Source organism: Cryptomeria japonica, unplaced genomic scaffold (assembly GCF_030272615.1).
Source record: "Cryptomeria japonica unplaced genomic scaffold, Sugi_1.0 HiC_scaffold_17, whole genome shotgun sequence".
Lineage (NCBI taxonomy): Eukaryota > Viridiplantae > Streptophyta > Pinopsida > Cupressales > Cupressaceae > Cryptomeria > Cryptomeria japonica.
This window is the reverse complement of record NW_026728839.1, coordinates 69,107-327,500: the sequence shown is the minus strand read 5'-3', so window position 1 is coordinate 327,500 and position 258,394 is coordinate 69,107. Positions and strand designations below refer to the sequence as shown.

General features: G+C 36.6%; 4 protein-coding genes and 1 long non-coding RNA gene across 7 annotated transcripts; 2 read left to right on the top strand and 3 right to left on the bottom strand.

Annotated features, from left to right (window-relative positions):
- Positions 1-16,497: 16,497 nt before the first annotated feature.
- LOC131050271 (uncharacterized) lies at positions 16,498-17,706 on the top strand. The gene is made up of 2 exons (XR_009106880.1): positions 16,498-16,746; positions 17,265-17,706. It is a non-coding gene; the product is annotated as an uncharacterized LOC131050271 (long non-coding RNA).
- Positions 17,707-22,935: 5,229 nt separating this feature from the next.
- LOC131050264 (uncharacterized) lies at positions 22,936-24,207 on the bottom strand. The gene has a single exon (XM_057984453.1). The coding sequence runs from the start codon at positions 24,205-24,207 to the stop codon at positions 22,936-22,938; it is 1,272 nt and encodes a 423-aa protein (XP_057840436.1).
- Positions 24,208-24,407: 200 nt separating this feature from the next.
- On the bottom strand, positions 24,408-27,471 carry LOC131050265 (uncharacterized). The gene is made up of 3 exons (XM_057984454.1): positions 27,407-27,471; positions 25,796-27,079; positions 24,408-25,707 (listed from the first exon to the last, which is right to left on the bottom strand). Exons 1-3 carry the CDS (start codon positions 27,469-27,471, stop codon positions 24,408-24,410), a joined length of 2,649 nt encoding a protein of 882 aa, XP_057840437.1.
- A 458-nt stretch (positions 27,472-27,929) lies between these two features.
- On the bottom strand, positions 27,930-29,681 carry LOC131050266 (replication protein A 70 kDa DNA-binding subunit A-like). The gene is made up of 3 exons (XM_057984455.1): positions 29,416-29,681; positions 29,043-29,328; positions 27,930-28,286 (listed from the first exon to the last, which is right to left on the bottom strand). Exons 1-3 carry the CDS (start codon positions 29,679-29,681, stop codon positions 27,930-27,932), a joined length of 909 nt encoding a protein of 302 aa, XP_057840438.1.
- Positions 29,682-41,398: 11,717 nt separating this feature from the next.
- LOC131050272 (FKBP12-interacting protein of 37 kDa) lies at positions 41,399-179,215 on the top strand. 3 transcript variants are annotated; one of them, XM_057984459.1, is made up of 15 exons: positions 41,399-41,556; positions 42,370-42,448; positions 42,543-42,582; positions 42,676-42,719; positions 44,632-44,696; positions 44,801-44,837; positions 80,162-80,249; positions 80,426-80,490; positions 80,620-80,697; positions 117,890-117,937; positions 121,331-121,384; positions 144,841-145,002; positions 166,375-166,444; positions 178,241-178,296; positions 178,854-179,215. In XM_057984459.1, exons 2-15 carry the CDS (start codon positions 42,422-42,424, stop codon positions 178,998-179,000), a joined length of 981 nt encoding a protein of 326 aa, XP_057840442.1. In that variant the 5' UTR covers positions 41,399-41,556; positions 42,370-42,421; the 3' UTR covers positions 179,001-179,215. The 3 variants fall into 3 exon arrangements, with proteins under 3 accessions (XP_057840442.1, XP_057840444.1, XP_057840443.1); XM_057984460.2 differs by having other exon boundaries at positions 41,405-41,556; positions 42,373-42,448; XM_057984461.2 differs by lacking the exon at positions 42,370-42,448 and having other exon boundaries at positions 41,404-41,556.
- The last annotated feature ends 79,179 nt before the right edge of the window (positions 179,216-258,394 follow it).

The following is a 258,394-nucleotide window of genomic DNA, read 5'->3' as shown; positions in this document are numbered from 1 at the left end:
CAATCCTAATATTATGATTTTTCTTGGATTCCAAATTTGATTTTAGGATCTAAGCACAAAATGGAATTTGAAATTAAGGAAATGATGGGATTTACAATGAGGATAATGATATTGACAAGTGCCCATGACTATGCAAATATAATTTAAAGAAATGTTGCAATGATCCTAAGATGAAGGAAAGATAAATCTACCCTAAAGAATGCTCTAAGACTTAAGGATTTATGACTATAATGCAAGTGCAAATTTATCTAAAAATGACTTCAGGGATATGAAAATGAAACCAATGGTTTATATAGAGCTTATGGCATGTAAGAAAGATAAGTGAAATGGATCTAAACTTTGTGCAAAAACTTAAACTTATTGGGACAATTATTCAAGCTATAATGGGAGTGATCCGAGGACTTAGACTAATCTAAAACTTATGAAAAACCTATGAGTTTAGGATACAAATATGCAATTCTAAAATGAAATCTATGTGTGGTTGAAATAAGTTTTGTGATGTTGGAGATATTTTTGAGATGTTTGCAATGTTTGAGTTTGATTGGTTGGACAAGTTTTTTTTTGTTGTTGGGTGAATATGTTTGAAATCTCTTGGACAAGTTTGGTTTTTGAAGATATTTATCATGAACAATCACAATAGATAAAGAGAACAGAGCTAGTTGTTTGTGACATGACTTTGAAATACACTCAGAGTTTGAGATAGGGGCCTAAGATAGCCCAGATTTTACTAGTATTAACAAATAAAAGCACTTTGAAGCATGCAATGCCTAGGCTGGAAAGTTGATTCTACTTGCTAAGTCCCCATTTGGATTTCTCCAAATATTGAAACAATGTGAACAAATAGAGATTTGGTAGCACTAGCTCCCCCTTCCATGACACAGACTTATTAGGCATACCAAAATCTCATACCTTGAAGATCCAAAGATCTTATGAATTGAGGGACATTTGTCTCTACACTGAATAATAGAAATGTGGGGCAACTTCGGAGGTTTGACCTCCTGCACTATCAAGCAAAGGGATTTCATCTACTACAATAGTTATTCATAATAATTCTTTGGTGAACAAAACTGGTATGTAGATTTCACGCAGTGAGCTCCTTAAAGCTCTGCCAACCCTTATTGGAAGACCCGAATTCATATTGCACTTCGACCACAAGCAACCTTTTGGCAAAGCCTTTTATATAGAAGCCCAAAGAGAGATAGTGTTGAAAATTGCTAAGAGGTGATGAAATCCCCAAAGCTAATCCTATTTTGAAATACCCTTGTGAGGTGATGGAATCCTCAATTAAAGATATCCCTCACTAAAAAATAAATGTGGGTGACATTATCACCTTTCCCTTTCTCCCAAGACCCTGAAGGGAGGTGGAAAGGTACTTAATGTAACAATGGGCCCACCGTACAAAATGAGCAAGCGCTCTAGAGACAAAAAACAGAGGTTCATTCCCTTTAAAGAAAGAAATTGTGAGCTAAGTTAATCAAAAGGCAATCCATGTCCATCCCATTAACAAAGAGATAAGCTATGCATGATTACAATAGAAAATGAAGAGAGTAGATTGACTTTCTATATAGATCTAAATGAGATTGAAAACATAAATTGAAATAGATTAACCCCCTAATTAAGATCTATGTAAAGATTTATAATCTGAATTCAAAACTATTTAATCCTCTATTTAAGATCTATGTGAGATTTGTAACAACAAATTGAAACATGTTAATCTTCTAATTAAGTTCTATGTGAGATTTGTAACAAGAAATTGAAATGAGTTAACCTCCTAATTAAGTTCTATGTGAGATTTGTAACAAGAATTGAAACGATTTATCCTCCTATTTAAGATCTATGTGAGATTTGTAACAAGAATTGAAATAAATTATCCTCTTGATTATGATCTAAATGAATATTTGTCGTTGATTTTACGATTTAGTTTAATTAAAATCTGCAATAGGCATGTTAGTTTCTTTGAAGCCTACAAATCAAACCATTAGATCAATGTAAAACCCCGTTTTTGATAAATTGAATTAGAAAACCCCACATATGACAAGTGTTTAACCAAATGTCACGAACCGTATTTTTGATAATGTGTTAGTAAGAGATATAATGTAGGTTTTTATTTATGAATTGAAATTGAAACTGATATGAGCATTCATTTTGATGATAATTCAGTTGTATACAAATAATAGGAAATGATGTATGCATTTTATTCATGCAATATGTAATTTGATATCTAGTATTATCTTAATTGGGGATCGTCAATGTTGATGAATTATTGAGTGCAAGTGATGCAGGGATAAGTGAACGAAGTTGAAGGTGAGAACATGACTCAGGTAGAGTTGTTTTTAACTTATGACTTCGGTAGACTAGGGAATCTCTCACACACCACATTAGGATTTATAATTTGCATCTTGAAAATATGGATGATTTAAATGACCTTATTTGAGTGTTTGTTCAAATTGAAATGATGAATTTGGAATGAGTAGTAGATTGATTTAAATATTTATACATGTGCATTCATTACATGATGTGAGTGGTGATTGAATTAAATCTAAGTTGTATGAGTGATTGTGAAATATTATGCTTTATTGTTAAAAGAGATAAAATGTGTAAATGACTCGAAAACAAATATTGACTCTAGGTTTATATTTTTTTTTTGTTCAGATAGGTATAAATGTATGAAAAATTATACTTATGAGTTTACTTTTGTAAATGGGACAATAGTGTAATATATATATGTATATGAGAAATTGATTCAATCATATACATATATATCTATATAGTTATAAATATCCAATTATCGTGAAATATGATTACTTCATGAATTTTGTTTATATCTACGTAATCATTTGAGATTAAAATAAATTTATATACGTATTATATATATGTATATGAATTCTAAATTCGATCATGTGCTTGTAAATACATATGTAATTATCGAATTTGTTGACAAGTTTAATGTTTAATATATAAATATAAATAAAATTAAAAATATATAATAAAAATAAAATAAAATAAATAATAAAAAATGATTTAATATAAATATTGTGGAAAGCGACTTAGCGACCACAAAGGATGGTGGTGGCTAGTGAGTTTTTTTGTTTTTTTTTAAAAGAAGTCAAAACCTTCATGAGGGTGGTCTATAGTAATATCGACCACTCCCCTTATTTTAAGGGAGGGGTTGGTATTACCACCGACCACTCCTCCCTTTTTATTTAAAGCATAACAACGCTACAAGACACATAAAACCACGTTCCAAGACTCATAAACCGCCAAATAAGGAATGGTCAACAAGTAACATGGGTTACCAGCCCACGTAAAGCCACCAATGTATACCTTGATCGACATGTGTAGAAAGAAGTAGTTTATTTAACTTTGCATGTTATGTGATATTAGTCGACTTGGCATACCCCCCCCCCCCCTTGCATGACCCTCAGTGAAATGGCAGAGGAACTGGTTCAACTAGTCGATCTAGCACTCCACAACTGTAGTGAATGACAGGTCGATGGTCGATAAAATTAGGAGACATGGCTTTGAAGGAATTTAACCCTGTGAGGTAGATGGATCTGCAGATTATCGCGATCTTGCTGTTAATTAGAACACTAGCTAAGTCAGAGAAGTTGTTTAGACGTGGAACTTAGGAAAGAAGATCTGTCAAATATTTAGAGCCATAGACGCAAGTTTGTTGACATGCATGTAGCCATTAGAGTTCTAAATCAATTAGAACTAAAAGAGAACTTTAACGAGTGACAATGGTGTCATTGTTATGGCCAAGATTATAGGAAGCAATGTAGAATAAGAACAGTATAAATAATAGTGAAAGCTCGAGGAAAAGGGAAGAAGAACGACAAGAAAAGATTAGAAAGAATAGAAAGAAAATATTAGGAAGGATTGGAGGATGGAATATAGAAGAAGATAGGAAGTTAGTGAGAAGCAAGATAGAGGAGAGCAAGAACGTAGACAAAGAGATTAGAGAGAATAGAATAATGGAGATTTTAATGTGTTTACAACCGAGTCATAAAATATCAATGATGATCATTTCCGATTTAGTGTTTAACTTAGAGGTTACACTCGTGAATGAGTGTTAATTACTTTATTATTATAAGAGGAATTCTCAGAATATAGAAAGGGTAAGGACTAGGAATAGAGAGCTCATGAGATAGAAGAGCACCGAGGAGGAAAGCATTGGAATCTGGACGTATTGCCGACAATTTGAAGTTATCAAGGATCATAATAGACCTGGATCGCGTTTCTTGAGGTAAGCTCAAATCTAGTATGTTTTGTTGAAGAGATTAAGAGATAAAGAATGATCTAGTTTTAGATTTATGAAATATTCTAATGGAAGAGTTAGAGTCGCATTCTGAATCAATTTATAATTGTTTAAATTACGATCATGCAAATATAGATGCAGTAATGATATAATTTATGAAAGTTTGTTGATAAAACTTAGTGAAACTCTTAGAAATTAGATCACCCAATCCTCTAGAACAGAGTAAGAGGATAGAGAGATAAACTCTGAAATTGAACTGCGAAGAAGATGAAATATTAGGATTATGACTTATTAAATAGTGAAGTTTATTTTAAAATCATAAGAAAAGACTTACACTTTCAAATTAGATCCTTTCATGAAGAGAAAAGATGGTTATCAGGTGTCTCATTAAAAAGGCCATATAGATAGGCGCTTCATGAATTTTCATCATGTTAGATTATTGTTATGGTAGATTAGTAAAATTAATGCGCTGAGTATTTAAATCATGAAAAGGTCATATATTAGTATTAAACTAAATATGATGTTTTGAGAAATGAGGTAAATGAACCAAGACACATGGAAGATAGGAAGCTTAGACGATAGAAGACTTAGATTTCTAAACTATAAGAAATAGAATGCATGTTAATGATTACGCTATTTAAATGTTTTGATAATTGAATAAAAGAATGTGTACTCATTTTATTCAATTTATATGTAAGATACATACATGTGTTATACCTTATTTTTTACCTTGTATGTATTCAAAAATTGTTGATGAAATTATATTGCTTTTGAAGTTATATTGTTTTTCAAATTTCGAAAGATTGTATTCAATTAGGTGAAAGAGATGAAATAGTGTTTATTTTACGAAAGTAATAGGGAAGATGTTATTTCAATTAGTCAAAAGATTGTATTCTTAAAATGTATTCTTGTTTGTGGGAACCAAGCTATGGATAGGCTTGTGTATAGAAAGTTACCTTCCGGGACAGGTGCCGAATATGGAATCTTAGAGAGAATAGTTGCTTTTTCCAACTATTTATTTTGCTATGCATGGCATTATAGTCGGCCAAGTAATGATTTGAATTATCCATAGAAATAGATAGAATTCTTTATATTATACTCTCTACCATATCCTTGAATGATAATGAATGCTTATTTCTTAAAAGAATTAGAAAAATAAAAATGCCTGTATCATCTAGGCACGCACCAAATTCCCTCTTGCCTTTCAAATTCTTTGGTAAAAACAATTCATGCAGGGTCGGGTATTCTTGATTGACCAAGAATTTCGGGGAAGCGTAAGCTTCAAGGTTGGGTGGAAAAAGCGCTTGAATCTTGTTCTCGTCTTCATTCAAAGGACTGAAGGAAGTGACTCCGAATGGAGATCGACAGATGTATCTCACCTTCTTTCTATTTGTATATTACTTAAGGCAATATGAAAGCCTAAGTAGGGAATAAGGATATATATATATATATATTGAGAAATTTGTATCTTTCATTTTACATGAAAAATTGTATTTAACTCTTTGATATCTATTGTTGTTTTATCAACTTATTGATATTTCTTTATATTATGAATGAAATAGACTTCTTAATTGACCTATGAGTTTATTTATGAATAAAGAGTAGATTATGTCTTATAGATTAATTTACGTCTTTACATTTTGGTATCAGAACGCAGTTTATAACTCTAGGGCCTATGAGTCTACTTCATGAATGAAGTCATGTGCTTGACAAACTTTCTATTGGATATCTAACACATGATACTTGCAAATAAAGGAGCATAGAGCCTTTTCAAGGTGAATTGATGACAACGACTTAGAAGAAGGAGGATGGTTGATTAAGGAAGAAATATTTCGCTCCTACTATGAAATGAATTCAGGATATTCAAAATGAGAATTATAAGGTCGAGGAAGGCAGTTGTCTACTTCTAGGATGAAAGAAGAAAGGAATGAACTCCTAAACCAAGAGATAAGAAATAGCTAACCAAGCTGTGTAGGGTAACAAAAATCCCATCTACCATTCCCTTGGGAGACAAGAATAGTTGGACTATCCTATTGAGGAGATAGATGAAGAATGAGCATCTCCCTACTGAGTCAACTATATTTAGTTCAGATAAGTCAAAAGGACGCACCCCATTGACTCCATGAGAAGAGATATAAATTTGGGTGATATCATTTATGAACAATCGATAAGTAAAGTTGCTTTTTGCAAAATCAACATGGTGTCCAGATAGATGGAGAAAGAGTATCTCCTAGAATGACATACTTAATGGACACATTCATCGGATGGTAGTTTATTGAGTAAGAGTTGGGTGCTTATATAGTAAGTTATGCTTGAGATTTAATTGATATAAAAAATGATGGTTGTTATTAGAACCTAGATGCTTGAAATGCTTGATTTATTAGACTGATAATTATTCTAAGTTATCTCTTGCGAAAGATATTATTCTATGTCTATAGTATACGAGGTAGGTACTATATGGGTAGGAATTATGGATGATATGATGAAATCTGCATAGGACTCTATATTCTAGTTTGTGTCCTTATCTTCAAACATGAAATTGTAGGTACTATGTTTTATACTCTCTCTCTCTCTCACTCTGGAAAAGATACCCCAAGGAGTTGTAACACTCTTTCATATGTGATTAGTCCTAGTCACTCAGTACATTTGATATGTATTTAGTTTGATGTTTTATTTGGTTTATTGATGAATTATTTGATCATTGATTTTTGGATTAGTTTTGACTTCTTGACTTGATTTTATTTTTTCTTTTTCTAAATGGATGAGTCACCAATTTTATATTTTGTGGCCCTTGGTCACACTTGACTTAATGTTTCAATATGCTCATTTTATAATTTACTGTTGAAAATGATCACTTGTTCTCTTAACCTTTATGGTGGTTGATCTTATATTTGAAATTTTCATTGTCTTTCGATTGCATATTGCATTCCTTCCATATCATGTTCATAACGAACCCCTGATAGTATGTCCAAGAGAGTAAGAGCAGAGAGTGTACCAAACATAGGTGTTGTGTCAGTTAGGGCAATAATACTATATATATGTGTAATTTTTAGTTTGAGTAAATTCAATGTGTGGAAAAAGAGGATAGGCCTTGCAAAGGTAAATATATTTATACATATTTAGTAGATAGATAAATTTGAATTAATTCGTCAATTTTATGAGATCTTACTTCCTTGGTTTTTACCTTCGAGATCATGTGACCGTGAAAGATGCCTTTTGTTAAAAGTAAGTTTTGGAGTCTTAAACATCCAAGAATATATGGTCTTTGGCATAAAAACAAATTTGAGATAATTAAGTATAAGGTTGTGCTGGTAGTTGTATAACATATGTTATGATGTTAGGAAATTTTTTGTCGTCATGGTTGCCTTGATATTTGTTAAATAAAAGTATACATAGTAATTTGGAAATCTTATGGATTGATAGAAGTTTAAGGTATGAAGCAGATTGAGTTGGTTGAAATAGTTGAAAAAAAAAAAAGGAAGTCAAATGATGGGTTCTCATAGATCAAGGAAATTTTATCTACCATGTTTACTACAAGTCAAACTTGAGATAGCAATAGATGCAGAATCACTTGGAAGAAAAACATTATTGAGGTTTTGAAAGTAGATATTTTGGATCATAGATTTGATAGATTTGAGAAAAGAACTTGAGGGTAATTAAGAACATCAATGAAGGATTTACTCACTTACGGGCATAAACTTGAGGAAGTAAATATTGCACCATATTTAAAACATTTGGAAATACCTAGTTAACCTAGAGATTGTTGATAAAGATGTGACGAACCTAAGAACTTTGGAAAAGATAGTTGAGTATGTGGCACAATGTTTAGCAATCGAAAGTTGAGCATGACCGTATAATAGGACTTTTGTATCAAACCTAAGTATAGGTGGCAGGAAATCAATATGAAATTTATTTAAGAATTGCTTTTGAGTAAAAACGAGCATGATACTATAGTTGGATAGTGTCAACGAATTGACAAAGATTGCATATTTCATACTTGGATATATAGAAAGATGAATCATTAAATCTTGTGAAGACATTTACTCATCCAACTTATCAATTGCATGAAGTTTCAAAAATAAAAATATCAACTAGGAATGTTTGGATGACATTTTGGAATTGGACAATATTGAATATATATTTGGGAACTAAATTAAATTGGCATGACATCTTTACGTAGATGACCGAACGGAAAAAAAAAAGAAGAAAGAGTTAATTAGGTTGTGGAAAATTCTTTTGACGTATCGCATGAATTAGAAATACGAATGGAAGAAATATTTGTCTTGGACTGAGTTGGCATACAACAAAATCTTTTCATACGTTTTTAAGGAATGATACCCATTATGATGCTTATGACATAAATGACAAACATTTGTCAGTTGGGATAAAATAAAGATAGGATCATCATTGGTTCTAATATGCTTAAAAGAAACGAATGAGCAAATGAAATTGATCAAGAATATATTAGAAGAGATAATCGATAGACAAGAAAAAGCTATGATAATAGAAACAAGACTCTCAGATAATTGTTACTGAAGAAGAAATTCTTTTGAGGAAGAAGCCTCATAAGAGCTTTATTTTATAGAGAAAATTATTAAAGTTGGTACCAAGATATGTGGGACCCTTTGATGTGTTGGAAGTATGAATCCAGTTGCTTATGGATATAGGATCTGGGAATGGTGCTAGTGGAGCACATCCAAATTCTTGATCGGAGTAGCGTTAAGTTACATAGCAGAGATTTCACTTAGTATTGGATCCAGTGGGACCAATATTATGATGATAGTGCTATATAGAAGGATGATACGACGATTGACTATCATATTCATCTTTTGTTTTCTTAGAGTAGTGTTTGCTTGAGGCATTAAATACTTCAATACTCTGATTTTTATTTACATGTTGTAAATTTGGATAGTATAGATGATACTATTATTGTTATACTTAATTGAAACCATAATGTATGGTTAATGTTTATAATGTTGACAAAGTTTGTGCTTATTCATAGAATAATAAGACATCGAGACGATGTCTCTTCCAAGAGGGGAAGGATGTCACGAACCGTATTTTTGATAATGTGTTAGTAAGAGATATAATGTAGGTTTTTATTTATGAATTGAAATTGAAATTGATATGAGCATTCATTTTGATGATAATTCAGTTGTATATAAATAATAGGAAATGATGTATGCATTTTATCCATGCAATATGTAATTCAATATCTAGTATTATCTTAATTGGGGATCATCAATGTTGATGAATTATTGAGTGCAAGTGATGCAAGGACAGGTGAACGAAGTTGAAGGCGAGAACATGACTCAGGTAGAGTTGTTTTTAACTTATGACTTCGGTAGACTAGGGAATCTCTCACACACCACATTAGGATTTATAATTTGCATCTTGAAAATATGGATGATTTAAATGACCTTATTTGAGTGTTTCTTCAAATTGAAATGATGAATTTGGAATGAGTAGTAGATTGATTTAAATATTTATACACGTGCATTGATTGCATGATGTGAGTGGTGATTGAATTAAATCTAAGTTGTATGAGTGATTGTGAAATATTATGCTTTATTGTTAAAAGAGATAAAATGTGTGAATGATTCGAAATCGAATATTGACTTTAGGTTTATATGTTTTTTTTGTTCAGATAGGTATAAATGTATGAAAAATTATACTTATGAGTTTACTTTTGTAAATGGGACAATAGTGTAAAATATATATGTATATGAGAAATTGATTCAATCATATACATATATATCTATATAGTTATAAATATCCAATTATCATGAAATATGATTACTTCATGAATTTTGTTTATATCTACGCAATCATTTGAGATTAAAATAAATATATATATATGTATATGAATTCTAAATTTGATCATGTGCTTGTAAATACGTATGTAATTATCGAATATGTAAATAGATTTGTGGAATCAAATTATGTTATGAAAATCCATATTTTATATATATATATATATATATATATATATATATATATATATATATATATATATATATATATATATATATATATATATATATATATATATATATATATAATTACAAGAACGGTTTATTAAATAATTTGTTGACAAGTTTAATGTTTAATATATAAATATAAATAAAATTAAAAAATATATAATAAAAATAAAATAAAATAAATAATAAAAAAATGATTTAATATAAATATTGTGGAAAGCGACTTAGCGACCACAAAGGATGGTGGTGGCTAGTGAGTTTTAAAAAAAAAAAAAAAGTCAAAACCTTCATGAGGGTGGTCGATAGTAATATCGACCACTCCCCTTATTTTAAGGGAGGGGTCGGTATTACCACCGACCACTCCTCCCTTTTTATTTAAAGCATAACAACATTGCAAGACACATAAAACCACGTTGCAAGACTCATAAACCGCCAAATAAGGAATGGTCAACAAGTAACATGGGTTACCAGCCCACGTAAAGCCACCAATGTCTACCTTGATCGACATGTGTAGAAAGAAGTAGTTTATTTAACTTTGCATGTTATGTGATATTAGTCGACTTGGCATACCCCCCCCCCCCCAAAGACCCTCGATGAAATGGCAAAGGAACCGGTTCAACTAGTCGATCTAGCACTCCACAACTACAATGAATGACAGGTCAATGGTCGATAAAATTAGGAGACGTGGCTTTGAAGGCATTTAACCCCGCGAGGTAGATGGATCTGCAGATTATCGTGCTCTTACTGTTAATTAGAACACTAGCTAAGTCAGAGAAGTTGTTTAGACGTGGAACTTAGGAAAGCAGATCTATCAAATATTTAGAGCCATAGATGCAAGTTTGTCGACATGCATGTAACCATTAGAGTTCTAAATCAATTAGAACTAAAAGAGAACTTTAACGATTGACAATGGTGTCGTTGTTATGGCCAAGATTATAGGAAGCAATGTAGAATAAGAACAGTATAAATAATAGTGAAAGCTCGAGGAAAAGGGAAGAAGAACGACAAGAAAATATTAGAAAGAATAGAGAAAAAAGATTAGGAAGGATTGGAGGATGGAATATCGAAGAAGATAGGAAGTTAGTGAGAAGCAAGATAGAGGAGAGAAAGAACGTAGACAAAGAGATTAGAGAGAATAGAATAATGGAGATTTTAATGTGTTTACAACCGAGTCGTAAAAGATCAATGATGATCATTTCCGATTTAGTGTCAAACTTAGAGGTTACGCTCGTGAATGAGTGTTAATTACTTTATTATTATTAGAGGAATTCTCATAATATAGAAAGGGTAAGGACTAGGAATAGAGAGCTCGTGAGATAGAAGAGCATTGAGGAGGAAAGCATTGGAATCCGGACGTATTGCCGACAATTTGAAGTTATCAAGGATCATAATAGACCTGGATCGTGTTTCTTGAGGTAGGCTCAAATCTAGTATGTTTTGTTGAAGAGATTAAGAGATAAAGAATGATCTAGTTTTAGATTTATGAAATATTCTAATGGAAGAGAGAGACGCATTCTGAATCAATTTATAATTGTTTAAATTATGATCATGCAAATATAGATGCAGTAATGATATAATTTATGAAAGTTTGTTGATAAAAATTAGCGAAACTCTTAGAAATTAGATCACCCAATCCTCTAGAACAGAGTAAGAGGATAGAGAGAGAAATTCTGAAATTGAACTGCTAAGAAGATGAAATATTAGGATTATGACTTATTAAATAGTGAAGTTTATTTTAAAATCATAAGAAAAGACTTACACTTTCAAATTAGATCCTTTCATGAAGAGAAAAGATGGTTATCAGGTGTCTCATTAAAAGGGCCATATAGATAGGCACTTTATGAATTTTCATCATGTTAGATTATTGTTATGGTAGATTAGTAAAATTAATGAGCTGACTATTTAAATCATGAAACGTCATATATTAGTATTAAACTAAATATGATGTTTTGAGAAATGAGGTAAATAAACCAAGACACATGGAAGATAGGAAGCTTAGACGATAGAAAACTTAGATTTCTAAACTTAAAGAAATAGAATGTATGTTAATGATTACGCTATTTAAATGTTTTGATAATTGAATAAAAGAATGTGTACTCATTTTATTCAATTTATATGTAAGATACATACATGTGTTACACCTTCTTTTTTACCTTGTATCTATTCGAAAATTGTTGATGAAATTATATTGCTTTTGAATTTATATTGTTTTTCAAATTTTGAAAGATTGTATTCAATTAGGTGAAAGAGATGAAATAGTGTTTATTTTACGAAAGTAATAGGGAAGATGTTATTTCAATTAGTCAAAAAATTGTATTCTTAAAATGTATTCTTGTTTGTGGGAACCAAGCTATGGATAGGCTTGTGTATAGAAAGTTACCTTCCGGGACGGGTGCCGAATATGGAATCTTAGAGAGAATAGTTGTTTTTTCCAACTATTTATTTTGCTATGCATGGCATTATACTCAGCTGAGTAATGATTTGAATTATCCATAGAAATAGATGGAATTATTTGTTTTATGCTCTCTATCATATCCTTGAATGATAATGAATGCTTGTTTCTTAAAAGAATTAGAAAAATGAAAATGCTTGTATCATCTAGGCATGCACCAGATTCCCTCTTGCCTTTCGAATTCTTTGGTTAAAACAATTCGTGCAGGGTCGGGTATTCTTGATTGACCAAGAATTTCGGGGAAGCGTAAGCTTCAAGGTTGGGTGGAAAAAGCGCTTGAATCTTGTTCTCGTCTTCATTCAAAGGACTGAAGGAAGCGACTCAGAATGGAGATCGACAGATGTACCTCACCTTCTTTCTATTTGTATATTGCTTAAGGCAATATGAAAGCCTAAGTAGGGAATAAGGATATATATAGATAGAGAGAGAGAGAGAGAGAGAGAGAGAGAGAGAGAGATTTGTATCTTTCATTGTACATGAAAATTGTATTTAATTCTTTGATATCTATAGTTGTTTTATCAACTTATTGATATTTCTTTATATTATGAATGAAATAGACTTCTTAATTGACCTATGAGTTTATTTATGAATAAAGAGTAGATTATGTCTTATAAATTAATTTACGTCTTTACACCAAAAATCAACACTAGCTACCACTTGCGTAGAAACCCTATCCAATTACTCAAAAACTTTGACCACTTGTGCATAAACCCTAACCAACTGTGCATAAAAGGTGAATCACTTGCACAGGACTGGGTGCCACATACGCAAAAATAATGATGGGCATAAAAATCAAGAAATTTAGTCTTCTAGGACCTACATATGATCAAAATTTTGACAAAAGAAGTTAAATTAGATGCATGTTCATGTTTGATTCACTAGATGTAGATTAGGAAAAGGGCTTAATCAATTTGAAACCCAAAACATGCAACTTATCTAAACTAACCACAAACTAGAATCACATGCAAAACCTTCCTAATCTTTCAATAGGAACATTGAAATGAAAATGAAATGAAAAAATGAATGCAAACCTTGAATGATGCTACGTTGCTATGTTGCTCTCTTGTTTGCCATGTGTACGAAATAGACAAAAGCAAGGATTAGTGTTTGAGATTTACTGGGAATGTTTAATTATGCAAGATTAATTGTAAAAAATGAAAGATTATTTCAATGAAATAATAGTGCTTAAGCTAGTTGATTGCTAAATAAACTGACAAAATAAAATTATTCAAAAATTAGATGAATTGATTGGAAGGGGAGTCCCAATTTATAGAAAATTGGAGACTCGATGGACAAACAAGATTGAAAATATTTTTGATTGAGTGGATGAACCAGATTGAGTGCACGACAGAGCTTCCATTTGAGGAAGGATGAAGGAGATGAGGAAAAAGTAGAGAAAAAGCAAAAAGCAGATTTTCCAAGGATGCATTCCTCACTTTTGAATTTAAAATTAAGATATAATGAGATATTTCCAAAAAGCAGGATTTTCAAAAATCAAAGATAAATCTCATAAATATCTAAGATAATATTGCCATTTCCGAAAAGCAGGAGGATATTAGGCAATTAAAAATTAAAAAAAGTAGATATTATCCTCATATGAGAAGATAATTAAAAAATTAAATAAATAAAGACATTGATCGAATTTTGATGACATGATTAGCTAATTGAATAAAATAAATTATTCAAGTATAGGTTATTATTAAAAATCAACCTTTAATTAAATAATTTAAATCATTTAATTAAAGGGGATAAATCAGAATTAATTAAATAATTTAATATTATTTAATTAATATTAAAAATGAGAGGTTTGATCAAAATGATGACAAATTAAAAGAAGAATAATGAGCAAGATGGGGCCTAATTAGTTTAAGAATTAATTAAACCTAAAAGGGGAAGTTAGTCAAACTGACGTCAAAAGACCTTGATTAGGTCAAATTAAGTTGATTTTGGTCAAAATAGGTGAAATTGGAAAGAAGCAGGAAGGTTTGGCCAAAAAATGGAAAAATTTGAGTGAAAATGGGAAAATTAGGTCAAATTGGGTAAAACTAAGCAACAACGGGTAAATCGAATCAAAGCGGATCACCAAATGGAAAAGGGACAAATGTGATGCCATGGGACAGGAGAAGAGGTCAAGATGAAACCTCAGAACAAGAATAGGGAAAGAATGAAGCCAATAGGACCGAAAATGGAAAGCAGGAAGTAGTAGGACCAAAAAGAAGGCAAAAAAACCCTAAATTTGAGATTGGAGTTCAGGTCAAAAATCAACATCACTGAAATGAGAGGGGAACAAACTAACACAAAGGGGATGAAGCTAAGGATAAAATGAAACCCCAAACTTGAAATGGGAAGAAAATGGAAAAGGTGAAACAAGAGGACTAAATCAAGTGTAAAAAACCCTGATCAGGACAAAATTATGCAAAATAACATCAAAAAAGTGACAAGGGAAAGATCTGATGCAAGGGGGATGGAGTTAAGGGTAAAATGAAACCCCAAAATTGAAATGGGAAGAAAATGGAACAATCTAGACAGAGAATGGAAAAGGGGAAACATGGTATGATCACACAAATAATAAAGATTATACGTGTGATTAGGTTAAAAATGGAGAACACAAGTGATACTAATTTTTAGTATCTACAGGTATGTAAAAGTGGGATATGATTCTTAATGACCAAAAAACCCATGTATGCACGAGGGACATTGAGATAACATAAGCCCCTAATGCAACTTCTAAGAGTATGAGCACATATTAGTTAGGTGAGGCTATATAATAGAAAAATAGGAAGGCATCTTGCACTTGAGTGTGAGATGGAGGTTCTTAGGACATGGTAGGTAATGCAAGCACACCCATGAAGTGTGACCATGAGAGCACATGTCAAAATGATTACCCCCACATGAGAGAAATTATGCAATAAGATATAGAGTGTAATAGGCATGTTACTAAAATCATAATTTATGCATGGACCCCTAGATGGTAAGATAATAAGCACTTGATAACTAATAAATGTCACAATAAAAAGTATACGATAATCATATGAATTAGTAGACAAATAAAATGCAAAGATGTAATTATGAAGGCACACAACCAACTAGTTCCCCAAAAGGACAATATCTCACAATGAGGTTCATAAATAAAAGGGAGAAAAAAATAGATAATAATAAATGAATATTCTTGGTCCCATGGACCCTAAAAGTGTTCTATTCTATTCTATGTATAACTGCCAAGAGTAGTTTACTTCCATACATGATGTTTATTGTAAATATTTTCCTAAAATTTTCATTAAGAGTGGATAAGCCAAATATACTAATGTCAAACAAGGAAATAATGGAAAAGAGACCAATCAATTTTAGCTCACACAAATACTAAACATTTGAAAATTTCTAAAATATCAAAACACAAAACTATATTTACCAATTTAAACTAATTAATCTAATTTATTGTTTTATTTTAAAATTAAAAATAACGTATAAAAGTTTAACTCAAAAATAATAAATACTATTTGTAATGCATTTATTTCATTTATTTATTTTTTGATTCCTGAAATAAATATTTTAATGAAGTAGAAGGTTCTATGAGAAAAAAAATGCTTTTAAGTTGGTACATTTAGAGTGACACTAAAAATTTCCCTCACCAATTTAAGAGGTCCTAATCATCTTTAAATTTTAAATATTCATTTATTAATTTTTTAAATCAATTTATCATATACTTTTAACATTGAATTACAAAATAATTAAATTCATGTGAAACCACAAAATAGTGAAAAATTCTTAAAACCCTTGATTTTAAAATACTCCAAGCGCACCCTAAGCACGACACACCTCCATGTGAGCGTAACCTAACCCTGGATAATTTGAACAGACGAACGCTGCAAAAGTCGAATGAATACAAGTTGAACGTGTATTAAATAGAAATGTTTTTGGATTCTTTGATTCAAGTTTAAAAGCGTGGAAAATTTGTCACGTAATCGCTACAGGTTGAATAAACGCTAAAAATCATGGAAGAAGACCACGAAATTGCTACACAATATGAATCGACAAAGGAATTCAAGCTCTTTCAGGTGTTTGTTTTTCCCTAGCTATATATGGACATTTAATTATTTGTTCGGTCTTCCTGCATACTGAGACTAAAATATGTCTGAAAGCTCATAAACAAAAGAAATTTTGAGTTCTCTAATGACCTAAGACACATTTGTTAATTTTACATGAACAAAGGGCTGAAGTTTTGTACATTCTCCTTAGGTTTCTTAACTGGAGGAGGGGCCTAGGTTGTTTCCAACTCCATTGTTTGTATCTTTTTCCATCTCTCCCAGGTTCTCTTAGGGTGTTGTCCATGCTTTGTATTTGAATTTGGATTTACATTCAGAAGGAACCATTCTGTTTTGCATGTTTTGTTGTTTCTTTGAATGGATTTATTGTGTCTTTATAAAAATTCAAATTTTTAGTTTAACAATAGATTGTCTAATCAAAGTAGGGAAAAAATTCAACTAATCAAACCTTTGGTCGACACAACAGTTTCGTGGTTAACATAGCAACTATTTGTTGATCGTTCATAATGTTTCTATGACGGGGATGGCAGGTGGGGGAGGGAAAGGGAGAGAGACATGACACTGTTGACAGCAGTGATATATCATGGAATTGTTAAAATGGTGTTGGATGATGTCTGCAGCATTGCAACTACATTCCAAGAAGAAATGGTTTGTTTGCATTTCTCATACAATACCACACAGTACCAGATCATGACCAATGCAAGTGACAATAATAATGGACTCTTATACCATACCAAGAATTATTAAGTTTGAGAGTTTTTTGAACAATTAAATCAGGAATCCCAATTATTGTTGTTAGTGTTAGTTGTTATATAACGTATTTCATTAACTATGAATTCGAGTTGTGATATATTTATTGTTGTATGCTTGAACAAATAAATCATGAATCCAAATAATTTCTGATAGTGTTAGGTATTATATAACGTATATCATTAACTATGAATCCGAGTTATGATATATTTATTGTTGTTATGCTACAGTTGTTGCTGTCATGCCTTTCATGGTTAATTTAATTGCTGTTATACTGCTATCATGATATATTTATTGTTGTTGTTTTGATGCTGTCATGAATTATTTAATAGTCCTTTTTTCATGTTATGAATGCTTTTTAAATAAAAAAATGTTTTGCTGCAGGGGATGCCTGGCTGTCCCTTGGACGGTCGAGGGATGTTTGAAAAGCCCCCAACTACCTCAGGGATGGCTAGGCATCCCCTAGTCATTTTCATTCATGCCCTAAAATGGGGATAAGTTTTGAAGACGTTTCCAGAATTTACTTTTTGGGGATGCCTATAAGGAGACGGGGACAGGAGTTTGATGGGTGGGGATGTGTTCTCATGTAATACAGATAAAATCATGCTCAACAAAGGGTCAACTGGATAATAAATCTACAGGTCAATGCCCTAAAAACATGCAAAGTTCCTCTATCGCTTTTATGTTCTTAAGTGTAATTCACCCATTAAAAAGAGAAACTTCTGGGATGCAACCAGTGTAGTCCTCTGATTGTTTTAATAGGTTGCGCATGCGGTCATATTTTGATTTATGTTGCAGTATCTGTTGCTTATTGCCATGACAATAGTTGTGCACTATTGGCACTGCCAAACTTAATCACTGAAGTTCATAAAAAAAGCTAAGATAGCCCATGCGTTAAATTTCTTAACCCACCTTTTTTAATAAAATTAGCTTACTTTTTTTATTTAGTTATGGGACATTAATATGGTTCATTAGAGAATTTGATAGAAGTATTAATTTGGTATGATTAGCCGACAATAAAGAATTGAATCGTTTCCGTTACCAGAGAAACAATTACTATTCAAAACTATTATGTGCTGAAGTGAATTAAAAACAATAATAATTAGACATGAGGCACATCAATTTTATGCAATCAGTTAATTGTAAGATTTCCACACCCATTTATGTTGTCAGATGAACTTTAGTGTGGCGTGAAACTAGAAATGGATGGTAAAACCTAAACCCTTGGCTTGAAACTGGAAAATGGATGGTAAAACCTAAACCCTATTGTTTGGTGAGATTAACTTCTGCATGGCAAATTATTCTAGAAAATTGGTGGTGAAAGGTTTTTGCCGCCTACTATACGGTAAAGCTTCAAATAAATGAATCTGAGACCGATGTTTCAATGATGAATCTAGGATTCCTTTACAGTAGCGTCGCGCCTCACAGAGATTGAGAAACAACGCATGAATAAAGTATTTATTATTATTCTACATTCATTTTGCTAGAATAAAAACTCTGTGCTTGTTTCAGAAATATTGTAGGTTGGTTTTCCAAATTTTCTATAGGGAAGATTTTGGATGGATTAGGCTATCAAAATTTCTATGAAATTATATTGTGAAATGTGTGCTATTTTTCCTTGCATAATATGCATTGTCCACTATCCTCTCACTCTGTATATCCTGCCCATGTATTGAATCCAACTACCTAATAAAAATTAAAGGACAATTCATTTTCAAGAAAAAAAAATCTAATCACAGTTGTTTAGGATGTAGAGGAATATTTACGGGTTCACAATTTTTCCCTTGTTGAAAGAAACATGAAAATAAACATTATGTCTATGTGGACAAATTCCAAATAACTTTTGTTTGGCTTTCAAAATTAGTATTTAAAGAATGGATGTAAAGTTTTGTCAGAAATGATGTGTACACAACAAATGTAGAAAGAAGTCAGATAATGCATTTCAGGCCTGTACAGAAAGAAGACGTGAAAAAAATGGCAATTTGACATCTCAATTCCTGCAAGACACATCAATTCCCAATACATCTTCAAGCTGGAAATCTCGATTGAAACTGCTATAATAGTAGTTATGGCGGACAACGTTTTAGACAGAGGCTTTTCTTACCGAAAGGAATTTTATCATGCCGACAATGTAGAGGTTATTTTTATTGTTGTCATAGAAGTCTAGCTGGGGAGCCTCATTCTTATCTGCAACATTAAATTAACACGGTAATAAGAATTCCCAAATATTTATTGCCATCCTGAGATATAATAAACAATATTTATCCAATTTACTATGTGGTATTAGGCAATTGAAATGTAGATATAATAAAAAGGATAATTTCTCAACCGCAAGTCCAGATAGTTTACTCTGAGATAATTCAAACAGTACTTGCAAGAACAACAAATAAATGGCATGGCAAGAATACGATTAGGGTTTCCATAGCCAGCGATGAGGGGAATGCGTAGTGAAAACTAAAAACAACAATTTATGAGCTAAATTTAGTGAGAATGCATCTCTATTGATATATTTCTTCTTTAGCTTCTCCTCGACACTGAATATTTCTCAGCTCACATTCATGTCACTGTAACCTCTTCTTCAGAACAAGAATTCAATCTACATCTATGGGAAAATGGTTCATATGCCCAAAAGACGTGCAAAAAGATACGTGGTGGCCACAATGCATTTAGGTAGCACATCAAGCTTGTTTTTAAGAATTTGACAATGTATTCCAATTGACATTCCCAAATATATACATCAAAGGTTATGTTTAAATTCGTTCCTTAAAACATTAGTAGTATTTATTTTTCCGTAACTTAAAAATAATAATATATCTAATAGATTACTAAAAAAAATTAATGTAAATTTTTAATTAACAAAAAAGATCAAAATAATTGTAAAAATAGTATAAATTATAAAATCAAATAGAATCTAAATAAAAAATTTAAATATCAATGAAATATTAGGTAATAAAAAAGGCTTATGTAAACATAGATATAAAAGTTCAATATATCAATGAAATATTAGATAATTAAAAAGGCTTATATAGACGTACATATGAAAATATACAATTTTTTAAATAAAAAAATATAAAGAACAAAATAATTTTAAAACAGTATAAATTGTAAAATTAAATAAATTTTAAATACATATTTAAATTTATCAATGAAGTATTACAAGGCCAAGCACTAACTACATTCCAAGAAGTACGATACAATCTCATTGATGAAATGAGCTTCATAGGACCAAATCTACTTGTACAAAAAGACACAAGGTTACTCAAAGCTTCCCCTAATAAACAACATTTGCAATTCGGAGGAATATCCATGATTTTGATCGACGACCTTCTGTAATGGACAAGTATATGGACCAATGCAGGCCTTGGTAATGGATCTCTTGGTGAAGTAGTTGACATTGTGTATGGATGTGGGTGTGTATGGATATGGGTCTAAGCCACCAGACATTCCAACATATTTTATAACAAAAATTGATAAGTACACCAGGCCACCATGGAACCCAAATGATCTAAAAGTTGTACCAATAACACCCATATCATTGGGTAATCAAAGGCAAGTACTACTTACAATAGCATGGGCTATTACAGTTCGCAAATCATAGGGTTTAACGCTCCAAAAGGCAACGATTGATATTGAGACAATTGAAAGACAAGGTTTGACATTCACAGCCATATCCAGAGTCAAATCATTGGATGACCTTTCACATTGATCCTGCATTCTCCTTCAAGAGATACTCTAAAATGCAAAACAATCCAATATATAATCATAAGGAAGAAAGAAGAAGAAAGACTAAAACAACTATTTGTCTAAAGTAAAAAAGTTACAAACCGGAACTATTGGACACTCTTTATATTATTGCATATTGCTTTAATGATATTTATTCAAATTCTGATATTGCATACACAACCCATTCACAAAAGCATACTCAACAAGGGGCTCTAGATCTTTTGTGGCCATCAACTATTAAGAAATAAATTCTTGTCAATTTTTTTGAAGACATATTGTGGATTAGTTAATTCTCATCCATTTCGTTAACAATCAATTTACAATGACAACAAAACACATTTTATTTTATACAAATAGCACATTTGAACATATATAACCCAAGTCACAAGGTTTGAATTCGAGTTCGAGTTCACCAACAATAAAATTCTAATGAAGTTCTATAGGAGTAAAAAATTAAAAAAAAATCGGCATTAAATTCATCTTCTATAAATTGAATTTTTAAAAAATATATATAACATATTGAAAAAATGATCAAAATAAGCTAACATTGATAAATAGATTTAGATTTGTTCATACAAAAGCATATAAAATTAGTGTAAATACAAAAATAATTTATTATCACATACATAACATATATTTATGCTGAAGGCGTCTCTTATATGAAATGTACGAGTTAACTTTTAAAATCAATGGTTGAAAGCTCACCAAAATCTATGCAAGACGATTAAAATTGTCTCGTCCATTGATTTTCGCTTTCCTCGTTATCACCGTTATTGTATCCTCCATGTCATGCGTTTTCGAGGTGATTGGACCGGTTTCCCGCTTGCCATTTCATGTCTACCCTAATGTTCGAAGCACGAATGAAATTTCGTAGCGAGCAACTTGCGTATCATTTGTGTTGTGAAAGCACACATAATGTTCGTTCTTTATTATGTCATTTTTACTTTGTCCTTTTTGCAATCACGTAAGATACCCTTTGCAATTAATTAGTCGATTTAATGGGAGGAACTCCCACCTGAAAATTCTCATGCTGGATTGTTTAATATTCATAGAACGACATTTTGAAAAGTTAAATTTTTACCGAGTCTCTCTTCCTGTCTCGCCACTCATTCACCTGTGGGTCTCTACCGTGCATTGAAGTCTCTTTCTTTTTGTCCACTTCGTCCTGCAAGTTCATCATCTGCATTTATTATAAGTATAACTAGCAATTGCACTTTGGGGTGCAATGGGTACGCCGAATAAAAGATGGGAGTAAGAGAATAACATAAAAACTATTAAATGGTATAGAATAGGTCCTTTGCAATCAATGAGAGAAGTTTGCAATGTTAGATTTTTGTAGTATATATATAAATGAAAATTAGGTCAAATGGAAAAGCAATTTGAACCATGTAGATATATTTCACTTTGAATGTCTCATGCTGTTACACAACACACTAAATATGTAAAATATTGTTTTGTAAAGAACAGTTCATTTGAAGCAAGTTTGTAACCGTGTAGAGGTCTTTCATTTGTCAGTAACAACAAGGCTTAGAATGTTTCACGCTGGTACAAAGCACAATAAATATGTTAAATATAGTTTCACAAAGCACAGTTCATATAAGGACAAACAGTATTCGGATTGAACAAATGGTGTACATGTATTGTTGTTTTGGTCTAAAGAAAAGAACAAGAAATGAAGAAGATTCAATGTGACAAGGGGTTGAAGAGCAAAAACCTGGAGAAGTGTTTTCATTTTGATAACATTGTCAAGCGTTCCTCTTCTTCTTTTCGTCGAGCAGCATATGGACTCTTTTGCATACGTGAATATCTTTGGAATGTGAATGGAGGGTGTATGCGAAGGCTTGCAAGGTCACGGACCCTTGAAATTGCTGTGAATGTCAACCCTTGACGATCTGTATTGCCGATGTCGATTGTCGCTCTTTGAAGTGTCAGCCCTTGTGATTTGTGAATTGTTAAGGCCCATGCCATTTTTAGTGGTATTTGACGTCGAAGACCACGACTTATTGGAATAAGAGGGATATTTTTTGGGTTGTGTTGGTCCCAAACTGGGCCTATGTATTTTTTGAATTGAACAACAACAAATAAGGGGAGTTCAGGTGGTCTTTCACCAGCATTATATACAATTTCTTTGACTTGTCCAAGTGCACCATTGACAAGTCCTGTTTCCACCCACAAGTTGGCAGATAACATAACTTCTTGGCCAATACATAAGAGGATCTTAGACTCAAGTTGTTCCTCATCAGGGTTTGAGCATGTGATTCCCTTGAGTTGTTCTGCAGTAGATAGGGCAATAGGCTTTGCCAAAGACAACAACATGCGTTTGTTATGTAATGATACCATTTCATTTGTTGCAAATAAGTGTGTGGATGATAAGAATAAAGATTGCTCTGTAGAGGAAAGTGCTGAATTTGCTCGAGAAAGTAAAATTTGCCAATCTGCAATAGTGGGTTCTGCATTTCGTAAATTGGAGAGAAGTGCACGAAAGGCAATTTGTGCAGGTTGATCTCCAATTTGACGAAATATTTTGTTCAATGTTATAATTGTTATGAAGCTACGCCATAGTGTCCCTCCATATGAAGTTGAAGCATACATAGGAATGTCTTTGACAGTTGGTAGTTGGCCCAAGTCACCAAAGAGAATGATTGAGCGTCCTCCAAATGGGAGCTGGTTATGGGCAGGGAATGCCTCACGTAACCTTATATCAATGCGTTGTATAAACCTGGGACCAATGAAGCTCATTTCATCGATTATAATGTAGCGAATGAAGTACATGCTTTCTTGGAAGCTTGCCAATGTTTGTCCTTGTAGAGGGTGCATTTCTTTGATTGGAATTCGTAGTGCTGAATGAATTGTTGATGCTTGTATATTGAATGCCGCAACTCCAGTTGGTGCAAGTAGCAATAATGGTGATTGGCCATTTGGTGCTGATCTTTTGAGTGCTGATTTAATGCTTGTAATGAGGTGTGACTTTCCTGTGCCTGCAGTTCCTTGAACAATCATTTTCAATGGTGCTTGCAAAGTAGTAGCATGTAGATGTGAAATAACTATATCATATGCCTTTTGTTGTTGTATACATAGGTTATTTTGGCTTTGTTGTTGGAGAACATGATGGGGCTGAAATGTTCGGCGATTGGAGTGTATGAAATTTGTAGCTATTTCTTTTTCTTGTGGACTAAAGTGATGTACCCCCCAGTCATTCTTCAAGTCAATATCACGCTGGCCAAGCATATCAAGTTCATCCAGGTGAAGAGGAAGTCCTGGGTATGAAGCTGACAATACTTGCCATTCATTACGAAGGTTTCTGGTAGTTGTTCTGTGTTGCTTGAAGGAGTGGTAGGATTAGATCTTTCATCGGCTTCTGCAGATGTGCGATGGACATGCCATGGCTTGTACTTGTGCGAGAACCTTTCCCACAGTGCTTGAATTTCATCATCTGTCGAGCCGAAATCCATTTGAATGTTGCGGAATGGGTGGTACAATAAAAGTTCAGACCAACAAAATGCTTGAAAATATTTTTCTTCCTTTGTAGGGATGGTTGTGAATCGTGGAGACACTCGAACTATGACTGGTGTGGCTCGCTCTTTCCATTGATCATGCTTTCTTGACGCATTGAAGGACCATTTTTGAGTTACTTCGATAAGAGAAATTCTCTCTAAATGTATTGGTCTTGCCATGTAAGATGCAATATAGTTTGGATATGTGGTTCTTCCTGTGGATGTGATTGGCACACGTTGGAAATTTTTTTGGTTCACATTTAAAGAAAAAAATGTTCGACTACAAAGGGAGAGTGGTAGCTTTAGTAGAAGGTGGCAACTTTCTTGGGCACCTATATCACGATCCACAAGGTTGTCAAGAAGCATTTTGCGAAAAGCATTAGGAGCTGGTTTATCAGACTCAAAGTTGGTTGATATTCGAGATAACATTGCATGGTATGTTTCTGATTTGTTTTCAGCTTTAGCAGCATATTTAGCAATATATTTGATCACAGCATCAATTGAGAGAACAGGTTGGCAATCTACATTGGCCCTCCATATTGAGAGTATAAATGGGTTGTGAAGATTTAGGCGGTCATCATTGCGAGCAGGGGTGTGCTTAGGTTGGCCATTATCATCATTAGAAAGAGACGACTTCTCTGTAATGTTCCAAGGGGCTTTATAACGGCATTGAAGAGATGTCCCCTTCCTGCGAAGGCATGTTTGGATAGTACATTTTGTATGTCTTTGAACACGGTTGGCCAAATCACAATAGTCAATGAAAGGATCACTTGATACTATCATGCTTGTATCCATCAAGCAAGGGTCATCAACAATGGATCGGTGGAACATTTGATTTCTCAATGCATGACTTCGTGGGTTCCATGAGGAGACATATTTATCAATGTATGCAAGTGCATTTTGTACTGACTGAATGTCATTCCATTGTAATTTTCCAATGTCAGGTGCTTTTGGTAGCCAAATGAAACCATGGATGTGTGCAGAGCCTCTATGTTGCCATTCATACCTGGGAAAAGAGGTTTTTAGAAAAAAACAGAAAAACTAAAAGAAGGGTAAGAGCTGAAGGTAAAAGTAGTAGGTTGCAAGAATTATACCTATACCAATAGTCATTTGCGCCAAGAAGTTTTTCCAACACTTCTTCACGAAATGCAGTAAATCTGTGATGCATGTACATTGCAGTAAGGTGTGGATTTTGGGCTATATTTTGTAATTTCCATCTAGCAGTTGCATATGGATTTGTAGGTGTGGTGGTTGGCATGATATTATGCAAGTCTGGCCATTTTGTATCAGCAGCACTGAGTGTGAAAAATAGCATTGGACAACCAATTTGGATGACCATGTCTATAAGTTCCCTTCTACGTTGATTCCAGAATGGTTTAGTTCCACGTATTGATGAGCTAAAGCGCATTAGTTGATCTGCTAGTTTGTCATCAGGCAAGTCCTTTAATCTTTGTCGAAGGTCAAAAATTGTTATAGGCATTGAATCATCAAGTTGTTTGTGGACAAACACAGATGCGGTGGCTTGACTTCTATGGCGCATTAGTATATTCAATATGAAGTACCTAAACCTTGGGTGTTGGCCAAATCTATTATCATGGTATCTTAAAAGATGGAGACCATACTCATGTAGCTTAACTTCTTTAAGACGTGGTTGTTTGAATGCAGCCATACCTTTAGGGAACAAAGTGGGGAATGACATTACAAACAATCCTTCAGTAGTGTATTCATTTATAGGAGATGGGGAAATGGGTGGCCATTTAACTACAGGAGTTGGGCGTCCTTGCCCTAGTTGTAGTAAAGAGCGAACTTCTTCGACCTCTCGACGTGCAGGTGGAAGATTTGCCACAAATGAATCAGTCATTTGCAAGTCCTCTATCAATGGATCATTCTCCGTAACATCTTCTTGCATGAAACTTAGGTGACTGGGATCAGGATTTGAAGTGGTTGAATATAGTAGGTCAGATATATTAGTGGGGTTAATGGGTAAAGATGACAATGCCAATTCATCTAATTGTACATCTTTGTAGTATGGGTCATAACAAATCTTATATTGTAATGCCTCATGCACACGTCCTCTACTAACATAGAAGTTGTATTGTTGTTGGCCACTGTTTGCTTTGTTTACTATTATCATGTCCAATCCATCTATATGCCTAGGCAAGTGGGATGCAATTGAGGAAATATCTTGAGGAAAACAAATAGTGTGGCCACTATATTTTAGTTGGCCTCCTCTTGCATAGGTAACTTGAAGGACAGGGCTAATCCTTGCTATCAACATCTCCTCAACTTGAGTTAGTATTTGCAAACATTGAGGTTGCTCACCAGGGTCCATGTTGTTCCAATTTGAGTAGCGGTGTCCATTTTTTTCTGTTGTGCATCTGTAACAAGTATTTTTTCCATTAAATTTTTTAGTTTTAATTCCTGGGTATCTCTCGAAACATATTAGACATGTTGAAATCTTTGAAAGCTTGTCCAATTTTGAACGAAAGTTATTTCTGGCGATGCAATATTTTTGACAAAAGTTTGGGGAGCTATAGATTTCGGCAATTGGGGTAGCTTGATTTGTATGTTGGATTTGGGGTACATGTGTTTCTACAGGGGGTGGAAAGTGGGGAGAAGATACTGTGGATGTGGAGGGTTGTCCAGCTAAAAAGTGTTTGGTTTCTCTTCTTCTTTTGTTAAGAATAATTTTCCTCTCATGGTACCTTGCGCGTTGCATTTGATTGCGATGAGCACGTCTTTCTTCCACTGTATCATTTTGTATTTCCATGGCACAATGTGTTGAGAATGAAAGGTATATGATATATCTGTGAATGAGAATCTTTAAAATATAAATATATACCAAATTAATAAAAAAATCTATATACCAAAATAAGTGCTAGTGTAATGTGAAATAGCATATGAAACGATTATAAAGGAAGTTGTGAGATTCATTGTTTGAATAAACAAAATTTGATCATAAATGAAAAAAATACAACATATGTTGATTTATATATGATTTTTTGTATTGTGTAAATTTAAGTATATTTAAAAGCATTTATTGAAGTAACATGACTAAGTACAATACATGATGATGACATAATACTGTAAACATAATATGGACAAGTGAAATACATAATATTGAAAAAGATATACAAAATGCTTTCATATATGGACAAGTGAAATACATATTATTGAAAAAGATATAAAAAATGGATACACATCCATGAACAGTATTATATGTAACTTTTAGGTAGGCTTAATGGCTGTAATAACAATGCTTTGTGTTTCTTGGCCAGCAAATGGAACCATTTTGATGTTGAGATCAAAGAAAAATTTGCAATCAATAACATTGCTCAATATAGGTTCCACAGCATTAGGTTCTGCTAGAAGTAGCTGGAAATCTTTTGCAGGAACACCCAACAAGGTATTTGATGGTCCTTCGAATGCAGTAACTTTAAGAAGCTCACCTGTTTCATCTTGCAAGTCCATTTTAAGCATGTAGCTAAAATCGCATTCAGAGAGATCAGTAGAACACTTTGGGCATTGGAATGTGTTGGGTGAACTTTGCACAACTTTTTTCTTACATTTTTTTTTGTTCACTACCTGTGGACAAGATAGGTAGTAAAAGTTGTCTAAGTGAAGTTTTGTAATAGTGGCCTTCACACATACATTCTTTTGGCCAGGAAAGCTTTCATCAGTAATAGATGAAATATCTATTGGATTTTCAAATGTGTGGGGGGAAAGGTTGGTTTGTGACAATGAAATGTATGGTTCGTCAACCCCTTTCTTGGCATACCATGTTTGTAATGTTGTGGTTTCCAATAAATCTAGATTGATTAAAAGTGTAGTTGAAAAGATAGTATCAAGTGATTTTCCATTCCAAGATACTATACGGCCAGACTTGATCAAAAGAATAGGAGGATTCGGTTCTAGGGACATTTCAAATAGTTGCTTGCCCTCGATTTGACAGTGGCGACCCCAAAATGTAATATCTATGGTACAACTTGATATGTCTATGATTGTAGCAGTACACTTTATTGTCTCAGTGCCATCTCTTTTACGTATGGTTGATGTAGGGGAGATTGATAAAACTATTCCAATGACATCTACAAGGGCATTAATAGGGAACGATTGTAGTGAATCTATGCTCTTAATGTGGAAACTATGCTTGGGTATGGTAGAGTCTATGCATGTGGTAGGAGTTACTATGGAAGAGTCGTGGAGGATTATTTCAAAAGGGTTTGTGGAGCTACTATATTTTGTGTTTGCCACTTTAATACGACCGTTGGAGATCACATAAAGACTACCAGAGTGAATAACATGGTAAAAGTTATCAACAAGTTCATTAAAACAAGTCACATGTATTTCAGATCCTAACATGTCTACAAAATCAAATCCAAAAACTTTCCCATCACGTCCTACATTTTTGAAATTGTGAATAGGGGTTTTTGCTAATGCTCGACCTTGAATGGACCATTGTTTGTGATATGGGGTCAATGTTTTAATGGGAATAATTGGGAAAGGGTTCAATGGGTCTTCAGAACTATTTGATGGAAGGTAGGCAATAGCTTGTAGGAGTGGAGTTGGAGATCCAATGATAGCTGCATTATTTGAAATTATGTCGAAGCTAAGAATTATAATAGCCCTGCAATAAATTGAGATGTTTATTTAGTGAGGAGGTCTATAAGAAGAAACAAGAATACAAAAAAAAAATTGGAAAATGTGGACATACGTGTATTTGTCGAATATCTTGCAAGAATATTCTGTAAGGCAGAGAATAGAACCCGTGACTAAAGCTTCTTCTAGAACAAGACTGTTCATTTGGTCAGGAAGCAATGTTGGATGGGTGTGCATACCATCAGAGAGTTGTAGGCGATATTTGACATTTGTAGAATGAGGTTGTTGAATGGAATGTATTGCTGTAACTTGTAAAGACGGGTCAACAAGAGACATGCCTGCAAGAATGTCTGTTATGGCATTTGCAGTTAATGTTGCCATCATTCAATTCAAACTGAGTGGAAGATGTTGGCCTGTGAATAAGTTGAAATAGGACAATTAGGTTGCGACAAAGAAATTGCGGTCAACATGAAATTGAAATTGAGTGGGAATAACATGTTTGTTTATATAAATTGAAATTTGTTAATTTTTCTTTCTTTCTACAAATTTAGTATTAAAAAAAGAATTCTTCAAAGTAGTATTCAAGTTAAGATTGGTATGTTTGAAAAAAAAAAAGTGTTTGAACAGTTGTTGAAGTTATGCACCAATCTTTCCTATTTTCTAATTATCTTTATAAACAATAATAGTTCATCAAACTTAATGCATCTCATCTAAGCTATTTTTAAAAGACGGAGAGTATATAATGATAACAAACATTTTTTAAAGTATTCCCTGTGATACAACTCATCTAAGCTATTATTACACTATTTAGTTCAAAAAATAAAGTTATGAAGTAAACTTTTTAAAATTGTGAGTAAAAAACATCTATTTCTAAAATGAATGAGTGGTTGAAGCTCAAAGAATCATATTACCAAAATAAAAGTTTATTATTAACTTATGTTGATGATTTACACTGATAGACTAGGTAGGTCACATAATACCAAAATAGAAGTTTGTTTTTTCACTTTTTAGTATCTATACTAATAGTTGTAGCGCAAATATATGATTACGATATTTACATTGTGAGAAGCTAAAATAGCCAATCACATTTTTTTTAAGTATGCCTCATATGCATCAATGAAAAAGGAGACAGAGGACTCTTTATCACTTGAATAGTGTCGGTGACAGTATATCTCCTTAAGAAAAGTGAATAGCCCATCTAATTTAGTGTAACTGGCTTGGAATGTTGACATCGTCTCCTGAAGTTTTTCAATATCCAATTCTTCCACAAGAGGTGTTGATTGACATGTAAGTTTGAATTTATGTACAATATCATGACAGCTGGTGGACACAATTGAAGCAAGATTTTGGACATCAGTTGCAAGACAATCTGGTTTATTCACAGAAAAACATGATTCTGCTGGCATGTTTGTGATATCCATTGCCAATAAAGGGTTTTCAGTACTTTTGGTTGTATCTCCAGTAGGTAGTTTAGTGATACCATCACAATTTGTATCTTCGGCCATTTCCTGATAGGAGTACATTTGAAGAATGTATAAGTATCAAATAAATTTGATTCTCCATGTTATTAAACTATAAAAATTAAAATTTCAAATTCTAAATAAGTTTTTAAAATGGAAATAACTATTAAAATGTTCATATGCACTAATTTTGTGGAAGAGGTGTGGAAAGGTAGTAAGGAAAGAAATGGATCTTTTTGTACAAATATATTTGTGTATCACATTAGGGCTATTGGTACGATAGTTAGTGAATGATGTTATATATGCAAGAAGAGATTAGGTTTCATTTTTGCCAATAGAGCATTTTTTTAGTCACATATAAATTTGGTTGCAAAAATAATTTTCTTCATTCCTTTCATCAATACATGAGTTCATAAATTAAGATAATTAATAATTAGGATCACAATCATAATATATAATATAATTGAATCAAATAATTATAAATATTTTATAATTATGTTTAAATTTGAATTAACAATTGATAATTTTGAAACATAAATTTTATAGATAGAACCCTAAAAAATAAATAATTGATATAATATCAATTATGATTATAATTATAATTAAATACTAACTCTAATTTACAACATTAAATCTTATTCAAACCAATTAAGCAAATTCTAATTCATATAATTATGATTTTAGTCTAATAAAAAAAATTCATAATTACAATTATAGCTTAATTTACATTATTAAAATTCTAACAATAAAAAACAATAATAAACTTAATTTAAAATCTAATTCTTAATTATTATTTTGACTTTATATTATTTAATTATATTTATATAATATGAACCTGACATAAAATTTATTATAAATATAATATCAAGTTTAATCTTTAAAAAACTTACATTAAATTAAAGTTGTAAAACTAAAACTGAATGCTAATAAAATTTTATTTAGTTAGTTGTTTACTGTCATTTACTAAAGGCATAGAGAAAGTAGTTAATAATAATAGCCTCATTGTCCCGTATTCAGCAAAAATCATTTTTAAAAACCTATATAGCTGTCTTCTCAACCGTGGATGTGGCACTTAGGTTGTTTGCATGTGGTGAAAGGTGGAGGATGCTAGTATTCTCGGAGAACTCGCTTCTGGAGTTCCAAAACCAAGACATGTTCAAAACATTTCATACATCCGTATTAGAGTTGTTTTAACATTATTAGAAAGCTCCGGATTTGTCTTCCAATCTCCTGCTAATTCACATTCGTTTGCTCTCATTCACTATTTCTTCTTTTCCTCTGTGGTTTAAATCTAATGCCCTCCATTCTTACAGTTTGTAATGGTTTTTTATTCAGATGAGGATACGTAAAGGGTGCAGAAATAAGGTTGAAAATAGCAGGAAGAAGACTTGGAGGCGCAGAAAGCTGGTTCTTCTTTTAAACCCTCTAAAATCCTTCATTTCTTTGTGAAAATCAACATAGTAATGGAAAAAATGCATACCCTAAGTTGTAAAATCTTCTATAGGAGACTGCTGTAGTAATGGAAAAAATTCATACCCTAAGTTGTAAAATCTTCTATAGGAGACTGTCCAAGTTAATAAGCTTTACAGAGGCAACACCTGTGTCGCTATGGTCATGTTTTCAATTGAACATAGTGAATGAAATGTACACATCATTGTTTCAGTTTGACAAAGTTTCAACTGCAACTAGACTTGTGTATTTGCCTGTGTTGGTTATCTCAGTATTATTTTTGCACATTACCTGTAAATTTATATATATTTTTCTGAATTTTAAAACTCTAGCAATTAACAGTTTTTAATTTAAGAATAAGGTGCACTTTGATTCCTCTGTTACCAGCCTCCTCATTTTTGAATCGAACCCAATACACTTCATACCACTACAAATCAGCATTGTCAATTTCCTGTTGTTTTTTTCCAATAGGCAGGGACTCCAGCTCTAACAGAGCTCTTGTTGGATAAGCAAACATAGATAGTAGTCGCTTTATCCACTAAAAAAAGAATACATGATAGCTACTCATACTTGCACAAAATTCATTTGGCTTAAATGGTTGTGTCTGATATTTCTGTATTATAGTTTTAATACACTTTATTTAATACATATATTTAGAATTAACAGATGATAAGAGATAAATGTAGTGTCATTGCAGCCTTCTTGAACTTTGCCTCTTGTTCTTGGTATCCAACAATCTTCATGTAATGTGGACGCCCAGCATCTGCACAACCCATTGACTGATGGTCCGCTCTTCCTATGTCAAGAAAAGCAAAGCTTTTGGAATTCAATATCCAAATCGATAACATTACCAGGGTATGGTATGAGCTTATTGTGCTACCTTATTATAGATCTAACTTGCCTATGCGTTGATGTACCTCATGTGCATGTTTCTGTATTCTGGCTTATGCTTGTTTATGAAATGTAGTGTGAATTAAAAACTGTCTTATTTAATTAATCATATTGTGTTGTAATTTTGTGTAATTTTCCTGGATTTATCCGTATGTAAAAAAATTCTACATGATCTAGGAAAATATTTTACTGAGAAAATATCAATCGAAAGAGACTTAGATTCCGCGCTTCTGTATACCTGGAAATCCAGACTTAATGAATCTATATTTTTAATTTGTCATTTTGAAAAGCAGAGTCAAATGGCATAGGAAATATAGATTTATTTATTTATTTAAATAAGAAATTTGAATACATATATCAGAGTTGCGAATTCTTCTCTCTAGCTTTACAGAGGCAACACCTGTGTCGCTATGGTCATGTTTTCAATTGAACATAGTGAATGAAATGTACACATCATTGTTTCAGTTTGACAAAGTTCCAACTGCAACTAGACTTGTGTATTTGCCTGTGTTGGTTATCTCAGTATTATTTTTGCACATTACCTGTAAATTTATATATATTTTTCTGAATTTTAAAACTCTAGCAATTAACAGTTTTTAATTTAAGAATAAGGTGCACTTTGATTCCTCTGTTACCAGCCTCCTCATTTTTTAATCGAACCCAATACACCGCCCCTATTTTCTATAATTGGGAGATATAGCTGGTTAGATAGGAACGTTCTGCTCAAGGAAGGCCATCTCTTCCCACCCCGTTGGACCCTCCGGATTTGACTCATCTCCAGTAGTCTTTATGCTAACCCATCAAGCAACTCTCCCGGCCGGCATTTCAATCTTTGGATCCTCCCTTCGGTATGGATGGACGTCCTTCACCCACGATTAGTTGCTAAGGAGAGGCGCTAGCGGATGCGAATAAAAGCTGCTTTATTATCAGCCCCCACCCACAGCTGTTTTTTTCTTTCCATCGATCCTCCTTTCTCTTGCTACTTAACTCCCATCCTTTGTTTCCGGATCCACCCTTCCTGCTGTTGATAGACAGTCCCTATACAAATAATGGGCCCGCTGTTGAGAGAATGGAAGAGCTCCGGTTGAGTCTAGTTAGGCTATCATGTATATAATCTGGCTCGGTGGCAATGAAGGACAGAGGGCTATAACTCCCTGATCAGATGCCGAAATTGTCACGCGTCAATCATATTAGTTTATGAAAGACGTGATGATAAAAAAGATTTAGGGTGATAGAAGTAAAGAAGAAAGGCAATGGATGGTAGACGAGTGGCAAGGAGTGGTGAGAAATTAAATAAATCCATGGATAGTTTCATCCTAGGGAAAATTTGCCAAACAGACCTACAAGAATACCTAGGCCAAATTTGTATATAGATTGTTATAATATTATAAGGCCATCCAATCTACATATCTACCACAAAACATAAGCCAAATTTGTGTATAGATTGTTATTTTATTATAAGGCAATCTAATCTACATCTCTACCACAATACATAAGCCAAATTTGTGGATACATTGTTATTTTATTAATTGGCAGTCTGAACTTTCATAAGATGCAAACCATCGAAAAAGACGTAAAATTATACACTGGAGGATGGTATGAAACAAGAAATAAATCCATGGATAGTTTCATGCTAGGGAAAATTTACCAAGTAAAGAGAAGAATGGAATGATCAATGTTCCATATAAGTGTAGGGTTCAAATCAACATTTCATGGTTTAGGGTTTAATCATAGACACTAGAAAACTTTGGTATATGGATGAGGACCCTGGCCCCATTCCCACTACTTCTGGGGATTATATTGCACATGATATTGCTGTACCCTTCCTTATTCATTTACGCCATGGTACACCTTTCCCACATCTCCAGGCAACTGTGGATTTGAGCATCTATAGAGAGGAAAGTAAAATTTTTTTACATCAAATAAGAAAAATAATCTGCATTTATTCATGCATTTATTCACAGAAGCACTAGTACCTAAAATAAAATGAAAATATATGGCGACAACCACAAAAAAGGCTCCTAAGATCCTAACGAGCAATTTACCCTATCATTACAAGCAAGTACGATTAACATTGCCAGCCTATCAAAACCCTAACCACAAATAGCCTATCGTAAGGAATAAACTAGGGTCCAAACCTAAAGAGAAAATTAACCCCAACGTATAATTCAACTGAAATTGTTGCTTAAGTGGAATAAGCTCAAGTAAAATCATCAGGCCTTGTTCATATTTGTCAAATGCCAAAATACCACATCCAACTCATTGAGTGGAGTCCCCTTGAAAAGATGAGACTGGCTTGAACCTTGAATTCATCAAGTGTAACTTGCCTAAAGAGATACTTATTGTGACATCTAAGATTCTGAGCCAAAGGTTTTCCCATAAGGAAAATCTACTAATCCAACCCCAAAAGGTGAAGTTGACGGAAAAAAATGTCATTTATTGTGAATATAAATGTTGTACCATTTAAAAGCTTTGAATATCTTAGTAGCCATGATTGATTTAAAATCTAGATACTGTAAAGTTTAAACCGTCCCTTTCATCCTTATTGTCTGTTGAAATCATCTTAAAGGAAGAAATATACACATTTTAATTTTGTTTTACACAGCACTATTAATATCTCCAAGTTAACCTTTGTGCGAGTGTCCCTATGATTTCACAAATGAACCGTGCCATGCTGTCTTACAAAGCATTTTAAAAAAATAAAAATTGGGTTATAGCTTCAGCTTTTAACTTGTGCTTTATTTATGTGATATGAAATTCCAAAGTGGTCCAAGAGGAGTTATCCGTAGCAAGAAGAGCTACCAGCAGCAAACTAGGAAAGGGAGGATATAGAAGCTAAAACGGATTAATTTACAGCAGACCATAAACCCCAAAATTTGAGTTGATTATCCTCCATGTACCCAAAACCCTAAATAAATGGAAAAACTCACTTAAATATAAGTAATCTGAGCATAAAAATTTCAGCAACGTAGAAGGTAAAATACTTGTTTGATGGGAAAATGTAATAATAGCATATAAAGTTTAATAGTCATGGAAAATACCTGTGGCAAAGAAGTAACTTGATGGACGAATGCAAAGCTGAAAACAATACATCCCCAAATCAATTAGTTAGGAAAACAATTTATAGTCAAGAGGAACTGAATAAATAGGATGAACAAAGAAAACAAAGTATAATACACATACCATTGTTAAAAACTCAGAAATTACAAGTAAAATAAGTGACTGTTAAAATACAGGAACACCCAAATATTTGTAGCACTCCCAGGTCGGTTAAGCATTCCTATTAAATGCAAACCAAACATCTTCCTAAGTTACATCTGTTTTCTTTAAATGAACAACTACCTGAATAAAATATCTCTGCGATCCCAATGAAGAGAGGAAAAACAAATATCTTGTTGATTAAAAAGTAATTAAAAAGTAAGATTTTGTTAGTTAAAATGTTAATTATTTTAATTAATCCAGCATGACTTTTTTCTTACACTTAGGGTAAAATGGGATCTCTTGAGGTTTCTAAACTTATATACATGCTCGCTAACAATCCTAATTATATTCATATGTAAAAAGAAAATAAATCTATGAATAAAATCATTTTATTATTCTAGTTTAACAGATATTTATTATTTTTTCTATAGATATTTCACCTCTTTCTTAATGCTTCATTTTTAAAAATCCTAATTATATTCATATTTAAAAAGACTATACTAAACTCTTTATAACTTGCAAAAAGAATATTATTCTAGTTTAACAAATATTTATTATTTTTTCTATAGATATTTCACCTCTTACCTAATGCTTCATATCCAAATAAATCATCCCTAATCTTAATTACTAAACTCTTTATAACTTGCAAAAAGAGTATTATTCTAGTTTAACAAATATTTATTATTTTTTCTATAGATATTTCACCTCTTACTTAATGCTTCATATCCATTTTATTAATATTAATATTATTAAAAATTAATAAGCGTTACACTAATAATCCTAATAATATTCATATTTAAAAAGAAAAGAAATCTATGAGTAAAATCATTTTATTTGAAGGTTCAAACTAATTTTTATTAATCAATGATAATCTTTTTATATGAATTTTTTAATTATTTCTTATCTTAAACATCTGTATATAAATGAGAACTGCATACTTGCATCACATTCATTTTTACTCAGGTCAAATTAAAATGTTGATATTGACCTTTTATTTAATTAAGATTATGGTTAAAATATTTTAACTTTTATCCTAAATTATATTTTAATTTTTATCTTAAACGATATGTTAACCATTATTAAACTCCTATTTGGGTAAATTGTACTTTAACCCTAAGCTTGAATGATATTTCAACCCTAATGTTAATCGTATTGCTACTTTAATCTTAAATGCTATTTTATCTATAATTAAACCTATTTTTATTGTTATATTTATATTATACACCTTTAAATCATTTGAGATTCATTTGATAAAATATATTAAAAAATCAAAAAAATATAATTTAAATAAAATATATTAAAAAATTACTAATAATATAATCAAAATTTATAAAGTAACATTTAAAAAAAATTCTATCAAGCATAATAAAAAAATAAAAATTTACAGGGTTTTCACCAACGCCAAACTCCTCTCCTGTTCGGTAAACTGCATCAGAAAACAAGTCTGGGAAACCTGTATCAGGGAAATGCAATGTTGGTGGATTCTAGTAGCCACTCACAAATAATCTGTTAATGATGAAAAATATCATTGATTTGATTGCATTAAAGTTTTCAGATTTGATTTACCCTTTCAAAAGATTTGCCCATCAATGTGTACATTGCTGCTTACGTTCATGCTTTATCTGTCACCGCCATTGATCACCACCCAGCTTGTGGATAGGCAGAAGCCGCTAGAGCACGGACTGACACTATATACGGAGGCATAGAAATCAAACATAGTGGGGCATAGGCTATGCAGTGCGGTTTAAAGGGCTGCATAGCTAGTGCCGATGAGTCCTTTCACGCAGCCACCGTACGGAGATGACGAAATAGGGAAAAAACCAATCAACGGCGGAAACTTTTCCAATGGTCTTGCATTCGTTTTGGCTAACTTTCAGCCATAGATTTTAAAGATTGTGTTGGTCATCTCAAATAGGGAATGCCTTCGGCGTAATTAGAAGGCTTCTGAATACACCAGAAGAATTGGTTGTTTTCCATGGACGTCACTTCCACACGAATAGGTAGACCCGTCATCATTTCACCTCAAAACAAGTTCACCTTTGCATTGATTCCCAGCGCCCAAATAGGTAGGTATGGAAATGGGTCCACCTCTCCATTTCTGATGTGGTGAAATCATATGCCCCTCCAACTGTAACAAAATATTTTTTTGATGTCGAACCTCTGGATGATGGACTTTTTAAATGTGATTAATTTTTTTTTTTACGATTTGACTCTCTAGCACAATATTTGGCTTACGATTTTGTAAGTAAAGAAATTCTAGAAAATATTAATGGAGAATTTGGGTACGCATGGTGATTAGCCCCACCACCCTTTCATTATTTTATTTTATTTTTAATTCCTTTGATTATATGTTGTGAGTGTAAATTTAATAATTTCCACATTTTCAAGTTTGGGCTTTTCCTGTTGTTTTTATATTTAAATCTCTTTCACACTCTTCCTCCATGTCACTCCCTCTTTAGATATATTGTTTCAATCATGTTTCAATCCTTGTAAGTGGACAAATAGTTTATTTAAAGCTGTCACTTTTCCATTAAGACCATTGTTGTGTAAATAACATTATTAGCTAATTGATATATCATTTGACCTCATGTGACACACAAAGGTATGTAAACAATAAAACAATTTTTTTCCTAATTGACCTTCATTTTAAAATTTTTATTGAATTAATTTATTTCAAAATAAATATTTATTAAAATAAAATATTAAATTTTAACATAAAAAATATTTTTTTCTCTATTTTTTAAATTATCATTTTTATTAATACTTTGATTTTGATACCATTTGGACTTTACATTCAGTTTATTCTATTTTAATATTTAATTTAAATTAAAGTTTAAAAATTAAACAAATTCTATTAATTATAATTCAAAACTTATTATTTTTGTTTTGTTTAATATTTTGAAGTTAGCAATGTCATATTTACTTTATTAAAATAAATAGTTGGAAAAACATTAAGAGTAATAATTAACAAGTATTTTGAAATGTGTTTTGAAATCTCTCTCTCTCTTTGTCTTCCCCTTTTATCTTTTGCTCTCTCTCTCTCTCTCTCTCTCTCTCTCTCTCTCTCTCTCTCTCTCTCTCTCTCTCTCTCTCACACTCACACACACACACACACACACACACACACACACACACACACACACACACACACACACACACCATGTTTCTATCTCCCTGTCGTGATATATATATCTATCTCTCTCACTCTCGTTCCCTCTCTCTCGCACACACACATTCTCTCTATATTGCTTTTCACTACCACCTCCTTTATCTCTCATTTGTGCCCCTCTATCTCTATCTTCCCATCTCTCCATATCTCATTATCTTTATGTCTCTCTTATTCAATCCGTCTCCTACTCTCTCTATATATCCCTATCTCCACCTCTCTATGTGTCACCTCCTATATCTTTATCCTTTTATCTCCACCTCCCCCTCTTTCCTTGCCTCCCTCTTTCTATCCCTATTTCTACCTCCCCCTCTCTCTAACTCCTTTCATCTCTCCCTTTGTATTTCTATATATCTCTCACCCCCCCCTCTCTCTCTCTCATACACACACTCCCAATTTCATCCTCCTCATCTCTATCTCTCTATCATCTCCCCTCTCCGTATCTTTATCCCTCTCTATCACTTATATATCTTTCACCTACTTCCTCTCTCATTCTTTCATCCTCTATCTTTATCTCTCTAACACTCCCTCTTCATATCTGTCTATAATTCGCATTATCTCTAACTCTCTCTTATTCACTTCATATCTCTTTTTCCATATCTCTATATCTATATTTCTCTCCTTCTATATCCCTCTTGCCCCTCTATTTTTTCTATCCATGTCTCTCTACCTCCAGTTCCCTCCCTCTCTCTCTGTATCTCTTTATATCCATAACTTTATTTACCTATATCTCCCTAGCTCTCTGACTCTCTTTCTATACCTATCTTTTTTCCTAATCATCTCTATCTCTCTATATCACCTCTATCTATATCTATCCGTCTTTCTATATTGAGCTATTTTTCCTTCTCTCCCCCTCTTCTACTTTGTCTATTTCTACCTATCTCTCTCCCTCCCTTTCTATCTACACCCCCATCTCTCCCTCCCTCTCTCCCCCCATCTCTGCCTCCCCTGCTCCCTCCCTATCCACCCTATCTATCTCTATCCCATTCTCTTCCAACATATCTCTATATCTCTCTTTCTCTTCCCATATATCTCTCTCTCTCCCTCTCTCCCTCCCTCTCTACTTGTCTCTCTACTTGTCTCTATTTGTTAATCTATCTCTCCCCATCTCTATATCTTCTTATATATCTATCTCTCTATCATTATATTTCACCATCTAAATCTCTCTCTAGCTCTCCTCTCTCTTCCTCTTTACCTCTCCAACTTCCTCTATCCCTTTATCTATATTCTATATCTCGTCATCTCCCTCTTTCTATCTCTCCATCTATTCGTCTCCCTATTCTTATCCCCCTTCATCCCTAAACATGTCTTCCTCTCTATCCATACATCTCTCTCCCTCTCCCTCCCTATCCCTTTTCCTAGAGCTATATATTTATCTCTCTCTCTCTCTCTCTCTCTCTCTCTCTCACTCTCATAACATGAGCCTATTAGTAATGGACATTGGTTATCTTCTCGATTAAGAGGTTTTGTTACAGTCATGCTAGGATCCTTGTAAGTGGATTCATAGTTGAATTCAAGCTATCATTTTTCCATTGAGACCTTTTTTGCACAAATAACAACATTTTCTAAATGATTTACCAATTGAAATCATGCACTACACAAATATATGCAAAAAACAAAACAAAATTTATCCTCATTTAACTTCCACACCTCTTCGGCATACCTATTGCACACCAAGATGCAATTGCTAATATATATTTAATAAACAAAATCACCATAAAAATTAAATTTATTATTTATAAATTAAATAATATTAAATTCTAAATACATATAGTATCATAATTATTAATTATGATCTTAAACTCAAGATATAATATTTTAAACATATATAATATTACTAACTTTTTAAATATTAAAATATTGAAGTTTAATTATAATAAATTCGTAAATTAATAATAATAATAAAACTTCTGCTTAACATATGATTTTAAATAATTTTGGGAGAAATTTTTGAATCTAGAGCTCGATGGGAAACGTTGCAGCAGACACGATAGTAAGACACGAAGGGAAGCGGTGAGATTTGGGAAGTTTTCTGTTGGTGTGCTTTGAGGCGCTTTCGCAAGATACAGATATAGGGCGCTTTAGAATGGTATGGATATCTCATGCCTCCAGTTCCGAAATCCAACACTACCGCTCAGATATAGCTTTAGGAAAGATTAATGAAAACCCAGATAAAGGCAGAACCATGAAATGGCAGAAAAATCCTCACGAAACCTGCTGTCAAATGCTGCCATGTTTCGACATGATAGTGAAGACGCAGTTTCTGGAAAGATTAATGAAAACCCAGATAAAGGCGGAACCCTAGAATGGCGGAAGAAATCCTCATGAACCCTTATGAAGTAGGAAAAAATGCCTATAAAAAACGTTTTCCTGAAATATACTTATTAAAAATGCTACGTCATTTAGTCTTTACGAATTCAAAGCGAATTTTAACGATTTTTCTGCAATCGTTTGAAGTTCGCCGCATTCCGAATTTCATGGGTGAAATTTGGCGAACCCTGTGACTTATATAACTATCTGTGTAACCATTGCAGCTTTGTTTTGGTGCAAGCGCTAGTAAATAACATATTGACACCATCAAAACTTGTAAGATTTTAAAATATGCCTTACTGTTACACTCCTAACTGTTAAACGAACTGAACCAAGCCACAAAAAAATTGAAAGGAGTTAGGGATTTGGCACTTTGTTCTTGGTTCCGCTGTGGGCTTTCCTAACAATTATCTTAAGTTTCCTCTTGTTTGCTGGTTATTTCTCTACTTTTATTGCGGGATTAATGGGATTGAGTTCCATCTATCCTCGTAGAGAACAAGAATTGTGCTCGAGCCATAGTAGGGGAATTTAGAAATGGTTTTTGCATTATTTGATGACGTTTTTTCTAAAGAATTTGATTGTTTGTGCTCAGAAGGGAGTAAGGAAAACATAATGAGCATTTGTCACTGAGTTGTGTCACCGCCATGGCCAGTTCCCCTAACCTGGATGATGTATGCTGACTCCTCCAACTATTGTTTTGTATTGTTGCATATATATTTTATTTATTATATACCTTCAAACAAATTTCTTTTTGACCTTTTACAGGATGATGATTTTGGTGGAGATTATGCAGGAAACATTACACGTATGTCCGAAATCCAAACTCTTTATTTTTTTGTTTAGAGGATTGACCAAGAAATGCTAACTATTTAGTTTATCCAACTGTCCATTATTGCAGGTAACAAGCGGCCTCGTCCTTTAGATGATGATGAAGACTTCAAGGTATTTTATACAGAATTTTTTAGTTTAGCTATCATTGTAGGGAAAGAATATTACATACAATCTCATGGAGTTAAAATGATATTATTGTTGTGGAAGAATAAATTCTCATTTTTTAAGAAGGCAATTATGGGTGGAATCTTGAAAGAAGAATACACAGGTGCACACACATGCACACATAATCTTTTATTCTTTCGTCAATTTATCATGTTGGAAGGGCAAATAATTTGTCATTCTCCAAAAATGTTCATTACAAAATCCTATCTACAATTCTTGGGTTATCTCTTCATCACAAGTAGATATTGCAAAGTTATAAATATGTTGTAAATTTTGTGATAAAGGCTCATACAAATTCTTTCTTATCTGCGAGCATCCTCATGAATTTGAGGATTGAAGTGTGGTTATATGTTCTTTTGGTGATGTTCTTTGTTCTCTTGACAATAGGTTTACTGTTTAACACAACTCATTTTTCCTTTGTTTTCCAAAATAAGATCTTTGTGGTGGTTGGCACAAGGAGTTAAAAAAAATGGAAGGGTTTCTGTTCATAATAACTCTTCCAACAACTATATAACTGGTATCATTGCGCCAATCAATTTGACAACTTTTTAAAATGTTGCTGGATAATTCTCCTCCTCAATCTGGAATCTGGATACATGTATCTGAGTATCGGATACTTGATATGGAAATGATACTCCGAAATATGGCATGGATACCATATCTGGACATATCCGTAAATGAACCTATATTTGAGCCATATCGAAAACGTTTGGATTCGGCTCTACCATGTTTGGTGTAATATTCAATAAAGTGCTTCTGCTAAACATTCAAAGTTTGCAAACGAAAAAAAACAAAAAACAAAAAAGTGTACACACATACACACATAAAAATTGTAGATTAAAATATAAAAAAACCAAAATATATATTATTATAAATAAATTGTTTTAAAGTTATCATCCATACCCTTCTACATAATTTTTAACAGTTGGATATATGCATGTTTCTATAATTGTTGTATCTAGCTGTATCTGTATCAGAGGATCTTGAAAGTTTGCCATATCCATAGCTGATAGTAGCCTGATACCATATCTGTTTCCATGCAACTCTGCCTTTTCAATTCCCACCTGATATAGAAGCTCCACTAATAGGTGACATGACAATTGTGCACGCTTATGTTTTAGTGGAAGCATCAATTAGTTTCTAGAAAACAGTACTCGTTGAGGAAGCTATAAAAAAAATATAATCGTCTGATTTTTGACAAGGATCTCTTCATTGGACATATAGGTACCATATCTCTATACAAATTGTTGGTCATCAATTATCTTCGCATCAACAATAGATTCATCCATTTTTTCTCTCTAATTTCTTAAATTGTTCAAAATGGAATCAAGAACTCCATGAGTACCAGCAAGTTTCTCAACACCTAACTCAACAAAATGGAAAATAGATTTTGAAAGATTTATGCTGGTTCAATTGTCTTTAAGTCTTCAGTCAGGATAAGTCTAGAGGTTTGAAGCTGCTATGATCATTTTCATCTGGATGGTTACAATTTTAGAGGAACAATGTAGGGTAATCCTTTTGGGATGGCTTTAACTTGATTCTTATTAATAAAACAGATCTTCGAAGAAAATCAGATCAGAGATCATTTAAATTGATGTTTCAGGCCACACTGTGGCCCACGATCAGTGAATTGATTCTTATTATGTTTTAGTTACTTTGACAATCCTTCCAAATTGTAAATATGCCTGTAATCATCTCTTGTGAATATGTGAATCCTGTTTTTAACTTTATTCTCTATCCTGCACGAGAGATGCGGCTGTTGTAGTTTTGCTCCTTGATTGTTTTTGATTTAATTCAGTCTTTTGGTTCTTTTTAACATAGGACTTTGCCACTTCATTCATTAGTGTTGACATGGCAGGAACATGTAGAGGAAGAACATGCACCTGGTGCGGCTACAGGAATAGTTTTAATTCTGAGAGACAGGTAGTATGAGACTCATAGGATATAATTAGATTTCTGATGTCATATATCATTTGTTGATATGGATTTCATATCTAAAAAAATGCATTTGCTTCTCTTTGTTTCAGTTTAAAAAAATCTGAAGAAGATTGTAAGGTGTATCAGGTACAAGTCTTCTTTAAAAAGACATATCATTTTTTTGTTTTGCTGGCATGAGTAAGCTACTATCTATACTTTATTAATATAAGTTATCCTAGTAGGCATTACTTCTATGGTAAAGCTAGATCTCTGTATTGTGGAATTAAGAAACTAACTTAAAAAAAAAAGATATCTGTTTCACTATATATGTGATTCATTCTAATTTCACTTCGACTGATTTTGTTTTGCACACACTCATAGTAGCCTGATTGTTCTCTTGAGATGCTTTTCTAAATGAAAAAGGAAATATTTTTATTGGTCATGATTATGGATGTAATCATAAACTATGTTGATAAAGAATATACAGGCATTTCAGTGTCCTGTATTGCATGAAAATGGTAGGTATGTCAGGGTGTGCTTTTGCAAGGTTTTTTGGCTGGCAAGATTCAGTATGCATGTGTCTCTGTATGTTTGTATTTATGCGTGCGTAAGTATGTGTGTGCATATATGCTTCTGCGTTTGATTATTTGGCAAGGTTTTTGGTTGGCAATATATAATCTCTGTGTGTGTGTGTGTGTGCATATATGCTTTTGCATTTGATTATTTGGCAATGTTTTTGGCTGGCAATATATAAATTATGTGTGTGTTTCTGACATTTTATTGGTAAGTTAGATGCATACCGACCCATTCGATGGAGACAACACAAGGAAACCCATGCAATGGGGACAACACAAGGGGCCCCATTCCAAAGTGAAACTATGTCATATTCCCATGTAGACAGCAGGCAATGATTAGAAACATTAAACAATACATGTACATAAATATATATATTTTCAATACATAAATTATTTTTACTACTTAAAATACGTTTTATTTTAACTAGTGGGAGTAATGAAAGGACGCGTCCATTCCCAAGTCACCTCCGGAATAGACGCCATGTTTCAAGGGGAATCACGTGGTTTCAAAGAGGTATAAACCCATACCCTAAGGAAACATGGAAGAGGAGATGACAAGGAGAGAAGGGCAAGGAGAAGCATCCAGCAGGTAACTTCATTACCCAGTAATAATATTTATTTCAGTTTTCATAATTTATGATGCCTAGACATCCATGAGGACTGCCCTGGGAATGCATCAGTCAGCAAACGATGTGAAAGGGCTAGGTGCTGGTTCTTCCCAGCGATGAAGGACCAGCGCCTAGTAAGCATCCCTCCCCATCGCTAGCAGGCTGGTATGTCCCCAGGCCAATCCGCTAAAATATCGAAATGATGAAGTATGTCTTTGTGCAAGTTGTATTAAATCTGCTTTCATTCCTCATATAACAGTAAGGAATATAATTTAACTAGTGGCCTAGATTAATTGCTAAATCGGTTCCATGCCTAAAAAATGTCTTGCCAAATGAACTAAGCACATTTGTAATGTACAAAAGGGTAAAATGAACTTAATCTTCACGCCAGATAGGTAACCTGCAATATCAGGTTTAGTATGCTGCATTAAAATACACTTCAGTGACAGATAGGAGAATAAAAATAATTCATTTATTCTCAGACACAACTAATAAGTAAAGAAAAGGAATGCTAATTAATGATAGTCATGTTTCTGCAACTAGGCACAAATATAATGAATTAATCCCTACAAATTTATATATAATGGATAAATGTTAACCAAGTAATATAGTCATGAATCTATGTTTTCTGTAAGCATTTGTTATCTTCCTGATATCCTCTGTTTGTTAGTACATTCAAGATAATGAGTGCAAGCTAGGGGTATGCTGGGCCCATCCTCAGGTGGCCCTATTAGCCCTAAGAGACGGGATGGGTCTGGATGGGTAGCCCAGCCAACCTGGAAAATCCTCAAAATCTAGAATGGGTCGTGTATGTATTTTGTGCTGCAATAATTATGCCACTGATCTAATATTACTGCTGACATATAAAATAAAATATCTAAATGTTGCAAGAAACCGTGATTTCCTTTTGTGTCCCTAAATCCAACCTTCGGTGGATAGATCAGGCCCTAGTTATCAGGAAGGTGAGGCAGGTACAGCAAAGGTTCATTACAGTGGTATCAGAACCTCCTTCGTGCCACCCTGTGGAAATAGTTGATTCAACAAAGCCAAAGATCCCGTAGGGCCTTAGAAAGAGAGAGAAAAAAAGAAGCCAACAACATGAGTGAACAAGCTAGTAATGAACTTAGGGCCTTCATGGAGCAAACCGCTCAAGCACTGAGGGAGCAAACTGCAAGAGCCATGCAGGCCTTCATTGAACAGAATGAGAGGAATAACCAACTAGTCCTTCAGGCCCTCCAAAACATAAGCAACCATAACACCAAAGAAGCCCAATCCAATCATTCTGAAAACCACCACCCCACCCCATCAAAGGACACCAACTCAAGGCCCACTTGACCTTCATTCCTACCAGAGGAAGCGCCAATAAGTGATGATAACCATGGCAGACCCATGGGAAATGTAGACCAAATCCTTGCAGACTATCGCGGGTTGGATCCCGAACTACGAGATCTTGTAACCTTCAAAGACTATTGTGATGCCAAACTAAAGACACTTGGCCGTAACGAAAGACATCCTCCAGCCCACAAAGAGCTTCAAAACAAGCTCAGTAAGGTGACTATCCCTAACTATGATGGTGAAGGAAAGGTATCAGCTAGGTCATGGGTCCAAAAACTGGATACCTATTTATCCCTCAGCTCCATGACTCAATCCAATGCCATTAAATTTTCTATACTTCATCTATCTGGAGTTGCCCATGAGTGGTGGCACCATGGCCTCATCACTCAAGGACATCAACTTATAAACACATATGAGGAGTTCACCCAAAAGCTCATAAAAAGATTTGACCAAAAGCATTCTCAGTGGTACTTTCGAGAGCTCACCCAATTAAGGCAGCAGGGGACTATTGAAAACTATGCCACAAAATTCCAGAAATTAGTAGTGATGGTACCGGGTCTAACACAAGAAAGGCTTACTTACCTATCCATAGAAGGCCCGAGGGGATCAATCAAAAGCACAGTAAGTGCCCATGAACCCCAAACATTAGATGAGGCTATACAAAAAGCTATGAAATTTGAAGAAAGCTCACCCAAGGACAAGACCAAGCCCTTTGGCAACTCCTCCAAACCTCCACCCAAGGACAATAAACACAATCAAGAAGGGATTGTAAGGTCTTGCACCTATTGCAAGGGAAAGAGAGAAAAGGGACATATGTGTTCAGCCTTGGAGGACCTTAAAAAGAAGGGACTTTGTTTCACATGCCTAAAACCCTATGAAGGAAGGAGCCATAAATGTCAAGGCCAGGCTCACTTGAATAGAAGCCTCACCATATGAGGATGAGGAAGAGCCACCTAGCAAAAGGATAAGACTGGGGGAGGAAGATCAAGCCATAGTTGCCACTATCACCCATGCTGCTAAACACAACCTGTTTAGAATCAAGAGTTCACTTAAAGGGAAGAAAGTAGTCACACTTGTGGATAGCGGAGCTTCCCATAACTTCATCGATGAAAGGGTTGTCTAGCACCATAAATTACCCACGCAGACTTTTAAGGGGTTCGAAGCAGCAATAGCCACAGGTGCAAGGGTCCAATGCACTAAGTTGGTACCTAAGTTGGAGTTCATAATAGGTAGCCATCTGGTAAGGGAAGATCTCTACGTGGTACCATTGGACACATCATATTGGGGACTCCATGGATTTATCACTGGGATGTTTCATGTTTGATCTCCCAAACCAAATAATCAGATTTCAGCATGAAGGGAAGGAAGTTACTCTCGAGGGTTTACCTAATGGTAGCCCTAAAGTAGTTTCTTGTAAGAAATTGGAGCAAATTTTTAGAAAGGGATGAGGAGAATGGGTGGCCCAATGCATGATACTAGATAAGAGCAATACTCATGAGAAATCCATGCATATGGACATCAAAACCATCATGGAGAAATATAAAGGGGTGCTTGGGGAAATTTCCCAAGGTTTGCCTCCCAAACGGGGGTTTGAACACACTATAGAATTGGAAGAGGGGGCAAAACCAGTCATCACTACCCCTTATTGCCACCCTCACAAATATAAGGAAGAAATTGAGAAAACCATTAAGGAACTACTTGCTATGGGACACATCCAACCTAGTTCCAGCCCTTTCGCATCATCGGTGGTACTTGTTAAAAAGAAAGATGGCACTCTAAGAATGTGTATTGACTACAGAGCACTGAATATGAAAACCATCAAAAATAGGTACCCAATCTCAAGGATAGATGAGTTGATTGATGAACTACATGGAGCCAGATATTTCTCCAAGATCGATCTTCGATCAGGATATCATCAAATCAGGATGAGGGAAGAGGACATCCACAAAACAGCTTTTCGGTGTCACTATGGACATTTTGAATTCTTAGTTCTACCTTTTGGTCTAACCAATGCACTAGCAACATTTCAGTCATGTATGAATCATACTTTCCGCAAGCAACTAAGGCAATTTCTACTAGTTTTTTTTCACGACATTCTGATCTACAACAAAACTTGGGAGGAGCACCTCAAACACATTGAGGACACATTGAGGATCCTAGAGCAAGAGTCACTTTATGCTAAGGCGTCCAAATGTGAGTTTGGAATGGAGGAAATCCTATATGTAGGGCATAAGATTAATGCGGAGGGGGGTAGCGTGGATGAGGAGAAGATAGCCACTATCAGAGAATGGCCTAGACCTAAGTCCCTCACACAATTAAGGGGGTTCTTGGGGTTATGCAGTTACTACAGAAGGTTTGTACTGGGTTTCTCCAAAGTGGCAGCCCCTCTCACCGATCTAACTAAGAAAGGGGCTTTCGCTTGGAGTGAAGCAGCCCAAAGAGCTTTTGAAAGTCTGAAGGAAGCTATGAGCTCATGCCCCGTCCTAGCTATCCTTGATTTTTCCCTTACTTTTGAACTACAATGTGATGCCTCTGGAGAAGGGATTGGAGCTGTCCTCATGCAAAACAAACACCCCATAGGCTTCGAAAGCCGTAAGCTGACAGAAACAGAAAAGCAGTACCCCGTCTATGATAAAGAGATGTTAGCCATCATGCATGCCCTAGCCAAATTCCGCCAATACCTGGTTTGCACCAAATTCCATGTAAAGACATATCATAATAGCCTCAGATTCTTTTTAAACCAAAGGGATCTAAATGATAGGCAACAAAAATGGGTCAGCAGGATACAAGCTCATGACATTGATATTGAATACGTCAAAGGAACAACCAATGTGGTAGCAGATGCCTTATCAAGGAAGCCACAAATAAATACCATAACTTCTATAAATGCTGATTGGAAATATGATCTTTTGGTAGAATACACTAAAGACCCTCTTGCTAGAGAGATCTTGAGGGACCCATCAAGTCATGCAGAATACAAAGTTGTGGAGGAGCTTATCCTATATAAGGACAGGTTGTACTTGGTGCCCAACTCTAAACTCAAGGAAGTAATAGTTAAAGAGTACCATGATAATCCATTGGTAGGACACCCAGGGTTCTATAAGACATATAAACAAATCAGAGAATGGTATTCTTGGAAAGGACTTAAGAAGGAAGTCCAAAAATACGTACAAGAATGTACACAGTGCCAGAAGAACAAAGCAAAACTCAACCACCCAGTCGGGTTGCTACATCCATTGCCCATTCCTGAACAGAAGTGGGAAAGCATTTCGATGGATTTTATCACCGGCCTACCCAAGGCCGAAGGAAAAGATTGTATATATGTGGTCGTGGACCGTCTCACCAAATATGCACACTTCTTTGCTATAACAAACAAATTCCAAGCATCTCAAGTAGTAGAAGTGTTTTTTAAGGGAGTCTTCAAACTTCATGGGCTTCCCCAAAATATCATAAGTGATCGAGATAGCCGGTTTATGGGGCAATTTTGGCAAGAAATCTTCAGGATGGCAGGGACTAGTCTCACTCCGACTACTAGCTATCATCCCCAAACTGATGGACAAATTGAAATCGTCAACAAATGGATTGAAGGATATCTAAGAAATTATGTCACTGGGCAGCAAAAAGCTTGGATCAAATGGTTACATTTAGGAGAATACTGCTATAACACTACACATCATATGTCGATCCAAATGAGCCCATTCAAAGCACTTTATGGTTATGAACCCACCTCTTTTGGATCACTAATTACTCCAGAAAGTCAAGTACCACGAGCCAGGGATTTTATTCAGGAAAGCATGGACATCCTAAGGGCTCTAAAAGATCACATACATCAAGCCCAAAATCAGCAAAAGATATACGCTCATCGTAATCGTATTGAAAGATCATTTGAGATAGGAGACTTAGACTTCCTACGGTTGCAGCCTTACAAACAGTCTTCGCTGAAATCTAGTGGGGCAGAGAAGTTGAAGCCACGGTTCTACGGACCCTACCCAATATCAAGGAAGGTAGGAGAGGTAGCATATGAACTTGAGCTTCCTCCAGGCAGCCGCATCCACAATGTATTCCATGTGTCTAGATTAAAAAGAGCATTAGGGCAGCAGATATCCCCATGCAAGGAGTTACCTCTGTTAGATGACGAGGGAAAATTAACACTGGAGCCAGAAGCCCTTTTAGACGCAAGAGAAAGGAGAATAAAGATTAAAAACATTGTAGAATATTTGATCTTATGGAAAGGGTTGCCGGAGGAGGATGCAACTTGGAAGGGTGAAGAGATCTTCACCCACCCAAATCTCCACATCGCTTGAGGACAAGCAATGTAAGGGGGGAGGGCTGTCATATTCCCATGTAGACAACAGGCAATGATTAGAAACATTAAACAATACATGTACATAAATATATATATTTTTAATACATAAATTATTTTTATTGCTTAAAATACGTTTTATTTTAACTAGTGGGAGTAATGAAAGGATGCATCCATTCCCAAGCCACCTCCGGAATAGACGCCATGTTTCAAGGGGAATTGCGTGGTTTCAAAGAGGTATAAACCCATACCCCAAGGAAACATGGAAGAGGAGGTGACAAGGAGAGAAGGGCAAGGAGAAGCATCCAACAGGTAACCTCATTACTGAGTAATAATATTTATTTCAGTTTTTATAATTTATGATGCCTAGACAACCATGAGGACTGCCCTGGGAATGCATCAGTCAGCAAACGATGTGAAAGGGCTACGTGCTAGTTCTTCCCAGCGATGAAGCACCAACGCCTGGTAAGCATCCCTCCCCATTGCCAGCAGGCTGGTATGTTCCCAAGCCAATCCGCTTAAATGTCAAAATGATGAAGTATGTGTTTGTGCAAGTTGTATTAAATCTGCTTTCATTCCTCATATAACAGTAATGAATATAATTTAACTAGTGGCCTAGATTAATTGCTAAATCGGTTCCATGCCTAAAAACTGTCTTGCCAAATGAACTAAGCACATTTGTAATGTACAAAAGGGTAAAATGAACTTAATCTTCACGCCAGATAGGTAACTTGCAATATCAGGTTTAGTATGCTTCATTAAAATACACTTTAGTGACAGATAGGAGAATAAAAATAATTCATTCATTCTCAGACACAACTAATAAGTAAAGAAAAGGAATGCTAATTAATGATAGTCATGTTTCTGCAACAAGGCACAAATATAATGAATTAATCCCTACAAATTTATATGTAATGGATAAATGTTAACCAAGTAATATAGTCATGAATCTATGTTTTCTGTAAGCATTTGTTATCTTCCTGACATCCTCTGTTTGTTAGTACATTCAAGATAATGAGTGCAAGCCAGGGGTATGCTGGGCCCATCCTCAAGTGGCCCTATTAGCCCTAAGAGACGAGATGGGTCTGGATGGGTATCCCAGCCAACCTGGAAAATCCTCAAAATCTAGAATGGGTCGTGTATGTATTTTGTGCTGCAATAATTATGCCACTGATCTAATATTACTGCTGACATATAAAATAAAATATCTAAATGTTGCAGGAAACCGTAATTTCCTTTTGTGGCCCTAATCCAACCTTCGGTGGATAGATTAGGCCCTAATTATGAGGAAGGCGAGGCGGGTACAACAAAGGTTCATTACAGTGGTATCAGAGCCTCCTTCCTGCCACCCTGTGGAAATAGTTGATTCAACAAAGCCAAAGATCTCGTAGGGCCTTAGAAAGAGAGAGAAAAAAAGAAGCCAACAACATGAGTGAACAAGCTAGTAATGAACTTAGGGCCTTCATGGAGCAAACCGCTCAAGCACCGAGGGAGCAAACTGAAAGAACCATGCAGGCCTTCATTGAACAGAATGAGAGGAATAACCAACTAGTCCTTCAGGCCCTCCAAAACATAAGCAACCATAACACTAAAGAAGCCCAATCCAATCATTCTGAAAACCACCACCCCACCCCATCAAAGGACACCAGCTCAAGGCCCACTCGACCTTCATTCCTACCAGAGGAAGCACCAATAAGTGATGATAACCATGGCAGACCCATGGGAAATGTAAACCAAATCCTTGCAGACTATCGTAGGTTGGATCCTGAACTACGAGATCTTGTAACCTTCAAAGACTATTGTGATGCCAAACTAAAGACACTTGGCCTTAACGAAAGACATCCTCCAGCCCACAAAGAGCTTCAAAACAAGCTCAGTAAGGTGACTATCCCCAACTATGATGGGGAAGGAAAGGTATCGGCTAGGTCATGGGTCCAAAAATTGGATACCTATTTATCCCTCAGCTGCATGATTAAATCCAATGCCATTAAATTTGCTATACTTCATCTATCTGGAGTTGCCCATGAGTGGTGGCACCATGGCCTCATCACTCAAGGACATCAACTTATAAACACATATGAGGAGTTCACCCAAAATCTCATAAAAAGATTCGACCAAAAGCATCCTGAGTGGTACTTTCGAGAGCTCACCCAACTAAGGCAGTAGGGGACTATTGAAAACTATGTCACAAAATTCCAGAAATTAGTAGTGATGGTACCGGGTCTAACACAAGAAAGGCTTACTTACCCATTCATAGAAGGCCTGAGGGGATCAATCAAAAGCACAGTAAGTGCCCATGAACCCCAAACATTAGATGAGGCTATACAAAAAGCTATGAAATTTGAAGAAAGCTCACCCAAGGACAAGACCAAGCCCTTTGGCAACTCGTCCAAACCTCCACCCAAGGACAATAAACACAATCTTCAATCTTCCCTGGGGGGCAAACATAGACTACACTCCTTGCATCTCCATCTTGGTCCTCACTTTGGCTAAAGGGAAAATGAGTGTTTTCAAGAATTTGGCTTTGGACCCTTTGGAAGGGTCAGGAGCGAAATTCAATTTTTAGGCTAAAATCCTCCATTTCCTCCACCTCTAGTCATTCCCTTAGGCAAGAAACATGTCAAACACTTCCATACATGCCTTAGAAACTAGGAATTTGGCCTTGACAAGTGAGAAATTGAGGTTTTAAGGGGATTTTCGCTCTGGACCCTTTGGAAGGGTCAGGAGCGAAATCCCTATTCTTGGCTAGTTTCTCACCTAGGTTCATCTCATTCTCCTTCAAACTTGATCAATTAAACTTCCTCCTATTGCAATCAAGACAATCCACCATCCAACTGGCTCGAGGCAAGGTCAAACTAGGTCTTTAAGGCCAAAAGAAGGCTAAATGGAGGATTTCGCTCTGGACCCTTTAGAAGGGTCAGGAGTGAAATCCTCCTCCCAGGTGTATTTTCGCCATTTCAAAGTCTCAACCTCCTCTCTAAGGCAAACATGCATCAAAACCTTATCAACTATGCCTCAAAAGTCAACAATCTTGGTCATATCCTTGAGCAAAGTGGAGGAAAAGTGGATTTCGCTATGGACCCTTTGGGAGGGTCAGGAGTGAAATTCATGTCTTGGGTCATAATCTTCATCCTTTAATGCTTTCAAACACTTCCAGGCAAGAACATATCAAAACCTTCACCACATGTCTAAGGAACAAGACTTTTAGTGCAAACAAGGTGAAGAATAGGTGTCTTCTTGGAATTTCGCTCTGGACCCTTTGGAAGGTCAGGAGCGAAAATCATCCTTGGGCTCAAATCCTGACTTCATTTTCATATTTATTCACTCCAAATAAGTGTTTTGCCTCCACAAATGCCTAGGAATGAGCTAGTTCATGACTTTGGGCAATGTAGAATGTCTTATGGAGAATTTCGCTCTGGACCCTTTGGAAGGGTCAGGAGCGAAATTCGCTTTGGACCTTTTGGAAGGGTCAGGAGCAAAATTTGACATTTTGGTCTCTCCATCAGGATTCATGTATGGAATATAACATTTAAGTATAAGTGAATGTCACTTATACTTTAAGTTATATTCCATATATACTGTCAGGATGTTTGAGAGTGGTTTCGGACCTCCAGGAGTTATAATGCAAAATCTAGTTTTTGGAGGATTCGTCAGTTTTCCAGACTTAGTCAAATTTCAGGATCAGTAAGACATTCCAGACTTAGCCAAATTTCAAGGCATTTGAAGATTAGGATGACATTCTAGACTTCATCACTCACCAACTTGACCTAGCTCAGACCTTCAAGGATGATACACACTCACCAAGCAAGACACAATTAGCAACAAGAGCAAAACCAGGCTCTAAGGAAGACTCTCAAAGAAACCCTAATTCTGGGGCCCCGTGGACTCACCCTGGCTCACGCAGAGCCTGCCATCCTAGTGATCCCGCTGGCAACACTCAGCATGCAAAGGCTAATAGACAAACCCTAAAAAACCTAGAAAGCAAACCCCAGAAAGCAAAAAAGTAGGGGTCCCCATTTGCAATGGGGCGATGTGTGAATACGTCACAACAAAAACACATCAACAGGTAAACACCATCTAATATGTCTACATTAGACAGGTAAAAAATTCATTGGAAGGCTAGGTGTTTCATTTGGCTTTGTATAGAAAATTTAGTTATACTAAATGTTCTAGACAAAGATACAAACAAACTTTCTAGACAAAGTCGGGAACATTAAATAAGGCAAAGTCACTGGTTTACAAACTCTTTCTTGTGAAGAAGTTGTAATCTTTGAGACTGGGAGATGGTGATTCTATAATTGAACATTTGAATCCCTGAATATTGTTATTAATCAACTTGCTACAGTGGACGTGAAGATGGATAAAGAAGACCATTGCATGATTCTATTGTGTTTGTTGATGGATTCATGGGATAACTTGGTTACGGATATCAATTTGATCATTACAAAGTTGAAACTTGAAGAGGAGGTTTCTGCTCTCTTATCAAAGGAAATGAGGACAAATAAAAAGGCAAGAAATATTATGGAAATTGAGCACATAATGATTACCAATATATTCATTAAATAAATAATAAGTGGAAATTTTCTTAAATATGATTACAATTATGGGAGACAATCCACATTATGAATGTGGGACAAATAAAAAAACTTACTAAAGTGAAATGAAGCATAGCATCTATCTTAAAAGTCAGATTGACTTTATTAAAACCTACAACTAGTAACAAATTAACCATTACTGAATATTAATTATTATAATACCTTACCTTGATGGTTGATCTACTAAATACACCAAGCTTATTCCAAAATTTAACAAAGTTGTTAGGACCTAAAGACTTGGTAAGAATGTCTATAGTTTGGTCCTTTGTTGGATAATATTGCAGCAAAATAGATCCTTCTTGTACAAGTTGTTTGATGAAGTGACCATGTATTTGCACATGTTTGTTATGCTTGCGGAAGACTTGATTATTTGCAAGTTTGATCAGTCTTTCATTGTCATTGAATATGGTGGTAGGTGTGATATGTGGCATCTTTAGAGTCTTGAGCCAAACTACCTCACATGCTCCTTTCACTGCTCAATTTTTTTTCTTTAGATGAGGAAAGAGCTACTGCATATTGCTTCTCGCTACTCCATGTGATTGAACTCGTGTCAACATTGAAAACATATCTAGAAATGGATTTTATATCATTAACAAAGCCGGCCCAATCTAAATTTGTAAACTCACACAACCTAGGATCTTTGCTTCAACTATATAGAATGCTAAAGTCAAGCATCCCTCTTACATTTCTCAACATCCAATGTTCTATCTATAGTGTTACAATGAATCAAGAAATGAAACTTATAGAATAGCTCAAATCAGGTTTGGTGGTTCTAAGATATATTAAGCAAAGATGTAAATATCGGCTAAAAATCGCCTAAATCGCGATATATCCTGATCCAAAACCCTAGCCGATTTAATCTCCATTTAAATCGGGCGCGATTTTTTAAAAAAAATCGGATGTTTTTTTCGGTTAAAATTGCGAAAAAATCGCACAGAATACAATAAAAATTGCGGGTGCGGAAATTATAAAGAGCCTTTATAATTTTTACAGAGGGCAAAGTCTGGTTTTTTTAGCGCGTGAGAGGGAGTCGCGACGGCCAAAGTCTGGTTTGTTTAGCACGCGAGAGAGAGTCGCGACGGCCGACGGGTTCCACGAGTGACGGGATCCAAATATATTGATGTTTCCTGTTCAAGTGTCTGCTACGAGTTGTGTTAGAAGTCAGAACTAAGATATTGATGTAAGTTATTAATAATAAACTTATAATATATTGATATTGATATTATAAGTTTATATAAAGGTCTTATATAAAGTTATAATATATTGATATTGATATTTATTTGTAGGTCTTATATAATATATTGATATTTTTTAGAATATTTTAAGAAATTATATATTTTCAAATGTTCAATAATTTTGCCGATTTATTGCCGATTAAGATATTTACATCTTTGATATTAAGCTTCTTGCTAGTCACTTGTAGGCTGGCTCATTAGCTGTCTAGGGGTCAGTGTTGGCCAAAAGCTTCAACTCTTTCTCCATAGGGGTGAATGGGATTTTGCAATCAATCATTCTGAATTTGTGGAACAAACTCCTAGCATATTTGGTTTGTGAGACATAAATGCTGCTAGGTGTTTTCTAAGCTTTTACACCCAAGCAAAAGTTGTACTTATATTAGATTTGATTTTGTTCAATAGCACATGCCTCACTATCTGTAATAATGATGTCATTTACATACATGACTAGTAGAATGGGATCAGTACTTATGCTTTTGATGTATTTATTGGAATCCAAAGGACACCATTAGAACTCTTGTTTATCTAAGTACCTATCAATTCTGATGTACTGTGCCGTGAGTGCTTGTTTGAGGCCATATAGAGCTCTCTTCAATTGGCATATAGGATTCTCCTTCTGTATAACTTTATAACCTTATGATTGATACATGAATACTTCTTCCTCCAAATCTCCATTGAGGAAGGCACTCGTCATATCCATTTGATGGAAAGTCAAGACAAAATGAGGTGCCATGGCTAGGAATAATCAGAAGTGCTCATCTTTGTTGTGGGAGCAAAGATTTTCTTTTAGTCAATGCCCTCCCTTAATGAGAACCCCTTTTTACAACCAGCCTTGCCTTTTACATGTCTAGTGTGCCACTTACCTTGTACTTTGTACACCCATTTGTAGCCAATGTGTTTATTCCTTGGTGAAATATTTGTGAGATCTCAAGTCTTATTACTCATAACACTCATGTTCGGTTGCCATGGCCTTTTTACATTCAAATTGGCTATTTCATATTCAATTTTAAATTTTGCCTCCTCGAACACTTGAGATTTATAAACTCCCTGAATATTGGCCATTAAAGCAATGTTCATTGTGTTACTTGTGCTCTTGCCTCTCAATGATCATCTCTTGATCATTTTAATAAGTTGAACATATCCAATGTTGTTGTGCTGCCACTTTGGTCTCTTCTTAGGATCGACTTCATCCAAATTAACATTGTCACTACATGTACTTGTGTCATTTGAATGTTGATACAGGCTGTCATCATTATCCTTTGAAACTATTAACGACCTAGGATACTCCATATGCTTAGAATCCTTGAGGTGGAGCTTCTTGAAGCTGAACACTTGAATCTTTAGCTACAATAGGTTGTTCTTTGAAAATTTTCAACTTTTGAGAAGTTTGGAAAGCCCAACTTCATCAAGAACAATATCTTTGCTGAAGGTCAACTTGTTGGTGTCAATATCAACCAACCTGTAAGTCTTATGACTGTTGTTGTACCTTGTGATCATCTGTATCTTGCACTTGGAGTCAACTCAGTTCTTTTGTCATTTTGGAATCCAAGAATAGGCTATGAAACCAAACACCGAAGATGATTGGTTTTGGGCTTCCTCCTAGACTATTCTTCCTCTTAGGTCTTTTGCTTATTCCTTATGTTGGAGATTTATTTAGTGTGTGTGTGCGCGCGCGCGCACTTGTGTATTGAAATGTTCTCCATCATCAATTTATTTTTAGTTTTCAGAGTAATGTTTTCAATTATTTGGATTTTGCAGATTAATTGTTTGAAGCTTTGGTTATTTTTTAAAGGCGCACACTTGTGTATTGAAATGTTCTCCATCATCAATTTATTTTTAGTTTTCAGAGCAATGTTTTCAATTATTTGGATTTTGCAGATTAATTGTTTGAAGCTTTGGTTATTTTTTAAAAATCCAATACTGTATAGTTGGATGGTTTGTTACCAGCAATTGATTTCTATTGATAAAGATCTGGGATGGTTCACTGCTAGATCCATGTTTTCATCTTAAAGGCTTGGTCGGTTTATCCATTGGATCTTTTTTTTCTTATTTCATTATTCTCCATTGGCGTGAATCAGAATTGAGTGATATAGATTGCCATTTTAGCATTGAACATTTCCAATTGTTATTTGTTATTTTGGTATGATCGGAATTCACATATCATTATCTGCCATTTTGGTATTGATCGATTGTATGGTTTGATGTTATTATAAATTTGGTCAATAAGCTTCCAATATCTTTTCAATTATATTCATTGTCTTCATTCTAGTCTTCGTATGCTCTCACCTTGCCTACACCAAGAACATGGCGATAAAAAAGAGCTAGGAAATGAGTTGATTGTAAAATTTTTTGGTGGATTTGAGCTAATCATCTTGCTCGGGACATTTTAAGGGTATTAGAGTTGGTGGTCTTGCCAAACTATTTTCAGAAGCTAATCCTTTTCATGTAGCCTATTCCACATTCATGACAGTGACAGATAATCTGCTATTATCAGAGAGAGAAAAAGAAAGTAATAAAACAATCGAGTGAAGAACATAAGAATATAGAGCAGAAAAAAATTGAAAAAAGGAACTATGGTAGAAGATGACCTAGGTGGGGCATAGTACAAAAAAACTTGTTTAGGGGCAAGAGTGCGTCATACATATGTTGGCACAGTTGATATATACAATACAGAATAATATGACCATGCCAAGAAATTAGAATGGTGAAGGGAGCACTTTATGGATCAACAATATTGATAACATCAACACTTGAACTGTTATTGGTTATGCTAAAAGGCTCTTTTAGCCTACTTTCCTTTGTAGGGAGGAAGAAGTTCCAAATGTAGAGGTTAAAGTACCTGTGGTGAACGATATTACTGCAGGCTATGCTGAATTTAGAGCCCTACTAGTAGAAATACAAGCTGACATTGACCCTCACAACTTTCATAAATTTAAAGAGAACAAGAAATGGTCTAAGACCTAAATGAAGGCCTCAAGAAAACCAAAGACACCTTCAACATGTCTTGGGAAAGTTAACCATTTTCTACCTTTGATGGCTCTAGCAAGTGTGCATCTCAATCATGGATATAGAAGCTAGACATGTACTTGTCTCTTTGTCCAATGCTAGAGTATGAAGCCATTAATTTTGCTACTCTTTATCTTGAAGGTGTAGCTAATGGTATGCTGAGTTACCCAATGACACAACCTCATCAATTCATATGATGAATTCAATGGAAGGCTAATTCAAAGGTTTGATAGAAATCAAAGTTTATTTTCAAGAGTTAGTACAGCTCAAACAATACAGAAGTGTGGAGAACTTTTTATTGATTTTCAAAAAATTTCCATAATGGTACCTGATATCATTAAAAGAAGGTTGATTATGTTGTTCGCTGAAGGTCTATTTGAACCCCTCAAATGTTTAGTCAATGCTTTTGAACCTCTATTTCTATACGAGGCTATCAAAAGGTTCTTGGCTTTTGAGTCTTCACTTCCAAAGAGCAAATTCTAGATGAAGATTTTGTAGAACACAGAAGTACTACTGAGAGGGGGGGGGGGGGAGACCTTTTAATAACTTTAGTGTTTGCTCAACTTTAAACTGAAAATGTAAGAATTGAAAGGTGCAACAGCAGAAACAAGGTGACATCAATTTCTTTCTGATTTCTTTCTGCTCTGTTTTTTATTAAACTGTACATGTAGGGGGACATACAAGGTGACATCAATGACAACCTGTAATGTCCCCTATTTAGCAATAATGAGGCGATTTGTTGTTAGCCCATTCTACCATGGTCCCGAGGGCTAACCAGGACTTTGTAGGGATCGGAGATGGATTTGGCGTAGGCATTTTCAGGTTCAGGCCAATTGGAGGTGTTTTGATGGGATTTCTAGATACTTACTATTTATAGTAAGTCAGTGGGGGTGCAGTGGTAGTGAAAATTTTGATGCATTTAATTATGCCAATATCTTGGGGCTCATCTTTCATCAGCAGGTTCGCCATTTTATGGAGCTATTAATTTATTTGGGCATTTGATGAAAAAGTACTTAAGGTAAATTTAAATATTTAACTTTAATGTCTTAGTAAAGGTGGGGTCTACAGTTTAAAGGGGAAAAATTAAAAGTCCCCTTTCAGAAAGGAGACATAAGGTTTAATATTGTTTTATAATTTATTATAACTTTCTAATATCCCACATTCCTGGTGCATTGGGATTTGAGCCCAAATGAGGTAATAAAAGGAAGCATTAAATGCAGTTTTAGACATCTTTGGGAATAGAGTTTTGGTAATGGTGATTTTTGGAAGATAATTCTGGAGATTTGGGCATTGAGGACGCAACCCCTTGCAGCCAACAATTCCTACACTGTTGAAAGAAACAGCCTAGGAATTTCTTTGGAGGAAAGGTAAAATAGTCAGCTTCAGCTGTGTGATTTGTGGAGTTCTCAGGAAACTGTGGGTATCGATTTGGAAACTTTGGGATGAGCAACTGTTGGGAGTGATTGCAGAACAAAATCGCAGTAAGTATTTTACCACTGGGTTTGGCTTTATAGCGGTAGCAATCTGGAATTTATTTGAATCGAGTGGGCAGCTACAGGGGATGTAATGTCCCCATTTTTGGAGAAGAAATAATTAATTAATTCAATTAGTTAAGTTGTCCAAATTATTATTATTTTTCATGGATAGCTTAATTAATTATTTTCATTAATAATATTAAGTTAATTATTTATAAAGTTTTTCAAATAAATTAAAAATTAAAAGATGACTTTATATTTAATTAATTTAATAAAGTGACTTAATTTAAAAATAATATCATAAAGTCACTTAAGTGAAATAATATTATTATTTCTAGAAGCTTCTGGATGTTGGGGTGAAAAAGTATTTAAGGAGATCAAGTTGAGCTTCAAGGCAGCTTGGATTTTGATTGGAGGTGTCTGCAGACTTTGGTCTTTGGGAACAAAAGCTCCCATAGATTGCATAACCGAGTGAGTGGAAGACCTTCTGAGGGGTTGCAGCTGAGAGCGGAAGATACTCAGTCTTCCATATTGAGCATATTGAGTTGCTGCATTTCCATGGTGGATGGGGATTATGATATTTTCAGATTTGTCAGATTGAATCCCATAGTATATCGATTTTGATCGGAGAAGGGAGGTGACTATATTGGGGAGCATCTAGAATTGAATTTGTTAGTTTGCTGATGGAAATACCAGGTCTGAAACAAATTCGCACTTCTACTTCCAAAACCCTCAATTTGGATCATAGAGGCATTGAATCTTCCTACTAAGGCCAGCGATCACATTGGAAGGGCTAGGGGATTCTTTTTGTGACAATTTGGAGTGTATTCAAGGAGGGATTAGTATCTTATCAGTCTGAAACCAGATCGTACCAGTTAGCATCTTCCCTTAGATTCTGCTCATAATTCATTCAATTGGCATTGAATTTCATCAATAAGGACAGCGCTATATCTGTAGAGGAAGTGCGAACATTTGGGAAGGAGATTGTGGACTAATAGCTGATCATTCATCCTAAATCTGATCATCATGAACAGCAGGCGCAATTCTGAAGACACTTCATTTTTGATGTTGAATTTGGCTCAACAAACTGGATATTGATTGCTTCTTCATCCTTGCATCACGGTGCCACAACCAGGTTCATTTTGGAGTTGATTCAAATGAATGTTTGATGATATTAATGTATGTGATTATGGCTGTCATTGTACTCAGAAAACTATGAGTTAATTAATAGGTTGGGTTTAGTTCATTCTATCATTATTGTAAGGACTTGTTGGTACATCTTTTGTGAAAGAAAGGAAACAATAAATTGCGTCTTCATAAATGTTCTTTCTGAGGTTGCATGGTAATTGTTTGACAAAATGTCAGTTGGCTGAAAGTGCACATTTCTGAGTTTAATTCAATATAGATCATTATAAGTCTATTGTGTATGCATATAGGGTTATCATACCTTCATTGCAACCCTTAGTAGTTGTTCATTATGAGAAATATGTGATTATTCAATCTCCAAACTAAACTGAAAACTCTGAGACAACATATCAGCAAGACATAAACTTTGTAACAGCAGGTTGGATAGTCAGTTGTTTGTAAATATTCCTTGTATTTTCAGTCATACCATTACAGGGGATATTTCAGGGGACTTGACTGGGCGATTTTCTCGAAGAAATGGTAGTCATACTGGAAAGTATCGAGGACATTCACAGGGAGACTTTTCAGCAGATCGAATTAGCAAACTGATTGGTATTTACATTTGGTATCGCAGCTTTACCAGTAGGACAAATTGGAGGAGAACTGTGCAACGTATTCGGCTGTATCGCCTTAGAGTATTAAGCCACTGGCCACCTGAAATTCGCCTGAAGCTGTTTATAATCTGGTCACAGAGATTGGAGAAGAACCATGTTATTGGTGCTGGCGTCTAAAAAGCAGAAGCTGAGTGTAGTTTTCAGAAAGCCGCTGAAGAGATGTTTAGGCTGATGTTTGGCTTGCTGATTGGTGGTGGTGCATGTGGCTTGGTTAGCTGGAGTTGTCTGCTGCAAAGCTATCATTACCAGCCACAAGAATGTTCCAGGTTTTAGAATTCATTTTCTGCTCTTTTTGAAGTGTATTTACGTGCTACTGACGGTTGTAATAAGCATGAATACTTGTCACACAAAATTGGAAAGTTTAGTATTGATGACAACGAAATTATTTCAGTTTTGAAGCAATATGTAGTGTGATGTATGCTATGTGTATTGTTTCATGTTTGCTGATAATCTTTCATGGTTAAACTCCAAGAAATAAAACGCACCAGGACCAACATAACTACAGCAAACACAGAAAAAAAACATACCTTCATTGATAGACTGCCAACTGTTCGACATAATACCAACAACAAGTTAGAAAAGGAAACTGAAGCACAAGGCAGCCTATTACAGTGGTATCAGAGCAGAAGATTCTGCCAACCTGAGGGCCTAAATGCTCATGCATCTTCAATATTATTCGAGGAGAAACAGATCCAACAATAACCTCAACAATCAAACAGGAGCAGGGCCAGAAGATCCACCCATATTTGAAGAAATAGGTGATCCTTTACCAGTTAGAAACATGGGTGAGAGAAGAGACCTGGGTGAGGAGAGGTTTTTATAGTTATAGACATGCTGGTACAAGGGCAGCAGTTAGCAGAACAAAGGGCACAACAACGGAATCAATGGTTGGACTTGTTGACACAGATGATAGCTCGTCAGATGGGACTTAATGTGAATAACTTAGGTGGTGGTAATGCTGGAAACAATCAACAAGGGGGTAATAATAACCAACAAGGGGGTAATAATGGATAGAATGGAGGTAATAATAGTGGGCACAACGGAAATAGACGAGGACAAATGGCAGATAATTTTGGCCATGCAGCACAACCCACTAGGACAGTGAGTTCTAGACCTCTTATACCCATTTTTCCACCTAGAGTTCCAGTTCAGCCAGCTGTTGAGCCACAGATCGTGGATTTACAGGATCAGTTTTAGAGAGATTGGGAGAGTGGAGGATAGGATTTTCAGGCAGCTATAACTCTACGGGACTACATTGATGTGAGGATGAGACACATGACTCGTGCAGGAGACAGGAATCAAAACTATGAGTTAAGGAAGAAAGTAGGGAAGTTGTCTCTACCTTATTTTGATGCTTCTGGGAAAACTACAACACGAGTTTGGGTCCAGAAGTGGATACTTACCTACAACTGAATCCAATGCCTGAAGAAGAAGCTATTAAATATGCTGCTATACACCTTGATGGAGTTGCCCATGAGTGGTGGCACCACGGTATGGTGACTATGGGACATGGACAAATTACTTCCTATGTTGAGTTCATAGAATGATTGATTGAGAGGTTTGACACCAAGGATCCTTAGTTGCATTTCAAGGAGCTAGCACAACTTAGACAGTGGGGGTTAGTAGATGCATATATTGCAGAATTCTAGAGGATTGTTGTGTTAGTGATTGATATCTCAAAGAGGAGGCTTGTTGTACTATTCATGGATGGTCTTTTAGATCCATTACGTGGTTGGGTCAAGGGACATGATCCGTTGACATTATAGGAGCCCATTAAAAAGGCTAAGGACTTGGCACCATCATCCTACAAGAATAAATTTCATTCTAAGGACTCTTATTTCAGGAAGGACAAAGATAAGAAAACATTCCAAAAGGAATCGCATTAACCACGTGAGGGTACTAAGAAATTGGATGGTGACCAGCTGAATGAACTTAGGAGGGAGAAACCATGTTTTCCTTGTAGGGAGCCATGGGACTCTTCTCATAAATGTCATCTTAAGGCTAAGGCCAAGCAGATTGAGTACTTTTCAATTGAGGAGAAAACCTTTGAGAGTTCAGAAAATTCATCTACTTCTGGGGACAACGATGGTAAATTAGCAGCTGGAGGGGACAATAGTGATGACAAGGTGTTAGCACGATTGTTAGATACTCAAAAATCAATTACCTTTAAGGTGCGTGGTGTGATACAGGAACAACGAGTGATATCATTTATTGACACTGGCGCTACTCATAATTTCATTGATGCTTAGGTAGTGGCAAAACATGGATTACAAATAGAGGAGCATGAGGGATTCAAAGTTATGGTGGCTAGTGGACACAAAATCCTATGTACGCATAAAATTACTAATTTGCATATGAGGATTGGTGATTATGAATTGGTTGATGATTTCTATGTAGTTGACATGGGAGATTATGATGTCATACTAGGCATGACTTGGATGACTTCTCTTGTAGAGTTTACATTTAATCTAGAGAAGGTGGAAATGGGATTTGAGCATCAGGGCAAGCAAGTGGTACTACGTCGTTTATCAGATGGTGGACTTAGAGTGGTATCACTTAGACAGATGGAGCGGTTGATTCATCATGACCAGGTGTAGTGGGCTGTTGAGATTTTAGTGATGCTAGAGATGATAGATCAACAGAAGTAGGAGTATCCTCCACAAGTTCAGACATTGTTGACCAAACACTCCAAATTGTTTAGTGATATTCCGCTAGGTAGACCTCATGACAGGGGCACTGAGCATGTTATAGAATTAGAGGAGGGGGCTAACCCTGTTATTACTACACCCTACAGGCATTCGTAAAGGTATAAGGATGAGATCGAGAAGGCTATCAGAGAGCTTCTCCAGATGGGGCACATCAGGCCTAGTAAGAGTTCGTTTGCTTCTTCAGTTGTGTTGATTAAAAAGGATAGAAGTTTCAGGATGTGTATTGATTACATGGAGTTGAACAAGAAAACAATAAAAAACAGATATTCGATTCCCCATATCAATGAGCTCATAGATGAGTTGCATGGATCTTGTTACTTCTCCAAGATAGACTTGAGTTGCGGCTACCATCAGATTCGGGTCAAAGAGGATGATGTGGAGAAGACAACTTTTAGGTGTCATTATGGACACGCCAAGTTCTTAGTCATGCCATTTGGCTTGACTAATGCACCAGCTACCTTCCAGTCCTGTATGAACAGGACGTTCAGAGATCAGTTAAGGAGATTCGTGCTGATATTTTTTGATGACATATTGATTTATAATAAGAATTGGGAGGAGCATTTGAAACACATAGGTATTGTGTTGAGCATACTAGAGCGTGAATCCCTATATGCAAAGATGTCTAAATGTGCTTTTGGGATGACCGAGTTGTTGTATTTGGGGCACATCATCAGTGTTGAGGGTGTTCTGTGGATTCGAAGAAGATCGGGGCTATTATGGATTGGCCGCCACTGAAGAATATTTCTCAGTTGAAGGGATTCGTTGGTTTGTGTGGATTCTACCGCCACTTTGTGAGGGGTTTTTCTCAGACTACTGCACCCCTTACAGATTTGACTCGAAAGGATGCATTTGAGTGGTCAAACAGACCTCAATAGTGTTTTGACAGGTTTAAGGAGTTGATGAGCATATGCCCAGTGTTGGCCATTCCTGATTTCAGTAGGTCTTTTGAGTTGCATTGTGATGCCTCAGTGAAGGCCTTGGTGCGGTATTGATGCAGGATAGACACCCCATTGCTTTTGAGAGCAGGAAATTGAGGGGGCTTGAGAGGAGTTACAACATCTATGACAAGGAAATGTTGGCAATAATGCATGCCTTGGCTAAATTCAAACAGTACTTGGTGGGTAGCAGGTTCACAGTCAAGACGGATCATAACAGTTTGAAGCATTTCCTTGGACAAAAGGATTTGAATGATAGGTAGCAGAAGTGGGTCAACAAACTACATGCGGTTGACTTTGACATAGTTTTCGTCAAAGGCAAGAAAAACATTGTTGCTAACGCTTTATCCAAGAGACCTTACTTGTGTGCGTTGGGTAATATAGTAGAGGATTGGATGGAGATGATTTCGGCTGAGTATGCAAAGGACAAGTGGGCCACTGGGATTATAGATGGCACTATTCAGGATGACAGGTACATAGTGGTAAATGACTTGATCATTTACAAGGAGAGGATTTTCTTAGTGCTGGATTTGTTATGAAGTTGAAGATCTCGAGAGCTTTCCATGAATCACTGTTAGCAGGACACCTGGGCTATTTCAAAACATACAGGTAGGTGAGAGAGCACTTTACGTGGAAAGGGCTCAAGATTGAGGTGTTACAATACGTGAGGGATTGTCCTGTATGTCAGCAAAATAAACATGGGCATTCTTTCCCAGGTCGATTGTTGCAGCCCCTACCCATTCCCGAGAGGAAGTGGGACAGTGTGTCGATGGATTTCATTACGGGACTACCTAAGGTCCAAGGCAGGGATTGCATTTATGTTGTGGTGAATCAGTTGACAAAGTTTGATCATTTCTTTACTATTTCATCCACCTATACAATGGGTCAGACAACAGAGTTGTTTTTTAGAGAGGTATTCAGGTTGCATGGGTTGCCACAGAGCATTGTCGGTGATAGGGACAGCAGTTTCATGAGTAATTTTTGGCAGGAGTTCTTTAGGTTGTGTGGGATAGAGCTTACACTAAGCACTAGTTACCACCTGCAAACAAATGGGCAGTTCGAGATTGTGAATAAGTGGGTGGAAGGATACCTCCATAATTATATTGCAAGGCAGCAGAAGGCATGGGTGAAGTGGTCGCATTTAGGTGAGTACTGTTATAACACCACTTATATGTCACCTTTTATGGCCCTCTATGGCTACGAGGCTTCGAGCTTTTTGGATTTGTTGTTTGGTGATAGTCGGGTACCTAAGGCTAAGGATGTCTTATAGGAGAGTCATGATATAATGAAGTCCTTGAAGGAGAATATGCAAAAAGCTCAGAATCAACAAAAGCAGCATGCAGACCAGGACAAAGTGGAGTGATCTTTTGAGGTCGGTGACATGGTCTACCTTATGCTGTAGCCTTATCGACAATCCACTCTCAAAAGGGGTGGTGCAGAGAAACTAAAGCCATTCTATTATGGGCCTTTCAAAGTTATCAAGAGATTTGGAGAGGTGGCTTATGAGCTTGAGTTGCCGACAGATAGTTAGGTGCATAATGTATTTCATGTATCTCGCCTCAAAAAGGCGTTGGGACATAACGTGGTACCTTCTGCAGAGTTACCTCCTCTGGATGATGAGGGGAAACTTATATTGGTTTCCTGAGGCCATTCTTGTTACTAGGGAGTACACTTTACGGAGACGGGTCATCAGTGAGTATTTGGTGAAATGGAAGAAGTTGCCAGTAGAGGATGCTACTTGGGAGGGCGAGCATGTTTTGCAACATCCTAAGTTGATAATGCTTGAGGGCGAGCATGTTTTACAGCATCCTGAGTTGAGAATGCTTGAGGGCGAGCATGTTTTACAGCATCCTGAGTTGAGAATGCTTGAGGACAAGCAATTTCAAGGAGGGCAGATTGTAATGTCCCCTTTTTAGGAGTCATGAGGTGATTTGTCGTTAGCTCGTTCTGCCATGGTTCCGAGGGCTAACCAGGACTTTGCAGGGATTGGAGATGGATTTGGCCTAGGCATTTTCATTTTCAGGCCAATCGAAGGTGTTTTGATGGGATTTCTAGGTACTTACTATTTATAGTAAGTCAACGAGGGTGCAGTGGTAGTGAAAAATTTGATGTATTTTATTATGCCAATATCTTGGGGCTCATCTTTCATCAGCAGGTTCACCATTTTATGGAGCTATTAATTTATTTGGGCATTTGATGGAAAAGTACTAAGTTAAATTTAAATATTTATCTTTAATGTTTTATTAAATGTGGGGTCTATAGTTTAAAGGGAAAAAATTAGAAGTCCCCTTTCAAAAAGGAGACATAAGGTTTAATATTGTTTATTATAACTTTCTAATATCCCACATTCCTGGTGCATTGGGATTTGAGCCCAAATGAGGTAAAAAAAGAAAGCATTAAACGAGTTTTAGACATCTTTGGGAATAGAGTTTTGGTAATGGTGATTTTTGGAAGATAATTCTGGAGATTTGGGCATTGAGGACGCAACCCCTCACAGCCAACAATTCCTACACTGTTGAAAGAAACAGCCTAGGAATTTCTTTGGAGGAAAGGTAAAATAGTCAGCTTCAGCTGTGTGATTTGTGGAGTTCTCAGGAAACTGTGGGTATCAATTTGGAAACTCTGGGATGAGCAATTGCTGGGAGTGATTGCAGAACAAAATCGCAGTAAGTTTTTAACCACTGGGTTTGGCTTTATAGCAGTATCAATCTGGAATTTATTTGAATTGGGTGGGCAGCTACAGGAGACTTGACTGGGTGATTTTCTCTAAGAAATGGTAGTCATACTGGAAAGTATCGAGGGCATTCACAGGGAGACTTTTCAGCTGATCGAATTAGAAAACTGGTTGGTATTCACATTTGGTATCACAGCTTAACCAGTAGGACAAATTGGAGGAGAACTGTGCAACATATTCTGCTATATCGCCTTAGAGTATTAAGCCACTGATCACCTGAAATTCACCTGAAGCTGGTTATAATCTGGTCACAGAGATTGGAGAAGAACCACGTTATGGAGTTTGACTATGCTATTGGTACTGGTGTCTAAAAATCAGAAGCTGAGTTTAGTTTTCAGAAAGTCACTGAAGAGACGTTTAGGCTGATGTTTGGCGTGCTAATTGGTGGTGGTGTACGTGGCTCCGTTAGCTGGAGTTGTCTGCTGCAACGCTGTCATTACCAGCCACAAGAACGTTCCAGGTTTTAGAATTCATTTTCTGCTCTTTTTGAAGTGTATTTACATGCCACTGAAGGTTGTAATAAGCATGAATACTTGTCACGCAAAACTGGAAAGTTTAGTATTGATTACAGTGAAATTATTTTTTGTTTTGAAGCAATATGTTGTGTGATGTATGTTATGTGTATTGTTTCATGTTTGCTGGTAATCTTTCATGGTTAAACTCCAAGAAATAAAACGCACCAGGACCAACATAACTACAGCAAACACACACAAAAAAACCATACCTTCATTGAGAGACTACCAACTGTCGACATATTACCAACAGCAAGTTAGAAAAGGAAACTGAAGCACAGGGCAGCGTATTACACAATCATGCCAACAGATTTTTCTTCAAAGAAGTCTTTCAAGAAAGGGTTAATCAACATAAGTTATTTCCTTCAAGAAAGGAAGGAGAGAAAAAATGAATTGAGGAGGAACAAATTTTGGTTCAAATGCAAAGAGCCTTGGGTACCAAGCCACAGATGTCTTAGAAAGGGTCAAATACACTACATTTAAGTAGTTTCAGATGAAAAATTAGGAGTTGAAGAATTGGAGTAGGAAAGTGAAGCAGAAGAGTAAATGCAAGAGGATCAAGAGGAAAAAAAATGCTTAAGGAGGTACCCTTGCTAAACTTTCTTGTATCCTAATTATAACAGACCATTATAGTTTGAAAATACTTGGTGGGAGGGAAGTTTGGTCAAAACAGACCACAATAGTTTAAAATACTTATTGATTTAAAAGGACCTCAATGAAATACAATAGAAAGGGTAAGAAACTTCAAGCATATGCCATTGACATAGAGTATGTTAAAGGTAAAAGGAATACTGTTGCAGATTCTTTGTCAAGAAAGCCCATTTTATGTTCTATAATTGACATTGGAGTTGAGTGGAAGTTTCACATTTTAGTAAAATATTCCAAAAATGCCTTTGCTATCGACATATTGGAAGGTAGATTGCAAGATGACAAGTATGAGGTAGTTAATGATCTTATTCATTACAAGAACATAATCATTTTGGTGCTTGAATATGTGATGAAGGATAAGATTTTAAGAGAAGCCCCTGATACATCCTTAGTTGGTCATTACTTCAAAATATATAAACAAATAGAAGAAATATTTTCATTGAAAGGCCTTAAGGATGACGCCTTTAAGGGAGTGTCTTGTTGTTGACAGAATATATTTTTCTAGCAGGTTTGTTGTAGCCCTTTACTAGTTTCACATCATAAATGGGAGACTATTTCCATGGATTTTATTATCGGACTTTCAAAAACACAAGGCAAGGACTGTATTCACATTGTAGTTGATTTTCTAAGTATGCTCACGTTTTTGCCATTTCTGTAGATTACAAAGCATAGCAGTTTGCTAATTTGTTTTTCAAGAAGTGTTTTGGCTCCATGGTTTGCCTAAAAATATTGTGAGTGATGGGGAGAATTGGTTCCTAATTTTGTTGTGGCAGGATCTTTTTTATTAGGCAAAAATTGAGCTTCACCTCAACGCTTGCTAAGTATGCTCATGTTTTTGCCATTTCTTTAGATTGCAAAGCATAGCAGTTTGCTAATTTGTTTTCCAAAGAAGTGTTTTGGCTCCATGGTTTGCCTAAAAATATTGTGAGTGATGGAAAAAATTGGTTCCTAATTTTGTTGTGGTACGATCTTTTTCATTTGGCAAAAATTGAGCTTCACCCAGAGTAGCCAGAAACTCCTTTGTCCCTCCCTAGGCGCGCATATCCCCATATCCAAAACGGATATGTATCCGATATGTCCCGGATACGTATCTGAAACTATGCTCACAAGTGCTCAAAAAACCTTGATTTTCCAACCAGGTCAGATTCCATGGGATTTGATTTTTTTTTTAAATTTGACATAAATCTTCCTAAATTTAATTAAAAAAAATTCATTCATGCATTTTCAAAAAAAAAAATGAGAATGACAAATGAAATGTTTTTCTGTTTCAGCAACCCATTTTTGGGTTATCTTCCAATGCAACTCTACATTTTTTGTATATTTTGAATTGTTAAATCAACTTATAATTATTTATGTAGCAATTATGTGTCTATATTACTTTTGAAGTAATGAAAATCTCTTTTAATAACTTAGAAAATTATGTTAAATATATGTGTATGTGTTTTATATGAATATCGTATCCAATCGTATCCATATTGTGGTTCTTAAAAAAAGGTCGTATCCGTATCCGTATTTGTATGTGTATCCGTTTCCACGCAACTTTGTCTTCACCTCAACGCTTGCTACCACCCCTAAACAAATGGGTAGATTGAGATTGTACAAAAATGGGGGAAAGGCTACTTGATGAACTAAGTAGCTGGTCATCAATAAGAATGGATCAAATAGCTCTACTTGGGAGAGCATTGTTATAGCACCACCTATCAAGTGTCTATTAAGATGATACCATTTATGGCTTTGCATGACAATGAGACTCAAACTTTTGTTGATGTTGTTATTTCAGATAAAAGGGTTTCAAGAGCCGAATATTTGGTTGACAAAGACAAGATATCTTTATAACTCTTAGGGACAGCCTCTATCATGCTCAAAATTAGTAGAAAATGTATGCAGATTAGCAATCATATTGAGTGCCTTTATAATGTAGGTGACATGGTCTTCTTGAAACTACAACCGTACAACTAGTTCTCTTGTAAGAGGAGTGGAGAATCTTATGCCTCGTTTATATATAGAATCAAGCAAAGGATTTGGGAAGTTGCTTATGAGTTAGAATTGCTAGAGGATTGTATAATTTATAATTATTCCATAAATTGAGCTACCACCCTTGGATGATGGAGGGAATTTGATTTTGGTTCTTGAAGAAATTGTTGACACTAAGGAGTGAAAATTGAGAAGTAAAAGTATAAAAGAATATTTGGTTCATTGGAAGGATTAGTTGAGGATGTCATGGGAAGGAGAGTAGATTTTGGGGCATCCCAATTTGCAATTGCTCGCAGACAAGCAATTTTTGGGAGAGAATATTGCCATGTTTCCTTCTTTAGTGTAAGTTAAATGAAGACCTTTTGCTTATCTTTCTAAAATTTCATTGTAGGCTAATGGGGTGGTGGAGAAAAGGAAATAATTAAATAATTAAATCAAGTTGTTGAAAAGTAACTTCATGTTATAAATCTAAAGATGACATTTTTAATTATTTAAGGACATTATAATGAATTATAAATGTCACCAGACCAAGGGTTCTAAATGTGAAAGTTAAAGGGACATTTTAATATTTTATAATTTTGAGGAAAGAATATAATAAAAATATAATGTTATATTATTTTACGTCGAAAAAGTTATAAAAGGGATGATCGTTTTTGAAAAAGGACTTCTTGCTCATTCTATCAATTTCGATTTCCAAGAATGAACATGAGTTCTTTTTTCACTTGAGGATGAAATCCCTTTTGGTATGATGGTTTTTGAGAATGAAAACCCTTCTAACGTTTTTTGGCAATTCTACGCACGGATTACTAGGGTGCTCTAGCTGATAAAGATTTCTAGTTGTTTTCAGTTCCAGATTTTGGTGTGCAGTTTTTCAATGATTTTGTTGTTGAATGATGATAAAATCATGTTGTTGACTATCTATCTGTACTTTGGTGAGACTAATATCATTGGTAGGCTGTACCATTGAAAGGAAGATTACATTTATCTAATTCCAAAGACTTATCATACCCCTCCGAAGCTGGCCGTGCTTCTTTAAACTGCCCGTACTTTGTCATAACAGGCTGCGCCATTTGTTTCTACAATCTAGTTACATCTTTCTTGTTTAGATGTACACGACAGATTTATGATTTTTCCATGCGATACTATCCACCAAACTTGATGGTACAACTCAAGTTTGATTGCAGCAAATTTCGAAGGTATTTTAGGGCTCTACCTGGTCATAAAGGGGTTCATACAGAGGATGCAGCAAATAGAAACAATCAAGATATTAGACATTTGAACTGTGTTTTCTCCGTAGTGTCTTATAGTTTGGGTACGGGCCAATTAATTTCTTGTTTCATTTGAGGTCATGGTTTCAATGTTTTTGGACTTTATCTTTAGTCTTTTTGGGTTTCATCTCAACATGTAGAGGTATCAATTCATTTCTAGTTTTCAGAGCAATGTTTTGAGTTATTTGGATTTTGCAGATTAATCATGTGAAGCTCCATTTATTTTTACAAATCCAATATTGTAATAACTGGATGGTTTACAGTGAATAGTTGATTTTAATTTATAAACATCTTGGATGGTTTGCCATTGGATCCATGTTTTCATTGTAATTAGATTTTGGTCGGTTTACCTGTTGGATCCTTTTGTTTTTATATTATTATGCACCATTGATGTGAATTGGAATCTAATGATATAGTTTGCCATATTGGTTTTAATGCATTTCTGCTTATTATCTGCTAGTTTAAAATGATCAGAATTTTGAATTTTCATATCACTATCATCTATTTTGTCATTGATTTATTCTATGGTTTGATATTATTGTAACTTTGGTCAGCAAGCCGCCAATATCTTGTTGGTTATTTTCATTGTCTTCATTCTAGTCTCCGTGTTGTCTCACCTTGCCCACATCGGGAACTTGGTGATTAGAAAGAGATACGATTTGAATTAATTGAATCTTATTTTGGGAATTCAAGTTAATTTTTCCTTGTACATTACAATATGGACAAGTCCTTAGCGAGTCACAACACTATGATGGCAATAATATTATGTGGTCAAGCTAAAATATTCTTAGAAGGTCATTTTTGAAGGCATTTGTGAGATGCTTAAATATAAAGAAAAATAAATTTGGGCATTTGCAATTATATCATCCCTCTTTGGTGAATCTATGGGTCATTACTTGATTTGATATTTTCTTGTGTTACATGGGGATGTATCATTGGCCCTAAAACCCTTGTCCTTGTTCCCAAAGGCATTTTGGGTATGGTAGGACAATAGGGGAGATCCCTTGGCCATCTTAAAGAATCTTCAATATTCCAATCTTTTCTGGAAATGCCTTGCAGGAATAGGGAATGCCATGGGGATGTTTGACTATCTCCAAGGTGTCCAAGGATGTCTAAGACATCCCTTGATTGTTCTGGGGATGATCAGATGATCCTGGTGGCAAGGCAACTTTTTGACATACAAATCCTTCATGTCATTGAAAAAATACTGTTTGAAAATTACTTTATGACATTAAAAAAGTACTGTTTTAGAATTCCTGTATGACATTTAAAAAATATTGTTAACTGTTATATAACTTATGTCATTAGCTATGAATTTGAATCATGATAAATTTATTGTATTTATACATTTGCTGCTGTCATGATTAAGTTTATTGCTGTTATATTGCTGTCACAATATATTTATTGCTGTTTTAATGCAGTCACTGTCTTGATTTTGATGTCATGTTTCTCAATATTAGTTGAACTTACAAAAATTTGACTCTATCTATCTATATATTGCTGTCCCACCGTTCCCCAAAAATGGCCTCCAGATTGCCATCCATGAAACACATCCCTTGCTGTTTTTCTGCATCCATTCCCAAAATGCCGTGGAACTTACATATTTTCTTGATATGACTTGTTGCATTGACTACTTATTGTTCAAATACCTATAATGAAAGTCATATCAAACAACTCATTTTGAAATTATAAATGGCTATCTACTTTTCAAGTACCATTAGAGATGCTGGAGCATCTTCAAGTATTGGTGGCTGTCCTCTAAAAAAGGTTGCATATTATACAGCTGTCAGTACAAGGATACATGTATCACTAAAGATTCATATAGATGGAACCCCATAATGTCCCAAAACTATTAGTTTTTTGTATCCCAACTTATAATCTCACTGCATTTTGGGCAATGAAAATCACACCTTTTGCTGGTGAGACTTTGATCGCCCATGAAAAACGCATCTTGTTGGCTCCATAGAAAAAACACAGTTGGATGAGGGAGATAGTTTTGTTGTTGGTGAACTTTGAAGTGACCTCATACAAAAAGATTTCACTGTTTAGCTATTGAGGTAGTAAGGGCAGTAACACATGAGGAAATTACTTAGTAGTTGAGCTCCATCTTAATCAGCTTTCTATAGGTACCATGGCAATTTCATAGAGCAGGCTAAAAGTGGTTGCTATCTTGTTGCCAGTAGAGTGTTTCTAGGTCTTTAACTTGTTTTGATTGGAGCTAAAATGGTGGAAAAGATATGTTGATGACACAGATTTTAATTGGCAACAGAGAATGGAGAACCTTTAGTTTTTCGAAATGCATTGTAAGTTGTAACATTTTATGTGAGTATCAAATATATAGTGAGGAAACTCACATGGATTTATATTTACAAATCGCTTCCCATCTCTTCCTGACACAAAAATGAGGTGTTCTTAGAACACTATCTTCAAAGAGAAAGAGGATTTCAGTAGGACGAGGAACACTTTACTGTGCTCTCTAAGTGGATTGTAAACCAAAAGAAAAGTGCATTTCCAAAGGTTTCTAGAGTGTGAGGAGGGATTCATTTAATCATGGAGGGTGATAGACTCTAGTGCCTAGCTTCTTGCGTTCTTATTGTCAACTGATAGAATCATTAAAATTTTAGAATGAAGGAATGGGGGATCAATCTGTTGTCCTTAGATTAGCCTAAAGAAAGTACTTAAATCAATGTACTCCTCAATAAAACTCAAGCAGTGAGGTCTATCTCATTGAGCACAGTATTGGCTTCTATTCACCATCATTTTGGATTGGAACTGGATAGCATCATCTACGTGGAAATTATTGTGGAGGATGCTTGGTTGTGTTATTGTTCTCTACAAATGTTCTTTCAATTTGTCCATACAATTGTATACCATTTTGGAATGACACACAAGTATCTTCCCATCAGCCTACATAGTTTGAGAGGAGTACAGCTTGCCTCCATCTCGTTCACCTCTGGTGTTAAGTTGCAATTTTCAATCCCTTGCACAGTAACAATTCAGTCACACTGCCTGTTGATTTTACATCACAAGAAGTGTAGAACAAGTTTGCAGAAATTTCAGCAAAACTACTTGTCAAGGTCACAGGGATTAGGAAAAATTGAAGCTCTATAGGAAAAAGACATTTAGCCCAACCACATTTCCTCAAGGGAAATTACACACTGCCAAATATCAAAGGAACCAATATCACAGAAAACTAGGTATACTATTCTATACGATTGTCATACCATCATATAGGCTGTTAGGTCAAAGTGAGTCACTTTATTTCTCAACTATTTGGCTTTCTAAGACACTCACAGATCTGATAACCTCCAAATTAAATAGAACAGGTGTAAGTGGTGTATTCTCAGGACGGTTTTGGACTTTTAACCCTTCCTTCCATAAGACATACTATTCAGACCAGGACAAGAACAAATTAAAATAGTCAGATAAAATGTATCAGATTGGCACAAAAAGCATCACAAGATATTAGGATCCCCTGGTTCACATTTATGCACAATCCTGCAAATATAGAAGAGACCAGGGATGATTATATCCAATGTAGAGATGACGTGATGAATACTTTAGTGTTGTGTTTATTTGCTGATCATGCATTGCAGAGTATTTACACTTTGCTATACTTATATGTCATATGTTATAGAATATATAGTGAGTAGTCAGTTATCCTTGCAACACGTGACATTCTGACTTTTGTTTGTAACTTCTGTAATAGGATCATTTCTATTATAAAACGGTGGAAAGCCATGACTGAGAAGATATATGCCTATAAAATGTACACCTTTTATGTCATATCCCCATCCCATACCGATCAGTAGTGTAATCCAAACTATAATTAATCCAGTAAAATGTAAAGATATTCATGCCCTATCTGAATATATTTAATGTTTACATATACATACATACATACATACATATATATTACTTATTGTTCATTCAATTAAAGATATGACTTCTTTAGTTTAAGTATTCAAATTCATAAAATAATAAACATATTATTAATATGCCCTTATATATTATTTTTATTCACACAACTATACAATAATTAATTAATGGATATAATAATTTATGTATACAACATTAATATATATATATCCAATAGTAATTAATTAAGATCACAAAGGCAGATTGAAGAATACCAATTAAGGAAAGACTTATATTCCCTATGTTAATTAAATATTAGCAAAGCAATCAATAATAATAATGAAAGCTTACTAGGAGTATCGGGCTGTTTAAGGCAAGTAATTGTTAGAGGGAGACGTGACCTTTATTAAAGCCACGTCTCTCCCCAAAGAGACATCGGACCACTATAAGAAAAGGCCGATACTGCACACGAATGCAAGGGGGGACTAAGACTGATCATTCAGATCATATCAGAGCTATTATGAAGTTACAGGCAGTAATATCCTTGTTCTCGGCAGTATGCATAGGGAATGTGCTTAATACGTATGCCTAATATATGAAGCTTGATAATGTCTGTATGCAGAATTTAACAGTAATATTAATATTATCTGCAATACGTAGGAGTCATGTTTAATTTTATGTATAATGGCAGACCAGATCTGACGCATGTCAGATCTGTCTGCCTTTACAGTCTATAGATAGATTAATGCTTAGAGTTTTAGGCTATGGTAATGTGAACTGTATTTATTCAAATCCATATAATATGATAGTTATGTGAACTACGTTAATTCAAACCCATATAATACGATAAGTATGTGAACTGTCTTCTCTGCTACAATCAGTGACCGTAAATATATAAATGTTAGGATGCAGACCGCCCTTATGCCTCAGAGGGAAGCTTCAAATAATTATATAACTTGTCTCAGATTACTGATAATTCACCTAATGAATACATTAAAATGGAAGAACTAATCTAGAGGAATAATTAATACACAGAATAAATAGTTTCCATAAATGACAGAATTAGAATAATTCTCTGTCGTAATTATATAAATCATCAGAATTAACCTATACTGTTCCAGGGAGAGGGGATCTGTAGGGGGGTCGATTGCCCACCTAAATATACCACCTACTGTGTGAGGATGAACTAGTAGGCCAGGAGGGCAAGTGACTGCTCCTGGGTTTGGGTTTGGCCATGATGAACCACCCTTACCATCCACTGCCTCTCTAGGAAAGGTAAAGAACTAATTAATAAATCTAACTGTACCATGTTTCTGGAACAAATAATACAAATGAATCAGCTTACTGTTCGACTAAACCCAAATGAACCATTATGGTAAAATTTGTCTATGAATCTTCTGCTAATCTTTCACCTGCATATCTGATTTATTTATTTCTGAATTAATTATTGTCTGATATACTTATTCTGGTTTCTATTCCAGGCAACCGTAATTGGTATAATAATAAGGAATATTACGTCAAATTCTGCTGTGAAATAAAGTAAATATGAATTTATTGTATTCAATTAATCTCTTTACTGTTAAGCCAATACGAATTTTGTTATTTTCTCTATTATCTGATTGTTTTTACTTATGACCTCAATCAGGCAAACTTATCTGTATTCTGTTATTAGGAAGGGACATCATATTTTATGTGTATCTGTATTTAGGTGCGAGTGAATCCTAAGTCTAATTCTTGTATCTTATCTATGCCTATGTAAATTGCTATATATGAGATGTAACTGAACATATTACTCCACATTATTGCTTACTGTTAAAGGAATTATGCACATTGCAATGTAATTATATTATATTCCTTAAGTTACATCTTATGTCACATTGGAATTTTTTTACTTTTACTGCAGGACAAATGCAAACAGGCTGAAGATGAGCTAGAGAAGTGGCGTTCAGCTTTTCAGAATGAGTCATTTATTCCCGCAGGCACATGTCCTGGTTAGCTGTTTCTCTTGTTGTAGAATTTTCTTTTTTTCCTTGGTATTCTAAAGCAGTCTTGAAATTTTGGATTGAATGCAATTTATGATTCACAGATGCTTTGTAGTATTCATGCATTTAATAAATATTATGCCTTGTTTTCCATTGGTCATAATTTTTTTCTTTTGGTGATGTAGAACCAGGTATTGTGGTGATTGCTGTGCAGAATCTGAGATCTTCCGAGGAATCATTGAAAGAACAGGTGAAATGCTGGCATGGGAATGCCATGTAGAGTTTCAAGCAGGCACTGCATATAAATTGAACTATTTATTATATATTGCTGGTTGATTTGGTATCTTGTGCTCAGTTTTTTTGTTACTTTTTGTAACAGTTAGAGAAGGCAAGGAAAAAGGAGGCAGCATTTATTGTAAATTTTGCAAAACGGGAACAGGAAATCACAGAATTAAAGGTAATCTATCTTCTTTTACTATGGCAAGGACTATCCTTAGGTTGAATCATTTCTTTCTGCTAAAAATATGTTAGTTAGTATCCTTTGAAGTCTTTGATTATCAGTTATGAAATAATAATTGTTTGGAGACTCAAGTTTTCCCAACTACTCTAGTTTGTAATGTTTGAGTTTCACCGATGAAATTTGCTCCTCTAGCATCATTTATTGGACTTTAGGCAATAAAAACAAACTTTTGTTGGGTTCTAGATGAAGAGTGTTGATTTTGATCTGTGCATGCCAAGATCTCAATGAGGTCTCAATAGCGGACTACCTTTTCTATAGGCAGTCTGAATAATATTTGGCTGGTCTAGACTGTGCTGGCAGTAGATGGATGAAGTGAAATCATAGATGGCTGGGTTGTTTCAGTTATCATTGTATGACAATGATGTACAGTTATTTTGCATAAGAAACTTAAAAGTTTTGAGCTTTGGCTAGAGATGCTAACTTTTGTACATTAATTCATGTATGCTATATATAGTTTTTTTTTTGTACATATGAAACTTCTTTAGTTTAAAAACTAGTCATTTGGAGCAGAGCAGGGGCAATGTCAAACAAGGATTGAGTTGAAGTGTGACATGTTCCTTACTACTCCATATTCTGGAAGAATTGAACATTTGTGTCTGCATTTCATCACTTTCAGCTTATTCTGGAGATTTCTCTTTGTTGATATCAAGATTTAACCACTTAGATTGATTTTTGCTTTTTAAATTGTGTGGAAATTGCGACTCTGTTCAAAAATATCATGGTAGTAATTTGTCAAATCTGGAGGTAAGTTATTTGTGATGATAATGTGCAATAGTTTATATGTACATATATTATATGTATATATACATGTATATCTCTACAGATAGAGAGACAGACAGATAGATTTTAATAACCACTATAGTGGAGATTTTGCTGTCAAATTTCTCCTCGTGCCTACTGTTCACCTTGTAAAGTCTCTGGTGTCAGATCAACGGTCCAAGCCCCCTGGATCTGGGTCCAGTTTGAACTGGATTTGGGATCTGACTTGGTGTGGCAATGTAATGTCCCCTTTTTGGAGGACCCGGGATGGTGCCCAAAAATCACGAATTCCATTAAAATAAGAAATGTAAGATAGTTAGGGATCATACCTTTACCAATAAAACATCTTTATCAAGATAAATCTGGGTGAAATCTCATAACCATGTTAGATAATATTTGGATATAATTTATAAGATGAATTATTTCTATTAGGGTTAGTAATCACATATACGAGTATAATGATATATAATCATCATAGTTCATTAGATAAGTCATGTCACATCTATATTCATCACAATAGGTTTGAATGTGGGAGCACAATAGGTTGCCCCTAATCAATCCTCACGCTAAGCCCAAGAGTGGATATATCACCCCCCTTGGTCCCAAGTGGTAGGCACATAGGACATCCATCATGGGGTGGTCTACTTAATTGGATGCTTGTCTCTGCCCTCCCTATTGTTTTAATTTTCACCACATCTATATTCATTTTTAGTATTCAATCACAATAGGGGTTGAATGAGGGAGCATGATAGGTTGGCCTGAAGCAATCCTCACACTAAGGCCAAGAGCAGACACTCACCCTCTTGGCCCCAAGTGGCAGGCACATTGTATATCCATCACGGGGTTGTCTACCTAGTGGGGTGCTTGTATCTACCCTCCCTATTCATGTCTCCTTATTCATCCTCTTATGACTCGTGGTTCCTCCAACAATCAACCATTATAGAGGTTGGGAAGGAAATCACAATAGAGTGCCCGGAAATCCTCCTATCTAAGCTCGAGAGCGGACACTTACCCTATTGGCCCCAAGCGGTAGGCATATTGGACATCCATCATGGGGTGGTCTACTTAGATGGTGATCTCGTAGCTGCTCCCTTTTCTTGCATTTCCTCCTCTTTTCCACATGATTGCTTGTCGGGGTTTAGATAGATTAATGATTTAGAGTATGTATTTCACATTATCATAACAATAATTGATTCCACTACTTCATACTACTATAATTGTAGAACATAAGATTATTGCAGGTTATAGACTTTCAGTTTGCTGATACAATTTAGACAGATCTGACCTTGATGCCGATTCCCTCCTTGGATGCTGAATGGTTCGATCTATTTATTGGATCGCTGGATATTGTTTTCTCTCTTATGAGGATTGATGTTCCTTTTTGAAACGATTCCTTGATGCTTGATGCTTGATATCTTCTGGACTGATCTGCTCTTTATGAGCACTGATTGCTAATTGGATAGATTGCCTTCCTTCATGGTTCTATGCCTATATACTATTTTTGTGAAGTAACTGATGGTTGCATCATTTAATTTGTTGTCTCCTATTTAGGATGATTGCTGTGTTGCTGCTGATTGCTTACTGCTTTTAGGATTTATCCCCGCTTATATCTGTTGTTAGATGGTAGATTTTTTGATTCCATTTGCTGCCTTTAACTCTATCTTGCATACCCTTTTTTATACTCCGTCCCACCTTTCTTGATTGGAGGTGACTTCTTATAAATAGGGATGACTTCCCAAGTGTGGTGACTTCTCTCCCTATAGAGGTGTCTAATCATGATTTGGCCTTCTTATCATTTAATTGCTTAATATCCTTTAATGTATTTGGACTCTCTAAATGGTGCGATTATGCCAAGATAGGTCAGCCTTCTTACAAGGTGATTCTGCTCCAATGAGTCAGCCTTTCACTTATATTTTATTGCCTAAATTAACTTATTAAAGCTACGATACATTGTTGCCCTGGGTTGGCCCTAACTTCTGCCCTAGTTAGCCTTGTACCATGCAATGCATTGCCCAGGTTTAGTTATTAATACTGTTGTGATTGGTTTGTTGAAGTCATCATGGCGGGGGGCATGATAGGCAAGGAGCCGGTAATGTATTTAGATATTTTTAATAATTATAATATTATATTATTATATTTATAGTGTTTTTGTGGGGCAAAAATAAAATTATATTAAGAAAACCTAAATAACAGATACATAGAAAGATTTTCAGATGGCCATAGCCATCACAATAAACAACAGACAAAGAATCCATCAGGGATCCCTACCAAACCAATTGACAGAATGCAAAGAAGAACCACAATTCTGATCACACCTCTCTGTTCTCAACCTCAACCAGCTTAAATCAATCCCTGTAGTCCTCGTAAAGAATCTGAGGAAGCAACTGAGAATCTGAGAATTATCTGAGGCTCATTTAGTTAGCAGCCTTGTTCCATTCATTGGGGATGCGAACAAAGGATACAACTTTAAACCTCATGACAAACAAAGAATTTTCTTAGCCACTAGACCTAGTTTCCAAGAGGAATCCTAAAACTTCCCATCATTAGAAAGGGAGATCAAAATCATAGAATCAGTATCACATATTATCTTTTTCTAGGCAATAGCACAATGCTTTTCAAGAGCAAAAAGAATAGTTCAAGCTTCTATCTAATTATTAGATTACCCATGTAGTTAGAGAGGAAAACTGAACTAGACCAGCAATATCATGACCAATACCACCAATCCTTCTTGCACCTGGGTTGCTCTAGAGGAGCCATCTGTGTTGATTTTAAGGAAGTTAGAGGGAGGAGGAGGACCACTTACCTGATTATTCGCCTTCCTAGCTTTCTGAACTCTTGAGCCCAACATAGCTTGTGAAGTAGAAAGAAAGATTAACTCCAAAAGTTTGACAATGTGCATATCCAAGAAGGTAACAGGATCCTCATCTCGGAATTCAGTCTCAATGGTCTCCTTGAGCATGCTCTTACTTTTATACCAAACTTGTATAACGGCAATCCACATATCTTGGAAAATATGACAATTTCTTTCTAGCCCATGGAAAGAAGCTGAAGCAGGGGGCCGTCCCATGAAAATACCTCTTACAGATATTCTCCCAAGTAACACACTTATTTAGACTCTATAGCCACATAAGAAATTACACTTAGGCTAGCCATACTTGTTCCAAACACTTTGCCACCTAGGAAACTCAATGTACCTATCTTTCTGCATCTCTAATGAAAGATAACCGAGAGTTCCTGAATATCAGGGTCCTCCAAAGAGCTACATGGCCTAGATGCCAAAATTGGAGCCAAGGCCTCCCTATCCTTTGACAAACCTCCTCTAGGTGAACTTTTAAATCTCCTTCCAACCTTGGAGGAAAGATTTCCTCATAGAAAAGTTATGCTTAAAATCCACCACCTTGGACCAACGAATCTTTGGAAGATGTCATGAAGAGGTTGAAGATGAGGAAAAGAGGAGAGAATAGGAGGATGGTTGTCCCATGAATCATCCCAAAATAAAACATTATTACCTTTATTTATAATCTAGAACAAGCCTTGCTTGTTAAGCAACTCTCCCTTTTTAATAGTGATCCAAATCATTGAATTCTTCCCACTCAACTCCATTCATGAGATATCTTTGTTTGCAACCTCCCCTAAATTTTAAAATTGAGAACCTTGGCTCAACCTTACACCATGTCCAATATAATTTGGTGGCCAAGGCCTGAAAATTGAGCTTAGATTCTGAAGCCCAGGGCCTCCCACCCTCTTAGATCTACAAACAAGGCCCAACTCACAAGACTCCATTTGTGAGATTCCAAATTACCCGCCTAAAGGAATTTCAATTTCTTAGAGAGGGCATCAAACTCTTTGAGAAAACTCTTGGGAGCACCTAAACTTAGAAATCTATAGATTGACAAACATTACAAAATAGATTTCAAGAGGATCATATATTAACTCCAAGAAATTTTGTTCCAAGTTTGCATTAATTTTGATTCTTTACTTGCAGGCATTTCATCAAACATTTGCATATAACTAAATATGAAGAATTTCTGAATACTAACAATCACAAGAGTTGCAAATAAAATTCTGAATCATATATCCATCATTAAACCATGCCAATGTTCAAAGATTTTACAGAGAGATTTCGTCAAACAGTTCATCCGATAGCGTTTTAACAGATTTTCACGAATAATTACCACAAAATTAAATCTGGCAGCTCCAATTGCTCCAAACAACTTTTCTTTGCAAAAATTACTGATTGATGAATATTCTAACTACAAATGCTAAATTCATGTATTGCTGTTGTAAATTGTAAATTCCAAACAACAAATAGAGTTTGTTCCTACTAATGAACTTACCAATATTTTTTTATTTCTTTGCTTACCTCAAAAGGTAGCTGATTGGCAGTCCAAATCAGCAGTCAACACTATCTTTGACCACTTATTGAAGATGTACAGCACTTTCCATACAAAAATTGCTGCCTTTGATATTGGTACAGCTCCTTTGGAAAAAGGTACATCAGTCTTTGAAATAAGTGCCAATCAGCAGTCAATACTATCTTTGACCAGTTATTGAAGATGTACAGCACTTTCCATACAAAAATTGCTGCCTTTGATATTGGTACAGCTCCTTTGGAAAAAGGTACATCAGTCTTTGAAAACTTATTTCCTCACTAAAAAGGCTGCTGCAGCATTATTAAGGCTTATAAGGGCAGTGCCAAGGATGAAACAAGGCTTATTAAGCCTTCTAACAAGATTTGACCCTATCCGAATATTTTCCAAGGTGTACAGCACTCTTGGGGAAACTTCAATGGTATGTCTGGGAATAGAATGCCAGCTGCAAATGAATATATTCATTTTTTTTAAATCAACTTCTCTTCACACCGCACACAATGCACTTGTAAATTCTGCTCTCTTCACCACTTGCACACACAACATTAATTCACAAATTTATTATTTGTTCATAAATCTTCAATAAATTTGTGTTGAAATATAGCTAGGCCGCATCCCTTGATTGGGCCGACCTAGCCTTTGAATTTCTAATTGGCCATTGGCCTTAGAAATTTGGCATATAAGCTGGACCTATTTGTAATCATATGAGACTGGCCCTATTTGGGCGTAAAAGCTATATGTAACGTGTTACAGGGCAAGACCCAAAGCAAATGTAACTTGTAACTTGTAAAACAATTTTTGTATTTTGGTGCCAAATTCATTGTAGCTGACCAAGGCAAATAGGTCACATGTATCTCCTATATAAGCAAGGCAATCTAAGCAACCCAATACACCATTCATGCATTCATTCAATCCAGTGATCTGATCTGCAAGTGAATACATTTAAGACTCAGCGAATTTCTTCTAAGACTCAGCGAATATACATTGAAGGCCTGCAATCATGCTCTGAGGTCAGCTAACTTACCTTGGAGATCAGCGAATTTATTCTGAGCCATAGCGCATCTCTCTAGCTGAGTGAATCCAGTCAAGGGTGGTGATTATCATCAGATTGTTGTGCTTCTGATCTGCACCAGGTCTGCCCTATTTGTGATTGAAGGGACAAGTCAAATTCTGATCAGAATTCGAGATTCAGATAAATTCGAGATTCAGATAAGTCAGTTGTTCATGCCCTAGGTGGGCGAATTTGTACTTGGCTATCTTTTGACATTAATATAATCTGATCTGAATCTTGTTGCTGGGTTGAGGGAGGTTTTCCCAGGGTATATGTGTGTCATGTGTCTATTTTGCTTTGCATACTGATTTTCTGCTCTTTACTATTAATCTGGTTGCTAAAATTAACAATTTGTACCTGAAAGAAAACCTGACAAACCTGTGAATCTGAAAGATATTTGCTCCAAACCTTGCAAAAACTGCCTAGGTGAGTTTTTGTCCACAAAACCAATATTCACCTTAGTGTTTTTGTCCTAGATTGAATTGCTGAACAATAGCTCGGAATCCCAAAGAGGGTTTCACCAAAATGAATAACCAATAATGATTGAATGAGTTTCCACAACCTACTATTAAAAGCCCTTTGGAATTTTGCAATATTTAAATTATATCATTACTTTTTAAATATTAATTCTTTTTGCTCCATAAAGTGACTTTATGTTATTTCACTTTTTGGCGTTAGGTAAAGTCACATTATAAAAATAATATATTCAACTTAAAAACATAATTAATCAAATACAAGTTGCCTGAAAACATTAATTTTGACAACTTAATTTAATTATTTAAATTATTTCTTCTCCAAAAACCTGTGCTGAAAATGGGGACACTACAGATCACTTTACTAGCAAACGATAGTCACCTAGGATCAATATCTTATATTGACTGCTCGTATTGAGCTCAATCCATCTAGGATCAATTTTAATAGAAATCAAGTATTTTCTGGAACCGACACTTGAATTGTATTGAGTTGAGTATTATTGGCTGAACTCCAAGAATGTCTTTTCCAACTTGGATTCAAAATCCAACCATAGCTTTTAGAATCATGAATGGTTTTGTTAGAACTTTGTCAATGAAGGGAACAATGCTCACAATAGGAAGGGTGTTCGTGGGTTCTAACATGGTTCTTTGTATCTTGCTGATTGGTATTCTTAACCTTTGCAAAATTCGGAGATTTTGGTTGATCGTGCATGTTTAACAACTTCACGGTTGGAATCACTTTGATAGAAAATTGACTATTAGATATAATTTGTTTGTTTGAACTATTTTGTTAGTATGGAAATACATTAACAGAATGAAACTTTGTTTATCAACATATCAATTTTGTTTCTATAGTGTTATTATTTTCTTCAAACTCATGACTTCTTTGAGGAGATCGTGATAATAGTTATTGAGGTGCAAAATCTCCACATCTTTATCGTTATCATTATCGACACTTTTCAATTGGCCAACCTGTGATGATAATTTCTTATTTTGGTTCCTAGTTTTTGAAACTCATTAGTTTGCATCTTCAATTCCATCCATGATAACACAATTTTTATACCATCAGCCCCTAATATTGAATTATTGGTAAAACAATGCGAGACACGCAATGGATTTCAAAGAATTGATTGATTAAAATCAGAATGAGCAAGACGCTCATAAATAATACAAGGATATTTACAAGAATAGCAAGTTTCTAATAAGAAACTGCTGAGAAGATCAAAGACGATCTAACCAAAATAGAATATACACTATTGAGCATTAATACTAAAATTAACATTATTTTAATATTCTATTACCCTCCCTTAATGCTCAATCTATTAACTACACCTATAGACCCCCTGAATTTTACAAATTTATCAGGACCAAGGGGCTTGGTGAAGATGTCTGCTGGCTGCTCCGAGGTAGGAACATGCAGCAACTGGATGGATCCGTCTTCAACCAGCTGTCGAATATAGTGACAATGAGTTTCCACATGCTTGGTTCTTTCATGGAAGACTGGATTCTTGGCGAGTTTGAGCACTCCCTGATTATCACAGAACAAGGGAGTAGGACCTGCCTGAGATACATGCATATCCGCAAGCATTCGTCGAAGCCAAACCGCCTCACAAGATGCCTTAACTGCTCCCCGATACTCTGCTTTTGTCGACGAGAGAGCCACTGCCTGCTGCTTCTTACTAGTCCATGTGATAGCACCAGATCTCAAACTAAACACATACCTGTTGACGTGTATTTTGTACACAATCATACACAGAATAAAATACCCAAAGGCATCTTATCCTCTCTTGAATAAAGTCGCTAATTGCTGAAGATGTCGCAAGAAGGATCAGTTAGGATGACTCCAATGTTCTTTTTAGTAGGGTCTCTACGTGTGGATAAGCACCAGTGGTCGTTGTGATTGCTGTGTCATCAAGGGGCCTTACGTTGCCAAAGATTTTCCTAAACTAAACAAACTTTCAAAAAATATTAAAAGAGTAGGGTTTGCAAGAGGTCTAGTCTAGTCTAACCCTAAGAATGACTCAATGCGGACGAGACTCGGTGAGATTCTACCAACTTCAATATTGCCATAAATTAACAATTCAATTGAAATTGATGCGATCTTCTAAGGTAACAAATGATTTTTCAATACGTCAAAGATCAAAGATACTACCACGAAGGTACATATCCAAGATACAACAACGATTGAAGGTTTAAGCGATTCAAGTATCTCCAGTCGACCACGCAAGGCGTTCCTACAATCAGCAAGAAGCTAGTGGTTTGGAAAGTGAATCCTACCAAAGATTAAGTCCAACACTTTGTCCTTCAAATTAACACACTACTATGATTGAGAATGATTCAAGAAAATGAACAACCATGAAGATAACCACGAGAATTGCAATAAAACACCATAACTTCAATATTTTATTGATCTCCAAGCCATCATGTACAACAATTGTTTGAATTCCCTCTTCAAAGCTCAATCTTGCTACAAAAACAACTTGCTAATCTCTAATTTCTCTCTAATACATCAATAATCTAATCTTCTAATTTCTAATGACAAAATGAAATGAAATGAGGGTATAAATAGCATCCTCAATTACAATGAACGGTCCTGATCAAAAAGCAGATCAACGGTCAAGATTATGACACCTAAACCCTAATTAGGGTTTATTACAAATAGCCTCCTTTTTACTGAACAATATTAAATGCATAGCCAAATATTAAATTTGGCACAAAAATCTAGGAGACATAGACCAATGGCAATTAAGGTGCCATGTCATCTATAACAACCTCTCATCTAGAATCTTATTCCCTTTCCAATGCTCCTTTTTAGCATATGCAATGAATTTTGATACGATTCCTTCGATCTCAGCGATTGGAATCTCGGGAAGATTCCTCATTCTTTCTTCTAGGTGGATGACCTGATCAAATGACTTGAGAAGAGCAGCGTCCCATTCAGGTTCAAGTTCCTTAGTCTTCTCAATCAGGAGCATGGTAGCAAACATCTGGTCCCGTTGCTCATCCGTGATAACATTTGCATCCTTGCAAAAGATGACCTTAATTCTATCCTCCAATTCCTGCAAATCCACATCTGTCTCAACTTCGATCCTCCTGCCAAGAATGGTATGTAGTACCTCAAATACCCTGTCCTGGATCGGGTTGATAACCTCCTCAACATGGCTACATCTAGTACTGATGTCCTCAAAGAGAACTTCCTTCATCTGGAGTAAGGTTGACCACTGAAGTAAACTGTGAGGTCCTCCATCCATGATCTTTTCCTGCGCTAAGACCTTCCTTGATGTTTGTCTGATTACTTGCAAGACAGGAATAATAACATCTTTGGTATGAGCAAAAGCGGCTACCGTTATCATCAAATTGTGGATGATCTCAAGAACCTGGATAGCTCGGTGAATGGTCTTCATCATCCTTGTTGCAAATTCTACGGCAACTGTATGAGATTTGTCCATCCAAGTGCTCATATGCTGGACCAAACTCCTGAATCTCTCTGCCTCACTAATTGATTGAAGGGGAAGTGCCTGTACGGGTGATCTTGTTGGATCCTGACGTCCTAAAGGCTGATTGAGATGGCTGAAATATGTTCTCCATGCACCGACCTCTCTCTCAAGCTTTCTATTTTTTTCCATTTCTTCCCTAAGCTTGTCTTTCAATGCCTCAAATGAATCGGTGGCATCATCCATTGTCTGTTCGGCTGTGGATGGACCTAGCTCAAATGTCTCTACATCATATTCTTCTGCGAGGATCTCACTTTCATACTTGTCCACTGCCGGTGTAGCTATCTGTAATTTTCTGGATCCAGTCTCATCTCTAATCATCTTGGACATCTTGGTAGCCTTCCTCTTCTCTGTCACTTCCTGGGAATGTCCAACAAGGCTCTCCAAATCAATCACATTGTCCTCGTCCTCGATCACAATCACCTTCGTTAATCTTTCCTTCAACCAATCTGGGATGGCAGATCTTGTCTCTTTAACCTGTATTTCCTTAAGCAATTCTTCTTCTCTGAGTGGAGATGTTACTTCATTATCTTCTTTATCTTCATGCAACTCATTGTCCTGGAGAGATCCACCTGGTGCCTGTCCTTCTTTATCATTCTGTACCATTGACTCCATAGACTCCTCTATCTCAAATGTCCTCTTCTCTTGTCGAGAAGACGTACCAGATGAACGATCTCGGTTGGCCTCTTGCTTCTTCTTGGAAGATTCTCTCTTCTCAGGGCTTTCTTTCCTCTTCGAGCCTCTTGGATGGAGATTGCCTTCACTTGCACTTCGAAGGTTGCCTTCACTTGTATTTCTGGGATTAGGATTGCCTTCGCTTACACTGGCTCCACCTTCAGCTGGTCTCTCCTCCAAGGTAAAAGTCATAGCTATGCCTTGTTCTCTCAATTTCTGATGCTGCACATCAACCCATCTGCGAGTACAAGACAAGACTGGAGCCATCAGAGCATCTAGATCCACAACCTTGGGCTCATTCCAATCTAACCTCATTGTTTTGCTTTCTCGATCATAGGATGATTGGAGATGTCTGCCACTGTCCTGTGCTTGGTCGGCCAATCTGTAAATCTTGCATTTCCTGATGAAATCCAAAGGCAATCTAGAATGCATCTTTCTTTTCACTTCAAGATCGTCTAAAAGATTCATCATAAAATCTTCTATCTGAAACTCATGCTTAAATTTCCTACCGACTGTCTCCTCTATATATCCATGTGGATCAAAGCTTTCTCTCAAAGCAAAGAATGAAAAAGAATACAAAGCTAACTCCTTCTCTGCATCATCCATGGCTAAAGCATTAGGACATACCTCAACTGAATTGCCCAATATGATAGGTACAGGAACTCCATTTCCATGTCTGTGTCTGAATGCCTTCGCATAAGCTGCCAACTGTCTTGTTACCTCAAGTAACACTATTCTGTCTGTCGGATATCTCGGCAACATGTATGGAGGTGAAGGACATCCATGAACTCTGATATAAGTAAATTTCGGAAATTGGATAAACCAAGCACCGTACCTCTTTACTAGCTCTTGTGCATCCTGTGATAGTCGATTGTGAATCCCACCTTGCAACGTCCTTGTGATGTTCATCGTGAAGGTATCATTAACTAACTTGTAGTTGCTTCCTGGCGGATGATGCAAGTGAACATAGGAATCACAAACTCTGACCTTGCCGGGTCCTCTTCCAACTCTGTGAGGTAGTCCTGCATACTCAAAGCTCCTGATTAAGGCATATATGAGGTATGAACTCATGTGGAAGGATTTGGTAGCTTTGAGTCTCCTTAATTGTACGTCCAAGCAATGGCTAATCATTCTAGCCCAATGAATTGTTCCTTTTCCCTGAACTATCACCTGGATGAAGTAGAACATCCACTTCTCAAAGTAGAACACCTGAGGGGCTCCCGTGACTCGGTTGAGCATTGTTATCAAATCTCTGTACTCCTCCTGGAAATTGATCCTATGTGGTGTGTTCGGGATCTTGCTCAGGCGAGGACGACTCTTAAGTAACCAGTTCTTGTTGATGATGCTTAGGCAAGCATCTGGATCATCTTCGTACATGGACCTGGCTCCTTCTATGCTTTTGTAGACCATATCTCTGTGCTCTGGAAGATGGAAAGCCTCACTTATAGCTTCTTTTGAAAGATAAGCTAAAGTGTTTCCCTCCTTGGACACGATTGTTCTGGATTGAGGATCATAATGACGAGCACACTCGATCATCAACTCATGGCACTGAACTGCTGGAGGGAAGCCGGCCGCCTTAATGATGCCACTTTCAATTATCCTCCTAGCGACAGGTGATGGCTTGCCGATGTAAGGGACCTCTCGAAACTTCTTCATACTGAAGTTGCCCAAGTTGGTATCTCCGATGTTGCTCCACTTAGACACGATCTTAGTCTCCACTTCTTCGTTCTTTTGATTTTCCTTCATGAGAGCTGGACGACTGGTGGATGCTCCCGCCTTCGGGGTCGCCATTGTAATACCTACACAACATTCCATAATAAGTAACTAGATTTTGCAATGTATAACTATAGATTAGAGATTAAATTAATTTTAGGAAACTTCATGATAAGTCCTTGAGTTATCATTTCCTAAAAACGATTGAGCTACTGAAATTCAAAATTCAAAATTAAGACAAGGGATCACATCGCCATACCTCTCTTGAGAGCTTAACTTTAAAAATGCAAAATTAAGAAATTCGCCTAGGCAAAAATCAAAATTTGAAGTTTTTCCACGTGATTTTTCTCAAGCGAACGTCCTCCTTAGCAACTTCGCCACCTTTGGGGTCTTTGATGTGATCTTGGCAAGTTCGCTCAACTCTAACCAAACTCGCACTCCCTTTGCCTTCTTGATATTTCGCTCTTCCCTTTGAATGGAAATTCGCACCTTGTATTCTTGATGAAATTCGCTCCACTTGAACACAATGCGCACTTCTCCTTTAATGATAATTTCGCACTTCTTTGTCTTCTCCAAATCGCAAATGAAGGATGAATGATGATTTGAAAATGAAATAATTTACCTCCCCTTTATAGGCGCTTGCCCTTTCAATTACCTCTAGGCCGACTTGGTAAAATAAGGCAATTTAAAACAAATTTTAATTAAAAAATAAGGCCGACTTTGTAAAATAAATCAAATAAAAACCCAAGCGCACCAATTTTTATTTAAAATAATAATTAATTCATTTAATGCCTTCGTTTTTTAATTAATTCGATTTTTTAAAGGCAACAAATAATTGATTAAATGCTTTGCGCTATTTTTTAAATGCTATTAATTGAATATTCAAATTTTATCGATTTTTTAGCATTTAATAAAATTCAAAAAATGTGTTAGCGCCAAAATTTGGGAGAGGTAAGGGTACAAACCATATCGCTCTGGTCCCTGGGAGAGGGACAGGAGCGAATTAGCATTTTAACCTTGATTCTTTTGCCTTTTACGTTCAAAATCACCACCTTCACGTTGAAACTGACATCTTCATTGGGTATCTCGAGCTTGATCGATTCGACTTTGTGGATAAATGCATCTTAAGGTCAATATCGCCCTGGTCCCTTAGTGAGGGACAAGAGCGAACCTTGTGTTCTCCTTGATCCTTATTTCTTTGATCGCCAATATTCATCACTTGGCAAGTAACAACATTACCCCTTCACTCCACGCATACTTTACTTGTCTTTTACAAGGCACATTTGATGTTTGAATGATTTTCGCCCTGGTCCCTTGGTGAGGGACAGGAGCGAACTTTATGTTCTAGCCAAAATTTGCCATCTTTTAACCTTAACTTCTGGTTCATCACCTTCCAAATGATATTTTCAACCTTGTTGATCTTTGTTTTGAGGTGATTTTTGAAGAAAAATGAGTGACTTAATTAATATCGCCCTGGTCCTTGCCTGAAGGACAGGAGCGATTTAGCTTCTTTGCTCAAGTTGATCACTTTTGGCGTTTGGTTTCTCGCATATCACCTTCTTAAGAACACTTTTGACTTTGTGCAACCCTGCATGTCCTTGGCTAGACGTGATTTTTGAAGGAACTGGCTAGTGTAGTGAATATCGCCCTGGTCCTTGCCTGAAGGACAGGAGCGATCCTTGGCATCTTGGGCTCATCCTTGTTCCTATCAACTCGCATTCGCCTTCACAATGTAAAACGATGTCCTTTGATCCCTCTTGAACACTTGAAATGTGATTATCATTCAAAACTTAAACCTTTATAGAGATTTCGCTCTGGTCCCTGACTGAGGGACAGGAGCGAACTTGGGCATATATTGCAAATCCTTCACCAGATTGACTTGCAATTGTCTTCAAGGCGTATAATGATGTTCTTTACTCCCTTTCGAACACTTGAAATGTGAGTGGCAACTTAAATTTGGACACATTTGAACATTTCGCTCTGGTCCCTTGGAGAGGGACAGGAGCGAACTTGGGCATTTAGTGCAAATCCTTCATCTTTGGCAGTCTTTGCAACTTCATTCTTTGTCGAGACACCTCAAACGTCATTGCCACCTTGTACTTTGACTTGGAGTGATTTAAACTTGGGAGGAAGGCGACATAACCAATATTTCGCCCTGGTCCCTGACTGAGGGACAGGAGCGAACTTGCATTTTCAGCTCAAATTTGTGATCTTTTGACGTTCACTTCTTGTTTGTCGCCTTCCAAATGACGTTTTCAACCTTATGCAACTTTGTTTTGATGTGATCTTTGGAAGAAAATGAGTGATGTAGTTAATATCGCCCTGGTCCCTGGCTGAGGGACAGGAGCGAACTGACACTTGTAGGCTCAATCGTGTTTTGCTAACTCCCAAATTTGTCTTCAATGGACTCGTTGTGCCCCCTTTCATTTATCCTTGGCATAGAATTTGTTTCAACTTGGCGAAAAATTGGTCTAAGGAAGAAATCGCTCTGGTCCCTGGCTGAGGGACAGGAGCGCCTAGGACAATATGGAGTTCACCTGGCGTTTTGCAATTTTCAAATTATCTTCAACAGGTCCGTTACGCCACCTTTACTTGCCTCAAACTTAAAACTTACTAAATTTTTGTCCAAAACATGCCTTATAAAGAAATTCGCTCTGGTCCCTGGGAGAGGGATGGGAGCTACCATTAAAGTTCGCCTTGGTCCTTGGCTGAGGGACAGGAGCGATTTAGCTTCTAGGTCTAGTTTTCCTCAAGTTTGCGCTTTCAAATTATATTCAACTGACAGGATGTACTTCCTTGGTTCTCCTCAAATTGCGAAATTGTTGACATCTTGCAAGGACAAGTCAATGTTGGATTTTAAGCTCCGGTCCTTCAGTGAGGGACAGGAGCGATTTTTGCTCCTGGCACATTTCCATGTTTGCGAAATTCTTCAAATTATATTCAATGGAAAGAACATGCCTCCCTTTATCTCTTCCAATCCGAAAATCGTCTTGATCCTGCAAAGACAGTAAAATTTTGAGAAACAAGCTCCGGTCCTTCTGCGAGGGACAGGAGCGATTTGTCTTCAACAGGCCCAAATATCATGATTTCAGGATTTTAATCACTTCTCAAGGCAAAAACAAGTCATTTCCAATGCCCGGAATCAATTATCAAAATTCTCAAAATTTGGTCAAAATCACTCAATCAGACAAAATATCAAAATCTCATCATTAACACTTAGGCAAAATTTTGGAGTTGCACTCAAAATTCCGACTGAAACTAGACAAACTTTCTTGTCCTCTGGCGAATTTACCTCATTTCAAAACTGCATCCTACGGGAGGAAGCTCAAAAAACTCTCAAGATGGACTGGACTCTGGCCTGAAATCACATAAAACGGAAACCCTAAGGCTTGACCCTAATCCAGACGACTAACACACTAAACCAAAACCCTAAAAAGCAAAGAGAAAGACGAGCAAAAAAGAGGGGGTCCCCATTTTAATGGGGCGATGTGTGAAATGGTCACAACAATACCCTGCTGTAGACTTACGGTCATCAACCGAACCTGCCCAGTCAGAATCTGTGTAACCACTTGAGTATAGGATCAGAACTCCGAGTGTACAGAAGTCCATAATCAGGAGTGCCACTCACATAACGCAGCACACGCTTCGCTGCTATCCAATGATCAGCCTTGGGAGCTGTCATGAAGCGTGAAATGTAGCTCACTGAAAAACTGATGTCAGTTCTAGTGGCAGTAAGATAGATGAGGCTGCCCACTAGTTGCCTGAACAGAGATTCATCCACAACTGGTGAAGATGACTGAGCTGAAAGTTTGAGCCCGGGTTCCATAGGAGTAGAGGCAGGCTTGCAATCCTGCATTCTGAATCTGTCCACAAGACTTCTGGCATACTTGGACTGGGAGAGAAAGATACTGTTCTCAGTCTGCCAGACTTCAACTCCTAAGCAGTAATGTAGAAGTCCCAAATCTGTCATATCAAAGGTGTGGCACAAATCCTGTTTGATCCCAGTGATCAAATGTGCTGAACTGCCAGTAATGATTAAGTCATCCACATAGACAACCACAAACAGAATATCATTACTAGAATGCTTGATATACAAGTTTGCATTAGATGGACTCCGCTGAAAGTTATGATCTGTCAGGTACTTATCAATTTTCGTGTACCAAGCCCGAGGAGCTTGTTTCAGACCATAGAGTGCTTTGACTAATCTACAGACCTTCTGTTCTTGACCAGCAACCTTGAATCCTGGGGGTTGCGTCATGTAGACTTCTTCTTGTAAGTCACCATTCAAAAAAGCACTCTTGACGTCCATCTGATGGACTTTCCAACTGAACTGGGCTGCCAAGGCAAGAACGAGCCGTATGGTACTCATTTTGGCTGTAGGAGCAAAAGTCTCCTCATAGTCAATGCCTTCTTTCTGTGAGAACCCACGAGCAACAAGACGAGCCTTATACTTGTCTAGGGTTCCATCAGCTTTGTATTTTACTTTGTACACCCATTTGCAGCTAATGGGCTTCTTCCCTGAAGGAAGGTCAGAGAGGGCCCAAGTGTGATTCTTCTGAAGACTCTGGAACTCAGCTTCCATAGCCTGTTCCCACTCAGGTATACCTTTAGCCTCTGAGTATGTCTGAGGCTCAAAAACACTGTGTATGTTAGCCATGAGAGCAAAATTGACTGTATGCTGCTGTTTGCTCTTATTACGGGAGGTTCTACCCTCAATGAGCTCAGTATCCCTGAGATCACCAATGGTCTTGGCCCACCATTTAGGCCGGAGAGTAGAAGTGCGAACATCTGGAGGAGCTGAAAGAGGCGCAGGACCAGGAACAGGAGCAACAGGAGGAGGATTATTCTCCGGAGGGAACTCAGGTAGTGCATCATCGAAAATAGATTCTGCATCATCCCTCCCATCAGGCGAACCTAATGGAATAAGAACACTGTGAGGCTGATCCTCAGAACTCTGCTCAGAAGAAGGGGACTGAAAGAATCCTCTGTCTTCATCAAATACAACATCACGACTGAAGATAAGACGGTCAGTGTCGATATCTATCAGTCTGTAGGCCTTATGGTGATCACTGTATCCTGTCATCATGAGTTTCTGACTTTTGGAATCCAACTTGGAGCGCTTAGCATCTGGAATCCAAACATAGGCAACAGAGCCAAAAACCTTCAGGTGGCTGATCTGAGGCTTCCGACCAGACCAAACCTCTTCTGGAGTCTTCCCCTTAACAGCCTGAGTAGGAGAACGGTTAAGAAGGTAGACAACAGTAAACACTGCTTCAGCCCAATACTTATTCCGAACACTCCTGTGTTGTAACATAGAGCGAGCCATCTCAACAACCGTACGATTGCGATGCTCGACAACACTGTTTTGTTGAGGAGTGTAGGGTGTAGTCAACTGGCGTTTGATGCCATGGGTATCACAAAAGTTGGAGAATGCAGAAGAACAAAATTCCCCCCTGTTATCTGTCCTAAGAGTAATGATACTATGTCCAGACTCTTTTTCAACAAAGGACTTAAACTTCTGAAAAATACTAAATACATCTGATTTATGTTTAAGAAAGTACACCCACATCTTTCTACTAAAATCATCTACAATAAGCAAAAAATATTTGCAACCAGTAACAGAAGATGTATTCATAGGACCACAAATATCAGCATGAAGTAATTGAAGTACCTTAGAAGCGCGCGAAGACTTTCCATGTGTGAATGAAGTCCGATGCTGTTTGCCAGCTTGACAGGCGCCACAGACTCCAAGATGCTGAGTCTGAATATCAGGTAAACCTGAAACAAGTCCCTCCCGAGATAGCTGAGAGAGATACTAAATGTTGAGATGTCCATATCTTTGATGCCACAAAGTGCTGAGAGGAGAAACACGAGCTGCCAGAGCCACTTCAGGAGAATCACCAGTGTCAAGAAGCCTATATAGGCCATGATCCTCTAGACCAACAGCAACAGTAAGAGGAGTCTCCCGATCAAAGATGAAACACTTGTGAGCACTGAACACCACATCTAGTTGAGGAGAATTCCTCATAATCTGGCTGACAGAGAGCAGATTAAGTTCCATTCCAGGAACATAGTACACATTCAGAAAAAGGAGAGTCCTGCCACCAGACTGTATCTGAACAGTGCCTTTGCCAACAACTGTATACTCCTCACCTCTGCCAAATACAATGGAATCACTGAAAGGTGAGAAGTCTGTAAACCAGTCACGCCGATGAGAAAAGTGACGTGATGCACCAGAGTTGATGTACCAAGTAGAAGACCTGGCATGATCTGAAGACCTCTTAGCCATAAAGGCATAAAAGGCAGACTCCTTCTGCTCGGAATGTTCAGCAACATGCGCCTTCTGGTGTGACCCTCCCTGCTTCTTTTGTTCAGAAGCGAGCCTCTAACGGCAATCTTTCTTCATATGGCCGTACTTGTGACAGTAATTGCACTGCACATTCTTCTTCTTAGCTCCATCCTGTGTCTGAGAAGAGCCTTTCTGCTGAGAAGGCTGAGAGGACTGAAATTTGCCTTTATCCTTCTGAAAGGATTGAGCTGTGAAGGCATTTTCCGAGGAGGCTGATGTAGTATCACTACCAAACTGTTGTTTCCAGCGATCCTGCTGTAGAAGTTTGGTGCACAATTCTGAAAACTTCAGATCAACATTGGTGGAAGTAATATTGAGGGTCTCAATGAAGTGTTCATACGATTTCGGAAGACTTTTCAGAGTGATTACTACCATGTCTTCTTCCTCCATAGTCCGACCAATAGCTTCGAGCTGATCTCGAATGTCCTTAATCCTCGTGAGGTGTTCCTATAAGGACATACGTTCGTCCATCATAATGGAGAACAGCTGATTCTTTAGAAAGAATGCTCGGCTCTTGTCGGATGTCTCATGCAATTCCTTCAGATGCTTCCAGATGTCAGAAGCTGTCTTGCCGGAAGGAATCTGCGGTAACTGATCATCAGTCACTGAGAGTTTGAGAAGCATAACTGCCTCTCGATTGCGTTCATCAAACTTATCTTGATCTGCACCAGGTGTACCAGGACTGAGCTCTTTTCCCAACACAAGCTGGTCAAGACGCCTATATTCAAAAATGGTCAACATACGCTGTTTCCAGATGTTGTAATTGTGACCATTAAAGCGTTGATTGCCTTCTAACATCAGATTGGTGAGAGAAGCCATTTGCACGTTTCCCAAAAAAATTCCCGGCTGACCCAGAAAAATCCAAAGACAACCCAGAAATGCGTGTGAAAAACCCAGAAGGAATCTGCTGTCAGAATCTGGATCCGGGGGCTCGAAAATCGAGCCACCCAGAAAAATCGAGCAACTACGCAGATTAGGTTTCAAAAAACCCAGCAAGATTCTGTAAGAAAAATTTATTTTCGATGAAAAACAGAAGGTAAACACCTTAATCGAAATAAATTCCGAAGGTCGTGGGTTTTCACAGAAAGTTTTGCAGAAGGCTCACTCTGTGAAGTTCACGCGTCAGAAAACGCGTGCTGTGAAGTTCGTGCGTAAGCCACGGAGGGAGGCACGAGCAGAGGTGGTTATCGCGCGGACCAGCAACAGGAGATTTGACGGGTCGAAACAAATCCCGCGTGAGCCAACAACAGGACGTCGCGCGCGGGCAAAGACAGACAGACCGCCAAAAAAAAACGTGATCACTAATGAACCCACACTACCACACTCAAATGCACGCACTGCGCCAACCGAAAATCCGAACAAGAAGGGAAAAAATCCTTCGATTTTTTTTCAAAACAATAGAACTAAAAAAATTCACACTGAATTTTTTGCTTTTAAAAAAAAATTCGAATTTTTAAACCAGGCTCTGATACCATAAAACAATGCGAGACACGCAATGGATTTCAAAGAATTGATTGATTAAAATCAGAATGAGCAAGAGGCTCATAAATAATACAAGGATATTTACAAGAATAGCAAGTTTCTAATAAGAAACTGCTGAGAAGATCGAAGATGATCTAACCAAAATAGAATATACACTATTGAGCATTAATACTAAAATTAACATTATTTTAATATTCTATTAATTGGCAAGTTGTTTATGCCTCAGAAAGTGATCAGAATTGGTAGCTTTAGAAAGAGCATTATCTTTGCAAAAATATCTAACCAAACCATCTCAACTTTCACACCATGTATACCTTAAAATGATTTTGGAGGATTTCTGTTAAAATATCTAACTGAAATTTTCATTTTATCAACATTAGTGTTAATTACACGTAATGTCCTCTATTAGGAGGCTGTCAATTTCCAAAGAGCAACATATATTACAACCTAGTATATTACAATAATTCAGAGTAGATAATTAAAGTTGTCCATAATTCAACTTAATATTGTCATTACTCCAGTCCTAATTCCTAATCCCTTCTCATTCTTAATCCCAGGGGCATTGGCTTGTCTAGGGTGCTATGACACCACCTCCCTAATTCAGCCCAGATGTCAGGAACATCAGTCCTCTCATCCTTGGGGCTCTTTCATCTTGGAGTGGATTTACTCTGCCTCTCCCTAACAGCACTGTTTCCCTTGGGGAATAGAAGAATTGAAATTGTGTAAGACTTAGGACAAAGTTATGGCCATATCACTTTGTATTATGGACATTATAAGTAGTTTGTCATTCTGGATTATATTATTGATTATCTTGCTATTTAGTATTTCCCAGATTACATACTAGTTTAAGAATTACTTAAACATGTTTGATTTATGTAATTGATTATTATTCTGTTTGATATATATATATATATATATATATAAACCTTAAACCAGATTACACACACACACACAAACATATACATGTGTGTGTGTGTGTATTTAATGAATTATGATAAAGAATTATCAGTACATTGGCAGAAAACGTACCAGTTATAGTGATCGGACCAGGATAACCTGCAGTCCCTTTCTCTTAATTCTTTTTTGATGCTCCCTAGTTCTGATTCGCAACATGTATATATATCTCTCCTCTACTTGTGATGGAAGGGATGTGTCTCTTCTGTAGTCACACCTCCTCTAAGGGTGGCATCTCCCAAAAGAGTAGCCTGATGCCTTGACGGCTAATCAATGCATCTCTTCATTAACCCTGTGGTGAGTTAGGAATGTTTGTACCTTTCTACCTGATTGAACAAGAGACCAACGCATACCCTTTGCCTCTAACTAATAGTAATTAAGGTGACTGCACCTCAACAGGGATCAATAACATTATTTTTAATATGCATACAATCCTTATTGTTTTCTTAATCTCGTGCACTTGTTAACAATCCAATGCCTAATCCGTGGTATGAAGTGTTGCATATGGTTAATATTTTAGCGATGGGAGGGATTGGTCTTGTTTGTGTTAACATTTCTTGGTCAGTCATAACAGCCACATTGAATGATTACTTCCTTGGGTTCGATACTACAGAAAAATGTGAAGTCTTATTGTGATAAGACAGTTTTCTGAAAATACTTCCTTCATCTACTATGTATTCATTTTTCTTTTGAGAACAGTTTTAAGAAGTCTCATGGTGGGGGCATGACAAGGTACTTTGCATTGGAAGGTTTGAACATGGAGGATATGTCCTTAGACCCTTAGTTTTCCTGAATTGTCACTCATGAAACGTCATTGACCTTACAGATTCACACCACAAATACATTATATAGGAGTTTCAACAGAGATTTGCTTTAAACATTCTTTGCCTTCAAGAGATAAAGATGGTTTTTTCTTTTTGGCTGCCCATCATGTCATGATAGCTTTTCTTTGTGAAGTTTCCTAATAGAATTTTCCCAATTTCCCCCTGATTTTCTGATCATATAATGTTTCAATACTGCTGAATCTTACATTTCAGACTTACCAGCTTACAAAAGTTTAGATGTCATGAAATACTTAATACAAGATAAAGAACAGTACTTGAATTGAGTAACCCAACATCAAATTGCAGAATTAAATTACTCTGATACAGTGAGAATGTCTGACCTTTTCATAGCAAAAGAAAGATATCAGTTTGTAATGCAGCACAGAATACAATCAAAGAAATATATCTATATCCAGCGTTGGAAGTCGCTGATATTGGAAAGCAGATAGAATTCAAATATACCCTTTTATTCTTCAGCTGCAATATGCTTGAATCTCTGTCACGCCTTCTGCTGTGCTTGAACCTCAGGCAATACTGATCCTATCAATTTTCAATGTTCTCAATAATCTCCAATGAAGTCATTGTCAAGGAGGCCCATGACTCAGAAAGGAAGCCCACAAACTGCTAAGGATTCCAGTCCAAACAATCCGTCATCTGGAATAGCCACAAAAGGTGCCCTCAAGGAAATGATGCCACACAACCTGCCTTACACATACAGAGAGCTTTGTGCTAGACTGAATATCAATACAGCATTCAACAAAACTGTTCAGCCTTGTTCCCACTCAGATGTAGTCCCTGTTCCAAAATGTGAAATAATCCTTCATGCTAGGAGCTTACGGAAATGAGTAACCGCTCCAGAACTCACGATATTAATTAAAAGCCAGACTGAAAGCCCTGCAAATATTAGTCTGCACCCTTTGTGTTTCCTTGGCTTGAATAAAATGATTTCATTGATTTCCTTCACTGTAAAATAATTTCTCCTGACAAGCTTTTATAGTGACGCCAATATCACATAGGCCTCAGAGGAAATAATAAAACGGCCAAACATTAGAAATATTGCAGCCTTTGATAGAGTATTAAAATGATGCCGTCAAACCATCCGCTAAATAGATAATCAAATGCCTTGAGAAATATTATTTTTCCATGTGCATTGATAAGTGAAAGACCCAAATACATATCGCTATGGCAATAAGGAGGAAGCTTGTGATAAATATAAAAAAACCATCATAATATAAGCCAGCCTTCTTTATTATTCAGAATACAGTAACCTTATTACTCAAATAAGAAATAGGAGCAAGTATCATTATTTCTGAAACAAACTCTTACAATTTGCACAAATGTAGATTCTTTCACAAATCCACCCTTAGGAAGAGTGAGGTTTTCGTCCAACCCTTGTTGATCAATTGAAGGTTTCTATCCTCAACTTCTCATAAATCATCATAGCAAATTCACAAGCATGCCTTACTGCACCCAGCCAGCCTCCTTATAAAGAACTCTAGGAAACATTTAGAAGATTAGGCCGACTTTAATATTTATCAAAATTGGAGAACTCTATTTAATATTGTTAGTGTTTGTAGCTTAGGGAGATATTTTCTCCTAAGTTAATATAGTAAATAATCATTAAGGCAAGTCTGCCTTATTACAAAATCATATTTTATATTCTTCCAAAGGAGGCCGATCTAAGTGAAGAGTCACCTTGTTTGGTATAAATACAAGGAGTTCATTCGATTAACACATAAAGAAAAGTTTGCATTCAAGGAAGGAGTTCGATATCTTCAGCAGATTGGCATATTGCTTCAGATTAATATATTATTTTCATTGACAAATTCACACCCAATGAGGTGCCTATAATTCATCTTTGATTTGGCCTTGAGAGTGGCCAAATTGTAAAGACAGATTTTACAATTATTCAATAACAAAAGTAATATTATTGGCTGGGTTTTTCTCCCTCAAGAAGGAGGGTTTTCCCAGGATACTTGCTGTGTTCAAGTGTTCATTATTTTGCATTTCTGCTTAAATTAATTTCTGATCTTAAACTTAACATGGTATCAGAGAAGGTCTAAGCAAAGATCCGATCAGATTTGCTTAAGCAGTGAACGGAGCAAAGGAATTAAGGAAGCATTAATGGGAAGAAGATAAGGAAGTGACTCTTTCAAAGGGGCAGAAAAAGAGATGAAGGGAGAAGGAAGGAAGAACTTGATGCTTGCAGCTCTGAGACTGAGTTGGTGACTGGAGACATCTCTCAAAGAGGAAGAACCTTATTGTCATTGCGATCAATTTCTTTGAAGAGAAGGAAATAACATTTAGAGGGAGTCTAACAAACCAAAAGAGGCAACCTTGGACAAGGAGGTCAGGAGGTTGATGCAAGAACTTGGAGCTTCAGAGGGAGCCACATCATCATGAAGATTTGTTATAATGTATATTTCTCTGAGATGGAGAAGTATGAGGTGAAAGCCCTTGTTAGTGTATATTTCTCTGTGACAGAAAAGTATGAGGTGAAAGCCCTTGTAATGCATTTTTTTCTTTGTGACAGAGAAATTTGAGGTAAAAGCCCTTGTCTTTCCACCCTCCGGGAGTAGCCATGGTGGACGTCATGTTGAGAGAGTCCATGACAACATCATGTTGAGAAACTCTGTGATGAATTCTTTGTACTTGTGTTTTTCCACTCATGGGAGTAGCCATGGTGGACGTCATGTTGAGAAACTCCATGATGACATCACGTTGAGAGACTCCGTGATGGGCACTTGTATGTGTGTTTCTTTCCACACATGGGAGTAGCCATGGTGGAAGTCATGTTGAGAGACTCCATGACAACATCACGTTGAGAGACTTTGTGATGAACCTTTGAGCTTTCCACAAATTGGTGTAGCCATTGTGGGCGTCATGTTGAGAGACTCCATGACGAAGATATTTGGAAAATACCTCCCTAGCTAAGATGGAGTGTTAGTGTTTGTAGCTTAGGGAGATATTTTCTCCTAAGTTAATATAATAAATAATCATTAAGGCAAGTTGGCCTTATTACAAAATCATATTTTATATTCTTCTAAAGGAGACCGATCTAAGTGAAGAGTCACCTTGTTTGGTATATATACAAGGATTTCATTCGATTAACACATAAAGAAAAGTTTGCATTCAAGGAAGGAGTTCGATATCTTCAGCAGATTGGCATATTGCTTCAGATCGATATCTTGAGAGTAGATATTATTTCATGGGTAAATTCGCACCCAATAAGGTGCCTATAATTCATCTTTGATTCGGCCTTGAGAGTGGCCAAATTGTCAAAGACAGATTTTACAATTATTCAATAATAAAAGTAATATTATTGGCTGGGGTTTTCTCCCTCAAGGAGGGTTTTCCTAGGATACTTGCTGTGTTGAAGTGTTCATTATTTTGCATTTCTGCTTAAATTAATTTCTGATTTTAAATTTAACAAATAAAGTGACTTATTTTTGATATTTTATTATTTTTATTTTATTTTAATTAAATTAATCAATTAAAGTCATCCCTTTTGGAAAAATATTAATTTCTAGACAACTTATTAAATTTTAATTAAGTCAATAAAAATTTGGGGACATTACATGCTTTGAGTAGCAATCATGAGCAAGGTCATAGAAGGATGGTAATGTTTGTGTCTGACAAGTGGTAGTCTCACTACATTGCACATGGCTGCAACCCATTAAATAGGGTTTTGTGGTTCCTTTTTAACTTGGATTAAAAAGCCCTAAGCTTTCTTAATATTTAAGCTTCTAATGGTGCAATTGAAAGGCCCATTTTGACTTTTGTGTGTGGATGAATGGGCTTGAGGCACAATGGGTCTTTAATAGTGACTTCAATATGGTTGAGATGGGTGAGCACCAGGCATGGATCTCCATGCACAATAAATTCAGTCTTTATGTGTAATGTCCCCTCTCTAGTTGGCAGGCAGTTGAGCAGGATTGGCCTATCATTAGGGTTCCCATAGGCCAACTAAGTGGGGACCTGTTCTGACCTTTTCACACATCACCCCATTGCTAACAGGGACCCCCTCTTTTCCTGCTTTCTGCGTTGTTAGGTTAAGGTTTTGCCTGCTTAGTGGGCAATTTTGTGTTTCTTGTGCCCGAGTCTCGGAGTTTTGATCACGCCTAGTGCCGTTTAGGGTTTTGAAGTTATAGGATCAAGTGCGTGAAAATTGAGATTTCTAGATGATCCTAGTTTTGTCTAAGTGTAGACCTTTTTTGGAGTGTTAACGTGTTTTAAATGTCCTCGTTGGTGATCTTAAGTGCTAAGGTGTGTTCAGACCTTTTGGAGTTGTTTTCTCGCTCCTAGAGAATTATTTAGGTTGATTTTGCACTTTGTTCCGATGGTTTTCCTTGTGTCACGCTCCAATTTTGATGAATTTGCCTAAGTCCAGTTGAGTTTTATTAAGTTTCGGAGTTTCTAAGTGATTCTGAGTGGAAAAATCATCATTTTACCGGAGTAAAATCCATATTTTAAGGGTTAAAAGGTCAAAATTCCATGCTAGAGGTGCTTTTCCCCTCATATTTCTGACTACCCATGGTTTTCCCCTCTTAGAATCCAGACTAGAAGGGGAAATCCATACTTGCCTCATTTTTCCACCATTGTGAATCCATACTAGGGTCGTTTTTCCCTTGGAATCATTAAAATTTGACTAAGTGGAAGCATTAAAATTTGACTACCCACGTTTTAACACCAGGGAGGTATGGATAGGTTGCTGATGATGTTTGCATTCATTCCACACCTGGGATGATTTTCCACCAGGTGTTTGTGACAAGTTTTTAAGGATTTTTGTCCGGATTTTCATTCGGACTCATCTCGATTTTCCACTGAGAGTGCATTTCATAATTTTGAGTTCAGATTTTCATCCAGATTGAGGTCATTTTTCCGCTAGAGGGGTATTTTTTGGGTGATGACTTAATTTTGAGTGGAATTTTTCATTCCACACTCATATCGATTTTCCCCTAGCCCTATTTTGTGCACATTTGATAATTTTGAGTTTGGATTTTCATCCAGACTGGGATCGATTTTCCCCTAAGGGGATACTTGACGATTTTTAAAGTGATTTTGTGAGGATTTTTTAATCCTTACTAGGATCGTTTTTCCCCAATTGGCCCATTTTTTATTTAAATTGAAATATTTTAATAAATGAGCCTCATTTTAATTGTTTTTAATAAAAGACAATGATTATTTAAAAGATGAAACCAATTAATAAATGATTTGCAATGAACATTTAATGTTTTCAACCTTCTAGAAGCAAATTAGTTTCACTCAAGCAAGTATAAGAACAAGTGTTTTATCCCACATTGCTTGTGTGGTGAAATTTGGCGATGAAAGTAAGTTTAAAGGGAGGAGTCCAACATTATTTTATTATTAAGTTTGCTAGGTGGATTCCATGCAAGGGTGATTTTCTCCATAGTTGGCAATTTTGGAGCAAGTGTTGAAGTGAAGTATTGAAGACTTATTTCTTCCTCCATTCCAACCAGCTGGACCATCCACTCCATTGCTGCCATTGAAGCTTATTGACTCCATTGTTTCAGATTTTCAATTTTTTGGGGAGTTAGCGATTTTTCCATTTGGCAACTTTGATCATTTTAGAGGGCTCCTACCTCTAAGTTGGCGATTTTCCTTGGGGCTGCTATTTTTTGCTGCTGATTCAGACTGGTTTGTTGCCATTGAGACCCCCCCCCCCCCCCATGCCATGATTTTGGTGAAGTCCGCCATTTTTGTGAAAATTGCAATTTTTGGTGAAGGCGATTTTTTTTGTGTTTGGAGTTTCATCTCCAAACAAAGGTGATTCTCCTTGATATCACCCGGTTGTTTGCTGTCTTCAGACCATTGGAAGGTGCATCGAAGGTCATTTTCAGATTTGTGGAGGATGGCGCCATAGCTGGAAAGTTCGATTTTTATTTTGGCAAGTGTTCGAGCATATTTTGGTGAATTCTATGCATGTTTTATGCCACCATTGTTCCCTACTTGGTGTCATTTGCCATAGATCTGAGTTTCCACTCCATTGCTTCAGGTTTTGACCTCCATTGTTGGCTGTACATTCATTTTTCAGACTTAACTTTTATTGCCCAACCAACTGCCACTTTAGTGATTTGCATTTGGAGATATTTTGGAGGCATTTTGGGATCATTTTCAGACCATTGGAGGACTGTCTCAGGTCTGCAACTGTGTTATTGGCTGCTTGTCCTCAGAAATTTATCTTTTACCAGCCATACCTATGTTCCCAAGATTGATTATTTTCATCATCAAGACTGATTTTTATCAAGTTTGTGCATATTTTTGAAGGATTGCAACATGTTTTGAGAGGTTAATTTAGTTAGTTGCAAGTTTTCTTCAGATTTGTGACCTCCATTGTTGATTGCAGAAGGTGTCTTCAGACATAATTTTTTGTGATAACACAACCTTTCACACCTTTCCCTAGTCACTCTTGATCCGGTATACTCCTTTGCACTATGATTTGCACGAAATTTCAAGTATAAGGAGGTGTTGATTTCATTAGGGTTTTCATATCCTAGTCTTGTCACATTTTGTATTTAAATTGTTAAGATCTACCTAAAGTGGACTATTTTTCTGACTTCAGGCTCTAATTAGCCTAAATCAGTAGGAAGTCAGGAATTCTATTAAGAATATTGTATTTTTCCTAAGTTCTAACTTCAAGCTTTGTACAGGTGCGATGTAGAAGTCCGGATTTAAGGAAAGAAGAGAACAACAAAAGATACTGGAGACTGGATTCTATCTAGAATCCAAGATGTCATCCAGATGGAAGGAGATTATGGATACAAATATGCATTTCTTGAGCCTGAACCTGATGCAACAACGGATGTTTGGAGTCGGAAACCAGATTCCTTCCCTAGTGTATGTAAACATTATGAAGAGTGGTATTTTTCAAGCCGCTGAATTTCCACAATCCATACAATGTAGTGAGCTTATCCTGGAGTGTAGACGATGTTATGATCCTCGCTCGCGAATGATCAAGACTCCTAAGGGCGTTATCATTGCCTACCTTGCTGAGGATGTGATTGATGAGGTGTTTGGAATTCCACGCGGAGCGGATATGAAGGATGAATATGAAGAGCGGTACACAAAGAAGATGGATGCGTGTAAGAGTATGATAAACAAAGAGTGGATGATCGAGCCTAGGCTTCATCATTCCAAGGCTCCCAAGACACTCATGTGCACAAACTTCAAAGAGGAATATAGTGACTTAGTATTCTTGCTTAACAGAGTGATGGGGACGCCGCAGGGTGCAATATTCGATGGATGGATGTTCTACTTCATCCAAGATTGTCTTAGAGGGACATTGATAAATTGGTCTAGAATCATAAGTGACAATCTGGACTTTCAGTTGAGGAATATAGAGCGGTCCAAGTCATTCGCCATGACTTCCTACCTAGTATAGCTGCTTGCACGGTTTGTTTCATACAATGGATTGATATGCAAAGGTGAAGTCGAGAATGGGAAAGGACAATTCAGGAGTCATGAGTGCTATCCCCAGCTGAACATGTATAGAATTGAAGACTATAAGAGAGTGAATGATGTATTCACCATGTACATCACGTGGATGCTGCAAGGTAGAATCCACAGAAGATTGTCCAAGGAGGCAACAAAGCTAATAGAGAAATATAGATCGTGGTATATTCAGTTTCCCACTTTCACGTACCTTAGGATTCATGGGTTTGAATCCAAACCCTACAGGCTTCCTAGGTATCCGTCCGACAGAATGATCTTGTTGGAAGTGGTGAGATAGCTTCTAGAGTTTGATTCCATTCAGAGAGAGAAGCATATGATAGGCATGACATTCCCTATTTCAGTTGGGAAGATGTTGGAGGTTTGCCAGTCTGCCTTAGCCGCCAGCATTACGAGTGAGGAGCTTGCATTCTATCGATTTGCAACCTTCAAGAAAAGAGAAAGATTCGATCCTGACAAGAAAGTTGGAAGGATCAAGGGATAGAAGTTCATCCACAAGGTAGACATAGAAGATTATTGGGCCAACTTGATGGACGAGCAGGAAGTGAAGAGATGAATGTGGTCCAGAATGTCAATGGATTTCATGAAGAAGTGCAGACTTTTCCTCATTCCTGATCAGGTGTTAGATGACAGGGATCATACGCATCCACAGTATGAGAATGAAATGAAGAAGGCAATCTTATTGCCTAATTGGTCAGAATAAGAAGAGATTGATTTGAATGTATTGATGAGAGAGGTCTTGAGTTTCTCTCGTACATGGGTAGATATTCAGATGAATAAGTTAGTTGATATGGGTGTTTCCTTCACTTATGAAAAGATGAAGCCGGAAGAGTCTACTTCCGAAGATAATTAGAGGACTATTAGTGATGTCAGGATTCATGCAGACGAAGAGAGTCAAGCTCCCAAGAGAAGGAAAAACACACCAAGAGGAGTCAAGGCCAGAGGGAAGAAGGAAGAAGAAACAAAAGACAATTATTCCTTCACCACCTCTCAGTGTCTCATCAATTAAGGAAATTGAAATAATAGAACAGAATAAGGAAACTTAACAATGTTCCAACAGTGATACTACTAGAGAACATTTAGAAGTTACATGCCACAACGACATCTGCTCCACCAAATGAGAATGATGATCAACTGGGATCCCTTACTGTCCTTTTGGAGGTTAGTTTGGGAAATGAGATATATGATTTGACCAGGAATAATCCTGATAATGATGATGATGTTATCTCGGCATTGAGAGGACTTGATCGAGATATGTATCTCGATGATGGTATGGAGATGGCCGCTATTCTTGATTGGCTGATAATTATGGAAAAGAGTAAGAAAATGATAGAGGTATAGCCTATTGATGACATTGATGATTACCTAGCTAGGAGCAATAAAGAGAAAGAACCCAAGAGAGCTGAGATTTTGTCGCACATAGCTAGAGATGAGACAGGAATGCAAATTGCGTAGGTTGTTGTTCCTATTGGAGGTGCGACAGCGAACATTGCTACTCCTATGGATTTCCAGATTACTTCAGTTGCCCTTGGTCGTACATCAAGAGAGCAAGAGTTTCAGGAGGTTGGTGATAACCTTAAGGCGATCAACGCCAGGTTAGATAGAGAAATTGAAGAGAAGGAGAAGTACAAAGAAGAGAATATCAGACTTAGAGAGTATATTGCAGGGATAAGGCGTGAGAATCCCACCCTTATTTCCCCTATTGCAATTGATCATGGACTACATTCACACTATGAGGCAACGAGAGATACACTCGCGGAGATGGAAAAGTGGATTGAGAGTGCAAGAAAATAGGCAGATGATTTCCTTACTTAGTTTGTCCAGGCATATGATAGAACAATAGGGCTTGTGTTTAGAATCCAGTATTTGGAGGGAGTTTGGGAAGAATTCCAGCCTATTCAGGAGAAGACTATTCCACGCCTCAAAGCTTTGAAGAAGATTCCTAATTCCACTTTGATCAGCGAGAACATTGTGCACAGTGGAGACATATATGATTTCCATGGCTGGTATTGTGCATTGGCCATGAAGAGATCAACTTATGAGAACGCCCAATTGAGCTGTATGGAAATGGAGGGATTGATTCAGGACATTCAGATGAAGATCCTTGCCTCAATTGAGGAATTATTGGGTGTCTATGTTAGTGATGCTAGTGGTTTACACTTATCCAAATTAAGAGACAAGATGAAACTTTTGTATTTTTGTCAGTTGGACTCTTTGAAGAAGAGTCAAATAGATGACTTGGTCTCTTTGTTGATTCATGTTCATAGTTCGCAGAAGCTCATGCAAGATTGGGAGAACACTTTGGATGCTTGCTCGGATTCACTGGATGTGATTGATTTGCAGCAGGATACCTTGCCTAATATTTCCATGGAAGAATTAGATTCTGTATTGGCTAGATTCTTGGAATATGTGAGAGAGAAAGATGCAGGGAGGAATCTTCTAGAAGATTCCCTATTTGATGACTAGGTATCTTTTTATTGGGCCATATGTCGGTGGCGCCATTTTTTATCTAAACCCTAATTAGGGCAATTCTAGGGTTTTGTTGGCATGATCTTGGCCGTTGATCTTGTATCAATCTTGGCCATCCATTTTGTAAGAGACTCTATATGTACCTCCTTGTCTCTCATTTGTAGGAGAGAGTTTTTGTAGTATTGTTGGTATATGTTGCAGCTATTTGAATCTAAATCATTGTTCAATTGTTGGTGATTTCGCTCTTCAAATGTTGTCTTTGTATTCATTGTTCTCAATTCCTCCAAGTTAGATTATAATTTTAGATTATAATTTATTTTCATGTTTGTTAGATTGAGTGAAAGATTTGTTGAATATATTTGTGTGGAATCCTTAATCCATACCACTAGCCTATTGCTGTTGGTAAGTGTGCCTTGTGTGGTCAACTGGAAATTTGAGTAAGCTTAACTTCAATTACTATGCAACCTTTGATAAGCATCAACTTGGATGGTGTCAATGTGTGATGGTAATAGTCTGAAAATCTTTGAGTATACCTTAGACGATTGCACTAAGCTTGTGTCAATACCTGTTTGTGAGACCTTGCCTAGTTTGATTCCACTAGATTTGTTCATCATTTCCTACATTCTTAGGCCTAGAATAGATTTCCTAAACCCTATTCCTTTTGCCCATTTCTTTAGTAAGGATTAAGTCCAGAACCATATTGTTAAATCCTAAGTTGTTAGCACACCTATTCCGCATATTTCACTATCGAAGAAGATAATCCTAACATTTGCGTAAGTCCCCAAGTGAACACAACAATTCACATCAACCATTGAGTTACCCACTCGTCAAGACCTGACATGTAGAAACCTTGGAATCATTTTAGTTGATCTTATCCTTAGCATCTGAGGTGATTTTGTTCAAGAGAGGGTAAATTATTTTGGTATTTTATTCTGAAATGTTATGTGCATAAAACACACATCAACAGAACCCATCTAGAGGTTTGTGGAGCTACGCGGGGACTTTATAACCCGTTTTGGATAGTTTGAGACAGACTCCTATTTTTTAGGAGGGGTTCCTAAATTTTAGGGATTGACTGGGAGTTGACCGGAATGCTTTAGTAGACCTTAGGGATCATTTTGGACATTTTGGTTGCAGTTTCTATTTTTTAGAGAAGATCCCTATTGTCCCTATTGTTTAGGAGTGGACTGTCTGTTTGCTTGCTATATTTAGATATCACTAGGATGGCACGAGCATTATTAGTTTTCAGTTTGGGTGGCCAAGTGATGTGGTTTGAATAAAAAATTAATATTAAAATATAAATTATAGTGGTTTGATCATGTCACTTTATGATAAATTGTTAAATTAATAAAGGACCCCATGTCTTAGTATCACAACGTTGTTTTTAAAAGGTGGCCATTTGAGGGGCATTCATTCATGAATAAAATTAATTTAATAAATGTCATATGGACCTAGAATTCCAACGCCCAACTATGAGGAGGTTTTATTTATTAAAAATTACTTTATGAAAGTTTATAAGAGCCCATAAAATGGATGCGCAATTTGAGAAGAAATGTTTTATTAAATAGAGATTAGTTAAAGTTGCTTGAAAACCCTAATTAGGGCGTGGGTTTTTCGAGGCCAATAAAGTAATGTGTGGGGCTTCATTTTGAGGTTTCAGTCTTTCATTTTCACAACAGGAAATTGCATGTGAGCTCTGAGGAAGGGTTTCTACAGCAGATCAGCCTCTTGGGAACGAAATCTCCTATGGGGAATAGTGAATTGGACAAAAAGCCAGTTCATATCTGAGGGGAATCTGCACTGGGTTCCTGTTTGGGCTTCATTGGAGAGATTCTTATGCAGGTTTGGAGTTATTTTCAGAGGTAAATCGGACATTTTTGTAACAGCAGGTTGAATTCACCATTTAGTCGCAGATCTGGGACGTTTGGGCCTATGTCATCATCATTCAACAGCAAATCCAGCCTGCTGTACCATTATTCAGTGAGAATATAACCTACTACAGCTGGTTGTTAGGGTTTGGAATCATAATCAGACCTGTAGTTGTTTATATAGTGGCTGGAAAGTGCATATCAGATTCGTGGCAGCAAATATGATGGCTGGGAATTGCATATCAGACCTGTAGCAGATATCACTCTTGCTGTTGCAGATCAGACTTCATGTCAGACCTGAAAGTGGTCATTTCCAGTCCCAAAGTGGTCTACATCAGCCTACAACAGCTGGCTAACATCCGGGTATGATGCATGTTGACGATATAGTGTTAAATCCTATGGATTAAATTGTAACAATCTGATTTGTTACTGATAATAGTACTGTAATCTCTCGTTTCAGTCTTAGCAGCAAACAATAAACTAGCATTTTGCCATATCATTTAGCTGTACATGTTTTGATTCATTGCATAGTCATTTCCTCTCATTATTTGCAATATGTTATCATAAAAAAGCATAAAACACAACACTCAGCAAAACTCAGATTAGAATTACCAAACTCAAAAACATCACCATCTCGGAGAGTCCAAGACATATATCAAATCAAACAAAACAAAAAATTTGGATCAGATTTGGGTGGGGATCTTTCATTATGACCCTAACAGTGGCTGCCAAAACACTTTCCTTTGCTTATTTTACATGGTCCAACTTGCATGGTGGGTTTAGCAAAGTGTTTAAACAGCTTGATCCTGCTATGAATTTGTGGCACGACTGAACTTTGCTTTTGCTGGGTGTTTTACTCTTACGACTAAGCTTTTGTTGGATATTGAGCTTTCTTATCACTCTTTGATCCGCTGCTAGATTGAATGGGATCCACGTAAGGCCAAAGTAGAAAAAAAATGATTCTCCCTGAACATGTTACTTCTCATCAATGGGTCCACACTTGCTAATATGTGATGTGTTTAGAATCTATTGCCATTCTCAAGAGGTGAGTTGGCTGGATCACTTGGTGGGCTGATGTAATGCCCCCTTTTTAAATGCCTTAGTTTTTGCCCTAAAATCCAACTAGGGTAAGAAACATTAACTTATTCATATGATATCTCTAATTTATTGGGAAAATTCAACCACAGGGAATCTAGAATAAGGCAACTCAATAAGATGCCTTAGAGATTCTCTACCCTAGGCCCAAGAGCGGATATACCATCCCTCTTTGGCCTCATCTGGCTCGTGCCATCCATATGAGGTGGTGTACCTAGTGAGGTGTCCTATAACCATTCCCCTTCGTCTTGCTATCCATTTCCCTACTTCCAATGATTGGACTTCTTGGTATATTAATTCACCATGATAGAGGGATGAGGCATATTCGTAATAGGGTGCCCCAGAACCCCATTTCTTCTAAGCCCAAAGGCAGTACCCCTTTACCCCCTTGGCCTCATGGGACAATTTGGTCACCATCATGAGGTGGCATACCTAGAAGAGTACCCCATCGCTGTTCCCCTCCTTGTAATTCCTCATGACCCCGACCATGGTTGACTTCAATAATCAATCAGTACATATAAAGAATCCTCTATTATGCATGTATTCTCCATATGATAATCATTCATAAACAACAGCATATCCTAATCAGTAATGAGCAGATACAAATAATATTCATCATGCTATGTGTAAAGACCTCATACCAAACCACAAGTATGTCCGAACTGCTGTGCATTTAATTATTAATATTCAATCTGATCTGTCTGATTCGATGCCTCCTTGGATGCTGAATGTTGTTCTTCTTATACCCCTCCATTGGGGTGGCAGTATATGTCTTTCCCTTAAGTGGTGACTGTTGAATGGGTGGTGTCCCTTTTCAACTGTTTGACTCTTCATGCCTCTTTATGCTTAACCCACTCTCTTAATGCTTTATTGTTTATTTCTAAACTAATCTTTTATCCTTTTTAGAGGAGATCGCTTTTGCTAGAGGGAGAGAGGGTCGATCAAATGGTAAGTTTCATTATCTCTATTCTGTAATACTCCGATTGCTGTAGCATGTTCAATTTCTGAAACTGTGATGTCATACTTTGTAAGACAGTTTCATCTTTGTGATTAACTGTCTTGCTTGGTACTGGTTCGGGTCATGACAGCTGATGCTATCACACAGATGGCTCACTTCATTCAGATGTATGGCCACCAGCTTGTGAACATCTAGTGTAACATGAGTAACCATTACATACTTATGATACTACATTAATGATTGGTAAATCCTCCGAGATATGCCAGATTGGATGGTTTATTTGAGAGTTTAAACTTATTATTATGCAATGTTTTCTGGTATTCCTCAAATGTTTCTGCTTTGAAAGGGCAACATTTACATGCTTATGGTACTTCATTGCTGTCATGTCAGTATAATGAATAATGAAGGTCATGAATGTTTGGTTCATAAATAAACATTCTGCTCTACGTTGATTTCCTTCTCATGCTGTATCCATCTAAAGAAACTCGTGTTAGGACGTCTATCTCATCATCTTTTCCTGCTTTTCATGTATTGATGCAAGAGAGTTGGTCTGGACTCTTGGAGTCAAATGAGTGTCTTGCGGTTTAACTGCTAGCTACAACTTGAACCTTTGACAGAACAAAATTGAATGGCATCATGGCTTGGTAATCTGTGTGAAATGAAATAGGTCTGCCAATAAATGAAGTTGGAAAATTTGACAAAGAAAACTGTACCAAGAACTTTGGTTTGCATGAATCAAGAAATTTTAATGTATCATGTTAGTTGCTTGGCAAAGTCAATCGAGTGATCATCACTGCCCTTTTCACTTGTGCAAATATGTACATATCTAATTGCAATTGAACATAAATGATGCTACTGATTAATGTCTTCTTTTAAGCTAGAAATTGACTTTTTTTCAATGGATACAGATTTATTTAATGTTTCTAATTCTTGTTGGTAGTGAAACAAGTGATAGCATTGTTGTCTCTCATCAATTTGAATAGCTTGTAAAATCTGATTCACTGTATGTGTGGCTTTTTCTTTTTTGTCCATTTTCAAGGAATTATTATTATTTCTAGAGCTAAAAGTTATACTTCAATCTATAGCATTGATGATAATATTCATGACATTGAATTTGGATCACAGGCAGCTGTTCGGGATCTGAAGTCACAACTGAAGCCTCCATCACTTAAGGTATTATGCATACAGTGGAATCTAATCAATGTTGGTAAGCTTTTTCAGGATGAAAAGGTTTCTTGCTCATTTGTCAGGTTGTCAAGTGTGTTGATCTCCATGTGGTGTTCTGATATAAATATCAAAACGGTGCATATTGGTTTCATACTATGATTGGTTTGTTTGTAGAATGCATCAACTCTGGCATCACAATTTTCATGATTATGGATTTACCATCTTTGAACAACACTTGGCTGACCAGTGAACATTCCTGATACTGTGGTCTGCATCTAAAGCACCTACGCATAAACTCTTCTGATTGTTCATCTTTATTTGCAATATCTTCCATAAATGTTTTATCTTCTTGTATAGCATACCTAACAGTAGTGTTAACTAATGTTTTTAAGAATGATGATTCAATGATTGCAGATGCACTGTGCTTATTCTTCAAATAGGACTTTCTCTAATATAAATCAGGAGGCTCTCCTGCATCTTGTTCAATGATGTGGAAAAGCTATTCTTGAGGCAAAACACTCTAAAAAATTGTGATGTACAAAATGAGATCATCACTCCCTATTTTGGCCTTGGCTCATTTCAGATTTGCCAGATATTCCAGGCCCTTACTGAAAAGGCCAAGAAATTTTGTTTGTGTTTCCAGTTCTTTTTTCCATGGAGAACTCATGACACAATGTTAGAGAGAGAAAAGTTGATGTATTGAGCTTAACCCACATCTATCACCATCCCCTACTTCTCACCTTCCCTAATATTTGCCAACCTAATACCCCTCAACCTCCCTCTCACTCTTTTGACCCTGAAACAAACATGACCAAAACATTCTCACACTTTTGATCCTGTATGAAATTTTTCGACGACTACCTCAAGGAGCTACTGCTGCTGTTGCCAAGAGACTTTGTATGCAGTTCCTTTATCCAAAAGACATGATGTAAATCATTATTTGTAAACATGTGAAATTATTATATATGTGAATTTTGTTTATTTTATGCCTGATAATGCGCAATATATTGATTTAGTATTTAATTTAGTTTATATTTATTATTTTTTATATTTTAACCCCCCCAAATATCAGTATTCCTATCTGAACTCTACCCATTTTTGTTTTGTGGTGACTTAGCTAATGGAAAAAAGTAAAGTGATTATATATTTATTAATTAAATCAACTTGGAATGCACTGTATAAAATTGCTTGTCCAGATTGTCTTGTTCAAACACATTCTTCCCATTTTAATGTATTCCATAAAAGATGAAATCTTATCTATACTGGTACTGTGGATGTCAATTTGTTAATCCATAAGTTCAGAATTTGGAGTCAAATGTTTCATTAACAAGTCTGACTTGTTCTCTGAGAGGTGCAAGGGTTCTCTGTTCTCCTAATTTCTGATTCTGAATGTTGTGACTCCCCTCCAGTGTATGCGTATGTATTTGAAATGTCTGCTAAGGATGGTTTTGTTGAATAGGCTTTTGGGCATAGTTTTTTCTTCATTGACCTCTTCTAGGGGAGTGGATTGAGACGGGTTCCAAGGGCCTCCAAATTGAGTATCCTATGAACAGATGCGAGGGGTTCTTGTAGAATGGCTATTGAAGAATTGTTTGTACAGTACTTGCTAGACACCTCGTACTTGTGGGGAGACAATAAAAGGTTTAAAAAGGCACATATTGTTTTGGAAACTTCCATTTGAACTGTGATTATTTGAAAAAGTACATTTGGAGGTGAGTGCATCCAAAGAAGTCTGTCATTTCAGTCCATCATGTGAGGCATAGTTTCTCTTCCTTGCAAACAATGTGGTTATTGGGATAGGCCTATCCATCCCTTCCATCGACAGTTATTGGACATGAGAAGACTGTTGTGAAGGAGCAGCTAGTGAAGCCTTTAATTTTTGGTGAGTTGAATAAGTTGAGTATTTCCTTCAATGCCCTTAAGGGAATCACTATCTTCTCTAAACCATATCTTACAGGAAGATACAACCAAGTTGAAATTAATGAAGAATTCTCAGCTGAGTCAATCTTCATAGGAACAAATAAATGCTATGAGTATGAATGCTTATTATTGCATTCTGGATAATTCTTGAGGTACTTTTTTATGAATTATAAAAAACATATATTGACCATACACAAAAAATTCTCTCTTTATGGGAGCCTGGAGGACCATCAACACTCGAAGCACCTTGAAATAGAATATTATCAATTAAGGAAACATAAGTTTTATGTTAAGTGTGTTTGAAGTGGGATGCCTTGAACAAATAGCATCAAACAGGGGTATACTGGATAGTAGTTAATACTAAAATGATCAAGTTATTTGAGATTAGAAAACACCAATTTGCATTAAAATGTCTTTAATTCCTTAATGATATTAATAAAAGATCTTTGTTTGATAAAAGAACCTTGCAAACTGGTAAGATCAGTCAAATGACCTTTCCTGGAAAAATAGACGTTTTTTGACACTTTAGAGTGTTAATAAAGCTCCTAAAGCTTTTTCCATTCACACAATTGGTACTGGCTACAATAGGAGCTGTACTATCACAAGGAGTGAAGTTATGGCCTATGAAAGAATCTGATCCTCTATGTCTTGAATATAGGCTTTTATAAAGGATATTCACTCTAAGATGGTAAAAAGAAAAGAAAGAAACTTTGTTAATATCCATAAATGAACAAATTAGATCAATGCGACTCAACATTAAAACAAAGTCACTTCTTCTTGTTGCATTATGCTTGGTGTAACTTTTATTTATGAAGTAGTGTGTCCCCTCCCAAAAGTTATATGATAAATTTAGTGTTTTCTGTTCTTTTCATTTTGCTTTATATACACAGATGTGCATGAGCCATACCCCTGTAGAGTGACACTAGTATTTTGTGTCTCCATCATAGCTTCAAAACCATGCAGCCTTGCATTGAGTGCATTTGAACCTTGATGTGCCTTGCTTTCTTAAATACAGAGGTCCCTGTGTACACACACATACATGCCAGCCATACCCCTGTGCCGCTAGTATTTTGTGTTTCCATCACAGCTTCAAGGCCATACAACCTTACATTTCGTGCATTTGAACTTTTGTATCCCTTACTTTCTTAAATATATAGAGGTCGCTGAAATATAAAAGAAAATTTCTCGGAATTCAAATAGTGATTGGCTTTAAATTAGTATTATTGTCCTTGCTTACTTTCCCATCCTAGGGCATGATTTTAATTTCTCTACGTTTACTTACTAAGATACTGTTGTTTGGTGGTATATTCAATCTTTGTATCTATGAAGTCTTTGAACATTTATTTTTGGTCTGACCTTTGAACGCTGACTGCTGAGAAATTTTATAGTTGTGGAATTTTTCAATTTGGCATATCAAATTTCAACAAATCTCATTTGATAAATTTATCAGTTTTACTCATGCTTCTTTTACTTCTACAGGCACGTAGGTTACTACTTGATCCAGCCATACATGAAGAGTTCACTCGTTTAAAGGTAGAAACATGCACATCTTGAACTTGATTTAACACTTTTTAATATTCTTGGATAGAGAATTTGTTTCTTGCATTCAATTTCTGATTGTTATTCTTGTTGATGGTCTTCATCTCTTAGACATGTAAATATTTGATGTCTACCTTACCTTTTTTTTGTGAATGGTTAGGAAGAGAAGAATCATCACTATTTTTTTATGCCTCAAAATACTTAAGCGATTTACAATATAGAAGCCTGTAAGGCCATATAAACATACAGATTTGGACTGAGACTAATAACCAACAAAAGATGATAGTCATCCAGTTATTGTGCAGTCCTGGAAATATTTACATATCATCTATAGGTAAGTCCTTATGCAGCTACAAAAATATATATAACAGTTTACTTTTTAAAATTGTTTATTCCAATCAAAACTTAATTTTAAATCTAAGTTGTAGGGTTCGCCCCCCTAGACCCCTGGTACGGGTCCGGTCTGGTCTGGTCCGCCTGTGGTCCGGGCAGGGTCCGTGATTCACAGGCCTGGTTTGGACCAGGTCGAACTCAGGAGGACCCAGGTCGAATCCAGGGGTCTGATGGCCCAAAAATGGTGTTTTTTTTGCAAAATTTAATTTTTTTGAAATCCACCACTTAAAAAATTAAAATATAACCCTAAAAGTGAGTTTTAAAACGTTAACTTGGCTCATTTCACACAAGCAAGGGGAAACAAAGATGTGGGATGTAGAGCCAAAGCATACTGATTTGGATGCTTTGACTTGGATAGCGAACAAACTTATAGTACAAGTGCAAGTGTAAGTGGCATTGGCATTGGTTCATCTAATTTCAATGTCAATGAGGAGGAGGAGGAGGAGGAGGAGAATGAGGATGATGAATTAGAGAATCCATTTGATGATTAAACTTTAAATTGTTGAAAGTTGAAACAATGATACTTGAATATTTTGTCATTTTGATAGTAAACTTGATGTATATGACGTTGTTATGGTATGATCATGATGCTATGATTACAAGTTTATGTTGGTTTTGTTGTTTATAATATTATATGATACTATGTGACATGCTAATCTTAATTCATGCTTATAGGCTGCATATATATATAATTTACATGTTTATGTTCTAATGAACCCAAACGAACCCAAACTCCATTTCAAAATTTTGCCTTACCGGTGTACCAGTTCTTTGAACCCGAACCAGCAACTTAGTTTTAAATAGACCATAAAACCAGGTAAACCTCCTCTTTGAGCCAGAAACTTAACAAATGTTAGTTTCTACCATGAAGTAGTTTAAATAGGCAGCTAGCACCAGCCATTCCAAGCTAGAAGAGAAATCTGTAATAACATCAAGAATAGCTTCCTGCACACTTTCCACACCCATTGAGTGACTGGATAATGTTGTTCTTCAATGGGAGGATCATTAACTTGTTTATTGTTACTAGCTGTATCGGAACATCTGTTGATGTGGCTAAAATCGCATTGCTATGACTCTATCCGACCAACGCAGAATAGAATGATCTCGCTGAGTATCCTTTCCTCTCTTGTGTAAGGAATCCCTAATGCTGTTTTAGGTGATCAAAGGGGACAACCTCAAGGTTCCAAATGTTAGTTCTTGACTGCAAGATAACCCAAGGATCGATATGTTTTGTTGGGAGCACAAGGGACCTTACATTTACAACAAGTTGGTCTGTTGCGATTTTTCGAACTGGGAAATAAAAGCAAAGAAGAAGGGTTAAGAGGCCTAAGATTAACAAGACTGGCGTGCGAGTAGACGGATTCAACATAACCAATCCCTGCTTGGCTAGAATAACTCACAACATCGCAAGAACGGTGCAATCTTCAAGGGTACTTGGAAGATTTTCAGATTGCAGGTGCATCGCTAAGCACCCAATTCTGGCACAGCTCCTGCAATTGAACTAAGCACGATTTTAAAGGCTCAGACTAACCACACATAAGGATACACAATCAGCATATCCTCAATTGTACGAGCCTGAATCCATCAGATACCTGTACACCAAGAAGATCTATCTAAACTGCTGAAGAAAACCATGCAAACAGACTAAAACCAAGATGATAAACACTAAATCAATGTCCATTATATTGATTCTAGCTGCTATTAGAACAATTTCTGTAGCATTTCTACTCTACTACTGAAATCTAACTTTCTACAAAAACTCTAACTATCTAACTAAAATCTAACAATCTAACTGTCTAAAATTTAACCCTTTAAAAAAGAAAGGCCTCTGCCTTTTATAGATTTTACAATTTGAACGGATGGCCAAGATTGATGGCATCCAAGGGCCCTGATCTGCCTTCTAGAAGCCTGGCAACTTGTACCCATGCCTACTCAATTCTCAGTTATCCCGTCAACCACTTTCTCAAGTACCTACCACTATTTGGCATTAATTCGGTCAATCCGGTAGTTGCCAAATGGGGGAGATGCGAGAAAGAAAATTCTAAAGGTCCTCTTATCAAGCTCGGGTCATTTAGTGTTTTGCGCGGATTTCTTTATGTCCTGCAAAACGAGAAGAGAGGCTGAAATTCGGCTTTTGATCGCCTCCATCTCTCCTTCAAGGAAAGACAAGAGGGTCCTCGTCAAGGTTGGGGTGTGTGTGCGGAACGCACAACAACATCATTAGAGATATTTTCTTGATATTTCAATTCTAGTGAATCTTCATCATTCTTTCTTTCTTCTTTTCATTTACCACTTTTCTCTCTTCTTTTAGTCACCACTCAAAATGCAAAATATGTTACCGAATCATCGGAATATAACCTCGTTTCCAGGTATGAGTTGTACCTGAATTGGGTACCATTTGGAATTGCTTGAGATTCGAGTAGGGTTCAGGTTTTTTGGGTGATGATTTTAATTTTTAACTTTAGTGATGATTAATATTTTAATGCATCTTCTAAATCCTGCGATACACGAAACCCTTCTCCATAAATGACTAGAATCACCTGCAGGAGATCCTTGCGATTTACCAAGGCCGAGTATCAGGGTGTGCACCTCAGATTTTAATGCCAAATCGAGCATATCTTGCCCCAAATTTTCTTCTTGAAATTCTTATTTAATTTGGTAAAATTTATGGACTATTTCTCAATTTTTAATATTTTAATTTAGTATATGTATCATTTTTTTGATAGATAAGTACTACCAGTATGGGGGTAGCGCTCTTTATTAAAACTGGAAAAGCATATCACATTTAGGTGAAATTGTGTAGGTAGAAACAGATTCCTGCCCCAATATCATAGATCCTCTGTATCTTAGCATCAGTGAATACTTCCATATTCGTTGCAAAAGACAAATCATAGGAGCAAAGTCATCATTTCTGACGCAATTCTTGAAAATGGACCATGTTGTTGTCATTTTATCTTCCTTGCCTTTTCTGCCTATGCCAAATATTACTCCCAAGAAGCCTGTCACAGTATCCATCTCGATCTTATCAATGACATTAGACACAGTGGGCCAGTTATAGTTAACAACCAGCCTACTGCCTACCTGCCTAGCCGATTCCTTCAATCCAACAGTGTGGAGTAAAAAATTATTTGTATACCAGTCCATTGTGCACTTGAGAACTTACAGCAAAACATCTGCCGATTATCAGGAAAATTAATTGCCTAACCTCCTTGTTTCACATAGGAACAGTCTTTTGCATTGCTCTTCATGGCTTTCCTCCTCACAGTTACAGTTAGCTCCAAATATGAATACCATTCTCTGTGTCTGCAATATACTCAATTCTGACTTCTGTCCTTAATGCTGTTATGTTATACCATGCCTCATATTTATCCTTGTATCAGATCATTCTCAATCTTATCTTACCCTTCCCTAAACTACATATCTTGTCATACGGTGAGATTCCTCTGACTGCCCACTATCGCCCTTCACAGTGTCTCTGATTTTTATTGAATCCAATCTTTGCCAATTCAAGTTTTGATCTGTTTTTAAGTCCTCTACATACTGTTCTTGAGATTGCTTAGCTTTTCCCTCTTACAACGCCTCTAAAATAGTCATTCCAACCTTGATAAAGCTTGTCAAACTGATGATGCTGTTAATATTATATAATAAAATTATAGAATTAAAGTAATATAAAATTTAAGAATGATAAATGAAAAAAATTTATACCATACAACTAAGTTGCGAGTACGGATACGGGAATGGGTATGGGATACATCCATACAGGTATGCTAGTATGACAATTTTTTTTCTCTTGGGTGTGGTACATTTGGGTACGTGTGTATATATAGACACACACAACACACAAAAAAATAAAATAAAATAAAATAAAATAAATAAATAAATACTTTTGATAGCATGATACTTCATCATTGATCAATGCCAATTGCCAAAATGGTAGTGATAAAGATAAATATTAAATTCCAATTGATAGTTAAATATTTAATATTTAGCTTTATCAATTGGCATTTAATGGTGATAATTTTAGCAGTCAAGTTCTTGATTCTGGTCTTGACTCCCAGACCCCCTCATTGTAATCAAATTTCTTATATAACAAGATATCCCAATAGCTAGTGGGGTTTTGGGAGTGTAGACCCTAATGGGTTTGACGAGCAGCAATGATAAGTTGCACAAGGTGTTAGATGTGAGAAAAACCCAACGATAGAAGGGGTGCATGGGAAAATGTCCTTTTTTGTTACTTTTTGGCACTCAACACCTTTGGGTACCTTGGGCGTAGCCAGGCATGCCCCTAAGCTAACCCGTACCCAGATGTACCTAGTATGGGTGCAGGAGGCCTTAAGGGTGTGCCTGCTCATTTAGCTATACAACATCATTAAATATAAATATATTTATTTTTAATTGATAATCTATGTAATGTCACCAGTTTAGCTTGACATTAGATGATGTGTCGTTAGCTTGTTTTGCCGTGGTACCGAGGGCTAACCAGGACTTTACAGGGATCAGTGAGGGATTTGGCCTCGGTGATTTCAGTTTCAGGCCAATCGGAGGAGTTCTGACAGGGTTTCTAGATACTTACTATTTATAGTAAGTCAATTGTGGCTCAGTGGCAAGAAATATTTGATACATTTTATAATGCCAGTATTTATGGTAATCAATATTTGTCACCAGGTTTGCAAATTTAATGAGCCATTAATTAATTGGGCAATTAAATAAAAAACTCCTAAAGTTAAATTTAAATATTTAACTTTAATGTTTAATTAATGCTGGGACTAATGTTGGAAATTAAAATATTAAAAGTCCCCTTTAAATAGGAGACATAATGAGTTAATGTTATTTTATTATAACATTCTTTTGTCCCACATTCGTGGTGAATTGGAAAACGTGCCCAAGTGAAGTTATAAAAGGGAGTTTGTAGAGCATTAATGGCATCTTGGAAATTGTGCTAGCTTGGAATGTGTTTTTTTTTCTGGAGATTTTCCTGGCAATTTGAGGACGAAATCCCTCATTTTGTGTCATCTCTCACACCTGTGAAAGACCGGGCCTGAGAGATCAATAAATAAATTGGATATTGATTGATGATATGGGTATTGCCATTAGCAGTTGACAGTGAGCCAGCAATGGTTAATTGCAGGTCTTGTTCATGACTGGAAGACCAATTTTATTATCAGCATTTAGTGACTGGAAAAATACAGAGGAGTTGCAGCTGCATTATCACACTATATCAGTCCAAGGTTGTAGGAACTTACATTGAATTCACAGTTGTATTATGAGTGCAGGTTTGTGAGTAGAACTAGCTGCTACAGCCAGCCCAAATACCGTGTGGGTTTAAGCAAATCATATTTTCTCTAAGAGTTATGACTTTTAGCTGTGCTGAGCAAGAAATATAACCACGTGTTTGCTGTGTCAACTTAAGAGAGTGGTAGAGGTATTAAACAGTAGGACACCAAGAGTGTAGACGGCTGTCCTGGTTTCCAGAGCTGAGACGAATGAATGCCAAGAGCTGCGGCTGTGTTGTAGCTGCATTTCACCTGTGTTGGACGTGTGAATTGTGGGGGATTGCTGGGTGTAAGCATCAACAAATACACATTTTCCCTTGGACTTTGAAACCCTGCAATAAATCAGGTTTTTTCAATGTTGGCTCTTATTTGGTGATGTAAATGAAGCTGTGGTTTATTCATACAATTTTCTGTGTATCTGCAATCAAATAATTTATGAGCAAACTGGAAATTGTAACCATTTATGGTTTATGTTATGTTATTCATAGCTATTACAATCTGAAGCTTGAATTTATTTGTAACATTCATTATCTGAATGTGCTCCAAGTGTTTGACATAAATACTTATGAGTTGGTTTTAGTCATTGTGAATACTTTGGTGTGTTTCCTCAAGATACCTGCAAATATTTGTATCTACATTCTCTTTAATGCTATATGAAGTTCAGAAAGAGATGAGAAAACTATCTTAAACAGCAGCAGATTGAAACTTAGAGAAAAAGCGTTTGCAAGCAAACTGTTTGACAAAATTCCTCTAAATTGAAGTGGTCAAAAAATTGGTCTAGAACAGGGGGTGTTCTTACAATGGTATCAGAGCTAAGAATTTTGTCCGACTGTTGGGTAGATTGGTTTTGGTTCCGCTATTCAATTGCAGATCAGAACTTTAGTGGTTACTTTAGCAAATAAATGGAAGTTTTGTGGGAACAGCTGGAATCAATAAAGTAACATCAAAAATAATGCATGAAAAATTGGACAAATGGAACAAAGAACAGGAGGCTACCGAAGTTCTTCAGGAGGGACTTAAGTTTGTAGGTTAAAAATCCAAATTCTTACCTCGGGCTAAAGCATCTCTCCTCAACATTTTTGAGGAAGCTGAAAGTTGTCACGGAAGGTTAGTGAGTCACCTTCACAAACAATGGCTACAACTATGACTCCATTGGTGCATTCATTGGTCAAGACAAAATTGATGAGACATCAAGATGAGGAGAGAGGACTAGCAGTTGTCACTTGCATCAGTGAAGTTATGAGGATTATAGCTCTTAAAGTTCCTTATAATGATGACTTACTGAAGGAGGTCCTACAACTGATTGTGGAGAGTTTACATGGGTTGCATGATGTCAGAGCCCCTAGGGTTAAAATTTTAGAAGTTATGGCAAGGACTAGATCATTTGTCCTTATGTTGGACTTTCAATATGAGAAGTTGATTCTTCAAATGTTTCATTGCTGTAATCGTGAAACACCATTCAAACAAGGTGAAGACAAATATGTTCGACATTTTGTCCATGATCCTTGATGAAAAAGATGATGTTTGTAAGCAGTTGTGGTCTGATTTATTAGACATTTGGAGGAGAGAGCTGCATGTTTCAGCTGTTGCCTATGATCTCTCAAGAAGTTTGGTTGAATTGAAGATTGATAAGTTTAGGGAACAACTTACTACTGAAGAATTGTTCTCTTAGGGCTTACAGGTTTCACCTTCTCTTCAGGTGAGAAACAATCTAGATGTTGATAAGGAAGTTACAGAGGTGATTACAACTATTACTTTGCCTGAGAAAAGTGAAATGGATAATGACATTCATTTAGATAAGGGAGAAATTGTGGAGTCATTCACTATAGGAGGAGGAAAATCAAAACTCTTTATTGGTGATGTGTAGATATTTATTGATAAAACAAGAGTATTTATTGATAAAACAAGAGAAGAGGAAAAATTCATTAATGAATTTACTTATGTTCACAATATTGCTCCAGTAGAACTTCATGAAAAGAGCATACCGTCTTCCAGTGAGTTAGCTAAGCTGGATGCTGAGTGGTTGGAGAAAACCGAACCCCCTTGTACGGAGACTCTTAATTTAGGCATTGAGGAAATTTCTAATGGTGGAATTAGTGCTGATCTAATTCCAAAGCATAATGTGTGCATATGAGACCTTGTAGAAGAAGAATTTCCATCACAGTCAGATGCTTCTCACAGTCCGCATAGTTTGTGGAATCAGTTGAAGGTGAATGAGGATGGGATAGTGGTAGCTTTATCTCATCATGATGAAATGCATAAGTTGGTTGAAAATTACCTTTGGATGATTCAGTTAGAGAGAAGACAAAGGGGAGTTGAAGCGGAATCTTCTTTTGTTAGTTTGTAGAAGATCAAAGAAGGAATGGGAACAATGAAGACAAACTATTTGCACCTTCTTTCAGATCGTGATCACCTTTTTAACCTATTTGAGATCTATTCTGATGCCTTGAGAAGGAAGGAGGGAGAAATTGATGATCTCTGCTTATAGTTGAGCATGGCCCACATTTCCTTACACAAAGCGGAGAAAACCATTGCTGGTCCATCGGTGATCCATGAGCATGATGTAAGAACCTTAGAGATCAAACAGATCATTGAGGGGATTGATGAAATCTACAAGTATGAGATGACACAAAGATTTCAGCACTCGTCTGATTGATCTCAGTTTACAGTTTGCAGAGGAACATGTTGTCTATACTCTATAGTATTCCAACACCTTCCTTAAGGGTTTTACCTCCTATTTGTTTGATTGATGGCTGTCCTATGATGCTGATCAGAATTATATCAGGTTGCACTTTGAGGGCAGCGATTGTGTATATGGATGGGAAAGATTGGGATTGTCACTTTGGAGTGAGAGGTTGGGGAATTGATGAATTCTTACCCTCCTTGGGTGGTAGAGATATTTTTTTCTCCATCTTGGATTTGGTTTACTGGTTACATGGCGCTGTTATGATCTATACCAGCAGTTTGACAGGGGTTGGTATTTGTTTTTATGCACCTATGACGGGCATCATTCATATCTACAGAAGACCTCTTCAGGTGGATTGGATTATTGATGACTTAGACACATCGGATTTGGTTATAGGTTTGAGCATCAACGTAGAATTGGGTACGGGGTTTCACATGGGTACTGTTGAGATTATCATTGGGCAGTCTGGTCAGGAGGACATGATACCTTCTGAGTTTTGCATGTTGAACCTTAGTACTGTTCCAACCACTTTTAAGGCGATGGATGGTACTCATGATGGTAATGTTGATGCAGATGTTCTTCCTGCGTTGAGTTGTGAGTCATCTTCGATAGTTGCCAACACGAAGTGGAATTCATGTGACCACTCTGATATTCCATTGGTGCAGGCTAGAGTGTTTCACCTCGATTGCATATTGAGGTGTGCTCATTAGTTTACTTTTAGCCCGCATACGCAAGATTTGACTATGTCACTGATGGCACGGAAAGATGAATTGAGTATGAAGCTTTTGGGTCCGCCCTGGTATGACATGTTTCCGATGACAAGTGATGAGACCAAGTTTGGCAAGTCTCTCACTTTGTTTTCACCAACTAGTTGCCTACAGAAGCAGGGGTTTGATAATTGGTTTGATTGGACTGTAGAGGGTGATAGAGTAGTGCAACGTCAGTGTGGTGGATTTATTCTTTGTGATAGGGACTCAAAGTGTAGTAGCATTGTTGCTGTTAACCCCCTATTTCAGTATATATAGGAGACCATTACAGCTGTTGTAGGTGGATTGGAGGGAAATTTTGACTAGGATTTGGTTTCTTGTCGATTTGATGTTGCAATTTGTAGTCTTAGTCTTGTATACTTACTGTTTTGAGTACTCCCAAACATCTGTGCAAACAGTTGTACAAGAATCTTGGGGTATAGTACTGTTATCCCCCATTGTTAGTGCATATGTTGCAAGACAAAAAAGGGTTGAGAGTAATGAGTTCGGAATATTTGTGTACTCGAGATCCTCTCATTGGCAGACGAAGATTAGGTGTCAGTGGCATGATGTTAGTGGGCGACAGTACAGATGTTCCTTGGTGGGCACTTTGCAGAATTTTGATGGTGATTAATCTTCTTTAGAGGTTGAGAATGCAGTTTGCGTATGATGATTTATCAATCATGGTCAGAATGGCGCAATATCAACATGGTGGTTCTACATAGAGTTTGATTTAGGACCTTGCAAAACTATCGTTAGCAGCTCAATAGTTGAGAGGATTGTGACAAACTATGTTGACATGCTTTTTCAGTTTGATACCTTCATAGAGCTGTATTCCGGGGAGATGTTTCAGTTTATGCAGTTCTTGATTACTTTCTTTGGTGGAGGTTCGAGGGACGTCATTGGTACAAGTGATTAGCAGGGTAGAGTTCGGAGTAGATGTTACTACATATCGACTGGATTGATTTGGGACCTTGGGATTATACTCAGCTTCAGTGTGATTCGGTCTAGTAACCATGGGGTTACAGTGAGATTGCTCGAGGACAAGCAATTTCAAGGGGGGGGATTGTAATGTCCCCATTTTAGCTTGACATCAGATGATGTGTCGTTAGCCTATTTTGCCTTGGTCTTGAGGGCTAAGCAGGACTTTACTGGGATCAGTGAGAGATTTGGCTTGGGCGATTTCAGTTTCAGGCCAATCAGAGGAGTTTTGACAGGGTTTCCAAATACTTACTATTTATAGTAAGTCAGTTGTGGCTCAGTAGCAGGAAATATTTGATGCATTTTATAATGCCAGTACTTATGGTGATCAATATTTGTCATCAGGTTTGCAAATTTAATGAGCCATTAATTAATTGGTCCATTTAACTTTAATGTTTAATTAATGCTGGGACTAATGTTGGAAAATAAAATATTAAAAGTCCCCTTTAAATGGGAGACATAAGGAGTTAATGTTATTTTATTATAACATTCTTTTGTCCCACATTCGTGGTGAATTGGAAAATGTGCCCAAGTGACGTTATAAAAGGTCTTGGAAATTGTGCGAGCTTGGAATGTGTTTTTTTTCTGGAGCAAGTTCTCGAAATTTTCCTGGCAATTTGAGGACAAAATCCCTCATTTTGTGTCATCTATCACACCTGTGAAAGACTGGGCTTGAGAGATTAATAAATAAATTGGATATTATTGATAATATGGGCATTGCCACTAGCAGTTGACAGTGAGCCAGCAAGGGTTAATCGCAGGTCTTGTTCATGATTGGAAGACCAATTTTATTATCAGCATTTAGTGATTGGAAAAATACAGAGGAGTCCCAGTTGCATTGTCACACTATATCAGTCCAAGGTTGTAGGAACCCAGATTTCGCAGTTGTATTATGAGTGCAGGTTTGTGAGAAGAACTAGCCGCTACAGCCAGCCCAAATACTGTGTGGGTTTAAGCAAATCATACAGGCCGTAAGAGTTATGATTTTTAGCTGTGCTGAGCATGAAAATAACCACGTGTTTGCTGGGTCAACTTAAGAGTGCGGTAGAGGTATTAAACAGTAAGACACCAAGAGTGTAGATGTCTGTCCTGGTTTCCAGAGCTGCGACGAATGAATGCCAAGAGCTGCAGCTGTGTTGCAGCTGCTTTTCACCTGTGTTGGACGTGTGAATTGTGAGGGATTGCTGGGCGTAAGCATCAACAAATACGCAGTTTCCCTTGGACTTTGAAACTCTGCGTTAAATCAGGTTTTTTCAATGTTGGCTCTTATTTGGTGATGTAAATGAAGCCGTGGATTATTCATACAATTTTTTGTGTATCTGCAATTAAATAATTTATGAGCAAACTGGAAATCGTAACTATTTATGGTTTATATCATGTTAAATAGTTATTCATAGCTATTACAATCTGAAGCTTGAATTTATTTGCAATGTTCATTATCTGAATGTGCTGCAAGTGTTTGACATAAATACTTATGAGTTGGGTTTAGTCATTGTGAATACTTTGGTGTGTTTCCTCAAGACGCCTAATATTTGTATCTACATTCTCTGTAATGCTATATGAAGTTCAGACAGAGATGAGAAAACGATCTTAAACAGCAGCAGATTGAAACTTAGAGGAAAAATGTTTGCAAGCAAACTGTTTGACAAAATTCCTCTAAATTGAAGTGGTCAAAAAATTGGTCTAGAACAGGGGGTGTTCTTACAATCTATATATTTAATTAGTATTTTTATTTTTAATGTATATACTAAGTTGCTGAATCGTGGGTTTTTTTGGGTGATTCTGGGCTAAGTCACAAGGTTCGAATTCGAATTCGAATTCGACAACCATGAAATTCGGATGAAATTCGACCTCGAAAAATTCGAAAAAAAAAAAATCGGATAAAATTCGCCTTATATAATTTTGTTTATTTTTAAATATATGTATAATATATATAATATACACAAAATGGATTTCTTGACATATATAATATGCACAAAATGGATTTCGTGATAATATTTCACAAATTTTATAGCAAATGCAAGGTGTCAAGCCTAGCATCCTGCTTGCCATCAGGGAAAATTAAGTGGGTTCGTAAAGTGATATATATATATATATATATATATATATATATAATATGCACAAAATGGATATATATAATGTGCTTATACTTAAACTTCCTAAAATTATATATTATCAAGAAATATGCTAAAACTGGGTTGGTGAAGTTTAAGGAGACATCACCTGCGACCCAACAAGCATAAATTTGCCTTATATAAATTACTTTTATTTTTAAATATATAATATTTTTATTCAATATAAATAAAAATGATAAAACAATAAATAAATCTAAATTTATTTAATAATAATGATTAAATTAAAATAACATATATATAATATGAAATCTTTAATCTATTTAATATTAATAAGTAAATTAAAATAACATACATTTAATGTGAAATCTTAACTTAAATATATAATATTTTTATTTAAAATAAAAGTGCTAATATAATCAATAAATCTAAATCTATTTAATAATAATAAGAAAATTAAAATGACATAAATTTAATATGAAAATTTAATCTATTTTATATTAATAATTATAATGACATACATTTAATATGAAATATTAAGAACCAAAATCACAAAACTAAATTTAATATGCCTTCTTGCGTTGAAGGCATTACTAGTCGAGTCTGCGACGGACAAAGAGCTTTGATGGCGGCACCGCGTGGGAAACAGCGGCGACGGGGCAGGGGTTCACACCCACAAAGCACGAAAAAATAGCTTCAATGGCGGGCTCGAACATATACCTTCAGTCACGCGACAAACAAAAAGAGCCAAAAACCCTCAAAACGGACAGACGTGGCTGAGCGGGGAGTATTCGGCGAACTTCAAACCTCTGAGAATTCGTCAAAACCTTGACAGATATACCCTAAAAAATGCTAACGTTTCTGCCATACGAATTTTACATGAACGTTTCTGCCATACGAATTTTACATGAACGTTTCTGCAGACACCTGCGACCCAGCAGTTGCCGAATTTATGGATGAATTTGAACGATTTTTTTATAAAAGTTTGAAATTTGATTAAATTTGAACCTCACCCATGAAAATCACCGTATTCTGTGACTCAGATTCTGGGTATTAAATGTACTGGAATCGGATTTTGAAATGAATCTCCTGTGGGTACATCCAGGGTTCATGTGTTTAGATGCTGAAATGTTTCTGAAATGTTTAGTGATTCTAGTTTGATCTTTTTGATATTGAAAACTGAATTTAAATTAGTATGTTATGTTTCAAAATTCAAAATTTGTGATGGTTTTGTTCAGCATATGTATTGGTATATGACATTCTAAACGTAATTCCATTTTTTAGCTACATATGTATACATATATACAATAAACGTACCAAAAACATACCCAACTCCCAGAACACTTTCTGCCGTACCAGTGTTTCGTATCCATGTACCCGTGCCTGTTCCCATACCCGATTTGGCAACTTAGCATATATATTTAATTTATAATATATATTTATGATTTTTGTATGGAAATACCCAAATGTATCCAAGCCCTTAAAAACTATTTCCATACTGACATACTGTACCTACGATTCCTATTCTGATTCCAATTCCAGTATGGCAAGTTAGATCAACTTTTGTGTATAATGATGGCACCGTGATCAAGGAGTCTCTAAAATTCCTCTTTGGAAATGTTCATCACCATTGTCACCTTCAAAACAACACTTCGAAGGTGAACTCACTGCAAGAGTCTGTAAGGTACTTAATGTCACCCTTTTAGTTCTAGCTCTCTGTGTGGTTCATAAAATCTCAGGGAATCAAATAAGTCACAGTTACTTAGCTCCTTAGTGAAACCTTTAATATAACCAAATAAAATTTCATACTCTGTAATCGTTTATTTGTTATTTCACCTAGATTTATCCCGTAATAAAAGATTCCATATATTCTTGGCATACATGCAATTAAAAAAACAAGTGTAAAATAGATTCATCAATTTTACTTGATGACACATATATGACTCAATGCCAGAGTCTTTCAAAACAGTACCTACATCAAGCCAATCTAATATTAATAACAGAAGCCGCCAAAATGGGCTATTTTTGGTTCAAGACAGGGAGACCAGTTATGCTAGAAAATTGAATTCCGTTCCCTATTAGATAGGTTCAGATATTAGGCATTGTTTAGGGATTCCATCATTCTTGGGCATCAGAAAGCATTGAAGTGATCTTGCTTATATGCACTTTATTGAGAGGGATTGCATCATTCCACTAATATCTCAGTATAAAAAAGCAAATTGTTTTACCTTTTAAAATCCTTGATTGTTCTAAACACCAGAGAGAAGGTCCTTTCTCAGAATCTAAAATGGAGTATTTCATTTTAAGCTTATTCAGGAGATCAATTCTTCATTGGCATTATATATCTTCAAACTTTTTAATTCCTTTAGTTGCCCACAGTCTAGCAGAATAACCTTTAGTTAAAGCAAGAGGCTTGTTATTCCATGCAAGATTCTTCTAGATGGATTAAAATTGAAAATATTACAATCTTTCCATGAAAATACCTTTGCATCTTTATTCATTTTTTGGGGGATAATGTTCATATACAGCTTTCTTGCTTAATTCTTATTTATTTTGTTACAATCAGATGTGAACAAACCCTTATTAAATTGTATAATATTTTTCATTTCAATATAGTTATCAAGTAGGATGTTAACATTCAGTAGGGCACATCAACTCCTTAGAATGCTTAGCTTTTAGAAGGATGAAGAAATTTTTTTGTACCTTTGTGAAGAGCACACGGTTATACTGAGAGAGGAGTGGGGGGGTGAATCAGTATAACATTGAATTTTGCCAATTTAAGCTTTTTCAACTTCAATCACTAGTATATAACTTATCTCATTAACATATTTATTGCATACCAACATTCATATGTGATCTAACTAATGTGAACACAAGTAGAACACAAGATATATATGTGGAAACCCTTACGGGAGAAAACCATGGCAATAAATGCTTTTACACAATTCTTCTTTTACAATGTTTGTAGGCACCAACCCACTAGACGCACGAACTCCCAAATCTGAATTTTGTGAGCACCAACCCACTTAACATAAATCTGTTTTTCCACCTTGACAACGCTGCTATGACAACAGATGATGGATAACTTTTTATTCCTTGTTCTTCTCTTTATTCTTCTCCTATAAGGCTGCATATACTTTCCTTCAATTTGCAGCTGCATGCTTTTCTATATCAGCATTTAGATCTCCTCTTTTATATCAGCATTTAGTCTTCTTGCAATTCTACCATGAACCCTTTTGACCCATCTGTAACAAATCCTTCTTACAAATCTACCTTTAACCTTTCTTTCATTATCTTTCTCTTATCTTCTTATTAACAGATCTGCATTGGTAAATCTGAGAAACCCTTATTCCCCCACATTCTTTTTATCTCACACTCCAAACAATTTTCTTGCACACCTTCTCCACAAATAAAATGAACATTATATATATTTTTTATTGCACCCAAAAAATATGCCTTTTACCAAACAACATAACTTTTGATAACTAATCGTATCCTTAAAACAAATCATTTATCCTTCATTAGCAGATCACACCTTTTGGACTTTCTAATCTTTTATTCATAATCACGATCACCATTGTCTAATGTTTATTAATTCTTAACAAATCACTCTCATGTATCGCTATTACTTTGTTTAGTTTCTTTTATTTACAATTGCTATCGCTGCCACTTCTCTCTTAGTCGACCAAGCTTATATTCTTAAGTCGCTGTTATCAACATAATATCCTTTGCTCCATTATAGTTATGACAGAAAACTGTTCCCTAATAAAGTCGATCACATTATGTCTTTAGATTATAATGTACGTTTCTTCCAATATAAAGTGGCTGCATTAATATTAGATCTGCCATGTGTTTATTAGATCGAGCTTTATAACTCCACCCTTCTTGGTCAATCTCTTCTTTTGATTTTTGTAATTGCCAACTCTTAATGGTATTACCATTCATTAATTAAACACTGCATATTACTTGTAGTATAATTGTTGCTTTTGTCTTTATACAGATCGGTTTCTTTCAAGGAATCACACCCTTCCATTTCTGATTTGACTTTTGATTAACATGAACTAATCAGAATCTTTACATCCTTTGACTTAGTCTTTATTGCTGTTCATGAAGTCGCATGAGTAGAATTCCACGATAGTCTCCTAATTCATTGTAGACCCAAATATCGATGGTAATGCCATGCTACTTCTTAAGCTTGCCAAGAACCCCAAAATGCTTGTATGATCTTTTGTTCATTTCAGCAGCTTCTTCAACATATTCGATAATATGCTTCTCACTTTTCTAAGCTTGTAGATAAGGTGACTGGTGGTAGTCGACTTCATAGAGTCGATATGCCCAAAGACAACGATGTTGATGTGGATCTTCCCTTTTACTATGACTTTGTCTGAATCATTGTTTGAATTCTTTACAACACTCCCTCTATTTTAATTTAAACAAATCACCACTTATCTGTATCACTGCTTCTAAATTTTTGTGCGTTTATTGAACAAAGAACAACCTCATTGCATTTATGTATGTCATCTCTTTATATTATTTGTTGTTGCTAAGACTTCAATCAGTGCTTATAGTCTGCCTTAATATCTTGATTTTTCAGACAAAAATTTTTACTAACAAACAGTAATTACTTGCCGGCTAGGCAGCAAACTTCCACGATCTTCTTTAAATTTTCTTTTGTACTCATCAAGCCACTCAGTTAGACTTTTTCTTCCGTTTGCTTAAACTGTTTTATATCATCCATTTTCCTTTCAACTCAGCTTCGTACCCTGGTGATCATTCCTATCTTGTGTGCCACAAATAGCAGTATGGTCTCACGTATTTGAGCCCAAGTCTTCATTATATAATCACTGCTCATAGCACAACGTTGATCAACCTTAACTTCATGCACTGCCTTTACAAATACAGTCACTGCCTTTATAATCACTGAATTTCCAGTTTCAAATGAATAGTCCGATTCTTCCTGTCTGACTCTTCTCACTTTTACTTCTGTTCAACAGCTATTCTCATGGCTGATTAAATAACTAACTGCTGCATTGTCTTGTTCTTCTAAGAGCCTTACTCCAATCGTTGATGCATGTATAGTGATTGCTATATTTTAAACATCTTATTATGATTGCCACTTGTCACTTATGATACAGTGATTGAATACCAAGTTTATTACATGCTTTGCATCTGATTTAATGATCTTACCAAGATCTTCAATCTGCAAATAGTCACACCTGTAGGTAACCTTCAAAGACTTTCATCACATCAATGTACAAGTCCTGAATAATGCATTCATGTTTCTTTTACTTTTTGTATCATCATATCTTAAACAGTCATTTGACATCAATGAGAACTTCCAAATGTCTGTGTATACCCTTGACATCAATGACAACATTTCCAACATTTTGACGGCACCATTAATACAGTTGGCATTAGCTATTAATTTGGCCTCTTGGGATAAGCAGTTTTGGTGACCTCCCCAATTATGCTTAACAACAATCAATTTCTCCAGCAGGTTTGTATTGGTTGGATCCCTTTGGAGCAGTTGTTCAGTTTTAATCATACTTAATAAAATATTTCATTATTCCTTCTATCCATGGCTTTCTTTTCACCAACTGTTTCAAAAGATTAACATTTATTTTATAGAGGCCCTCCTTAATAATTTTCTTGCTTGGCAATTATTGGTTTTTGCTGAATTATCAATGGGTAATGATCAAACAAGATAAAGGGAATTACCTGTACCCTATTGTTATTAAATTATTAGTTAAACTACAATCCAGAAAGAAGAACATATGCGATCAGAACCAGTCTAACCTTGAATATAATTTTTTATTTCATGTCTGGTTATTGCACCAAGTGTACTAAATACTGTTGTTCTCTTCTGTCTTTTTGTACATGGTATCAGCATAATGTGTATCCTTTGAGTTTGGACCAAAAAACCAGTTCATTTCCTTTTCAGCCTATCTTATTGCTCCCTAATCTGTCTTCTGTATGTGCATATGAAAATCACTCCCTATTTATCGATGGGGTTTTGGAAAGGTCATCATCCAACCAATTTCACAGATGACATCTCTCCCTATAATTGTTGAGAGGCATATATAGAACACAGCCCAAACACACACTTCAAGTTCAAGTCTTCAGTTATCATCCAAGTCACTCTGTTGTATGGAGAGTTTCCAGTCCCTTTTATCAAAATGGCTGTTTCTTTCTTAACCTTTGCATGATTAGTGAAGAAGCATTCTGTTTTTTTCCAAACATGCTTGAGATTGCAATCTGCATTGAAACCAACTACTTTCACTTATTGTAGAAACAAAAAATGGAAACCTAAAATTACTTCTAGAATTACAAAAGGTCCTTGTGATTTGTTTTCTAGGTCCTTATGATTTGCTTTCTATTAGGGGCCTCCATTCCTCTTAAATCCCAACGTGCACTGTTGAAATTCATTTAGTATTGGGAGATGGAGATGTTTTGGGTTACTAACAACATGTTCTAATTTCTGTTTGTTTTCTATTTTTCTCTTCTTCAACCAACTGACCAAGTGAGTTGATTTCTTTTTCTTAGCAGCTTCATAGAATAAAGGTTTTAAAGAATTACATCCATCTTTCTTATAAGGTATATCTATTGAGGCTTTCTGCCTTTTAGATTAAAGACTGTATGCATTGCTCAACTTGCTTTGCTGGTTCTACTTCTACCTTATTGTGCATTATACGTAGGGCTTGGGATACCTAAGACAACTCATTTTCACGAATACCAACTGCATTTCCTTGTTTAAGCTTTAACTGTCATGCCCCCGATCTTTCCTCAAAGTGAAATCATGTTACATTGTAAGACCTCACGATTTTATCTACAAACCACTATCAAAGCAACAATGCTGGAAATGGACTTTGCTAGTTGATGGATTAATTCACCCTAATCGGTTTCAAGTGTCAAATGGATAATAAGGCTATACGCAGTTGATAATGAAATCGGATCAATTATATCTGTTAGTAATATTTGTTGAGGCTGGGATTACCATTCAATTACAAGAGAAGAGAACCTTTAAATGTTATCAGTTGCATTAAGGAATGATTAACATAACTAAACTCTCACAATGGTAAAGAGCCACAAATCAAGCAACATATCCCGTGAGACAAGGCACTTAATGATGAAGAGGCATGTTCTTTCAATGGAGCCAAGGGATATAAAGGGACTCCCATTCCAAGGAGAGGAGCAGGGAAGAGATCATAAGTGTGTATATACATCAGCTGTGTTCAACAAGGAAACAAGTGATATATTCTGACAAGCATTGTGTGGCAGCCATTTGGGTATGCTGTAACTTACTCTTGAATTAATACTGATTTACAGAATGTTATATCTGATTTCTATTAAGAATTAAGGGCCAATATAGGGTCTGATACATATGCTGTAGCAGTTATATTAGTTAGCAGTAGAAGAGTCAGATTTATTTACTGGTTATGTTGTATTCAACTATATATGTATGTATATTCATAATGCATAAGGTATTAATATATTCATAGCCTAATTCTTAAGCATTCTCTATTGCCCCTCATGGGATAGGCTGGATTTGTTGAGGGAAAGGTGGAGTAATTCATCCCAAAATAAGTGAGCCTTAAGAGGTGGTATGAGCAAGTGTTCCTGAAACCCTTGGGCCTATTTGTGGAGGCGGTTTCCTAGTGCCCTAACAAGTAATTCCCCATCCTTAGTTAGGGTTGATGATTAGGAAGAAGTAAGGATTGAGGCTTAAATATAGTAACTATCGATTGTATTATGAATACTAATGGTTCTCTAGCTTAATGAACTGATTTAAGGCTTAGTAATAAATAATGATGCGTGTTAATTATTGGGAAATTGGCAGCCTCCTAGTAGGGGACATAACAATATTACTTTTATTTCTCTAAATAATTTCTTTATTTTTATTCACTTTTGAGCATTTGTTTGTATGCGACAGTTTTGTAAGAATGATATTGTATTCAACAAATGCTGATGCATCATTGCTTTTACATGAGCTTATAGAGAGAAAATAAGCATTCAGATCCCCTAATTGACAAATTTCACATTGTATAATTCTATTGTCAAATTGAAAATATGATATTTATGTTAGAATAATAATTCCTTACTGTTAATGGTCAACTTAGGTTGTTAGATTTCATTAATGTCTACAGTTGTAGGTAGTAGGTGACATTAAATACCTACAGTATTTTTTTGTAACTTTTATATATTGTAACTTCCTCAGTTAATGGAAGTGATTTTTACCAGTTCATTATCTGAACAATTTAGGAATAGGCTTTTCTGGGTTATCGGTCATGAAGATACTAGCATTAAGATGGAGGAGAGTGGATCTTGTCACTCAACTTGTAAGATCTTCCCAAGAAATTTGAGGGTGTGGGAATTAGGGTCCACAATTGTGGAGGAATATTTCTCACGTCTACCCAAATTGGGGCATAGCAAAGCAGAACATCACTTAAAACTAACTCAGAATTTTAGGTTGCCATTCTAAAAATTGATCTACTCATATTCTAGAATGATTTTCTCAAAATCCTTCTTTGCATGTTAAGCTTTTTGAAGAACACAATTAAAATCCTTGGTTGCACCTTTCTATAGAATGAGACAGATACCCATTTTCTTCCACCATATAGAAACAATCCAATCATCAGAAAATCTACTAGGCAGAAGAGTTTTGTCTGGATACGGAAAAAGAAAAATAGCAAAACTTTTTAACCTTCTTCTTCCCTTTTCACTACATCAACCATATGAGACTTAGGCTTGATGACCAGTATTTTGGGCTTTAAGTAGCTTTCCCTTGTTCTTCTCCCTTGCTACTGGGCTCCTAACCCTTGAAGATATTGTTAATGCTTCCATTGCAATATCTAGCTTTAAAACAATCAGTTACAGGCACAATAATTGCATCGTCTACTCTAAGAGTCTTTCAAAGTGATGTCTCTCATTGAACAACATCATTCCCTTTCTTGAACTCTTCCTTTCTGTTATTTTGTTCAATTGATTTCATCTGAAATTTCCATTAATTCTTTTCAATGCATCTTTGTACACCCAAAAAGGAGGCAGAGCAAAATAATTAGCATGAGTGAAAGGGTAGGGGAGATAGCAGATGGAAGGCGAGCACTTCATAGAGGATTAATTATGCATCATTTCAGATTTACCACCTCATGGGTCACGCACACCACAAACACTCTACACCATACCACTCTCCCTCACCAACTCACTTTTAGTTACACCTTCCTTGTTAGTAGAGATCAAAGCTACATAGTCAAATCAACCAAAAAGTATGAAGGGATACACAAAAACTAGAGTTCAAATCAAATAACTAGGAATGCAAATATTACAAGGCATACAAATGAGAACAACCATGACAAAGAATCCTAATTAGTTTTGATTTATAGGAGATAGTGAGGCTCCAAAAGCTCTATTAGAGGATGACTATTCATCATCCTCCCACAGCTCTAAAGCACCACATCCTTACAAGAAGAATTGTTTTGAACGCTAAAAGTGGTTTAAACACCAAAATTAATCTGAATAGCAATTTTCATCATCTGTAGGTTTGCGAGCTTCATTACAAGGCTTATGTATTACCATGATGCCGACTAGGATCCTTATCTTAGTCATCCATTGATGATTCTTGATTCTAGAAGAGTTTGTGTTACAAGTTTTTACTTTACTAGTGGCTTGTGTCATGTTCAATGTAGATTCAATATGATTTTTGTTCATTCAACCTGGTTGTTATGTTGGAAGAAGTCATACTTTCAAGTTTCAACCATTATTTGTTGTTGTTCTTCAACCATTAACAAATTTGGATCATGTTTTTTGAATATCTTGGTGCAAATAAGCTAAATTATGTGATGTTTCATCAAAATACAACTATTTAGTTTTTGAGTCAATCTCATTGATCCACATCTCTTGAGTAGTGGATCACCGGAACTCATCTCACATGAGCATGAGTAGTACACTTAGCACTCGTGGCATTCAGGTGTTGCTCGTAGGGGTGAAGCAATGTGATTTTTTGCTATGTCCCCCCTCCCAATACTACCTCAAATCAAGCTTACTTAAACATGGAATTTCCACCCAGATCAAGCTCACTTTGGTTGCTACTCCATTTTCAAAACCTTAAGCGAGTGTTGTGCTGTATGAACCATTCACTATAGAACTTCTTGTTTTTTAATATCTTGGTGGAAATAAGCTAAATTATTATTAATGTAGTTTTTGAGTCAATCTCTTTGATCCATATCTCTTGAGTAGTGGCTCACAAAAACTCATCTCGCATGAGCATGAGTTGTACACTTAGCACTGCTCATAGGGGCGAAGCTTTGGGATTTTTCGGGAGGTCATCACTCCCAATACTACCCCAATTCAAGCTTTCTTAACCATGAAATTTCCACCCAGTTGAAGCTCACTTCGTTGCCACCCATTTTCAATACCTTAAGCAAGTGTTGTGCCGTATGAACCAGTCATTATAGAGATTCTTAGCTCATTGACTCAAAAACTATATAGATGAATCCAAATAAAGGATCACATAATATGATACATTGTGGAAAACATCACCTTCTTGATTAATAAACTAACTATCCATAACCAAATCAATTTTTATGTTTATAAAGGTACTTTTTTCAGAATATACTTCCTATTCACAAGTTTGTCCAACAATTTGAGTTTGATTGAAGGAAGCTGAATCCCAACCAGCGAATCCAATAAAATAGTGTAATTTACATAATATTTGTTTGAGAGACTGTTCTAAAACGAACACTACATGCATCTGGTATTTAAAGTTAAAGCTTAAAATGAAGGCAACAAAATTTTAGCATATATTATATCTTGTCTGATGTCACTTTGTGCAGAGCAATGATAAAATTGATGTTGCGATTGTTAAGCAAAATGGTTTAGTTTCCCCATGCCTAAGAAAATATTCATTCAAATATGCAGTGAGTAGGTGGAATTGGGTTATAATTTAGACCAAACAAACACGTCTTAAAGTGAATTTTGCTCAGCATGAGGGAACATTCAATGCTAATGTTGATTTGGTTTTGGAGGGAATACCATATGTAGTGAAATTGTTGGAAAAATCAAGTTGATAATAACATTCTTATTTACCTTTTTTGTATAGGAAGATTAGAGATGATGCATGGTTTTGCAGATGTAGGTTTCTTCATAAAATAATGTACATTTTTGTTTTATTCACTCCACTACATGGGATGTTAGATTTTGTTCAAAGATTTTGGCATGTTTTGCAAAATATCTATATTGCTTGTTTATGTTAAAAGCTGATGGCCATATTTAATGAACATCAATTATTCTTGTATTTCAATAGAGTGCCGCAGAGGAAAAAGATAAGAAAATCAAGGAATTAGAAGAAAATCTTGCTGCAGTGAATTTTACAACACAAAGTAGAATGGGAAAGCTGCTGATGGCTAAATGTAGGACTCTACAGGAAGAAAATGATGAGATTGGAATGATGGCTTCTGAGGGAAAGGTTTGTAGATAGACGACATATTAAATCCCCAATCTTATTATTGTGGTTGGTAATTTTAAAGTCTGATAAAAATTTCTTACTTTTTATTGTATTAATTATAAGTTATTGCCATTCTGATAGTCTTTTTCAAATTCTGCCACAGCAGAGCATCCAATAATGCTGAGTAGTGTAATGATGCATTCTTTTTGTAACAAGTATTTCAAGAGCTCCTAATTTTGTCTCACACACCTTTACGTTTTTAACACATTAACTGATAGGTGCATAAAGTGAATGTGATTTCACTTGAGATATTGAAAAACCTTTGACATGTTATTTTGATTTTCTTTGTTGTACTCACAGTGTAACCTTTTGTCAGTGCAATGGAATTACATATTCCTATGGGCATCATTTCCCTTTGTTTGCCTGAGATCTTGATCTTATCCAGTTAAAATAGATGAGTTGGGTATTAATTGTAGCGGACGATATTATTTTATTTGTTTTGCCATCTCCAGTTGAGCTGGTTATCTTCCATATAACTTTTTGTTGCCATTTTCTTATGAGCTCTGTAATTGATAGAGTAATGAAGAAATTTTCTCTACTTTTGCCATTAGGTCACTCTTGGCATCTTTTTAATAGGGTTATATTTATTGGGCCCTCTTATTTGGTCAATGTGGCCTAACTTCTGCCATATAGATGGTAGGATTCATCATCCTCACTATCTCTAATGCCTTTGATCTCATGGGTTGAGGTTTCCTCTTGGCCAATTGAGGGTGTGCTCCCACCAGCTATGAGTTGAGATTGATCGTCATATTTTCTGCTAGGGCTGGATCTGTTGTTTTTGTTCTTTCTAGAAGCTAGAGACTAAGGAACGCACAATTTTTAGATGCTCCATAGATTATGAGATGGAGATAACACTACCTCTATGGCGAGTAGGGCAAAACTCTATCTAATTTTTTTTTAAATCTGTAGACAAGTGTTGCCTATGTGATGTCCCCTTTTTTTGATACATTCCCAAATTCATGGAAACTCCAACTTTCTCGGAAATAAATTTTTACTGTGGCAACAATATCTTGGAGCCAAGACGTGCACAATGACACTTTCTGTTTGCAAATCCAACATTTGGGAGAGCTCTGAACTTCTTGGAGAAGACCATCATCCTTGGATAGCACCAACTTTCCATGGATGAAAGTCCTATGCACTTAAGAAGTTGGTGGAATTATCAGGACAATTTAATTGGCTTATTTTATTATTTTCAGTAAGATCATGGGATGATTTAAAAGGAAAAACTAGTGAAATAATTAAATATTAAAATTTTTGAACAAATAAAAATAAATGACAATTTATATTTAACAATTTTAAAAGGTATTTTATGTGTGTAGATAAACTAGGCTTAAGGTGCTAAGAAGTGGTCATAAGGGACACTTCATGTTATTTTATAATGGCATAAACTAAAGCAATGAAAAAGAAAAAGTGCTTTTTCAAAAAAGCTCTATTACCAAGTTCCTCTAAACACTCCCATTACTCATGAGGGTACACTTTGTGTTTAGGTCTCGGGTTGGTTCCCCATTAGGTTTGCCTAGGGTACCTCTCGGGCACCTTGGGTTCTTGAGGTAACAAGGAGGGACTGAGGCGAATTTGGACTAAACCTAAGGGGACCTAAGGACTGCCTAAAAAAATAGAAATAAATAGTTTTCTTAAAAACATTTTTATAAACAAAAAAATGCTTGCATACATAATTTTGTCCTTCAAGTGATAAAATTCTGAAATGGCATGCATCACGAAGGTTTCTGTTGTTTCAAAGGCCTTAATTTGCGTTTGGAGGGAATGTGCCAAGGGTGCTGCCCTTGAACCCTACAAGGGGTGTTGCTCTACTATGTCATGGCCTACTATTTTAGGGCCAGCCCATTTTTTCATATAAACATTTGTCGGTATAAGTAGCCAAGTCATTCTTATTCTAATTGTCACTTTTTTAATGTATTATGTTTAATTTTATCTCCCTGCACTATATCTAACATGAAATAACCCTTCATTTTTACAAATATTACTTCATTAAAGGTTTTCTAAGTTTGGTTGAGTTTTTCCCATTTTAAACACTTTTTCAATATTGTTTAAATCAAATTTCTTTGGGGATGCATCATCAACATTTATTGACACAACACTGTTTTGGGGATGCCTTGGAATCGTCCCATTGCTGTCTTCAATCAGATTATTTTTGGCCCTAACGCCTTGGAAACATGGTTAGAGATGTCAATGACATCCCCTTACTGTCCTAGGGACAAACAACTGTCCCCTTCCTCTACACTCAATTTAAAAAGGTCCAAAATGAATTAAAAAATATTTTATTGTTCTTTTGTGCCCCCCAACACCACTCTCAGCCCTAAATGAGAGATTTTGGTCTGCAAAACAACAGATTTTCAAGCTCATTTATGGTGTATGACAGTCACATGTTAGAGTTGACTTCGCAATATTTGGAAGTAGTTTCAGCCATTTTAGTTGGCAAAATAGTATTTTTTTCAATATAAAATCAGGCAAAACAATAACTAAGATTTCAAGCTCCATTTTGTACCTCTGAAGGTGGTGCTCAAGTTCCAAGATGTTGGTTTTCTATCACCATAAACGACATGTTTTTAGTTGTTTTCCCAATCACAAAATTGCAGGTTTACAACATATCAGCCTTTGGCCATTTTGTTCTCCCCTTGTCCCCTGCCATCTTTGACTTGGAAACTTGGCACAACATAGGTTTAAATGGAATGCTACTATGACTAGGCCTCTGGATTTCCTCATGAAACTGAAAGACAATGATTTCTTGACCCCACTTTTTGATCTTTCTATAGCAGTGGGAACTTTCATCGGCACCCTTTTTAAATTTTTCTTAACTATATCTTTTGCTTTTGCACTACGTTAAGTCAAGGCACAATGCCTTGCTTTGATGTTGTCAATACAAAAGATTTTTCTTAATTATTTCTTCTATTATTGCAGTGCAAGGGATATTTTAATTTTGTTTCCCAAACTGTCCATTGCAAATTGAAGGTAGATAATGGTCTTGTAGATAAAATGGTTTGGAAGAGTTTATAAGACCTAGATTTTTGATACCAAACTGCCTTTAAAATAAAGCTGCAAGTCAAATCTTCTTTGTTATTGTAATGTCCCTTTCTTTGACCTAGGTATTCAGTTAAGTTCCATTAGCCTGTTTTTTATTCCCTTAGGCTAACTTGAGGAATTGGAAATGGAATAATTTAATTATTTAAATTAAGTTGCCTCAAAGTAATGTTGCAAGCACTTTTATTTAATTAATTTCTATAAAGTGACTTAAAGTCAGGTTCAAAAAGCAAAAAATAATATAAAGTCACTTTATGTGGGCCTAAAGGGTTAATATTTTGATAAAAGGGGAATTTAAAATATAACTTCCAAAAAGTTCCATGGAAGGTTATTGTTGGGATTGTGTCTCAACTTTTGCAAGCCATAATATTAAATTATGTGATTGATTAATTATTTTATCTCAAGTTTACTTTCCTACGATGTCAAATCACTTTGTAGAACCTATTGAATCACATAATTATTTTATCTCAAGTTTACTTTCCTACAATGTCAAATCACTTTGTAGGACCTATTGGTGAGGTGGCATCTTGCATGGCAGTGATTTGTATGACATACACCCTATTTTTGTGGAAGGAGGTGTCCCACTTGGTGGACCCCACTACAGGCTATTTTAGTGGATTTTGACATAAGTTGTAAGAGTTCTCTCTATGATGGGCTATGATAGTTGTTATGTGAGCACTATGACAAACTATGACAACCACTATGCAAGTGTAAGAGTAATGACTAATTATTTTGTGGTAGGCGGCAGTCCTACATGTGGTAGGTGACTTGCATGTCAAGTGGAATCTCTTTCATGCGTGTAAACACCTTGCATGTTGAGGTTGCTGCAAAATTGCAAAGTAGGAAAAGATGAATACTTTGCATGCTGGGTTTGATGACAATTTGCATACCAGGTGAAGCATGTTCTCCTTTTTGTTTTGCATGCATGTAGTGAAGAGGATGATAATACATGGCAGTCTTTGAAATGACAATTCATTGATTCTATTAAACAAAGGAGAGGAATACTCCTTATATAGAAAATTACAAGAGGATCTTTCCCTAACGAAAGCGATCAAAAACAAAAACAAGAGAGGAAACAAAAAGGAAACTAAATGACTAAGATCAACATTATAGAAATATTACAATATTACTTTAATACCCTCCCTTAATGGTCATTCTACTAACTACCCTATAAAAGACATGACATAATTGTAGGTCCTTTGGCCATGAGTGCATAGAAGGTTGTTGCCTTATCCTCAGAATGCTCTACAACATGAGCCAGTTGCTGAGACCCTCCTTGGTCGGACTTTTGACGAGCCAATGTTTTTTGCAGAACCTCATATGACCAAGAAAATGTTGGGTAATGAAGCCATCCCTCCCGCTACCGAAAAACCTCGATTTTGCCAAAAATCGTCAAAAGCAACAACACCCACAATTTGTAAAAAAAGTCATCAAAAACTTTTGTAGAGGAACACCGTTCGCCCTAGAAGAGTTAGGTGCAACCCAAAACAAGCTGCAAGAAACCATGATTTTGTGGAAAAACTGTCAAACCTTAGATGCGATGCTGAAATCACACGATTTTGTGAAAAAATGGGCAAAAACATTTGTCATGTGGAGAAATGAAAAAAACCCACGAACTTAAAAATTTGGAGAAAAACCATGAACACAAAAATCTGGAAAATAACCCACAATTTTTGTATAAAAAATGCGCAAAAAATGAAAAATCAACTTTTATTTTTTTGGAAAAAAATTAGAAAACCCAAAATCATGCAAAACCCTCCTTGATTGTTTATGGAAAAAATCATGCAAAACCCTCCACAAATTTTTTTTTGAAAAATCCTTAACAATTATTTTTGAGAAGTAGGGACTACACATGATTTATACCAAAAATTGTGCAAAACAATTTCTAGAAAAACAATAGATAAATCATGTGGTAGAAGAACATCATAGATTTCGTGTGGGAGAACACCAAGTTGCACTGGAAAACAACACAACTTTCAGCCCAAAAAACTTGTGCTTGGAAACCCCAAAAATCTTGGCCACGATTTTTAACAAAAAATTGCCAGAAAAAGTTTGAAGAAAAAAGCTCTGTATAAACTAGTCGCCACCCTACTCGTGCATAGAATAATGACAGACATTGTTTGCATAAAAGTCTAGGGAATACATGAGCAATGTGAAAATCAGAGTTTCACTAGTAAATTGCAGTGTCTATTATCAGAGAAAAGAGTACAATATATAGGAATTACAAAGCACTATAGATATTAATGAAATCACCCACTTCTAACTACCTAGAATTGTAGACATTTAAGATGTCTAACAACCTCTACCTACTGACTTGACCATTAACTATGTAGAGATATATTATTCTAACACCCTCCCTTAATTGTCAATCTATCAACAGCACCAAGTTGCTCCCTGAATTTGACAGATTTATCTGGGCTCAGAGACTTGGTGAGAATATTTGCAGTTTGATCTGCTGTCGGAACATACTAGAGTGGAACCGATACGTTTTCTACCAGCTTGCGGATGTAGTGACAATGAAGCTCGACATGCTTGGTGCGTTGATGGAAGATTGGATTTTTGGCAAGATTGAGCACCCCTTGATTATCTGTGTACAAGGGGGAAGGTCCTGCTTGTGACATGTGCATGTTAGACAGCATCCCGCGGAGCCAAACTGCCTCACATGCTGCCTTAACTGTTCCTCGATATTCTGCTTTAGTTGAGGAAAGAGCCACTGTTTGTTGCTTCTTGCTGATCCATGTTACAACACCTATACCCAAACTGAATACATACCCAAAAGTGGATTTGCGGTCATCCACGAAACTTGCCTAGTTTGAGTTGGTATAACCGATCAGCTTTGGATCCTTGCATTTGCCATACAGAATGCTAATATTTGAAGTGCCCTTCACATATCTTAGCACTTGCTTCGTTGCAACCCAATGATCAGCTTTTGGAGCTATCATGAAGCGAGAAATGTAGCTCACTACAAAATTGAGATTAGGTCTAGTGGTAGTGAGATAGATGAGGCTGCCCACTAGTTGCTTGAATGTCATTTCATCAACCGGAGGTGAATCAGAGTTGGCTGACAACTTCAACCCCTTCTCCATAGGTGTGGAGGGAGGTTTACAATCCTGCTTCCAAAATTTGTCAAGCAAACTTTGAGCATATTTAGACTAAGAGATAAAAATACTATTAGTTGTCTACCTGTTGTGACGTTTTCACACATCGCCCCATTGCAAATGGGGACCCATGTTTTTTGCTCGTTTTGCTCGTTTTCGCTTTGCTTTTTAGGGTTTTGGTTTAGTTTGTTAGTTGTCTGGATTAGGGTCAAGCCTTAGGGTTTTTCATTTTGACGTTTTCAGGCCAGAATCCAGTCAGTCTTGAGAGCTTTTTTTGAGCTTCCTTTCGTAGGATGCAATTTTGAATGAAATGAATTCGCCAAAATGGTCTATTTTTCAATTGGAATTTTGAATGCAGAGTCCTAAATTTGTCTAAGTGTGAATGATGAAATTGTGAATTTTGTCCAATTGAGTGATTTTGACCAAATTTTGGAAATTTTGATATTTGATCCCGGGCATTGGAAATGATTTGTTTTTGCATTGTGAAGTGATTAAATTCGTAAAATTATGATATTCTGACCTGTGGGAGCAAAATCGCTCCTATCCCTCAATGAAGGACCGGAGCTCGTTTTCAAAAATCTTACTGTCTCTACAGGATTAAGATGAATTTCGAATTGGAAGTGATAAAGAAAGGCGTGATCTTTCCGTTGAATATAAATTGAAGAAGTTCATGGACACGGAAATGCCCCAGGAGTCAAAATCGCTCCTGTCCCTCAGTGAAGGACCGGAGCTTAAAATCAAACCTCGCCTTGTCCTTGCAAGATTTTAACAACTTGACGATTTGAAGAGGTCAAAGGAAGTACACTTCATCAGTTGAATATAATTTGAAGACGCGAACATGAGGAAAAATGGACCAAAAATGCAAAATCGCTCCTGTCCCTTAGCCAGGGACCAGGGCGAAATTCAGTGTTAGCTCCCGTCCCTCTCCCAGGGACCAGAGCGAAATTCCTTATAAGGCATGTTTTAGGCAAAGATCAAGCAAGTTTTAGGTTTGAGGCAAACAAAGATGGTGAAACGGATTCGTTGAAGACAAAATTGAAGATTGCAAGACACCTAATGAACTCCAAACTGGCCTAGGCGCTCCTGTCCCTCAGTCAGGGACCAGAGCGATTTTTGCCTTAGACAAATTTCGTGCCAAGTTCGAATGAAATTCAGGACAAGGATGAAGGGAAGGGGACACAATGAGTCCATTGAAGATAATTTTTGAAGGTGGCAAAGTGTAGTTGAACTTGAAAGTACAAATTCGCTCCTGTCCCTCAGCCAGGGACCAGGGCGATATCTTAGTTATGTTGCCTTTCCTCCAAGTTTTAGACCACTCCAAGTCCGGATACGTGGAGGCAAGGACATTTTTGAGGTATCTCGATGGTGAACAAAGTTACAAAGACCACCAAATTGAAGGATTTGCACCAAATGTCCCAGTTCGCTCCTGTCCCTCAGGCAGGGACCAGAGCGAAATCTTCATGAGGACCTAAATTTTGAAGGTTTACCAAGTATCAAGTGTCCAAGGGGATCAAAGGGACCTCGTTCTTCATGGTGAAAGCGATTGCAAGTTGATACAAACAAGAATGAGCCCAGGACATCAAAGTTCGCTCCTGTCCCTCAGTCAGGGACCAGGGCGATAATCATCATATCACTCAAATCCTTCAAAAATCACGTTAAGTCAAGGTTATGCGAGATGATAAAAGGTCCAAGGTGTCTTTTGAAGATGATATACAAAGGTTTTAAACGTCAAATGAATACCAATTTGAACAAGAGAGTTATATCGCTCCTGTCCCTCAGCCAGGGACCAGGGCGATTTTCACATGATCCTTCTTTTTTCCTCAAAATCAAGACAAGGCAGGGTCGCACAAGATCGAGGACGCCATTTGAAAGGTGATGATCGAAGAGCAAAGGTTGAAAGGTGACAAATTTTGGCTAGAGCTTCAGGATCGCTCCTGTCCCTCTCCAAGGGACCAGGGCGATATTCCTCCAAACATCAAATACGCCTTGTAGAAGTCAAGTGAGACAAGCGTGGAATGAAGAAACAATGTTATTATTCACCTTATAAAGAGAATTGGTGATTTAAAAAGCGAGATCAAGGAGAGAAACACCAGGATCGCTCCTGTCCCTCTCCAAGGGACCAGGGCGATATCACATCAAAAGGGCACTTGTTCACACAAGCAAGACACTCAAGTTCGAAATTCCTAGCAAAAACGCCAGTTCCAACGTAAGGATGAAGATGTTGAACGTCAAAAGTGCAAGGATCAAGACAAAGTTAATGGATCGCTCCTGTCCCTCAGTCAGGGACCAGGGCGATAAGGTTTGAATCTTCCCACTTTTCCAATTTTGACGCTCAAACAATTTTTTTGAACTTATTTAAATGCTAAAAATAGATAACTTTGAAAATTCAATTAAAATTAGCATTTAAAAAATAGCGCAAGGTATTAATTAATTGTTTTTGCCTTGTAAAAATCGAATTTATTAATAAAAAAACGATGGCATTTAATAATTAATTATTAATTAATTAAAAAAAATCAAATTTGAGTGAGTTTTAAATCTTACAAAGTCGGCCTTGGTTTTTATTAAAAATTGCTTTTAATTATCTCATATTCACCAAGTCGGCCAAGGTAATGCATGAGGGGAGCGTCTATAAAGGGGGAGGTGAAAATTTCATTTTCACATCATCATTTCACTTTCATTCATATGCGATTTGGAGAAGACAAAGAGGTGTGCGATTTGTATACAAAGCGGAGCGAATTTCCATTCCAAGTAAGGTGCGAGTTGGAGGTGAGGCGAATTTGCTATCATCAAGACATTGAAGACCCCTTCCAAAGGTGGCGAATTACTAAAGAGGACGTTCATTTGAAGAGAGATCACGTGGGAAAGCTTCAAATTATAAGTTTTGCCTAAGCAAATTTCTTGTTTTGCCTTTTAGAGTTAGCTCTCAAGTGAGGTATGAGGATATGGATTTATTGTTTTGATTTTGATCATTGATCGTTACAGCCTTAAATTTTGAATTTTGAATTTTGAATTGTAATAGCTCAATCGTTTTTTAGGAAATGATAACTCAAGGACTTATTATGAAGTTTCCTAAATTTAATCTTTAATCTATGCTATTCATTGCAAAATCATGTTTCTAATTTTGAAATGTTGTGTAGGCATCAAATGGAGATCTCATCAAGGAAAATCAAGCCGGATCAAGGACGGTCTTCGCCGGGACGATCAAGCCAGGACAAGGGTGACCTCTTTCAATCCAGCGTTCCAAGGCGAGGTACATCATCATCCTGCACATCAAGGACACATGGAGTTAGAACAAGGGCTCGTTGAAGAAGTAAATAGTTCCAGATGAATTAATTAAAGCAAGCTTTTCAACAACATCAAGTTGAATATTTACCATAGTTACAAGTGTCAGATGAGGTGGCATCCTAGTCATCACGTCTCCAATCAGTGAGGTCCATCTCAGCATGTCCAGATTCAATGTACTTAACTCATGGAAGGTGACACAAACTCCGATGTACCTACCCCGGCTATCCATTGGTCGATTTTTCTAGAGAGGACATGTGTCCAAGCAATACAATTTTATCATTGGTCAAGCATTAAATGTTATGTAATGGTTGTAACAAACCCTAGTTAGGGTTTTCATTGTTGAATCTTGGCCATTGATCTCGAATTGATCTAAGCCATCAAATTGTATTGTGGGCACTATATAAGCCCTGACATTTCATTTTGTAAAGATGATTAGAGATAGTATAGAAATAGTTGAAAGCAGTTAGTAGATAGAGAGTAGTTAGAAGTTGATAGAATAGCAATTAGAGTAGAATAGGAGGACAAGGCAAGAAATTGTTGCCATTGATTGTAAACAAACTCCATTTTCATTGAAGTAATGGTGAAGTGTGTCGTTTCTTGCAATTTGCATGGTTTCTTGTTGAGTCTTCAATCTTAGATGGTAGATGATTAGATGAATGGAGGAAATGTGATTGCTTGATGGTGGAATTCGTATATCCATACTACTAGCAGTTTGTTGATTGCAGACTTGCCTTGTGTAGTCAACTGGAATCGTTCAGCTTAAGCTCTATTTCAATTTGTCGCTTCTTCATTGATATGCATCAACTTGATGGTGTCTATGCCTGCAGTGATGATTTGAACATCATAAAGCTTCCCTTAGAAGATCGCACTAGCCTTGTGGAGATGGTCCATTGATGTCAAAACAAGACCTAGTTAGAGTTTCATCAAAAATCAATCATTGCTCCTACATTCTTAGTATTAGGATTAGATCCTCTCTTCGCCCTTATTCTTTTTCCATTTTTTCAAATCTAAGTTAGTCAGAGCCTGTGTTCCAGCAAAGCAGATCGGAAGTTCAATCATCAAATGTAAGTCCCCTTGTGATTCCAGCAAATCACATCATACCACTGGAGCTTATCCACACGTAGAGACCCTACATACAGGAACCTTGAAGTCATCCCGATTGATCCTTTTCGCGACATCTTCAGCATTCGGAGGCTTTATTCAAGAGAGGATAAGGTACCCTTGGGTATTTTATTCTGTGTTAGGCAGTGTACAAAATACACGTCAACACTACCAAACCTCAATATACCCAAATTGTAATGGAGAATGCCCAAATCTATCATGTCAAAAGCTTGACACAAATCTTGTTTGATTGTGGCAATCAAATGTGCTGAATTTCCAATAATGATCAAGTCATCAACATAGACAACAAGAAAGAGAATATCATCACCAGAGTGTTTGATATACAGATTACTGTCAGAAGGGTTGCATTGAAAACCATGATCAATCAAGTACTGATCAATTTTGATGTACCATGCGTGAGGAGCCTATTTTAGCCCATAGAGTGCTTTCACAAGCCTACACACGTGATGCTCTTTGCCGACAACTTTGAAACTAGGAGGTTGCATCATGTAGACTTCTTCCTGCAACTCATCGTTGAGAAAGGCACTCTTGACATCTAATGAACTGTCTATCCAAACTGGGCTGCAATAGCGAGATGAAGACGAATTGCGCTCATCTTGGTAGTAGGAGCAAAGGTCTCTTCATAATCAATGCCCTCCCGTTGTGTGAGTCCCTAAGCAACTAATTTGGCCTTGTATATCCAAAGTGCCATTTGCATGATACTTGACCTTATAAACCCATTTGCACCTAATAGGTTTCTTCCCAGTAGGAAGATCAGATAGAACCCAAGTGTGATTCTTCAGAAGACTATGGTATTCTGTCTCCATAGCCTTTTCCCACTCTGAAATTCCTTTAGCCTCTAAATATGTCTAAGGCTCATAGATGTTGTGGATGTTGGCCATAAGAGAAAAATTGATTGTGTTTTGTTGCTTGCTCTTCCTGCGAGCTGATCTGCCCTTAGTGAGTTCAGCATCATGAAGATCTTCGATAGTCTTGGCCCACCACTTAGGCCAGAGAGTAGAAATACCAACATCTAGAATAGGAGAAACAACATCTCCTAGGATTTCTGGAACAAAGTCATCTGGATGTGAGTCTTGAGGAAAATCAGGTGGTGCTATATCATGACCGGTAGACTTCTCATCTTCAGAGTTAGAATGCTTTGAAGCCCTCCCATCAGGGGAACCAAGAGGAAGACGAACACACTTATCAGAAACCTTCATAGGCTGATTTGTAGGATTAGTAGTAGGAAGAAATGGACCAGTAGTCTCATCAATCACAACATCACCACTGAATATGAGATGATCTGTCTCCACATCAATCAATCTGTATGCCTTGTGATTGTCGCTGTGACCAGTAAACATAAGTTGCTGGCTCTTCGAGTCCAGCTTGGCACACTTGGCTTCTGGAATCCATATATGAGCTATAGAACCAAAGACTTTCAAATGGCCCACCTTAGGCTTACGTCTTGACCAGGCTTCTTCTGAAGTCATCTTCTTAACGGCTTGTGTAGGTGACCAATTCAGGAGGTAGATTGCAGTGTAAACTGCTTCAGCCCAGTATTTCTTGGGGACATTTCTATACTCCATCATAGAACGAGCCATTTCAATAATGGTGTGATTCCTACGTTCAACGACACCATTCTGCTGAGGGGTGTATGGTGTGGTGAGTTGGCACTTAATGCCATGTGTAGCACAAAATGTAGAGAAGTCAACAGAACAAAACTCCCCCCCATTATCTGACCTTAGAGTGACAATTTGAGAACCGAATTCTTTCTCAACTAAGGCCTTATATTGCTGAAATGTGTACTGAATACATTTGATTTATTTTTCAAAAAATACACCCGCATTTTTCTAATGAAATCATCAAGAAATAATAAAAAGTACCTGGACCTAGTAACAGATGGAGTGTTCATTGATCCACATACATGAGCGCGAACCAATTGAAGTACCTTGGAGGCTCGCCAAGAATCACCATCTGAGAATAGTGTTCTATGTTGCTTCCTAGCTTGACAGGCTCCACAAACTACATGATTTTGAGTTTGGATCTTAGGTAGACCAATAACCAAACCCTCCCAAGACAGTTGAGAGAGATGGTGCATATTCAAGTGCCCATGATGTTGTTGCCAAAGTTTGCTGATGGAATTGTTTCTGGCTATGAGAGCGTGCTCTTGAGAATCACCAGAATCAACAAGTCTATACAAACCATGATCCTCAAGTCCCATAGCGATTTGGAGTATGAGTCTCCCTATCAACAATGCTGCAGGTGGGCGAACTGAAAACAACATCCAACTGGGGAGAATGCCTCATGATTTGGATGACAAAGAGAAGATTATGTTCCATGCCTGAAACATAGTAGACATCAAGAAATATTAAATTTCTCCCTCCAGAGTGAATTTGAACATTGCCCTTACCGGCAATGGTATACTCTTCGCCTCCTCTAAAGAGCACCGAATCAGTGAATGGTTCATATTTGGTGAACCAATCCTGACGATGAGTAAAATGTCGAGAAGCCCCTGAATCAATATACTAGGCAGAGGATTTTTTTGGATTTGCAGTTATTTTGGCCATAAAAGCATAGAATGCAGAGTCTTTTTGCTCAGAGTGCTTTGCAACATATGCCTTTTGTTGAGACCCTCCCTGCTTCTTTTGTTCAAAAGCCAATCGGACTTGATAATCAGCCTTCATGTGACCATACTTGCTGTCCTGAGAAGAACTAGATCTTTTCGATTGAGAAGATTGAACCTTCCCTTTGTTCATAGCAGAAGATTTGGTAGAGTACGCTTGCTCTGTGGAGGTGGAACTGTTTGCTCCCAAACTGTTGTCTCCAATGATCTTGTTGTAGCAGCTTGTTGCAAAGATTTTCAAATTTGAGATCAACATTGGTGGAGGTGATATTCAGCGTCTCGATGAAATGCTCATACGAACGTGGGATACTCTTTAGAGTAATAAGCACCATATCTTCTTCCTCCATTTTTCGACCAATAGCTTCCAGCTGGTCTTGAATATCCTTTATCTTTGTGAGATGCTCTTGAAGAGGGGTCTTCTCGTCCATCATTATCAAAAAGAGCATGTTCTTAAGAAATAACACATGACTCTTATTTGATGTTTCATGGAGATCCTTCAGGTACGTCGAGACCTCAACAGCGGTTTTGCCTGACAACACTTGTGGCAGCTGGTCGTCAGTTACTAAAAGCTTGATGAGCATGACAACTTCCTGGTTGCGGTCATCCCATTTGTCTTGATCCTTTCTAGTTATAGTGGGATGAGGTGAGTTCCTCAAAATAACTTGATCAAGGCAACGATATTCAAAAATTGTAAGCATGCGTTGCTTCCAGGTGTTGTAATTCTTCCTGTTGAACTTCTGGCTGCTTTTGAGCATTATATTTGTCAGAGATGCCATCACATACCTCGAGGTCAAGCTGGTTAAGGCACAAAAAAACCACTGCAGTGAAACAAAAAACAAGTCCCAAAAAATTTTGGCAGCACCCACTTGCACAAATTTCAAAGTAAAATTTTCAGAAGACCCAAAAAAATCTAAAAGCAACCCAGAAGAGATCTCGAAAAACCCACAAATAATTCTGCAATGAATTTTTTTTCTGACTTGAAATGAAGGAGATAATCACAAACCCTAGCCACAGGTCACGTTTTCAGAAAAATATTGAAAAACAACTTCAAAAAATGTGCAAATCGCGTCCAAAAGTAGAGATAAAATGGCGCCTTAGCTAGGGCAAAACTTGCGTCCAGGAAGGTTCTGAAAACACCAAAAAGTTGCGTCTAAAAAACGCAGGCTCCAATAGAGAAGAAAAATCTCAGAAAATTGCATCCACACATGACATAAGATCGCAATTTGAATCTGAGAAAAAAAACACGTCCAAGATGATGAAAAACATGGCAACCAAGAGGGTTTGTAAGGTGCGCGATTACACAACGAAATCTGCCCTAAAATCGATTTTCCTTAGCAAAAAGCCCCACAAATTTTTAGAGAAGAGTTTCGATTTTCAATGAGAAAGACTCATGAAAATCAGAAAACAAAAACCCTTGATTTTGCCTTAGAAAAAAATCTGCGATTTTTAGAGCATAAAAAAATGATCGTCAAAAGCTTTAAAAATCCCTTCTGAAATTTTAGAAGACCAAATTTCATAGTCGCTTGGGCTCTGATACCATGTGAAAATCAGAGATTCACTGGCAAATTGCAGTGTCTATTATTAGAGAAAATAGTACAATATATAGGAATTGCAAAGCACTATTGATATTAATGAAATCACCTACTTCTAACTACCTACAACTGTAGACATTTAAGATGTCTAACAACCTCTACCTGCTAACTTGACCATTAACTATGTAGAGATATATTATTCTAACAAGCAAAAACCCTCATGCAAGCATAAAAGAACATGAAACCCTCACTTGAGCAGAAAACCCATGAAATTGTTCCGCGACATAGATCAAACACCTTCAAATCCTGTTGCAGAGAGCAAATAGAAACCATGACGAGAAACATGGCCCATAAAAGAACCTCCATTGCACGGTATAAATAAACCCTTTGCACGACACAAAGACAACACAAAATGAGTAGATCACGTGTTGTAGAAAAGGGTAGCGTGGTCACCCAAGTTGTTCAGAAAAAATACTTCACAAAAGCCCGCAATTTGGAGAAAAAAGTACTTGCCCAGATTGTGCTAAAAATGCTAGATTTTCAAACATGAACCTGTGATTTTCTTTTTGAAAAGTCGTGTGCGATTGTATATATGAACCTTGAAAAATCTCAGAAAACCTCGTGATCTATAGAAACCCTTATTCCACAATATCGTAGAAAAAGAACTTTTGAAAAAATTTAGGTAAAAAAGCTCGCGATTTTTTCTTAAATAAATCAATTCAAAAGAACTTATAAAAATAAATTCTAGGTAACAACACGATTTTTTAAAACTTCTGGAAATAAATTTCATGTAAATACCCACGAATTTTTATTTTTAAATTCATCAAAAACCTTATCTCGCTTTGATACCATGAAATGATAATTTGTTGATTATATTAAACAAAGGAGAGGAATACTCCTTATAGAAAATTAGAAGAGGATCTTTCCATAATGGAAACAATCGAAAACAAAAACAAGAAAAGAAATAAAAAAGAAACTAAACGACCAAAATGACCATTATAGCAATATTACAATATTACTTTAATGATCTTGGGTGTCCATCTTGGTGGTTTATAAATACGTGTTATTTTGGAGTGATTTGTATCATAGATTGAAGTTTTTAAGAGATCATTATGTTGTTAGATTGCTCCAAAATCTTGTTGTGTGAAGTCTCCAAAAGGAGCATAGCTCTGCAATTGTATTGTAAACTGTTATCTATTGTTAATACATTGGGTTGTGCTTTGTAGTGTGGGGGTTTTCCTCTTGAAAAGGTTTTCCCCACGTATACAGTGTATTTTGTGTTTATTTTATTTTGAATGTGCATCTAAATCTATAACTATTATGGGTTTTAAGAAACTTTTGCACTATTTCCCTCACATAGATTGGTGCAAGAAGTTGTTTTCACTTACTTGGCTTCCTTTCAATTGGTAGTACAACTTAACCATCCTTTATTCTTTTGTTGGGTTGAAGGGTTTTTTCATATTGATCTTTGTTTGAGTGGGAGCTTTTGTAGAGGCATTTTTTCGTAACCTTGTTGCAGGAGAAAGATGGCAAGCACATTTGGAAGGATCGAGATGGAAAAGTTCAATGGCGGCAATATTGAGTCGTGGAAGCTTAAAATGGAAGATACGTTCATTTATAGAGATCTATGGATTGTAATATCCGATGTAAAACCTTTTGACATGACCTAAGAAAATTGGGAGCTGATGGATCAAAAAGCGATGGGTTTGATTAGACTTTGTTTGGTAGACTCCATGTTGGAGAATGTCCATGAAGGGAAGACTTCAACGAGTCTTTGAAAGAAGCTTGGAGAAATTTATTAGGCTAAATCCTTGGTAAACAAACTATTTTTGAGAAAGAAGTTGTATTCTTTGAGGATGGAAGGAGGATTCATGGCTATCACTTAAATGCATCTAACTTGCTCGTTGCTCAATTGGGTTTTGTTGGTGTAAAAGTGGAGGATGAGGATCATTGAGTGACACTGTTATGTTCTTTGCCAGACTCATGGGATCATCATGTGATGGCCATTGGGAGTACCACTACCACCTTCAAGATGGATGAAGTGGTTGCATTGTTGCTTTTCGAAGAGATGTAGAGAAAATCTTCCAAGATGGTTAGGGAGGTCCTTTCTATTCATGGTAGAACAAAGGAGAAAGGTAAGAAGAACAAAAAGTCAAATCCAAATTCCAAGGGAGGTCTAAGTCTCCAGGAATGTCCAAGGTGAAGTGTTTTGATTAATAAAAAACAGGTTTTTGGAAGGAACCCGAAACCTTAATTACATAACAGGAGAAAGATAAAGCATTAAAGTTGCAAGAAATAACTGTGCCTAGACACCCAAACAAAGATCAGATCCCAGAAAAACAAAAAGGGATCACTAGACAAAGAAAACAACACAAGACAACCTAAGGACAGCACAGAGACAACACTGAGACAGCACAAAGACAAGGACCGCTAGATGTTTCTTATGAGTTTTTCAGCATGGACCACCATCTGCTTCATATTGACCACAAAGTTCTTCATATCCTTGAGCTCTTTTTCCTTGATGCCCACCTGTTTCCGAGTATTGGCCCTAGTTCTTTTCTCATGACCCGTCTTCTGTCTAATCCTTCTCATCTTCCTTGTTTTTAATCTGTTCAAATTTACTTATCAGCATGCTAACATGGTCAACGGTGGCCTTGATGATTTGGAAATTTTGCTCAGCAATCCTCTTCACAGTAAGTTCCATCTTGTCCACTCTATTGCCCAGGTTGTTTAGGTTAATTTCCAGACCTTCATCTTCTCTGATTCCTTCCAGCTCTTTCACCTTATTTTCCGTTTCCAGAATTTTGCCAACCATGGCCTCAATAGCTTCAGCCTTGTTAATTGCAATCATTAGTTCTTTGACGTTCTCAGAGAGAGGCTTTTCACCCAAGGTTGCCCTTTTGATCATATTGAGATCAGTCTTCAGGTCACCAATCTCTTTCGCCATTTTGCTAATGACCTCACAGAAACCCTTGATGCTATCATTACCTATGGCACCTTGGTAGATATTTTGATTGCCCATGTTATTTTCTTGACCCTCATTCTGCATTCTTTGAGTCTTCAGGTTGTCCCCATGGTCTCCCTCCAGCATGTCATCTTCCTCCTTACCCTTGTTCTTGTCCATTTTTTCAGCATCCGAATCCTCATCAAAAGAAATAATAATCTTCCTTTGCACTTTATTTATCCCCTTCCTGGTCTTCTTGATCCTTTGGGTTTGGTTACCCATTCCCTTTCTCTTCTTACTTTTTATGATTTTATCATCAAAGGACTCATACTCAGAGTCCGAAAGATCAGAGTCCACGACAGTCCCCTTGCTCATTTCCTTGGTCTTCCCCTTGTTATTAAAATCTTCAGACTCACCCTCAGTTTCAGAATAGAGATTAAACCCACTATTCTCACTTTTCGTATCATCATCCCTAATTTGTTTTCCTTTGTTAATGGGTTTCTCAATAATTTTCCCTTTCAACATCTTGTAAACTAAAACCATTAAACCTTGGTGTAGGGCGTGATCTCTTTGAGAATCTTTCTGCATTTCACGAATAGTATGATCCATAGAGCAGGTAAGATAGTAAGGCAGACTAACCTTATTACCATGGCGAAAGTGGTTGAGCAGCACAAAGTGATGCCCATAAGCCCTTGTGAATCTCCCGTCCAGAGTAAAGTAGCTGATGGTGGCAAACAACACAAACCTCCACGGCCTGCAAATACGCTTAGGGGAATAGTAGGGATTATCCGCCTTCACCAATTTCCTTTTTTCACCATCCGTGACGGGAAACCTATCCACGCCCTTGTTAGACACACTTCAGTCTATATAAAATTTCATACCTTCTTTCACCATACTCGTAGCTTCCGCAATGACATCCTCGTCCACTTGCATCATCTGGGTGCCAACAAGAATCTTACCATTCTTCCAGTTTTTTATGAAATGCTTAGTGACCGTCGGGTCTTTGCCACAAAGCCTTTCCATAAAAAACCTCCTTCTTGAAGAATCTCCCAAACTTCATTGTTTTTCTTCCAATCCGAGCAAGAAGCCGGTTCAAACCTCTTTTTGTTACCCCCCATTTTATCTTTGAATTCCCAATTCTTCCTTATCGCAACTCTGTTATTTTCTCTGCAAGCTCTGTGAAAAAACCTAACAATTTTATTGTTTTTATGAAGAGCCACCCAAAATCCGTGCCAAATAAATATGCGTCCAAGGTGAAGTGTTGGAATTGCAAAAGTATTGGACATTTCCATAAAGAATGTGAAGAGAAAAGAAGAAAAATAAAAATAAATCCTCCAATTTTGAATGAGACAAATCCTTTTTGGATGATGGTGAAGCATTTGTTTTAGCCTTGGCAATGCATGGATTTGAAGATGTGTGGTTGATAGACTTGGGTGCATCTTTTAACATGACCTCATATAGGGGTTGGTTCTTGAAATATGAAGAATTTAATGGTAGGAAGGCATATTTGGGTGATGACTCTCATATGAGTATTGTTGGCCATGGAAGAATCAATATAAAAAACCCTCATTGTTGAGGGAAGGGGATTGATGGTGTGTTGTATATCTTGGGTTTGGCACAAAGCCTTCTTTTGTGAGGAAGTTGAATGATATGGCGTGCAGGTTGTTTTCTCAAGTGGAGGATGCAAGATGATAATAGGAGCTATGATATTGGCTAAGGGTGTTTAGATTTACACCTTGTACAACTTGGATGCATGCAACATTCAGTGCAATACTTTTTTTTGACAAGTCGAAAGAGCCTTAGATTCTTCATCCTTGTTGTCAGATTGAGCAATGAAGAAATCTTTTGCATCTACTTCCGATGGTCATGTATTCTGGGCACCAAAGGGTGCTCATTCCTTGGAGATAAAGCTTCTAGTAGAGCAAACAATGTTATCGCACCATAGACTTGGCCATATTGCTGAGAAGGCTCTTAGAGCTCTGAAGATTAAATGCCTTGTTTAGGGGCTTGGCGATTGTAATCTCAAGTCTAAAATTGACGAACATTGCATATATGGAAAACAAAACTATGTTCAGTTTTACTCTAGTTCTCACAAATCTTTTGGGGTTTTGGACTATATTCATTTTGATGTATTCGGTCTTGTTAATGTTAATTTGTTATCAAAGTCTGTGTATTTTGTTTCATTCATTGATGACTATAGTAGAACATTTGTATACTTCTTTAGGAGTAAATCTAAATTCTTTAGTTAGTTTAAGGAGTTTAAGGCCTTGGTTGAAAATTAGACTAGTAGAAAGATTACGTGTTTTAGAACTAAGAATGGTGATGAGTTTTGTTCAGTAGAATTCGACAAGTTTTGTAAAGGGCATGGGATTGACAGGCATATGACAACTTCTTACACCCCTTAACAAAATGGAGTTGTGGGAACATGATGTTGATGGAGAGGGCTAGGAGTATGTTGAGTGATGTTAGTCGTGAACAAAAGTTTTGGGCTACAGCTGTAGCCATTGCCAGCTATTTGATTGTTAGATTTCCTACATCAATGCTTGTTGATAAGACACCCGTGGAGGTGTGGTTAGGAAAGAAGCCTTCGATGAGACATCTCAAAGTAGCTGGTTATGAGGCATATGCACATGTGCCAAATGAGAAAAGGTCTGAGTTGGAGAAGGCGGCTAGATGTATCTTGATCAGCTATGGTGTTGGTGTGAAAGGGTACAAGCTTTGACCTCCAGTGGCTGAGAAGGTTCTCTACGGAAGAAGTGTGATTTTCAGAGAGATGAAACCTTCCTCACTTGCTATGTAGTTAGAGAAAGAAGAGAAAGAAAGTATCAAAATGAAACCTTCCTCACTTGTTCATGTTCCACCTACTCTAATGAAAAATGAACTAAATACACTTGTTGGACCTAATGATGAGGAGAGCTCTAGCACCTTTGAAAGTACTAAAGAAGAAGAAGAACCTCAATCTCAACAGTGACGAGGTTTCCAAGAGTTAGGCGGCAACCGAAAAGTTTTTGTTATTGGTTATTGGATTTCAGCTATATTTTTGCCTTGATTGCTAACATTTTTGAGGCCTAGGATTGTGATAGAGGCTATGGATATGAGTGATGCAGAATTTTGGGTACTTACTATTTTGATACTTATTTTTCTGAGGTTAATTACACATACATCTGTAGAAAACATATCAGTAATATAAATTTTTTAACTATGAACAGAATAAATTGGGCAAACCCTTACCCATCAGTTTTTAGATTATTTAAGTTATTGATTTTTTGGACCATTATACTGACCCAACAGATATATTTGACTGCTAACATGAAAATTTGTAGAATGTATTGGATAAATTAAAAAGCTGGAAATGCACAGCTGACAATGCAGAGGAAGTTGACTTTACCAAATGGCTATTGTAGTCACAGTCAATCCCATCGTTATTGTTCTCCTTCTCAAGGTACAGTGAATGAATATGAATTTTTCTTGATAGTTGGAATCTGCTTATTGTCTTGTGCAGCATATTTTAAATGAGTACAAGATTACCACAGTTCTCTTTAGTATTAATTTATCCTTTGTCATACTTAAATATTAATGGATCATTCATTTGTTCTATGAAAAGTTTATTTGTAATTGTTTATGAGATGTTGTAACCAAATGGGTCAGAGACTGAATGATTTGTTCATCTTTGTGGAGAGGCTTTCTAATACATAGGTCTTGCTCTTGCAGATACATGAACTAGGTATGAAGCTTAAGTTGCAAAAGAATCAGAATCTTGAGCTGAGACGCCAAATTCAAGGTCTTACACTTCAATTCCAGTCATTGGGCATTGTTATGTTAAAGTATTTGATTTCAAAGCCTCATTTTGCATAGAGATACATATGTACTAAAGCAATATAAGGAAAATTATATTTAGTAAACAATAATATGCCATCAAATGGTTAATTATAAACAAAAATAGTATACAAAGTATGGTTTTAATGCAAGAGAATACTGCAGAAGTCTAGAACTAAGATCTAATCCTTCGACACCATATTTAAGATCTAGGAACTCTAATATGAGGCCAATAGAATTATTGCCAATTTGACTGCTCACATTATATATTCTTACTATGTCAGTACTGAGTAGTAATATTATTTAGATTAATTAGAGAGGGATATATAGGGGCCCTTACCAGCACCAGTATAAACATAATTACAGGTACAACCTTAAAACTTTTACATTACAGAGTACTTGGAAAGATCAAGTGAACAGATTGAAAGCCAACATCAAAGGAGAAAATACAGTCCATAGACACAAAAAAACTACTACTACAAAGACATTTAGATGAAAGGTTAATGGGCAAACCGCTGACAAAACACAAGAAAGAAGATTCAAGAGCAACCACTGCCCTCTGATTTCTTTGGGAAAATAGGCTTTCCATCATCCACTAGGAACCTTCATCAATCATCTCTTGATCTTCCAACTGAAGATTTTCAACTTATGTCCTATGGACCCAAGGCAATCCAGCACCTTTTGATTTGATGGGAGGTCCAAGCAACCATTCCTCTTCCAATTGAGTGAAAACTTAATCCATACTTAATGCCTGGTGTTGACCCTTAAAAGAAATTGGACAAAGCTTCCCAATAAAATCTGCTGAAGTTTCCTTTTCCATTGAAATCTCTAGAACCTCATACTACATCCCAGATGATGCCTTGTTCCAACCTGACATAAAACATCCCTGATTCCTCCAAACAAAATCCTCATCTGCCATCCCCTTTTTAGGAAACCATTTTGCAGTAAAACTGCATTTTGTTGAGGAGCCTTTTGACGAGAACAACGTTAGTTCTTTTGTGCTTGATTTGATTGCAACTAAATTACTGTATTCAGAAAAAAACCGTGAGGTTCTTTTTGAAATAGAAGGTGTGTTGCTGCTTATAGCGTTTGAAAAATGGAGGAGGACTGGGTCTGAATTAAAATTAATAGCTTCTTTGTTCTGAAAAATGAGAGATGGTATTTGCTGTAGGAGTATTAAAGACAGCGACCTATATGTCATATCGTGGATGCTGATGATAGTTGTGCCTGCAAAAGAAAAATATGATTCCCTTTATAGTGCAATTGATTGGGCTATCATGTTTCTTCAAGATGGGGTCTGCGTTTCAGAACGTATGGTGTGGATTTGGAGTCTTGTAGAACAGGCAGTAGGAGTTTGTGTGACTGGATGTCAGGGGTAGCATCTTGTTTCACATGGTTATTTTTTGAGTCTGTGTGGGGATTATTATTTTTCTGAAGATGCTGCTGATATAATTTCAAGTGTTCAGATTGATACAGAAATTTTCTTGTTTTGAAGAAGTTTTTTTTTTGAAGAGTTTGAGGTTGGTGCCTCTTTCAGGTGGAGTGGGTGCTTCACTTTGCAGGGTGTGTTCTTCAGAGAGTTGGTGCTCTCAACAAACTGGTGTTTCTTTTGTAATCTGGGTTGGTGCCCATTTAAGTTAGTGTAAGCTATTTGCTGCCGTGGTTTTTTACCCAAAAGGGTTTTCCACAAGAAATCTTGTGTTTACGTTTTGTGTTTGCTCTTTTCATGTTTCCATTTAGTTGATTGGTTTGAAAGGTTTTGAACTACTGATTCACCCCCACCCTCTCAGTATTTCCAGTGTGTTTCTCACTACTAAACCCACAATTTGGAGCATGAGCATAGGCATGTTTTCCCAATTTCTTTCTACCTTTGGGGATTTGTTGTCAGCCTTGGGTGCTAGGTGAGGTTACAGTGGAACAATTGTGCTTCCTTGTAAAACTGCCCAATCTAGTTGTCTTTGTCAAGGGCATTCTCTTATGTGGTTGGTGGATCTTATTTTGGTTCTGTTGTGATTGTGGAATAATTTCACAATAGGGATTGATTCACTTCCTGGGTGACTTTCATTGTAGTGTCTTGGCATGGGGCTAACAGCAATAATGGTGTGAGGTTTAATATGCTGCTGTGGCATGAGTGTCGATGGTGTGGTAGGTGCGGATGTGAAAACCTCTGCATTAGGCGTGGATTTTAGAATCTAATCGTGGTAGTTGTATGTTTATTGAGAGGTGTTTATACCAAGCTGAAACTAGTCCTTCCTCCTTGTACAGATTGTTCTGGAGTTGTGGACTGATCTAGGTGTCAAAATTTACCCATGCTGAGCATTTACTTGAAGATAATGTGAGCATTGAGTTTTAAATACAAGAATAGGGTCAATGTAGCTGGGAGAGCTTGGACATGGGAGTTGTGAGTCTCCAAAACTAGCATGGACTGTTTATTACGTGCTGTTCAATCTGGAATTTATTATCTGCAGATATTGATGCTTCTTTTACTCAAAAGTGGTGATTTGCTGGGTTATATGTAATGTTCCCAAATTATAAATACCCAAATTTTGCCCTAGATCACAATTTTTAATTGAAACAAGGTAGGGTTAGAGATGCCTTTCACTTGATTGAGACCCAAACTGCAATAACCAAACGGACTGGCTGAGTATTAATATCTTAAGAAAAGTCAGATCTAAATCCTTTGATGTCCTTTCTTGGATGCCGTCATGTTCCCTTTATACCCCTCCATTTGGTTTGTAGGGTGGCGACTTATCTTCAGGGATGTGACTGATGAGATGGATTGTCTATTGGATACTAATTGCATCCCTTCAGTATCAAACTGCCCCTCCTTGTTTAGTTTTAAGTAATCTGAATCGATTAGGGAAGATTGCTGTTAGGAAAAGAGAAGGGGGCGATGCATAAGGAAATCACGATCTGCATGCATAAGGAAATCAGGGTCTGCTCACCATAATCACCACGATCTGCCACTCTTGCTCGGGTCCATGTTAGGAACAAGAAATTGTGAAGTCTTACTGTAGTAAGACAATTTCTTCGATTGGATCTGCTTATCAAGGAATGTGAGTCACTGACCTGGGGTATCAATTTGGGGGCATGACAGTCCTTTCCTCCCAATTTTTCTTGTCCTCGAGCAATTTGTAATTTCCCTTTCCTGGATTACCTTGTAACTTGCCCTAAATTCACAAAATCCAAATGAAACAAGGAACATAACTTAGAGAGAATCCTTAACTAAGAATAGGATGAGGTAAGTCTGTCCTGGTAGCCTACAACCAAGTTATATAATAATGGAGACATAATACATATAATATATTCATCTCTAGGGTTAAAGGTGAAACACACTTATAGCGCATAAATCCAAGAGATCTCATAGGCTCAACCAGAACAAGGATGGAGATAGGATGGTCATGATACCTCCAGCCCCAGGCCCAAGAGTAGAAAACCTTGTCCCTCTTGGCCTCATGTACCGGAGCTTGTACACCATTCTCCATCATACTATTCTTCTTTCCCCATATGATTGAGTATCCCCTTTCTTGTTTACCTCAATAACTAACCCTTGTAGGATTTGGAGAGAAAATTGCAATAGGATGCCCTTGACTCAACCCTAGATCCAAGGTTAGGACCTTATCTTCCTTGGCCTCATGTGGTCCTTAACCACCATCATGAGGTGGCCTCATGCTCCTTAACCATCTTTACGAGGTGCCATACTGTTGATGTGTTTTTTATACACATGCAAACACATAATAAAATACCCAAAAGTATCTTATCCTCTCTTGATCAAAGTCTCTCAAATGCTGAAGATTCACATAAGGATCACTTGAGATAACTCCAGGGTTCTTATTTGTCGGGTCATGACATGTGGACAAGCTCAATGGTGTGATGTGATAATGCTGGAATCACGAGGGGACTTGCATTGAACTATTGAATGCTTGAATCGCTAGAACTTAGATCCTAAATATTTGCTTGGAAAATAAAGAAAGAGCAAAAGGCATAGGGTTTAGGGAGTCTATTCTAATCCTAAGAATGCAAGAGAATAGTGAATAATTCGATGAAATCCTACTGGGCGAGGTCTCACTATCAAATTGAACAATTTGACACAAGCTTAGTGCAATCTTCTAAGGGATAATTCAAAGATATTCAAATCATTACCATCAAACATTGATTACCATTCAAGTTAATGCATAAACAATGGATGTATAACAATTTGAAGTTAAGCTCATATCATTCCAGTTGACCACGCAAGGCACTCTAACAATCAATAAGAGGCTAGTGGTATGGACTAAATGGATTCCACACAAATGCATACAACAAATTCCTCCATTCAATCTAATCAACATGAAAGTAAATGAATTGAGAAGTAGAGACCATGCAACTTGTTGAAGTAACAAATCAAATTCACCATAACTTCAATGAAATCAATTGTCCTTTGTAGCAAGGTTTTGGCAACAATATTTGCCTCCTCCTAATCGGACTTCTATTCTATCTTCTAGTCTACCTATCCTTGGACTACACACTATTCTATTGACTCTTAACTATTCTTCTATTATCCTTTACAAATGAAGAGCTTGAGCCTTATATAGAGAGCTCTTTACAATGAATGGCCAGGATCGATTTGAGATCAATGGTCAAGATTTTACAATGAAACCCTAATTAGAGTCTGTTACAACAAACTTTATTCTGGCCAATGAAATAATTACATTCAGGTTTAATACTAAATTTGAGCCAATAGGAAACAAGGGTAGGTGCCTCAAAGTTCGTTTCTCCATATGATGAGCTTGGCTCATTGAATCAAGATATGCTAGGATGGAACTTCTTTGATTGGTGAGTGGTGACTAAGACGCCACCTCATCTTGCACTTGTAGATTGGATTCATCATCATGAATGAGTAGTGAATAACATTTCTTGATACTCAACATTATCCAGCTTGAGCAATGATGATGATGATCTTCTAACTTTGATTAACTCTTCAGAAACTATCCTCTTGAATGTCTGAATCATGGAGGTGCAAGGTGTAGACGTTGACTTCCTCTTAGTTTTGGACCTTGTAACTACCTTGGAATGAACCCTTTGATGTCATAGCTGCTTCTTCACTCCTTTGAGACTCCTTTGTGATGTTGTAGTGAGGATTCCTTGATTCTTTCATCTACATCCTTGAATGTGGGTATCATGTTTTGGTATAAATGAATGCTTCTTGTGGCGTCACATTCTTGTGCTTGCCTATGAAATCCTCTTGAAGACATCTTCCTTGTATGTTGACCTTGATGTTGAAATCTCCTCCGTGGGATACTTGTTCCGATCTTCCTCCAACCTGGTTCTTTTGATTTGTTTCTTCACCTCCTGCAAAACAAACAAACGAGCATCAAACACACATGGTATATAACCTCCTAATTTGATATAATCTTTGATTTTATGTGATTTGAAGGTTTGATAAGAGGAGGTCACTCCTAAGGGTAGGTAATGGAAGTTGGAGCAATTCCATCATCTCTTCATCAATTGATCTCTTGTACCTCATTCATTACTTAATTTTTTTAATCTCCTTGTGCAGAAACCATCAATTATCTCCAATTTGTGCCTTAGAAGTGAATTCGCTCTCATGAAGGAGCAATGGCAAGTGATTTCACTCCAATTTAGGAGCAAAGGAAGTAGAATTCGCTCCTAACAAGGAGCAATGGAATTTTTTTTAGATACAGCACCAAAATTTCAATCTCTCTCTTCATTCCATCAATTCAAAACTCAAGTTCTACCCTTCATGCGTGAAAGTGTGTCAAAATAACCTCAAGAAGATCATTGGAATCAATTTCGCTCCTATCTAACGACAACATAAGAGCTTTTCATTCTCAAAGGGAGGCAAAGGAAGAAGTTTTCACTCCTAAAGAGTAGCAAAGGAAATTTTTTGGTACTTAGTCAAATTTTTGCTCTTCATTTATGAATTCATCTTTCCATATGCAAGTGTTGTCACATTTCCTCGACCAAACGCATTGGAGATGATTTCGCTCTAAGATTGGAGCTATAGAAGTGAAATCCACTCCCAATGAGGAGCAATGGAAGTGAATTTCGCTCCAATCAAGGAGCAAAGGAAGTCATTATAACTCGGATTCTTAGCTCAATCTCATTCACTTACCTTCATTCCTATGACTCAAACCTTTAGTTTTTAACCATCCACTCATGAAAACATGTCAAATTGACCCAAAGGAGGCTCTAGAATCAATTTCACTCTCAACCAAGAGCAAAGGAACACAAATTTGCTCCTATTGAGGAGCAAAGGAACAAAATTTCACTCCCAATGAGGAGCAAAAGAAATGAACTTTACTTTGTAACTTAGTTCCTTTTACCCATTCCATCAACTTAAATACATTGAATCATGCTCAAGTCAGGCTCTAGAAGTGAATTCGCTCTCATGAGAGAGCAAAGGCAGCAAATTTCGCTCCCAACAAGGAGCAATGGAAGTGTTTTTCGCTCCTGTCAGAGAGCAAAGGAAGTAGTCTCTGAGTTGACACTTAACTCACTTTCGCTCACTTACACTCATTTTCTCAACTCAAATGTATCAAACCATGCTCAATGTGAGGTCTTAGGAGGAATTTCGCTCTCAACTTGGGGCAAAGGAAGAGGATTTCACTCTAATCTGGGAGCAAAGGAAATGATCTTCAAATTCATCCTCTAGCTTGGTCTTATCACTTCATGCCTTAGGTTTTAGTCTCTATGCACCAAAGAACCTCAATACCTACCTTGAATGTGATTTTGCTCAACTCCAATAGCAATGAAAGGAAATTCACTCTCAAAGGAGAGCAATGGAAGTAAATTTCGCTCTTGTGAAGGAGCAATGGAAGTGACCCAAATTGGTCATCTTTCTTCCATTCCTTAGCCAAAATCATGATGAAGTTCACCTCTTGTATGATCAAAATGCTGTGAAAGGCATTTAAACTCCCTCATTTTCTTCAAATGTGCTCAGGAAAGCAATTTCGCTCCTAGATGAGGGCAAAGGAAGTGGTTTTCGCTCCTGAGAAGGAGCAATGGAAATGACCTCCACACTTAACCTCATTCAAGGTTCCTGATCAAGGATTGAATCTTTCACTCAAACTAAGGTGTCATATGATGATTAGAGGCAGCTTTAGGTGATTTTGAGAGGAATTTTGCTCCTAAAGGGGAGCAATGGAAGCAAAATTCGCTCCTAGACTGGAGCAAAGGAAATTTTAGCATACTTAGTCAAATTTCGCTCCCGGGTCTCACCTCTCATTGAAGTGTAATGGGTCACTTTGAGGATCAAGAAAACACCTGCATAGTGTTAGTTTTTAGTGGTCAGATTAACAATTAATGAGCAGAAAGCAAAATGCACAGAAAGAAGAACACCCAACACAAATATACCCTGGGAAAACCTCCCTCTTGGAGGAAAAACCCAGCAACTAATGTCTCAGATCTGCCTTAGATTAATCATAGAAATAGGTTACAACTTTGCCCAGCTAGGGCACAAACATAAGTGACACAACTTATCTGATCCTGGGACCTGAGATCAGACTTGAAGAAGTCTCCAAAATGCAGGTACTCCTGCCTGTAGCAGGTTCGGCAGCCTCAGAACAGCCTAGGGTGATGTTCGCTCAGCTGGTAATGAAGTTCGCCCAGCTAAGAAGAGATTCACTAGGGCTCAGACTGAGATCTGCACAGCATAGAATGAATTCGCCTCTCCTTGATCAGGTTCGCTGACTTCAAGATCTCAATCTGCTGTTATAGGCTAATGTCCTAAGGCAAATATACTTTGCTGAAGATAACAACAAAATCGCTGATGTATTGCAGAGATAGTTCACTGAAACGATGATGTGAACAATGATAAGTACTTTGTACTTATAGGCGACTTAACCTTTAATTCTTCAAGTCGGCTAGCATATATTAAATTACAATCAAATGTATTAGAGGTGGGGCCAAACTGAATTAGGTCCACACATTATATGAAGTCCTTTACATGTTATAATTATAGGGCTGACCTATAACCCACTCAAATAGAGCCCAATACAAAGGGAAATTGCTAAGGTCGAAGACCCATTAGCAATTCGGTTGACTAGGTCGGCCCACCCAAGGGATCCAACCTAGCTATACATCAACTCATAGTCGACTAGGCTTGGCCTAAGGGACTCCTAACAAACTCTTAACTTGACTCCTCATCTCACATTACTTCATTTCACACCTCACCAAAGGGCTATTCACTTGACTCCTGGCTTCTTGACCAACTATATACCTCTCCAATGCAAAGGTTAATAGCAAAAGGACTCTAACACTATCCTAGAAAGCAAAGAAAAAAGTGGGGGTCCCCATTTGCAATGGGGCAATGTGTGATTACCTCACAACACATACCTAGTGAGAAAATCTTTCACCGTTCCCCCTATTGTGTCCCTTATCCCTCTACCACAATTGGAGACATCAATAGCATACAAATCATGCATCACGATACACAAACATTATGCAACATCAATTCTATTAGATTTCCACAATCCATGATCATGATAAACAGCTTCTGGATTTCATTGTGTGCAAGTTTTTATGCAACATTATCTTTATTATCGATATACATAGAGCATGTTTGCAAAGATATGAAGTACATGGATATTAGATTGTTCCAAGAAAGTAGTTTATAAGTGCATAAATATTACAAGTGCATATTAGTATATTGTTTTCATCCATTCATACCAAATTGCAAGGGTTAATATCCTCCATGCTGGATGCTTGAGATCTGAACCTTGGGTCTTATGAAAATATTTTTGTTGTCATATCATGATTTTTTTATTGAGGGGAGGGTATCATGATTACTAGATCGGTTCCTCCACATAGCTCCATTTGTTAATTCTCCCCTCTTCTTTTGATGGAATGCTCTTAAGGTCTCCATCATATCTTGCTTTCTTGCTTAGGTTTCCTTTTGCTTCTTCATCAGATATTGCTTGTATAATATGTATTTGGCTTCAACATATGTGGCTTGGTTCCCAATTTCCTTTGCATTTATAATACAAGTTCTTTCTTTTAAGATTCCTCACAGTACATTTATGTCCATGTGCCCATGGATCTTTGCACCTAAAACACCTCTTTTTCTCTTGGGTTTCATCTTGTTTACAAGTGTGTCCTTGTTCCCATTTCCTCTTGCAATCAAAACATAGACCTCTCTTCCTTAGTTCTTCTCATTTGTCATGAGAGATATATGTCTCCTTGTGCTTGTCCTTCTCATAGAAGTGCCTATTTTTTGATGCCATCTTCTTAGAGTGATCCTTTTCCTTTGCTTGGGCGGAATCTAGTTGAGTGGCTTTAAGGATGTCTTCTTGGAGTGTAGGAGGATCCAAGGCACTTACTAGCCCTTAGTTGGTATCCACCAATCCTTATATGAATAGGTAAGTGAGTCTCTCCTCGGATATTCCAGGGACCATAACGGTTAACCTTTGGAATTCCGTGATGTAGTCTTCAAGGGTTCTATGATGCCACCAATCATGTGCCACCCCTTCTAGATGTAATATGGCGAATGTAATGGCATCTTTCTCTATCATGGGGCAAAGAGTTAGGTATGTCTCTAGTTTTTGTAACCATGCATGAGCTGTAATTTTTCCTGACCTATCAAAGTCAGGGACAGATAATTTTCCCATTTTATTCTGTATATCTTGATTAGGTTGGTTATTTCTCCTTCTATGAACATTCTTCATCCCAAGCTCACAATATGTGGTGAAAAGGATTCTTCTTTTGACGTTGGGGTCAAGCCCCACATATTCTATGGCAAGTTCTCTCACATTTGGGTTGTTAATTTTTTCATTTTCCCTTGGTGATCCCTCCCTGGTTAGGAAAGGGGGTCTATTTGTACTTGGGTTTGATCCTATCGTAGTTTCATGATTACTTTTGGATTGGCTGGGGATGACTTTCCTCTCATGTCTTTGGTTTGGCTTAAGAGTATTGTTTATGTTTTGAAGGGTTTGGAGTAAGGCTTGGGTTGTTTGTTCATTCTTTTCCATGAAATTCCTCAATTCATGCTCGATTTGAAAGTTGTTTGTATTGTTTTGGTAGGTAGGCTTCTTCTTTTCCCTTTCTAGAGCCCTAATTGCTCGTTGACTAAGTTGCATCAACTATTTTCCCTCAGGCTGACAGGAACATGCTCTGATACAACTTGTAATGTCCCCAAATTATAAATACCCAATTTTTGCCCTAGATCACAATTTTTAATTGAAACAAGGGATAGAGATACCTTTCACTTTGATTGATACCCAAACTTTAATAACCAGATGGACTGCCTGAGTATTAATATCTTAAGAAAAGTCAGATCTGAATCCTTCGATGTCCTTTCTTGGATGACAGCATGTTCCCTTTATACCCCTCCATTCGCTTTGTAGGGTGGCAACTTCTCTTCAGCAATGTGACCGATGAGATGGAGTGTCTATTGGACACTAATTGCATCCCGTCAGTATTAAACCGCCCCTCCTTTTATAGTTTAATTAATCTTAATCAATTAGGGGAGATTGCTGTTAGGAGAAGAGGAGGCGATGCATAAGGCTATCACAATCTGCTCGCCATAATGAAAATGATCTGGTAATGACCACGATCTGACTACCATGATAATCACAATCTGCCGCTCTTGGTTGGGTCCATGTTAGGAACAAGAAATTGTGAAGTCTTACTGTAGTAAGACAATTTCTTCGATTGGATCTTCTGATCAAGGAATGTGAGTCACCGATTTGGGGTATCAATTCAGGGGCATGATATTATAAGACACGGGTCAGAAAACCACATTGTGTCTCATTGTTTTCCATACTTAACTGCAGCTAATTGAATAAATATTCTCTGTTATCAGTCCTCTTCATTAAATTATTTTTATGCATGAATGATAGTTAAATATTTATACATGCAATATTATTGTAAAACTGAAACTCTCCAAACAAACAAACATTCAAACTGTTATCGTAACATGCAACTGTTAAGTCTGGTGGAAAGTGGAAAAAATTACTGCATATAAGGTGAAGGGAATCTTACAGTGATGGAGAAGCAATTAGAGGCCATTAAATTTTACAGTGATTTAAACATTAAACAGATATTCATATTATCATTTATGAAATTTCATTTTTGGTCATAAGTGTAGTTGTATTTATGAACAAAAGCAATTTGGTGGAATTCAATGACAACCTGTGTCATAATATGGCAATAACAATGGTTACAATTACATGATTAATTCATTCAAGTACGAATACAGATAGACATGTGAATAGGGTGGGAGATTCAAAAGGTACAATTTTTACTTTAGCCATATGACAATATCTCCAATGACTTCCTAGAGGCATATGGTTCAGATTTATTTGAAACATTAGAGCTTTGAGAGTTTCAATTACTTAATTTTTTTGTCTGTTGTAATAGGGTTACAAAAATGAATTTGAGGCATCCCTGAAAAACATTAGGTGATGCAGAAGCAAAATAGCCCGTTAAATTCCAGCAGGAATTTAAGTATTAAACAGATTATGTTACTTATCAAATTTCTTATTGGGCCTCCGCTGCAGTTTTATGTATGAGCAAGTTGGTTGAAGTCAATGACAGCCTGTGGCATAATATAGCCATGACAATTTGTTACTGCTAAATGATTAAATCACAGACTAAATAATACTGTAACTATGTTTAAGGGATTATTATAAAATTAGTGGAGGCTCTATAAAAATCTGAATTTTTTAATGAATCAAGATAATCGTTACTTTGTATTTTTTTTAATTTTTTGATTAGAATGTTTTTGCCGCAATTTTGTATTAACTCGAGAATGTTTTTGAAGAATTACTGGACTACATGGAGATGCTGGAGGAAGGAGTTGGCAAGTCAAATGAATTGGTACTCTCAAGTCTCTTAGATATACTTTTTTTGATATATTGCTTTGAAAGCAAAAAACTCTGATAACTGTAATTGTTCTTTCCTTTGTTCTAAAATATAATATATTTAAAAACTCAATTTGTTTGTTTCTTTAAAAATTCTAATTCCATCACCCGTTGCCGATCTATTGGAGTTTAAAGGACAGAAGATATTTCAGTTCCTGAAGAAAATAACCAATATCATTTTTTGTTTCTTATGATGGATGTTTTGTGTAGCTATTTTCCGTCATATTTTATCACTTAATCCTATTTAGAAGATAGTGATCTACTTCATTTCATAATTATCCATGCCTTTCGTTTGATATCTAGAATCTTCCTTGATTGCCTATGACAGCATTTTACCTCCTTGTATGAGATCTTTATTTGGATATAACATCTGCTTTCATCTTCTATCCTAATATTACGGTTGAACCTCTCTAATTGAGGGAATCTTCTCACTTTTTTGTTTCACTTAATATAGTGAATAGTGTTATTACGCTCAAGGGTGGAATTATTCTCATTCCTATATATGCATTTCAGGTAAATACAATGAAGAAACAGCTTGAAGACAAAGATATTGAAGCAAAAAAAATGACAGAAGGCAAGAAACCAAAAAGTGGAGGAAAGGAGGACAAGAAGACCAGTGAAGGTGGAAATAATGTTGATGCATCAAAGGCAAATAGGTGATGCAGGATACAAATTGGCTGTCAAAAAAAGCTGTTTTGCAGATGCAAGAAATATGTTGGTTCTCAGCATAGTTCAAAAACTCAGGCTAGGCAAAAACTCACCAAAATGTCAGAACATAAAAATACACATTTAAAAAAAAACACATATGGAACTGAATTTATAGAAGTTGTAAGTCGTTTTTTCTTCATTTGTAGATAAAAAATGAGTTCAATGCACATCACAGTGTCGTATGATATTAAATTACAAATCTGTAGTATTATTTCTACAAGTTTCATCTGTGGAAATCATGGGCCCAAAAGCAATTTTTTGTTTGTTTATGTTCTTGAAAACTAGAGCAGGGGCCTGGGGATGTCAGCCCCCACTGGTGTCAAGACCACATGGACCTTCAGACTTAAGAGTTGTGAATGATTTTGTGAGCGTGTTGGAGTGAGAGCTGAAGAAAATTTGGGAAAATTTTCCGTCATTATGCCAGTTTGAGTGGGTTTTTCTCACTAATTGTCAGTTTTGGCAAATTTTTGGGTAACTGGCTCGGAACTGACCAAAACGCAACCCTGCAAATCAAAGTTTGAGGCCAACTAACATAGCCCTGGAAAATCATGCATGACTACTCAGCAAGTTTCAAATGTATGATTATCATGATTACCAGTTAACATTCCTCAGGGCCAAATCATCTGCCAACATGCCTATCTAAATGATTTGGAAGCTATTTTGACAAGGAATCAATTTTCTCTGTAATCTTGATAACTCTTTTAACTGTCTTTGATTTGGAAGAGTGGGCTAAAGGAAAAATAGAAAAGGGGTAACTGCAAACAAACTTGTAACACTCATAATCCTTTCTGGAAGAATGGTGAACAAATCTTGCAGGATGCGGAGATTACTATTTATGGGAAATTATTGAAGTTTAATTAGATTAAAAATTTAATTTAGGAAAAAAAATGATTTGAGTTTGAATAGCTAGTCTTTCTGATCTCCAGTTTGAGATTAACAGCATTGCCTATTAACACCAATTGTTGATTGTTTATCATTGATGAATTAAAATGTTTTGGTTAATTTTTTAACAGCTTTGTCCTTTCCCATTCATGTCTTTCTTTCAAAGCATACTGCTATGAAGTATCGAGCATAATCGAAAGTGTTTTTTGTGTGTCATATTTCCCATGGTTGACATCCCCAAGTTTTCCTTTTTTTGTTGGGGCTGTTCTGTGTCATTTATTCCATGCTAAACAATATCAAGTTTTTTCTGAATTCGGGGAGGGAAGTTGGATTTCTTTGATATTATGAAATTCATGAAAAACTCTTGATTGCTGAAAAAATTGTAATCTAATTGAGAATTAATAGCACTTTGTTGACCAGAAAATTGTGTTTTTGACTGATTAATTGAAAAACCTGAAATTTTTTTGAGGAAAAATATGACAGCAAACTAGCAAAAATTATTCAGAATAAATTGTGATTTTTAAAAGATTTCTGCTACTATGGTATGGTATATATTACAGTTGAAAAACTTGTACTCGGCAATAACTTGGAAGCCCAAAATTTTTAAAAACTTAGGTCTCAGCAAAAGCTCAGCAATTTTATTGAACATTTTAAAATACATAATTTAAAAAAACATTCTTCTAAAACACGCGTTATTAAGTTTGTTGAGCATATTACAAATTTCTATCATATATATAATATAAATCAAAATCAGAGTTTAATACATATCATAGTCTAGAAAACGAGTTTGACCTCTAAATGAGCTACAATGCCATATGTAGAAGTTGCCTCATCTAAAAAGATTTTTGATAAGTTGTGCAATAATAACGTCTAAGTTAGCACACTCAAGAGTTTATCTCAATTTCTCTTCACCCCCTCATTGTAATCAATATTCTTGTTTGAAAGATCAGAATAACTAATGGGAAGGCGGGGTCAAGGGGCATTGCTCCTTGTGGGGGTATGAGGGCAATACCTTTGAAACCACACAAACCTTCATCACCAATGGAAATCGTAATTATTTTAATTATGGGCAAGAAAAAAAAATTATATGGATTTGGACGAGTTTTTAACACAAATATCATGATTTTTTGCATTTACTCACAAGTTTTTTAGGAAAAATTTGTTGCGAGTTTAATAAAAAGTTGTCAACAATTTTAAAATACATAATTTTTAAAAAAAATTCTTCAAAAACACGCATTATTAAGTTTGTTGGGCATATTACTAATTTCTATCATATTTATAATATAAATGAAAATCAAAGTTTAATGCATATCATAGTCCAGAAAACAAGTTCGACCTTTAAATGAGCTACAATGCCACTTTCAATAGCCACGTCATATGTAGAAGTTGCCTCATCTAAAAATATTTTTGATAAGTTGTGTAATAATAATGTTGAGTTAGCACACTCAAGAGTTTATCTCAAATTCCTCTTCACCCCCTCTTGTAATCAAGTTTCTTGTTTGAAAGATCACAATAACTAATGGGAAGGCGGGGTCGAGGGGCATCGTCCCTTGTGGGGATGTGAGGGCAACACCCTTGAAACCACACAAACATTCCTCACCAATGGAAATCATGATTATTTTAACTATGGGCAAGAAACATATATTATATGGATTTGGACGAGTTTTTAACACAAAAACTGTGATTTTTTGCATTTACTCGCAAGTTTTTTAGAAAAAAATTGTCACGAGTTTTACAAAAACTTGTCGACGATTTATTGGGTGAGTAACTCGCCATGCAATTTGGCTCATGAGGAGTCAACAAGTTTTGCAATACTATATACTATATAGTAATATACTTGCAATTCCCAGTTTACAAATTTTTAGCACTGTACAATTCTGCCACAGATATTTTGTGCAACTAGAAGCATTTATTGTTATAGGCCATTACTTGCTTCATACACTCCTAGTATTAGCCCGCTTGTTTGTATGCCAAGTGCAATGGATTTTAGGCTAAGGTTGATGATCACTACAAGAATGGAGAGGATTAGTTTTCAATGTATTTACTGCAGTTTGAAGATATTAAAATTTCTATGCCCTCAATCCTGTTTCAATATCTCGTTGTCATAAATCCCATCAAACTCTCCACCAATCATACATCTAATGCCTTTGTCATCGGATTGCATAGCAACCTGTCTAAGTGTAATATCTACCTAAATCTACCCATGTCTCATGGTGTATAGCAAAGCATGCCTCGGGATTCAATGCAACCTGTCTAAGTATGATTACCTAAATCTACCCATGTCTCAAGATGGATAATAAAGCATGCCTTGGGATTCAATGCAACCTATCATTGATGAGATTAGTATTTGTTTATGAAGTAGTTTGATGCTACTTGCCAAGGCTGTAATTGTCGTAGAAAGTGCCAAGGCTTCTAGCATTCCAAAGGAACAAACTCTCTGCAAGGTATATTACAAAATGTTGACCACTTTGAAGCAGTTTAGTAATCTTGCCTTTGGTTGGCACCAAGTGTCAGGAATTAACTCTCCATTCCGATGCACATCGAGATTGATACCGAGGAACCCCCTCCTCAAATCCCTCTTGCTATATTCTCTCTGAGCTGTGCAGTTATGGGGGTTCATTTACCATTACTTGAAGACCCAACCTCATTCTATGACTCTTGTTGTATTCTTATTGATTATGAATCTTACGGTATATCATGTTTTAGAACCTACTTGATACTGGCCTATGTGTGTGTATACAATAGATTGATGAAGTGGAATGACTTTGGTCATGTATCGATGGTCTCAATTATATACATGCTTTGATGATTAGGATATTGAGATATATCATAATTGAGATTATATAGTGTTGATAGATGAGAGATGATGTGGTGATGTGTTTGATCATCATGAATTATCATTAATTATGTGTGTATGGTGTGACTATGTTTCCATTGACTGATCTGTTGTATGGTGTTTTACACATATATTTCTACAATTATGTTTTGTATAAGATCATGCGATAATATTTGTCTAAACTTGTGTTTTGACTATGATTTATGAGATAAAATTTTATGTGCACAATGAATGTGCAACACTTCACAAGGTTTGGCCAATGAGAGACATTTGAAGAATTAGTCATTAATCACCTATCATCTCCAAATATTCCGTAGAGTAATGAGACTATGACTTTGCATTTCCACCATGTGACTTTGATCATGTGGAACATGGTGACCCTTTTTTTATCCTTGCATTTGTCTATTAGGTCATCTTTGCTTTAATATGTAAAGTTGTTGTAATGCCCCGCCAGGGAACCAGTGTAATAATAACTAATAAACCAAAACATAGCAAATATTTTAAAAAGAAAAAAGAAAAAAGGAAACATAACGCATCAACCATTTCTAATTCAATGCAATACTAAATAAATGCATTTTATAACATAGATGAATTATAACAATGTTTAGAATAATACTTATTCACATTTCATTACACTCTTCCAAGGGTTCCCTAATGTCACTACTAAAAAAACACTTACTAACATATATTAAATATCACTAAGTTAATCATATGAAGATAACTAAATTCCATTACATTTTTTTGAATCACATAAACATCTTTAATATGATACATGACATACCTTAATAGAATAAACTCCCAATCACAAATAATTTTTCTCATCATATAAATACCTATGCTAAGTTCTTTTAAAATCACTGAACGAAAGATTCCTATGATAACCCTCATATAAAATAAGAGCATACATGGGTAAAAACACAATGTTGTCTCACCCTTCTATAAAGGAAGTGACCAACACAATTAAAACTATTTAATTTCGATTGCATAAAAGTGTCATTTCTATATTGAATTTCAAAATGATGTTAAGTGATCAAATGTATAAATATTAATGAAATTTATGTGTTATTTTTTAATTTGATATTTGTTTTTATATATTGAAAGAAATATTTTTTATTGCTGAAAAATGCTAAAAATTGGGGGTTCTAGTCAGCGTCACCAAAAAAAAAAGAAAACGAACTTATTTTTCTCTTATTTTAATTTTCCAAATAGATGACAACGACTCAAGCGGTACTTCTGCAACACCCGCAACGATCTAGTGACGTGTATCTAAACCAATAGTTTTCCCTCAGTATCCACACTTGTGTGAGATGCGTAAAAATTCTCTTGAGGACTAGGAATGGGTTCTTAAATGAATAGCTGTCGCATGGGTAGACACTGGGTATGGTTGAAGTTCCCCCACTAGACACCGTAGAGTAGTGGCCAACCCTTGTTTTTGTTTGAACATCGCAATAATTTTAGTGCAAAGGGATAGTTGGTTTCCCCCCCAAGATACCCACCATATGGCTCCCTTGAGATGAGACAAAAATCCTTGGCTTAGCATAAGCTACTTGTAGCTTTCCGGAAAGAGGGTTATTGGGTCATCCTTCCAGTCCTGGAGGCCCCTACCTGTCCTCTCTTGAAAAGACAAAAAAATGTACATGCTCGTCTTGGTATGATGACATTTGAGTTGATGGAGATTCCAAGATGTGGGTTGCTATTATCACCATGAGGCCTTGAATTTAGGATAAGAAGTGATTGAAGTGTTTTTTATTGTGTTGAGACCAATGGAAATTGGGCTAAATTTGGCCTACGAACATACACATTGACGTAAATTTTTGGACTATCACTAGTTGTAACAACCATTGTCTCTTCTTGTTTGCGGTGTTTGATCTAAATGGCTACAAAAAATTATGTGTATGTATGTGTACATGTAGTGTCATGTGTGTTTGTGTATGTGTGTACATACATGTATGTATCTATGTGTGTGTATGTATGTATAATTGTATGTGTGTGTATGTATGTATGTATGTATGTATGTGTATGTATGTTGTATGTATGTGTGTGTATGTGTATGCGTGTGTATGTGCATGTATGTATGTGTGTGTATGTATGTATGCATGTGTATGTCTGTATGTATGTATGTGTGTCTATGTATATGGATATGTATGTATGTGTGTTTATGTGTGTGTATGTGTATGTGTATATTTGTATGTATGTGTGTGTATGTGTATGTATGTATGTGTGTGTGTATGTATGCATGCACACATGCATGCATGCATGTGTGTGTGTGTGTGTGTGTGTTTGTGTTTATGTAATGCCTATGTATGTGTGCGAGTATGTGTATGTGTGTGTATGTGCATGTATGTATGTATGTTTGCATGTGTGTGTGTATGTACATGTATGCATGTATGTATGTATATGTGTATATGTACATGTATGTATGTATGTATGTATGTATGTGTGTCTATGCATATGTATATGTATGTATGCGTGTAGGTGTGTTTATGTTTGTGTATGTGTGTGTGTGTATGTACATGCATGTATGCATGTATGTATGTATGTCATGAATGTATGTGTGTCTATATAATATGTATATGTGTGAGTATGTGTATATGTGTGTATGTGTATGTGTATGTGTATGTGTATGCGTATGTGTGGGTATGTATGTATGTGTGTGTGTATTATTAATATGTATGTCATGTGTGTATGTATGTGTGTCTATGTAATATGTATGTCATGTGTGTATGTATGTGTGTCTATGTAATATGTATGTCATGTATGTATGTATGTATGTATTTCATGTATGTATGTATGTGTGTCTATGTGTGTGTATGTATTTCAACCATTTACTTTTGTGTAACATGATTATAAGTCCATATGTTGCCTAAGATTCATGGTTTCTTGATAATGCAATGAGCATGGTTCTCATACAACATATGGACTAGATCCCATGACCTTGTTTGGAAGAGAACATGTATAAACTTGTACATTCATGTACATGTACATGTACATTGACCGCTCATTAGATTAGTTAAGTGGACCATTCATTATTAGTTAACAAGAGAGTCATTATTAGTCAAGTATTCATGTAGATCATTGATTAGATCGGTTAAGTGGACCATTCATTATCATTTTGTACATGGACTTGATAAGTGGAATAACTTAAACATGCATATTTAAAGTTGGGTCCAATTCACTTGACATATATGTGCATGTGGGCATGTGTATATAGGGGTTTGTAGATTTGAAATGCTTCTTAATAGAAACTTGTCCAATGGGGAATAGGACTAAATTACAAAAGCATGATCAAATAAAAGAGAAAAAAAGGGGATACAACGCTTGCTCAAGAACAAGTTCCCATTGACGATGAGGTAGTCACAATTCAGAAAAAACAAGAAATTGGTCCTAGTCAATTCAAAAATAATTCTTTGGTATGGCCAATTTGATGGAGATGGATGAACACTATTTTCAATGAAATTTGAGCTGAGGATATGATGCTAGAAAGCACATTAAACTTACTGCAAAAAAATCTGGGATGAATATTTTCAAGATAAATCTCTAATTGGAAGAGCACAATTGTTTGAAATTGTTTGAAAAGTTATTTAAGAGAAAAGAAATGACTCCTATTTTAGAGTTGTTGGGTGTTGATAACAAGAAGAAATAATCAGATGGATCAATAAATCAAACAGTGGTTGAAAATTTGCAAGAAGCTCTGAAATGTATTGAGAGCATGAGTCTAGCTGTTGATTTAAGTGATGCCTGAAGAGCATTAATAACTATGATTTCTAGTAAGAAATTATCACATAGAAGACAAAATCGAGCAATTGCCTAGTTACTGAATGTTAGAGATATATTAGGAAAAGAAACAAGTTGGATGAACATATTGAAAAGAATTGGGTCAATATTTGCAGGGTCCCTAAAAAAGAGAGAATTGCCGAAAATGTAAAAAGACAAGTTATTGAATATTGGACCACTCACTCCCATGTTTCTTCCCATAGAAGAAACACTATACAGATGAGGGATAAAGATGGTACAAAAAATTCACATCCAAAATAGTTTATAGACACAACACAAAGTGAACTATTTGAAGCATTCAAACAAGAATTTTCAGATCTGAAGATTTGTCAAATGATCTTTGAGGGATTACAACCATGTTTTGTAGGTATCAATAAGGTACATGAAACTTGTTGTCGAAATCATGTTGAATTTCATCTACACCTCCAGTCATATAAAAAGGCAGTGGCAGAAACTAATCCAAATGTAGTCATCCCTGCTAGTACAACAAAATTTGTGAAGTCTATCTTGAAAGATTACAAGATTTAGATGAGTTCAATATACAATGTATAAAAAATACATGTGTTGACTGTTGAGATTTGAAGAAATTTTTACAAATTGAAAATGTTGATCTTTAAGTGCAAGTTTTGTGGAAGAGATTTGAATATGAGAAGTATTAGACAAAGTCAAGAGCTGAATCCAAAAAAATTATGTTAAAAGAGAGTGAATTTACTTACAATGAGTTTATGTCTAGATTTCAGAGTATGATATATCCACATATCCAACATTGTCATGATGCAAGATGACAAGCTAAACAATTTTGTGACTCAAAAAATTGCTTTCCTCTAGGTTGTATTATCTCAATTGTAGACTTCTCTAAGAACTATACATTCAATCCTCACACAAAGATTTAAAGTCAATACTATCATTCTGAGTAGGTTGCAATATTTGTACAAGTTTTGTATAGACATGTAGAGTTTCATGTGGATGGTGTAGAAAGTGGTGAAGATGAACACATTATCATTAAGGAAGTTCATTTTTATATCAGTGATGATACTAGTCATGATAGGAGTTATGTAGCTCATTGTTTGGGATTTTTTTTTTAAAATATCATACAACATAGGATAAATGCTTCACAACATTGGATTTGGTCTGATGGATGTGCTGGTAAGCGTACAAATTGATTTCAATTTCCTGTAGTCTTTTAATTAACTAGTATAATTGAGTTTTTTAAACTAATATATTGGATTTTATTGTAACTTCATAGGACAATTTAAATCTGCAAAAAACGTTCAATTGGTTGTCACAACAACATCCTAAAAGTTGTGTAAAGTTTTTGTGGAACTTTTTTTGAGAGTGGACATGGAAAAGGAGAGCATGATAGAGCAGGATCATGTGTTAAGTGTGCACTTCACCAATATGAACTTCTAGGTACATGTTCAACGTATATATGTGTACTTCATTCAAAAAATCTCTATTTACAAGTATGTATCTTATGGGTCGGAGTTAAATTGCTAAACTGAATTATTGTGTAGGTAATGACATACAAAATTCATGTGAGATGGTAGAATGGTGCAAAAGTTATTTTGGTGCTCGTGACACAACATACAACAAACACTATTTTTGAGAAATTAAAGATATTAATTGATCCAATCCTTATAATTGCCAAATAGTTAATGGTATTAGAAGTTTGCATCAAGTGATGACTATAGGACTTAACAAACCTCTTGTGATTCATGTAAGAGAACTTAGCTCATGTTTTTTTATTGATTGCATTGAAAATAAGTCATGATTATATAACTTAGCAAACCTCTTGTGATTTAGGTAAGAGAAAAATCATGTTTTTGTGTTGATTGCATTGAAAACAATGCACATATTCAATAATGTCAGAACATTAGAGATGGATATGTTTCACAATGGGAGATGAAACAATTAGTCACAATGCCTCCTTATGAAGATAGTGACATTGTAGATATTCATGATCCTCTATATTCATTGATTAAGAACGTGTTTTTTATTTAGTTGTGGCAGGTACACTTGCATTTTATTTAAATATCCTTTTTTATTTTCATGTACTTTATTTAAATTTAAATTAAATTTGAATTCTTTATACATTGTAGCATACACTTTATAATTTAATTATTTATAATTTGTGGTCTACAGGTGATATTTTTTCGTGGTTGCGGATCCTGACAATATAGAAGGTGTTGACTATTATCTACTAAGATGCACAAAACCAAAATGCGAATTGTCAGAATTAGTGGAAGATGATGATAGGCAACAATATCCCATTGGATCAGTCATTGTTGAAGGTACCTATTACAACAAACCAAGATAGATAGTAATGGTGTTACATTTACTGGTAAAATGCCAAACCAAAAAGTTTGGCATTACAGTCACTTAGTTATAGTGACAAGATTACATTTTGATACTTTACAAAAAAGAGGTTGTGGCCCCCAAAAGTGGAGGATGCCTATCAAAGACCATGAAAATATTTTAGAGATAATAAAAGACAAAGAGGTTCAAGATTTTATGTACCATGAGCTCACTTAACTTATTAGTACAAGTCAACTCATGTTTTTTTTTGGACCATGATACATGTATATATATACATACATGTACATTCGAGTTATTTTTTTGGATCGTCATACATATATACATATGTACACATGTACATTCGAGCTATTTTTTGGACCATGATATATATATATATATATATATATATATATATATATATATATATATATATATATATATATATATTCAAACTATTTTTTGGACCATGATACATGTATATATACATGTACATTCTGTTAATGCATTAGTAGCTTCTGCAAGATAAGACTCTCCTAACTCATTAATCTCCTCTATTCTGTTATTAATTTACTCATTCATGCTTTATGTTTATCAGACTATAACATTGGTCATAATTATGATATTGATATTGGATAATGATAGATTAGATTGACAACCTGCTTAACTATGTTAAGCGTCAATCTAAATGCTATCGAGCTATTAACCCGATAGCATATTAATGTCGATTCATATCAGCATTAATATGCTATCGGGGTATTAACCCGATAGCATATAATGCTAATAGCTATTGTTATTGTTTACGTTATATTAATCCATTATTATATGCTTTGATACCGATTCATTATCGGGTATGTTTTATATCTGTAACAATTAACAAATGATACCGATTCATGATCAAATATGTTTATAAAGCACTGTTACCAGTAACAATGATACCAATTCATTATCGGGCATGTTTATAAGCACTGTTATCATTAAAAGATACCGATTCATTATCGGGTATGTTTATAGCACTGATTAGTTATGGATTAGTTGATGTTAGTAAGGGTCACGACCAAGTGGCATCTTGGTCGGACATGTCTAAAAGACATATCCGATCAAGGTGCCACTTGATCGTGGCCATCCTACTATTTATACATCATTCCAATCAAAGGAGATGACATTGAAATCGATACATGTCCATCCTCCTTACCTGCAGTAAAAGAAAGATAGCAATATTAGTGTCATAGGCATAATATCAAAATTAAAATACACCATCCTGCGTATAACTTGTCCATTAAATTGGGAATTACAATACATTTACATGGTATCAGAGCCAAGTTGATCAAACTTGAGGCTATTTAATTTCGTGAAACAAATTTAAGAACAAGTTTATATACTACATCACATTTCTTCAAATGGCCAGTGCTATCAGATTCAAAGACAGACTCAAAGGTGGCGATGATTTTTCAGCCTGGAAATTTAGAATTCAAATGATCTTAAAGGAGAACAAAGTGGATTCGTTTGTTCAAACTAAAATTGCTCAACCCGAAAATGAACCTGACAAAACAACATGGATTGAGGGAAATGAAAAGGAAATAAAAATAATAGTTGATGGGGTGAGAAACAACATAATGCCCATCATAAGAAAACATCAGACAACCTATAAAATGTTCAAATCTCTTGAAAGCACATTTGAGATATCAAATGCAAGTCAAACTCTAGCATTAAAATGAGAAATAAATCATATCACCATGAACAAAGGGGAGACAATCAACGCCTACTTTATGCGGATATCAGTTCTAAAAGATGAACTCGCAACTTTGGACTACGAGATCCAAAGCAAAGAGTTAACACTCATTGCTTTAGATGGGTTGCCTAGTGGATGGAGCACATTCATCCAAGGCATTAGTGCAAGGTCCAAATATCCCAAGTTTGAAAGATTGAGGGATGATTGTCTCCAAGAAGAATCAAGATTGAACAAGATAGGAATGAAACACAAGAATATAGATGAAGACCTACAAGTTCTAAACACCAACTCCACCAAGCAAAACAAGAAAAGGCAGTTTAGAAAGAGAAAAGGTCGTCAAGGCAATAATACTTCAAAGAAGGACTTATCTCACATTCAATGTTACAAATGTGATCAGTTTGGACACTTCGTTGCAAAATGCTCGGAAAGAACCAAGAAACATGCTACATTTGTCAAAGCAAAAAAGACTAAAGGGGAAGATGACTCTAGGAAATATGTATTCTACTCAGCACTCACAATTCAAGCTTCTAACGAAATCAACTCATGGGTGATTGACAGTGGTTCATCCAGGCACATCACTGGGTTTAGAGAAGTACTTGATTCCATGACAGAGGAGAGTGATGAGGACGTAACCATCGGAGATGACTCCACACATCCAGTCAGAGGAGTAGGAACTTGCACCATCAAATTGAAGACAGGCATAACCTTGCGGCATGAAGGAGTACTATATGTCCTCGACATAAAAAAAAATCTAGTCTCTATATCGGCATTGGAAGATAATGGATACAGAGTGACATTCATGGACAACAGAGTATTGGCTTGTCCAAAGAACTCCTCCATCAAGAAGGCAAAGACCATTGGACAAAGACGGGGCTATTTGTATGAGTTGTGCACGGAAGCCAATCTAGCCCTAATCCATGAAGCCACTAATGCAAATGAAGTTTGGCATAGAAGATTAGGCCATCTGAATTTTAGGACTTTATCTTCAACGGGAAACCTTGTCACAGGTCTACCCAAGTTAAAGCAAGATCATTCAGGGTCATGCAAAGGATGTGCTGTAGGTAAGAATACCAAAGGTGCATTCCAAAATATTACTAGGAAAACTAGCAAAATTCTAGAATTAGTTCATTCTGATGTATGCGGACCTATGTTCGTATCCTCACTAGGGGGATTCTTGTATTATGTAATAGTTGTTGATGACTACTCTAGGAAGACTTGGATCTACTTTCTAAAAAGTAAAGAATCAGAAGAGATCCTCTCTAGGTTTAAAGAATTTAAATCACTAACTGAAAACCACTCAGGAAACAAAGTTAAAACTCTAAGAACCGACAATGGGGGAGAATACACATCAGATTCATTTAAAGAATTTTGTAGAGATAATGGGATTAAGAGGGAGCTTACTATACCTTATAACCCCCCACAAAATGGGGTAGCGGAAAGGAAAAATAGGACTCTAGTTGAAGCTGCCAAGGCCATGATCCTAGATCAAAACCTTAACACAAATCTCTGGGCTGAAGCATCTAGTACCGTTGTATATATACAGAACAGGTGCCCTCACTCCCATCTTGAGGAAAAAACTCTTGAGGAAGTATTCACTAAGATTAAGCCTAATATTAGCCACCTTAGGATATTTGGATGTCCTGTCTATAGCCATATACCTAAAGAAAAGAGACTAAAACTAGAGCCTTTTGGAAAAAGAGGATTGCTTGTAGGATATAGTGAAACCTCCAAAGCCTACATAATCTATGTACCTAGTCAAAGAAATATTGAACTAAGTAGGGATGTAATATTTGAAGAGGACCTGGCTTTCAAAAGAGCTCAGAACTTCATAGAACCTGAAATCTATGTACCTACCTCTAACTTAGATGAAAATCATGCTCCTGAGTTTCAGAGGGAGAATCTAAATGAAACTGAAAATGAAAATGAAAACTCACGTAGAAATCTCAAGAAAAGACCACTATGGGCCACCAAAATAGTAGAAGAAGCTCAGAGGTTTGCTGCTCCTTCTGGAACCTTTAGAAAAAGCAAAAGACCTAATAAATTTACGAGCTATGTTGCTCTTATGAATGATCTATCTAAAAATGAACCTGACAATGTAACATATGCCCTTAAACATCAAGTATGGAATGATGCTATGTCTGAAGAGTATCAATCCATAATGAAAAATGATGTATGGGAAATTGTTCCTAGGCCAACTAAGAAGTCTGTTGTTTCTCCTAAATGGCTCTTCAAGATCAAATATGTAGTAGATGGCAGCATTGAAAAATATAAGGCAAGATTTGTAGCCAGAGGATTTTATCAAAAAGAAGGAATAGACTATGAAGACACATTTGCCCCTGTAGCCAGATATACCTCAGTAAGGGATGTACTAGCCATTGCAGCAACAAAGGGATGGAAGGTACATCAAATGGATGTAAAGACAACTTTTCTTAATGGAGAGATATCTGAAGAAGTGTACCTAGAGCAACCTGAAGGGTTTGAGATCCATCATGCAGAATCTCATGTGTGCAGACTCAAGAAAGCTCTATATGGGCTCAAACAAGCTCCCAAGGCCTGGAGAAGATCACCTTATAGATCAATGCAAGAAAGAGCTATCCAAAGAATTTGATATGAAGGACTTGGGATTCCTTCATTATTTCCTAGGGTTGGAAGTATGGCAGAATCCTGACAACATTGTTCTAAACCAAGGCAAGTATACATTAGACATCCTAAAGAGATTTGGAATGCTCAACTGCAGACCTATGACCGCTCCAATGGAAACCAATATTCATAAACTTAAAGAAGTAGCAGCAGAATCACCTTCTACTGACTCCACTCTATACAAGCAAATGATTAGGTCTCTTATGTATCTGGTAAATACAAGACCAGATATCTGCTATGCAGTAAATGCCTTGAGTTAGTTTATGTGTGAGCCAAAGGAGATACACCTGGTAGCAGTAAAACACATTATGAGATATTTACAAGGCACCTTAAACCTTGGTCTCAAGTATAAGAAAATTGATCTTAATCTACACGGATTCTCAGATTCAGATTGGGCTGGAAGTGTGACTGATCAAAAAAGCACCTCTAGGTGCTGCTTCAGTTTGGGATCAGCCATTATATCTTGGATCAGCAGAAAGCAGTCTTCTGTAGCACAAAGTTCCACCGAGGCCGAATACATTGCAGCCTCCATGGCTGCCTGAGAAGTGGTGTGGCTTAGAAAGTTGCTTGTGAGATTGTTTGGTAATCCGATGAAACCTACTATCATCCATTGCGACAATCAAAGTTGCATAAAACTTTCAGTGAATCAAGTGTTCCATGATAGATCCAAACATATTGAGATCCCATACCATTATGTACAAGACATGGTAGACAAAATGTGATCAAATTAGAATATGTTAGTACGGAAGATCAGACTGTAGATATTCTGACCAAACCACTTTCTAGAGTGAAGGTTGATCACTTTAGAAAGGGTTTAGGTATGATAGAAAGGTAATCTGATTTGTAAATAAGATGTTGAAAATGTAAACTTCTTTTTTCATGTTGAGACATTATGGGTTTTACCCCCTGTGTTCATATCTAAGAGGTGACGATCTCTCAGATTATGAACACTTGTATGCAAACATCATAAGGTGACGATCTTATGATTCTCAAACTAGTTATCATGTTGGATCTCTGGTATGTCATGGATGTGCCATGATGGTGTTGTGATAAAACATTTGAAAGAAATGTTTGTACACATATCACAACCTGGATAAGATGAGAATTTAACCATCCTCATATGTTTATCCTCAATATTGCATGTTTAGGCAATACTGATATCACGTGTTTAGGTGATATCTTGTCATAATAAAATGATGAATCTTTTATATCACATGGTTGGGTGATACTCTATGACACATACTTAGAGTAATGTTTTATATTTGTATCCTATGTTCTAATGGTACTTCATATCATATGTATAGATGATATATATTCTTGGAGACTGACATTTTTGAAAAAGAAATATGATGCAGGTTACTTTATCTTCCAAAAGCTAAGAGGGAGTGTTAATGCATTAGTAGCTTCTGCAAGATAAGACTCTCCTAACTCATTAATCTCCTCTATTCTGTTATTAGTTTACTCATTCATGCTTTATGTTTATCAGACTATAACATTGGTCATAATTATGATATTGATATTGGATAATGATAGATTAGATTGACGACCTGCTTAACTATGTTAAGCGTCAATCTAAATGCTATCGGGCTATTAACCCGATAGCATATAATGCTAATAGCTATTGTTATTGTTTACATTATATTAATCCATTATTATATGCTTTGATACCGATTCATTATCGGGTATGTTTTATATCTGTAACAATTAACAAATGATACCGATTCATGATCGGATATGTTTATAAAGCACTGTTACCATTAACAATGATACTGATTCATTATCGAGCATGTTTATAAGCACTGTTATCATTAAAAGACATCGATTCATTATCAGGTATGTTTATAGCATCGATTAGTTATGGATCGGTTGATGTTAGTAAGGGTCACGACCAAGTGACATCTTGGTTGGACATGTCTAAAAGACATGTCTGATCAAGGTGCCACTTGATTGTGGCCATCCTACTATTTATACATCATTCCAATCAAAGGAGATGACATTGAAATCGATACATGTCCATCCTCCTTACCTGCAGTAAAAGAAAGATAGCAATATTAGTGTCATAGGCATAATTTCAAAATTAAAATACACCATCCTGCATGTAACTTGTCCATTAAATTGGGAATTACAATACATTTACACATTTGAGTTATTTTTTGGACCATGATACATATATATGTTTCGTTGAATTATGTTTTTTCCCATATTTAATGTTGTAGATTCATAATAACATTAGATGTGGATTCATAATGCCTATCTTTTAATATGTGTTGAGTTATTTGTTAGGATACTTTCCAAATAAGCAAATTTAAAATGTAATAAATGAACCTTAATTTGATCAAAATGCACTTACTTGGCAATGCCACACTTAAAAAAAAAACCAATTTTTTAACACATCTAAATTTAATTTATATTAGACCTCGTTTCCATGCAAGTAAAGTATCTATTCCCAAAATCTCACTCCTCCAATTTAAAAATAAATAAATATATTTATGTGTATATGGATTTATAAAAGTTAAGTACTTTAATTGATTATATATTTATGTGTATATGGATTTAGTTACTTTCTTAGATACTTTACTTGATTATATATTTATTAGATTACTATGTACTACTCCAATAACATGAAAAATCATATCTATTATTTTGTTTAATTGACTGAATTCTTGCATCAATTTTAGTACTATTTCAAAAAATGAATTTAATTATTATAAATGAATTTAATGTCTATTTCATCATTTTAATTGACTAAATTCTTGGCTCAATTTGAGTACTATTTCAAAAAAAGTATGCATAGTTCTATAAGAAATATATTATGATCAAACTAGTGGGTATTACGGCTTGTATTTATTTAAAAAATCTAATTCTTTTTTTGTTTTTCACTATATCAACATTTGAAAATTAAAAATACACACTAAAGGCCTAAAGTGATATCACAATCACAATCACATTATTACAACACAATGACATCATTATCCAAGAAGATAATTACAAGTTTTCTATAGAATCATCTAAGAGATACACGAGAATTTTCTTTTCTACACATGAATTGCACTTGACTAAAATACCTCATTCAATGAGATGACAATTGAAATGTAATGAGATACTTAGTCACATATTAATAATATATTAATAGTCCAAGAGTAAACTAGGATCAAATATATTAATAAGACATCATAAATAACAAAATATTAGAAAAACATACATGATCTTTTGTTAAATCAACAATTCTACAACATGAACCAATTATAAAAATATAAAATGGGTTCATAAAACATTTATAAAACAAAACAATGATTAAATGTCTAGACATACATGTGTACTAAATGAGCCCATAAAAGATGTATAAAATAACATATAAGTGTCAAATAAAACATCATGTATATCTACAACATGTATGTATAAAATAAAGTTTGAGCAAATAAACAAAGTGTCAAATAAAATATCTTGCACATGTCCAACATATATGTAAAAAAGTATGTACTATATATAAGCTCATGTCAAACATGACATAAAAAATAATTGTGTCAAACTAGGTTGGTGGGCCTTCCATCGATCCATGTCCTGAATGTCGTCTCCACACAAAAAGTACATGTACACATGCACACATATATAAGAACATCGTAGAAATAAATATTACTTCAACATAAGTATGCAAATTTTACTTCAACATAAGTTTGCAAATTTTACCTGGCCTTATCCAACATTCGCATCATCAAATTGTACACGTGCAGGATGAGGTCGGGATGAAGAACTCAAATGTGATCCATGGACCTGGATATATATATATATATATATATATATATATATATATATATATATATATATATATATATATATATATATATATATATATATATATATATATATATATATATATATATATATATATATATATATATATATATATATATATATATATATATATATATATATATATATATATATATATATATATATATATATATATAAAATGTTAAAAAATAATTAGTTCATGTATGTCTTTGAATTGAAATGAGATCTCTAGATATACTTATCTATTTAAATCTTAAAATACCTGATTGTGAGCATGTGTATGAGCAGGAGGCTACAAATCTCCAAATGTCTCCAATGTACTAGGACATTTTATATAATTCAAAATTCAATTTTGAAGTTGAAATCCACTATTTAAAATCAATTAAATAATATGACCTTGCAGAAGAAATAATGTACCTCACGTGACTCGAAGGCTCTCCCGATCTTACTGATCGTAGATGAATGGAAGGACACATGGCCAACATCTATATCCAGAGATTCATCACCTAAGTCAACAAGCAAACTGGTATAGTGGCCTCGACCTTGAGCAGGAGGTGTAAAAGTATGCTAACTATAATGTGGGGGGGAGGGGGGCTGTAAGAACATGCAATGACAACATACTGTGGGGGCTAAGGTGTCAGATCAACTAGTGTAGGTTGAGGAGGAGTTGTGGGATCAACTGATGTATGTGGCAGAGGGGTTGTAGGATGCACTAGAATACCCTCCTCTCTCCTCATATCACCCTGAGATGCTCTACCATCATGACTGCTAGATCTACCTCTGCGAACATGTCATCTCATGTGTGACGCTACAGAGTTGAGTGGGATCCCATACTTAGAAGAAATAAACATATAAGCATCCAATAAATCACTAGACATGCATGCATTGATCTGTTGCAAAGGATCGACCTCTGTCAACTACGCAACGTCAAGGGGAGATGGTATGTCAGCACAGATGTAAGGATCATAACTGCTCAATGACACATCTATAGCCTGAGGAAAGGTAGTCCGCGACTGCAAAAAAATATCTCCTGACATGATCAGATGACATCTGATCGACCCGAGTGGAAATCTATGTAATACTAGAGAAAATGTCTTGCCTAACATCATTCCCGACTGCATTTGTTGCCTATGCTAATTCCAAATGCTTTGGCAGAACCAAAAAGTTTGGACCAACTAATTCCTATTTATTAATGGGAACTGGTGCATTAGGTGGTCTATATTTATCACACAACCTCCCTCTCCCCTACCCAACATTCGCTGGTATATCTGTGTAATCCACATCCAAGCCCATGTGAAGCTCTGCAAACAATTGTTTGCAAAAATAAAGTGACAACTCATCCTTCTGTGGCCATCTATGATGAGCTTCCAACCATCTAGGATGGATGAATGGCACCACAAGTGTATCGGTGCATGTGGTGACTAAATAGGCCCTGACCTTATGGTCTCTCTCTGCATAATGGGGGAACATGGTGTGCACCTGTGTCGTAGACACGCCCCTAGTAACAGTTTTCCATCCCACTGTGTCTGTCATGCTATGAGAGAGGGAAGTATAGAAAGAGTCAATGGATATATCATCATATAGATTATATGATCGAACAATGTCAATCATATTCATCAACTCATCCCTAATGATCTATCCCCTATCCCTATTTGGTTGGATAGGGGTAGTCAGTAATGTATTATCAAGATACTATATGGCACTCTATATAGCTTGAAGGGTTTCAGCAAAAAGCCAAGCCTTAGCAACACTACCATCATAGGGTATTTGACCAGACTACCTAGATGTCTGGTCACCCTCGTGATGAACACTATCCTCAGATGGATGATCGGCCATGTAGAAAATATTTGCATTTGTAGTTAACAAAGCAAAGAATTTTAAAACTAATTATTCAAACTAATTTAAAGTGATTCAAACTAATTTTAAAAACTATTTTAAACTAATTCAAACATATTTGAAAATGGTACAATTGTAATTTAAAGTAATTCGAACTAATTGAAACTATTTAAACTAATTTAAACAAATTTCAAATTGATACAATTATGATTTAAACTAATTCAAACTAATTTGAAAATGATGCAATTTAGTAATTGAATATAAAACATTTGATACAAATTACTTTCAAGAAACATTAAAACTAAATACACATACATACACAGACACAGACACACACACACACACACACATGCACATGCACATGCATACATACATAGACACACACACACACACACACACACACACACACACACACACACACACACACACACACACACACACACACACAAGGTAAAAGTATATACCCGTATCACACTTTTATAAAGGAAAAGGTTAATACAACAATAACTGTTCAATTTCAATGCCATAAAAGTGGCATTTGTATTTTGAATTTGAAGATGATGTAAACTGATGAAATGTGTAAAATTTGATGATGTTTGAGTTTATTATTTTTAAATATTTTTTTTGTCAAGGACTGATATGATTTTTTTACTTTTAAAGTCAAATTTTTTATTGCTAAAAATGTTGAAAATCAGGGGTTTTAGTTCCCACCAAAAGAAAAAATATAAATCAGCCTATTTTTTTCTAATTTTGATATCCCTAATAGATGACATACATATACAGTGCATAAAAAAAATAATTAATTTTCGATGCATAGTTTCTTCGTTATAACATTTTAAAGTCGAACATACTTGAATTTGACCTTTTTTTTTATCTCCCACCATATTTTGTTTATTTAATTTTTGATAATCAAAAAAAAAAAAAAACCCTTTTGGAGAAGACTCTTTCCTCTAGTGAACCATATTTTTTTCAATTTTTTTTTTGTTTTTCAAACCAGCGTCTTACCAAACATTAGAATACCTACTTGTAGTATTTTTGAAATAATATATATTAAATTTAATCAAAATATTATAAAGATTATATGAGTAGATTCTTTACTTTGATCTCTACAAAAGGTTTTTTTTTAAAAATGAATTTACTTGTAGAATTTTGTTGCAGAATTTAGAAGTTTCAGAATTTTGTCAAATTTGGTGATGTGGTTGCCACTTAGGATGCCACATAGGATGTTTCAGCCGGAAGGGTTCTTGCCGGAAGTGTTCGCTTTCAACCGGATCGTCAGAGGCCGGTGCGACCGGTCATTTGAGCGACCATGCCTCTTCAAACCCATACAAATGAGGATTTTTTTTTTTGTTTTAAAATATGAAAATAAAGGTGTGTGAATTAATATAATTCATTTTTGAATTAAATCAATTGTTTTTACAAATAAAAGCGGCATTTTTGATATAAAGCGACGAAGATTTTTAATTTTTTTTAAGATTTTGGTAGAAGGCTTCAAATTTTTTCCAATATGTTATGTTAAATTTTTTTTCAATTAAATAAATATTTAAAATTAGAAGGCTTCAAATTTTTTAAAGCATGTTATATTAAACTAAATGTTATTTAGATTTTATTAAACGTTATTTTTAAGATTTTTGTAATTATTTGTAGTTTTTGTACATTTTTAATAATTGAAATTAAGGGGTTGTTCAGGTCTTTATAACTCCTAGTATGTACTAGGGGTATGTTATACCTACTAGGACTTTAAAAGGGGTCATATGGGGTTCTAAGGGGTCACACATGTGTAGCCCCTTAGAACCCCATATGACCCCTTAGGACACTATATGATCCTATGAGGTCATATGGTGTCCTAAGGGGTCATATGGTGTCATGAAGGGTCATATGGTGTCATTAAGGGTCATATGGGGTTCTAAGGGGCCACGCATGTGTTGAAACACATGTGTGGCCCCTAAGGACCCCATATGACATGTAGCAACACGATATGACCCTTTATGACACTATATGATCCTATGGGGTCAAATGGGGTTAGTAAGGGTCATTAGGAGTCATAAGGGGTCTTAAGGGGTCCTTAGAGGTCATAAGGGGTCCTTACAATCCTAAGGGGTCTTATAGCATTGTATGGGGTCTTATGTTATACATGCTAAGATGCTAAAAGGGGTCAAAAGATGTCCTAGAATGTATTAAGGGATCGTCCATGTACTAGGGGGTATGTTGTAACGACTATGACTTTCAAAGAGGTCATATGGGGTCCTAAAGGGTCACTTGTGTGGCCCCTTAGGACCCCATACATGACCCCTTAGAACACCATACGACCCTATGATTTCCTAAGGGGTCATATGGGGTCCTAAGGGGTCACACAGTTGTTAGAAAATGTATGTGTGACCCCTTAGGACCCCATATGACCCCTTAGGACACTATATGACCTTATGGTGTCCTAAGCGGTCATATGAGGTCCTAAGGGGTATCCTGTACCTACTAGGACTTTAAAAGGGGTCATATGAGGTCCTAAGGGGTCACACATGTGTAGTCCCTTAGGACCCCATATGACCCCTTAGAACACCATATGACCCTATGGTGTGCTAAGGGGTCATATGGGGTACTAAGGGGTCATATGGTGTCCATTTGATCTTATGTTGTACCTACAAGGACTTTAAAATGGGTCATATGGGGTCACACATATGTTAGAACACATGTGTGGCCCCTTAGGACTTCATATGACCGCTTAGGACACTATATGATTTTATGGGGTCATATGGTGTCCTAAGGGGTATTTTTTTCCTACTAGGACTTTAAAAGGGGTCATATGGGGTCATAAGGGGTCACACATATTCTCTAACACATCTGTGACCCCATATGACCCCGTACGACACTGTATGACCCTATGAGACCATATGGTATCCTAAGAGGTAAGTTGTACCTACTAGTACTTTAAAAGAGGTCATATGGTGTCCTAAGAGGTATGTTGTACTTAATAAGAATTTAAAAGGGGTCATATGGGGTCCTAAGGGGTCACACATGTGTTAGAACACATGTGTGGCCCCTTAGGACCCCATATAACCCCTTAGGACACTATATGACCATGTGGGGTCATATGGTGTCATAATGGGTATGTTGTACCTATTAGGACTTTAAAAGGGTCCATATGGGGTCCTAAGGGGTGAAACATGTGTTCTAACACATGTGTGATCCATTAGGACCCCATGTGATCCCATACAACACTATATGAACCTATGGGGTCATATGGTGTCCTAAGAGGTATGTTGTGCCTACTAGCTAAGAGGTGTTGTACCTATTAGAACTTTAAAAGAGGTCATATGGGGTCGTAAGGGGTCACACATGTGTGATCCCTCAGTACCCCATATGACCCCTTAGGACACTATATGACCCTATGGGGTTATATGGTGTCCTAAGGGGTATGTTGCAGCTACTAGGATGTTAAAAGGGGTCATATGGGGTCCTAAGGGGTCACACATGTTAAAACACAACCATGGCCCCTTTGGACCCCATATGACCCCTTAGGATGCTATATAATCCTATGGGGTCCTAAGGGGCCACACACGTGTTAAGGGGCCAAGCATGTGTTTTAACACATGTGTGGCACCTTAGGAACCCATATGACTCCTAATGATGCCGTATGACCCTTGAGGAGACTATATGACCCTATGGGGTCATATCATGTCTTAAGAGGTATGTTTTACTTACTGGGACTTTAAAAGGGGTCATATGGGGTCCTAAGGGGTCACACGTGTGACCCCTTAGGAACCCATATGACCCCTTAGGACACTATTGGGTCATATGGTGTCCTAAGGGGTATGTTACATACCTATTAGGACTTTAAAAAGGGTCATATGGCATCCTAATGGGTGACACATGTGTGACCTCTTAGGACCCCATATGACCCCATATGACACTATATGAACCTATGGGGTCATATGATGTCCTAAGAGGTATGTTGTACCTACTAGGACTTTAAAAGAGGTCACATGGGGTCCTAAGGGGTCACACATGTGTTAGAACACATGTGTGACCACTTAGTACCCCATATGACCCCTTAGGACACTATATGACCCTATGGGGTAATATGGTGTCTTAAGAGGTATGTTGCACCTACTATGATATTAAAAGGGGTCATATGGGGTCTTAAGGGGTCACATGTGTTAAAACACATCCATGGCCTCTTTGGACCCCATATGACCCCTCAGGACACTATATGATCCTATGGGGTCATATGGTGTCCTAAGGGGTCATATGGTGTCCTTAGGGGTCATATAGGGTTCTAAGGGGCCACATGTGTTAAGGGTGAACACATGTGCAGCCCCTTAGGATCCCATATGACCCCTAACGACACCATATGACCCCTTAGGAAACTATATGACCCTATAGGTTCATATGGTGTCATAAGAGGTATGTTGTACTTACTATGACTTTAAAAGGGGTCAATGGGGTCCTAAGGGGTCACACATGTGTTAGAAGACATGTGTGACCCCTTAGGACCCCATATGACCCCTTAGGACACTATATGACTATGGGGTCATATGGTGTCCTAAGGGGTATGTTGTACCTACTAGGACTTTAAAAGGAGTCATATAGGGTCCTAAGGGGTGACACATGTGTGACCCCTTAGGACCCCATATGACCCCATACGTAACTATATTAACCTATGGGGTCATATAGTGTCCTAAGAGGTATGTTGTACCTACTAGGACTTTAAAAAGGGTCATATGGGGTCATAAGGTGTCACACATGTGTGACCCTTGAGTACCGCATATGACGCAGTAGGAAACTATATGACACTATGGGGTCATATGGTGTCCTAAGAGTTACGTTGCACCTACTAAGATGTTAAAAGGGGACATAATGGGTCACATGTGTTAAAACACATCCATGGCCTCTTTGGACCCCATATGACCCCTTAAGACAGTATATGACCCTATGGGGTCATATGGTGTCCTAATGGGTATGTTGTACTTGCTACGACTTTAAAAGAGGTCATATGGGGTCCTAATGGATCACATGTGTTCTAACATATGTGTGACCCCATATGACATTATATGACCCTATGGGGTCATATGGTGTCCTAAGAGGTATGTTGTACCTACTTGTACTTTAAAAGGCATCATATGGGGTCCTAAGGGGTCACACATGTGTTAGAACACATGCGTGGACCCTTAGGACCCCATATGACCCCTTATGACACTATATGACCTTATGGGGTCATATGGTGTCCTAAAAGTTATGTTGCACCTACTAGGACGTTAAAATGGGTCATATGGGGTCCTAAGGGGTCACACGTGTTAAAACACATGTGTGGCCCCTTAGGACCCCATATGACCCCGCAGGACACTATATCATCCTATGGGGTCATATAGTGTCCTAAGGGGTCATATGGTGTCGTTAGGGGTCATATGGGGTCCTAAGGGGCCACACATGTGTTTTAACATATGTGTAGCTCCTTAGGGCCCATATGAACCCTAATGACACCATATGACCCCTTATGACACTAGATGATCCTATGGGGTCATATGGGGTAAGTAGGGATCATATGAAGTCTCAAGGAGTCATTAAATGTCATAAGGGGTTGTCACAAATATAAGGGGTCTTAAGGGTTCTTATGGTGTCGTATGGGGTCTTATGTTATACATGCTAGGATGCTGAAAGGGGTTAAAATATGTTTTAGGATGTATTAAGGGGTTGCTCATGTCTTAATAGCTCCTAGGATGTACTAAGGGGTTGTATGATGTCTTAAAAGGTTCTAGGATGTACTAAGTTCTCCTAAGTATCTTAAGAGGTCCTAGTATGTGCTAAGGAGTCATAGGATAACATTTTAACATCTAATTGTATATGTGTATAACATTTATAAATAATTAAGCATTAAAAGATTTTAACCATTAAAAAGTTTTAACGTTTAAATAATTTTAAAACTAATATATTATTCATTAATTTTTTTTAAAATTAATATATTATTAAGTATTAAAAAATTTAAAAACTAATAAACTATACACAATTATGAAAGAAAACTAAAACATTAATATATAAACACAAATTTTTTTGCCCCCTTCTCCTCGGCCGCTAAACTCTAAGCCGGTTAGTGCAAAATGAGGCGAAAAGCTTTTTTTGCAGCTTATATAGCAAAGGGGTTCCGACTGGACCCCCTTTGCCATGCCGACGCCATGTGACTTCCACATTGGTCCGACCAGAACCCTTCTAGCCGGAATGCTTTTGGTTGGATGTCACAAATTAGCTCTAGGTGTGACACAAATTAGTACATTTACCCCACATACATACATATACATTACATAGACACACTACATACATACATACACACAAACACACACACACACATACATACATACATACATACATACACATACACACCCATATACATACACACACACATACACCCACATACATACATACATACATACATACATACACACATATATACACACATACACACACATACATGTACATACACATGCATACATACATACATACACACACATACACACATACATACACATACACACATACATACACATACACACATACATACATATACATTACATAGACACACACACACACACATACATACATACATACATACATACACCCACATACAAACATACATACAAACATAGACACACACATACACAAACACATACACACACACACACATACATACATACATACATACACACACATGCACAAACATACATACATACACACACATACACAAACATACACACACATACAAACATACATACATACATACATGTACACACATACACGTACACACATACACACACACATACATACATACATACACATACACACATACATACACACACATACACCCACATACATACATACATACATGCATGCATACACACATACACACATACACACATACACACATACACACATACACACACACATAAATACACACATACACACATACACACATACATACATACACACATACATACACACATACATACATACATACACACATACATACACACATACATACATATATACATACATACATACACACATACACACACACATACACACATACATACACATACACGCATACATACATATACATTAGACATTACATAGACACACATACACACACACACATACACACACATACATACATACACATACACACACACACATACACACACACACACACATACATACATACATACATACATACATACATACATACATACACACATACACCCACATACATACATACATAAAGAAATACATACACACACATATGCACATACACACACATATACATACATACATGCACACATATATACATAGATATACATGTGCACATGCACATACACACATAGACATACATTTGTACATATACACATACATGCATATGAGCACACACATATAATCACATACATGCACATACATACATACATACATACATACATACATATATGTACATACATATATACATACACAATTACATGTACACATACATACAAGCACACATGTACATCTATGTATGCACGTGTATGTGTATGTGTATGTGTATGTGCAGGTGTGGGTGTGGGTGTGGGTGTGGGTGTATGTGTATGTGTCTATGTATGAGTATGAGGATTGAAGTTTGTATGTCTATGTGTATTGATTAGAATTTTTTATGGTTTAATAGTAAGGGTAATGAGAAAATGAACATTTTTTTGTCATTTAATAATAATGATTATAATTATCTAATGGTTTCATAGTGTGGGTTTTCAAAATTTGTTTGGTTTAATGTATTTTTTTACATTTTTCTAATGGTTTCATACTAAAGGTTTTCAAAAAATTGATAAGCTAGAAAAATTTTAAAAATATAGACACAAGAAATATATTTAATTTTTAAACCACAAAAACAAAACTAAAAAAAAAGAGAAGAAATTTGTACATATCTAATAAAAGAAGGGCCTAAACTAAGCTCTTTTTGCAGTTTTGCCGAACTCCCAAAGCTCCCAGGTGCTAAATGGTTGGGGATCCCAAAAAAGAGGGTTTATATAAGCAATAGTTTGGCCAAACTCAATTTAGCCAAACTGAGTTCAGCTGAACTCTTGGTACCATCTAAGCACCACAACAGTGCCAACAAGCACCACATGATAGGAAAATGGTATGTCCAATCTTAGTTCGGTTGGGTTGTGCCAGTTAACCCAAAAGGTGACACAACTTTGTGCTTTTGTCCATATATAATCCACATGAATACAATCACTTACATATTATCCATTAATACAAAAGCACCTATCATAATAGTCCCATTACAATTCCTTTCCACTTGGAATATCCAATTAGAAATATATAATTACATAATCTTTTACATCACTTCTAAAAGATACATAAAAAATACATTAATGTGCGCGTTGTGTGGGTTTGTCTCTTGAATCTTCCCCTGCACTTTTGGGAATAGTCCTGCTACGAGGCCATTGGCAACTCCATAGGTCGCTTTTTGATGGTGGATGATGACACTTCCTCGATGGGCCACTCCAGCTTCGCCCACATTTTGGTCGACATTGATGTTGCTTCTCCTCTCCCTACAAATGTGGTGCTCATGGTTGGGGATAGGCTCTGGACGCAACCACTAGACTTTAAGGGTCTCCTCTTCCGTTGCTGGAAGTCCTTCTCTACAGGACATATTCAAATTGCTCTACTTCACGATGGAAGGGAGTTGCGACCTAGTGGAAGGATGATACACTTGACCATTTAACTATTTATGCTCTCATGAGTTACCCTGGCAGTCTAACCCTCTCCTAACTCCAAATTTTGGCCCCCATGGAGAACTCATGCAGTATAGTACAATCATTTCCTAAAGACAAGGTATTGCACAATCATGCTAGCTCCAAATGTGTCTTCAGACATAGAAGCCTTCCCAATCTCATCCTTTGTCTATACGAGAACATGAGGCCATGAGTGGGGCACAAAACATTATCTTAATAGTGTGTAAAACCCAACCCAAAGTTTTATTATTAATGTTATCACTTATTAATCTACTCTTCTATGGGTTACCCTGGCAGCCACTTAGGGCCTCGACCCCCATAGAGAGCTACTCCCCCTTATTGCACCTAGATAACCTATACTCTATGGCTCAAAATAGAATCATGAAACATATGATATACAAATAGGAACATCAAGAATCCATATACTCAAATAGATTGCACAATCTGCAAATAAGACTTCTAAACAAGGACCAATCACAAGGTCAAGTCATAAAACTGAATCATAACTTCAAAATCATTGTTCCTTTTGATAAGACAAATCAGGAAAGGGAATATGAATACCAATACAACAAAAATAAGACTAATCAGTCACATAAATCTAAAATTGATAGGAAACACAATCACCTATAGCCTTTGAGACTGATCGAGAGTCAAAATTAGGTCAAAATTGCAAATTGAGTCAAACCCAAAAGATTTGTGCATTTGGCCTTAGTACCTACATAGTTGGGCATCTAATGATGTGCAATTGGGGCCCAAAGATACACAATTGGATTTCTGAGTGTGTACATTTGAGCTTTGAAGTTGCATAGTTGTTGAGAAAGCCAGAAAATTAAGGAAAAACATAGCACATCAACTTGAAATTGAATTCCAACAAATACCCATTTGAAAAGGACTTGATAAAATCCCCAAAAAATAGAAAAACCAAACAAAAGGATCCATATAGGTATTTCAGTCATGTGCAAAGCAAAATTGGACAACAAAATCACTTAATACCCATAATCGATTTGAGCAAAAGACAAACTTAACAAATTTTGAATGAAGAATTGATTCCAAATAGTAGATACAACCAAATCAACATTCTCATTTCCTCCTAATAATCTGTTGTAATCAAAATTGCAAATTAAATTGAAATCAAATCTGGAAAATCGGAACCTACTTGGAAACCTGTGAATAAAGATAAAGAAGAGAGAGAATTCCCAGAAAATTTTTGAAACATGAATCTTCTTCCAATTAGCAACAAAATTCCAGGAATCAAGCTCAATAAATCAAATCCATGCTTCAAGAAAATTCATAAAACAATCTTCAATCAACATTGAAAAGCTACAAATCCTTCTCCAATTTCATAATACAAAAAAAACTTCTTCACAAATTGCAACAATAATTCTTCTCCAAAACGTCATAAAAAGTAACATCCAATAAACTCTCATAAAGAATAATAAATAAAAAATAATTATCTCCTAAATAAAGCTCATAAAAACATGCTGAAAAACCCTAATTTGAAGAGCATAACATTAAATCCGTAATATTAAATTAATTTCAAAAATAAAAAATTCACACAAAACAATTAAACAATAATAATTAAATATTAAATCACCAATTAAAAATTCCTTAAAAAATAGTTAACTTCCACTTGACAAGCAAGCAAAGAATAAATAATTAATTCCAATTAAAAATACAATTATCCATAAAAAAAAATGGAACAACTAGTTCCACCAATAAAGAACAATCAATTCCACAATAGAGGATAATTTTCACTCCAAGATAATTCCACAATAAAATATTAACTTGCATAATAAATCACTTCATAAATAATATCCAACAATAGGAATGCATTTATTAATTTGAAAATACAATTAAAGCAACAATATTTAATAATTAATTATTAATTGATTTATAACACTCAAATTATAATTAATATCAATAATTAAAATAACATAAAACCCTACAAAATCATAAAAATAATACTAATATCAAAACAAGACTTACCATTGACAACAAGGTGATCAGATATTGCCTATATGACAAATTTGACGAAATAAATATAAAGACTAGACAATTGTCCCTAGGTTAGGACAAGGGCTATGACTAAATACATTCTGGGCCTTGTACTATCTCTAGTACAACCATTTTGATTTAAAGATACGTTTAGACCAGTGGGACCAAGTGGAGTCGATGTCTGGTACCTGTCACCTGCACAAAATGCGTTGTATATATATGTGTGTGTCTACTCCCATCTAGTGAAAGGAAATCATGACATCATATGGAGCTCACGAATGAGTAATATGAAATCATTTCTTTCACCCTAATCCCTAAGAAAATAATACAATAAAGATCCATTCTACACATAAATTCCATAAGCATCAATATCATATGTTGTTGAAAATTTTGCAAACTAGGTAAATTTATAAAATTGTGCTTGAATATAAAATTGTGGTTTCAACCATAGCGAGTGAGATTAAATCTCTCCTAATTTCTAAGGGAAGGCTCCCCCTTTAATTCACTACTCTACCTTTCTAAAACAAGATACAAGTTTCAACATGTAAATTAAACTTGGGTGGTACATCATCCTATCCTCGTTTTCAGAATAGATGTTATTTTCTCCTCTTTTTAAGGAAAGAAATTACAATGTAGAGAAGCAATAACTCTTACAATCTCAATAATGATTAAAATATGGATAATTAAAGAAGAAAAGTTTCTATAAAGGCTCAAAGTCCCATGTTGCTTCTTCAGGACGGGAAAGAGTGCTTAAGCTCAAATTCTTAAAAGACACTGTTGTCCTATCAACCTTTTATAAACACTTCTATAACTCAATGTGTTAACTAAGAAAATCAAAGCAAAGCACAAAGTCTTTAATTTGATTCCTTATTACAAATTTCGATAATATTTTTTCGAAACAATAATATGAAGCTCAAAGTCTTCAAATTAAGATTTCTTTTTTCCAAGATGGTACAATAAAGCACAAAGTTTTCGAGGTGCTATCTTACTAGATTTTAACTATCCTTATCTTGAAAATACCAATATGAAGACCAAAGTCTTCAAAATGCTATCACATTCACTAATTTCTAATTCTATTAACAAAAGTTGAAATATGACACAAAGTTCACAAACCAATACTTGCTTCTACTCTTTAACAATATTTCCACAACACATTTACTTGAGAAAAATAAGAATTTATAACAAGAATGACATAAGAACACTCTCACCATAAACCACAAAGAATCCAACACAAAGTTTGTATGTCAAAGCTTTATTCTTATTTGATCAAATTTGTAAAATCACAATAGGAACACAAAGTTTCACTTTTGTTCTTCACTTTGGCAGATTTTTGGCATATAGATTAAAGATTATAGATTAAAATTTCAATAAGCAACCTCATATATATAGGTGAGGTGCGTTGAGAAAAAACTAGGAAAAACTATGACTAAGTCAAAGAAGAGTCCTATTTGACTTTGGACTCGTGCATTCCCTAAGTACAAAAACATAAATACAAAATGACACTTGAAGTGTCAAAGTCTTATTCAAAAATGAACCTACTATGAAAAATACTAAGTGTCACCAAACACTCCATTTTGATCTTGCTTCATGAACTCCTCGAATTTCTGTAGAATCACTTTCATCTATTCCTGATTAGGTCCTTTGGTGTGACTTGTGATGACCTTGACCCGAGTGATGGAATCTCCGAGGCTCATGTAGCATTTCTTGTGCTTTTTCAGAAGGAAGGCTATATCATCCATATTTACTTGGATATCTATCAACTTATCAATTGAGGATAATGAAAATGCTTGTTTGTCGACCTCTTCGCCAATTAGCACACAAAATTCTTTGATGGTGATGTCTTCGTGAAGGGGTTTCTATTTCTCATCGACGAAGGTACAAGGAAGAGATGACATATTCTCGATGATGTATTTCCCTTTATCATTACATTCCTTCTGTTCTTTCCTCATATCTTTGATAAGTACCTCTAGTGTGTTCATTTGATGTTCTAGTATTTCCCTTTGCTCAATCTACATATCCTTTGAAGGGATCACTCCATTATCAACTAGAACTTCCAATTGGAAATCTTCCAACTTCAATTAAGAGTTGAAGTCCTTATCATATGCTTCCAATTCATTTGAAAATAAATTCAGAGTTTTATCAATTTCAATTTTTATCAGCTCCAAGTTATTCACCAAGGCAACTGCTGAACATAGGAGATGAATTCCTTAGCTCTACAATCTTTCGACCCATTCATCATCTGTTCTCCCACAAGAATTGATCTGTTCAGCTTGTTTAATGATTTGTTCATCCACTGAAGAAGTGATAGGCTCAACTACCTCTGATGATCTAGTTATCTTGATCAGAACTTCTATGAGTTGATCTACCTATTTCTTCAACTTATCTTTCTTGACCTTTTCTTCATTAAACATTGTCACGAGATGTTGGAAAGAAGTTTGATCATCCTCCACTATACCTTCATGTGTTTTCTTTCCCAAATCAATTCTTTCAATGATGTAGTCAGTAGGTTGCACTTCATCAAAACATGTGTACGAAGGAGGAATTGCCATTGCCACATACTTATTCTTTGATTTGTCTACTTGCAATATGGACAAAGTTTTGGCCTTCATTGTACCCTTGGGCTTAACAGGCATCACCTAACTAAAATCAAATTCATTTGGAGAGATGTCTTGCTTCTTGTAATGGAGGGAATTTGTAACCTCAAGGATGAAAAATCTTGAAGGACAAATTGTCCTTCCAATTACCTTTGTGAATTGGCGCTAAGATGAGCCAGGGGATAATAGAAATACGCAAGGAGGGTTAGACACCCGAGAGACATTTCTAAGCGGCTATGTAGACCCTCAGTCCCCAGGATGAGTGTGCGGAGCTATCACACCAGTGTGACATGCTATTGTCCTGTACAAACATAGCACAAAGTCCGAGCATAAAGCTCTAGACACACTAACAAAACTTATAAAACAGCTAAATAGTATTGAAACTTATGAAAAACACGGATTGCAAAACATAATAAGGAAAATACTAAAGAGTAAGAAAATCTCACAATTGGTCCATGCTATGAAGCATACCACAAGATAATTTCCTCTTGACGAAGTTGTTCCTATTGGAGTTGAGAAATACAACACCACAGGAGCTTGAAGATCTTTTGCAAGCTAAATAACCTATTACAAGGAGAAGCAATGCAGCAATAACATGAAGAACTCACAAAACACAAGAAAAATATTCTCAAAAGATGAGAGCTCCAATTCACCAAAAAAGTATTATGAAAAGATAATACAATGAAAAGAAAAATTAACCTCTAATAGGTCAATAAACCCTAAAAAGGGAAAACCCTAGGCTTGCACATAATAATTAATAAAATAATTAATTAATATGCACCTAATATTAGCTTAAGTGTAAAAAGATAATTGGGAACTTAAAGAATTAAATAAATATTGTTTAATTAATTAAGTAAAGACCCAATTAGTCTAACACCCCCCCTTAAGCTAGACTTAGGGAGAAGCTAAAACCTAAAACAACTACTGAAAGCATGAAAGATGGGTCCCGACAATAAGGCCTAATCAGGTACCCAAATACAATGAAATCTCTATAAACTAGAGAAATAGAGAAAACCATGTGGGAAAAAGCTCTACTCCAAAAAGAGATGGAAAAGAATACCACTGAAGCATGAAGAACTTGCAAACTCTATCAAAGAATAATTGCTGATCTAAAGAACCTCCACTAAAATAGAACATGACCAGGTAGAGAAGACTATGATCTGTATGAGTGCCCTCAAATGACACTACTCGAATCAGAAGGAAAACAAGGCAAACAACTGAAATCGAGGATATAGATGGCATGAAAACACCAAAGCCTGAAGAGCTAATCAATCGAACCATGAAAGCATTAGAACCAATAGGACAAAACTCCCGATAATGCTAAAGAGGGAGAGGGACAGGTACACTGAAAAGAACAACCAATAGAAACTGCATGACGATGAACCAGGAACATCAAAGGTGCTGAGAAAAGTACATGGTGTCATGGAAGGAACACTCACTTGACACACATCATGAGGTGAATTTCGTGGAAGGAACACTCACTAGACAAGGAAAGATGGCAAACAACAGGAAAACATCAACCCCCTCATGGCACTTTATAAGTAGTGCATGTACAATAAGGCACAAGATATGCATGATCCCAGGTAAACAATGCATGATGGCACTTTATCTCAGTGCGTTTGCATAATTACAATGCTACAATGATAAGAAGACTGGAAATAGAAACGAGAACCAAAATAGAGACATCCTACCCAGAGAAGAGATACTAGGACCTGAAACAACCAAGATATCCACCACAGTGCTGAAAAGAAAAAAATTGAATAAAACATGCATGGAGCAAAATATGGAAATAAAACTCATATGGTTGGAAAGTACATAGCACATGCTTTCCAAAAATATAAACTTTTTGAAAAATGGAGTTCGGATGCTCATTCTATGTCCCCTGCAGTGCAAAAAAATGACCTCACTTTGACTGGAAAAAACACAGTCAAACAACAAAATTGGAAAAAATTACCAACATGACAAGGTCTGGCTCGGAACTAGCTTTCCGACACCTATTTGTTTTCGAAAAAATGATTCAGTATGCCCAAGATAAGACCAAAAAACCAACCCCCCTCCAAAAAAAGAGGAAGGGGTAGTCTGGTGGCTATTCGGGTGGAGGTGGCTAGGGAGCGGTGCTCTGGTGGCGGGCTGGTGGCTCCTTGGTGGCTAGGCGGCGGTGTCTGGGCAGTTGGTTTTTTGGGTCTAGATTGAGCATCCGGAGTCGGATTTTGGTGAATGAATAGGTGTCGGAAAGCTGGTTCTGAGCCAAACGTCGTGGAGTTGGAATTTTTTTCCCACATCTACTGTTTTACTGTACCTTTTTCCAGTCAAAGTCGGGCTTCTTTTTTACACTTTCAGGGCCGTAGAATGGGTAAACGGACTCCGTTTTTCAAAAACGAATAGGTGTTGGAAAGCTCTTAGCATGTTCTATTCAGATTTGTGATCTTTTTTCTTCGAATATTCATCAGGTACATGAGATATTAGTTTGAAGTTTTTTTTCTTATGCACTACTTCCTTCTCATTACTATGTACTAGGGTTTGGGTTTCTCTATTGTGGGGAGGGGTGTTTTTTTCTCACTTTTTGTCATTTATATTAGAAATCAAGAACACCTATACTCTCAAAACAAACAAACCCTTCTGCATCTTCTGTCTATTCTGAAAGATCACATAATATAAAAAACCAACATGCAGGTGTAGAGTTTTTTGTTCTCATGGCAGATCCTTCAGTTGAGTTGTTGAATTCACACAACTATCACACCTGGAAGCCCCAGATCACGAGGCTTCTTAGGGCATGAGGGTTGTTGTCTTGTTTGGATGAGGTTCAGCCAGTATTTCAGCATCCTTATGAACTTCTTATGCACAGGAACAAGATGGATGAGGCCATGGGTTTGCTCTCCTTGCATGTCTTTGACAGTCTTCTATTTCACCTTGGTGAGTTGCTCAATCCTATGGCTATGTGGTTGAAGTTTGATTCTCTCTTTGGGAGGGTCAATGAGATTCAGGCATTGTAGATTGAGGCAGAGTTGGTTTCTTTGTCCCCTGATTCCTTTCCCACCATTGAGGATTTCTTGAACAAGTTTAAGACTACCCGATCTGTTGTTCAAGGTTGTGGCAAGATCAAGATAGACACAGAGTGCATTCATTTGATTCTTTTGAAGCTTCGGGGTCACTTTCAGTTTTTTGCCTCTACTTTCTACTCCACCATGGATGGCTTGGGTGCTCGTTTCAACATGCCTACCTTTGATGTCTTTTGTGAGTGATTGTCTTGTGAGAAGTCTCATCTTTCTCAGCTAGATCAGCTCTCAAGCTCCAAAAACAAAGCATTGGTTTCTTAGTCCTTTAAGAAGAAGGAGAAACAAAAGCAGAAACCGAAGCCCAAGAAGAATTCTATAGGTAGTGAGTCTTCCTCCAAGCCACCTCCTAAGTTTGATTCTAAACCTCCATTTACTCCCAAGAAAGGGAAATATTCACACTCTGGTGAGTCTTCCTCCAAGACTAAGAAGAAATCAGGAGACACTTGTAGTTTTTGTGGCAAGGAAGGACATCCAGTTTTTGGGTGTTGGAAATGTTTAGAGGCTTTAGAGGAAGCCATGCAACAACATCACATCTCCTCACCTTAGGCATCTTCTCCTTCCATAGGGAAAGGTCATGCTCTCACTGCTCGAACTTTGACCTATGGGTCCACATGGATTCTAGATTCTGGTGCTTCTCACCATATGACTCACACTCAGCAGATGGTTACCTCTCCTGCCTCTTGTGGTACTTCACAGATTGCAGTGGGTGACTTGGTTCATCTTTCAGTCTTGGGTTCAGGTTCTGTCTCTTTGGATGGGGGTACTCTACAGGATGTTCTGGTTGTCCCTGACATCTCAACGAACCTTCTATCCATTTATTAGATTTTCCACTCTAGCTCTGGTAAGACAGTTGAGTTCTCACCACATGATGTGGTTATTCGGGACCTCCATGACCCTAATTTGGTTGTGGCTACTGGTAGTGTGGATTCTGCATCTCGTCTCTACAGATTTGATGAATTTGAGCCCTCTTTGGGTACAGGTTCATCTCTCATAGCACATCCAGATTCAATGAGTAAGCTTTGGCATGAGTGATTGGGCCATGTCAATTACAGATATCTTCAACAGATGAGTACATAGGCACTTGTTCTTGGGCTCCCACATATTTCCTGCACTGATGGTGTTTGTCATGGTCGTGTGCTTGGCAAGCATCATAGAGATCCCTTTCCGAAGGGAAGAGCCTCTCGTGCTTTGGCACCCTTGGCATTGATTCATAGTGATCTCATGTCATTTCCCACTCCTTTTTCAAGGGCCAAGTATGTACTCACTTTTATTGATGACTTCTCCAGACGCACATGGGTGTACTTTCTTAAGTACAAGTCTGATGTCTTTGATTCATTTCGAATCTTCAAGACATATGTAGAGAAGCGGTTTGGCTGTTCTATTCGACGGATATGTACAGATAATGGGGGGGAGTATGTGAATCAGGTTTCGGATATTTTTGCACTAAGCATGGTTTGCATCATCAGTTTATTGTTCCCTACACCCCTCAGTAGAATGGTGTCGCTGAAAGCAAGAACATAACTTTACAGGAGATGGCGAATTGTATGATCAGTCTAGGTCCATGGATTCATCTTTTTGGGCTGAGGCAGTCAATTGTGCCAACTATTTTTATAATCGGATGCTTCACAAGGCTATTGGACATATGACTCCTGAGGAGGCTTGGTCTCATGACAAGCCTGATGTTTCCTTTTTCAGAGTGTTTGGCAGTGAGGCATAGGATTTTATTCCTGATGCTTAGAAGCAAACCATGGAGCGGAAGAGCCAACCACTCATTTTTGTTGGCTATTGTGAGGATGTTAAGGCATACAGGTTGTTTGATCCCAATTCCAGAGAGATCTTGTTTCAATGGGATGTTCAGTTTGATGAGCGCCTTCCCATAGTGGATACCCTGACTCTAGTGTCTACTCCTCTACCTACTCCGACCACTGCACCACTTCAAGATCTTTTTGAGGATGATTCTGATGATGGTGCTGATGATCCACCATCCCCACCTCCACCCGCTCCACCTCAGATGCCCAAGTGGGCTCTCCTTACTATTGAGGCGGTAGTTCCTATGGCTGATGATCCTTCAAATACTCATCGCACTCGTTCTCATACTGTGGGTTCTTGTCCTTTGAGTCATGCTATTTCAGATTATCCTCAAAAGTTTTCAGAGGTGACGAGTCACCCTGAGTGGGATTGTGCTATGGAGGAGGAGTATTCTTCTTTGATGAGGAATCATACTTGGGATTTATGTCCTCTTCCTAAGGGCAGAAAGATGGTTAGGTGCTGCTGGTTGTATCACACTAAGTATGTTGCTGATGGTTCCATTGATAAGTACAAAGCACGTCTTGTTGTGAAGGGGTTTTCATAGGTTGAGGTTATTGATTACTCCAAGACATTTTACCCTGTTGCCAAGATGAATTCCATTCACTTTGTACTATCTCTTGCAACTTCTTGGAGTTGGCCTATTTTTCAGATGGATGTGAAGAGTGCCTTCTTGCATGGGGATCTACATGAGGAAATCTATATGGAGCAACCTCTGGGACTTGTGTAGGATAGTTCTTTGGTTTGCAGACTTCGGCATTCATTGTATTGTCTCAAATAGGCCCCTCGGGCTTGGTATGAGAAGATGGACTCTTTCTTGCTCTCCACTGGGTTCTCCCGCAATCATTTTGATCACACAGTGTACATTCAACTTCTTGAGGGTGACATCCTGATTCTTGTGCTATATGTTGATGATCTCCTCATCACGGGTAGCTCATCCTCTATGATTCAGCATATTCAACGTGCCTTGATGGATCAGCTTGAGATGACAAATCTTGGTCTTTCGCACTATTTCCTTGGTCTTCAGGTGATTCAGTCTTCTGATGGGATCTACCTTTACTAGCAGAAGTATGCTCTTGACATGCTTCAACGCTTTGGCATGCTTGATTGCAAGCCTGCTCCCACTCCATTTCAGTCAGGGATTGTTTTGATCACCACTTGCCCCACTCCTTCAGTAGATTCTACACTTTATAGATAGTTGGTTGGCATTTTGTTGTACCTGACTCACACCCATCCTGATATTTCCTTTGCAGTTGGCCTTGTCTCTCGATACTCCCATGATCCTCATGAGAGTCATTGGCAAGCTGCCAAATGTATTTTGAGGTACATTTAGGGCACTAGTTCTCATGGCATTCACTACACATTAGGGGAACCTCACATTGTTGGCTACACTGACTCAGATTGGGCTGGTGATGTCACTAATCAGAAGTCTACTTCTGGCTTTGTTTTCTGTCTTGGCTCTGGTCCTATCACATGGTCTTGCAAGAAGCAGACTGCTCATGCATTATCATCTACAGAGGATGAGTACCGAGCTGCTATGCTCGCTAGTTAGGAGATCTTATGGCTTCGATAGTTGATGACTGAGTTTGGTTTTCCTCCTGATAGTCCCACTGTTCTTTGGTGTGATAATCAGAGTGCTATTCATATTTTCCGCAACCTAGTAGAGCATCAGCGGATGAAGCACATTGAGCTTCACATGCATTTCATCTGCCAATTGATTCAGGATGTTGTTCTCATTCTGGAGTACATTCCCACTTCCGAGAAGGTTGCAGACATCTTCACGAAACCTTTTGCATCATCTCACTATCTTTAGTTGCGCTCTATGCTTGGGGTGAAGGAAGTTGTCCTTGGGGGGTCTTTATGAGGCCTTCCTTCCTTCTTCTTCTTTCAGCATGCTCTGATACCATATTGGAGTTGATAAATACAAAACCACAGGAGCCTGAAGATCTTTTGCAAGCTGAATAACCTATTATAAGGAGAAGCAATGAAGTAATAATCTGAAGAACTCACAAAACACAGGAAAAATATTCTCAAAAGATGAGAGCTCCAATTCACCAAAAAAGTATTGTGAAAAGATAATACAATGAAAAGAAAAATTAACCTCTAATAGGTTAATAAACCCTAAAAAGGGAAAACCCTAGGCTTGCACATAATAATTAATAAAATAATTAATTAATATGCACCTAATAATAGCTTAAGTGTAAAAAGATAATTGGGAACTTAAAGAATTAAACAAATATTGTTTAATTAATTAAGTAAAGACCCAATTACTCTAACAATTCCTAGACACATGCAAGAGAGAAAATGTTGGGGGTTATGTTTTGGAGCCTGCTTAAGTCAGACCCCCATTTTTCATGTTTCTACCTCCATAGACAACTCAAGAAGCGATGGGAATAATAATGTGTAAGGGAAAAAGCGAGACTAGGTTAATATGCCCTAATCCTACCTTTTGACACATATTACGGAATACGAAAGAGCCTAGAGGTATCACACAATTGGCTACTTCTTTTTGTGAAAGAGAGAGCCACGGGCTACCTATTAGGATTTCTATTCCTTTGTTGTAATTGAAAGATAAAATGATGCAAGTTCAAGTCCTAATCCCAAAATGCATGTATGAACTAATAACAAGATTGCAGAATTGAGATTAAACAATGAACAACTATAAACACAAGGACAAAACAAGAATGTAGATGCGTACCCGAAGTCAAAATCTGATTGAAAATGTTCAGGACGGGGGTGCGTGCGCCACTGTCCTGATACTGTGCCAGAAGCTGCACTTGAAATTGTTGTTTTGTACTCTGGAAAACTGTCGGAAATGCTGTCTGTCAAGAGGACCAAGGCGCCCAGCGCCTCTGTCCCAGGGACCAGGGCGCCCAGCGCCCCTATCCTGGTAGGACCAGGGTGCCCCACGCCCCTATCTTGGTCTTTTGCTCTGCAATTTGGTGTGGAGTGCTATCTCAACCTGCTTTTCCCAGATCTGCAACCTGCGGCGTCGTCCGAGTCCCGAAACCTGCACTTGTATCTGAAAAGGGTATGGTGGGTGGCTATATAGGGTTTTGCCTTAGTCAAACCCCTACTTTGGTGATTTCCACCTCCATGAATAGCCAAGTTGTATTGTAAAATGTATTGTGTGTGCAGACCTTGTGTGTGTGCAAGATCCTAAAATGCAAGTAAGCAAACTAGAGCAACCTAGAAAGTAAACCCTAATTGCTTGTAAATGACAATGTAAATGCTCCAAATCAAGATGCAAAGTGATCTAAAGCATGAATACATGATATATTAAAGCTTATGCAAAGACATGAAAACAACATGAAATCATACCCAACCCCCAAGGGAGAGGTACAAGCCAATCTTTAGTCGGTAATCTCCTATTGTTCTTCAATGTCTTCCAAGCCCTAAATGGATGAATGAAATTGATAAATGCTTGATTGAGGGATGTCGAATGTTGTTGAAGTCTTCAAAGATCTGCTCTTTCGCTGCATATGAGGTTCCTGAAAACAAAATTCGGATCCTTTCAAATGAAGAAAGAGAGCTCTTATGTATGAAACCCTAGGTCGTAATTTCATCTTTTGGCCGACCTAGAGATTGAATCTCCCACCAATTTCTTGGGGTTAAGCTTTATTTTATGATTGGATTGTGCTCCTAAAATTTTGGGAAAAATGTCTGGGACCATGTGCACTTCGGGCACTACGATCCCGACAACTTTTCACCAAATTTTCAGGGCCGTCGGATATGATGAATTTAGAGAGAATCCCAAAGTTACAGGTGATTTTGAGATGTTTTGACCCCCGAAACCAAGCCCCCAAGTTCAAAATAGGACTTAATCAGGGTTTTTGATTGAATGATGTATTGGAGGAATAAAATGAAAAGGGCACACTTTAACGAAAGGGCCCAACTTTATGATGTGGAGAATGGTGAAATAGGACCTTAGACCTAATTAATTTGATTAATTAAGTGCTAAAGGAGAAATGCAATGCAATGCAAAATGTAAAATGCACCAAGGCGGGTGCTAAACTAGGTGTGAAATTGTACCACCCTAGCAAGTGCGTACAATTTACAACGCTACATTTAGCCCCCACTTTAGCAGTCATATGAGTACTATGTGCATATGCAAGCTAAAGTACAGAAAAGTAAACATCATTTGAAAAAGGATATATCCATAAGTTGTCGGACGAAGCCCCCAGCGGTATCTGCAGTACACAGTTAGGAACCGCACCCTACAAAAGACATGTTAGATCACAAAATCACCTAATGCTTACTAAGGAAAGTGATGAAATTTGTGAGTAGCTATATGCCCCCCCCTGTTTGGACTTGCTTATTAGGGAGGTGAAACAGGGTAGCATGTTTACTTACGACAAATTGTGTAAGAGAGTATTGATGAGGGATGTTCACTGAATAGGCTTCATCAGAGCACTTTTTGGAACATCTCGAGAGTAGGGGAATGAAAATACGATTCCTACGCAACAAACGGTTTGAAAATCGCATCTCCCAAACTCAAGTTATGATGAAATGAGTGATAGAGGAAAATTAGGGTTTTGAAAAATGAAAGTATATACCTTGAAAGTGACACTTGCATTTGTCACTTTGTTGATTTTTGAATATTGTTCATTGCAGCGGAGCCCACATAGCCATCATCATGCCTTCATGACGACTGGAGTGTCCCACGAGGATTGAGATCTTGTGACAGGCCGTGATCGATGACGAGCCACTGGACGAGGTGAGTTGACTGAACGTTGAGTTTTGATTTTCTGCATTTGACTTTCTATGATCATTTGCGGGCCCTGGAGGCTGATCCTGGGTCCCACCCAGGGCGCCATGGTCCCTGTGGGGTGCCATGGTCCCTTTAGGGTGCCATGGTCCCTGTGGGGCACCATGGTCCCTGACAGGGTGCCATGGTCCCTTCAGGGCGCCATGGTCCCTGACAGGGCGCCATGGTCCCAATCAGGACTTGGCGAGAGATGTTAGGGTTAGCATACAATGTTTGACAGTTTGCGTGAATGATTTTGATGATTGAGTACTGATTATACTTATGTTTTTATGTTGCAGGGTCTCCCATACATGAGAGAGCATACGGCGGGGCAGATTCTTCATAGTTTGCGAGATCAAATTCCTCGACTGACTCAAGCAGAGAGAGACACATTGTCGATCATGAGTTTATGGTATGCGATCCTCATGCCGGCCATTCGATTTCATCCTGCGATGCTGATGGCACTGATGGAGCGATGGGATCCTGACACATGCACATTCCATCTTCTAGTAGGGGAGCTGACAGTTACACTTGAGGATGTGTACCGCATACTTCGTCTTCCTATCAGAGGAGCTACTGTGACATACGCGACCGATCGGTCAGCAGAGGACCATTAGAGGGAGCAGGTATACTGCATAGGGAGAGTCATGCCGAGCGAGACGAGAGGTCGCATCATGGTCAGCTGGCTCTTACATCCTACAGGAGAGGTGCCCCTTGTGAGACGTCTTATGATCGCCATCATAGCACTAGCCGTCTGCCCTAATGGGTGAGGTACACACATGCATGGGGGTCTCACATAGTGCATCAGTGCTATGGAGAGACATAGGAGAGTATATGCTTGGGGTCGGAGTATGCTTGCACATCTCTATCACGACCTTGAGGAGTATGTGTTTGGATAGGGTTGCAGCTTGATGACATGCACACTTCTGCAGGTGTGGATATTTGAGCACTTCACATGCACCAGGCCTATCGGCTTTCTGATGAGTATAGCTAGCGAGCGACCTAGGGTGTTTGCCTATCCACTTACCAGCAAGTGGAGATTTGGAGATCTGCTATATTGGAGAGTGATATTTGATAGATTGACAGCCGAGGTGACAGTATGGAGACCATATCTGTGGATGCACAGATGGGATGGGATGGAGAGACAGTTAGCATGCTTACAGAGGAACCGCCTACTGCGGGGACGATATTCACATATCATAGTCCCATTCTATTTTGATTGAGTACGGAGGCAGTTTGGGCTAGAGAAGTGTGTTCCAGCCGATGTACCCATCTATACCCGACACTCACGAGTCCTTCCCAGACCTAGAGCAGTAGCGAGACAGACGATAGATGACATCAAGACTACAGATATAGAGGGATCCGATCAAGATGTGGTTACCGATTACTCTGCAGAGCCTGGAGCACAGCGCAGGTATGTCTCATGGTTTATGAGATCATACCCAGGGCCTATCTTTCCACCAGATCACCCGACAGGCCATCCAGGCCCATGGAGACATGGAGACCGAGATGAGGATCAGGGATCCAGGTCGGAGGAGCCAAAGGAGGGAGAGGGTCATGAGGAGGCAGGAGTTCCTGATCCACCCATAGGAGATCAGCCTAGTGCCGAGGAGGAGGAGGAGGATGACACAGATAGAGATGAGGAGAACGAGGATGTAGGTGAGGATGCGGACAAGGACGAGGATGAGGATAGAGATGAGGATGAGGATAGAGATGATGAGGAGGGGTCAGATGCCACTCCCCACCATTCAGGAGATGATACCATAGCCTTGGATCCTCCTCTTATTCCCCAAAAAGGGGGAACATGAGGCGATACGGAGACCTATTTCTAGTACGGGCCAGCCTACACCCATCGTGCACAGATTATTTGAGCGTGGGGAGCCTAGTAGTTCCCAGTCACAGATGCTACCATATCATGATCCCTACTGGTGTGAGGGAGATCCAGGTATATTAGGTTTATATTGATTGATTAATGTTTTGATGATATAGAATGGTACTAATACAAAAATCTGTTCTACTACTACAGCTAATGTGCAGGAGTGGCGTTCCCTGATTCAACAAGCAGTGACAGACATTTCCACGATGGCACAGATCCCCAGTTCCTCACAGATTGCTTATAGGCCTCAGGGGAACGCGGGTCGGCATGAGGACTTGTTTTCCCCATTCCGAGTACAGGTGGACATATGGAGGGAGAGAGAGAGAGTTCTATCAGAGAAAATTCATCGGGCACATCGAGATCTAGCAGCAGCTCAGGCTGAGGCTACCTCCTATCGCACGATCCTTATGGATAGGGATCGTAGGAGTTCCTCTCAGAGTCACTCACGGTCTATATCGCGCTACACACCTATGAGTCCACCTGCACGACCGAATCAAGAGGGAGCATCTAGTTGTCACTCTCCAGCCACCAGCTCTAGGGATAGGAGATGATCTTATGATGTAAGATAGGTCACATTTTGGATGTATAGTGACCTATATTTGTATACGATCCACACACACACACACACACACACATATATATATATACACATGCTTCTCTTTGTCTCAAATGTGTTATCTTTAATGCTTAAAACAATGTATATTTTGCTTTGATTAAAGTTAATACATTTGGTAGGTGTACATGTATATTCTGAATTTAGTTTCCATGTGATTGATTTCTCAATGCTCCATGATTAAATTGATACATGTGTGACTTAATTAAAATATTTAATCAAGTACTACATTGATGATAGGGAAGAAATATGCCTTAAGTCTAAGAATCATATAACTAATGTGATTTAATTCTGAACTTAAACACAACATGATACGATTCCACTTAACACATAAAGACATTGTGCAATACGCTAGCATAATGGAAATGTAAATCTTTTACAATTTACATAAATGAATTCAAGACAAACTATAAAGTAGAGAAACGCGCTTGTCAAGAACGAAGCAATATAGATTAAACACCATATCATTTAATTCTATTTTTCTCTAATTAGGATATACTAACATATTACCCAATGTTGAAGAACTGAAAAGAAGATAGATGAAATGAAAGATAAGGAATGAGGAATTAAGCATAGTATCTACGCAAGTGCATAGCATTGATAGGTTCTTTAAGAGGCGTACCGTCTACATCTGCTATTTTGTAAGCACCTGATCCATAATCTTCAATAACGATATATGGTCCAAGCCAATTAGGACTAAATTTTCCCTTTTCTGCAGGTAAGGCATTCACATTGCGCTGATTCTCATAGAGGACTAAGTCACCTACTGAGAAGGAACGTTGAATAACCTTATCATTATAGCTTCGTTGTAGAGTTTTGTGATACGCTTGAATATGCTCAAGAGCATTTATACGCTGTTCATCAAGCATCTCAAGCTATTGAAGTCGTTGTTCTCTATAAGAGTCATCATCTACTATACCTTTGAGAGAAACCCTAAGTGATGGAATCTCTAACTCTAAAGGCATAATAGTGTCAGCACCATAAACAAGATTATAAGGGGTAGTTCCTATAGCAATTCGTACACTCGTTTGGTAGGCCCAAAGAGCATAGATTAGCTGATTACTCCAATCCTTACCATGCTTATTCACGGTTTTGCGAAGAATTTGTTCAATTATCTTATTAGATGATTCGGCTTGACCATTTGATTGAGGATAGTATGGTGTAGAAAATCGCTGTTTGATATGATACTTCTCGAGGAATTTCTTCACGTCCTTATTCTTAAATGATGTCCCATTATCTGAGATTTTAGTGGAAGATATCCCGAATCGAGAAATGATGTTTTCTAGAAGAAATTGACAAATCACTTCAGCAGTAGTAGAACGAAGGGGAATAGCTTCTACCCACTTCGTAAAGTAATTTGTTGTGGTTATAATGAAGGTGTGTCCTTGAGATGAAAGAGGAGATATTTTACCAATGAGATCCAAACCCCATGCGGAGAAAGGCCAAGAAGCTACTTGAGAACAAAGTTCTTGGGCAGGAGCATGAATCAGATTATTGTGTTGTTGACATTGATGACATTTCTTAACAAATGAAAAAGAATCCTTCTGCATAGTTTGCCAATAGTATCCCATACGAAGCAATCTTTGAACCAAGGATTTGCCTCCAAAATGCCCCCCACAGGCACCTGAATGTGCCTCTTCAAGAGCAACGGGGATTTTTGATTTGTTAAGACAGCGAAGGAGAAGACCATCATAACCCCTTCGGTAAAGGACATTAGAAAGAATGATATAATTCTAGCCCTAGTGTTCCTATTGGCGGAATCAGGAAAGGTACCATCAGTCAGATATCTTACGATATGCAAATACCATTCATCTGAGTCTATAAAGTCTCAAAATGTTACCAAGCTAGAATCGTCTACAATAGCTGGAGACATAAGGTTGTGAATAACAAATTTAAGATCAACCACAGGGTCCTCTAAAGATACAAGAGAAGCCACACATTGCATTGCGTCCGCATGTCGATTATCTTTTCGAGGAACAGGTTCCATGGTATAAGAATCGAATTTTTGTAATAAAGAGATAGCAAGGTCTTTATATTGTGATAATTTGTCTTGTTTTGCTTGATACAATCCTGTTACTTGTCTTATAATCAATTGCGAATCTCCATAAATATGTATGTGCTTTATATTCAGAGCTAAGGCTGCTTTTATTCCCGCTATAAGAGCCTCATACTCAGCAATGTTATTGGTACACAGGAAATTTAGACGATAGGATAAGGGAATGGATTTCCTTGTAGGAGAAATCAGAACAACACCTGCCCCCGATCCCGTACGACACTTAGAACCATCAAAGTATAACTCCCAAGTTTCATCTTTCTCTATAGAAAAAATGAAGTCATCGGGGAAAGACTCAGAATTAGGGAAGGAGAAGGTTTAAGGGGCCTCAACTAAGTGATCGGTCAATGCTTGCCCTTTAATTGCTCTTTGTGAAACAAATTTAAGGTCAAATTCAGTTAACATCATAACCCACTCAGCTAGGCATCCTGATAAATCATTTTTAGAGAAAAGATGCTTCAAAGGATCAAACTTTACCATGACGTGGACTTCTGAATTTAAAAGATAATGTCTCAATTTCTGAGTTGCAAACACCAAGGCCAAGCATTGTCTTTCTATCGCAGAATATCAGGTCTCATAATCGAGTAAGGTACGACTTATGTAATAAACTGGACATTCCTTACCATCTTTATCATGTTGTGCCAACAATGCTGCGAGAGCATGAGAAGAAGCAGCTGTATACAGAAGGAAGGGTTTAGAAGGTTCGGCAGGTTGAAGAATAGGAGGACTAGCCAAATACACTTTTAAATCTTCAAATGCTTGCTGACAATCTTCGTTCCATTGAAAAGTAATATCCTTTTTCAGAAGTTGAGTAAAATGAAAGGTATGATCCGCAAGTTGAGATACGAACCTACGAATAGCTTGAATCTTTCCTTGTAAGCTTTTAAGTTGAGACACATTTCTAGGAGGTGGCATGTTGACAATAGCATCTATTTTCTTAGTGTCCACCTCAATCCCACAATGCGAAACTATGAATCCTAATAGTTTTCCACTATCCACACCAAAAACACATTTTCGGGGATTCAAGCGCATGTGATATTTACGAATTCTTTCAAAGATTTGACGAAGGATTTTAATATGATCTATGTGAAGAATGGATTTGGCTAAAATATCATCAACATAATCCTCTAAAATCTTATGCATATAATCATGAAAGATAAGGGCCATCGCTCGTTGATAAGTTGCACCGGCAGTTTTAAGTCCAAAAGGCATCATTATCCAACAAAACATACCCCAAGGAGTGGTGAAAGTAGTTTTGAATTGATCTTGAGGGTTAATGAAAATTTGATTGTATCCTGAAAAACCATCCATGAAGGATAACAAGGCATGTCCTGCCGTAGAATCCACTATCATGTCAATGTTTGGAAGAGGGAAATCATCTTTTAAAGAAGCCTTATTTAAATCTCAAAAATTGGTACACATTCTTATTTTATTATCTGGTTTAGCCACAACGACAATATTTGAAATCCACGGCGAATAATCAATAGGGCGAATAAATCCAGCCTCCAATAATTTTTCAATCTCAGCCTTAACAAGCAGAGCCACCTTAGGATTCATTTTTCGAATCTTTTGTTTCACGAGCTTAGCATCGGGAACTAAGACAATATTATGAGTGACAATCTTAGGATCTATACCAGGCATGTCAGAGTATGTCCAAGCAAAGATCTCGGGGAATTCATGCAATAAATCTTCATATTGTTTTTGTTCCTCTTCATCCAAACATTTTCCAATTTTAATAACTTTTTCTTCATTGCAAGGATCCATCTTAACATCAGTGGTGTCACTTATGAGAAGATTAATTTATTGAGGAGTATCCTTTAACTGAGGGAATTCTTTCACAATCTCATCATTATCAATCTCTTTTCCAAAATAGGCTTCAGTGTTCAAACAATAAGGGAGTCCCCTATTGTGATGATAACCAGGAAGAGTATCATATGCTCCTAAAAACTCAGCTAAAGCATCATCGGAAGGAAAGATATCCAAAGCACAGTCACATGAAGGATCCCCATCAATATACTCAGGGTGTTGCATTGATAGAGATGTAGAAATAGCATTAACACTAATACATGGTCTTTTAGAAGCTTTAGTGCATTTGCAGGGATCATAGCCAAGTCCAAAGGCATAATTGTGAAGATTATTCTCTAGAGGAACCTTTATCCCTTGTTCGTGAGCGCCACAACCATTTCCATGATACCCATGCTTAGCAAAAATGCGAAAACCACGACCATAACGATCAACCATTTCAAAAAGAGAAGGCGGTTTTCATAAGACAAAGAATCAAACTCTCCAGAATTAGAGGTGTGAGGAGAAGAAGTTTGAGAAGCGGCCACAAAATTATTGCTCATAGGTTTAGGTAAGATTGACTGATTTTTAGCTTCTTCCTTCTTTTCAACTTTAAGCTCTGTAGAAGGAACCTTATATTCACCTACAAAGGTGGGATTAAAATCAAGAGGTCCCCAATCGTCTTCTGCGAGAACCTTCTCAGGATCAAAATCCTTCTTATGTGTAGTTTCAAGTCGAGAAGAATCTTCTTCAGGAGCTCCAGACTCATCCAAAGAATTTTGATCATCAGAGAGCGAGGATTCATCGATAGGTATCTTGTTTAAAGAGTCATCACTAGACGAGGATGGCTTAGAAGAACCCCCTTTGGAAGTAGATGTTTGTAAACAAGCTTGGAAATTAGTATCACCTATCAAGGTATATGTCTTATTGTTAGAGATAAATTTAACTTGTCTATGCAATGTAGAGGGGACAACTTGCATACTATGGATCCAAGGTCTCCCTAATAACAAGTTGTATGTTAAATTTCCCAACATAACATGGATAGGAGTAGGCAAAGTAACAGGTCCCACTGTGAGGGGTAAGGTGATAATACCTAATGAAGTCTTAGCCACATTGTCAAAGCCTCGAATGGGACGAGAGTCAGGCTCAATGAGAGATGTATCCACATTCATTTTATGCAATAGACTAATGCTACACATGTTAAGGCCAGAGCCATTATCTACTAGTGTTCGTCTTATAGCAGTGTCTTTCATGATAACCACAATCATCAAGGGATCATATTGATGTTGAATTTCACTAGTAGGCAACTCATCTTGGGTAAACACAATTTGAGCTTTAGGATTCATCACAGAGTTAACCAAAGATGCTATATTACTAGATGTATTCGGTGGAGGAACATTCAAATCTTTCAAGGCATCTTGTAACATTCCATGATGAGTGGAAGAAGTTTGAATCAAATTCCAGAGGGATATCTTAGCAGGGGTAGCTTTAAGTTGTTCTATGAGATCGTATTCCTTACCCATAACTTGCAAAATACGGGGAGCTTGCGGAAGAATTGGTTGAGGATTAGGAAGAGAAACTGGAATAACAGGAGGAGGATTAGGCTGCCTATTATTTCTGGTGTGATAAGTATGGGCAACCGCATGATAACTCTCTCTAGTTAATTGCTTGGCATAACTATAAGGACTTATAGGTTTTCTTCCTTGCACAGTGATGATTGGTTTATTCGGAGTACGAAAGGAATCATGATCATACCCTCCTTGGACAGTAAGGAGAGGTGATTTAGGAACTTGAAAGGTGGGAGAAGGATAAGCACCTTGGACTTCAAAGAGAGGCTTATTATGCTCATTCAGGTTTATCATGTTAACCAATTTAGAAGTCTTGTTCTTGTTTAAAGATTTCGATAAAGCCACAAAGTCATCAAGAGCATCATCCAACAAAGTATGATCATAGCTATCAAAAGGTTTATCTTTTGATTCAAAAGGAGATATCTCTTCATAGAGGGGATTATTGAAAACAACCATGTTACTAGATTCAGTGGAAGAGTTGATAGGAATGTACCCTTGAGAGGAACCATTCGACTTATCTTTCTCATCACACCTAAATGGCATAGTAACAAGGTTTATGAGTCTTTGGTAAAATGAAGGTTTGGCATCTTTAGGGTTTAAAAACTCATCTAAAGCTTCATCTAATTCATCTTGGCTGTACTGATAATAATCATCATAAACATGAACATCTTGCAAATAAAAGTCTGACATTTTGAAATAAAGGTTGCATAAAATTTAGACACACAATGCAAAGAAACACACTCTTTTTTTTTCTTTTTAATGAAAATGAAATGAAAACACACTAAATCTAGATCTAGATCTAACAAATACAATGCAAGAGGAAGCAATGATAGATTCATGTCGGGTTCACCCAAATGTGTAAGGGAAAAAGCGAGACTAGGTTAATATGCCCTAATCCTACCTTTTGACACACATTACGGAATACGAAAGAGCCTAGAGGTATCACACAATTGGCTACTTCTTTTTGTGAAAGAGAGAGCCACGGGCTACCTATTAGGATTTCTATTCCTTTGTTGTAATTGAAAGATAAAATGATGCAAGTTCAAGTCCTAATCCCAAAATGCATGTATGAACTAATAACAAGATTGCAGAATTGAGATTAAACAATGAACAACTATAAACACAAGGATAAAACAAGAATGCAGATGTGTACCCAGAGTCAAAATCTGATTGAAAATGTTCGGGACGGGGGCGCGGGTGCCACTGTCCTGATACTGTGCCGGAAACTGCACCTGAAACTGCTGTTTTGTACTCTAGAAAACTGTCGGAAATGTTGTCTGTCAGGAGGACCAGGGTGCCCAGCGCCTCTATCCCAGGGACCAGGGCGCCCAACGCCCCTGTCTTGGTAGGGCCAGGGCACCCCACACCCCTATCCTAGTCTTTTGCTCTGCAATTTGGTGTGGAGTGCTGTCTCGACCTGCTTTTCCCGGATTTGCAACCTGCGGCGTCGTCCGAGTCCCGAAACCTGCACTTGTATCTGAAAAGGGTATGGTGGGCGGCTATATAGGGTTTTGCCTTAGTCAAACCCCCGCTTCGGTAATTTCCACCTCCACGAATAGCCAAGTTGTATTGTAAAATGTATTGTGTGTGCAGACCTTGTGTGTGTGCAAGATCCTAAAATGCAAGTAAGCAAACTAGAGCAACCTAGAAAGTAAACCCTAATTGCTTGTAAATGACAATGTAAATGCTCTAAATCAAGATGCAAAGTGATCTAAAGCATGAATAAATGATATATTGAAGCTTATGCAAAGACATGAAAACAACATGAAATCATACCCAACCCCCAAGGGAGGGGTACAAGCCAATCTTTAGTCGGTAATCTCCTATTGTTCTTCAATGTCTTCCAAGCCCTAAATGGATGAATGAAATTGATAAATGCTTGATAGAGGGATGTCGAATGTTGTTGAAGTCTTCAAAGATCTACTCTTTCGCTGCATATGAGGTTCCTGAAAACAAAATTTGGATCCTTTCAAATGAAGAAAGAGAGCTCTTATGTATGAAACCCTAGGTCGTAATTTCGTCTTTTGGCCGACCTAGAGATTGAATCTCCCACCAATTTCTTGGGGTTAAGCTTTAATTTATGATTGGATTGTGCTCCTAAAATTTTGAGAAAAATGTCCGGGACCATGTGCACTCCAGGCGCCACGGTCTCGACAACTTTTCACCAAATTTTCAAGGCCGTCGGATATGATGATTTTAGAGAGAATCCCAAAGTTACAGGTGATTTCGAGATGTTTTGACCCCTGAAACCAAGCCCCCATGTTCAAAATAGGACTTAATTGGGGTTTTTGATTGAATGATGTATTGGAGGAATAAAATGAAAAGGGCACACTTTAACGAAAGGGCCCAACTTTATGATGTGGAGAATGGTGAAATAGGACCTTAGACCTAATTAATTTGATTAATTAAGTGCTAAAGGAGAAATGCAATGCAAAATGTAAAATGCACCAAGGCGGGTGCTAAACTAGGTGTGAAATTGTACCACCCTAGCAAGTGCGTACAATTTACGACGCTACAAATAATATGATAAAGATAATTGAAAATGCAATACAAGATTGGAAATGAAGATTTGGAAAGTAGGAAAGAGAGGTTTGAGGAAACTCCCTTTTCACAAACAATTATTGGAAACACTGGTGTGGTATGCTTGAGATGCTACAACAATGGTGGTGTTGATAGTATGTTGCCCAAAGTGGTCTCCAAGAGCTCAACGTGCAATAAGATTTCCAAACTTGCCAAAGAATCCCTTCCAAATGCCTCCAAAGTGAAAGATAAAGGCCTAGGAAGGAATTTGGACATCGGTGGGTGCATGAAGAGGAATTATAATTCCTTTCGAGCACAGGCGTAACACTCAAATGACCACCTACGAACTGCCAAATTATAAGGATGCTAGCGCATCATGCAAACGTCTCTGCACTATGCCTTCGTCCCCAAAGGTGACAGATTGGTAGAGTTGGTAGCTCTTCGGCTAGAGTTGACAAGGATGGCCTAAGTGGACAAAATGACAAGATGGCAGATCTTGACCTTCGATGACATGGAAGAAAAAGCATGATTTGTCACATTAATTACAAGGAACAATATTTTTGATATTATACTTTGGCCCCACTTTAGCGAGCATACCCTTGTCGAGGGATGCAAAGATAAAGTAGAGAAAGATATAGAGAAAGCAACAGTCGCGATAGGGAGGAAGATTCTCATTGATCAGAGGAGGTTTCCCCCAACGAGATGACATTGAGATTTGGTACAAATATTGCTATTTGGTACATCTCAAACATGCTAGCTGCAGACTATCGTGATGGGTGATAAGATAAAGGATAAGATATCGTAATAGAAACAAACCTCACTTTGGAGGAATGCCCCTAGCTACAGAAAGATATGATATAAGCAGCCGCCATTGGTATAAGATACGTCGGTATGAATAGAAAGATGTGTTATGCTAGATGGCCATATGATAGGGCAGGATGATATGTCGGTATGGATAACCATATGATAGGATGATGAGATAAATATATTTAATAGCATGGGTAGCGGCACGCTAGATAGCCATGAGATTGGGCAAATAAAGATAAATTTTGCTGGCATGGGTAGCGACACGCTAGATAGCCATGCAATAGGGTAGATAAATTTGGTAAGTAGTAGAATGGCCCCTACCAAGGGAAACAAGAAAGATATAAATCAAGAATGGTTTGGCCCCCATTTAGGCAATCTTTGGAAAAGATCAAGTGGCTTTTCCCCAATATACGTGATCTTGGCAAAGAAAAAGATCAAGTGGTTTGGCCCCCACCTAGGCAAACATAAAAAAGCAACTTGGCAAAGGAAACTGATACAAGAGCTAAAAGATAAAATGTAGATATGATGGCCCCCTCTTAGAATGATATGCGTGGAAGGCATGTCATTCTAAGGAGAAGAGAAGTCGTGACACGTCAACATAATGATATGTTTATGTGGAATGCCACCAATAGTGACACATAAATGTCCACAACATCAAAAGATGCAATGCAAGAGGATAAGGGGATCCAATAGTTTGGCATCATAACCCATAGTAGTGTCAAAAAGATAGATAGTACCACTACGAGATGGGTGCATCATCATACTACCAAATTTATTGGATCTGAAGAAGAGCACATGAAGACAAAGAGAAAATAAAAATTTGGGTCAACATGGAAGAAGACAAAGAATGCCCCCAACACTTTGCATTGTCCCCAATGTCAAAAACAAAGATACAACAAATAGAAGAAGGAGGTAGAAAAATAGAGTAATGTGTATGACCAAAAATCCCCTGTATCCGAGCACCTATGGAGTAACTTGGGTCCTTCGGGAGAGCACAATGGATAAAAATAGTCAACCTCCTATATCAAAGTACCTACGGAGTGACTTGGCTCCTCCGGGAGGGAACAAATAGATAAAAGAAGAATGGGGGAACACAATCACACACACACACAAGAAAATGTAGATGAAAGAGGAAAGTCCTAATGATCAGCCCTTAGGAGGGGATCGTACTATAGGAGATCATTATCGTCAAGAAGAGCCTCATCCTCCCAATCAAGGTCATAAGGAGAAGGGGGGTGAGCTCAGAGAGGGCCTATTGCAAGGGCCGCATCGAGTGCCTCACTAGCAACGAGAACAAGTGACGAAGTGGCAGTGACGTCTTCATCTATAGGCTTGGAGGAGGTAAGGGTCAACGATCATGTAAAGGTCATAGACAAGGTCAGGATGTGTTCCAAGGAGTTGAATATGAAAGCTTCCTTGGAAGAAGTAGGTGACTCGCTCTGAGAAGATGAAACAAGAACAAGACTATCAACCTCTAGAAGAGGGGCAGTAACAAACTTGGGAGAAGGTGAAGCCTCCTCTATCAGACAAACAAAAATAGGAAAACCAGTAGGAACTGAGACAGGCAAATGAAGGGATGAAGAATATACCTGTGAAGACTTGCACTATCGGAACTCCGGGACAAGGAATTGCTCAAAATTTCATTTACACAAGATAGGAGTGTCAGGCCTCCTATCAACCATAGTAGGCTGAAGGACCCCAGGAAAAATTGGATGCTGGAGTGGTGGCGAAGCAGGCGGGGTAGAAAAAAGCCGCACTAGGCACCACTTGCATATGTGCCATGTTAAGGGGCTAGGAAAAGGGAGGGATGTCTAGAAAAAAAGTGATAAGAGGAAGCTCCAAAGAAGAAGTAATGAAAACTTGCACCTGTTTAGAGGGAGGTTGATCGAAAGCCCTTGAAGCAGCAGGGAGCAAGATCAAAACAGGTGTAGAGATGGGAGAAACTGAGGGAATAGGCTCCAAAATAGTAGTGCTGGGTGTTGAATAAATGGTAGTGGATTGTAAGGTAGCGTCGCGCTCTTTAGATTGGGTCCATTGAAAGTGTTTATGCTTGTGCGCACGCTAATTCAGATGGAGGTGAGGAACACCAACCAAAGCCAGAGAGGAGTTAGGAGCATCATGTTCCATAGGAGAGGTCTTTAGAATTGTTTCAAAGATGGGAGAAGGCCTAACCGAGGAGATAGGAAGTGCATCCTGGAGAGGCACCACATCTATAGCAATGGGTGCCCGACCTTGCTTTGCTTGAGGAGCGACCGAAGGAGTAGAGGGAACCGAATCAGGTTGTGAAAAAGGGACACGAGAAGAGAGCTTCCCTTTCTCATAACGAGAGGGCCAAGGAATATCAGCCATGGTCGGGAGCTCGAAGGGAGTGCGAGCCGTGGATTTTGACAACATGGGTACCTTTCCTTTGGCTATGCTAGGTGAATTTGTAGGAGTAACAGACACTACTAGAGGCTATGCGGTCCTAGGTGGATGCAAAGGTCTATTTGAGGGAGCAGGCTTAGCCTTGGCCCTCGATGATGAGGAGACATGAGGAACTATCTGCTCCAAGACCAAAATAAATGGAGGGGAGGTCGATGCAGGAGGTGGCAACAAAACACTAGGCTCCACAGATGTAGGGGTTGACTCCCTTGTTTTATACTAATACTAAGCGTGGTACATTAAATCACCACGGGGAAGCATGGGTCCCATCGGAGAAGGCCAAAAGTGGTCCAACAAAAAATCCCCACGGGAAATTAGGGGTCGATATCCAACGTCCTAGATGACATGCACCATCCCTCATGGGGAAAATTGAGAAATTTGTGCATAACCAAGGGGACTACTTCCATAGTAATAAACCAAGGAATTCCAAGCTTAACTCGGAAAAGGTCTGATCTGGGAGTGATGATAAACACAAAGGACACTGCCTTAGGTCCTACAAGGACCGTCAAGGTGATACTGCCCAAGGTGCAGCTAGAGAACCCATCATGTGTCCTCAAAGTTGTGTGAAACTCATCATACGCTAATTTATGCCATTCGTTCACAAAGAGAGTCTCCTTTGTGATAACATCAACTTTGCTAGATGGGTCAACCATTACACCTGTGATAGTTTGACCATTCAACTTGGTAGGGATGTAAAGAGGAGTAGACTCTCTGCAATACGGGGCATCCAAAGGCATAAATGACAAGGACAAGTCAGATACTTTCCCCTTCTGGGCCGGAGGTGAGCTAATGGGGGTGATGGTGGCCATGTTCACATATGGACTTGTTAGCATTGTGTTGTCATTGATGCCAACCGGTATAGGATGACAATCGATATGGGAGATCAATGAGAAATGTTGTCATTGATGGATATTGAAATTGGTGCCATTGATTTCATCTAGCTTAATGACCATTGGAGTCACTGGTACACAAGTTAGAGTTGACTTGTGTTGAAGACATAAGGGCTGCAGACCGGTAAGAGACATGTTGGTAGTGCATGGTTGCCACCAACAAGAGAGCAAGGTGTTGGGTAGTTGATTGTGATGAAGAGGGGGAATGTTATCTAAATCACATCAACATCAAAGGAGAAGAATGTGCCGACCACTGGTATGATGTGTGGATGTGAAACAATAGGACTCCCACCAGATAAAGATATAGTCACCATTTGTAGAGATGACTGACAATGAATATGCCCAACCAGATCACATGTGCCTATTTGAAGATATGCTGCTCAAACAAGGAAGCCACATTGGTGCAATGTAGGATCCAGATGAAAAGGATCCACTCCCACCGGTAAGTAGGGCTTATCTCCTATTATGCATGGAATCCATCATAGTTATTAGATATAAGATAAAAGAGTTAAGGGCAAGTGTTTGAAGGCTCACACCAAATCAACTGATGAAAATCTAAGTTGCCTTAGGTACATGAGATCAAAGATATGCACCGGATCAATAGGATAGACATGTTAAGTTGCTGGTACAGAGATTGAAGGATATGTTTGTCACTTTGACAAACATGTTAATAGTAGAACCAGTCTAGTGGTGAAGAAAGGTTTTACCACAGATACATACAGATGGAGTATGGTGAAGGTTGATGACATAGTGTCATCAAGGTGGTTATCGGTAAGCATGTCCACCAATAATACTGACAAATTGCAGATGCAGAAGGCTCCCATCTGATGAAGATGTGCATGAGAGAGGTTGGTATGTGTGCTGACCAGTTTAGGTGATCCACCGAAAGAGAAGCAAAGTGAAAGGGTGAAGGCAAACCAGTTAGGGTATGACTGACAGGGTATGTGAACCGGTAGATGAAACTAGTTGTGTGGTTGGTCGATGATCCTATCTAGACCAACATAAAAGACTTAGCAAAGGTGGATGTCGACAAAGGGGCCATGTGGAGGTGAAGTGGCATGCATGCACAGGTCGGTGTGATGTGTCGGTGAAGTAGAGGATTGCAGATCAAGATGAAGGAAACATCAGAGATCCAGTAAAGATTGATCTTGCATATCAAAGAGGATAAAGGAAACCTCATCAAACATGTGACCGATCAGACAAAAGGCTGAAAAACATGCTACACATGGCTAAAGAGAGAAGATGTGTTTCACAAGGTAAACAGATGGGTGATGCTCATTTATTGAGTGCTGAACATTGATCAAGGACATGATATCATATTGGATTTGATATGTCATGATGATCAAAGATCAAATCGGATTCAATGCATGGCAGAAACCCTAGCGTGCCAATGATCAAACTCACGTCTTGACGGAAAAATCTAGATATAAGTATGCAAGCCAAAGATATTGTTTGTAGCTGCTGAATGAGAGAGTGTTACTGCTACATGTGAGAGAAATTTAGTCAAGTACTCAATGAGAATCAGAGAAGAGACTGAGTGTACAAGTAAGAAATGAGTTGAAGAGTTCAACCGACAATAGTGAGGCAACCGATATACAACCTTTGAGTTTGATAGAGGAGTAAACCGATGGTGACCAAACCAATAGGGAAGAGTTGTAGAAGATTATAGAGAAGGGAAGCTAAGAACTGACAAAATTCAAATGATAGACATTTGACTAAGTTATGAAGACCGGTGGTGGATAACAACAGTGTGGCAGAGAGAAAAGAGAACCGATAGAGAGAAGAACTAGCAAGGAAGAAGTAGAAGCTGAACCAACAAAGGTGCAACAGAAAGTGAGGTGCAACAAAGAGTGGATTGCAACAGAAGATAAGGTTGTTGCAGAGAAAAGGTGAAGAGAGAACCGACAAAGATCTATAGAGAGGAGAACTGGTGGAGAGACATACATGAGAGTTACAAAGTTCTTTTGTAACAAGAAGATAACTTTTGTATTCAAAATATGATTTTGTAACCACTGAGTTGGAGCTTGGTGCAGGGGTTGGTGCCCTAAATGTTGTAACCAAGGTTTTCATTGTGAGGTTGGATTGGAGCACTAGTCTCCGGCAACACTTCTCACCAAGGGTTTTCCCATCTTGGGTTTTGCTCATACACATGGTGTTATGTGATGTCCCTTTTATGTGTGGTTGCATTTGTGTTAGTCTCCCTTCTAACCGATAAGTCTTCTTTCTGTTAGATCTGTTAACCGGTATACACACATAGGATAGAAAAGGGAAAAGTTTATAAATCATCGATTCACACCCCCCCTCCCCCAACCCCCCTCCCCTCAGTGACATCTAGTGTTCAACAAGACCATCATCCAAAGAAGGATCTGTGTAGGGGAAAAAGCGAGACTAGGTTAACATGCCCTAATCCTACCTTTTGACACACATTACAGAATACGAAAGAGCCTAGAGGTATCACACAATTGGCTACTTCTTTTTGTGAAAGAGAGAGCCACGGGCTACCTATTAGGATTTCTATTCCTTTGTTGTAATTGAAAGATAAAATGATGCAAGTTCAAGTCCTAATCCCAAAATGCATGTATGAACTAATAACAAGATTGCAGAATTGAGATTAAACAATGAAAAGCTATAAACACAAGGACAAAACAAGAATGTAGATGCGTACTCGGAGTCAAAATCTGATTGAAAATGTTCGGGATGGGGGCACAGGCGCCACTGTCCTGATTCTATCCTGGAAACTGCACCTGAAACTGCTGTTTTACACTCCAGAAAGCTGTCGGAAATATCAAAAATTGCTATCTGTCAGGAGGACCAGGGCACCCAGTGCCTCTGTCCCAAGGACCAGGGCGCCCAGCGCCCCTGTCCTAGTCTTTTGCTCTGCAATTTGGTGGGAAGGTCGGTCTCAGTCTGCTTCTCCTGGATCTGCAACCTGCGGCATCGTCTGAGTCCCGAAACCTGCACTTATATCTGAAAAGGGTATGGTGGGCGGCTATATAGGGTTTTGCCTTAGTCAAACCCCCACTTTGGTGATTTCCACCTCCACGAATAGCCAAGTTGTATTATAAAATGTATTGTGTGTGCAGACCTTGTGTGTGTGCAAGATCCTAAAATGCAAATAAGCAAACTAGAGCAACCTAGAAAGTAAACCCTAATTTCTTGTAAATGATAATGTAAATGCTCTAAATCAAGATGCAAAGAGATCTAAAGCATGAATAAATGATATATTGAAGCTTATGCAAAGACATGAAAACAACATGAAATCATACCCAATCTCAAGGGAGGGGTACAAGCCAATCTTCAGTCGGTAATCTCCTATTGTTCTTCAATGCCTTCCAAGCCCTAAATGGATGAATGAAATTGATAAATGCTTGATAGATGGATGTTGAATGTTGTTGAAGTCTTCAAAGATCTGCTCTTTCGCTGCATATGAGGTTCCTCAAAACAAAAATTTGGATCCTTTCAAATGAAGAAAGAGAGCTCTTATGTATGAAACCCTAGGTCATAATTTCATCTTTTGGCCGACCTAGAGATTGAATCTCCCACCAATTTCTTGGGGTTAAGCTTTATTTTATGATTGGATTGTGCTCCTAAAATTTCAGGAAAAATGTCCGGGACCATGTGCACTCCGGGTGCCATGGTCCCGACAACTTTTCACCAAATTTTCAGGGCAGTCAGATATGATGATTTTAGAGAGAATCCCGAAGTTACAGGTGATTTCGAGATGTTTTGACCCCTGAAACCAAGCCCCCAAGTTCAAAATAGGACTTAATTAGGGTTTTTGATTGAATGATGTATTGGAGGAATAAAATGAAAAGGGCACACTTTAACGAAAGGGCCCAACTTTATGATGTGGAGGACGATGAAATAGGACCTTAGACCTAATTAATTTGATTAATTAAGTGCTAAAGGAGAAATCCAATGCAAAATGAAAAATGCACCAAGGCGGGTGCTAAACTAGGTGTGAAATTGTACCACCCTAGCAAGTGCGTACAATTTACGACGCTACAGGATCGGATGCAAAAATAAAGTTTGCTGAATCCAAAGGGAAAGGATCAGTATAATTCTGCAAGTCATTATTGGTTTTATCAACAAAATTGTTTGATTTGTGCTTCCGTGCATCTACCTTGATTACACCACTATCAACGTGGTCTTGAACAACATATTGAAGATGATAAATTGCTCAGTTTCGTGACCAGGCACATGATGATAATGATAAAACTTTGAACCATCATTCCAACATGGATAAGGTTGACTATTAGACAATGATTTTATTTCCTAATGGGTAATAAGGTTGTCTTTCATGAACCACTGCATTATGCTCAAGTAGAAGTTATTTAGCTTAGTGAAGACTCTATTTTGTTGCGGGACTTGTGCATCAACCATCAGAGGAATAGTCGTAACATTAACAATGGCCTTATTCTTTCGGGACCCATCCATGGCTAGTGTACCTGCAAAGGACCCATCACAAGGGTTTAGAGAAGTATCTCCGAGCTGTGACACAGTGTACTTGTAATTGGTGAGAGCAGAGAACATGTTAGAAAATTTTTGATATTGATTAAGAGATAGTTTCTCCCTCAATGTTGGCTATAGATTTTCAACTACATATCCATAAGTTGATCAAAGGTACAAATTATGACCCTGCTACCAATGTTCTCCTAAAACCATTTAAGGAAAAGATCCATAAGTTGATCACAGGTACAAATAGAGTGGTCAGGTAAGGAGCTGTACCATTCTAACGTTGTCCCCTTAAGGGAATGCGAGAACAATTTCAGTAAGACAAAATATAGATTATGGTAGTCACTACACATAGTCATGAAGGAATCTATATACATGTTTTGGTCCCCATCACCATTGAATCTATCAAACTTCAAGGATTCAACAATAGTTGGAAGGATAGTATTCAAAATGGTAATGTCAAGGGGAATATTCCTATAATATGCAGGCATAGATGATAGACCAGAGGCAAAGGCTAAGTTCATCAACTCCAACTGCAACTGCCCCATGATCTATAAGATTGTACTTAGGATAGGATTAGAAGGTAGATGAGGTGGGGGTGGGCCAGATCCGCCACCACCTCCATTGGAACCTCCAGAAGGACCAGTGCTACCAATAGATGTAGTGCTAGTGCTGATTACTAAAACCTAAGCATCGACGGAGGTCTAGCTACTAGCCATGCCTGTGTAGCCCAAATAAGTGAGTGAAGCACTAACACTAGGTATGGTGGATTCCACCATGTACACACCCAAACCTAGAATGCTAGCACTAACCTGGGAACTAAAAGGATCATATTGATTGTCTGTAGGGGGTGCATCTGCCAAAGGCACATGGTTTTTAACAATCATAGACAAAGCCCTCAATATCTCCAAGCCTCTCCTATCAAAGATTAACATGTCTCTCAAGGTACCTATGACATTCCCATCCTGGGGGAAGACATTCTCTCTATTCAAAAAACCCTCAAAATCTCTCAGATTCTACTCTAGCTTATTGATAGTCTCAAAGTCTACAATGATCGTAGAATCATGATCGATCAGAGGAGGAGAAGATAGGGTAGAACTCCTAAGAGAGTTGGGTTGAGAATTAGAAGGAGAAAGACCCCCATTTTGGTTCAAACTCTGAGAGGTCAAGAACTCATTGGGATAAAATGACTGCCCACTCTGCATGGTGTTGGGTAGAGGAGGACTATAATGATCAGGGGGAAAACTCTGCCTGGACAACCTCCTAACTACAACTCCTGCTGTAGTCTGAGTCATAAAGCTCATAGACAAGCCACATGACATTCATGACCACACTACAGGGACACTAAATGATAAACATAAAAGCGTAGAAATTTAAACTAAATGCGAATGAAAATCTTGTTGTTTTTTATTTTCTTCCTTTTTTTTAAAGTTAGTTTTTAAATTTTTTGAACTTTTAAAAGTTTAAGAGATTAAATGCACCTAAGTCAAGTGAAAAGAAAGTAATGCAAAGATAAGCCTAGTTCACGTCGGGTTCACCAATTACCTCTGCGAACTGGCGCTAAGATGAGCCAGGGGATAGCAAAATTATGCAGGGAGGGTCAGACACCTGAGAGGCATTTTTGAGTGGCTCTACAGAGCCTCAGTCCTCAGGATGAGCATGTAAAGCTGAGACACTAGCGTGATGCGGTGTCATCCTATACAGATGAAGCCCAAAGTCCGAGCAGAAAGATTTGGACATGCTGACAGAACTTATAAAACAACTAAACAGTATTGAAGCTTATGAAAAACATGAATTGTGAACATAATAAGGAGATAACTAAAGAGTAAGAAAATATCACAACCGTTCCATGCTATGAAGTCTCTGGCAAGATAATCTCCTCTTCACGAAGTTGTGCCTACACACATGCAAGAGAGAAAATGTTAGGGGTTGTGTTTTGGAGCCTGCCTAAGTCAGACCCCTATTTTTGGTGTTTCCACCTCCACAGACAACTCAATAAGCCACGGGAATAATAATATGATAGAGATAATTGAAAATGCAATACAAGATTGGAAATGAAGATTTGGAAAGTAGGAAAGAGAGGTTTGAAGAAACTCCCATTTCACAAATAGTTTTTGGAAATGCTGGTGTGGTATGCTTGAGATGCTACAACAATGGTGGTGTTGATCGTATGTTGTCCAAAGTGGTCTCTAAGAGGTCAACCTGCAAGAAGATTGCCAAACTTTCCAAATAATCCCTTCCAAATGGCTCCAAAGTGAAAAGATAAAGGCCTAGGAAGGAATTCAGATGTCGGTGGGCGCATGCAGAGGCATTACAATTCCTTCTGAGCACAAGCATAACACTTAAATGGCCACCTACAGACTATCAGATTAGTGGGACACTAGCACGTTGTGCGAACGTCTCTACACCACACCATGCCTTCTTCCCTGAAGGTGATATATTGGCAGAGCTGGTAACACTTCGACCAAAACTGACAAGGATGGCCTAAGTGGACAAAAGAACAAGATGGTGGATCTTGATCTCCGATGACATGGAAGAAAAAGCACCATTTGTCACATTAATTAAAAGGAACAATATTTTTGATATTACACTTCTTTCTTTTAGGAGTGTTGGATACTAGCCAAGATGGCAAAGATGCATCATCATCCAATCCAATATTCAACACTTGTGTTGCCAATTCTTGAGACTGAACATTTGTAGTGACAATCGATGGTGTAGAAGTAAAAATGGTAGGTGGATTTGGAGCAATAGAAACCTTAGGAGGAGCTTGGTTTTTTGACATAAACTTATCAAATTCTTCCAACATGGAGGAAGTGACCTCAGACAGATTGGGAAGGAAAACAATATCAACATTGTCATGAGGTGTATCAAGGATAAATTCACTAGTGGACGTGGATGAAATGACATGAATTTTGGGAGTTTGTGATGAAAACGAAATAGTGGAACCTAAAGGAATACTATCAGAAACAGAGACTGAAGTAGTACCCGTGACATCACATGGTGTAGGAGGAATATCTTCTTGTGTCTCTTGAGATTGGGAAGTATTTGGGATTTTAGGTAATCCCTCCTCATAAAATTCTCCTTCCTTTTGTTCCCATTCATTTTCAGGTTCCTCTTCCTCTTCGTGTTCTTCATCATGTTCATATTCTTCCTCAACCCTTCATGATTTTGAGTATCTTGAGTTGAAGATTCTCCTTGACTCTTACCTTTCCCAACTGTGAATTTGAACTTTGGACCTTTTTGAGTCATAGGATCTTGTCTATTCTTGGTCCTCAAATCAGAAGTCTTTCTCTTAGTCCCTACAGTATCATCTTCAAATGGTTTGATCTAGAAAGGCTTCAGCTGAACACAATGCAAATTTAACCAAACATTGGTATTAGCTATTAGAGTCAAGGATCACTGAGAGGGGGGTTGAATAAGTGAGTTGTCAGAAATCAAATTCATAAACTTATTCTTTATCTGTTAGTTAGCAATGTATAACAGTAAATAACATAAACAAGAAATAAACACTCCACAAATCCACAACACCAGAATTTTTACTTGGAAACCAAGAAAGGGAAAAACCATGGTGGGGTTGGAACCCACTATATTCATATACTATGGCCAGAAGTACATAAATATTATATAGATGGGGAATGAACTTGCATTAAATCTCACTGCCTAGAGCTCACTGCTCAAATATAATTGCTCGAAAGGCTACAACCCTCAGGGAAGTCTCACTGACTTACAAGTCAATTACAATGAGGAAATACAATAAAATGAACTTTGAAGTAGCATCTGACAATGCAAGAATGAGTTCTGATTAAGCACCATATCTTTGATTTTCCTTCTCTCTTCAAATACTTTGTTTCTGTCTGAGTCAACTACTAGATTATCTGTCAACCAGATGCGCACATGAAACTGCACTAAATCTCACCAAAATGGATCGTCACAAATACACCAAAAACCAATTGCCAATTTAGTCTTATATATCCAGTCTTAACAAAAAATAATCTCCTCCAAGCTAGCTTCAAGAAGTGTAATGTGTAGCTTCAAGTCAGCTTCAATCATGAGCAAAACATAGCACCAGACCAAAAGAGTATAATCAAATGCTTCCTAAGGATCTTTCCATTCACTAAGATAACAAAATCAACCACCAAAATCACTACAATCATCGGAAATCTTTCTAGACCAAAACATCACTGAGATAGCCCTGAATTACTGGTTAACTATTGCTTCCAGATAAGGGAAGTCACGACCACCAGATCGAATCACCAAGAAGAGTTTCCATCAATGAAAACCCTAGACCATAAATCAAGCATCGAAAATCACCAAATGAGTGTCAATTGCCAACATTAGCAAGGATGTTTTGGAACCTAGCCCTTATTGAAGTATTTTACATTTGGGACCATTAAATAAGAGGCAAAGGTGATCCAACAACTTTGTTCTTCTCATATATAGGATCTAGGATTTCTCAATCCTCTTCAAGATCCTTAGGAACATCAGTAAGATCAAAATTCTCAATTTTCTCTACTGTCAGATGGCAATAGTCAAGTCTCCGGATGTCCTCTTCAGTTTTGCAATCAATTCATACACCTTCAATTTGGTGAACATGGGTGTAACTTTTCTTGATCTCATTCTTCAAACCCCTATAGTCAAAATACTTTTTGGCTTTGAATAATCTCATGGTCACTATCCTTATTTCCTCCTCCATGGTAGGGTCCTTGTAGATGGAATTGATGGAGTATCTCCCAATGGAAATGGAGAACTTGAGACCTGTCTTATGAGCCCCAAATTGATGCTCATGGATTGATATCATTTGGTGAGCCATCTCCATAAGGATGATTTTATCTTATTGATACCTTGGAAGCATGAAGGGATTTCCATCAAAGCATTTAATCCTAATATATGTAAATGTAGGAAGCTACAAGAAAATACAACCATATTCACTTACTACTTTCTACGCCTCATCTAATACTCTCTTGTGCTAAAGGTCTTTATCAAACAAGCATGTGTAATGGGCAAACAAATTAAGCATCACTTACCCTCTTGAAATGATATAAACTCTCCTTGAGAGTCACTTGGGTGAAGTACTTATAAACAGGAACCTAGCTCCTGTCACTTGTGGTACATAAACTTGGAAAATTGCTCATTGAGGTAGCTACGTAGACAAGATATGAAGTCATATAAAACTTCAAGGTGGTGGGCACATTGTTCAATTGCTCACACAAATCATCTGCAATCTACTTGCCCCAGTAGATCTTATTATAATTTTGCTTGATAATGTGAATTTATTGATACATCTATTTGTAATATGTATTAGAAGTTGGGAGGCCTTTTACCTTGTTGAGAAGAGTAATAAGATCATTGATCTCCTTAATGAAATCACTGCGAGGAATACTCTAAGGCCACCATGTAATTATTGTCCTAGGGTTCTTCAACCAATTTTCATTAATGTTCTTCTTGCAATTATTTGAATTGTTGTCAAAGTAGGTCACAACTGATTGCATATCAATATTCGCATATTGACCTATGGGCGGACACTTGGAAATTGTATCAAATAATTCCTCATCAAGCTTGATGAGAGTCTTTTTTCCATTTGCATCTTGCACTGATCTAGCTGTAGGATCATACTTGTTTGCTAGGGATAACACCAATTCTAGATTATGAGATGAAATAGAAAAGATTGCCACCAGATGAGTTCCACTATTGATGGTGGGCTCCATTTTGTAGGATACTGGTGTCTCTCTAACTATTTTAAAAAATTCTTCAAGGTCTACATGCTCGATCTTTGTATATTTGATATTATCAATGTTTGATGATACGAAAGGAGGAAAGACTGGACGAAGTTCTTATTTTTTGAACTTCATTGTTCTCTTACTTGGTAAGGGCTCTATCATTTGCAATAAGTGCACTGCAACATGAAAAATTTATCACCATATTGAGATGATTAGCCTCCATAAGAATCCCATAGGATAGAACAAAAACCTTCGATCAATCAAAAATTGGTAAAAAATCACCAATTTATGAGTGTGTGAATTAGGTGCAAATCAGACCTACAAGTCTAATTTGCATCTAATATAAGTGAAAAATCAACAAGAGGTGCATATCGGACTTGTAGGTCCGATTTGCAATTAAGAGAAAAAAAAATATCAAACAAGGTGTCTACAGGGTTTCTATCCTTGATATACTCGAAGAGAAGATCAAGAAATACCAAGAGGTGCAAATTGAATATACAACCCCGATATGCACTTGGGAAAAACACAATATGAAGGTGCATATTATAAAAACCAAAACATTGAATAAGTATATATCAGTTTTCTATCCCCGATCTACACCTTGAAGGATGATTTAGTGCAGGTCAGGGACATAACCCCAATCTACACCTATTGGGTGACACTTAACAAAAAGAAGTCAATATGCTAGGTGGTGTCAGGGAGGATTATAAACTCGGCCGACACCTTAGCGAAGAAGAACAAAGGCAATGGTGGGTGGTAGGATTGTAACCCCACATCACATCATTGAGCAGGGCTCTGGTGTATGGCAGGGTTACACCCTCACCATCCACCAAGGAATGTGCAGAGGAAAGTGTCGAAAGGATGTGGGTTGGGTTTGAACCCGACACACATCGTATACATTAGCTTTAATGTGTGTCAGGTTCAAAACCCAAGTTCACACCAAACAAAGCCAAGACAAAAAGAAGAGCGGAAAGAAAAAATGATGTGGGTCGGGTTTGAAAGCCCGACACACATCAAAGTCAAGGCTTTGGTGTGTGTCAGGTCTCAAACCCAACCACACACCAAAACTAGGGTTTAATGCAATTGATAAAAAATGATAATACACATTTTAATATTAACGATATGCATATCAGACTTAAAAACTTCGATGTGTATTGTTAATATTAAAATCCGACTATGTCAAATCACAAAGGGAAAAAAAAAGATACATACTAGGGTATGATGAAGACGACTTCAAATTGAGAGCTTTGGCACCTTAAGAATCTCAACACAAACAATGAAATAAATAAGGGCATAAATTGATAATAAAGAGATTAGAAACCTAAATGCAATCAAACTCTTTAAAACATTAATTGCCAATATGTGCCTCATAATGGTGTGAATCTGACTTATAAGTCCGATTTAGACTATTATGCCTTAAATGGTGTAAGTTGGGCCTATAAGTCCAATTTACACCGTAAAAATCAACAAAGGTGCAAAATTGGGTTTAAAACCCAACTTGACACCTAATGACTGAAAATGGTAATAAATTAGGTTTAAAACCCGATTCGACACCAAAACAAGAAAGTCATATTTTTTACATTAAAAATTGAAATTTTAACTAATAGGATGAAATTCCAAGATCGAATACCAAGTATTAGAAGACAAATGAGGCAACAAAAATGCTTAAAAAACTATGACTTAGAGAAAATAGGATAAATTTAGGAAAAAAATCATAGGGGGTTATGTTGTTTTCCTTTTGAAACATAAACAATGATAACATCATCAATAATCAATCATGAAATCCAATTAATAACATCTGGTCATAGATTAACATCTCATAAAGCATCATAATAAATCACCAATATATTTATCTAAGTCATAAGTATACTAACATCAATATGCCCATCTCAAATAAAGTATAACAATAATCATGTCCTAAAATATATAAGCATCATAAAATAGTTCAATAATATGGATCACATGAATGTATCCACACACACCAACGAAATAAACCACACATGATGATTCAAGCATAGTATAACAAGTCAAAGTCATAAGTATACGAAGAAAAGCATGGATGGGTACTACAAATGTGATGTATTTCATGATTATTGGAATGTGTTCCACGTTCTTTGAAATGGGTTGAATATGCGTGGATGTCTTAATTTAATTCATATTGTATTTTGGATATGATTTATTTTATTTACTATAGCATACATTTTACTCTGGATGGGTTGAGAAGCTTGTAGAAGCTTCTAATTGATTTTATGGGGCATTTTCATCTTTGTGTGGTGTCTTGTTGATATTTATGCATTTAATTTTGTAGCTTGGTTGTTATAATTAATTGCCTTATAAGAGCATTAAATATATTGGTAAGCACATAAGTTTAGATGAGTTGCCATATTTGACTTCACGTTTCATTGGAGGTGTATAGATAAGAAGGTTTCATTTCAATGCTACTCCATGTATTTAAAGTGGCTCTTTTTTGGGATTCACCTTTCCACTTAGATTTTAGAGTTTTGAAGCAAGTCAGGAATGAAAGGATAATTATTGAATTTTAAAAGTAGTATTCAGAGTTGTTATGGATTTGGAAAATGTTTTTAGTTATTGAGATTTGGTGGACCTTTATTAGCCTTCTTGTGTTTTGTAAGAAAGCGTTTATTTTGTTGGGATTTTAGTGTGAAGCTTGAGAACTCTTTTGAGAAAATTGAAAAGGTTTCTCTTTTTTGGTGTTTTATTTTGAAGCTTAGAGGAGCTCATTTGGAGTTCTTGAATGCTTCTTGAAGATCTGACAATGAAAGAATAATTTTAAACTCTATGGATTTTTCTTGCAAATGCAATTCTTTTTTTGTTTGTTTATCTACTCTTTATGTTTTCTCTATGTATGAGGATTAAACCAAAAAATGTTTATATGTTGTTTGACTGTAAGCCTGTATGGTATTTTAGTATCTTTTTAAACAAAAATGGTACGTTTAATGGTTCTTGTGTGTTCAAGTGTGGTGAAGAAGTTATCTCCTCTATTAATTTTGTTTTATGAGAAGATGTATTAAAGTAGGCTTATGATTGTGTTGTGAAGTTTTGTTTGTATGCTTTTACAAGCTTGAGTCACATTGATATGCTTTCAAGCCTACAATTTGGATAGTTTGGAGAACTAATTTGTGTGAAAAGATTGTGTCTTGAATGTTTAAACCAATGGTTTTTTGTGGGAAACTCTTGTGTGGCTTGTATGTGGCTATCTAAGTGAACCTTAAGCATGCGTATGTTTGGATGCATGAATTTTCTCCTAAAGTTAAGGGGTTGATTAGAAGGCCTGAATTCTCCGTGGTGTTTAAGGATGTCATATATTTGGAAGGGAGATATATCCTATTGGCCTATGGTTGGTTATTGAATTTTAGAGCTCACCCTTGGCCTATAAATACTTTCCATGTTGGAGTTTGGTGAAATTATGTGTAATTGGAATCTTTTATATGCATGCTCCAAAGTTTAAAGAAAGGGATTATGAATGTTGTTTATAATGTGTTGAGGATGACTCTTTATTTTCTCCTAGTTGTAACTACTTTTTCATTGAATTATGGAAGCCAAAATATTAAAATTTGTGATTTGAAATTTTGATTTTTTATGTTCTAATTCTAAGCTTTGAAATGATTTTGATGGGTAATTTTGTGTTTACAAAAAATGTTGATCCATGCCTAGTTTGTCTTATGGGTTCTTCAATTAGGAATATGATGTTAAAATGAAAGTATGTTCTCCCAAACTTTGTGAATATTGAATTAAAAAATATAACATCTTATATTTGTTTGAAATGAAAAAAATCCATTCTTTTGATGTATTTAGACCTCTTAGAAATGTCAAAAAGTTCTTGGAAAAGTGTTTTCTTTGAATTATTGTTTAGGGGGCTTTGTTGGATAGTGAAATTATTTTAGATTATGGTTTGATAGTGTATGGGGTGGTTGGTTGTTAGTTTTTGAATAAGGAACAAACATGTTTTGAAGGGATCTAAAACCCTTTAACAAAGATCTATTACAAAATGTTGCTTAAGGATAAAACCATTTATAAAAAGCAACCAAAAGTTAGTGAAAGTGTTAGAACATAATGTTATTAGGGATCACATCCTTATAAAATTTATATATAATGTTCTAATATAAGGTTATAAAACCTTATATATTATATGCTTTATAAGCATATCCCATTTGAAATAATTATAATCTAATAACTATTAGATTATTAATTATTTATAAGTGGGGATTATTGAAAAGGTGTGACTAGTGAAGTCACCCTTCCTCCTATATTTAAGGAGGTTCTCTCTCATTTGAGAGGTGTGGGAATTTGGAGCTTTATTGTGAGTTGTATCACTATGCATATGAGGTATTATTGGCCATGTGGAAGTATTGGAGGAGTGTCCCCAAGTTCATGTCTATTTTATTATAGACTATATTTGTAAGTGTTTTAATTAAATGATGCTTTATGGGGTTTTTTACTCGAAAGGGTTTTCCCCATGTATATCTTGTGTAATGTGTACATTTTGCATGTATGTTTCATATTTCATTTACTTTATAATCTTGTTTATAATGATTAGTATCCTAAGATCCTAATTTCTAACATGGTATCAGAGCCTATTAGGCTAGTACTAATCATTTTTACAGGTTATACTAGAAGACATATAGAATTTGATGGAAAATTCCTTTAAGTCAATCAACACGTGTAAGAACTTTTTTGCAATAGATTTGGTGTGTATTCCAACATAGATAACTCAAAATTTTAATCATTTTTTTTTTTCATAAGTAATATCTAAGAGAATTTTTCAAACTTTTTTTCTTCCTAACATATTCATATAGCATAGGATTGTGATTGCTATCTATTTGATTATTAAGTGATGTATGATATTTTTTAATATTATATGTCATAATCAAATTAAAATTGTTTCACTATCCTTAGAATACAATATTCTTATAATCAAAATCACATATCTTTTTTTTTTCCTTTTTTTAAGAGGATTCCCATATATCTTAATTTATTATACATTCTCCACCTTTACAATTAATATTGATTTCATTTATATCATACTCTTAATACAAGCTATCACTCTAAAACTTTCTATTTAAAAAACAACAACCTTACAATTAGTTATTACAATATAAGGAAAGAGAGAAGTGATCATATACATCAGTAATAAATAAGATCTTCAATACAAAATATGTTTAATTAAAAACAAATATCTCATCACAGAAAAATTCAATATCACTCTCAATAAAAAAAATGATTCTTAAAGAATACAATATAATTAGCATGCTCCATCTTATACATGAGCATAGAATGTATTCCACCTGTAAGACAACTCCGTGAACACATGAAGGACTCTGAAATTATTTAGATATCATGAATCTTGTGCGTTTGATACCACTTGAGACATATGGCCTTTTTTAATAAATCAAAGTCCTTTGTAAAAGGTTGGAGAGACATGTGTCTTTTCAAAAGAGGATAAAATTGAAAGAATCGTATCATGTTGATACAAATTAGCATCGCTCCTTAAAATAAATTAGTCTATATAATTTTTAAGAGGTTGAGTTTAAGAGTTTTATTTTATTGAAGAAGAATTATATCGTTTAAATGGAAGTGTCACATCCTTGTACAAGGATAAATAAATCTTTATAACAGTCTTCCCAACTGTTCGGATTTGGAGACAATTTTTTATCTGAAATTCCATCATGCCTTACAATGCCTTTCAGTAATTTCTATGGCATAGCTTCCCTAGGCTTCAAAAAAAACAATCAAGTGTTCTTTGTCTCATTTTTCCTTATTTACACATTGTGCTCCATTGTTTTGGTTTGGTACACCACTCGTAGCACGTCAAGTTCTTTAGTTCTTCATTTAAACAAAGGCAATTGAAATATCTATGTTTGACTTCAAGGCATCATCGTGAGCTTAAAAAATATACAACATTTCCTCGAATAATAGAAATGCCTTGTTCATCAGTACTTGAAATTTGGCAACGACATCGTAAAGTCTGAAAGAGATGGCGTAGAAGTGATAGCAACTTAAATGAGTTCTCACGTGGCCTTCTTTTGATCTTGGTATCTAAATTGATGTCAGTATCTAAATTGGAGGTCTATTTTGTAAGAAAGCTTTTTTATTAACTTATCAAGAATATCAATGATCTTATTAACTTATCAAGAATATCAATGATCTTATTGAGTTTTTTTTTAATCAATGGGAAGACGATACGTCCCATCCCCTTCCATCTTCAGCCTTTCCAATGCCTCCCAAACATAGTCTCATGAACTACAATGCTTGTAGGAAACTCACAAAATTGATTTATTGAAAAAGCTTTAGAAACTTTCAAGAAAACAAGATGGCAGGTGTAAAGCCTTCCAGGCTTCATCATATTTAGGTTCAACGTATCTTTTATTCAGTGATATAAAATATATGTATATTCTCTTTTTGTAATATAGAATACCGATTATGACAACCATAATGACAACATCGATTTGTATCTTCCATCTCATTGTTCAAGAGTGTATGCCTTCCACACCATTACAAAAATTTCCTTAGATTGAAGAAAAGAGCAATCTGTTGAAACCTATCATCCTAATGTTTAATTTCATAAGCATCATCAATTTCAATTCTAAGTTTCTCTTTGAGATGATTATTATAATACAATTAAAAGATAAATATAAGTTGTTGGTATGCAACAAAAGTGCTATTTTTTTTCTCTCAAAATATATCTTTTATGTTATAGAATCATTAAATATCCAATTCTTAAGTTTAGATGCCATCTATATAACAAAAAAGAGTACCAGTTTATTGATTATTATAAATAAGACCAATATTTATTATATTAATATGACATTTTTCATCTTTTTAAACATCCGTTTCATCACTCTATTAATGATAGATGAATATTGGGAGACAATTTTTTCATCCCAGTCATATGGTGTTCTCTTAAGCTAACAATTCAAGCCTTTTGAGAAATAATCTATCCATGGATCCGTTATTTTTTGATGCACAAATAGTTACTATTCTCATAACATTGACTTAGATTGTCTCAAATATTTGCAATATTGCATGAGGTAAATCTCAATCAATAACCTTCTTATGCATTAATTGTATTGAAAATATATATAGTTATAATAGAAACCCCATTATGGTGCTTCACATAATTTGCATGCTTCACATACATATAATTAATCTTATCATTAAAAGTGGTTAGTGTATGAAAAGCACATTGTCTATGATTAATGTAAGATTATTCTTTTGTTGTCAAAAACATTCTTGAGAACATATGTCTACAATATTTCAAGATATATAAAGTATTTTGTAAAGGGGATACACTCTTTCCTCCAATTTCATCATAATATCATGGATTTAAGGTTCTCAAGGAATATTAATAAATATGCAATGCATTATATTTTTTTTCCTAGTTTCATACTTGATGAAGTATCCATACTTTATATTTGAAAGATTTTAGCAATGCTCCTAAATATTTCCCCTCTTGTTGTCAAATACAATATTATCACATAAATTCATTCTTATTTTATCAAAACAACAAAGATCACAAGTGAATCAAAAGAGAACAAAAAGTTGAAAACTCTTACACATCTATTTGAAAAGTAAATTGCTTAAAATTTTCAAAGCATCTTTTGGCTACTTTATTTTCTTCTCTCTCTTGAGTGTTACTTTAGCTAACATGTTTTTTATGAGCTTTAGGCATCATCTAAATTCATTGGGTCTTTAGAGCCTACTTATAATGGGTGACTATCGCCCTTATAAACTGTTCGGGGAGCAAACCTGGAAAGGATAGCTCACCCGTTGCCTAATTTTTTGTGGATCATTACTATATGTAGTAGCATGTCTATTTTTGTATTTTAAGCAAGACAACAAATTGTTTCTCATGAAAATATATGTTGATCTCCTTTCTACCAATCATTAGACTATATTTTTATAAGGAATATTATATGATCTTTGGCAAATGACAAAAAAATAATAATATTATGTTCTTTCTTTGTACCAAAAATGAAGTTGATTACTATGTTACTAACTATATTGTTTCTTCTATGGCGAGGTTATGCCTTCAAAACATATGGTGCAAATGCTATTACATGGATGCTGCAATACTTTAATAAGAAGACTATCTTCTATGTGTCTTTGAATCAAATGGACAAAATATGAATGTAGCTCTTGAAGAATCAATATGGTTGAAGATTTATTGAAGAATTCCATTTGGATACATATGAAAGTACTATATTACTTGAAGTTACTTTACTCTTTCTAGAGAATATCATTTCTAAAGATCAAAATAAACCTTGAAGATCATGGGCACGTCACTCAAGTGAAAGCATTATATAATAAAGGCACCTTGAAGATCATGGGCACCTCACTCAAGTGAAAGCATTTTATAATAAAGACACTTTGAAGATCATGAGCACGTACTATATATTATATTTTTTAGCCATCACTTTGAAATCCTCTATGCAGTGATTGGCTTTGAGGTGATGCCATTAAGGGGGAGTGTACATGACACCACCTAGTGGCTAAATCCTAGATTTAAGACCTAATTGGCATAAGACCTTTAGGCATTATATGCTCCAAATTCAAATAATGCTTGGCTTTAGGTGATGCCATTGAGGGGGAGTGTGCATGTCAATGACACCACCTAGTGGCTAAATCCTTTATTTTTTAAGTCCTACGGGCAGATTTTTTTTAAGTCCTATGGGCACAATATTGTAAGACCTACGGGCAGATTTTTTTTAAGTCCTACGGGCATATTGTAAATTCTTCTCCTTGTAAAACTTCCACTTGTAAAAGCATTGTATTAAGACCTACGGGCACTATGTAATGAACCTGGGGAGAGGCTAATTTGAGGGGACCGTGGCTCCAATATAATTTTTAAGACCTCACAGCATCATTTTAAAACACTGGGATTATAAATTATGACAAGATGACTTTCATGTAGTCCAGAATGCATGATCTTCATGTTGGCATATATTTGTGTCCCTGTTTATCACTGTCAAAGAAGACCTACGTTACTAGGGTGCTTCATTTTTTCTTTTATGGAAATTGACATGTGATCCCCTATTAACATTAAGGGGGAGTGTTAGAACATAATGTTATTAGGGATCACATCCTTATAACATTTATATATAATGTTCTAATATAAGGTTATAAAACCTTATATATTATATGCTTTATAAGCATATCCTATTTGAAATAATTATAATCTAATAACTATTAGATTATTAATTATTTATAAGTGGGGGTTATTGAAAAGGTGTGACTAGTGAAGTCACCCTTCCTCCTATATTTAAGGAGGTTCTCTCTCATTTGAGAGGTGTGGGAATTTGGAGCTTTATTGTGAGTTGTATCACTATGCATATGAGGTATTATTGGCCATGTGGAAGTATTGGAGGAGTGTCCCCAGGTTCATGTCTATTTTATTATAGACTATATTTGTAAGTGTTTTAATTAAATGATTCTTTATGGGGTTTTTTACCCGAAAGGGTTTTCCCCATGTATATCTTGTGTAATGTGTACATTTTGCATGTATGTTTCATATTTCATTTACTTTATAATCTTGTTTATAATGATTAGCATCCTAAGATCCTAATTTCTAACAGAAAGACTAGCAAAATACCAAAAGCCACAAAGCTGACAACAAAAAGGAACAAATAGTTCAAGTTTTTAAGGGCCTTCGTGGCCTTAGCTTCCAGTTGTGTCATGTTGAGGGCTATCTTTTTTAATTCTTGTATTTCTTGATTAGGAAACATCTTCTTTAGATTTTCTCTTTTTCTCTTGGAAGGATGGAAGGCCCGAAAGTATCCTATTGTTTCTTCTCTATAGAATCCACATCAAGTGTAGTCCCTTCATGATGGAGGTTTTCAAGTTTTCCTACCATTGTGTTTATACTTTTGGCTGAATTCTTCACCACCTTGTGACTATAGGTAACCAAAGAGATGAGGTTTTTCCATTAACTTTTTGGAATTTACTTTCTAGTTGTTCCAGTCTACCATCATACTCTTTCTTTAATTTTTCTTCCAAATTTGAGATTCTACTATCATAATCTTTCTTAAGATCATTCACTATGCTCATCGTCTTTTGCATAGAATCAACAATTGATTTCCTCTACTCGATAATCCACTGTTTTACACCTTGGTTGTCCTGTTTGCTAGTCATTGAGTTTAATATTAATTTTCTTGATTTCATGGAATGCCCACTTAAACGTTCTTAAATTCTCCAAGGTAGAGTCACGGGCAATGGCCAAGGCATAATTTTGTCTAGACTAAGATAAGGTGAGTTAGCATTGAGATCATTAGGAAAGGGGGTTCTATCATTCCTATTAAGGACAACTTCCAACTTGTTTGGAATAGAATTGTGGGAAGGTAGAGACTTAGAGTTTGAAATCGAAACAAGGGATGCTCTACTCCTCTTAGCCCTTTTGCATTTCTTCAAGGAAGTGTCCAACTCAGAGTCAGTGTCCTCCATCTTAGTATTCCACTCATCTTCATTAGAAGAGAGGCTAACAGGGTCTTCATCCTTAGACTCATATGAAGGGTCAGGAACTCTGGATGATAGGGAGGGAAGGGTTTTAATATGTTCATGAATAAAAAATAATAGATTCCCATGAAGGATGAGATTTTTCTTGTTCTTCCTATGATCATTGATGCTAACATTAATAGAAGCAAGCAAAAAGAAAGGAAAATAGATCTACACCTTATGCCTAAAGTGATTTAACAAAACGAAATGGTACCCAAAATCCCTAATATATCTGCCAACTAAGGTAATATACTTCATAAGAACAAAAAGCATAGAGTACCACATAGTTTTGATTTTACTCGTATCATAGATGCTCTTATCCACTTTTGCCAATTTCTTCCTTTCCTTGTCATTTTTGGGAAATCTTTTTTTCTCAACATCCAACATTTTCTTGTCTCAATAAAATTTTGCTCTATCTGTAGATAGATCGATCACCTCTGTAATTAAATTTTCATTGATCTCAATCTTCCTACCACCCATTTGAATTTTCCCATCCTTTAGACCCTTAAAAAATTCATTGGTAATATTGGCATTTGCTCCATGTAACCTCTCAATGAAAGGGGTAAGCCCACCACGGTCCAAAATATGCCAAATCATTTTGTCCTTTTTGACCTCTTCACAGTTCAGAGGTTCAACCCTTTTCCTCTTGCCTCCCATGGTATCAGCTATGATGAAAATATGCAAAGAAAGAAAACCCTAGAGGAAACTGAAAAATACTCAGAAAGAGTGTGAATCTCTGGGAAAAATCAATAAATCAACACTCTAATTAATAATGTCTCGAACCATCATATCAAAAAATAACATAAGAATTTATTAAAAAGGGGTAGCTTGTCTAGCTCGGGACAAGTCTGTGACAACAACGCCTTGACATCAGCCAAAAAGTAATCATTGAGGTTGCAAACCTTTTCATCATTACTCCTAACACCCACATTGACAAAATGATTAGCAAGCCCATTTTCCTCAAGGTAGGCATGGGGAATTTTAACTTTTTGAAATGACCTTATGATTTCTAAAGATTTCTCAATCCAGATTTTAATAGTCAATGAGGGTTTTTGTTGGCCAATCAAGCATTGAATAATGTTACTAGAGTCTCCCTCAAGCCAAACTAAATTGGATTTGATGCTCTTAGGCCAATTCAACCCGTTGTAGGTTGCAACTACTTTAGCTAGGTGGTTAGTTTGACATCCCAAGAGGAGTGCCACCATTGATATAATCCTACCATTTTCATCTCTAATCACTCCCCCACACCTAGCTGACCTCGGATTTCTTTTTGTCGCCCCATCAAAGCTAACTTTGACCCATCCAATTGGAGGAAGGATCTAATGAGTATTATACCTAGGGGATTTAGCTGGTCTGAGATCAACATGCATGTCCACATTAATTTTCCAAGTAGAGGCAGCTCAAGA

Excerpts from the sequence above, each read along its gene's own strand:
- LOC131050265 (XM_057984454.1), bottom strand. The coding sequence starts at position 27,471 with ATGGAAATACAAAATGATACAGTGGAAGAAAGACGTGCTCATCGCAAT. Across the intron at positions 27,080-27,406 it reads AATCAAATGCAACGCGCAAG|ATGCACAACAGAAAAAAATG; the intron begins GTACCATGAGAG and ends TACTTGTTACAG. Across the intron at positions 25,708-25,795 it reads GCAAATGACTATTGGTATAG|GTATGAATGGCAACATAGAG; the intron begins GTATAATTCTTG and ends CTCTTTTCCCAG.
- LOC131050266 (XM_057984455.1), bottom strand. The coding sequence starts at position 29,681 with ATGGCAACATTAACTGCAAATGCCATAACAGACATTCTTGCAGGCATG. Across the intron at positions 29,329-29,415 it reads AAGATATTCGACAAATACAC|GGCTATTATAATTCTTAGCT; the intron begins GTATGTCCACAT and ends AATTTATTGCAG. Across the intron at positions 28,287-29,042 it reads TGTTAGGATCTGAAATACAT|GTAGTGAACAAAAAAAAATG; the intron begins GTGACTTGTTTT and ends TCTTGTCCACAG.
- LOC131050272 (XM_057984459.1), top strand. The coding sequence starts at position 42,422 with ATGGCCAGTTCCCCTAACCTGGATGAT. Across the intron at positions 80,250-80,425 it reads TCCCGCAGGCACATGTCCTG|AACCAGGTATTGTGGTGATT; the intron begins GTTAGCTGTTTC and ends TTGGTGATGTAG. Across the intron at positions 145,003-166,374 it reads TGATGGCTTCTGAGGGAAAG|ATACATGAACTAGGTATGAA; the intron begins GTTTGTAGATAG and ends TTGCTCTTGCAG.
- LOC131050264 (XM_057984453.1), bottom strand. The coding sequence starts at position 24,207 with ATGATTGTTCAAGGAACTGCAGGCACAGGAAAGTCACACCTCATTACA.